The sequence below is a fragment of the Staurois parvus genome, unplaced genomic scaffold (assembly GCF_062004578.1).
Source record: "Staurois parvus isolate SC_StPar_1 unplaced genomic scaffold, SC_StPar_1.0 ptg000404l, whole genome shotgun sequence".
NCBI classification, from domain to species: Eukaryota; Metazoa; Chordata; class Amphibia; order Anura; family Ranidae; genus Staurois; species Staurois parvus.
The window spans coordinates 2,548,672-2,837,029 of record NW_028318200.1 but is presented as its reverse complement, the minus strand read 5'-3'; the positions used below and the strand labels follow the sequence as shown (position 1 = coordinate 2,837,029).

The window sequence follows — 288,358 nt, the reverse complement described above, 5'->3', positions numbered from 1 at the left end:
CCAGGCCCCTAATCTGCCATAGGCCCCTATATACCGCCTCCTCATGCTGCTGCCAGGTCCAGAGTCTGTCATGGGTCCCTGTACGGCCTCCCATTGCTGCTGTCTCCATCGCCACACTCTGCCATGTGCCACTTTCAGGTCTCCTCACACTGCTGGTGTGTTGAATTTTTTGACATAGGGTGCTGGCAGATTACGGGCCTCCTATAGCTGCTTCCAGGCCCCTAATCTGCCATAGGCCCCTATATACTGCCTCCTCATGCTGCTGCCAAGTCCAGAGTCTGTCATGGGTCCCTGTACGGCCTCCCATTGCTGCTGTCTCCATCGCCACACTCTGCCATGTGCCACTTTCAGGTCTCCTCACACTGCTGGTGTGTTGAATTTTTTGACATAGGGTGCTGGCAGATTACGGGCCTCCCATAGCTGCTGCCAGGCCCCTAATCTGCCATGGGCCCCTATATACCACCTCCTCATGCTGCTGCCAGGTCCAGAGTCTCTCATGGGTCCCTGTACGGCCTCCCATTGCTGCTGTCTCCATCGCCACACTCTGCCATGTGCCACTTTCAGGTCTCCTCACACTGCTGGTGTGTTGAATTTTTTGACATAGGGTGCTGGCAGATTACGGGCCTCCTATAGCTGCTGCCAGGCCCCTAATCTGCCATAGGCCCCTATATACCGCCTCCTCATGCTGCTGCCAAGTCCAGAGTCTGTCATGGGTCCCTGTACGGCCTCCCATTGCTGCTGTCTCCATCGCCACACTCTGCCATGTGCCACTTTCAGGTCTCCTCACACTGCTGGTGTGTTGAATTTTTTGACATAGGGTGCTGGCAGATTACGGACCTCCCATAGCTGCTGCCAGGCCCCTAATCTGCCATGGGCCCCTATACCGCCTCCTCATGCTGCTGCCAAGTCCAGAGTCTCTCATGGGTCCCTGTACGGCCTCCCATTGCTGCTGTCTCCATCGCCACACTCTGCCATGTGCCACTTTCAGGTCTCCTCACACACTGCTGGTGTGTTCAATTTTTTGACATAGGGTGCTGGCAGATTACGGGCCTCCCATAGCTGCTGCCAGGCCCCTAATCTGCCATAGGCCCCTATATAACGCCTCCTCATGCTGCTGCCAAGTCCAGAGTCTGTCATGGGTCCCTGTACGGCCTCCCATTGCTGCTGTCTCCATCGCCACACTCTGCCATGTGCCACTTTCAGGTCTCCTCACACTGCTGGTGTGTTGAATTTTTTGACATAGGGTGCTGGCAGATTACGGGCCTCCTATAGCTGCTGCCAGGCCCCTAATCTGCCATAGGCCCCTATATACCGCCTCCTCATGCTGCTGCCAAGTCCACAGTGTCTCATGCCATGTGCCACTTTCAGGTCTCCTCACACTGCTGGTGTGTTGAATTTTTTGACATAGGGTGCTGGCAGATTACGGGCCTCCTATAGCTGCTGCCAGGCCCCTAATCTGCCATAGGCCCCTATATAACGCCTCCTCATGCTGCTGCCAAGTCCAGAGTCTGTCATGGGTCCCTGTACGGCCTCCCATTGCTGCTGTCTCCATCGCCACACTCTGCCATGTGCCACTTTCAGGTCTCCTCACACTGCTGGTGTGTTGAATTTTTTGACATAGGGTGCTGGCAGATTACGGACCTCCCATAGCTGCTGCCAGGCCCCTAATCTGCCATGGGCCCCTATACCGCCTCCTCATGCTGCTGCCAAGTCCAGAGTCTCTCATGGGTCCCTGTACGGCCTCCCATTGCTGCTGTCTCCATCGCCACACTCTGCCATGTGCCACTTTCAGGTCTCCTCACACACTGCTGGTGTGTTCAATTTTTTGACATAGGGTGCTGGCAGATTACGGGCCTCCCATAGCTGCTGCCAGGCCCCTAATCTGCCATAGGCCCCTATATAACGCCTCCTCATGCTGCTGCCAAGTCCAGAGTCTGTCATGGGTCCCTGTACGGCCTCCCATTGCTGCTGTCTCCATCGCCACACTCTGCCATGTGCCACTTTCAGGTCTCCTCACACTGCTGGTGTGTTGAATTTTTTGACATAGGGTGCTGGCAGATTACGGGCCTCCTATAGCTGCTGCCAGGCCCCTAATCTGCCATAGGCCCCTATATACCACCTCCTCATGCTGCTGCCAAGTCCACAGTGTCTCATGCCATGTGCCACTTTCAGGTCTCCTCACACTGCTGGTGTGTTGAATTTTTTGACATAGGGTGCTGGCAGATTACGGGCCTCCTATAGCTGCTGCCAGGCCCCTAATCTGCCATAGGCCCCTATATACCACCTCCTCATGCTGCTGCCAAGTCCAGAGTCTGTCATGGGTCCCTGTACGGCCTCCCATTCCTGCTGTCTCCATCGCCACACTCTGCCATGTGCCACTTTCAGGTCTCCTCACACTGCTGGTGTGTTCAATTTTTTGACATAGGGTGCTGGCAGATTATGGGCCTCCCATTGCTGCTGCCAGGCCCGTAATCTGCCATGGGCCCCCGTACCGACTCCTCATGCTGTGACGTTGCAACAAGGTGGAATTCAACCCTACATATGTTAGACCGCCTTTACGAACAGCAAAAGGCCATCACAGATTTCCTGATGTTAAAAGCAGATAAAGGTACTCCCTGTGTAACTTAGATGTCAGCCATTGGCAGCTCATGCGTGACACCTGCGCTTGCTCAGGCCCTTTGAGGAGGCCACGCTATTCGTGAGTCGGCAGGACTATGGGATGAACGACGTCATTCCTCTGTTGCACGTCCTGGAACAAATGCTGTTAACAATGGCTGGTCAGGGTGCGGTAGACGTGGCGCACAGATCTCAACGCCACATGACCCCTGTGGGGGCAGGACAGGAAGAAGAGGAGGAGGTAGAGGAGGACATTTGTGCTCAGGAATTATTGAGTGAAATGGGTGGTTTTTCCACTCAGCGGACAGGAGTGGAGGAGCAGGAGCATCTGGTAGAGGAGGAGGAGGAGGAGACAGAGGACCCAGACGCACCGTGGCAGTATGCTGTGGAGATGGAGGCAGGGAGTCCCTCGTATTCCTTGGCACAAATGGCCCATAGCATGCTCGGTTGCTTGCGTAGCGACAGCCGAATAATAACCATCAGACAGAGGGATGACTTTTGGCTGTCCACCTTGTTGGATCCTCGCTACCGTTCAAAAATGGTGGCCTTTTTCACACCTGCTGAGAGGGAGGCCAAAATAACGTACTATAAAAACCACCTATGTAGTCAGTTGGTCTCTGCCTTTGTGCGCCAACGTCCATCCTCAGACACTGTGGGCCCTGTGCGCTCGCGTTCCGCTGCCATGGCAGCAGGGGAGGGGTGGGGTGGTAGGAGCAGTGGCAGCTCCACCAGCAGCGGCTGCCTCAGTCTGCAGTCGATGATGAGTAGCTTTCTTCACCAGCGCAGTGAGGAAACTACTAACCAGCCGCAGCAGCAGCAGCATCAGGTGGACCTGGAGCAGGACCTCAAACAACAGGCTTGGGCCTACTTGGACAGCACCCTGCCAACCGAGGTAGACAATCCCCTTGACTACTGGGCAACGAAACTTGACCTTTGGCCCCAACTAGCTGAATTTGCCCTTGAAAGGCTGTCATGCCCGGCCAGTAGCGTGGCATCGGAGCGCGTGTTTAGTGCGGCAGGAGGTATTGTAACTCCGCGGAGGACACGACTGTCCACCCAAAGTGTGGAGAGACTCACGTTTGTGAAAATGAATCAGGCGTGGATTAGTCTGGATTTCAAACCACCAGTTCCTGACACAACTGACTAAATCCGCCATGAATCATGCCTCAAACATGTGCCACTTTCAGGTCTCCTCACACACTGCTGGTGTGTTCCATTTTTTGTCATAGGGTGCTGGCAGATTACGGGCCTCCCATAGCTGCTGCCAGGCCCCTAATCTGCCATGGGCCCCTATACCGCCTCCTCATGCTGCTGCCAGGTCCACAGTCTCTTATGCCATGTGCCACTTTCAGGTCTCCTCACACTGCTGGTGTGTTCAATTTTTTGACATAGGGTGCTGGCAGATTACGGGCCTCCCATAGCTGCTGCCAGGCCCCTAATCTGCCATGGGCCCCTATATACCGCCTCCTCATGCTGCTGCCAGGTCCAGAGTCTCTCATGGGTCCCTGTACGGCCTCCCATTGCTGCTGTCTCCATCGCCACACTCTGCCATGTGCCACTTTCAGGTCTCCTCACACACTGCTGGTGTGTTGAATTTTTTGACATAGGGTGCTGGCAGATTACGGGCCTCCTATAGCTGCTGCCAGGCCCCTAATCTGCCATAGGCCCCTATATACCGCCTCCTCATGCTGCTGCCAGGTCCAGAGTCTGTCATGGGTCCCTGTACGGCCTCCCATTGCTGCTGTCTCCATCGCCACACTCTGCCATGTGCCACTTTCAGGTCTCCTCACACTGCTGGTGTGTTGAATTTTTTGACATAGGGTGCTGGCAGATTACGGGCCTCCTATAGCTGCTTCCAGGCCCCTAATCTGCCATAGGCCCCTATATACTGCCTCCTCATGCTGCTGCCAAGTCCAGAGTCTGTCATGGGTCCCTGTACGGCCTCCCATTGCTGCTGTCTCCATCGCCACACTCTGCCATGTGCCACTTTCAGGTCTCCTCACACTGCTGGTGTGTTGAATTTTTTGACATAGGGTGCTGGCAGATTACGGGCCTCCCATAGCTGCTGCCAGGCCCCTAATCTGCCATGGGCCCCTATATACCACCTCCTCATGCTGCTGCCAGGTCCAGAGTCTCTCATGGGTCCCTGTACGGCCTCCCATTGCTGCTGTCTCCATCGCCACACTCTGCCATGTGCCACTTTCAGGTCTCCTCACACTGCTGGTGTGTTGAATTTTTTGACATAGGGTGCTGGCAGATTACGGGCCTCCCATAGCTGCTGCCAGGCCCCTAATCTGCCATAGGCCCCTATATACCGCCTCCTCATGCTGCTGCCAAGTCCAGAGTCTGTCATGGGTCCCTGTACGGCCTCCCATTGCTGCTGTCTCCATCGCCACACTCTGCCATGTGCCACTTTCAGGTCTCCTCACACTGCTGGTGTGTTGAATTTTTTGACATAGGGTGCTGGCAGATTACGGACCTCCCATAGCTGCTGCCAGGCCCCTAATCTGCCATGGGCCCCTATACCGCCTCCTCATGCTGCTGCCAAGTCCAGAGTCTCTCATGGGTCCCTGTACGGCCTCCCATTGCTGCTGTCTCCATCGCCACACTCTGCCATGTGCCACTTTCAGGTCTCCTCACACACTGCTGGTGTGTTCAATTTTTTGACATAGGGTGCTGGCAGATTACGGGCCTCCCATAGCTGCTGCCAGGCCCCTAATCTGCCATAGGCCCCTATATAACGCCTCCTCATGCTGCTGCCAAGTCCAGAGTCTGTCATGGGTCCCTGTACGGCCTCCCATTGCTGCTGTCTCCATCGCCACACTCTGCCATGTGCCACTTTCAGGTCTCCTCACACTGCTGGTGTGTTGAATTTTTTGACATAGGGTGCTGGCAGATTACGGGCCTCCTATAGCTGCTGCCAGGCCCCTAATCTGCCATAGGCCCCTATATACCGCCTCCTCATGCTGCTGCCAAGTCCACAGTGTCTCATGCCATGTGCCACTTTCAGGTCTCCTCACACTGCTGGTGTGTTGAATTTTTTGACATAGGGTGCTGGCAGATTACGGGCCTCCTATAGCTGCTGCCAGGCCCCTAATCTGCCATAGGCCCCTATATACCACCTCCTCATGCTGCTGCCAAGTCCAGAGTCTGTCATGGGTCCCTGTACGGCCTCCCATTCCTGCTGTCTCCATCGCCACACTCTGCCATGTGCCACTTTCAGGTCTCCTCACACTGCTGGTGTGTTGAATTTTTTGACATAGGGTGCTGGCAGATTACGGACCTCCCATAGCTGCTGCCAGGCCCCTAATCTGCCATGGGCCCCTATACCGCCTCCTCATGCTGCTGCCAAGTCCAGAGTCTCTCATGGGTCCCTGTACGGCCTCCCATTGCTGCTGTCTCCATCGCCACACTCTGCCATGTGCCACTTTCAGGTCTCCTCACACACTGCTGGTGTGTTCAATTTTTTGACATAGGGTGCTGGCAGATTACGGGCCTCCCATAGCTGCTGCCAGGCCCCTAATCTGCCATAGGCCCCTATATAACGCCTCCTCATGCTGCTGCCAAGTCCAGAGTCTGTCATGGGTCCCTGTACGGCCTCCCATTGCTGCTGTCTCCATCGCCACACTCTGCCATGTGCCACTTTCAGGTCTCCTCACACTGCTGGTGTGTTGAATTTTTTGACATAGGGTGCTGGCAGATTACGGGCCTCCTATAGCTGCTGCCAGGCCCCTAATCTGCCATAGGCCCCTATATACCGCCTCCTCATGCTGCTGCCAAGTCCACAGTGTCTCATGCCATGTGCCACTTTCAGGTCTCCTCACACTGCTGGTGTGTTGAATTTTTTGACATAGGGTGCTGGCAGATTACGGGCCTCCTATAGCTGCTGCCAGGCCCCTAATCTGCCATAGGCCCCTATATACCACCTCCTCATGCTGCTGCCAAGTCCAGAGTCTGTCATGGGTCCCTGTACGGCCTCCCATTCCTGCTGTCTCCATCGCCACACTCTGCCATGTGCCACTTTCAGGTCTCCTCACACTGCTGGTGTGTTCAATTTTTTGACATAGGGTGCTGGCAGATTATGGGCCTCCCATTGCTGCTGCCAGGCCCGTAATCTGCCATGGGCCCCCGTACCGACTCCTCATGCTGTGACGTTGCAACAAGGTGGAATTCAACCCTACATATGTTAGACCGCCTTTACGAACAGCAAAAGGCCATCACAGATTTCCTGATGTTAAAAGCAGATAAAGGTACTCCCTGTGTAACTTAGATGTCAGCCATTGGCAGCTCATGCGTGACACCTGCGCTTGCTCAGGCCCTTTGAGGAGGCCACGCTATTCGTGAGTCGGCAGGACTATGGGATGAACGACGTCATTCCTCTGTTGCACGTCCTGGAACAAATGCTGTTAACAATGGCTGGTCAGGGTGCGGTAGACGTGGCGCACAGATCTCAACGCCACATGACCCCTGTGGGGGCAGGACAGGAAGAAGAGGAGGAGGTAGAGGAGGACATTTGTGCTCAGGAATTATTGAGTGAAATGGGTGGTTTTTCCACTCAGCGGACAGGAGTGGAGGAGCAGGAGCATCTGGTAGAGGAGGAGGAGGAGGAGACAGAGGACCCAGACGCACCGTGGCAGTATGCTGTGGAGATGGAGGCAGGGAGTCCCTCGTATTCCTTGGCACAAATGGCCCATAGCATGCTCGGTTGCTTGCGTAGCGACAGCCGAATAATAACCATCAGACAGAGGGATGACTTTTGGCTGTCCACCTTGTTGGATCCTCGCTACCGTTCAAAAATGGTGGCCTTTTTCACACCTGCTGAGAGGGAGGCCAAAATAACGTACTATAAAAACCACCTATGTAGTCAGTTGGTCTCTGCCTTTGTGCGCCAACGTCCATCCTCAGACACTGTGGGCCCTGTGCGCTCGCGTTCCGCTGCCATGGCAGCAGGGGAGGGGTGGGGTGGTAGGAGCAGTGGCAGCTCCACCAGCAGCGGCTGCCTCAGTCTGCAGTCGATGATGAGTAGCTTTCTTCACCAGCGCAGTGAGGAAACTACTAACCAGCCGCAGCAGCAGCATCAGGTGGACCTGGAGCAGGACCTCAAACAACAGGCTTGGGCCTACTTGGACAGCACCCTGCCAACCGAGGTAGACAATCCCCTTGACTACTGGGCAACGAAACTTGACCTTTGGCCCCAACTAGCTGAATTTGCCCTTGAAAGGCTGTCATGCCCGGCCAGTAGCGTGGCATCGGAGCGCGTGTTTAGTGCGGCAGGAGGTATTGTAACTCCGCGGAGGACACGACTGTCCACCCAAAGTGTGGAGAGACTCACGTTTGTGAAAATGAATCAGGCGTGGATTAGTCTGGATTTCAAACCACCAGTTCCTGACACAACTGACTAAATCCGCCATGAATCATGCCTCAAACATGTGCCACTTTCAGGTCTCCTCACACACTGCTGGTGTGTTCCATTTTTTGTCATAGGGTGCTGGCAGATTACGGGCCTCCCATAGCTGCTGCCAGGCCCCTAATCTGCCATGGGCCCCTATACCGCCTCCTCATGCTGCTGCCAGGTCCACAGTCTCTTATGCCATGTGCCACTTTCAGGTCTCCTCACACTGCTGGTGTGTTCAATTTTTTGACATAGGGTGCTGGCAGATTACGGGCCTCCCATAGCTGCTGCCAGGCCCCTAATCTGCCATGGGCCCCTATATACCGCCTCCTCATGCTGCTGCCAGGTCCAGAGTCTCTCATGGGTCCCTGTACGGCCTCCCATTGCTGCTGTCTCCATCGCCACACTCTGCCATGTGCCACTTTCAGGTCTCCTCACACACTGCTGGTGTGTTGAATTTTTTGACATAGGGTGCTGGCAGATTACGGGCCTCCTATAGCTGCTGCCAGGCCCCTAATCTGCCATAGGCCCCTATATACCGCCTCCTCATGCTGCTGCCAGGTCCAGAGTCTGTCATGGGTCCCTGTACGGCCTCCCATTGCTGCTGTCTCCATCGCCACACTCTGCCATGTGCCACTTTCAGGTCTCCTCACACTGCTGGTGTGTTGAATTTTTTGACATAGGGTGCTGGCAGATTACGGGCCTCCTATAGCTGCTTCCAGGCCCCTAATCTGCCATAGGCCCCTATATACTGCCTCCTCATGCTGCTGCCAAGTCCAGAGTCTGTCATGGGTCCCTGTACGGCCTCCCATTGCTGCTGTCTCCATCGCCACACTCTGCCATGTGCCACTTTCAGGTCTCCTCACACTGCTGGTGTGTTGAATTTTTTGACATAGGGTGCTGGCAGATTACGGGCCTCCCATAGCTGCTGCCAGGCCCCTAATCTGCCATGGGCCCCTATACCGCCTCCTCATGCTGCTGCCAAGTCCAGAGTCTCTCATGGGTCCCTGTACGGCCTCCCATTGCTGCTGTCTCCATCGCCACACTCTGCCATGTGCCACTTTCAGGTCTCCTCACACACTGCTGGTGTGTTCAATTTTTTGACATAGGGTGCTGGCAGATTACGGGCCTCCCATAGCTGCTGCCAGGCCCCTAATCTGCCATAGGCCCCTATATAACGCCTCCTCATGCTGCTGCCAAGTCCAGAGTCTGTCATGGGTCCCTGTACGGCCTCCCATTGCTGCTGTCTCCATCGCCACACTCTGCCATGTGCCACTTTCAGGTCTCCTCACACTGCTGGTGTGTTGAATTTTTTGACATAGGGTGCTGGCAGATTACGGGCCTCCTATAGCTGCTGCCAGGCCCCTAATCTGCCATAGGCCCCTATATACCGCCTCCTCATGCTGCTGCCAAGTCCACAGTGTCTCATGCCATGTGCCACTTTCAGGTCTCCTCACACTGCTGGTGTGTTGAATTTTTTGACATAGGGTGCTGGCAGATTACGGGCCTCCTATAGCTGCTGCCAGGCCCGTAATCTGCCATAGGCCCCTATATACCACCTCCTCATGCTGCTGCCAAGTCCAGAGTCTGTCATGGGTCCCTGTACGGCCTCCCATTCCTGCTGTCTCCATCGCCACACTCTGCCATGTGCCACTTTCAGGTCTCCTCACACTGCTGGTGTGTTCAATTTTTTGACATAGGGTGCTGGCAGATTATGGGCCTCCCATTGCTGCTGCCAGGCCCGTAATCTGCCATGGGCCCCCGTACCGACTCCTCATGCTGTGACGTTGCAACAAGGTGGAATTCAACCCTACATATGTTAGACCGCCTTTACGAACAGCAAAAGGCCATCACAGATTTCCTGATGTTAAAAGCAGATAAAGGTACTCCCTGTGTAACTTAGATGTCAGCCATTGGCAGCTCATGCGTGACACCTGCGCTTGCTCAGGCCCTTTGAGGAGGCCACGCTATTCGTGAGTCGGCAGGACTATGGGATGAACGACGTCATTCCTCTGTTGCACGTCCTGGAACAAATGCTGTTAACAATGGCTGGTCAGGGTGCGGTAGACGTGGCGCACAGATCTCAACGCCACATGACCCCTGTGGGGGCAGGACAGGAAGAAGAGGAGGAGGTAGAGGAGGACATTTGTGCTCAGGAATTATTGAGTGAAATGGGTGGTTTTTCCACTCAGCGGACAGGAGTGGAGGAGCAGGAGCATCTGGTAGAGGAGGAGGAGGAGGAGACAGAGGACCCAGACGCACCGTGGCAGTATGCTGTGGAGATGGAGGCAGGGAGTCCCTCGTATTCCTTGGCACAAATGGCCCATAGCATGCTCGGTTGCTTGCGTAGCGACAGCCGAATAATAACCATCAGACAGAGGGATGACTTTTGGCTGTCCACCTTGTTGGATCCTCGCTACCGTTCAAAAATGGTGGCCTTTTTCACACCTGCTGAGAGGGAGGCCAAAATAACGTACTATAAAAACCACCTATGTAGTCAGTTGGTCTCTGCCTTTGTGCGCCAACGTCCATCCTCAGACACTGTGGGCCCTGTGCGCTCGCGTTCCGCTGCCATGGCAGCAGGGGAGGGGTGGGGTGGTAGGAGCAGTGGCAGCTCCACCAGCAGCGGCTGCCTCAGTCTGCAGTCGATGATGAGTAGCTTTCTTCACCAGCGCAGTGAGGAAACTACTAACCAGCCGCAGCAGCAGCAGCAGCAGCATCAGGTGGACCTGGAGCAGGACCTCAAACAACAGGCTTGGGCCTACTTGGACAGCACCCTGCCAACCGAGGTAGACAATCCCCTTGACTACTGGGCAACGAAACTTGACCTTTGGCCCCAACTAGCTGAATTTGCCCTTGAAAGGCTGTCATGCCCGGCCAGTAGCGTGGCATCGGAGCGCGTGTTTAGTGCGGCAGGAGGTATTGTAACTCCGCGGAGGACACGACTGTCCACCCAAAGTGTGGAGAGACTCACGTTTGTGAAAATGAATCAGGCGTGGATTAGTCTGGATTTCAAACCACCAGTTCCTGACACAACTGACTAAATCCGCCATGAATCATGCCTCAAACATGTGCCACTTTCAGGTCTCCTCACACACTGCTGGTGTGTTCCATTTTTTGTCATAGGGTGCTGGCAGATTACGGGCCTCCCATAGCTGCTGCCAGGCCCCTAATCTGCCATGGGCCCCTATACCGCCTCCTCATGCTGCTGCCAGGTCCACAGTCTCTTATGCCATGTGCCACTTTCAGGTCTCCTCACACTGCTGGTGTGTTCAATTTTTTGACATAGGGTGCTGGCAGACTACGGGCCTCCCATAGCTGCTGCCAGGCCCCTAATCTGCCATAGGCCCCTATATACCGCCTCCTCATGCTGCTGCCAAGTCCAGAGTCTGTCATGGGTCCCTTTACGGCCTCCCATTCCTGCTGTCTCCATCGCCACACTCTGCCATGTGCCACTTTCAGGTCTCCTCACACTGCTGGTGTGTTCAATTTTTTGACATAGGGTGCTGGCAGATTATGGGCCTCCCATTGCTGCTGCCAGGCCCGTAATCTGCCATGGGCCCCCGTACCGACTCCTCATGCTGTGACGTTGCAACAAGGTGGAATTCAACCCTACATATGTTAGACCGCCTTTACGAACAGCAAAAGGCCATCACAGATTTCCTGATGTTAAAAGCAGATAAAGGTACTCCCTGTGTAACTTAGATGTCAGCCATTGGCAGCTCATGCGTGACACCTGCGCTTGCTCAGGCCCTTTGAGGAGGCCACGCTATTCGTGAGTCGGCAGGACTATGGGATGAACGACGTCATTCCTCTGTTGCACGTCCTGGAACAAATGCTGTTAACAATGGCTGGTCAGGGTGCGGTAGACGTGGCGCACAGATCTCAACGCCACATGACCCCTGTGGGGGCAGGACAGGAAGAAGAGGAGGAGGTAGAGGAGGACATTTGTGCTCAGGAATTATTGAGTGAAATGGGTGGTTTTTCCACTCAGCGGACAGGAGTGGAGGAGCAGGAGCATCTGGTAGAGGAGGAGGAGGAGGAGACAGAGGACCCAGACGCACCGTGGCAGTATGCTGTGGAGATGGAGGCAGGGAGTCCCTCGTATTCCTTGGCACAAATGGCCCATAGCATGCTCGGTTGCTTGCGTAGCGACAGCCGAATAATAACCATCAGACAGAGGGATGACTTTTGGCTGTCCACCTTGTTGGATCCTCGCTACCGTTCAAAAATGGTGGCCTTTTTCACACCTGCTGAGAGGGAGGCCAAAATAACGTACTATAAAAACCACCTATGTAGTCAGTTGGTCTCTGCCTTTGTGCGCCAACGTCCATCCTCAGACACTGTGGGCCCTGTGCGCTCGCGTTCCGCTGCCATGGCAGCAGGGGAGGGGTGGGGTGGTAGGAGCAGTGGCAGCTCCACCAGCAGCGGCTGCCTCAGTCTGCAGTCGATGATGAGTAGCTTTCTTCACCAGCGCAGTGAGGAAACTACTAACCAGCCGCAGCAGCAGCATCAGGTGGACCTGGAGCAGGACCTCAAACAACAGGCTTGGGCCTACTTGGACAGCACCCTGCCAACCGAGGTAGACAATCCCCTTGACTACTGGGCAACGAAACTTGACCTTTGGCCCCAACTAGCTGAATTTGCCCTTGAAAGGCTGTCATGCCCGGCCAGTAGCGTGGCATCGGAGCGCGTGTTTAGTGCGGCAGGAGGTATTGTAACTCCGCGGAGGACACGACTGTCCACCCAAAGTGTGGAGAGACTCACGTTTGTGAAAATGAATCAGGCGTGGATTAGTCTGGATTTCAAACCACCAGTTCCTGACACAACTGACTAAATCCGCCATGAATCATGCCTCAAACATGTGCCACTTTCAGGTCTCCTCACACACTGCTGGTGTGTTCCATTTTTTGTCATAGGGTGCTGGCAGATTACGGGCCTCCCATAGCTGCTGCCAGGCCCCTAATCTGCCATGGGACCCTATACCGCCTCCTCATGCTGCTGCCAGGTCCACAGTCTCTTATGCCATGTGCCACTTTCAGGTCTCCTCACACTGCTGGTGTGTTCAATTTTTTGACATAGGGTGCTGGCAGATTACGGGCCTCCCATAGCTGCTGCCAGGCCCCTAATCTGCCATGGGCCCCTATATACCGCCTCCTCATGCTGCTGCCAGGTCCAGAGTCTCTCATGGGTCCCTGTACGGCCTCCCATTGCTGCTGTCTCCATCGCCACACTCTGCCATGTGCCACTTTCAGGTCTCCTCACACACTGCTGGTGTGTTGAATTTTTTGACATAGGGTGCTGGCAGATTACGGGCCTCCTATAGCTGCTGCCAGGCCCCTAATCTGCCATAGGCCCCTATATACCGCCTCCTCATGCTGCTGCCAGGTCCAGAGTCTGTCATGGGTCCCTGTACGGCCTCCCATTGCTGCTGTCTCCATCGCCACACTCTGCCATGTGCCACTTTCAGGTCTCCTCACACTGCTGGTGTGTTGAATTTTTTGACATAGGGTGCTGGCAGATTACGGGCCTCCTATAGCTGCTTCCAGGCCCCTAATCTGCCATAGGCCCCTATATACCGCCTCCTCATGCTGCTGCCAAGTCCAGAGTCTGTCATGGGTCCCTGTACGGCCTCCCATTGCTGCTGTCTCCATCGCCACACTCTGCCATGTGCCACTTTCAGGTCTCCTCACACTGCTGGTGTGTTGAATTTTTTGACATAGGGTGCTGGCAGATTACGGACCTCCCATAGCTGCTGCCAGGCCCCTAATCTGCCATAGGCCCCTATATACCGCCTCCTCATGCTGCTGCCAGGTCCAGAGTCTCTCATGGGTCCCTGTACGGCCTCCCATTGCTGCTGTCTCCATCGCCACACTCTGCCATGTGCCACTGTAAGGGACCGCCCGGCGGTACTACTAGCACTCCACTGAATAGGCGTCCCCAGCGCACGGAGTCTAAGTCCCAGGGTGCTTGTTCACCAGGGCCCCTGATGGTGGGGATGGACTTGGAGCTCCCTGAGACCAGGTCGTGACTACCGGGTGCGTCCGTCAGTGGTAGTAGTATGCGCAAGGGGCTCCCACGGGGAAGAGTCTGATGTGAGGAGGTCAGAAGACCCCACTGCACGGGATGGATGGATGGATGAGCAGGGTCAGACGGGCCGGGTCGGTAACAGAGAGGGCGGCAAGGTACAAGGCAGCGGGCATAGAATGGTCGGGTCACACGCCAGGTCAGCAACAGCAGGTCAAATCCAATAGGGGGCATTCAGGAGAGAGGTCAGGCAAAGCAAGGGTCAGAACAGGCGAAAACAGCAAGGTCAGGTTCAATCCGGGTCAATAACTTACAGGGTACAGGTTCACAGGATTCAGAATGCAGGAAAGACCAGAAGGCACTGAATGACAGCTCAGGGTCGTTTAAATATCCCGCCCTGCGCTGCCATTGGTGCCCAGCGGGCGGCCGCGGCTTCTACTGCGCATGCGCGAACTCGAACGCCGCGGCCGGCCCGGAACCAGTGCTCGAGTCCCTGCGCCGGGCGGCATACTGCGCCTGCGCCGGGACCAACGCGGCGGGGATCGAGGGGATCCCTGACAGCCACTTTCAGGTCTCCTCACACTGCTGGTGTGTTGAATTTTTTGACATAGGGTGCTGGCAGATTACGGGCCTCCTATAGCTGCTGCCAGGCCCCTAATCTGCCATAGGCCCCTATATACCGCCTCCTCATGCTGCTGCCAAGTCCAGAGTCTGTCATGGGTCCCTGTACGGCCTCCCATTGCTGCTGTCTCCATCGCCACACTCTGCCATGTGCCACTTTCAGGTCTCCTCACATTGCTGGTGTGTTGAATTTTTTGACATAGGGTGCTGGCAGATTACGGGCCTCCCATAGCTGCTGCCAGGCCCCTAATCTGCCATGGGCCCCTGTACCGCCTCCTCATGCTGCTGCCAGGTCCACAGTGTCTCATGCCATGTGCCACTTTCAGGTCTCCTCACACTGCTGGTGTGTTCAATTTTTTGACATAGGGTGCTGGCAGATTACGGGCCTCCTATAGCTGCTTCCAGGCCCCTAATCTGCCATAGGCCCCTATATACCGCCTCCTCATGCTGCTGCCAAGTCCAGAGTCTGTCATGGGTCCCTGTATGGCCTCCCATTGCTGCTGTCTCCATCGCCACACTCTGCCATGTGCCACTTTCAGGTCTCCTCACACTGCTGGTGTGTTGAATTTTTTGACATAGGGTGCTGGCAGATTACGGGCCTCCCATAGCTGCTGACAGGCCCCTAATCTGCCATGGGCCCCTATACCGCCTCCTCATGCTGCTGCCAAGTCCAGAGTCTCTCATGGGTCCCTGTACGGCCTCCCATTGCTGCTGTCTCCATCGCCACACTCTGCCATGTGCCACTTTCAGGTCTCCTCACACACTGCTGGTGTGTTGAATTTTTTGACATAGGGTGCTGGCAGATTACGGGCCTCCTATAGCTGCTGCCAGGCCCCTAATCTGCCATAGGCCCCTATATACCGCCTCCTCATGCTGCTGCCAGGTCCAGAGTCTCTCATGGGTCCCTGTACGGCCTCCCATTGCTGCTGTCTCCATCGCCACACTCTGCCATGTGCCACTTTCAGGTCTCCTCACACTGCTGGTGTGTTCCATTTTTTGTCATAGGGTGCTGGCAGATTACGGGCCTCCCATAGCTGCTGCCAGGCCCCTAATCTGCCATGGGCCCCTATACCACCTCCTCATGCTGCTGCCAGGTCCAGAGTCTCTCATGGGTCCCTGTACGGCCTCCCATTGCTGCTGTCTCCATCGCCACACTCTGCCATGTGCCACTTTCAGGTCTCCTCACACTGCTGGTGGGTTCCATTTTTTGTCATAGGGTGCTGGCAGATTACGGGCCTCCCATAGCTGCTGCCAGGCCCCTAATCTGCCATGGGCCCCCGTACCGACTCCTCATGCTGCTGCCAGGCCCGTAATCTGTCATGGGCCCCTGTTGTCGCTTGTTGGCATATTCCGCTCGTTCAGATGCTCCTTCTCCTGCTACTCCTCTTCACGGATTCCGTCAGCAGTCTTTCTTGGAATCCGTTTCCAAGAGACAACAGTTTGCGAGCACGCACCCGACGGTGCAGAAGCTGAACGTCCTCCTGTCCAAGTTGCTGCTGCCAGGCTCGTAATCTGTCATGCGCCCCTGTACCGCCTCCTCATGCTGCTGCCAGGTCCAGAGTGTGTCATGGGCCCCCGTACCGACTCCTCATGCTGCTGCCAGGCCCGTAATCTGTCATGGGCCCCTGTACCGCCTCCCCATGCTGCTGCCAGGTCCAGAGTGTGTCATGGGTCCCTGTACGGCCTCCCATTGCTGCTGCCAGGCCCGTAATCTGCCATGGGCCCCCGTACCGACTCCTCATGCTGCTGCCTGGCCCGTAATCTGTCATGGGCCCCTGTACCGCCTCCTCATGCTGCTGCCAGGTCCAGAGTGTGTCATGGGTCCCTGTACGGCCTCCCATTGCTGCTGTCTCTATCGCCACACTCTGCCATGTGCCACTTTCAGGTCTCCTCACACTGCTGGTGGTTTCCATTTTTGTCATAGGGTGCTGTATGGCCTCCCATTGCTGCTGCCTCCACCGCCACACTGTGGCTCCACACTCTGGTTTTGGCACCGTGACTGCCCAAATGAGTGAAGTGTGCGGTGATTCTAAGATCGACGGCACTCATCTGCATGTCATACTGACTGACAGTATTATTTCTCTTCCCCAGCAGACTCCAAGGGCATTTAAATTAAAGGTACAGTGTTCTGCACTAATATTAAGTCTCTCTGAAGCCTAGAAACACCCTTTTTTAAGTTAAATTCACAGCGAATATATTCGACTCGAATCGAAATTTTTCCACAAATTCGCCGAATCAGTCGAATCGAATTTTTTAATACTTCGCTCATCTCTACTTATTGTCCTCCTTAAACTTAAAGTGTTACTAAACCCACAACAGTAAAATTGGTCTGTATATGCAGTAAAACATGCTTGTTATACTCACTGTGGAACCTAAGGAGTTAATCCTCATTGTGTAAAAAGGCTGTTTGATCCTGACTTCTCTGACCCTCCCCTTCTTCCAGTGCCCCCCTCTTATCTCCTGATAAGACATATCATGTGGAGACACTCTGCACATAGTCAATTTGGTGTGTATTGCTAGATAGTTTTTTTTTCTTGGGAGAGTGCTTTTGATCATCACAGGGCCAATCAGAACTGTCCAGACAGAGAGTCATGGGTTCTGCATCCTCCTAGAGCAGAATTAAAACTCCTCCTACAAGCTTTTTAACATGTGCTCTGCTGAACACTGACAGAAGTCACAAGTCTGGTTCAACTAGTAATGAGAAAAAGCATTTAGCAGTTTATAGTTACTAAAATAATTGCATTTCCATGTTCTGCGTACTGTGGGAGATCAGATAGAGTGAATGCAGGGTCTTGGGTTTAGTAACACTTTAATCTGTTCTTCCCCTTGCCCCTTAGAAGCAATATTCAAAAGCCCAGCTCCAGTCCCCCCACCCCCCTTGGACCCCCCATCCCCAGTCCTCTTACCCTCTTGGAACCACTCTGCACATGTAATTGCTGAAAATATTTTTAATACAGTACATACCTTTTTCCATCTTTCCTCTGGCCTGTCGTGATATCTCAGGGTCTTTCCACTTTTTTTGTAGCAGCAGTGATGGGTTGTCCCCAATACTATACAGCGCTGACGTAATCCATCCAACAGGTTGCTGGATAGAAGGAGTGAGTAGATTCAGGGTAATCAGGCATAGGAAGTTAACAAGTTCCATGCTTCTTTCCTTTTTTTGACCTGGTAACCCTGCAAACCACACACTTCCTGTCCCTTCATGGCTACACTCACCTCCCCATTATACAGTCATGGCCGAAATTGTTGGCACCCTTGATATTTTTCCTGAAAATCAAGTATTTCACACAAAAAAGGTATTGCATTAACACATGTTTTGCTATACACATGTTTATTCCCTTTGTATGTATTGGAACAAATATAAAACAGAGGCAGAAAAGCAAATATGACATAATGTCACACAAAACCCCAAAAATGGGCTGGACAAAAGTATTGGCACCCTTAACTTAATATTTGGTTGCACACCCTTTGGAAAACATAACTGAAATCAGTCGCTTCCTATAACCATCAATAAGCTTCTGACACCTCTCACCCGGAATTTTGGACCACTCTTCCTTTGCAAACAGCTCCAGGTCTCTCTTATTGGAAGGACACCTTTTCCCAACAGCAATTTTAAGATCTCTCCACAGGTGTTCAATGGGATTTAGATCTGGGCTCATTGCTGGCCACTTCAGAACTCTCCAGCGCTTCTTTGCCATCCATTTCTGAGTGCTTTTTGACGTATGTTTGGGGTCATTGTCCTGCTGGAAGACCCAGGATCTTGGACGCAAACCCAGCTTTCTGACACTGGGCCCTACAGTGCGACCCAAAATCCTTTGGTAATCCTCAGATTTCATGATGCCTTGCACACAGTCAAGGCACCCAGTGCCAGAGGCAGCAAAACAACCCCAAAACATCATTGAACCTCCACCATATTTTACCGTAGGTACTGTGTTTTGTTCTTTGTAGGCCTCATTCCGTTTTCGGTAAACAGTAGAATGATGTGCTTTACCGAAAAGCTCTATCTTGGTCTCATCTGTCCACAAGACGTTTTCCCAGAAGGCTTTTGGCTTACTCAAGTACATTTTGGCAAACTGTAGTCTTGCTTTTTTATGTCTCTGTGTCAGCAGTGGGGTCCTCCTGGGTCTCCTGCCATAGCGTTTCATTTCATTTAAATGTCGACGGATAGTTCGCGCTGACACTGATGCTCCCTGAGCCTGCAGGACAGCTTGAATGTCTTTGGAACATGTTTGGGGCTGCTTATCCACCATCCGGACTATTCTGCGTTGCAATCTTTCATCAATTTTCCTCATCCGTCCACGACCAGGGAGATTAGCTACAGTGCCATGGGTTGCAAACTTCTTGATAATGTTGCGCACTGTGGACAAAGGCAAATCTAGTTCTCTGGAGATGGACTTGTAACCTTGAGATTGTTGATATTTTGCCACAATTTTGGTTCTCAGGTCCTCAGACAGTTCTCGTCTCCTCTTTCTGTTGTCCATGCTTAGTGTGGCACAGACAGACACACAATGCAAAGGTTAAGTGAACGTCTCTCCTTTTTATCTGCTTTCAGGTGTGATTTCTATATTGCCCACACCTGTTACTTGCCCCAGGTGAGTTTACAGGAGCATCACATGCTTGTAACATTCTTATTTATCCGCAGTTGTGAAAGGGTGCCAATACTTTTGTCCAGCCCATTTTTGGAGGTTTGTGTGACATTATGTCGAATTTGCTTTCTTTCCTCCCTTTTTTTGTTTTGTCCCAATACACACAAAGGGAATAAACATGTGTATAGCAAAACATGTGTTAATGCAATACGTTTCGTGAGAAATACATGATTTCCTGGAGAAATATCAAGGGTGCCAACAATTTCGGCCATGACTGTATCTATAGTAGGAACCATGGCTGGACTTCAAGCATCCCTGCCTTTGTCTTGATTACATGGTAGTTGATAGGATTAAACATTTACACAAGAAAGATAAAATTGTTTTTGCTGTCTTCTCAGATCACAAGACATGACAAGTATTGCACTTCTGGCAAGATCAACAGGTATTTTCTGAAATTGCTTCTTAACCTGAAAAAAAAGAAAACAACCACTACATCCAAGTACTGGTAAATGCACAATATACTATATTTTTGTTTTTGGATATCCTCTAACCAATACAGCACTGACTTTTTGCACAAAAATTAGCAGCCAGCACTTATCAGGAGTCCTTTAAGAGATAACTTATTTTAACATGAGAACAAAGAAAGTGGTCTTAATTGTTTCAGACAAAACAGGTTGATTTCAAAATACACTGCTCAATTAAAGGATATCTCATGCTGGATATCTATATGGATATGGACTGGGTAATTTTTTAGGAATATAAGGATGCCCCATTGTTTGATGGAAATGAAAATTATCCACCTACAGAGGATTGAATTCAAAGACACCCCAAAAATCAAAGTGAAAAAATGATGCAGCAGGCTAGTCCATTTTGCGGAAATTTAATTGCAGCAACTCAAAATGGTAGTTTGCATGGCCCACACGTGCTTGTATGCATGCCTGACAATGTTGGTTATGCTCCTAATGAGAGGACAGATGGTGTCCTCGGGTATTTCCTCCCATATCTGGACCAGGGCATCACTGAGCTCCTGGACAGTCTGAGCTGCAACCTGGTGGCATCGGATGGACTGAAACATAATATCCCAGAGATGTTCTATTGGATTTAGGTCAGGTGAGTGTGGGGACTATTCAATGGTATCAATTCCTTCATCCTCCAGGAACCGTCTGCATACTCTCACCACATGAGGCCGGGACATGCACCAGGAGGAATCCAGGACCCACTGCACCAATGTAGGGTCTGATAATGGTTGCAAGGATTTCATCACGATACCTAATGGCAGTCAGGTGCCATTGTCTAGCCTGTAGAGCTCTGTGGGTCTCCCCATGGATATGCCTCCCCAGACCATCACTGACCCCACCACCAAATCGGTCATGCTGAATGATGTTACAGGCAGCATAACGTTCTCTATGGCTTCTCCAGACCCTTTCAGGTCTGTCACATGTGCTCAGGGTGAACCTGCTCTCATCTGTGAAAAGCACAGGGTGCCAGTGGCAAACCTGCCAATTCTGGTGTTCAATGGTAAATGCCAATCAAGTTCTATGGTGCTGAGCAGTGAGCACACTCCACTAGAGGACGTTGGGCTCTCAGGCCATCCTCATGAAGTCTGTTTCTGATTGTTTGGTCAGAGACATTCACACCAGTGGCCTGCTGGAGGTCATTTTGTAGAGCTCTGGCAGTGCTCATCCTGTTCCTCCTTGCACAAAGGAGCAGATACCGGTCCTGGTGATGGGTTAAGGACCTTCTACGGCCCTGTCCAGCTCTCCTAGAGTAACTGCCTGTCTCCTGGAATCTCCTCCATGCTCTTGAGACTGTGCTGGGAAACAGCAAATCTTCTGGCAATGGCAAGTATTGATGTGCCATCCTGGAGGAGTTGGACTGCCTGTGCAAACTCTGTAGGGTCCAGGTATCGACTCTTGCTACCAGTAGTGACACTGACCCTATCCAAATGCAAAACTAGTGGTCAGAAATGATGAGTAGGGAAATAAATGTCAGTGGCTTCCACCTGTAATACCATTCCTGTTTTGGGGGTTGTCTCATTGTTGCTCATCTAGTGCACCTGTTGTTAATTTCATTAACACCAAAACAGCTGAAACTGATTAACAACCCCCTCTGCTACTTAACTGACCAGATCAATATCCCAGGAGTTTCATTGACTTGATGTTATACTCCGATTAAAAAGTGTTCCTTTAATTTTTTTGAGCAGTGTGTGTGTGTATTATATATATATATATATATATATATATACAGTTGCAAGAAAAAGTATGTGAACCCCTTGGGATTACGTGGAGTTTTGCATGAATTGGGCATAAAATGTTCTCTGAACGTGATCTAAGTCACAACAATAGAAGAACGCAGTCTGCTGAACATAATACTACACAAACATTAGATGTTGCCATGGTTTAATTGCACATAACATGTAAACATTCACAGTGCAGGGAGGAAAAAGTATGTGAACCTTTGGACTTAATAACTGCTTGACCCTCCTTTGGCAGCAATAACCTCAACCAAACGTTTCCTGTAGTTGCAGATCAGACCTGCACAACGATCTGGAGTAATTTTGGACCACTCCTCTTCACAAAACTGTTTCAGTGTAGCAATATTCTTGGGATGTCTGGTGTGAATCGCTCTCTTAAGGTCATGCCACAGCATTTCAATCGGGTTGAGGTCAGGACTCTGACTGGGCCACTCCAGAAGGCATATTCTGTGCTGTTGCAGCCATTGTTTTGTTGAATTACTTGTATGCTTTGGGTCATTGTCCTGTTGCATCACCCATCCTCTGCGGAGCTTCAGTTGGCGGACAGATGGTCGTACGTTTTCCTGCAAAATGTCTTGATAAACTCTGGAATTCATTTTCCCATCAATGACAACAATCCGTCCAGGCCCTGAGACAGCAAAGCAGCCCCAAACCATGATGCTCCCTCCGCCATGTTTCACAGTGGGGATGAGGTTTTGATGTTGGTGTGCTGTGCCTTTTTTTCTCCACACATAGTGTTGTGTGTTCTTCCCAAACAACTCAATCTTGGTTTCATCTGTCCACAGTATATTTTGCCAGTAGTGCTGTGGAACATCCAGGTGCTCTTTTGCAAACTTCAAACGTGCTGCAATATTCTTTTTGGACAGCAATGGCTTCCTCCGTGGTGTCCTCCCATGTACTCCATTCTTGTTTAATGTTTTCCTTATTGTAGATGTGTCAACAAAAATGTTAGCATGTGCCAGAGATTTCTGTAGGTCTTTAGCTGACACTCTGGGATTCTTCTTTACCTCATGCAGCATTCTGCGCTGTGCTCTTGCAGCCATTTTTACAGGACGACCACGCCTAGGGAGAGTAGCAACAGTGCTAAACTTTCTCCATTTGTAGACAGTCTGTCTTACCGTGGACACATGAACATCAAGGCTTTTGGAGATACTTTTGTAACCCTTTCCAGCTTCATGAAAGTCAACAATTCTTGATCATAGGTCTTCTGAGAGCTCTTTTCTGCGAGGCATGGTTCACATCAGACAGTGCTTCTTGAAACCAGTAAACCCAAAATAGGTGTGTGTTTTTTAAGGGCAGGACAGCTGACAGCAACACATCCAATATCATCACACTGATTGGAGTCAAGGTTGGCTCACTCCTGGCTCCAATTAGCACTGGGAGAAGTCATTAAGCTAGGGACTCACATACTTTTTCCTCCCTGCACTGTGAATGTTTACATGTTATGTACAATTAAACCATGGCAACATCTAATGTTTGTGTAGTATTATGTTCAGCAGACTGTGTTCTTCTATTGTTGTGACTTAGATGACGTTCAGAGCACATTTTATGCCCAATTCATGCAAAACTCCACGTAATCCCAAGGGGTTCACATACTTTTTCTTGCAACTGTATATATATGTATGTGTGATGTTTGATACTATTTTCATTCTAGATTTGACATTTAGAAAGATATTTTGTATTTGAGTATAACTAAAGGAGAAACTTTTTTTTTATGTTTTGGATAGCGTGGAGAGGTATTAGAACACCTATTAGGTTTTTTTGAACAGTGTACAATGTATTCTGTAAAAACGAATGGCCTACAATTAAGTTTATATTTTCTCCAAAATGCAGAACATTGCATCCTCCTTTATTATGCTAAAATAAAAGCTACATTTTATTGGGCTCATCATATCTTCCAGATACTAACCATTTAATGCTGACCCAGAAAATAGTGGCTGCCTTGCACAATGTGAGCGAAAAGTTCTAGTTGTTCTAAAATCTGAGATTACTAAGAATATCTGTACCAAGAACAGTTAGTAAAGAAACTGAAAAATAACAGATAACCCTTAAAAAATACCATCATTAAAAGCAATATCGATTTTGAAAGTGTAAAAATTAAGCAAGATCCAATACTTGACATTAAAATTATATGAATAAATGTATTATGAAAATCAAGTATGTCAATTTCATTATCAGTGTTTAGAGATGACAAGCAACAGGAAACAGGCAAATATTTTTTTGTTGGAACATACTTTTGTACTTGGAGCAGATAGGACGTGCAAATAGGGGAAAATGTGGTTGCTATGCACAACACATCCATAGTTCAATACCAGGATACATGATCTGCTGAATGAGCAAACAGGACTGGCTCCACAGGCAAGTGGCAGAATGAGCCTCTGATCTGGACACACAGGCAAACAGCTGTAGGCACAGGATTACCTGAATTCAGTCTTGGCACACTAGACAGTTGACACCGTGCTATTTGTAGTGGCTGGGTCTTCTCAGAAAGCAGCTTACTTTTGTCCTCCAACCCAGCTGTCTGCACACCTGGATTACCAATGGAGGGCACAGCATCTGGCGACAGATCACCTGCCCAATCACTTCTGACTCATTAGGAGCAGTGTCTCTGCACACCTAATGGGAGTGTTCAGGAGTCCAGTGACTTGTGAAAGCCCAGAGGTTTGTGGGAAAAGTAGTCAAAGGAGCCATACATAAATAATAACCCCAACCATGGGACTGTAAATGAAGCACATGACCATTTGGTTGTATAATCCATACACATAACAAATTTATTAAACCCTATGTACATATCTCATCACAATAAAATACAATAAAAGATAATATTGAGATGGTTAGTAAAATAAATAATATGCCCATGTACAATAATCATGTTATAAATTAATTCCCAATAGTGATATTTACCTAGAAGTCCATTTGTAACATCGATACATGATTGCATTCAAAACTCAACACGTTTCATGAATCTCTGTCCACTTCCTCAGGAGAAAATTCAAGATGTGTATCTGTAAAGGATATGTTGATAACAGTATAACAATACTGCATAATGGAGACAAGGGAGAGCGGAAAGAAGGCGCCACTAAGTGCAGTATGGCAGAAAAACTTTAATGACAAACAGTAGAAATGCACTGACAGGAGTAAATAAAGGTAGAAGGCTTGTAGAAGTAGCTAGAGGCTTGTAGCCTGTGATTACTGCTCTTCCCTTCTGGTTTTCTGTGTTCCTCCGGTGACATCACATCCGCCCATGTATTCCACACTGGTCAGCAGGGTGGCTTCCTGCTCCACTTCAGATTGCCTCCTCGGACTTCACTTCCAGCACTACCATTAGACTTTTCCACTGGCGTTTCCCTACAAGATGGAGAAGAGCGTCCCCTCTTCTGGATATGTAGATATGCTTTACCTTTATTTACTCCTGTGAGTAGATTTCTACTGTTTGTCATTAAAGTGTTTTTACCATACTGCACCTACTGGGGCCTCCTTCCCTCTCTCTCTGGTCTCCATTGTTCAGAGCTGGCTTACTTTGCAGGATGGCAGCCGCTGTTTAATCCCCAAGTATATAAAGGACTCAATATCTACACAAATAAATATGGACTCCATTGGCAGTGTTTTTAATCTTGTTTAATTTATATCGTTGCTTGTGTACACATGTCCTTTACCTTTTTTTTACACCATAATTTTATCTTATTGTTAACAATACTGCATGATGAAATAAAGGACTCCCGATATTCATCAGATCGCCCTACTACTTAAAGTACATGTAAACCCTAAATGCAAAACATTTAGTTTGCTAAATCCCTATGTATCATAGACAACTGCTAAAGAAAAAATAAAACTATTGTTTACACTTTTTTCAATTTTGTATTGTCTGCCAGTACTGCTGATCTTTTGCAACAGTTTCCTGTCTAGATGCATGTGGTCCAATGGTGGCTGCATGGAGTCTGTGGTAACAGTGAACCATATATGTTTAATGTATGTTGACATGGCTGCTTTGTAGTCTCCATCATTAGCTTATGTGGCAGGTGACAGATGGTTGTCACTCTATACTGTAACAAGAAGTGCCTGAACAAGAATAAGAAAATGAAGTATGGAGATACAAGTAATATAGTAAATTCTCTCAATACTCAGTGTACTTATACTAGACATGTGTGCTTTGTTTAGTTACGGTTTGTTTTTCGGATACAAATTTCATTTTCGGAAATTTGGATGTATATGAATCTCTGAATGTACACAGAACTGAATGTCAATGAATCTGAAAGAAAGCGATATCAAAATGAACAAATACTATAATTTCATTTGGATGATGATCATCCAAATGAAACATCATCCAATGCACGCTCAATTGGGTTGAGATCAGGTGATTGACTCAGCCATTGCAGAATATTCCACTTCTTTTCCTTAAAAAGTTCTGTAAAAAGAATGTACACAGAACTGAATGTCAATGAATCTAAAAGAAAGCGATATCAAAATGAACAAATACTATAATTTCATTTGGATGATGTAACGTGATGGAAAATTAGTTTGGGCCCATGGGAAAATGAATTTATTTGTTGAACTTGTTCAATAATTTTGATAACTAATGGATAAGAATTTATTTTAATCGTTAAGTCAGAGACACGACACCAGCCGATATTGCTGAATCAGCTCATGCCATTTCTATTGGTAGGTTGGACTAGTGTCTGAAAATATTGAATCCGTCTGATTAAATAATATATTGAATATAGAGCAATCTTCCGAAAAACTGCAACAATTTTTCAAATCCACCTGGACCAACATATACTGTACATATACAAAATGAATGGAGAAGATACCGCTAGGTCCATATATATTTGGACACAGGCACAATTTTTTTTACTTATGGCTCTGTATGCCACCAGAATAAATTAAAATGAAACAATCTAAATCAATTTGAAGTGCAGACTTTCAGCTTTAATTCAAGGGGTTGAGCATAAATATCAAGTACAAATTTTAGGAACTGCAACCATTTTTATACACAGTACCTCCATTTTCAGGGGCTCAAGTGTAATTGGATAAATGAATATAATCATAAATAAAATGTTCATTTTTAATATTTTGTTGAGAATTCTTTACTGGTAATGACTGCCTGAAGTCTGGAACCCATGGACATTACCAAAGACTGTGTTTCCTCCTTTCTGATGCTTTGCCAGGCTCTAACTGCAGCGGTATTCAGTTGCTCTTTGCTTTTGGCTCTTTCTGCCTTTGGTATTGCCTTCAGCAAGTGAAATGCACGCTCAATTGGGTTGAGATCAGGTGATTGACTCAGCCATTGCAGAATATTCCACTTCTTTTCCTTAAAAAGTTCTTGAGTTGCTTTTGCAGTGTGTTTTGGATCATTGTCCATCTGTACTGTGAAGCGCTGTCCAATCAACTTTGCTGCATTTGGCTGAATCTGGGCTGACAGTATATCTCTAAACACTGCAGAATTCATCCGGCTGCTTCTGTCTTCTGCCACATCATCAATAAACACCAATGACCCAGTGCCACTGGAAGCCATGCATGCCCATGCCATCACACTGCCTCCACCATGTTTTACAGATGACGTTGTGTGCTTTGGATCCTGAACTGTTCCAAGCCTTCTCCGCACTTTTCTTTCTGTCATTCTGGTACAGATTAATCTTCGTTTCATCCGTTCAAAGAATGCTTTTCCAGAACTGGTCTGGCTTTTTTAGAGGGTTTTTTGCAAAGTCTAATCTGTTTTTTTTTTCTCCAGGCTTATGAATGGTTTGCACCTTGCAGTGAACCCTCTGTATTTGCTCTCGTGAAGTCTTCTCTTGATTGTAGACTTTGACAGTGATACGCCCACCTCCTGGAGAGTGTCTTTCACTTGTCTGGATGTTGTGAATGTGTTTTTCTTTACCATAGAGAGGATCCTGTGATCATCCACCACTGTTGTCTTCTGTGGATGTCCATGCCTTTTTATGCTGTTGAGCTCCTCAGAATGTACCAAACTGTTGATTTGGCCACTCCTAATGTTGCTGCTATCTCTCTGATGGATTTGTTTCATTTTTAAAGCCTTACAATAGCCTGTTTCACTTGCATGGACAGATCCTTTGAACGCATAATGTAGGTTCACAGCAATAGATTCCAAATGCAAATACCACACTTAGAATCAACTCCAGATCTTTTACATGCTTGATTAATGAAGAAATAATGAAAGCGTAGCCCACATCTGGCCATGAAACAGATTTTGATTCAATTGTCCAATTACTTTTGGTCCCTTGAAAAAGGGGGGATGGCTACTCTTAAGAGCTGTAATTCCTAAACCCTTCCTCCAATTTGAATGTACATACCGTAAAATAAAATCTGAGAGTGTGCACTTTCAGCCCATATCCATTATATAACTATAGCTTGAATATGTTTTGGTAAATACCTGAAAAAAACTAAAATTGTGCCTGTGTCCAAATACATATGGACCTAACTGTACCAAATGAATTCCGAAAAAGAATCGGTTCAACAGAACGGATATGACAAAATTAAATTCTTCAATGAACAACTGCATCTGAAACAAAACAAAAATGTCCAGCGTGCACATGTCTATATGCTACTCCTATTAGTAATTCATATTTTTAGATGTTAATAAGCCAAATTTTATTGTTATTTATTTCTTCAATTTTGGATCATGTTCTCTGTGTGTTTTAATAGCCTGTGCTAAAGAACAAACCCGTGTAAATAACCTTTGTCGAATCTGAGAATGATCTTCCAGGTCTTCATTGTGTCAGTCAGACCATTATAGTACTAGATCGCTATATGTCCTGATATTTGTTAATCAGAACTGTGTCCTGAACCCAACCTTAACAACATGTTATCTGTGAACAATATGGGGTCAGATAGTCAGACTGGAAAATTGGATGCTGCGCGTCTACCCTAAACCCAAATGCTGCCTCTGTATATCAGTAATTGTGAGAGTAAACCAAATTATTAATTCATGTGCACATCTAGCAGTAAATTCCCTTAGCATCTGATTGCCTCTATAATGAAATACTAAAGTAAAGAATATTTCATATGTTTATTTTCAGAGAAGACGCTGCATAGCTGTCAAGAGGAATACACGCTATACAATTAATTTGAACACTGAGAAAGCCATGGAATTATTCATTATCTGCTCCCTAATGATCGTGTACATGCCAAGTAATTAGTACAGTCTACAGCATCCAGAGCTTGAACAGCCATCACCTGGCTATCGATCGTAGACCTGTGCTTTATGAGGCTGATCAATATAAATATTCAGTGCTGCCCCTCTGGTAGGGCAATGTTTAAAGTTGTCCTGTGTACTTGTCAACGGATGACAGATGTGTCTGTAGATGTTAAATGTGTCTGTAAGGGATTTGGAAGATCAGGATAAAAGGTCAGCCTTGTGAATTGAACCAAACTGTGAAAACATTGCATGAATGACACAGCTGATGTATTTGTGTTGTCTTAAGCTGAACTTTTCTATCTTTCTTCCGTTAAAAGCTGTAAAGAGAAGCTCTACATTTAATATCAAAGATAACCATATGGTCTTTCATGGGCTGTCAATTTTGATTTAACGATCCACCTAAGATGGTTGCGCACTATCATGAATACCGTTAAGAAATGAAAGTAAATGTTTTATTGCACATCTGAGGACATTGACATTCAGAGGTGAGACACATTATTCAATTGTAGTTGCTACCATTAGCTTACCTAATGGGAAGAAACAACAAACAAGGAATAACTACAGAAAGTAATGCTAAGCCCAATAATGTACTTTCAGCATGCTTGGAAGAGTGATTGACCAGCAATGTCTTCAAGACTATTCATTTCCATGTGACTTTTGTATTTACATAGACTGAACTAAGGTTATCTTAAGTTTTATTCCTGCTGCAGTATGTTAAATCATCTCATAGTATCGGTAGACCAACATCAAACTGGTATTTTGGATACTGTATTGACACTTGTGGGTTAAAAGTATGAGGTGTTTGCAGAGTAATGAACACATTTAAAAATTTCTTTTACTGAAAAATGTTGCAGTTGAGCATTGTCTCCTTCAAAGTATGCACCATGTGAGTGTACACAACCCTCCCAGTGAGTTTTCCATTCTTCATAACATCCCTGGAAGTCTTCAAATGGAATGGTGTTCAGAGTCTGTGTAGTGCCTCTTTGGACACACTACCAAAATGGTGTCCTTTCAAACCCTTCTTCATCTTTGGGAATATGAAAAAGTTGCAAGGAGCCAAGTTGGGGCTGTAGGGTGGGTGGGGAAGCACCGTGATGTATTTTTCAGCCAAAGTACTGAGACTCTGTGCGTCGTCATGATGAAGGATCCAAGTTGAGCTGATCTCAGGATGCACACAAAAAATAAGGTCTTGACTCTTGACAGGGCTGGAATATAATGGATCACTGTTTGAACATATAATTAGTACCCCATCCCAAGTGACCTTGGACAGCTTTTTCCTTCACAGAGCCTTCTTGTGAGTAGGAACTTCAGTCTCATTATATTCTGGACACACCTTGTACAGGTGCATCTCAATAAATTAGAATAGCATCAAAAAGTGAATTCCTTTCAGTAATTCAATTCAAAAAGTGAAACTCATATTATAGATTCATTACACACAGAGTGATATATTTCAAACATTTCTTTATTTTAGTTTGTATGATTCTGGGTTACAGCTATTGAAAACCCAAAATTCAGTATCTCAAAAAATTAGAATATTGTGAAAAAGTTCAATATTGTAGACACATGGTATCACACTCTAATCACCTAATTAACTCAAAACACCTTAAATTTTTCCTGAACCTTGAAATGATCTCACTTTGGTTTAGTAGGTTACACAATCATGGGGAACACTGTCTTTTTGACAATTGTCTAGAAGACAGTCATTGACACCCTCCACAAGGAGGGTAAGTCACAAAAGGTCATTGCTAAAGAAGCTGGCTGTTCACAGAGTGCTGTATTCTAGCATTTTAATGAAAAGTTGAGTGGAAGGAAAAAGTGTAGTAGAAAAAGGTGCACAAGCAACAGGGATAACCGCAGCCTTGAGAGGATTGTGAAGCAAAGGCCATTCAAGAATTTGGGGGAAATTTACAAGGATTGGACTACAGCTGGTGTCAGTGCTTTAAGAGTCACCACACACAAATGTATCCATAACATGAGCTACAACTTTCATTCCTTGTGTCAAGCAACTCCTGAACCAAAGACAACGTCAGAAGCGTCTTACCTGGGCTGAAGAGAAAAAGGACTGGACCGCTGCTCAGTGGTCCAAAGAAAAGTTTGCATTTCATTTGGAAATCAAGATCCCAGAGTCTAGAGAAAGAGTGGAGAGGCACAGAATCCAAGTTGCATGAGGTTCAGTGTGAAGTTTCCACAGTCATTGATGATTTGGGGAGCCATGTCATCTGCTGATGTTGATCCACTGTGTTTTATCAAGTCCAAAGTCAGCGCAGCCCTCTACAAGCAAATTCTAGAGCACATCATGCTTCCCTCTGCTGACCAGATTTATGGAGATGCTGATTTAATTTTCCAGCAGGACTTGGCACCTGTCCACTGCCAAAATTACCAATACCTGGTTTATTGATCATGGTATCACTGTGCTTGATTGGCCAGCAAACTCCCCTGACCTAAACCCCACCGAGAATCTGGGGTATTGTCAAGAGGAAGATGAGAGACATGAGACCGAACAATGCAGAAGAGCTGAAGGCCACTATTGAAGCATCCTGGTCTTCCATAACACCTCAGCAGTGCCACAGGCTGATAGCTTCCATGTCATGCTGCATTGAGGCAGTAATTGCTGCAAAAGGGGCCCAAACCAAGTACTGAGTACATATGCTTGCTTATACTTTTCAGAGGTCCAATACAGACGAGTTGAAGGCCACTATCAAAGCAACCTGGCCTTCCATAACAACTTAGCAGTGCCACAGGCACAGCCATACCGCATCGAGGCAATAATTCCAGCAAAAGGAGCCCCGACAAAGTATTGAGTGCATACTATACAGTACATGGACATACTTTTCAGTAAGCCAACATTTCTGTATTAAAATTCCTTATTTTTATTGGTCTTATGTAACATACTAATTTTCTGAGATACTGAATTTTGGGTTTTCACTAGCTGTAAGCCATTATCAAAATGAAAAGAAAGAAATGCTTGAAATATATCACTCTGTGTCTAGTGAGTCTATATATGAGTTTCACTTTTTGAATTGAATTACTGAAATAAATAAACTTTTTTATGATATTCTAATTTATTGAGATACACCTGCATGTTTAAAATCAAAACATTTATTTTAGCTTTAGTAGGAAGCCATTAGAACTTCAATCAGTTATTTAATACAGTGTTCCCACTGAGGAGATTTAGCCTAACTTTATGCCCGGGGAGCACTGCTACTGGGAGAGAAAGTGATGGGAAATCCACAATTTTACAGTGGTCATTAGAACAGCAATAGAAGGAAAATCTACAGAGAATACCCAGCAACTCGGAGAAATGTCATCTCACTCCCTGCTGTATCTCTGGGACAGGAAGTGAAGGTAAATATTTCCAAAGAGACACAAATGGCAATGAAAGGACCTCCTGATGATGTCTGTTTAGGACAAAATGTATAGGGATGGGGCCGGGACGTGGTGACATCATCACGCTTTCATGGAATACCAGAAGTAAAGATCAGGAACACTACAGATCATTTTCTTTAACAAGAGGCTTATTTTATCTAAATATGTAAGCCCTTTTAACATTTTTAATAAAGCAGTATTTACAGATTCACACTATGAGAGTGTTCTTCCTTTTGCATTGATGCTTATCTGATGAGCAGAACCAATGGTGGTGAAAGAACTGTTGTGAGGGAGGCTTTAAATTACATGCTTGTCATGACCGTTATGTAGTTGGGTGGTCATGGAGTTTTAGTAAGTGCATCTTTATTTTGAGCACAGGAAGATTAGAGTACTTTAAAAGAAGATCACACAAGTGTGGTGGATTTGACTGGAATAGTGATGGATACTGGAACTTTCATTTTGTTTTATTTCAGGCTTTTTGTAATCCGCTTGAGTAGTCTGATGCATTTTTTTTTTAATTTGTATTGATCTGCACTTTAGGCTATTCATTGTATGAGTTTATATTCAGTGCACCCATTTATTTTTAAATGTGTTCTGTTATTATCCTCATATGATCGCATGACATATGTATTTTAAGCAAAAATATGTTTTTTGTTATTCAGAAAAAAAAAGGACATTGGTATACAAAGTAAAACAACAAGACTTCTATAAGAGGGTAGTTCAGCAATACATTCCAGTGGACATAAACCAGCATAAGGAAGAAAGCACAGCAGTGTAAATGAGATACCTTGTGCAATTGGATGCAGTAGACCAAAGTAGAGGGATGGAATGTTTCCTCCAGCTCTGCTTGAAAAAAGTGTCATACCCTCCAGGAGGTGAGGTCAAGAGAGAAGAAAAGTGAAAAAAAAGAAAAGGGAGTGGAGAGAAGGAGGAAAGGGATCTTTAGAAAGGAATTGGCAGTGGAACTTACATAATAATAAAGGTTTCGTTGGAAATCCTCTGTTCTAGCATGCCATACAAAAAAGGCGGAGGATAAGGAAACATACAAGCAAGTGGACATGGCCACAACAGTGGACTTAAGCAAAGGTCCTCCTTAAAATCTTGTAGCTCAGGAGAGTCCTTAAGGTCAGCCAGACCTTTTACATTTCTCATAGGTATTGTTATTTTCCGCTACCAATTCTTCCATGTGCATAATGTTGAGAGTCTCAAGCCATTCTAGAAACAAAGGGGTGGTATGAGATTTCCAGTGTCTAGGGATCAGGTCTCTGACTGCAAAAATGAAAAAACAAAAGAGTTTTATGCTCGGGGTAAAGATTGAGGTAAGAGAGTAAGAAGGGCGAGTTTAGGGGTATTAGAGACCAATTCCTTAGTAAATATGACATAGTAGCAGCATGATCCTTATCATACTCCACTTTTTCTTGCAGAATAATCATACAAACATGTGGTACAGGTGGATACATTTAAAATAGGTGGTCAGCAAATTTATACGATGACCTGATATTGTTGATCGTATGTTTAGAATTTATTTTATATACACTGCTAAATAAAATTAAAGGAACACTTTGAAAACACATCAGATCTCAATGGGGAAAAAATATGTTGGATATCTATACTGATATGGACTGGATAATGTGTTAGGAATGTAAGGATGTCCCATCGTTTGATGGAAATGAAAATGATCAACCTACAGAGAACTGAATTCAAAGACACCCCAAAAATCAAAGTGAAAAAATGATGCAGCAGGCTAGTCCATTTTGCTGAAATTTCATTGCAACTCAAAATGGTACTCAGCAGTTTGTATTGCCCTGACATGCTTGTATGCATGCCTGACAACATTGTGGGCATGCTCCTGAGACGAGGGATGGTATCCTGGGGTATTTCCTCCCAGATCTGGACCAGGGCATCACTGAGCTCCTGGACAGTCTGAGGTACAAGCTGGCGGCACTGGATAGACCGAAACATGATATCCCAGAAGCGTTCTCTTGGATTAGGGGGCCATTCAGTGGTATCAATTCCTTCATCCTCCAGGTACTGTCTGCGTACTCTCACCACATTAGGCCAGGCATTGTTATGCACCAGGCGGAACCCTGGACCCACTGCACCAGCGTAGGTTCTGACAATGGGCCCAGGGATTTCATCCCGATATGGCAGTCAGGGTACCATTGTCTAGCCTGTAAAGGTCTGTGCATCCTTCCATGGATATGCCTCCCTAGACCATCACTGACCCACCACCAAAATGGTCATGCTGAACGATGTTACAGGCAGCATAACATTCTCCAAAGTGACACACGTGGATATAGGAATAGGTACATGTGGATACTTTTTATTTCCAAATACGATTTACAAGAGGTTTAGTAGTTTTTTTTTAGCACTATCTTATTAATACTGCATGGCATTATTCATAAATACTGTATTGAGGTATTTTAACTTGTGGGAACACATGAGAGTATGCAGCTGAATATAGCCTTTCAATATAATTGGTAGGTGTATGTGATTGCGCTTGGGTACATTTGGTTGATTTTGTGGTTCCTTTTAACAAAGAGAAACTGCCAGCCCCATAAAGAAAGAAAAAAAAAAGGAATGGGTCCTCATGTACAGGTGAAACTCGAAAAATTTGAATATCGTGCAAAAATTCATTTATTTCATTAATGCAACTTAAAAGGTGAAACTAATATATGAGATACTCATTACATGCAAAGCAAGATAGTTCAAGCTGTGATTTGTCATAATTGTGATGATTATGGCTTACAGCTCATGAAAACCCCAAATCCACAATCTCAGAGAAATAGAATATTACATGCAATCAATAAAACAAGGATTGTAAATAGAACAATATTGGACCTCTGAAAAGTATAAGCATGCATATGTACTCAGTACTTGGTTTGGGCCCCCTTTTGCAGCAATTACTACCTCAATGCGGCGTGACATGGAAGCTATCAGCCTGTGGCACTGCTGAGGTGTTATGGAAGACCAGGATGCTTCAATAGCAGCCTTCAGCTCTTCTGCATTGTTCGGTCTCATGTCTCTCATCTTTCTCTTGGCAATGCCCCATAGATTCTCTATGGGGTTCGGGTCAGGAGAGTTTGCTGGCCAATCAAGCACAATAATCCCACGGTCATTGAACCAGGTTTTGGTGCTCTTGGTAGTGTGGGCAGGTACCAAGTCCTGCTGGAAAATGAAATTAGCATCCCCATAAAGCTAATCTGCGGAAGGAAGCATGAAGTGCTCCAAAATCTCCTGGTAGACGGCTGCGTTGACCCTGGACTTAATGAAGCACAGTGGACCAACACCAGCAGATGACATGGCTCCCCAAAGAGGACTTTGGACCACTGAGCAACAGACCAGGTCTGTTTTTCTTTAGCCCAGGTAAGACGCTTCTGATGTTGTTTGTTGTTCAGGAGCGACTTGACAAGAGGAATACGACATTTGAAGCCCATGTCCAGGATCCGTCTGTGTGTGGTGGTTCTTGATGCACTGACTCCAGCCTCAGTCCACTCCTTGTGCAAGTCCCCAACACTTTTGAATGGCCTTTTCCTGACAATCCTCTCCAGGCTGCGGTCATCCCTGCTGCTTGTGCACCTTTTTCTTCCACAGTTTTCCCTTCCACATAACTTTCTATTAATGTGCTTTGATACAGCACTTTGGGAACATCCAACTTCTTTTGCAATTACCTTTTGAGGTTTTCCCTCCTTATGGAGGGTGTCAATGATGGTTTTCTGCACAACTGTCGGGTCAGCAGTCTTTTCCATGATTGTGATTCCTACTTAACTAGACTGAGAGACCGTTTAAAAGCTCAGGAACTCTTTGCAGGTGTTATGGCTTAATTAGCTGATTAGAGTGGGACACTTTGAGCCTAGAATATTGCACCTTTTCACAATAGTCTAATTTTCTGAGATTGTGGATTTGGGGTTTTCACGAGCTGTAAGCCATAATCATCACAATTATGACAAATCACGGCTTGAACTATCTTGCTTTGCATGTAATGAGTCTATCGCATATATTAGTTTCACCTTTTAAGTTGCATTACTGAAATAAATTAATGTTTGCACGATATTCTAATTTTTCGAGTTTCACCTGTATGTGGAGCCTTCAGTTATCAAACCATCAGGGTGTATAGGAGCAATCATAGAAAGGAATCTGACAGCGGGGACCATGAGCATAGAGCAGTCACAATTCTAATTCAACAGCAAGCAAGCATCGATGTACAAATTAAAGTAAAATTACACTGTGGTTTAAACAAAAAGACAGAGACCAAAAAAGAGTTACAGGTATTGAAGCTTGGGTAGGTCTGTCATCTGAGTAGAACTTGGAATCACATCAGGATAAGATAACCATGAAAGAACTAAAAAAGGAACATCATAGACTGCAGTACAGGGCACCAGGTGGAAACATTAAATAGGTTGAGGTGAGCCACCATGGCCCAAAGGGACAGCAAATAATGCCCCACTTAGGAAAATCCATAGAAACAATAGAAACCAATAACAAGGAAATCAACAAGTGTGTCAGGACTTTTGTCATCACCTGGGTCAACTGCTGATGGCTCTGTGGTTCCCAGAGTCAAAGGGTGCAGTTCTGGTGGTCACCAGCAGGTGTCTCCCAGCAGTCCGAGTAATTAGGCTGCACCTGACGTGGGCTGCTGGGAGATATATAATCCGCCTATAACTGAGGTTCAGGGCTTCAGTAAGAGGGCAGTCTCGGCTGTGCTCAAGCAGGGGGGGGGGGGGGCGCAGGTTCAGCTCGGCTGGAGGGGCACTTCTGCAGTATAATGATCGTCTCCTGTATTGTGTCCGCAGTCTCTGACTGTCTCCTGTATCATGTCCGCAGTCTCTGAACGTCCCCCATAGTATGTCAGCAGTCTCTGACCATCTCCTATAGTATGCCTGCAGTCTCTGACCATCTCCTATAGTATGCCTGCAGTCTCTGGCCATCTCCTATAGTATGCCTGCAGTCTCTGACCATCTCTTGTATCATGTCCGCGGTCTCTGACCAACTCCTGAGACGGAGTTCCAATAGGAAGAGGTGGAGCCTAAAGAGGAAGGGTCGGGGTTTACAGATGGAGTGGATCGTAAACAGGAAGGGGTGGGACAAATTTAGATGGGTGGGGGGGTGTCCGATTTTAGTCTTGCCTAGGTCAGCACAAAACCAAAATACACCACTGTTGGTGTTGTTGATATTGTAAGAGTGATATTCATATTATTAATATTAATTTAATCTTATTCAGCCTGCTTCTTTATTTCCTAAGTTACAGCCCACTGATCTTGTCATCCTTGCTGGATGCCTGTGGTATCTCTGACCAAGTGTCCAGGTGTTGGAGGTGGGAGGAAGTGAGCACTTGGATTTTATTGGAAGGCATATGTTCTCAGGTTTCTCTGAGCGGGAGGCCAGGAAGCAGTGGTTCAAACCGCAAGTCCAGCAAATGAACTTGAAGTACTTGAAAAAGTTCCCAGTAACTTAGCGAGGTCACACAACTGTTGAAACGTGGCCGAATTGCCATGTTTGGTAGCAAAGAGTTCGAAGGTGTAACCCCATTTATGGTGGACACTGAGATTTGAGCATATCCAGTAAAGGCCTCAGAGTTTTACACATGTATATTGTTTGTTTAGATAAATTAACCAGGAGCAAAATGGGGGAACCATTAAAATGGATACCATTAGAAGCTCTGACAGCCGCCATAATGGATTCCTTGCCTGAGTAAAAATGGATGAAACAAATTACATCTCTGGAGTCCAATTTTCGTGGGCCTATAGCTCTATGAGCTCTATCTCCAGGCCTGTCAATAGATCTCTGTTGAGGAGGTTATTGAATACAGAGTGGAGCATGGTGGGAAGATCCTTCTGGTCCACAGATTCTGGTAGTCCCCTTACCCTCATGTTGATTCATCTCACTCTGTTGTCCTTGTCATCCAGCGGAAGAATAAGTTACTGAATCTGGGTAGTATGGTCATTAAGGACCTGAAGGTGTGGGTGCATGGGGTCTGCTGAGACTTTGGCTGCCAACTCAAGGTCGACAATGCAGACCCAATGTTCGAGACCTCCGAACAAAAAGCTGCCATATTCATTTTTTATATCGCTTCCAGGTGGGAGATCTATTTCTCCTGGTCTGCTCTAGTAGGGAGAGAGCTAATGTAAGACTGGAAATTGTCGTCCATCGCTGCTGGCTCCAGTTCAGAGTTCAGGAGTGGAGATAGGAACTGGTGGAGTAAGATCTAGGATACTCACAGGAGGAGTCCATAGATACCAGAGAAGTAGCAAAGTGTGCAGTAGTGGAGGAGTCCCCATTGGGTTCAGGCGCCATCCTTTACAAGTTCCAGCAAAAGCTGCGAGATGGGGTTGCTCAAAAATAAGATTGTAGATGTCGCAGCAGGGAGTTTAGGTAAGACACATCTCACTCCGCCATCAGCTTGTCATGCCCCTGGTCACATGTATTTTGATGCATATGTTCAGTTATGATATTTTCAATGCACTATAGCTGAAGAGTGAAATCTAGCACTGCCTCTAAATATATATATATTCAAGATATAAGGCTAGCTGCTATCACTTTTTTTTGCTGCAAGCTAATCTTTACTCTGTATAGATTCAATAAAAGTGCTGCAGATGTTTTAATACTTTCTGATTCTATTAAACTTGACCACTTAAATACAACATTTTGACATTACATGCTTTAATAACTAGATGGCTTACCAATTGTGGACTCGACTAGGGGGATATCCCTAAGCTTGGTTTGAGGTTAGCTATTATGAGAGGGTCACGTTGCTTTTTTTTTTTTATAAACTAATTTTAGATTATGAAACTTTTTCCAAGGGTTGTATGATATGATAAAATAATGGATCAGGGGGTATTGGGTGGACATCTAATTATTGCATTGGCATACTGCTTTAAGGATACATTGAGAAAAATATGTAGACCCCCATTGCTTAACATCCAAGGTTGCCTGGCAATAATAATTTCTAAGGTAATGAGTTAGAAAAAGCATGTAGCAAATTGAAACTCCTAACATACATACACAGGCTAAAAATTATCAAAGCCCTTGGATTAACATTACAGCCTCGAAACTAGCACTTTTGGAAGGAGAGAGCTCAGCCATGGCAAGCTCTATATTTTTCTCAGTATTGGGAAGGCTATCTTATCAGAATGCTTTATACCTAATATAGTAAAAAGAAGGAATGAGCAAAACGGTGGTTTTATAGGTGCAATAGGTTTTAAATAACTCCCGTGAGTTACAAAACCTCCTTTCAAGGTCCCTCATTAGTCTTATAATTTTTCAGAAAGGAAAAAAACAGGAGAAAAAAGTACAAAAATGTAAGCTACAGTACACAAGTAATGATCACACACACAGAAAACAAACAAAACACAAATATAAAAGAACACAAAATGAAAGAAAAATGACAAACACAAAAAAAGAAATATAGTATTGTCTTGTAAGCATATTTGACATAATTGACAATTCTATTTACTTCTCATGCTTTTCTCTTTATTGTTTTCCTAATTGTATTTAATTACTGAAATACTAAAAAGGTTTAACAAGAAAGTCTGTAATAGTTGTTGCATGCAATGGATGGTTCCTTGTCCACCAGTACTTCTATGCTCCCTTAGGGGAATGTAAGTAAAGACTTCTTTTAGCGTCTTCCTCCCTCGTGTGGCAAAAGAACTGGCCTGCATGCTTACAGTTTGTGTTAACGTACATAGAATAGTTACATTAAAGAATGACACTAAAACTTTACATGCAACATTTGGAAATGAAAAAGAAAAAACCAAAAAAACTCTAAAGTAATCCTGGCTGTCTAGATCATACTATAATATACTTTGCAGTGTAATACTCAGCTTATGGTAACCACTGTTTATTCTACTATTGCAGTGAGCAGGGTCTTTATTTCAGGTTCTTGTATAGTGCCATCAATTTATGCAGCGATTTACATATATATTGTGCATTCACATCAGTCCCTAACCCTCAAAGGGTGTACAATCTAAAAGGTCACTGACTTGAATTCGTACATACTAGGGCCAATTTAGACAGGAGCCAATTAACCTACCAGCATGTCTTTGGAGTGCGGGAGGAAACCCAAAAAAGCACAGGGAGAACATGCAAGCTTCAGGCAGGTGGTGCCGTGGTTGGGATAAGAAACCAATGACCCTAGTGCTGCCAGGCGGAAGTGCTAACCATTTAGCCACTGTGCTGCCACTTTTAGTGAGTAGCACCTTGTGCTTACATTTATCTTCAGCCGCTGGATGTTAGTTTTCAAAGGAGATGATTTGTGCACTGAATTTAGCTGTACGTCATAATATTAAACCCTGATTTAAAGAAAGAAAGTTTGTTTGGTTAAGCAAAGAGACATAGGAATTCAAATACTAGTTGGGACATCAAAAAGCATTCCAAAAAGGGGTGAGCAGCAACTACTGACAGTCCCAAAATTAGGACCATGGACTGTCTGTAAATTAGAACCACCTGAAGGATCAATGTCTTAATCTGAATCAAGTAGGATAAAATGAATTGCAAGATTGGGGGAGATGCGAATGACAGAGGGATGGCCACAAAGGATCTACATAATGCTCAAGACCAGGACATACTGTAGAAGATTTAAGGGGGGAATTATTCCACTTGAAGTAACACTGAGCCAAAACCAGCAAGAGGCCAAAATAACAAAAACCCACCAAAACAGGTGGAACTGCTTGAATTACTTGATTAAGGAGAACACAGACCAACAACATTATATTTTCAACAAAGGACAATGGGGCAAGTCCCCAAAAGATAAGGTCTTCAGAGGAAACCTCTAACAAAACCAGGCTCACAAGAACAGACCAGCTGGTCTACACGGGAAGGCTAAAGTCTTACCCACCTATCCCTTTAAGTGTTACTAAACCAAAGACATTCACTATATCTGGTCTACCATAGTACACAGAACATGGAAATGCAATTAGTTTAGTAAAAATAAACTGCTAAATACTTTCTCATCAGCAGTTACAGCAGTCTTGGGACTTATATCAGTGTTCAGCAGAACACTGGTTAAAGCTTGTAGGATGAGTTTTATTTCAGCTCTAGGAGGATGCAAAACCCCTGACTTCTGTCTGAACAGTGCTGATTGGCCCTGTGATGATCACATGCACTCTGCCAAGAAAAAAAAAAAAACACCCTCTCTAGCAATACACACCAAACTGAGCATGTGCAAAGTGTCTCCACACCATATGTCTTATCAGGAGATAAGAGGGGGACACTGCAAGAAGAGGAGAATCAGAAAAGACCGGATCAAACAGTATTTTTACACAATGCAGAGGATTAACCCCTAAGGTTCCACAGTATGTATAACAAGCATGCTTTACTGCATATACAGACTGATTTTACTTTTGTTGGTTTAGCAACACTTTAAAATAAGAAAAGAAAATAACAGGAAGAAATTTGCCCAGCTAGATAACTAATTGCTAAACCACTAAATGAGATACCCAAAGATGTGATAACCTTCACAGCACAATAATCCATAAGGGTTACATAAAGACCGCTAAGATTGGTAGGGAGCTCATGGATACAATTCTGTTAGTCAGCCTGACTGAAAAAAGTTGGGTGCACAATAGGCACCACCACAAGGGTAGGCAGGGATAGGAGGAAATACGTCAACTCCAGACTGGTCAAAGGAAGCATCAGAAGAAAGTTATGAGCAACAAAAAGAATCTTCCTAAACACCCAAAGGTATTTCTGGGAGCTGACACAAGAACTCTGCAGGACCTACCTAACCTTGGCACAAAACAGGATTCTAAGAATCTTCTTTCTGTCTTGCTCTGGTCCAGCATAGCATCCCTAGCCATGGATCGAGGAATAGGAAACCGACATACTGCTAAAGCATTCATCTAATAAGGGCAGAACAAGGGAAGGTATCTAGGAAGCCTTTCCCTGCAAAACAGTCACAGCAGTAGGACCTATGCCCACAACAGGGGGTTTCTGCAGCAAGAACCCAAAGTATTCAACCTGGTGACAGGCCAGAAGGCACAGAGTCCTGTCTAGTGATTTCTGCCTGCCAAGCAGAGAATTAAGAACACCATGATGTGCAAACCTCACCCTTTGGTGCTGAAAATACTGGCTGAGGAAATCCAGATTCCAAACCACCTTCCCACTTACCTGAAGATCCTGATGGATCACAAGAGGGACTACCCAGTTAATAGAGACAATGTGGATGTCTCGCACAGAGCCCCTATGCATAGCTATAGAGAAGGGACTGAGGACGGCAAAGAACCATCATAAGCAGTGGAGACTATCCTGAGAAGAGATTTTGTTTTCAATGACACACACACCCTACACTGGGGGAAAAGAATTAACTCATATGGGGTAGACTTTTTTGACACGTTCCAATGCTCTGAGAGGTAGAAGTTGCCTGCCATAGATACTGAGGGACCAGGTTCTTGTATAAGGAATAACTCCAAAAACATAGTCTCCATTTGGACATGGGGAAGGGATCCCAGGATGTGGGGAACCCAGGGCAACAGAGGAAGTTGAAATATATTGTCCAGTAGCACAAGAGAAATAATGATAATCAACTGAAGAAAGTGCCAGGGATAAGGGGTTAGCCTATGGGCTAAAGAGGGTGTCCTCTGCACACAAAGGCAGTCACCAGTATGGGAGGGTCAGACTCCCTACTACCAGCAGTTCTGTTGCTACATGCTCAGTTTGGTGTGTATTGTAAGTTTTTTTTTCTTGGGAGAGTGCATGTGATCAGCAAAGGGCCAATCAGAGCTGTCCAAGCAGATGGTCAGGGGTCCTGAAGCTGCATAGGACAGTCAGGTGAGAATGAAAATGCCTCCTACAAGCTTTAACCTGTGCTCTGCTGGGCTGCTGATGAGAAAAGGTATTTGGCAGTTTATATTTACTAAAATAATTGCATTTCCATATTCTGTGTACTGTGGGAGACCAGATATAGTGAATGCAGGGTCCTGGGTTTAAGAACACTATAAAGCCTACTGCAGTAAAGCCAGCAGTGGTAAGAAATTTAAAAGATGCTCTCAACAAAGAGGTTGCTCTAGGTGATTTAGCCCAAATGGCCTTACTCACAAAGTGATTCTTCAGAGAGTGTCACACCTGGAGCCAAGCAATGGTTCTGGATCCAGAAAGCACTTTGCAAATGAGCACAATAAACTCAGGTCTGGAAAAAGTCACAAAGCACAGTCCAGTTCTCAAAGGTCAGTGTCTGGATACGGCCTCCAAAACTAGGGCTGAGTAAATGCTAATCTGTATAACTGCCTTATAGAGGCACAGCTCAAGCAGCGGTGTGAGAAATCTTTATAAGTCACTGAAGAAAAAAAAAAACACTTAGAGTAAAAATAGACTTTTCTTTAAGCAGAGCTGAGGAAGAGGCATCAAACCTCCTAGCACACTAGCAAAGGGGTTATATGGAGGTTGGCTTATAATTTTTCTGTTTGCCAGTAACAGGACCTGGATCATTTGCTGATGGCACTGTAGTACCCAGAGCTGAAAGAGTGTAGTTCTGGTGTTGTCCAGCAAGTTTTCTAATCTCCTGATGCTGGCAAGGTATAAAAGCCCTCCCCTAGCTTCCCTCCATGTTTTGCCTGTGTGCCATATACCTGGTTACTGATACTCTGTTTCTGATCTTGACCTTTACCCTGATTCCAGCCATGATCCTGTTCCGATACATGCATCCTGTACACTACTACGTCCTCTCTGCCCCCTTTGTTCCTGACCTCAGTTCTGGTCCCATTGATGACATGTCTAACTGGCTGCATCTCCTGTGTATTTGTTTTCTCTCTCCATTTGTAAATTTATATTATAGTTAGGTTGTAGGTATTTTGTCACTGTTGTCAAATTTTCACTTTTGCCTTGGATGGTATTTTGCTCTATTTTTAAGAACGCCTACCTTTAGCCTATTCTGTTTGGTACAAGCTTCCTTGAGTGCAGCACACAGTTACCTCTGCTGTTGTATCCTAGCAGCCAGTGTCCAGACCTCTTGTGGGTGGCAGTATAATCAAAATTCCTTTGTCCCTTAATGGATGAATAAGAAAATTAACCGGTGGGTTTTAACCCTTCCATACTCTATCCAAAAGTATATATAACTTTATCCTGAAAAAGAATATGGTACGACCCAATTAAAAATTATGCTCTATTATGTTTCATTTGGAATTATTTTCCATTCTGTAATAATAAATATAACATAGCATTGGCAGATGCTAGCTAAAAGTAATTCTAGAATGAGTAGGTTTTATGTATTTTTATTATCGTTACTCTAATTAACAACACATACTCTATATGAGGTTTGTTTTATTGGGAATGGGCTGGCTCAATACACTGATATCATTTGATATCAATTTTTCTGTACACTCATGCTATCGTACAATATGTTGGGCTTTGGGGCTAAGAAACATTTCTACTTCATATCCTATAATAAATAGGTTTCTATAAAGGGAACTGGAAGCATGACCTTAGTGAAATATAGTCTGCAGTTAAAGCTTTCTCAACCTGCGCTAAAAGTAATTTTGAGCTTGTGAACTGTTAAGGCAATGAAAACTGAATCTTATTGAAGATAAAAGAGAATTGCTTTTTACTGTTAAGGGTTTAATATCTGTTTACAAGACAAGGAAATCTATTTGGATTTCACCTTTACCTTCATATTACACTATGTCAGGGCAGCATTTGTTTTTAATGTTGTTGTGTTTACAGACTTGACCATTATTTTTAATCAACAACTGCCTGGCCACATAAAGCACTTAACTAAAATAGAGTTTCCTCAACTTTTGCAATTTGTGTAGAACCAGACTCCATCTTATAAATATAATTCACAGTAAAATAAACATTTTAGGATATGTGTTAGGGTATGTACAAAATACCCCTAGGAAGGCATATGTTTAAGAAAAGCTGTTGGATAAAAAGGGTGGTAGTTTATCTGGGTTTGTGATTGCGTTAAAGTATGTGGTCAAGTTAGATGCATATAGTCATTCCATCGATCACAAGTGTAAAGGTTGGGTGTGTTTACACACCTCTAGACCTCCTCTTCTTCTCACAACCGTGAAGGAAGGAATGACAATTGCTGCTCAATATGCAAATATATGTGAACAGGTATATATCAGAAGAGCAAGGCAACAGCAGATCATTTACACAGTGGAAGACACATTCATTCAAGGTGGGGTGGCCTTCGTGTTTAAAGTGGAACTTTAGGTAGTACATAAAAATGGGTGGACAGTCAGGATATTTAATGCAGAAGAGACATGCTTTATCTCTTCTGCATTAAAATTACCTACCTGTCTCCCTGTCCTCCCTTGTACACTGAGCAGCGCACGAGCAGCTCACTGTAGAAATTTGGAAATGCCGAACCCGATGGAACTCCTACGCATTCGCTTGGGGTGACATCATCCCCGCGCAGCCAGTGAAACAGGCCGGCATTCAATACCCGGAAACCAGCAACTCCAAGATATCAGCTAGTGGGGGGCTCCAGGTTATTGCATTGCAGGAGCTGAGGTCAGTATAGTTCCACTTTAAAATACTACTGACCTCCAATAATTAGGGGGAATATGTATTCCTATTAATCATATTGCTTTTTGAGGGGGAATCAGCCCAACATAGCAACACACTTTGTCTGAACAGGTTTCTGTTTTAATACAATGCCAACCTTCATTTTAATGCCAGGAAACAACTCTTGTCATTATCTATTAAATATAAAAATGTATTACTGTAGAAAAAAATATATTAGAAACTAAAGTTAAATGTAAGCAATTTTTTTTCATTTATATAGTAAAAATAAAAAACCAAGAGGTTGTTAAATACTACCAAAAGAAAGCCCTGTCTCAGAAAAAATAAAATAAAATCCTTTTGGGTACACTATTTCATGACCAAGTAATTGTCAAAACTATCAACACTGAAAACTGGCCTGGATAGAAGGGCATGTAACACGCTGGTATTGAGTGTAAAATGACAGCAATTTATGCAGCGCCAGTAAATGTTTGGTGGAAATCACATTCACATATTTATAAATATGATATGCATGGCACCCAACACATGTAACGTGCGGTACTGCATGTTTTTACAACACAAATGCTCAGAATGGACCCAATGTAAGAGTCAAAACTGACTCCAATAGGGTTGCCGCCTCATCCCTTTAAACCCAAACACATTAATAACACAGGTTATGTGGACGATTAAGGTAGTAATTAAACTCACTTGGTGCCTCATCTGCTTTAAATCAGCCTCTGAACCCATGTAATTAATATGCGTTCAGGTTTAAAAGGGATGGAGGTTGCAACCCTAGACTCCAAGCCAACAGAAAAAAAAAATCACAGCTATTTGGGAATGGAAAAATGGTGTCACTGCATCAGGGCATACTTCATTGACCTCAAACTTCTGGAGGTAAAGATTTCAACATTTTCACAATTGTTTTAAGAACGGTGATGTGAGAGGCTGCACTATAGAGCTTACCTCTATGCACAGGTAGTGCTGCATGGAATAGCAGAAGGAATAGCATGGGTCACTATAAACAAGAATACTGTCAGGGCTTGGACTTGAACCTAGGACCTCTACTGTGTCTGGCAGCAACTCTTCTCACTGAGCTATCTGGGATGCTGGACAACAGTCTGCCTGACCTATTGGACAATCCTGCCTTGTTTTCTGCTGAACCTTGATCTCCTTGCTCCTCCCATGAACTTCCTGATTTAAGCCATGTCTCTGCATTTCCTGTTTGCCAGATTGTGCCTTCTCCAGCCAGTATCTTGCTCTCGTCTCTCCTGCTGCCGTCCATACCTTCGCTACCGACCTTTGGCTTGTTCCTTGACTACGATTCTTCTTCATCCCAACCTGCTACCACTTGTTACCGACCCTTGGCTTGTTTACTGACTACGCTTCTGCTAGATCCCTACCTGCCATATCTGTTACTGGATCCCGGCTTGCTCACTTCCTGGTGGGGCGATCCTGAGAACTGCAACCTGGTACTAACACGCAGCAAAACCCATCTCCACCATCAGGAGCTCTGGTGAATACCGGTTAGTGCTTAGCACCTCAGGTGAGCCTGCGTCATCTCCCAGGATGACCTGCATGTTTACCTATCCTGTTTGTTGGTCTGCTGCTATAGCTACTAGTCTCTGAGCCTGACCTCTGACCGTGACAAATACAGATGTCAGCCCTAAAAAATGCAATTTGAAAAATAAAATGAATGAGCATTAAGACCTCCCACACTTCGGGACAGAATACCTTTAATATTAACATAGGAGCCTGTGCTTAAGTATGCATGCCATATTCAGAGATCTACAAAAATGCAATAAAATGCCTACATTAATGGAACGGTGTGATCGGTCTCTTACACAACTCTTCCCCCTATGAGTTTTACAAATATATTCCCACTATGCTAGTATGATCATCTTTTATGTGAGTGGCAGTTAATTAATAATGGACTGTTGCTCTTTTATTGAATGCAGTCCCCTGTGTGTATTGCAGCAGATGTGTAACTCCTAATAGAACAGCTGCTGAAGTAGAATAGTGAAGAACAGAAGGAGGAAACCACCTAAAGAAAAAGTGTCTAAGAGACCATTAGATTTTTTTTTCATATGCCAACTATATTAACTAAAAAACCAACACAGATTACAACTACCAGATCCGACATAATCCCCTGTTGTATCTTCTCCTAATGAAGATGTGAGTTAATATAAAAACCTAATATAATGATGCATTTAAAGATAAAAAAGCAATATAACTTCAAATTACAGGTTTTAATATTTTATTTATTAAAGATAAAGCATTACATTTTATACAAAATAAACTCTTTACCATAGAATCCCATTTAATTATAAATCATTAAAGCAATTCCTCAGAGCAACCAATTTCATTGTTCTATTTAAGCAGTAGAAATGTAAAATCCCAAGTATATGTTTGATAGTCATCTGGAGAAAAGACTGGGCAATAGAAAACCCATAGCTGGGTTATTTAGATTCTGTACATGGAACAGTGTGTGTTCCCATAAGCAAAGCACAACAAATTGTATGTGACAACACGACCAAAGTATTTTTTTAGTCTTCATGTTTAAGATGGATCACGATCTACAAAGGGATTACCGATATCCACAGAGAAACAGACTGCCCACACACAGATGCTATACATGTACAGATGATGAGCAATCACTTAGGGGGGCGGCAGACTTATTTGTTATGGCTTGGCATAATATGAAAAATGACAGTAGCTAAAGGGACAACATTTTTTTTGATTATAAAGAAAACACGCCATGACAGACATGACATTGCAGGCCTCTTTTTAAATAAACTAGTTGTCTGGATGTTATGCTGACCTATAGGCTTCAGTACTTTGATTCCCTAAACTGGAAACAAGAATGCTAATTAGCAAAGTCAGAATAAAGTCAGAATTCCTTCTCATTATTCTTAATCAGGGACAATGGCTCAAAGTACTGATACCAAATAGCCAGTATGAAAGCCAGGAAACAAACATTTTCAAGGCAGGAATGACAGCCCCAGGTTTCTCCCATGACAATTTCTTTATATGATTAAATAGTGGAAACAAATTTGTTATTAAAAGTTGCAATATTGAACTAATGAACACAGTTTTCATTGCCCACCACCCTCTAGTATATGAAACTGCTAAACATCTGTGTGCAGGAGGTTTATCAACTATCTATATGCAGACATACTTCAACCCTTCTGTCTGTGGTCTGAATAGGAAAAGCTCAGCTTTGGGAGTCACATAACATTCACATTAAGATGTAATAGCCCATATTCGGTTTTCCTATTGCCTACAGTCTGCACTCCAAACTAGAGAATGTATATTGTATATACAACACTGCCAACATTGCAGATGGATGGATGAGAGTTGTGGCATACTTTCTGCCCACTATATCTTTGGCTAAACCAACAAAATACATCTACATACTGTAATACGTAATAAGTGCAACATACCCAGATATTGAACAATAAAATTTGATTGCTCTGTACCAAAACCAGCAAGTATCACATTTTGACAGAGGTAACACTGGAGTGCATACATGTCATTAAATATGTACAATAAAGGACACAAGCAGTCTTAATACATCATTACTTATTTGTAACAGTCCAATATACTATAAGTAGTCAGTAGTAATACACTTGTTGTATGTGCTTTCTATTTTATGCATATTTAGCAAACTTTCATAAAACCCCACTGCATTATGAAAGAAGGCATGTTTAGGAGTGGGTGGATGCAGTATTTTAATGCATTTACTTCCATTTTTCATAGTATAACCTTTTAAAGTGCAGCTAAAGTCACATACAAAAAAAAAAAAAAAAAAAAAATCCAAAGGTGATAAGAGTTTTTTTTTAGCAGAAAAGACATGAACAGTCTTTTGCAAAAAAAAAAATTATTTTTTTGGATCCCGGTTATTTTCTTATTTTCTGTGTACACTTCACAGTGCATGCCCCAGCAAGTGTACAGCTTGGCTCCATTCCTGCAGCCAATGTAACATCTGCACGCATTGCCAAGGGTTGAAGAGGAGCGTCAAGGAATCCAAAAAGAATTGGTGGCAGCAGGGGATTCAGGAGTGCCAGGACAAAAAAAAATGGCAACTTCCCCATTCTATAACTGGCCAGGATCCTGAAACTATCAATGCTGGAGGATGGCACAGACAGAGGTAGGTGTGTGCCATAATCTAAGTGTGCAGAGCATACTTGCAAAAGCTCACCCCACCAATGATGTTTGCTTCTGCTGTAATAAGGTGAAAGCTGTGCTCAGTCAGAAGCAACCAATCAATGGATTATACTAGACTGATGAAAGTCAAAATCAGACTAGCTGCTATAGGACACTGCACATAACTGCTCTTTGTAAATATAATCTTAAATAAATGAAGGTTTATTACCCATTTGACTTAAAATACCCCACACTACACTTAAAGTGAAAACATTTTTTTTCCCTTTTTTTTAAAAAAATATCCTTACCTACCTATGCTTTCTTCTCCATGGACACTGAACTTATTAACATCTATTTGATTCAACACATACACAGATATTGTAGGGTCTAGTTTTAATCCTGCTCAGACTGCATACAACATGGCCATACATAAGCCTTTATATATATATATATATATATATATATATATATATATATATATATATAAATAACAAGTGCTTTCAAATCTCTAATTATGCTTTTTTAATAATATTACTTATACAGCTTTTATAACCACTATAATCAAGGTGTGGTGCTAAATAATTATATTATTGTATTACCTTGATAGATGATATCAAATAACATACGTTTCATCTATCCACTGTACTTTTAGCAGTGTTGAAGGCTTGTTAAAGATCTTCTTCAAAGAAAACTTCATGCAGGCAGCGATAATATAAGTGTGTCAAAAAACACTGTATAGAAAAGCCCTTTGAACTGCAGTACACTACTGACATGAAATTTAAATAAATGGACACAAGCCTTGATTAGTGAAGGTCACTGGAATCGAATGGGAAAAAAAAGACTGGAGGAATTTACAGCTATATATTGCCATCTCTGAACAACTAAGCGTTTTATATCAACATATGCTATTGGCTATGCAGATTCTAATTAGGGACAGCATATGTTCACAGTACTGCCCAACAAGATGTTAACATTGCATATAATAGCTGTGCAGAGAATAAAAAGAACTGTTAAAGATGTTCAACAAGTACCAAGTTGCCATAGAGAAACAGATTTAAGGAAATAGTTATGTACAATGTAATCTACAGTAACAGCTTAATATAGGCGTTTACTCTACTCTACCATAAAGGAGACTTAAAAATCTAAAGCATTTCTATAGAATGTGAAATAGATGCACATGACATGATTTTATTATACACCCACCAAAAACTAAGAAATCACTGTGGTGCAAGTCATTTCACTCCACTTTGCAACAAATATGCAAGTTATGATGAAAGGATACATTGCAGCTGGTACTCCACACAATGCATAAGCAAGGAAAAGGTAAAGAATTGCTAACCAGCACCTCCTGTTTGATCACTAAAAATCTGCATATATTGCTCCCAGGAGCACTTAAAATAGCACTTTTCCAAATTAGTATTATAGCTTTAAATACTTCTGGTCTGCTCAGCGGTCAATCAACAGGGACAATCACAAAACCGGGAAATGCAGTTCTTGTAGCTGAACTACAGCGACCCATCAAGGGAAGAACTGTTTCAAGAGGTAACTTGGCTTTAAGATCTATTCACTTTCTAGTGGGTAGAATAAACTTAAAGCCAAGCTACTAGTCATGTTGTCTCCTAATATTAAAACAGTGTCATATTTATGTTTTATAATCAAGTCCATTATTTCGTTCTCACAATTAATGTATTTTGGTGCATTGGGAATGGCTGCAGCACCCTTACACAAACCCTTAAAAATTTTCTATAATTTTTCAGCTTTCCAAGTTTGTTTCTGCAGGACTGATAACAGCAATATAACACACACTGATTGGTTGAGGACAATAAATAATATTTAAAAAGCATGAGACATTCTAAACTGCCTGAAAAGTAATCTATAACTTTTCTGTTTTTAAATAGATAATTGATTTTTTTGTAATCTATTGCCGAAACAGCAATTTCCTTAAAGCATGAACACCATGGATTTGGTTTAAAAATACGGCTGCATTAGTTTGGGTTTTGATTTCATTTATAAAATGTTTCTTATAAATAATTTTTAAAAGCAAAACTAGTTTAAATATGTGTATGCTGTCATTCTTGTCAGTTTTCACCGCTGAGCTCCATGCTGCCATCTCTCTCTCTAGAATTTGGGAGTGTAGAGAAGGTTGCCTGTGAGCAGACGTCTTTTGAACTCCATCCACAGGAGCTCACGCTCTCTCACTGCCCCTTTCATGATACCACGGTTTTCCTGGGCTCTCCTGGATAGGTACGGCAGAACTTCATTGACAGGTCCATAGGGAACATATTTATAAACAGGGTAGCCTGCTTGGCCTGTCAATGTAACAAAAAAAAAAAAAGAAAAAAAGATTTAGATCTACCTTTGTATAAAAATGGACAGCTGCAGTAAATACCTGTTGTATGCACAGAAACACTGAAAACGCTGCTAATGCTGGTTCTGACTCAGGTGCCATCTACAGGGCACTAAAAAGAAGTTAGGAGTGGGTTTACATAAAAATAGCTCTTAACAGTGGGGGATAAGAATTTCGAAAGTTTCAAGAACTGAATGTATACAAAATTTTCCCTAAAACACAGATTTTATTTTCTGAAAGAGGTTCATGGAAACTTTACAAAAAAGTAGCATAAACGATTATGGACAGACCTTTCTGGCTTATGTATTTTAAAAAATGCTAGTACTGACTTGTGGTTGAGGCATTTTAGAGGTTTAAAATAATAAAGCTGGATATGATTTCAAAGCAATTACCAGTTTTAAATGTACTCCTGCAGTCTGAAATTTTACTATCTGGCACCTCAACATTGTCTATTTGCTCTTATGTTGGATATCCTTACTTCTGCATTCATTGGGAAAGTCACTGGTTACACATTGGCAACAATGTTTTTACTACAAATTCAGTTTTGTCCCTATATGATTTTTGTGTTTGAATATTCAGCCTTATGTGTATTAAAAAGGCCAGATCTCACTCCCTCCCATTCTACTTGAAGGAACAGAGAATAAACTCAAGTACTTAAGATCTCAAACAAATTGCTGCATTATGGATGCATATAGTGTAATGCTGTAAGGTCCAATGTGATTAATTGCTACTGATATTGAGCCCCACCCTCTCCTAATATCCATCAGCTCAAAATAGTTTGTATAAGTAATCAATTGACATAAAAATGTGGGGTCCCATAAATGACAGAACACTACCAGAATCTAGTAGTAGAACCACCTTCTTCCTTGAATATTAAACACAGACAAATCCTAAATTTGGACATAAGAACATCTAGTTTAGGGGAACTTCACTCAAAAAGTGAAACCACTCATTCTTCCCCCCCCCCCCAGCCTATAACTGCCTTTTTTGGGGAGGGGGGGTGTTAAGTATCTTCTCTAGATGATACCTGCACCCACTCCCTTGTGACATTGCCTCTTCCCATCCACAGACTTGTGACTTGTCCCAGGAGGCTACAGGATCAGTCTCCCTGTGCCGCATGGTCTCATTCATGATCAGTGGGGAGGTGGCTTTGATTCATCAGAAAGTCAAATCCAACCCCAAATCCAAGATGGTGGTGCCCAGGATCCAGCAGCAGGAAAGAATCGCATATGGGAAAACATTGCTGGCCTCCATGAGATAAGTATCTGCTTTTTAAAAGGTCAGCATCCACAGTATTTGTAGCTGCTGACATAATTTTTAAAATATTGGGTGAATTTCCTCTTCAGGTGGAACTCCATTAAATTTTTTTTCCTTAAATAGTATATGGAAGGATTCCATCCCAAGTTGTTACTATCTGTGTTCTTACAGGGGAGATCCCCTCACTTCCCATCTCTGTAACAGCCAGGGAAACCTTTATAAACTGAGCTTCTGGTTTCTCTTTTCTGCAAATGCAATGGTGATATACAGTACTCTTGACATCAATGGAAAAGGAAGTGAGGAGAGGCTCTTTAAGGGGACACTGACACCAATACTAACCTGAGGTTTCAGAAAGATAACATGCCTGAAAGGAGAAGGCTACAGCTGTTCCCTCTTTAGAGAACTATAGTGTTATAAGAATCCTTTGTCATGTAATAAATACACAAATATAAAACATCAGCTTACAAAAACCTATAAGCTTGAAATTAAATTCACCTAAAACCTTTATAATTACCTCCTTAAATTTAGTCAAATGATGGGAATCAATTCTATTGCAAAACACTAACTCTATATCTTCATAGTGTAATGTGTCATATTAAACCCACAGCAGTAAATGAGATGATCAAGGACTGTAGATTAACACTTACCAAGAGGAAAGCTTATTTGGTCGCACATGCCAAGAAGTTGTCCAAAATACACTTTTTTATCCTCAGGAAAAATTCCTAATTCGTTCATTCTACAAAAAAATAAAACGATTGTTTATAGTACATGCAATCACATCCACCAAGCTTAGCTTCTATAGCTGTTCAATTACCAGTTTTCTGAATAAAAACTGTAAAAAGCAATGATCAGAGGCAGGTTTTTCTGTTATTTTTGATACATTTCAGTATACCAAAAGGAATCTACAACCTTTAACTGGCAGAACTACCAAGTCATCATTACAAAAAAAGAGGGAAATAAAAAAGCAAAAAGTATAAAGGAATCATTGGCATAGTTTAAATAGTTTGCAGACATGGGTAAAGATTTGGGGGAACCCCCCAAAAGGAAACTATATGCGACCTCAGCTGGTGTGATAAAAAAAATTAACTTTATTACGGACTTCAAAGAAGTAAAAAAAAAAAAAAAAAACATGATACAGTATAAACCCCTCCACCCAACACTAAACATGACTACACTGTCAATTGTAAAAACACCTACACCAGAGTACAGACTCAAAATGGCTTATTATAAATATAAGGTCACTAAAACTGAATTAACTCCCTTGGTACTCCCTAGCTCAACCAGAGCATAAACAATGTATCAATCAAAATTTTGACAGCATACAAGGGATATCACCAGGTAGTTAAGCTCAGATCGTGATTTCTCCAACTGCTCATTAACTTATTGTTTGTGAGTGGTTTCATTTAAGTTCTCTGGAGAGGTGGAAATTGTCAATTCTGTGAAATTGGGAAAGATTCTTTCTTGCATCCAAAAACTGCTTCCCTGGGATGTAAGTCAACAAGGTAAAGATGCAGTCTGCAGTGGTTATGTAGACTGCCCAGAGGCCGAGTCATAGTATTGGACACCTTACCATTACTGAACTATATTATGCAGTTGGGTAAGGTGTCTGAAATAGGGAACAGTTTGAAGACCAAGGGCCTGAGCTTCAAATGTATGGCAAGCCTTACAAAAAATGTAATATTACATAGCCCTGTCAACATGTTTCCTAATAAGAGACTATAGTCTTGATTTAACTCTGTGTTGTACATTTAACACACACACAAAAAAGAAAAAAAAAAAAAAAAAAAGAAGAAGGATATGCTGATTTTGTCGCATTTTGCACTCTGGGCTCATTAAACCAACCATGGCAAATTTACAAAGCACAGGATCTAGAGTAAGCAAAGGCCAATAAGTCTAGAATAGTTGTGCTGTACCGGATACATCAGAGCTGACACATTAACAAGAATTGTGGTTACAACATTTGTCCAACATTGTTTGACTAATGAGCCTGTAAGCAGTTTCTGTCACAGTATGAAGATAATATTGGCATAAGATAGATGCACTACCTTTTTGCATGTATTTTACAGTGTACCTAAACAGATTTATAGATAGAATACCATGAAAGATTACTGAGAATAAAAATATAAAGAGATTTAAAAATCTTCATGTAGACTGGAAGTAATTTCGGAGAATGGAACACCATAATCTGTGAATCTTTGTATCTTCGTAACATCATGCATTTTAATGACTTATTTTTTCTATATGAAGCAGAATATAAAACAAAATGTTCTCATTTTAATAATATATTTATAAAGTATCAATTTCTTCAGCATGTCTTCAGAATTGTGAAAGTGTACATGACTTTCACTGTCCTGAACAGGTAAAAGACAATCATTGAATTAAATGCACTTATTGTTTGCCTTTAGGTTCTGCCTCTGACTTGCATTTGTGAAACATTTTTGAAGGCTCTGGATCATAGATGTTTATTTAGGGTTTTCTGGAGCATTCCCATGCATTTCCCAAAGGTACAACACCACAATGCTACAGACAGCAAATGTAAATGTATGATAAACTAAAACGCAAACAGCTTATGAGCCAACAATTTTTCCCTGTAAGAATGCCCTGTTTGCTGGTTATCTAAAGTGTCCAACTCTGATGAAAGACAAAGAGATCAAGATACCTCGTGGCCTCAGATAGAGCTTTCCTTTACCAATACTATAAATATCAACTCTCCATTATACTCTGGAAAGTTACTCCTATCAGGGGCCTGCATTTTATTGCCCATTTATAAAATAACAGATGAAAGAGTACATGATTGTAGCAGCTCACATGATTTGGTTCTTCTCCTATTTTGTTTCTTTAATTATTTTTATAGTGCAATTGAATGAAGAGCCTCAAAAATTATCAACAACTACAACTACATGAAAGAAAATAGGGGTACCATCATTCAAAATGACTATGTAGGAATTGGAGGGGAATACCCCAAAAATTGGACTAACTCAATACCCATTGACAACAAAATAATCTAAAAATGATATTTATTGATACAAAGATTAAAAATGTATCTAACATGCACAGGAATTCATACTGAACCAATTGCCTACCAGGCACTTATACACTCTTCCTGCCCAGGCCAATTTTCAGCTTTCAGCGCTGTTGTACTTTGAATGACAATTGCATGGTCATGCAACACTGTACCCATATGAAAGTTTTATCATTTTTTCACACAAATAGAGATTTATTTTTTGTGCTATAAATACCACCAAAAGAAAACATCCAGTGGTGATTCAACTAAAAATTTGAAAGAAAAAAAAAAGTTTTTCTTTGTTTCTATTATAAAATTTTGTAAACAGGTAATCTTTCTCCTTCACTGATGTGCGTTGATGAGGCTGCACTGATAGGCAGCACTGATGGGAGGCATTGCTGGGCAGCACTGACACATGGCACTGCTGGGCAGCACTGACAGATGGCACTGCTGGGCACAGGTGTGCGGCACTGATGGGCCCTGATCAGCAGTGCCCTGATGATCAGTGCTGATCACTTCTCTGACAATTGCCGGTTATCGGCAGTACTTTCCTAATGCTGTGACAGTGTGAGGAAAGTGCAGCCGATAACCGACAACTGTATTTACCTGGTGATCTCCGTCATTGGACACAGCTGGTAAAAGACCGCTGTGATTGGCCGTTTACCGTATGCGATCGCCGGTGGCGCTGGGTGCGCGCCCCTGGTGTCGTGTTCTGGAATGACGTCCATGGAGGTCCTCCGAGAACTAGACAACCGCTCTGTAGCCGTCTTTCGGCTATAGCGCAGTAGGGAAGAGGTTAAAACCATATGATTTAACAACCTGGTGTGATAATCATTGTAGTGCCGCCCCCTAAGATGATATAGCCATGAGGGGGGGGGCGTGGGGGGGGAGTAATGTTGACTCCTCTACATGTTTCGTGGAGATAATTTCTTCAGGAGAAGTCAAAATATACTCTGAAACAAAACCATAATAATCAGAATACAAACATATCATGGATAAATATACATTTTATGATGGCACATTCAAATCAATGGACTGATTGCTTACCAATGTGGACTCATGCTGACAAAAGGCCAAATAGGGGCACCAACATACCTCCCCCATGTCAGACATACGGGGCGAAACAATAGGCACAGTTGCCAGGCACACTACCTATGTGGCTGAAAAATATACCAAAATAATAATTCCATTGATTTGAACCATCATAAAGTGTATATTTATCCATGATATGTTTGTCTTCTGATTATTATGGTTTTGTGTCAGAGTATATTTTGACTTTTCCTCCTGAAGAAGCCGATTATGTCTCGTCAACATCACCCCCCATGGCTATATCATTGTAGGGGGCGGAGCTAAATGATCATGTATTTCATCACACCATGTTAAATCATGTGGTTTTAAATATGAATTTGTGTACATGTTAGATACATTTTTAATCCTTGTATCCTTTTCATTGGGGTGCAAACTTTATGATAGAGATGGTTTTCACCTAAATGGAAGGGGATCTGCTGTGCTTGGAGAGAGGTTTATGGGAAGGCTGGAGGAGTATTTAAACTAGGATCAAGGGGGAGGGAGAATTAGATTATAATGGGGTAGACAGATTAGACAGGGGTCAGTCCTTATTGGTGGGTGGAATGGAGAAAGATGGGGGGAGGGCTATGGCAGATAAGAAGGTTCCCATGTTCCAAACAACCATTGGAATTGGTACAATTTGTATGAAAATAAAAAATATGCAAAATACGTGTACACAAGGTGTTAATCGATTAAAGTGTTTGTTCACCAATGCCAGAAGTCTGCCAAGCAACATAGGTGAGTTGGACACTTCGGTGCAAGAAGAGAACTATGATGGATTTGGTATTGCAGAATCTTGGCTTCAATCTTCATATGACTGGGCCATTAATATTTCTGGCTATGTATGGAAAGGTGGTGGTGTCTATCTATCCATGTGAGAAGTGATCTCAGAGCGAGTGTGAAAGAGGACCTAGTTGATGGAGAGTGTGATGAGGCTGAAGCATTATGAGTGGAACTGCACATGGGGGTGCGTACTACAAAGGTAATCATTGGAGTTTGTTATAGGCCTCCCAGTGTTAATGAGGAGGTGGAGACTCAACTCCTTGCAGATTGAAAGGGCTGCAAGGGCTGGGACAGTGATAATAATGGGAGATTTTAACTACCTGGAAATTGACGGCGTAATGGTACTGCAGGAACAGTTAAAGTGCAAAAATGTATAAACCTACTACAGGAAAATTTTATGGTACACTTCATAGAGGCCCCAACTAGGAATGATGCTCTGCTGGACCTGGTAATCTCAAACCATGCAGAGCTTATTACGATTATCCACATAAAAGAACATCTGGGTAGCAGTGACCATAACATGATTTCATTTATTGCTAGCTGTAAACGTCAAGCACATGCTGGAAAAATAAAAATGCTCAACTTTAAGAGAGCTCATTTTCCAAGGCTGAGAGCTGCTCTCCAAGACTGAGAGGGAATATTGGCATTGATGAACACAAGACAGAAATGGGAGTTTTTCAAAAAGATTGCATGTTAACACACTGCAAAATATATTCCCATGGGCAACCAGTTTAAAAGGCTAAAAATCAAACCTATGTGGCTTACGGCCAAAGTAAAAAAAAGCTATAGATAAGAAAAGAGCTTTTATTAAATATAACAATGAAGGAATGCTATCATCATTTAAACATTACAAAGAATATAACAGAATATGCAAAAAGGAAATAAAGGCTACAAAAATTGAAAATGAACAACAGATTGCAAAGGATAGCATGACAAACCTCAACAAATTATTCAAATATATTGATAGTAAAAAGGTCAGGTCCGAGCATGTAGGCCCTTTACAAAATAATCTAGAGTGGGTGACTGAGGACAAAGAAGACAAATTTATTAAATAAATACCTTCTTCAGCTCTGTGTATACAAAAGGAGCATGGGGGAGCTCTTGTCCATAATGGGCATGGTATTGACACACAATTGATATGATCCAGAAATATTTAGACAGAATAAAGGTAAATAAAGCACCTGGACTGGATGGCATACACCTATGGGTCCTTAAAGAATCGTACTCTGTCATTTCAAAACCATTGTTTCTAATTTTTAGGGACTCTTTACTGACTGGCATAGTACCACTGGATTGGCGTAAGGCCAATGTGGTGCCTATATTTAAAAAGTGGTCAAAATCTTTACAAATTAATTATAGACCTGTTAGTTTAACATCTATAGTTGGGAAAATACTGGAGAGTTTAATTAAAGACCACATAGATTAGTTCTTGCTGGAAAAAAATATTTTAAGCAACAGACAGCATGGATTCATGAAAGACCAATGTCCTAAATATCTGGGGATCTCCCTGACCTCTTCACAAAAATCTATAGCCCTTTACTGTGTCCAATTGAACTAGACCCTAAGGAAATAGTATGACAGGCCATTATTCTGGATTCGATGAGCATTGGTACTTTGGATTAACAGTTTTTCCTGCTATTTCACTTATTCCAGACCATCCCAATCACTATTTTCACAATCTTATTCTCTCTGGTCTCTCATGGTTAAATTCTTGTGGTCCACCTCTAAACCCAGGATCAGTTTTAAATGATCAAGCTAAAATTGTATGGGAGAATAGACTTGCCTAGCATTAAAAATTACCTTTTGAACAGATCCACGCAGAAGGTAAACTAGCAAGACACACTTTCTATCTTGTATAAGCAGATCCCTACCCCATTTTTTTATGAACGGAGATGCAAATGCTACAGACCACCAATAGAACACAGTTTGCTAACTAGCTCATACGTGCTCTATTAGCACAAAAAAGCAGGAAACAAACTTGACTTATTGGCACATGATTCCAGAAAAATTACATTCATTATATCCTTCCAAATCCAGTCGTAGACTACGAATGATCTTTCACAAAGAGTGGGAATGTGCTCAGATTAAAGCCTTCTAGGACATAATTTCCAACATTTCAGGTGCCAGTATTAAAAGGAGAAGTTCATCTTTGGTAATATGCTACATGTTCCACCCGTTTTTAAGGTGGAACATGTAACTGTCAGGGAGCGAGGAGCCAGACACACAAGTAGGTTTATTTACACAGAAACAAGGCAAGAGTCTATGCAAGTCCGACAGCAACAGCAGATGACTCGGTAGGACAGAAGTTCTCCTGCCGAGGTCGTCTTCCAGGATAATCAAGTCGAGAACCAGCGGGAATCGTAGCCAGAGCCGGGGTCAGAAGCCAGGAAGAATGATCGCCAGAGCCGGGGTCAGAAGCCAGGAAGAATGGTCGCCAGAGCCGGGGTCAGAAGCCAGGAAGAATGGTCGCCAGAGCCGGGGTCAGAAGCCAGGAAGAATGGTCGCCAGAGCCGGGGTCAGAAGCCAGGAGGAGTCTTAGCCAAAGCCAAGTCGGTATCCAGGAGAGAAAAGAGTTGACTAAACAGGAGCTTGCTTCTGTGCAACAGACAGGACACGAATGCAATGGAAAGCTGCAAACAGCAGACTTAAATGTGATAAGCCGCCACCTCCTGGGAGGAGCCGCAGAGGGCTGAAAGCATAAAGGATCCCACAATGATTTGCAGACCTAAGATGGATGCCAGCACATGGAGCAGCACAAGCCCTGAGGAAAGGTAGGACCTTGATATTAACATGTTCCCATAGCAGGAGCAGCCGCACCCCTGCCCTCTGACAGATAATACAGGGAGAAGCCTCCCCATACTATCAAATTTGAAACACAGCCACATCATTAATTCATGGACTTCCGTGAATGAACTACAAGTCCCGATAGCCTTAGCGGCTAACGGCTTGTAGTTTTCAATAAATTACCACAGCGCTGTGGTAGTTCATTGAAGCTTCCTGTCACAATATCTGCTTGCTCATACATTCCGTATGGCAAGCAGATATTCTGACAGGTTTTCAGGAGGCCTGCATGGCATCAGTGATCTACTGGTCGTTGGTGCAATGTTTTTCAGGCTTCTGTAGACAAAAATAATAAATGCACTTTTTTTTACCTGCATAAAAGTGTGCATTTATTATTTTTGTCTAAAAGATGACCTTATCCTTTAACCCTTCCCTAGAAATTAGTCTTCTATACCTGAAGGAATACCTAAAGCTGGGAAAAATCGACCACTTCGCATGGTGCAAACTACAAAGGTTTCACTTAGATGGTACTCCAGGGAACATAGTCTGTCCATTCTCCAGTCTGGGATGGGGCAACGTTTGGCCTTGAGCACCCTGAAGGGTCAAGTTTCTGTCTTGACTATTCTCTGTCAGAGACCTCTGGCTCCTCATTCAATGGCAAAGGCCTTTGATCAGGGGGTGGCTCACCCTGGGATTTTAAACTGGTCCTGTCAGTCCTACAGAAGCCTCCCTTCAAGCCTATTTGAAATATTCCCTTGGTTGTTCTTACTCATAAGATTGTTTTTCCTTGCGGCTATTACGTTGAAGAGAGGTTTCCCAATGAGGTTTCTCACTCTCACTTTAATTAGGACATTTTCCTGCCCGCTCCAAAGCAACCTAAAGAAATCGCTCTACATTGTTTAGATGTAGTATGTGCAGTGTGAGTTTCTCTATAGGCCACTGCATCCATCTGAACCTCAGATTCTCCTTTTTTCCTTCCTGTGGGCTTTCACAAAGGGTGTCCTGCATCTTGTTCCATCATTTCTATGTGCATTAGGCAGGTAAACTCTGAGATATACACCTTTCCCTGTTAAGGCCCACTCGACTCATTCAGTGAGTACCTCCTACCTAGAAATAAAAAAATATAGGAAAAATGGCCAGAGACAGTATGTGTATGTAGGGACTTAGAAGTGTAACTAAACTGAATTCTAAACACAACTTTTTTTTTTTTTTTTTAAATAGCCTCCCCACTTAAAAACACTTAGCAGCTTAAAGTTTAATCCAGCTGACAGCAATGCACAGTGCCACAGTGGTGTAAAAAAATGATTGTCTCGTCAAGGGTTGGAACTGTACCCATGAAGAGCAACTGATGGGCTGTATCTGCCGGAATGTCACCATTTGACAGAGAGCTATTGACTTGCTGTTGGGTCCATGTTCAGATGCCAGTCTGGAGCTACTGACCAAAGAAATGTACCCTGCTTTCTTATGAGCTTAGTAGAATAGCTTACATTCAGAAAAGGACCCTCTACATTGGAGCCTGTAAAAATAAAATTCAACCTAAACCTATTATTCAAAATGGGATGAATTGAACTGAAAGGCTGGCAAGCTTAGTCTATAGATTTTTCTCTACTTGTGTAGAGGTACATTTTTTATTGTTGTTCAAGAGTCAGAAAGTGCTAACACTAACAGGATAAATCTGTGTGTGTCAGTGTAAAGGAGATCTATAGCAAACAATCTATCAAAAATCCTATTGGCTTTACTGTTCATGTGACAAATATATTAAGGACAGTGCAAACTACATTCCAATTACTAGCAAAGGACCATGATAAAACTAATAAGCCTCTGCTCTAGTGACTTTTAAAATGGATTTTTGCAGGTGTACCTTTTAAAATGGATTTTTGCAGGTGGTGAATTATAAAATTCTATAAAATGGTAAAGAGACGTCTTACCTTTTCAAAGTGAATTTCACTGTGTCTTCATTGTGAGAAGCTACCATCACATTTGCTTTACAATTGTGCCGGATTTCTTCTAAGACATAATCGAGGCATCTGCCGGACAAAGAAGGTATAATGAGTGGGTAGAACACCATCATTGATTTGCTGGAGGTATCACACAATGAACAACATGATATGGGCATCTATCGGTTATTATAACATGCTTTAGGAAAATGAATTCCTATAAGAAAAGGAAATGTCCATTACTTGTTGAACAATATCCTTTGTTTCTTTTTATGGAAAGTGACTTTTAATAGCTTTAAAACACATTTATCAAATGTCGACCAAGTGATTCAAATTATTGGTTTAAAATTGAAATCTTGATACCTTTTTCGCTTACTACAAAATCACTGGGTGAACAGTACACAGGGGAAAGATTTCTTAGACATTTTTCACTTTGATACACATAGAAGAGCAGCTTAAATCCAGAATATAATCCCAAATATAATGTAAACTGGATGCAGAATTGAGAGTAGGCTAGGTAGGTTAGCACTGTACTTCAATGTGTTCCATCTTCAACAGCATAACAGCCAGAACAAAAACAACCTATGCCATGTCTGTATACAGCCCGAGTTTACCAAAGGTACAGTCTCAGACTTTGACAATCCATGCATTGCTCCAATTGGCCTGTAAGGCATATCTGAGGGGAGGAACTTGTCAAACTCTGATGTTTTATTGCATCCACTGTCATGACAAGCCCTTCTTTACACCCCTCATAGTAAGCGTCACACACTCAAACTATGTAAAACAAACTTGCCACATCCAGCCAGGAGAACCCTGGATAAAAAAGGAGAAGCAGCTGAAAACCTACTTCTCCAGTAGATAGAAAGTGAAATCTTTGCTCTCTTGCACCTACTATCCAAAACTTCTAGGTGTGTTAGAGATTGTGTTCTCCTCTTAGATTGTAAGCTCCAAGGCGCAGGGCCTTCATAACCGTCTTGTATTTAACTGTATTGTTGCTTTATTGTCTCCCATTATATTGTAAAGTGCTGAGCAAACTGTTGGCGCTATATAAATCCTGTATAATAATATAATAATAATACTGGGTGCTCTGGTTTCTCCTGCTGGCTGCTATGTCACTACAGGACACAGCACTGGCCTAGCTGTTTACATAAGTGGTAGCTCTCCTACCAGCACAAGAACTCAGATGTCTCTTAATTCAGTACTCCTAAGTTGCAGGTTAGTGATATAGCAACCTCGGTTACATTGTGTAAGCAAGGAAATTCAGGTGAAGATTACAAGGGTTTAATTTCTTAGAAAACTCTTTATGTAATATAGTAGAGCTGCACTAGCTTTGCTCAAATTGAACATTTAAGGTCTACATACAATGCACATGTAAAGGATTTCTCGTTACTATCAGTTGGTCAGTTCATGTATGTTCTTATAGGCAATTGATGCTTTCAAATAATACAATTTGGGATCATCTTACCCCCCCCCCCTCCCTGCTTATAGTATTTGTTAAACACTATGAGCAGTGGTCCTGCAGGTACACAAAGGAGGAGCTGTTTTGCCAGACAAAGCAAAGGAAGGCAGAAAGAAGACTCTTTGCAATTTTTGGACTGGGCTCAGAAAAAGAGCCAAGCATACAGTGATCATACATGCACACTGCAACACTACTGCTCATAAGGTTAAATTAAACCCTAAATCATGTGTCAAGCATAAGGTCCAAGGGCCAAATTCAACCCGCCAGGTCATTTCATGTGGTCTTCGCACTTTTCCTGCTGCAGCACCCCTAGTCAACGCCTCCACCTTGTCTCAGAAGGCATCATAGAGGACGACAGAACACCTCCTACAGATCCTGTGCCCCTCTGTGCAGCGCAGCACCCCCTCATCTCTGCCTCCCCTGGTCTCAGCATTCAGCAGACTGTCAGCTGACTGCAGCTCTCCTCTTGTCCTTCTACAGAATCTGCACTTTTTGCTTCCCAGCTCTGCCCCCAGCTTTTTCCTGACAGCAGCACAAGGTAAAGGGGTATGCACTGTGATGTAAGGGAGGGTGGAGGACTCTTAACTTCTGATGGTTGGGGGGCATCTAATGTAAGAAGGGGTGCTCTGGCCATTCAGTCTTGCAGATACAACCAGCCCTTTGGAGAGTAACCATAATGCTGATTCTTCCTGCAATGAAATGGAGTTTGACACCCCTGTCCTAGATGCAGTAGGTGGGGCAGGGTTCCAGTGACCTTTTAAGAAATTACATAATTTAGCTGAAACCAAAGATTAATAGTATATTACAGGAAAATGTTTATTATCAGAACAGTACATAAAATGAAGAAAAAAAAAATAGGATCTAGAATGTGAACACTTCTATTCAATTAATCTGGTTGCCCTGATTGTACAGAAACAGAGAAAGACCTTATAGATTAAGGTTGGCCCGTCTGCAGCTTTTCCCTTTCTGGCTATCGAAGACATACAGTTGGATGTGTGAAACTAATCCAGAATTCATTATTACTAAGCTATAATAAGCTGTTCTCTCTGTACATGTTGTAAAGCATATGCCTAAACTTCCAAACAGAATGTAAAGCATGCCCTCGTTCATGATAAGAGCTCTACAAGTGCTTGCAGAGTGTAAAATAATTAGTACAAATGGCAAATACAGCAGATTACAGCTTTCTAACAGGCATATTAGTGTTTTATGGTCCATTGGTGTTAAACTGTACCTCTAATTTAAACAAAAGAGCGCTATAATCCCATTCTATATTAGAATAAAACCAACACTGCACAAAATTCATTGATAAATCACCTTAGTTAATTTACATTTACATTGTTCACTTCAAAATAGCTCACTTTATAAAGAGTATCAATTGTACCAGAGAGGGAGGGAAATCTTAATGGAAAACCTGCAGGGAAAGATACAAAGGCTGTCATTAACGGACTACCTTTCTGAAAATGCTAGTTTTCTGAATTTTGAGTCACTGGTTTTAAACTCCAACTGTCTTTGTTAATTTGCTGCATACTTATCCTGCGTCAGGGAATCAAAGCATTTAAGCCAGTTTCAGACAGGCAACTAGTATTGCCTGTAAAAAGACCGTAATAATAGAAATGAGATTTTATTAGTAAGCTTCCTTTAAGGTGTATGTTTTGTAAAACAATTTGAGAGAATTTTTGTTTTTTTCCTGCAGATTCATACTTTACTCACATCTGACTAATCCTAACCACATCTGAATATTATAACCAGCTAGTGCAATCTGAGGTTTGTAATGGGAAAAGCTGCAGTGCCTGAATCACTTTAGGGAAGGATATGTTTTAGCAAGTACCTAACCAAAAATGAGATGCCCATTTCAGATAACTGAAATACCTTAGACCTCAATGTAGACTTCTGGGGTAAGCAGAGAACCAACCACACAAAGCTGGAAAGGAGATTTCTGGGGTTGTTCTGTACAGTGTTTATGTTCAGAACACCACCAGAAATCTCAATCTCTAGAATACTAACGTTGCTGCATCCTAGTGAAAGAAAAGGGTAATTTTTAATCTAATGTATTTAGGCGTTTGTACCTGGTCCATCTTATGATTTTATGCAAAAAGAAGTCATTAACACGGTTAAAACTCTCAAATCACATCCCACGCATTGTCATGGCAAACCATAAACTCCACTTTGGCAAAGTACACTCACTACAGTCACAATTAAACTCTGATTTTACTGATCATTAGTCTGATAATGGGGAAAAAAAGTATCTAATATCCCTGATACTTTAGTAACATCAACATAAAAAGCAAAATTTGTACATTTAGGTAGGGCTGATTGTGGTCAAATGTCCTGCATAGTTGGGGGTGTGTTTCCCTCATACCGATGTTAAAAGTTTCTTCCATTTCTTTAATTTTTCCCACCTTTGCCACATACTGTATTTTCTTTGAGTCAGAATATGCTGATCTGTACTTCAAGGAATTACCTCATCATTTTTAGAGGAGATCCTCAATTTGTCCATAATTTTTAAAGAGAATTTGTATGTCACATTTAACAAGCTTCAACTGTCAGCAGTCACATACGCAAAAAACAAACAAGAGTCAGAATCACATTTACATTCACGATGTGTCAACCATCAGTCATGTACTGTACAACATAATAGAGAGGTTTGAAGAACAAACTAGATTTGCCTGTTCAGCCATCATTGTCAAAGAGGAATCCCCTATGTGTCATGCAGGGACTTATGGATGCATTTTATTACTGGAATCTCTTTACTGTGCTGTACACAACTGCTGATGGGTGAATCTTGTTAAATGAAACTCTAAATGCAGACAGATAAATGCCCATCAAACATTTGCTGTGTGAGCCACACAGAAATGTTTTTTATAAATAGACTAAGCCACCTCAGAGAAAGTTTATTCCCCAGATAGCAGGCAGAAATTAACAGTTGTAGTACACACTCAGAAAAAAAGTCTTTATAAACTAGCAATACATCTCAAAATCTCACTGGAATGTTTCAAAAGACTGCTAAAGTATGGTACAAATGGGTAAAAAAAAAACCTGCCAGGAACCGCTTTAAAAATAAGCAAAAGCATTGAAATAAAATTTCCTGTAACATAACCGTTCAACCATTTATAAAGTTGTAGCTATGAACTGTAATTTTCCTATTATCAACGATTTACAATTAGGCACTTTACACAGCATTTTGCATTATGTACTATTAAATAAGGACACAACATTGTATTTTCAAGTGACCTTTTCAGTTAAAAATTTAACTATTAATGTTTACCTGCATTCCTCCTTTTAGTTCAGAATATTTAATTCACTTCCAGAGATAAAGCAAGCCAATGAGAAAAATTTATGCAACATAAAAGTACTGCAGAATTTGGATGCTGTATTATGCTAATAAGTAATTTACTCATCACACTTCTATTCAAATGTGTTCTCATACAGCTGGCTGATTAACTGAGCAGTGTGCAACTGGACGGATTCTTGGCAGTTTGATACAGTTTTTTTTTTTTATTTATCTGGCAAAGATTTTGGCTGAATCTGTATAAAGCAAAGTATATGCTTGACATTTAGAGTCTGTTGTTGCCTTAAGCTATTCTGGAAAGGAAAAGGGACGTATTTAATAAAGTGATAAAAAATAGGATATATAAAAAAAAAAAAAAAAAAAAAAAAAAAAAGGGTAAAGCTGATGTTAAAAATAATTGCCGTGCCGACTCATTTAGTGAAGCCATTATAGCTTCTACTCAGAGGCAACACAAAAATGCCATTTACATTATAACAAAAATTACAACAAATATAATTATCCTTGTTGGCAGAAAACATCATCCCAAGATGTAGACTGCAATGTAAAAAAACAATGCAAAAACAAAGATTATACTAAGCAAAATAATCAAAAGTACAATAGACAGAAGGACTATTTTAAAACAAGAGCCTGAAAAATGGCTTCTTGTCAAATTCATTTCACACTTACCTTTTACATATTTAGCAGTCTATCAAAACCAACAAATCTGCCTAATCCATCTTACCACCCTCTTCTGCCATTCTTTATTGAGCACGAGCATACAGTTAGCCCATGGTCTCCAGTTACTGGTACCCCCCTTGCTTCTTGTATCTATTGCTCCCCACAACTTAGACTATCCATTTAGACAGGCCCTATTTGCCACCAGTTTCATATTATGTGCCCATTTTTGTCTGGAGGTTTGTACATTCTAATTTTTAGCGTGAGATGCCATATTACACAGTATGTTGGCATTTTCAAAACAAAAGATATCAATAAGAAAATTATAATACAAAAATGTATATGCATTACCCATGTATTTTAGCTTGATGCTCTAATTGGTTTAAAGATCATAAAGCAACATACACTTTGAAAAAACTCAGATGTAAACTGCTACTCAGAGTTTGATGTTGAAGAACGTGAGTGGCTTGCACAGAGCTTTGCCTTTGGCCTAAAATCTACTTAACACTTTTGAAATTAATTAGAATGCCAATTGCAAACCAGGCATTCTTGATCAACATTAGTACCAGACTTTATGTATGCCCTTTTGGTTGAATGGCCACAAATGCCCAAAAGATACATTTCAAAAGCTTGCGGATAGCCTTCCCTAAAAAGTAAAGACTGCTACAGCTACAAAGGGAGCAGGGTGAGAGGGAGAAAATTCCATAGTAATACCCATGGTTTTGATTTGGGATTTGCAACATGCCTATCTGAGTGCGATGGTCAGGTGTCAAACTTCAACCATGTATTATAGATTAAAAAATGTATCAAAACTGCAAGCAGATGATTTTTGTTTAGTGTGTTTTGCATATACTGGTTATAATTAATTAGTGAGCCTTGTGATTATGCTCCAAAGTATAGTGAACAAAATGTCTGTGCTTGAAAGTGGTAACTCCATAACTATAAAATTGATAAAACAAAATGACCCCTCAAAGACGAGTGCACACCTTGAGGCTTGTCCCTCACTACTAAAGGTCAACCAAGCATCAGAAAAAACTCAGGATTGTACAGGTGCTCTCATATGGACGCTCCAATGTGGACTTAATAGTGCTTTAGGAAATTGGACACCACTTCAATGCTTTAGCAAATAATAGTAAGATCCCCTGAATTCCACCGGTTGTGAACACAGCTCAAGAGAAAAAACAAATCATAGTGTACACTGCTAAAACAGCTTTATTAAACCAAATATTAACTATACACTCACACTGTATGTGTCAAGGAATGGCTTAATGCAGGGGTCTTCAAACTATGGCCCTTCAGGTGTTGAGGAACTGCAAACCCCATGATGCCTTGCAAGATGCTGACAGCCACAGGCAAGACTCCCGGAGGCAGAGGCATGATGGGACTTGTAGTACTTCAACAGCTGGAGGGCCATAGTTTGGAGACCCCTGGTTTAATGCAAGCATTCTGCAGTATCTCTCTCTCACTCTCCTGAACTGTCAGGCTCCGTCCTATGTGTTTCATCAATAGGAGTCATGGCATCATCAGGGATACAGAGGATATTTGTCTGGGAAAGATTTATCAAACAACAGCAAAGCCAGCTACATTTAGGAGTATTCAACTCATAAATCTGCCAGGTTTCTCTTTTTTTTGGAAATAGCTCTTTAAAAATTGTCCCCTCTTCAATGTTTTAAAGTTTTTTCTATCTCCTCCCCCTCCTCAAAACGTCAAACCGCTAGTGTGCCGGTTATGATGTAGATGGAAATGTTTGGATACATTATGTCCCTAAATGCCCTACTGATATTATAGACATGTTCTCTTAATCAGGTGGATAACTTTCTCATGGTCCTGATGATGTCATATTGATGAAACGCGTACAAAGGAGCCTAATGATCTAGATTGGCTGTCAGTTATACAGGCAGTAGTGCTCTTAGGCATGCAGTGTGACAGCAGTTCTCTTTACTCATTGGTGCTTATGTTGCCACATACAATGTGCATGTATATTTCATTTTTGATTTAATAAAGACGTTCCTAGCAGTGTACACTAACTTTTTTTCTTGAGCGGTGTGAGAAATTCTCTTTTGAGAGGCTGTGTTTGCAACCGGTGGAATTAATTGGATCTTACTACTGTTTGTGAAGCACTGAAATGGTGTCCAAATTGCCTCTACTACTATTGAGAGCCCTCATTAGAAAGTCTATATTAGAACACCTGTTCAATTCTGAGTTTATTTCTCATGCTGGTTTGACCTTTCTACTGAGGGTCAAGGCTCAAGGTGAGTGCACACCTTTGGGGGATCTGGTGGAGGTGTTATGTCTTTTCTTTATTTTTATAGTTGTGGCATTTTCACTTTCAAGCACAGAAGTTTTGTTCACTATATGTTAGAGCATAATCACAAGGCTCACTAATTAACACAATGTTTACGGGGTTTTTTTTTGCATATAATAATCTCCCTGAAATTTAACATTTTTTAAATTGTTTAGTGCAGCACTTTATGTTTTGATTGTAACTACAGAACCACTTGTTCTGTTAGCAGCTGTCTTTGGACCGTTGCACAAATTGCTTACACAATCATATATTATGGGTATGCAATGAACTGATAGACACTTAAGTAACCATATCCCTTGAAAAATATAATGCACCCCTGTGAAGTGAAGACATTTTATACTTACAAGGTCTGGCACCCCCCTGCTGTACTTTATGGTTCTTCCATCCAGCCCTACATCACTACAGGAAGTGAAGATTGCATGCTGCACCAGGCAAAAATAAAGCCTCTTCCTTTACAGGTACTATTTGTCTTAAATATTCTTTATCAGAAACAGGGCTACTAGAAGGGTGTGATTACCACGCGTACAGAAGTAGTCAGTAGTGTGTGGAAGCTGCTGACGCCACTTGGAGGGAGAAAATATAACTGATTTAGCAAATCCTTCATGTATCAGCTTCCAAGATATTTACCACTCACACCTTATCCCTGTAGGCAGTATGGGCTTGCATACAGGATGCCTAGATTTTTGCTACACAAATATATGTAATGGTCTTTTAAAACATTTATCTGTATGTTCTGTAGTTTTGTGCTTGTGTGAATTACTTCTGTTGTACAGCAGTACCATAATAACTGTTAATTTAAGATTTTAACTAAAACCTAAAAAGGTTACCTCTGCATACATACCTATGATACATCTCATTAGTTTTCTCATAGGTGGGATTGATTGGGTCTTCATAGCCAACCTCTGCTGCACGACTTCTTTCTTGCTGCATATAGGCCCCTCTGACAAGTTTGGCACCAAAATGCCAGCCTTCTCGTCGAGACAGCTCTACATCAGCTGTCACAATGTCATAGGCTTCCTAAATAAAAAGGCTCAAAATTAATTTTCAGATCATATCTTCACAGGCTTATTAAAAATATATATCAGTGCATGGGGACAGCTATATTAAAAGTGTTTGTTGCAGTGTGAACTTTACTACATCATTAGGTACGGTAATTCCTACTGATTCATCATAATAAAAAAAAAAAGGGGTAAAGTATGAAGTTCAATAACTAATAATGCATCTTTCTGTGAAATGTTGCTTTTACACATTACCCAACAAGCCCATGAATAGTGGAAAACGAAACTAAACAGCTGTTTTTTCTTTCCTCCTAGAATCACTTAACTATCTGATATTTTGCGGATTTTAACCAAAATATGTAAGAACTAAACCATACAGTTTTACAGATTCACAATAGTAGTGTTTAAAGAGGTTATTCATCTCCCAACATTGAGAACACATTTATTAGGTGCAGAATTTAGTAAGAGAAAGAGTGAACACCACTGCACTTATCCATGTATGTTAGCAAATACTTTGTTATTTTATCATACATCTTTATCAGCCTAACTTTGGAAGCTCATGTTAGCATAGCTCCCAACTGTCCTCTTGTGGATCCATAATCCTTTGTCCCTCTTTCCTCTTAAGTTATGCATTCTTTTGTTGTGATGTATGGACCCCCATCCAATGTTTTTGCTATTTTGACAAGCCAGTATAAAAAGGGAAAAAAAAAAAAAAGTGTGTTTAATTAATAATTTATTGCAAGTTAATGTGTCATGATCTGCACAGCTTAGGACCTAGCAGGTTTATATATTTTGCCCGCATGCTTTGTGCTAAAAAGTGTACCTTCCTCATCTCAGACAGCTGGGAGGTATGTGTTAGACTTGATCAAAGACAGATAGTAAATTACAGCAGTCATAATAAACATGAGGAATTTGCAAAATCAGCTACAAACCAACTGTAAAGCTGACCATACACTAGCAGATTTTTGAACAAGCAATTGCACAAAAATTAGCACGAACACTCATTCACTCAGCATGAAATCTCATTACATGACTTGATGAATGTTGTTTTAAAGTTTCAAAATTTGCTGTTAAAGTTCAGTTTTGAAACATGGATTTTACCAAACAAAAACCACATTCACTTTTAGAAATGTGTTCGTTCGTGAAAAAATTTCTATCCTGCGCCTTTGAATTTTCTCATCACAATTTTAATAAGTGAACACAGATTGAACCTCACTAACCATTAGAATATCAAACAAATGTTCTTAAAATGAACATTTTCAAACTAAATTCTACTAGTGTACAGCCAGCTTAACTGTCAACTCATATCACCAGATACTCATCTGTACTACCATAGTCTGTGTTCATAATTTCCCAGAATTATCTCTAGAGAGCATCTTGAATGTAACTTAGCCTACGACCCAAAGATTTCCTGCTGTTTGTGTGAACTGGGGAGGGGATGTGTGGTTCATTTTAGAGCAGCATTTAAAATGGTTCTATAAAACAATAAAACAGAAAAAAACCAATGATTTAAGTTTCCCAAAAGAATGCTCAAGTTAGGAATCTTAAAGTGTTACTAAACCCACAACAGTAAAATCAGCCTGTATATGAAGTTAAGCATGCTTGTTATACTCACTGAGGAACCTAAGGGGTTAATCATCCACATTGTGTAAAAAGACTGATCCCCTGTTTTCTGATCCTCCCCTTCTTTTACGGTCCCCAATCCATCTGCCATAGTACAGAGCAGCAGTATCAAGTCTGCACATGCTCAGTTTTGGTGTGTATTGCTAGAGAGTTTTTTTTCTTTGGACAGTGCATGTGATCAGCCCAGGGCCAATTAGCACTGTCCGGACAGAGGGCCAGGCAGCATGCAGCCTCATAGGTCAGAGGAGAATAAAAACTCTTCCTGCAAGATTAACAAGTGCTCAGCCGGACACTGATCTAAGTAACAATACTGCTATATACTGCTGATAAGAAAAAGGTATTTAACAGTTTATATTTACTAAAATAATGTCCATGTTATGTGTACTCTGGAAGACTCGATATAGTGAATGCATGGTCCTGTGTTTAGTAACACTTTAAATTCATGTTTGCTGTAGAGCTTTTAATATTATGTCTACTAGCGCATGGGTAGTGTAGGGTACACTCAAGGCATGCCACTATTGAGAACGACACAGCTGCCAGTGAGCTTTCACTGAAGACTTGCCGCCCCACTGGAGACTTGCCATGGTGCTGCCATTCTGGTCATGCCTGCAACACCATGGCAACAACAAGTCTTCAGGGAGTTGCAGCATAGGAAAGATTTATTTTCTCACCTATAAACCTAACATTTTAAACACCCAAGGCCATCTAAGCAGATATAGAAATGCATATTTCTGTTTCATTACTGGCAAGCATTTGTAGCTTTAGTTCCACTTTAGACCTCATTCACATGGGCGTACCCATTTGTACACCCAGGAGAAGAACTGGTCTAGATTTAAAATTTTATTTTTTGAGAATTCAAATTATAAGCTATACAAAGAAAATATGGGGACCAAAACCATATATTAACTGTGGGCCAGATATTGCAGCAATATGGCGCTCTTGTGTCTATGGTTCATTGTAGATTACCAGAATATGCATACTCCGCAGTCAATTTAAACATTTTTAAGCTGCTAACCTAGCCAGCAGGCATATGTTTTCATATTTGTAATTAGTGATGGTCAGTGTAGCATATAATGGATACTTGTCATGTGTTACATTAGCAAGCTTTTCAAACTAACATAACAAAAACATGTTCAGGAAAAAAAAAAAAAAACACAAGTGAAAGGCCTAAAGTTAATGCAGATATTTCTTTTGATCAGACAACTGAATGTATTCTGGAATTTGCATCAAAGTAATCCCAGCGTATGCCAGCTCGTAAATTCCATGCTGTTGTGTGTGGAGCAGTAATCATTATTGCTCTGGAGCCTCTCACCTTTAAGTAGCACTGGTACGTGTTGAAGATAATGGGATTGTCCTTGTTAAATTTACGCTGCATTTCCAATGTCAGACGGCTGATTGCAGGTTGAAAATAGGTCTGTTCTGCATCAACCATCAAACGAACACCTGCTTCCAAGGCTTTCTAAAACACAAATTACAGGGTACAATAAATGGCACTGCATGTGTCATTAGAATAATGGAAGAGAAACTGGGCTAAAAGATCACAAATGAGAAAAGTACAACACAATACACCAAAGCAAAATCACCCATGTAAAAAAGCATGCTTCTCATATTGCTGCTGCCACTGTGACCTGACCCCACTTTACATATATTGTTCTGTTATCTAGTCAAATAACAGTGTTTGCTTTTATGTATTAAAAATACATAAAAAACATGTTTTTCTAAAAGTCATCTCTATGTTACAATACAAAAATACACAATATGAGGAAAGTCTTTATATTACAATGCTCATTAGCACTCTACATTATAAAACAGTCTTCAAACAAAAAAATACCATGCTTAATGTAATATATAAAGGTAGGTTTTTTTTTTTTTTTAACCCTAACGCATTTAATTAAGGCAAAAAATCTTCTGTGTGCAGCCCCCCATTATACTTACCTGAGCCCGATCACGATCCGTCTCTATGTCCAAGAGCAGCGGCTTTCTCTCCCTCCTCACTGGACGTGGAAGCAACAACCGAAGCCCTTGACTCCTGCTACTGTCAATCGAAGCCTGTGAGGAGGGAGGGGGGCAGGGCACAAACACCTGGCTCGGATTCTAGTCTGCATGAGTGCCCCATAGCAAGTGGCTTGCTATGGGGGCACTCAAAGGGAGGGATGAAATAGGAGCGCCAGTGGAGGACCCCAGATAGGAGGATCACGGCTGCTCTGTGCAAAATCAATGTTAGAATGACATCATGGTTTCTGAAAAAAAAATAATGTTTACAATCACTTTAAATTATATATAAAGGACCTATTGGCAACTGATCCTACTGGGATCTGGTAAGTTTGTGATATTGTTCTCTGCATATGACAGCTTATTTGGCCAAAACAGATGTTCTTCAACAAGACTGTAAAATGGTCACCAAGCTAAGTATAGGTAAGGGAGCTTACACCCCATACACTGTCCAAATGTAACACCATAAAGACCTCTAGAAGATATTGGTTTGCATTTGCACTTTTCATTTGACAGCATGAGTACATCCTGAAGCTTAAAGTGCCATCTTTGTCTTTACAGCATAAGTTCATGTTCAGGAACATGTTACACGTTCCACCCAATTTTCAGGTGGAACGTGTAACATGTTCCAGTTACTGCAGCAGCTCGGCAATCACGGCCCTCTGTGTGACAGCAGTACGAGGAGAGGTTCCCCGTACCAGCTGTCACTTTTTGAAAAGAGCGCGGCTGTGCAGGGCTCCTCCCACACAGCCACTATAGCCATTCAGAGAGTTCTGTGAATGAATCAACTACAAGTGCTGACATCCTTTGTTCTCAATGAACTACCACAGCACTGTTGAGTGTTCTGACAGCTCATTAATTCTTCCTGATTTGAAGGTGAAGGTGAAGGAGGGGGGGTTGCTTGGAGCATGTTACACCCTAAATATGATATGCGACATGCTCCCAAGGTGAACTTATCCACCACAGATCCAGTGCTATATTAGGATTGGATGTGTAGAAACTGATGGACTCCCTGTGAAATTTCCAATCATGAGCTGAAATCAGTGTCTATGCTGTAAGCCCCACCCCCATCTCATCCTGGAGTAGATTTATTGCTTTGAAGTGCTTCTTGTGCAGCATGGCCATACTCAACACAGTCTTCCTGCAGCTGCAAAGTAATGTCTTTTTAGCTAAAAATTGACAAGAAAGCTGAGGTTTTTAATTCTGAAAAAAAAAAAAAAAAAAAATCACTGCTTAAGGATGTTTATTATTATTATTATTATTATTATACATTATTTATATAGCGCCAAAAGGTTTGCTCAGCGCTGTACATTATAGTGGGGGACAGTACATGAGACAATACAGTAACAAGACAAAACACAAGGGGTTCGAGGACCCTGCTCCTTGGAGCTTACAATCTAGGAGGATGTTTAAGTGTTATACTGTGTGTAATGGCATTTCCAATTATGTTATAATATAAAGTATCATTAGTGTAGCTGTATTACTGCTACAGCCTAAATGCTGAAAAAAGACTGGTGAGCTACTGAAGACAGTAGAAAAACAAAGGTTGAATATAAAATTCCTGCACTGCTCCTATCGTCTTCCATGGTAACATATAGCCCCAGCACTGGTCCCTACTAGTGTACTGACTATGCGAACAGCTATTCTGGCACCTGTCCTTGATTCAGCCATTTTTTGTTCTAATCAGTTCAGCATTTGGAAAATCTCCATGTATGATGACGCATGACTGTTACCATTGGAAGCTCTGGTTATTGCTCCCACAGTACTAGAGTTTGCCCTACATGTCATAACAAGTATCCCAATCATTCCAAGGGATGCTCATACAGACTGCATCTCTTGCTATGCCTTGCACATCATACTGTGTTTGGGCATTCTTATTACAGAATAACAATCCATTTTATGGGAAATGAAAGCAATACACCTGTTGTAATTAACAAGCTAAAGCCTTTCTTCTCTGTGAAGGTGAAAATAAAGTACCAGCTCTTAATCAATTTAGTTTTAAGAAGCAATAAAAGCCTCTTTATTGCTGCTGATAACTTATGGCACAAACAAGTGGCTAATATTGTTTTTTTTTATCAAACTTCAAAAGAATGTGTTTGTTTGCACTTCATTATGAAAGATTACATTTCAGCACTGATGCATTTATTTAAATTAGTGCTTAATAAGGGAATTCAAAGACATAGTGATATAAATTGCATTTCTAAGGGCTGTTCCTACCCTTTTGGATGTGTGAAATATTGTAGCATTGATTTACGGCACCATCTGAGCCACAAACTATGCAGCTCATCTCAGTCATGCTGTGTTTAAATAATTAATGAGTCTTGTGGAGTTAATGCCAGTTACTGGCCATTTATGCAGCAGTTTTTACACATACTTTTGAGAGAAAGCAAAAAAACAAAAACAAAAAACACAAACTATTACATGTAATAATCAATCTACCTCAAAATTTGGTAACAATATCAAGATAGATTTGGCACAGAAAATAATTTTTAGCTGTGTATAAGTTCAAAAACATGCACATAAAGTATTTCTTTCTGGTTTGGCTGGAAATGTTGTATATGCTGTTTTTGTGACAAATGACTGACTAAAAAAAATGGCTGAATCAGATACCTCAAGGCATTTCCTAAAGCTATAATACCAATAAGCTGTGGTCACTACTACTTTACAATATTTCTACAAATGAAAAAGCCTTTATGGTTTAGGTCACAAAAACATAAAAATAATGTATTAAAATTTAGCATACTGCAGGAGATATTTACATTTAAAGTCTATAATATGCCTTCTAAACATCAGCCTCCACCGTATTTATTTTACACAGCTTCCTTGTTTAAACATTCTTATATATTAAAGTGGAGTTCCAGTAGAAAAAAAAAAAAAAAGTCAGCAGCTACAAAAACTGTAGCTGCTGACTTTTAAAATACAGACACTCACCTGTCCCTCGGTCCAGCAGTGTCCTCACCACGGCTGGTTCCCAGCACTGGCATCTTCTGTATGGGCATGCGCGAGTAGCGCTGCGCTTTGTGAATGGCCTCGTAGTCTTCTGGGACCTGTCACATGTCCCAGAAGACTACGGGGAGGGAGGGGGGGGGGGGGGACAACTTCCACTTCCGATGGCCTTAGGTGATTGCAGCGGAAGTGAGATAACGGGTACCCGCTCCCCATACCCACCCCTCCTCCCAAAGCCTTAAAGTAGAAATTGCCCCTTTTGGGTGGCGCTCCACTTTAAATGGTATCTTAGCATATGCACTCATGGCCAAAAATATTGGCACCCCTGCATTTCTGTCAGATAATGTACCACTTCGGACAGAAAATTGTTGCAATTACAAATGTTTCGGAATTCTCATTTTTAGTTCTTTTGTTTGTATTGGTAGGACACAAAAGTGGAGAAACAAAAGGCCAAATCTGACACATTTCATACAAAACCCACAAATAAGGACTGGACAAAATTATTGACACCCTCAATTTAACCACCTCCTGCCCGCCATATAGTAATATGACAAATGCAAGGTGGTTCTCTCGTTCTGGGAGGACGTCATATGACGTCCTCCCATTCTCACCGTGCATGCGTGGCTCAGGGAGTGTGCAGCGCGGCGATCAGCGGTGCGCTGTGTCCCTCGGACACAGCGGATCACCGATCACGGAAAGAGCCGAAGATGCTGGCTCGGCCATGTGATCAGCTGTGTCCAATCACAGGTGATCACATGTAAACAGGGAAATGCCGGTTATCGGCATTTCTCGCCTTTCGAGCTGTCGCGCTGATCAGTGTGCCCTGATGATCAGTGTAGCCCCAGCAGCGCTACCTGTCAGTGTCCATCAGTGCCTTGTGTCAGTGCTCATCAGTGACTCGTGCCAGTGCCCATCAGTGCCTACCAGTGCACATCAATGCCTCATAACAGAGTGCCCATCTGAGCTGCCTTTCAGTGTCACCCATCAGTGCTGCCAATCAGTGCCAGTCAGTGCCGCCTATCAGTTCCAGTCAGTGCCGCCTAACAGTGCCAGTCAGTGCCACCTATCAGTGCTGCCTAACAGTGCCGCCTATCAGTGCCAGTCAGTGCCGCCTATCAGTGCCAGTCAGTGCCGCCTATCAGTGCCATATATCAGTGCAGCCTATCAGTGCCCATCACTGCAGCCTCATTAGCGCATATCAGTGGAGAAAAATCAGTTATTTATAAAATTTTATAACAAAAACTAAGAAAAAACTTTTTTTATTTAATTTTCAGTGGTTTTTGGTTTAAGAAAAAATAAAAACCCAGAGGTGATTAAATACCACCAAAATAAAGTTCTGTCACAAAAAAATGATAAAAATTTCATATGGGTACAATGTTGCATGACTGCGCAATTTTCATTCAAAGTGCGACAGCGCTGAAAGCTGGAAATTGGCCTGGGAAGGAAGGGGGTATAGGTGCCCAGTGGGCTAGTGGTTAATATTTGGTAGCACACTCCTTGGAAAAAATAACTGAAATCAATTGCATCCTGTAACCATCAATGAGTTTCTTACACTTCAACCACTTATACTGGTACTTTGGACCATCCTTCTTTTGCCAACTTCTCCAAATTTCTCAGATTGAGATCGCTTCACAGGTTCTCTATGTCTATAGGATTGAGATCTTGACTAATATATATATATATATATATATATATATATATATATATATATATATATATATATATATATATATATACATATACATACATACACACACTTGCCAAAAGTATTGGGACGTCTGCCTTTACAAGCATATGAACTTTAATGGCATCCCAGTCTTAGCCCATAGGGTTCAGTATTGAGTTGGCTCACCCTTTTCAGCTATAACAGCTTCCAGTCTTCTGGGAAGGCTGTCCACAAGGTTTAGGTGTGTCTAAGAGAATGTTTGACCATTCTTCCAGAAGCGCATTTGTGAGGTCAGGCACTGATGTTGGATGAGAAGGCCTGGTTCGCAGTCTCTGCTCTAATTCATCCCAAAGGTGTTCTATCGGGTTGAGGTCAGGAATCTGTGCAGGCCAGTCAAGTTCCTCCACCCCAAACTCGCTCATCCCCAAACATTTCCTACAAAGTTGGGAGCATGAAATTGTCCAAAATGTCTTGGTATGCTGAAGCCTAAAGAGATCCCTTCACTGGAACTAGGGGCCAAGCCCAACCCCTGAAAAACAATCCCACACCATAATCCCCCCTCCACCAAACTTTAAACTTGGCACAATGCAGTGAGGCAAGTACCGTTCTCCTGGTAACCGCCAAACCCAGACACATCTATCAGATTGCCAGACAGAGAAGCAGGATTCGTCACACCAGAAAACATGTCTCCACTGCTCTAGAGTCCAGTGGCAGCGTGCTTTATGCCACTGCATCTGACGCTTTGCATTACACTGGTGATGTAAGGCTTGGATGCAGCTGCTTGGCTATGGAAACCTATGCCATGAAGTTCTCTACACACGGTTTTGTAATCTGAAAGCCACATGAAGTTTGGAGGTCTTTAGCTATTGACGCTGCAGACAGTTGGCGACTTCTGTGCACTGTGCCTTTCAGTATGTGTGACCCCGCTCAGTCATTTTACACAGCCGACAGCAAGGAAATTTCACGGATCGACTTATTGCACAAGTGGCAACCTATCAAGGTATTCACTGAGTTCCTGAGAGAGACTGATCCTTTCACAAAATGTTTGTAGAAGCAGTCTGCATGCCTAGGTGCTTGATTTTAAACACCTGTTGCCATGGAAGTGATTTGCACATCTGAATCCAATGGTTTGGAGGGGGTGGCAGTAAATTTTTGGAAATACAGTGTATATATACTGCTCAAAAAAAAAATTAAAAAAGGAACACTTTGAAAATACATCAGATCTCAATGGGGAAATTATCATGCTGGATATCTATACTGACATGGACTGGGTAATGTTATAGGAATGTAAGGATGCCCCATTGTTTGATGGCAATGAAAATTATCAACCTACAGAGGATTGAATTAAAAAAAAGATGTCCCGAAAATCAAAGTGAAAAAATTATGCAGCAGGCTAGTCCATTTTGCTGAAATTTCATTGCAGCAACTCAAAAAATGGTACTCAGCAGTATGTATGGTCCCCATGTGCTTGTATGCATGCCTGACAATGTTGGGGCATGCTCCTAATGAGATGATGGATGGTGTCCTGGTGTATTTCCTCCCAGATCTGGACCAGGACATCACTGAGCTCCTGGACAGTCTAAAGTGCAACCTGGCAGCGTTGGATGGACCAAAACATGATATCCCAGAGGTGTTCTATTGGATTTAGGAAGGCGTGGGGGCCATTTAATGGTATCTGTCACGAACGCGGCGTCAGACCCCAGCCCTTCTCACCAAACTTGTGACCGAAGGACTAGTCAATCTAAAACCGCGCTGTCACGTGCGTAACAATGCCACACTCAGCTGCACCCTGCACAACGATTTTCCAGCTAATTGAACCACAATCGATGCACCGGCAGCCTGAACGTGATTGTTACTGGGTCAGGTTAATTTACGCAATTAACCCTTCACACTGCCACCACCTCCTCCTTTTTGTACAGAGAAAGAGGAAACTCGGCGATATCAGATATAACACTATAATGGTTGAGATAATCATCTGTATAAAATGGTCACCGCAGACCGGTTATACAGAGGGTTAAACAAACACAGTAGCGTTCTCTTTAGAGGCAGGAATTCGTAAATTGCAATAAAGAGCTATTGTTTCAGGGTCCATACAACTTTTTTCATTACAGCTACTACATAATGTAAAACATATAAATTTCAATCATATATGTTTAAAACATTAAATCCGACTATACATACCTATATGCATCTACTGGTTCAACATGATACAGGTGTTCATTTATACATATACAAAAATACATATTATAGATATGCGATGAGGAAATTTCATAAGTGAATTTGAATGATAGTCTTCTGTATGTTTGTGTGTGCATGAAGGCACACACATACAAAAAGTATATGCATACAGCTGACATGATGGTCATAAAATATTTATATACACACTGGTCAGAAAATTAATGGAACACTTTTTAATCAGAGTATAGCATCAAGTCAAGTAAACTCCTGGGATATTGATCTAGTCATTTAAGTAGCAGAGGGGGTTGTTAATCACTTTCAGCTGCTTTGGTGTTAATGAAAATAACAGGTGCACTAGATGGGCAACAATGAGACGACCCCAAAACAGGAATGGTTTTACAGGTGGAGGCCACTGACATTTCTTTCTCCTCTTTTCTGACTGTTTTTCAATAGTTTTGCATTTGGCTACGGTCAGTGTCACTGGTAGCATAAGGCGATACTTGGAACCTACATAGGTTGCACAGGCAGTCCAACTTTTCCAGGATGGCACATCAAAATGTGTCATTGTCAGAAGGTATGCTATGTCTCCAGCAGTGTCTCAAGAGCATGGAGGAGATTCCAGGAGACAGGCAGTTACTCTAGGAGAGTTGGACATAGCCGTAGAAGGTCCTTAACCCATCGGCAGGACTGGTATCTGCTCCTTTGTGCAAGGAGCAACAGGATGAGCACTGCCAGAGCCCTACAAAATGACATCCAGCAGGTCACTCGTGTGAATGTCTCTAACCAAACAATCAGAAACAGACTTGATGAGGGTGGCCTGTGGGCCCGACGTCCTCCAGTGGGCCATATGCTCACTGCCCGGCACCATAGAGCTCGATTGGCATTTGACACCAGAATTGGCAGGTCTCCACTTGCGCCCTGTGCTTTTCACAGATGAAAGCAGGTTCACACTGAGCACATGTAACAGACATGAAAGGGTTTGGAGAAGCTGTGGAGAACGTGATGCTGCCTGTAACATCCTTCAGCATGACCGTTTTGGTGGTGGGTCAGTGATGGTCTGGGGAAGCATATTCATGGAGGGACACACAAACCTCTACAGGCTAGACAATGGTACCCTGACTGCCATTGGGTATCGGGATGAAATCCTTGGACCTATTGTCAGACCCTACGCTGGTACAGTGGGTCCTGGGTTCCTCCTGGTGCATGACCATGCCTGGCCTCATGTGGCGAGAGTATGCAGGTAGTTCCTGGAAGATGAAGGAATTGATACTGTAACCAGCATACACACAGTGAAGGACGCAGCCTCCATTTTGTTAAGAGTATCCATGGTATTCCCTCATTCTTCCCCTCCCTCCCTCTCTGAGAGGCACAATGACATATGGCAGCATGTGTGTGCGTGTGTTAAGTGTCACAGGCCAGAGCCAGCAGGGGGGCTATGAGCTATAGGACCCCCAAGGGAGCCGGGGCCTCGCTGTCCAAAGAACCTGTAAAATGTAACACCTCGTATAACATAAGGCAAGCTTTCCCAGGAGTTCAAAGAACATTCCAAGGAAACACGACCAGATAACCTTTGTTAAAATCCATTTTTTCCCTATGTTTCATATCTTAGAATATGAGAGACGTACATAAAAACCGGACATATTGTCAGATTGGCTAAGAGGAGACTAACATTTTGGTAGGTCACTTGCCTTGTCTTGAATACATAGAAAGCCAAAAAGTAGATCTCGTGAACCGTTCAGTGTATAATTTCATAATTCATATCTAATCAATCCTCAGATGTGTCTGCATAATCTACCCACGGGTGGAATGTCACTTGTGCAGATGGAAAGTTATGGGCCAAAATATGAGTTATGAGAGATTTTGGCTCTAGTTGAGGTATCCACCCAGACCTCCACGCCCTAAACGGGGTATTGGTCCTTGACTTCAGAGACACCCCCTGCTGGGGAATTACAAAATGGGCTGTCAGGCCTAAGAGAGCTAAGTGGAAGACGTCTCCCATTTTAACATCAATACCACCTGGGGAGACCCGTGCCCTTTCGCTCTGAAACTTGGATCTGCTAACCCAGGACTTTGGCAAGTACCTTAACCCTTTCACCTCTCTGATATCTCTTTGCTGTGCTGTTGGTCTCTGTGTGTGTATAAATATATATATATATTACATCTTTTTTTGTAAATATTTTTATTGCACCGTTTGACCTTTTAGTAATAAATCTCTCCTTCTGAAAGTGTTGAACTGAAACATGGGTTTTGCACTCAATACAATTTTGGGATAAAAGCCTACTTTTCTGACTCAAGCATTGCATTCACATCCTGAGGCAGTCTACTTATTAATTTGTTGCCCCATTGCCTCACCACTAGTACAGTTGATAGAATCAAATTCAAACACAAAAAACTGTTAAAATTCCCACGTGGCATCGTTGTTGGTGCCAGACGGGCTGGTCTCAGTATTTCAAAAACTTCTGATCTACTGGGATTTTCACACACAACTATCTCTTTACAGAGAAGGGTCAGACAAAAAAGAAAATATCCAGTGAGTGACAGTCGTGTGGACAAAAATGCCTTGTTGATGTTAGAGCTCGAAGGAGAATGGGCAGACTGGTTCGAGATGATAGAAAGGCAACAGTAAATCATGTCAATATGGACCAAAATGTTTCCAACACCTTGTTGAATCTGTGCTATGAAGAATTAAGGCAGTTCTGAAGGCAAAAGGGGATCCAACCTGGTACTAGCAAGGTGTACCTAATAAAGTGGCTGGTGAGTGTACAGTGCCTTGTAAAAGTATTCAGACCCCTTGAAATTTTCCACATTTTGTCATGTTACAACCAAAAATGTAAATGTATTTTATTGTAAATTTATATGATAGGCCAACACAAAGTGGTACTATTGTGAAGTGGAAGGAAAATGATAAATGGTTTTCAAAATTGTTTACAAATATCTGAAAAGTGTGGCATGCATTTGTATTCAGCCCCCCTTAGTCAATACTTTGTGGAACCACCTTTCGCTGCAACTACAGCTGCAAGCCTTTTTGGGGATGTCTCTACCAGCTTTGTACATCTGGAGAATTAAATGTATGCCCATTCTTCTTTGCAAAAAGTTTCAAGCTCTGTCAGATTGGATGGAGAGAGTCTGAACAGCAATTTTCAAGTCTTTCCACAGATTCTCAATTGGATTTAGGTCTGGACTTTGACTGGGCTGTTCTGACACCTGAATATGCTTTGATCTAAACCATTCCATTGTAGCTCTGGCTGTATGTTTAGGGTCGTTGTCCTGCTGGAAGGTAAACCTCAGCCCCAGTTTCAAGACTTTTGCAGACTCTAACAGGTTTTCTTCTAAGATTGCCCTGTATTTGGCTCCATCCATCTTCCCATCAACTCTGACCAGCTTCCCTGTCCTTGCTGAAGAAAACCATCCCCAGAACATGATACTGCCACCACCATGTTTCACTGTGGGGATGGTGTATTCAGGATGATGTGCAGTGTTCGTTTTCCGCCACACATAGCGTTTTGCTTTTAGGCCAAAAAGTTCAATTTTAGTCTCATCTGACCAGAGCACCTTCTTCCACATGTTTACGGTGTCCCCCACATGGCTTCTCACAAACGGAACATCTTATGCCTTTCTTGTAACAATGGCTTTCTTCTTGCCACTCTTCCATAAAGGCCAGATTTGTGGAGTGCATGACTAATAGTTGTCCTGTGGAAAGATTCTCCCACCTGAGCTGCCGATCTCTGCACTTACCATGGGCTTCCTGGCTGCTTCTCTGATTAATTATCACCTTGCCCGACCTGTCAGTTTAGATGGACGACCATGTCTTGGTAGGTTTGCAGTTGTGCCATAACCTTTTCATTTTCGGATGATGGATTGAACAGTGCTCCAAGAGATGTTTAAAGCTTGGGCTATTTTTTTATAACCTAATCCTGCTTTAAACTTCTCCACGACTTTATCCCTCATCTGTCTGTGTTGCTTGGCATTCACGATGCTGTTTGTTCACTAATGTTCTCTAACAAACCTCTGAGCGCTTTACAGAACATCCGTATTTATACGGAGATTAAATTACACACAGGTGATTCAGAGAACTCTACAAAAAACAGCGCAAAAATTAAATAAAAAATAATCACAAATAAATAAATGTCCGTGCAAAAAAATATATATATAATTGTAGCACTGCCCCTTGGGACAAGCTGGAATATATTATGGGTCCTGTGCTCAATAGATCCATCCCTAAGCAAACCCAATCCCTCTGGCACAACTGGTAATGAATAGCAAATACACCGCCAAGAAATTTGCTGACACAGGGTTAAATGAAACAAGAACAATTTTATGGAGAATGAAATGCAGTGTAGAGGGGTGGGGTTCCCCTTTCAACTTCAAAACTTACTTTTCTTCTTTATGCATGCAGTAAATTTGGTCTGCCACTAGAGGCTTCACAGCCAAGAGTCTCCGGATGGCAGAGTCGCACTTTAAGCAGAATACAACTGATATCAAACAAAAATAAACTTACTTATGCTCTATCAATGAAATGTATTAACGACACCGGCGTATGATTCTGCTTCTGAGGGGCGTTAGCCAAAAATCACCTCAGAGTCAGAACAGAATGCAATAAAGAGGTACCTCTAATAAGGCTACTAAGCCAGATTCCCCCACTCTAGTCACGGTGGAGCTCTAGTTGGTGCACGTTTAGTCCTTACAATGAAGTAAATAGCAGCTGAAGGCTTCTTTGGAGTTTCAGCTGGTGTGGGTTACATCAGATTTCACTAGGTTTCTGGGCTGAGAGGGTCCAATCTCAGTGTCTAAAAGCAACACAAAGCACCCCAAGACCTGGAGCAGTCGCAGGATGCAATCTCCCAGTATGTGTCAGTCCCCGGGGCAGACAGTCTCAATTACACTGGTGGTGAGGGGCAAAGCACGCAGGGGGATCTGTGGCTTGCACAGGGCCCCGGATGGGTGAGATCCCAGCAGTGGGGTGCGGATGTCCCAGTCTATATGCAAAGTGTAAATGGTGTGTCTTACTCTCTCCAGTGGGACAGCTCACCAGACTCCGAACACACAGCAGGGTCCCTCTATCCGCGCTGAGTGCTGTAGTGCTTCCTCCTCTCCTTGGACGAGCTCCACGTGTCCCTGTCTTTTCTCCAGCCTTGTGTCTCTCTGTTCTCCCCTTCACTTCCTGCTTCCTCCCCTTCCCAGCGTCCTTTGCTGAGAAGTGGATGAGTCATGAGCTTGGCAGAATGCCCAGATTTTACAATAGGGGAGGGAAAGGGAGGACCGACTGCAGAACGTGTGATTCCTTCTGAATCCTTGTACAAGGAGCCTGCTACATAATATTTCAAACATAAGTCCTTATTCCCAATTCCCAAAAGGATTTAAAAAAAAAAAATGTTCCAAAATGTGCTTCCACCTAATCACCACGTGACAAATAATATTGACCGCACTCACCAGATGGAGGTGAGTAATAAGCCTCATAGGATATAAGGGATCCTATAGCCCCTCCAAAGGGGCTCAAATCTCCTTCACCCTGCTTATTTATTTTATTTATCTATCGAGTTTATATAGCGCCAAAGGGTTTGCTCAGCGCTGTACAATAGAGGGGGGACAATACATGAAACAGTACAGTAACATCAAACAGCACACAAGGGGTAAGAGGGCCCTACTCTTTCGAGCTTACAATCTAGGAGGGAGGGGGTAGAGGTACAGGAGGAAACGGCTGTGGGGGATGGAGTGGTAGGAGGAGGGAAGGGCAGCGGCTGTTAGGTGAGGGTGGGGTAGGCTTCCCTGAAGAGGTGGGTTTTCAGGGAGCGCCTGAAGGTGAGGAGGGAAGGTGACAGTCTGATGGATTGGGGTAGTGAGTTCCAGAGGATGGGGGAGGACCTGGAGAAGTCTTGCAGTCGTGCGTGGGAGGAGGAGACCAGGGAGCAAGATAGAAGGAGGTCCTGTGAAGAGCGAAGGGTACGGGTAGGGTGGTACTTGGGAATCAGGTCGGTGAGGTAGTTAGGGGCAGTGTTGTGAATGGCTTTATAGGTCAGAGTGAGCAGTTTGAATTTAATGCGTTGGGCAATGGGGAGCCAGTGGAGGGAGAGGCAGAGGGGGGTGGCAGAGGTGGAGCGGCTGGTGAGGTGGATGAGTCTGGCAGCTGAGTTCAGGATGGTCTGAAGCGGGGAGAGTTTGCACTGGGGTAGGCCGATGAGGAGGGAGTTGCAGTAGTCAAGGCGTGAGATAATCAGGGAGTGAACGAGTAGTTTAGTGGTGTCTGGGGTAAGGAAGGAGCGTATTTTGGCGATGTTGCGAAGGTGGAGCCTGCATGTATTTGTGAGTGATTTGACATGAGGTTGGAAGGAAAGGTTTGAGTCCAGAATGACGCCAAGGACCTTGGCTTGCTGGGCGGGATTGATGGTGGTGTTGTTGGTAGTGATGGAAAGGATGGGGGGGGGGGGGCACGGGAAGGGGGAAAGACGAGAAGCTCGGTTTTGGAGAGGTTGAGTTTGAGGAAATGGAGCGACATCCAGTCAGAGATGTCGTTTAGGAGGTGAGTGATGCGGGCGGAGAATGTGGGGGTGAGGTGAGGGGTGGATAGGTAGATTTGAGTATCATCAGCATAGAGGTGGTAGTTGAAGCCGTGGGAGTGTATGAGTTTGCCAAGGGAGGAGGTGTAGATGGAGAAGAGAAGGGGTCCAAGGACAGAGCCCTGGGGGACCCCAACAGAGAGGGGGAGGGAAGAGGAGGTGGCGCCGTTGTAGGAAACGCTGAAGGAGCGTTGGGATAGATAGGACGAGAACCAAGAGAGAGCGGTGTCTCTGATGCCAAGGGAGAGTAGTTTATTAAGGAGGAGGGGGTGGTCGACTGTGTCAAAAGCCGCAGAGAGGTCTAGGAGGAGGAGGACAGAGTAGTCGCCTTTGGCTTTGGCGGTTAGTAGATCGTTGGTGATTTTGAGGAGGGCACTTTCGGTGGAGTGTAGGGGACGGAAGCCGGACTGTAGTGGGTCAAGGAGGTTGTTGTCAGTTAGGTGGGCGCTTAGGCGATCGTAGACCAAGCGCTCAAGGAGCTTGGACATGAGTGGCAGCAGGGAAATTGGTCTGAGGTTGTTGAGGTCAGTGGGGTCCAGGGAGGGCTTTTTGAGTATGGGGGTGATGTGCGCATGTTTTAGGGGGGAGGGGAAGACGCCAGTAGCGAGGGAGAGATTGAAGATGTGGGTAAGGGAGCGGATGAGGGAAGAGGGGGGTGACCGGAGGAGTTGAGAGGGGATAGGGTCCAGGGGGCAGGTAGTGAGGCGGGCTTCTGAGAAGACTCTGGTGACTTCCTCAGTGGTAGTAGGGCTGAAGGAGTGCAGTGATGGGGGGGTTACGGTAGGCAGGGCCTTGGGTGTGGTGGGGGGCAGTGCCGTTGCAAGGTCAGAGGAGGGGAGAGATGAGAGGGTGATGGAAGGGGAGAGGCTAGATGGGGAGGTAGACTGCAAGTTGACTATGTCCTTGCGGATTGCGTCAATCTTGCTATGGAGATGAGTGGCAATCTCGTGGGCGGTAAGTGAGGTACTGAGTGGAGGAGGGGGGGGAGAGAGCAGGGAGTTGAAGGTGGAGAAGAGTCGGCGAGGGCAGTTTGAGAGGGTGTTGATCAGGTCAACGAAGTAGGCCTGCTTGGCGGCGTGGAGGGAGGAGGTGTAGGTGAGGAAGGCAGATTTGTAGAGGGAGAATGCATGAGGGGACCTGGTTTTGCGCCATAGTCTCTCCAGCGCACGACTGCGACGTTTGAGGCATTTAGTGTGGTCGTTCTGCCATGGTTGGAGTGGTCTGGGTTTGATGTTGCGTGTGGTTAGGGGTGCCAGAGAGTCTAGGGTGGCTGATAGTGAGTCGTTGTACGCGGTGGTGGCTAGGTCAGGACATGACAGTGGAAGGATGCTGTCGTGCAAGCGGTCGGCAGCCGAGTGGAGGGGGGCCGGGTGCAGGTTGCGGCTGGTGATGGTTTGGCGCACTGGGGGGGGGGGGGGGGGGGGGGAGTTAGGGGAAGGGGAGATGGAGAACGTGAGGAGGTGGTGGTCGGAGAGAGGGAAGGGGGTGTTAGTGAAGTGGTTAAGGGTACAGAGGTGGGAGAAGACGAGGTCCAGGGTGTTCCCATTGATGTGGGTGGAGGATTGAGTGTGTTGTGTGAGCGCAAAGGAGGTGGTTAGGTGGAGGAGTTGAGAGGTAGCTGGGGTGTGGTCGTTGATGGGGATGTTGAAGTCCCCGAGGATGATGGTCGGTAGCTCAGAGGAGAGGAAGAAGGGAAGCCAGGCGGCGAAGTCATCCAGGAAGCGGGCTATGGATCCGGGGGGCCTGTAGATCACTGCGATCCTTAAGGGGGTGGGTGAGAAGAGCCGGATGCAGTGAGCCTCGAAGGAGGAGAAGGTTAGGGAGGGGGGGTTAGGGAGGACCTGGAAGGTGCTCAGCGGTGATAGGAGCAGGCCGACACCACCACCTTTGTGACCGCCCAGTCTTGGTGAATGGGACCAGATGAGACCTCCATGAGAGAGTGCCGCAGGGGAGGTAGAGTCGGTGGCCTGTACCCAGGTTTCGGTGATGGCTAGGAGGTTGAGGGAGCGGGAGATAAAGAGGTCATGGATGGCAGTTAGTTTGTTGCAAACCGAGCGGGCGTTCAGAAGTGCAACCGAGAGAGGGGGGATGGATGTGGGGAGGAGGTGCACAGGTATGAGGTTGAGGGGGTTGCGGCGGCTGGCGGGAGCAGGGGGGTCCCTGGAGGGGGGGAGAGGTGGTGAGGGGCCAGGGTTCGGGGAGATGTCCCCAGCGGATAGAAGGATAAGGGTGAGGAGGGTGGCATGGGAATGGGAGGTGCAGGAGCGTGTGGGTCTGGTAGTGGTGGCATGTGGGTCGACCGGGGAGTGGAGTACCAGGAGGAGGTGGTGAGTGCCGTAGTGGGGAGAGAGCAGAAGTGAAGGGGCAATGTAGAGCTGTTTTGGGAGGGTGGGCGGGTAGAGGGAGGCGATTTTTGGGATGGAGGAGAGGAAAACGAGGAGGAGAAGTGCAGGTGGCATGCTGGGGCGAGTGCAGTGCTGTTCGGGACAGGGGAGGTGAAGGGATACGGGTCAGGGCGAGGTGATGTGGAGAGTCTATATCACCATGGAGGAGTCCACTTGAGTCCTTCTGTAGGGGGAGAGTGGGAGTAGAGTCCAGCAGCTGGCTGGCTGCAATCTGTGGGTGCAGTATGCTGGCGTCCGAGGGGGCATCAGTGGGTCTGGTGGATCGGCGAGTGGAGGGGACGTAGGGTGCGATGTTGGGGGGCGTTGGCAGGCAAGGTGTCTGGTGATGCTGGCGGCTCGGTGACTGGAGATTCGCTGGGTGGTCCGGGTCTGGGAGATTCGCTGGGCGACGTCTCGATTCGCTGGGCGACGTCTCGATTCGCTGGGCGACGTCTCGATTCGCTGAATGGTCCGGGTGTTGGGTGACCAGAGGTGGTAGCTGGGTGCCCGGTAGCTGGGTGCTGGGTGTCCAGGGGTGGTAGCTGGGTACCCGGTAGCTGGGTGTCCAGGGGTGGTAGCTGGGTACCCGGTAGCTGGGTGCTGGGTGTCCAGGGGTGGTAGCTGGGTACCCGGTAGCTGGGTGCTGGGTGTCCAGGGGTGTTAGCTGGGAGCTTAGACTTCGAGTTGCCAAGCAAAGGCCAAGAGATGGGAAGGACGGGAGAATCCTCATCAACAATGCATTGCAATATCTGGAACGGCATTAAAGACCCATGGTTTTACGGAATCCCCTCGATGCAGGTAGCGGAGGTGCGGCGTTGTCCTGGAAAGGTTCCTGGTCTGGGGCTGGCTGGTGCAGGGTGGCCCGCAGGGTGCTGGGAGGCCTGAAGCAGTTCCCAGGCAGGGTCGCCGGGTGCGAGCAGCTGGGTGCCCCGAGGTGGCGGCTGGGTGCCGGGTGGTCTGGGGTGGTCCCAGAGCTAGGGAGGGCTCCAGGGAGACCGTGAGGCCGTGCCGGTTCCTGGTGGTCCAGGGTGATCAGCGAGGACCCAGGGCTGATGGGGAGGGCCCTGGGCAGGCAGGCAGGTCGGCGGGACCCGGTGGGCAGAGCGGTGACGGTCCGGGTAGATGTCCGGCGATCCGGTCCAATCGCGGCTCGGCCGCGGCCAAAATCGAGGCCGCGGCTTCGGGTGCGCGGGTAGGCCGCGATTTCCGGGGCTCCGGGAAAAGGTCCAGAAGTGGTCCCTGGTGGTCAGGCTGGGCCGGGAGTGTCTTAGGGGCCCCGCTGGGTTCCGCTGCGGCCCGGATGGCAGCGGATTGGGGCTAGGAGCGCAGGAGCTCCTAAAGCGTGTCTGCTCCCGCCGCCATCCTGCTTAGATATCGACTTAGATATCTCTGGTCTTGAGAACGCCCTGTGGGTGGAGTGAAACGCTTTGACGCACTTCCGGTCCGCCGTCATCTTGGCCAACGTCACTTCCGGTATTTGGAACGCACGCCGACTTTTGCGGTTCAAGCTGCCATCTTAGAGGTGGAAAGCTGGTCATCCTCTACAGTGATTCTTAAAGCGTGAGATCCCTATATTTACAATTTGGAAACTTTTTTCTTGAAGCCTTTGAGGCTATTAAACAAGGCTTGTTATTTTATTTAAACATGTGAGTGTCCTTATTCTATTGATTTATATGGTATTGAGTGGCAGTATTACACTATGTAGCCTTTCTTTCCTTGCACATTATTGAGGATTCCATGGAGAAGTAGAGTGGAGTCGATTGCTGTATCTAAGCAGGGTGAAGAAGGAGATTTGAGCCCCTTTGGAGGGGCTATAGGATCCCTTATATCCTATGAGGCTTATTACTCACCTCCATCTGGTGAGTGCGGTCAATATTATTTGTCACGTGGTGATTAGGTGGAAGCACATTTTTGAACATTTTTTTGAAAATCCTTTTGGGAAAATAAGGACTTATGTTTGAAATATTATATATATATATTTTTTTTTGCACGGACATTTATTTATTTGTGATTATTGTTTATTTAATTTTTGCGCTGTTTTTTGTGTTATTCATTATTGGTGGTTTTCACTGGTGCACAGCTGCATAATTGTACACTTTCTTTGATTGGCGCTGGGATTTTTTAGTTTGTATTCAGAGAACTCTGCCTTACGAATTACTGAACATTGTTGTTAAAAGCTACTGAACTCTGTTACAAAATACTGAATTCTGAACGGTGTGTTTAGAGTTCAGAAGTTAAACGCAGAGTTTACCGATCAGTAGTAACCAAATACAGTTAAATTATAAAAAAAAAAAAAAAAAAGAATCAAAATCACATACACAATTCAAATACAAAGTCCAAGCAAAAGGTGGTCAAAATGTTCAACATGCCTGTTACAATGATAGTAACATCGCTTCTCAGGAGTTCCTATGCAGACCACCAACCATCCTTCTCCCTGCGTTTTTCTTTCACACACATGCACTGTGGCCTTAACTACACACACACAAGAACAGCAACCCAGGGTCCCAGAAAGCTGTCACAGTCACAGTGGAGGTTACATGCAAATTTACAAGAGTCCCAGAAAGCTGTCACAGTCACAGTGGAGGTTACATGCAAATTTACAAGACCAGCATCGCAGATAAAAAGGGGAAAAGGCTTGACCCGGCAGTGAAGAATGTTTCCTCTAAGTGTCTGCCTTAGTTTGGGCAGTTTTTTATCCTTTTGCCATGGCACCCCCAAGGACTCTTTGCGGCACCCCTGCTGCTGCAGACGAGCGAGCATGTACATCCGAAGACCTGCTTTCTCTCATATAAAAACTCCATATGCAGGGAGTATTAGGTCTTAAATTTAACAGAAAATTAATGTCAGCTACTAAATTGATGGTCTAACTGGTGCCAGAAAGTTGGATTCTGAGTAATATAGACAGTTATGATACTACACAGAATGATGCACAATATAATACAGTTAGAGAACTTTTTCATTTACAATATAACAACTTTCCAAAACTAGGCTTTTAAATAGCACAAAAGAAAAGTGAAGATGTGTCATTCTCGCGTTCCAAGGAGGATTTAGGCAAGAAGCAGTGCAAGTTGTAATACTTTATCAGAACAATGACAGTGGGTGTAAGCTGCGCAAGTGGCTTTGTTATGCCCTCTAATTCTATGTTTCTATAGCTACACATATCACAGCATTATTCATTCAGCAACCTGTTTGTTCTCTTATCAGAATACTTCTCAAGCACTTAACCCAGACTTATTGTAAGAGTGTCAAAAGATCTCCTTTTCCATCTCCTCCGATTATGGACTGCCTGTACTTTCCCACATTACTGTTTATTATTGTTAGGTGCTGTGTTTTATCACTGTCGTTTAGCTCCTTTTTGATATATTATATACAGTAACTTGTGCTGTATGATATATACAGCATGCCAAGTAAACTAGACAGAATTACGCTTCTGACCTTTGCAAGAACATCCATTCTCTGCAACATCCTCTTCATTTGCAAATCCTCTTCCTCTGTAAATCTGGACAGGAGAGGTTCCAACTGTCCGCTCTGCAAAAAAAAAAAAAAACAGATAAAAAGGGATATAAATGCATACCTTCCATTGCAGATTGCCTAAATTACTAAACAGAAACAGCATATGCAATCCAGGAAAACACAAGAACTACGCTAGAGCAATCAAGACAAAATAAACTAAATTGATTGCTAATCTCTTGCAGCCTTATTTATCATTCAAACTGAAATGATTATGTGCAATCTGCCCCTCATGCTCGAACACGTGTGGGCAAGAATGCACCAGCTTTAAGACCCCCATAGATGAATTGAATTTTAGTTGATTCCAGATGAATTGGCCAAATCTTTAGCTGTGGGTGGGCTCTGCAAGAACACAGCTTGACAAGAGTCAATTTAAAAATTGAGCTGTGTAGAAAAAACCCCCCAAAAACTATAACATGCAGTCTTCAGCAGTGTCAACATTTGAGGCTGCCTGTATAGAGTGAAATTTCCTCCATCCTTAACACTTAAGGGAGTGGTGCTCTCTCTGTCTCTTGCATGAAAAACAGCCAAAATCTTAGCTGCCTACGCCCAGTCTTAGCGAAGAGGTGGTTCTTGTGAACATGGTCAGCCTTCCCTAACCACTTGTTGCCTAAGGATGTCTCTGTACGATCTTGAGCTGCAGTGGGTATACCAGGGCCATGGTTGCTGGTAACATTCTTTTCAGCCAGTGATGCTAAGTAAACTAAAAGGTATCCGAGTGGATATTTATCTGCTGGATAGCTATTACAGGTGGCCACCTTCCTGGGCTCTCCTGTCCCACCAGGGAGCCCAGCCAATGGTTCCATCAGCTCACCATAGAGATAATCAAGGACTGGAACATCTCAGATCATCTCTATGGTCTAAGAAACCAGAAGAGCTAAGTATTTTGTCACTTCCAGTTTTGTGTCTGATCGGCTGATTTGGAAGTCGGAGAAGAGATCTGAGGTCTAATAGACCCCAGATCTCTCCATAAAAACAGACCTGTCACGGCCCAGGCTATCAAAAGGGATGTTGTTCATCCCTTGTGATAGCAATAAAGTTGAGAAAAGAAATTTAAAGAGTGTAAAAAAAACCAAAAAACAAAAAAAAACACAAATAAGAATTTAAATAGTGCCCCCCCACCCCCGTGAAAAGGCCAATGGATTTGTAGGTCGTGCACGCATATGTTAACAGTGTTCACATCACACATGTGAGGTATAGCCACAAACGTTATAGGGAGCGCAATTATTATAGTACCAGACCTCGTGTGCAATTCTGAACTGGTAACCCGCAACGGCATTTAAAGTGCCGCCTATAGAAATTTGTAGGTACCTCATTCCACAATCATGAGCAAATTTAAAGAGTGGCATGTTAGGTATCTATTTACTCAGCGTACCAACATCTTTTACCAAAAAATTGGGTATTATCTTGTGTTTTTGTGCATTAAAATTCAAGTGTATTTTTTCCAAAAAGATGCATTTGAAAAACCACTGTGCAAATACTGTATGACATAAAAAATTGCAACCCACACCATTTTATTCTCTAGGGCCTCTACTTAAAAATACATAATGTTTGGGGGTTCTAAGTAATTTAAAAAAAATAAATAAATAAAAATACGTGAGAAGTCTCAGAATAGGCTTGGGAAGCAAGTGGTTAAAGTAGTATTAATCTCTGAGCCTTGTCTTCACTAATGTGTTGCTTAACCAAGTAAGCATTCTGCACTAATTTATTTTGTCATCTTTTTACCCAAGCACTTACAGTTGATAGTTTTAAAGATGCTGGCTCTAGCTCTCTCAGCACCACTTCTTTGAAATGTGGGGATATGCGCATGCTAGATTTCAGAAGAAACCAGTAAAGAATAGCACAAGTCACCAGCAGCTGTCAATTTGTTATGGATGAGAAGGTGAGTGGCTTGCCATCTAGGTTTTGGGATGGTTTAATTTTCTGAAGCTCACAGTAGGAGGGCACTCTGCTCCGGTCCCGGCCAGGAACACATATGCAAGGGTGGCTTCATAGGAACCTGCATGGACATAGAGCCACCCTGCAACAAGAAAAGCTGGGGAAGTGAGCATTTGAGCAGCTGAAGAGCGAGAAAAGCAGGTTTTAAAACTGAGCTCTATGTATGATCTTTATTGCCTACTTATTTTGGTCTACCTTGTACCATACCTAAGAGTCTGCTGGGGATGTGGTCACTGTAGTGTTCGCTGCCATCTTCTGGAGCCTTCTTGGCACAGCTGCCCAGCACAGAACCTTGAATATAGCAGCTATCACTGTAGTAGAGCTGGTTACTACAGTTATTGTCAACGTCCTCAGCTGAACCGATGTAAGTGTGCAATAAAGATCATACCTGGAATTCAGCTTTAAAAGATAAAAAAAAAAAAAAAAACTGCATACAATGCAAGTGTTGATGCCAGCAGCTGAAATGGCTAATTTTTGGGTTTATTTAACTTTAAACTCAGGTTTAAAGTCATTCAGAAGATAGAGATGTAACTTAAATGAAGTTATCTTGCAGTGGAGGTCACAACATACATGCAAAGAATAAAATATGAAAGCTACAAAAAGATACATAGGTTATCTTACCCTAATGCAAATTCAAATAAATAAAACAGTTTTATGTGCTTTTCCCCCATTTTGGGTTGAGTTAGAAAGGGTTTCAACCCCACACGGCTTTTTAGTGCTGCACGTGACTGCACTGGTGAGATTTCCTGTCGCAATGACATTAGGAAGGAATAGATGTCCCTGGGACAGGAAGTGGTGAACCCTAACTGTATCAGATTTAGTTTGATAAAGCACTGTGCATCAAACAATTGCATTTTTGAAATATAAAGCAGTTTTCGCTGGGCATTCATTTTGGATTACGTTAAAGGCTAACCTTTTAGCAAAAAATAATAAATGCAAATATTTTTGCAGAAATAAAAATGTGCATCTATTTTTTCCTGCAGGAAAGCATTACACCCATGATCAGGGGTGCAATCTCAGGCTTCTGCAGATCAGCCCTGCAACTTTCAGTTCATACCTTCATATGGGCTGACTGTTTACAAGCTGCAGGGCTTGCGAATTAACTACGAGAGCACTCACCAGCAGCCTTACAATCCATTCAGAACTGCAAGCCGTCAGCCACAATGACTGATGGTAGTTGCTGTTCATTTGTTCACAGGATTCTGTGAATGAATGACACGGCTGCATGGGCAGAGCCCCGCATGACAGTGTTGTCTTTGAATTGTGATAGCCGGTGCATAGAGAAGATCACAATGTAAGCAGCACTGGGGGGGAAAGGCTTCAGGAGCTGGAACATGTTACATGTTCCACATTAAAATACGGTGAACTTAGCCCTTAAAGGTAGAAATTCCCCTACCTAGGGCACACACGTTGGGTTCCTGGCTGATGAGAGCAGTCTAACCAGTGCCAGTGAGCTCCATGAATTGGACTGATATTATTAATATGCGACTCCGAAAGCAAAAGATTCAGCACCTGATATCTATATCTCCTTGGTTCTTGGTGCTGTCTGTGACACCCATCAGTAGGATTTCCTGTCCTTGTGATACTAGGAAATGAATGGGATGGGTGTTTTTGGAACAGGAAGTGAAAGGAAATCAAGAATGCAAAACATCACAGAGGTTCTAATCTTTCCCCATGCATATGTGGAGTTGGGTTTTAAATACCCAAGAGGATTCTGGGAGACATGCAGGCGAAACGGGCCAGGCAGAAGACAACGAAAGTATTAGAAAAACACACACACAGATTGCTGTTTGCAGGATTCATTTTGCAGCTCAGTCCTGAGATTGAATAAAAAGACAAACAAAAAAAAAACAAAAAACGTAAAATTGCAATTCAAGGTTTTTTACAGCATTCCAAAAGTAAGAGTGTTTCACATGCAATGTGAGTCTACAAGTGAAATCTACATCAATATGCCAGTTAATCAAGATATTGTTCAAATCAACATGCAGACAGAGTTAATCCAGCCTTTTTCAACCCAGCCTTCTGGGTTCTGCAGGGTTGCCTTTTCAAAATGTCAAAAATAGCTCAAAAGTGCCTAAAAATTGTGTACAAGCCAGCGGTTTTCATTGTCCAAAATTACAACTGCGGGCACTGAGCAGGCCATTCGCCAGGGTCCTAGCAACCACTGACATCATTGGTTGAGAAGGAGGATATTAGGCACCTGCACAGCATCCTTATTTGACCCCCATGACTCTCTCTGTCAGCACTGGGATCACATTAGCTGCATGGGGAGGAAATGCTGGAATACTAGTTATGACCACTGTACAAAAGTGTATTTACTTTAAAATAATGGATCACTTCTAAGGTTGAGTGTCTTGTGTGTGTGAATGCTGCTGCATTATGTAAAACTAATTAGGTTTTTTACATATTAGAAGGGGGTGCCTTCGAGATCGTCATGATTTTAAAAGGGTACCTTGACTGGACAAAGGTTGAGAAACACGGAGTGGTCTTTTAAATGTAACATATCTTACTGGGGAAATAGTGTCCCTTTAAATAAAAACAAAAATGTCCTCTTAAAAGGCATTCCAGACCATAAGTGTTTTACTTTTAAAACTTAAAAAATGTTGTATTGTCTGCAAAAACCTCTAACCATAAGTACGTCAATGGGGAAATGGTTTGTCAGTTCGATTTATTCATCCACTGAAAATTTATTCAGGTGTGAATAAAAATCTGCCTAATTTATGCAAATACATCCCCACGGACTCGATACAAATCAACACAAAAATGAGTTTATTCTCCCTTACAACTTAACTACTCTGCCTTATTGCATATAAAAATGGACAGGCTCATAAATATGTTTATTTATAGCTCATTTTCTTGTTGATGGGAAAAGTTTAGTAGATTTGAAATTATTATAGAGAAAAAGAAAAAGAAAACAAATGCAATCAGTAGGAATTTAAGCGAATAAGAAATAGCACACCCAATACATTCAAAGTGTCAAAGAGCATTAAAACATAATCAATTTATACTTCAATTAGAAGGATAATATAAGCGGTAAGCTATAAAAAAACTGCACAGATATGTAATAAAAAGAGGAAATTCTGCTGAAACTAGCTGGAAGGAACATATTCAAATCACCATGCACTGATATACTGACATAAACCCCGTACAATAGCCCTGATGTAAGGCCAATATCACTATTCATGACTCAATAATCCCCACTAAGGTCAAGATATCATGCATGGAAGTTAAAAGCATGCAGGTTGCAGCAACATACAACACGGTCTTTTTCCTTCTCCTTAGCGTAAAAAAAGCGTCCCGCAGCTTTTTCAATGGCCAGATGGTGGCACAATTCCTCAACAGATCGTAATGCATTTGGTTAAAGTTTCTCAATTCTTAGCATGCTCATAATAAACAAAAGCCTAGAATTTCACACATTGTGCAGGTGGCAAATCTCATAGGATCTCCCTCCCCCCCCCCCATATATTGCTCTAATACATTTTGTTAGAAATAAGCCCAAAAAACGGATATAGTTCTGAAGCTACAGGGCAGCAGGAGCACAGAGGAAGTAGAAAGGATAGTGGGGTAAAAGAATAGGCTTTCTCTGGTAAAAGGAGCTCCAGTAATAGAGCATTTGAATACAAAATAGGGCAAGTCAGACACAGTACAAAAGATAAAACTAGTCCCACAAATCCTGCATAAGATAGGAATATAAATTGACAGGTGTTTGTCACTCCATAGTTAATAGCATATGGCAGCTGATGGAAAAATATACAGCATGGAGATATTTTGTTTAAGAGTATTCAGTGATCAGTAATAGGCTGCTATGCGAATAACACAATGCTTACGTGTACCTATCACACAAATCCATATTAATGCCTGTATGGATAGAAAGACATTTTTACAGTGTGCGTTTGACACAAGGAATACAAAAATAATACAAATACTAGTAAAGATGCATTAATTCGGGTGTCTAAAATGCACAGTTTAGATGCATACAGCATATAGTTCTGTAGGCATCCAAAAACAGCACTATGGGAACCAATTAGTGGTGCACTGAAATGAAAATTCTGGACTGAAACCAAAAATTCAGGATGCAGTTGGCCGAAAACCAAACTGAAATGGAGCTTGTTTTAAAATATATATATATATATATATATATATATATATATATATATATATATACACACATATATATATATATATATATATATATATATATATATATATATATATATATATATATATATATATATATATATATATATATATATATATATATACACATACATACATACACACATATATATATATATATATATATATATATATATATATATATGGTCTACAATCTTGTTCCTGACATCCTTGGACAGCTTTTTGGTCTTTGCCATGGTGGAGAGTTTGGAATCTGATTGTTTGGACGGGTGTCTTTTATACAGGTAACAAAATGAGATTAGCAGCACTCCTTTTAAGAGACTGCTTCTAATCTCAGCTTGTTACCTGTATGAAAGACACCTGGTAGCCAGAAATCCTGGGTAGCCAGAAATCCTGCTGAATGATAGGGGATCAAATACTTATTTCCCTCATGAACATGCAAATCCGTGCATAATTTGTTAGACATGCATTTCTTTTGAATATTTTGTTGCTATTCTGTCTCTGTGTTACAATACACCTACCATTCGATTTTTAGACCGATCATTTCTTTGTCAGTGGGCAAACATTCAAAATAAGCAGGTGATCAAATATTTATTTCCTTCACTGTGTGAACTTTTTAATTAATATCATAAATTTAAATTAATGAACTTATTTTCAGCAAGTTTTTGGCCAATAGGCTGCTTTCACACTGAGCATCTTTTGAAGCGCTTTAGCAAGGAAAGCTCAAGAAAAATGCATGCCTTTAAGGCCTTGTTCACACCAATGCGATATGCGTTTTGTCCGTTTTTTCACTCGCATTTTTGACATTATGCCAATTTTTTTTTTTGCCAACTTGCTGCTGGGCAGATTACAACCGCAAAACACATCAAAAACACATAAAAAATGCATTACATGTGTTTTCTTCAGCGTCTCTATTGAACCAAAATTTTAAAAGACCCTGAGCCTTTCCAAAACCGCTCAAAAAAGCCTAGATGTGAACATGTTCCATAAGAAATCATGTTAAATGGACTGCAGTGCGATTCTGCAAAAAAAAAAAAAAAAATAATTGGTGTGAACCAGGCCTAAATTCAATCTATGCCCTCACATTGGTCCATTGCACTTTCCTTGCGGTGTTAAAATTCTGCTTGCCGCATTTTTGGTGCATATTTATAAAAAATAAATAAATAAATAAAACAAAAGAACACACCAAAAACGAACCTCCCCATTGAAGCCTGGTTCACACCAATGCGTTTTTTTAGTGCAGAAACGTACTACAGTGGGAATGTTTGACCATTCTTCCAGAAGAGCATTAGTGAGGTCATGTTAAATGGACTGCAGTGAGATTAATTTGTGAGGTCAGGCACTGATGTCGGACGAGAAGGCCTGGTTCGCAGTCTCTACTCTAATTCATCCCAAAGGTGTTCTATCGGGTTGAGGTCAAGACACTGTGCAGGCCAATCAAGTTCCTCCACCCCACACGTGTTCATGCATGTCTTTATGGACCTTGCTTTGTGCACTGGAGTGTAGTCATGTTGGAACAGGAAGGGGACATCTCGAAACTGTTCCTACAAACTAGGAGCAGGAAATTTTCCAAAATGTCTTGGTATGCTGACGCCTTAAGTATTCCCTTCACTGGAACTATGGGGCCAAGCCCAACCCCTGAAAAACAACCCCACACCATAATCCCCCCTCCACCAAATTTTACGTTTTTCGGCAAGTATCGTTCTCCTGGTAACTGCCAAACCCAGACACATCCATCGGATTGCCAGACAGAAACGGGATTCGTCACTCCAGAGAACACATCTCCACGGCTCTAGAGTCCAGTGGCGGTGTGCTTTGCACCACTGCATCCGACGCTTTGCATTGCATTTGGTGATGTAAGGCTTGGATGCAGCTGCTTGGCCATGGAAACCCATTCCATGAAGCTCTCTACGCACTGTTGTGCTAATCTGAAGGCCACATGAAGTTTGGAGGTCTTTAGCTATTGAGTTTCTGTTGTTCCCAGTTGCCTCCATTTAGTTATAATACCACTAACAGTTGACCATGGAATATTAGGCAGCAAGGAAATGTCACTGATGAACGTATTGCACAGGTGGCAACTTATCACGGTACCACACTTGAATTCACTGAGCTCCTGAGAGCGACCCATTCTTCCACAAATGTTTGTAGAAGCAGTCTGCATGCCTAGGTGCTTGATTTTATACAGCAGTGGCCATGGAGGGGATTGGAACACCTGAATCCAATGATTTGGAGGGGTGTCCCAATACTTTTGACAATATAGTGTGTATACACACACACACACACACACACACACACACACCATAACTGTTGGACCACTGACAGGTTAAGTGAATAACATTGATTATCTTAGTACAAAGGCATCTGAAAGTGGGTGGGATAAACCTATAAAAGGCAGCAAGTAAACATGTAGCTCCTGAAGTTGATTTGTTGAAAGCAGAAAAATTGGGCATTACAGTTCGTTGTGTATAGGACTGCATAGCCACAGACCGGTCAATGGGCCCATGCTGACTTGTGTCCAGAGCCAAAAGCGCCTACAATGGGCACATGAGAATCAGAACTGGACCATGGAGCAATGGAAAAAGGTGGCATGGTCTGAAAAATCATGCTTTCTTCTACATCATGTGGATCATCGGGTGCGTCATAAGGAAGGCTGTTTTGACGGCAAGGGGACTAAGTCAATATTAGGTGGGTAGTCATAAACTTTATATTATATAAAGAGACTGTATATATGAAGATAATATTTAAGCAAAGACTGCAAGGCCATTTTTTCAGGAAAACAGGTATATCACTAATAAAACTAATTGCATAGCCCGTGTAATACATCATGATGCATGACAGCATAGTAAGCATGAAACAGAATAAGAGAAGCTTCTGTTGCATCATGGGAGCTAAGCCTCTGAGAAACTGCACGGCTATGTTGTGCTAAGGAGGAGCATCCCCTCTATTTCCACCTGTGCTTTTCCAAGTGTCCTTTTTTTTTTTTCACAAAAAGAGATGGATTTTCTGATGTTGAATTAGGTTGAAACATATGACCAATTTGGATGCAAAGAGTGCTGAAAGTTCTTTAAACTCTGTAAGGACAAAATATTTTAATTTAAAGGTGAATATCCAGGGCCTATGAAAAGGTTAATCCTCTTTAACAAAGTCTGTCTAATTTCCCAACTGATGCTTATGCATACACATTTAGAATACATTCATGGAATTGAAAAGAAAAAAAAAAAAAGAAAAAAAAAAAAAAATACCTGCACATTTGGCACCAAAAGAAGTTTGGAAAGCTTGGTCCTGCTGTCAATCAAACTGTTCCAGTCCAGCAAATCCACAGTTCTAAACAATGACAGATTGGTCAGTGCACAAAGTATAGCAACAGGCTTTAAAGACAGCATATAGTATATTTTGACAGGCATAAATTAATTTAATGCATAAGAGATTAATCGCAATGTTGTTGGTTTAAGTGCTGGTTCAAATAAATGCGGATTGGGTGTGGTTTGAACTGCATCCAATCCGCATGACATGTGAAATAACATTGCTTCCTATGATGCCTGTTCACATATGTCTGGTGCACTGGTGGTGTGGATTCAGTGAGGTTTTAAAGAGTCCTGTACAATGTCTAAGCAGTGCGGTCTGGTTCAGGTGCGGATTACAGGCTATTGACTTCTATGGGAACAGTTTCTAAACTGCACATGTGTGAACAGGATAAAATCCTAACCTATTCCTGCCCTGAACCTGATATAAACCTGGCATAAACTGCTGAACAAATACTGTGCCAATTAGTTGTGAAACCGGAACTTCAATCCACACCGCAAATGTGTGAATCAGCTTGCCCATGTGCAGAGAGTTTGTGACCTTACAGGTGAAACTCGAAAAATTAGAATATGTTGCAAAAGTTAATTTATTTCAGTAATGCAACTTAAAGGTGAAACTAATATACGAGATAGACTCATTACATGCAAAGCAAGATAGTTTAAGCCGTGATTTGTCATCATTGTGATGATTATTGCTTACAGCTCATGAAAACCCCAAATCCACAATCTCAGAAAATTAGAATATTACATGCAATCAACAAAACAAGGATTGTATATAGAACAATATCAGACCTCTGAAAAGTATAAGCATTCATATGTACTCAGTACTTGGTTTGGGTCCCTTTTGCAGCAATTACTGCCTCAATGCGGCATGGCATGGAAGCTATCAACCTGTGGCACTGCTGAGGTGTTATGGAAGACCAGGATGCTTCAATAGTGGCCTTCAGCTCTTCTGCGTTGTTTGGTCTCAGGTCTCTCATCTTTCTCTTGGCAATGCCCAATAGATTCTCTATGGGGTTCAGATCAGGCGAGTTTGCTTGCCAATCAAGCACAGTAATCCCACGGTCATTGAACCAGGTTTTGGTGCTTTTGGCAGTGAGGGCAGGTGCCAAGTCCTGCTGGAAAATGAAGTCAGCATCCCCATAAAGCTCGTCTGCGGAAGGAAGCATGAAGTGCTCCAAAATCTCCTGGTAGATGGCTGCGTTGACCCTGGACTTAATGAAGCACAGTGGACCAACACCAGCAGATAACATGGCTCCCCAAATCAACACAGACTGTGGAAACTTCACCCTGGACTTCAAGCATCTTGCAGTGTATGTCTCTCCATTCTTCCTCCATACTCTGGGTCCTTGGTTTCCAAATGAGATGCAAAAGTTGCTCTCATCAGAAAAGAGGACTTTGGACCACTGAGCAACATTTCAGGTCTGTTTTTCTTTAGCCCAGGTAAGACGCTTCTGACATTGTTGTTCAGGAGCGGCTTGACAAGAGGAATATGAGATTTGAAGCCCATGTCCAGGATCCGTCTGTGTGGTGGACTCCAGCCTCAGTCCACTCCTTGTGAAAGTCCCCAACACTTTTGAATGACCTTTTCCTGACAATCCTCTCAAGGCTGCAGTCATCCCTGCTGCTTGTGCACCTTTTTCTTCTACACTTTTCCCTTCCACATAACTTTCTATTAATGTGCTTTGATACAGCACTTTGGGAACATCCAACTTCTTTTGCAATTACCTTTTGAGGCTTACCCTCCTTATGGAGGGTGTCAGTGATTGTTTTCTGCACAACTGTCAGGTCAGCAGTCTTTCCCATGATTGTGATTCCTACTGAACCAGACTGAGAGACCATTTAAAGGCTCAGAAACCCTTTGCAGGTGTTATAGCTTAATTGACTGATTAGAGTGGGACACTTTGAGCCGAGAATATTGCACCTTTTCACAATATTCTAAGTTTCTGAGATTGTGGATTTGGGGTTTTCATGAGCTGTAAGCCATAATCATCACAGTTATGACAAATCACGGCTTGAACTATCTTGCTTTGCATGTAATGAGTCTCATATATTAGTTTCACCTTTTAAGTTGCATTACTGAAATAAATGAACTTTTGCACAATATTCTAATTGTTTGAGTTTCACCTGTAGTCACCTATAGTCTGGAAAAACTCATTCAAGTTAATATTTCTATTTTATTTAAATTGCCGAGGTTGAAGCCATAGTTGGCAAATTACACCCAATATAGAAGTAGTAAAGTATAACCATATTTATCTAAATTATATTTTTGCATTTGTTTTATGGTATATAGACATGGCATTATTAAGGGTTGTAATACACAGGATTTGTTTCCTGAAGGGTTTACATTTTTCAATAAATAGCAAGGCTCATTGTTTCATAGAAAAATGTAAGTTGTGAGTGTTCCAATTCTAGGGTCAGGTATCGTTGAGTAGAGTAGGCCTAAAAGCAGGTGTCCCTGCACCATAAACACATTAAAGGCAACCTCTCAAGAGAAAAACATGGAGGCTTCTATTGCCAACTTCTCACTTTGGAGTGCTAGTTGCCTAGCTGTCATGCTGACATTCTTACTTCATTGATTTTACCTGGAAGAGATATGAATATAAGAAGTTTAGCTTTACTGATCTGCATACGTAATCCAGATCAGTGCCTAATTGAATCCGAGTCAGCATATCAGGCAACTAATATTTTCAGAAGGTAGTCAACAATGACAGTGCCCATATTTTTTGCCACTGCAAAAAAAAAATGATAGGCTTGTTTTAATATTCCAAGTAATAGAACCACAAAAAGTAAAGACATTTGAATGAAAGGTGTGATGGAAGCCAAAAGGTTGTGCACCTTTATATTGCCTAACCCATCAACACATGTTCAAAATTAAAGGAAGTCTGTCAGAATAGATATGAGAACTGCCTTTGCTGACTTTTGAAGGTGAAAGCCCAAAAAGAAAGTCATTGGGACCCTAGTAGCAGGACTGGTATGTTGCTGACCCCAAAATGTATGTACAAAAAGTTTCCATAACACTTTACTGGATGCAGGTTTGTTCTGGGTATAACAAAGTTAGCAGAGGAAAGAGGACAAAGATGACACCTGGGAACCTGCATCTTTTTCTGCAAGTTAGCAAAAGCCACGCCCTTGTTTCTATCCAAGGAGATTAGCTTGAAAAAATAAATTATAAACCAAACCTGAACTTTCAATTTAAAGCCACAAAGTACATTCTAAGTGTATCACAATAAATACAGTGAGGAACAGAAGTATTTGAACACCCTGTGGTTTTGCAAGTTCTCCCACTTAGAAATCATGGAGGGGTCTGAAATTCACATTGTAGGTGCATTCCCACTCTGAGAGACAGAATTAAAAAAAAAAAAAAAAAAAAATTCAGGAAATCAAATTGTATGATTTTTAAAGAATTTGTCTTGCACTGCTGAACATAAGTATTTGAACACCTAAGAAACAGCAAGAATTCTGTCTCTCAAAGACCTGTTACTGTGCCTTTAAAACGTCCACCTCTACTCCACTCAATCTAACTTAGTAGCACCTGTCTGAGCTCTTTAAAGACACCTGTCCACCCCACAGTCAGTCAGACGCCAACTACTACCATGGGCAAGACAAAAGAGCTGTCAAAAGACACCAGAGACAAAATTGTGGACGTCCACAAGGCTGGAAAGGGCTACGGGGCAATTGCCAAGCAGCTTGGTGAAAATAGATCAACTGTTGGAGCAATTGTTAGAAAATGGAAGAGGCTAAAGATGACTGTCAGTCTCCCTCGGACTGGGGCTCCATGCAAGATCTCACCTCATGGGGTATCACTGATAAGAAAGGTGAGGAATCATCCCAGAACTACAAGGGAGGAGCTGGCCAATGACATGAAAAGAGCTGGGAGCACAGTTTCAAAGGTCACTGTCGGTAGAACACTACGGCGTCATGGTTTTAAATCATGCATTGCACGGAAGGTTCCCCTGCTCAAGTCATCACATGTCCAGGCCCGTCTGAAGTTTGCCAATGACCATCTGGATGATCCAGAGCAGGCATGGGAGAAAGTCATGTGGTCAGATGAGACCAAAGTAAAACTTTTTGGTCTAAACTTCACTCGTCGTGTTTGGAGGAAAAACGATGAGTTGCATCCCAAGAACACCATCCCTACTGTGAAGCATAGGGGTGGTAACATCATGCTTTGGGGGTGCTTTTCTGCCAAGGGGACAGGACAACTGCACTGTATTAAGGAGAGGATGAATGGGGCCATTTATTGTGAAATTTTGAGCAACCTCCTCCTTCCCTCAGTCAGAGCTTTGAAGATGGGTCGTGGCTAGGTCTTCCAACATGACAACGACCCGAAGCACACAGCCAAGATAACCAAGGCGTGGCTCCGTAAGAAGCAGATCAAGGTTCTGGAGTGACCTAGCCAGTCTCCAGACCTAAATCCAATAGAACATCTTTGGAGGGAGCTGAAACTCTGTGTTGCTCAGAGACAGCCCCGAAACCTGACAGATCTAGAGGAGATCTGTGTGGAGGAGTGGGCCAAAATCCCTGTTGCAGTGTGTGCAAACCTGGTCATGAACTACAGGAAATGTTTGACCTCTGTAATTGCAAACAAAGGCTTCTGTACCAAATAACACAGATTTTCTCAGGTTTTCAAATACTTATGTTCAGCAGTGCAAGACAAATAAATTCTTTTTAAAAATCATACAAATATGATTTCCTGAATTTTTTTTTTTTTTTTTAATTCCGTTTCTCAGAGTGGGAATGCACCTACAATGTGAATTTCAGACCCCTCCATGATTTTGAGGGGGAGAATTTGCAAAATCGCAGGGTGTTCAAATACTTCTGTTCCTCACTGTATGGTGTTCAGATTCTTAGTCAATTTTCTCTGTGCAGTCGCAGCCTAAAAAAAAAAAAAAAAAAAAAACCTGTCCCCTGGCAGCAAGCTGCAAATAAGGACCCTTACTACCGCTGTGGAAACCGTGGTCTCTCAGCAGAGGCCCACCACATCCTCTTCTAGTGCTCTTTAATTAGCAGGCAGCATGACCTTTGCCAATTAGGCTTATGTCAAACCTCTGCAGAGTGACCACTGATTACACACAAGGGAAGAGTGCTTCCCTGCAGCAAGCTGGATGGGGACAGGCTTTGTTACTCAGGCTGTGGCTGCTTTCTAAAGAAAATGTACTGTGAGGACTTTGAACACCTATTGTTTGGAGGCATTTAGCGGATTCAAATTAAAATTTCAAATGGGCTTATTCCCCAGCAATTAGTCCAATAGAAAATGTATTTACAAACATACCCCATTCTACAATGAGTACCCTCAGGGTTTATCCCATTTACATACATAAATAATATTTTCAACTGTAAAATGTATGTTCAAGTATGTCTTTGTGATCAATATAGAATGTGTCTGGAATACAGGGGATACAGCTTTTTGCCTGCAACTTGACCATGCATAATTGTGGTACTGCTGAATGGCCATTTATGGCTACATTACTGTGAATTTTTATCACTCATTTAATTATGTCTGATATTTTTAAATTACCCATTATATGACTACAACAGGCAAGCCTAGTCTAATATTGCTTGTATAGCTCGTAAATGTTTTATGCGGATATTAAATGCTAATTGGGATAACAATTCTATATACACTAAAACCGTGTGAATATCTGCATTTATCTATATATACTGTATAGACACACACGCACACCCTTGAAAAAAGTATTCATACCCCTTGAAATTTTCCATACTGTCATGTTACAACCAAAAACGTAAATTAATTTTATTGGGATTTTATGTGATACACCCAACACAAAGTGGCACATAATTGTGAAGTGGAAAGAAAATGATAAATGGTTTTCAAAAATTATTTACAAATAAATATCTGAAAAGTGAGGCGTGCATTTGTATTCAGCCCCTCCGAGTCAATACCTTGTAGAGCCACCTTTCGCTGCAATTATAGATGCAAGGCTTTTTGGGAATGTCTCTACCAGCTTTGTACATCTAGAAAGTGTGTAATTTTTGCCCATTCTTTACAAAATAGCTCAAGCTGTCAGATTGGATGGAGAGCATCTGTGAACAGCAATTTTCAAGTCTTGCCTCAGATTCTCAATTGGATTTAGGTCTGGACTTTGACTGGGTCATTCTAACAAATGAATATGCTTTGATCTAAACCATTCCATTGTAGCTCTGGCTATATGTTGTTGTCCTGCTGGAAGGTGAACCTCTGTCCCAGTTTCAAGTCTTTTGCAGACTAACAGGTTTTCTTCTAAGATTGCCCTGTATTTGGCTCCATCCATCTTCCCATCAACTCTCACCAGCTTCCCATTCCTGCTGAAGAAAAGCATCCCCACAACATGATGCTGGCACCACCTTTTTCCATGGTGGGTATGGTGTGTTCAGTTTGATGTGCAGTGTAAATTTTCCGCCACACATAGCGCTTTGCTTTTAGGCCAAAAATTCAATTTTGGTCTCATCTGACCAGAGCACCTTCTTCCACATGTTTGTGGTGTCCCCCACATGACTTCTCGCAAATTGCAAACTGGACTTCTTATGGCTTCCTTTCAACAATGGCTTTCTTCTTACCACTCTTCCATAAAGGCTAGATTTGTGGAATGCACCACTAATAGTTGTCCTGTGGACGGATTCTCCCACCTGATCTGTGGATCTCTGCAGCTCCTCTAGAATTACCATGGGCCTCTTGCTTCTCTGATTAATGTTCTCCTTGCCCGGACTGTCAGTTTAGGTGGACGGCCATGTCTTGGTAGGTTTGCAGTTGTACCATACGCTTTCCATTTTCAGATGATGGATTGAACAGTGCTCCATGAGATGTTCAAAGCTTGGGATATTTCTTATATAACCTAACCCTGCTTTAAACTTATCCACAACTTTATCCCTGACATGTCCGGTGTGTTCCTTTGATGCCGTTTGTTCACAAATGTTCTCTAACAAACCTCTGAGGGCTTCACAGAACAGCTGTATTCATACGGAGTTTAAATTACACAAAGGTGGACTCTATTTAATAATTAGGTGACATCTGAAGGCAATTGGTTCCACTAGATTTTAGTTAGGGGTATCAGAGTAAAGAGGGCTGAATACAAATGCACGCCACACTTTTTAGATATTTATTTGTAAAAGATTTTAAAACCCATTTACTTTCCTTCCACGTCACAGTTATGTGGCACTTTGTGTTGGTCTATTACATAAAATCGCAATAAAATACATTTACGATTTTGGTTGTAACAAGACAAAATGTGGAAAATATCAAGGGGTACGAATACTTTTTCAAGGTACTGTGTGTGTGTGTGTATATATACACATAGTAATATACATACAATCACTTTATTAGGTATGCCTGTCCAATTGCTTGGCAACACAAATCGCTAATCAGCCAATCACATGGCAGCAACTCAGTGCATTTAGGCATCTAGGCGTGGTGAAGAGGACTTGCTGAAGTTCAAACTGAGCATCAGAATGGGGAAGAAATGGGATTCAGGTGACTTTGAACATGGCATGGTTGTTGGTACCAATCGGGATGGTCTGAGTATTTCAAAAACTGCTGCTCTACTGGGATTTTCACACACCACCATCTTTAGGGTTTACGGAGAATGGTCCGAAAAAAAGAAAATATCCAGTGAGCGGCAGTTGTGTGGAAGAAAATGCCTTGTTAATGTCAGAGGAGAATGTGCTAACTGGTTGCTGTGCCTTTCAGATGCTAGGGTCAGAATTTGGCAAAAACATGAAAGCATGGATCCATCCTGCCTTTTATCAATAGTTCAGGCTGATGGGGATGGTGTAATGGTGTGGGGGATATTTTCTTGGCACTGGCAAGGTGTACCTAAAAGTGGCCGATGAGTGTTCGCATTGGGTTTGAGTTACTAAAGGTAAAAAGGCTGTGAACTGCCAAGTGCACTGTAAGTGCACTTGGAAGTGCACCAAAGTGCAGTTGCCCTAGATCTGAGGGGAACATGCAAGGAAAATAAAAAAAACTGCATTTTTGCTTTCACATGATTGGATGAAAGAAATCAGCAGAGCTTCACCTCATTTAAGAACTTCCTCTCGGATCCAAAGCAAGTGCACTTGCAGTGCACAGCCTATTTGCCCTTAGTAAATCTACCCCATTGTGTGTGTGTATTATAAAATGAATCCACAACCACGTTATTCTATGCAGAGTAGAACCTTGGATAAAAATCAATCTCGGGATACACATTTTTTCCACCTGATAACATGGTAATAGTGTTTATTCATCTGATGGGTGACTAAAGGGAAAAATGCCTGCTGAATTTATTTCCTTAGTCTCATTGCTTCACCCAGGCTGTAACTGCATCATGAAAGAGTAGTAGAAAATTGGCGAGGTCACCCCTGTGCTGATCCCTGCCATAAGCAAACATAAGGCTGGCCCTGCCCAAACAGAGCTCCGATTGGCTCAGACTGCTGCCCTCCCTTTTCCAGTCTCAGGTTACTTGTTCAGAAGATACTCGTTAATACATAACTGGTATTAAATGATGTTTTTCACTATTTGTTTTTTGCATACAGTTCTACTTTAAAAATAATGTTACAAATTCAATGAACCACAGTTCACCTGCAACTTACTTTTAATCAATCAAGGCTCACACTAGAAAACATGAAATCAGAAAAAGTTTTTTTTTTTAAATTAAAAAAAAACCAAAAAAAAAACCCCATGGCTCTATTTTAAAATCCTGCAGTCCATTTAACAGCCCTGCTGACTTCTACAACAGAAACAGATGTTATAACATACGTAAGATAAATATCATGTCAACTGATCTGCAGTTCTAAACCTGTAAAGCTACAGCGTGACTAAGAAGCTATCATTTCCCCTGATCTACTTTGGCATACTGCTAAACATTTCCAGTTATAACTGGTAAAGGACCCAAATTAAACCTATGCCAATTCCATTTTCTTTAAGACCCAGCCAAGGCTGGATTACAGGTGGAGCTTGTGGGGGGTGTCAGAGTACTGGATATTTCTACAGTGATTTCTGCCTGCCATAACTCTCCTTCTTGGGTGTTTTTAAAATCCCCTCCCCTCCCCCCCCATAATGGCCACAGCAAGTGTGCGGACCCATTCATTTATAGTATATCTAAACACAAGGACAGATGTAATATATTGCAGCTTTCCAGTTCGAGGATGTGGTGGCTGCATTTGTTTTCCTTTTGTTCAAGCTTCTTGTTGTCCGTACCACTTTCTATTCTAGGGTAAAAAAAAAAACAAAAAACACATACGTATTGTACTGTGTCAATGCATGAGAAACATTTTCTCCAAGGGCAAGCTTACAGAAACCTTCCCCCTCTCCACTTCTCTAACATTTTGGGAGAGGTTCTGTAGTTTGCTCAGATAACTGGGGACAATTTAACTGACAACACTGTGGCACATGCACAGAACACAGGATGTCATCATAACACCAACTAGAGCAGTATTACATTAAAAAAAATTAAAAAAATACAGTTGTCCCTAACTTCACTTTGCACATTCCGTAAACTATTTGTAGATACTTGGACTAGGGATGACTTCAGGTGTGCTTGGATCCTAGTCACTGCCTACCCCACATGTATACACGCCCCTTGTGTAGCAGGGAAATGCCTTAGTCACTTAAGATTGGCTTTGTGCAATCAGAGTTTTGTAGTGAGATAGTTCAAGTTGGTTCAGACTGGTATCCAAACATTCCTACTGTGGAAGTATGAATGATCCAGCAGCAGAAAAGCCTTGCCGTTTACTAAGGCAATTATGGTGGAATGTGCCAATGCACTGTATGATGGCACAGCTGCCTGCAGTTCATCTCAACAGAGCACAGCGAACGGTGTCACACACTTAAAGTAAATGACTCATCACAGTGACTTATCCCTTGTTGGAGCGCTCACTCTGAAATTCAAAATCAGACGAAACTGAGCATCTGCTATGATGTCTCATTAATAAACCTCTAATGCTTGGGGAATCTTTTATTTATTAAAATGATTTGTAAAACAAATATTGTATATGTATATGAATATTAGTAGTTAAACATATAAAATTAAACTTAACCCCTTCACGCCTAAGGGTAAAACAAATCTAAATGCCTAAGCACAATTCTGCAACGTGGACATGTGATAGTAAAACCGTACATATCGTCACAACTACTTTGTACATCCAGGTAGATTATACCTTGATTTTTTTCAGGACAAATAGGGCTTTCATTTGGTGGTAAATGGTAATGGATATCTCCTGATTGTTTTTTATTATCAAAGGAAAACTGGCCCAAAATAGTAAAAAAAAAAAATCTTTTTTTATTTAGCTGTGTGTTTCTTGTTACGACCATAACCTACCACCAAAGAACACCCCAAAATAAATTCTCCAGCTCTTGACGATCGCAGCGATACCATATATGTGTATGTTATTTGTTGTTTGTACCCGTAGTACAGTCCAGAAACAATAGTGCGCATTTTGTTTTTGTCCTTTTTTTTTTTTAAACACACTGACATTAACACTGACACCAATTTTTTTAAATCCTGACCTTTGACCCTGATCTAAACATTAACCCTGGCACTGAACTAGATCAAAACTTCATCTAGGTATTTTTCTTTATTTTTTCATATTTATATTCTTTTTTTTTAGTTTTTTTATACAAACATTTTTTTTTTCTCACTATGCCAGGAGTTAGAGAGATACAATGTATCTCTCTTCTCTATTCATAGAGAGAGAAAAAAAAAACAAGGGGGCTGGGCTGCAAAGTGACTGATCACTGTGATAGCCAATCAGAGGCTATCACAGCGATCATGTGACCCGGGCTCGGGATTCCCGGGTCCTGATCGTTAGAACAGGACCCGGTGCTCTCAGTGACACCGCGGTCTCAGTGCTGGGAGCGTGCCGAGCGACGCGCTCCCAACACAAAGACAGATACACAAATATGCGGCCCCACGGAAAAAAGCCCAGTTTCATGAGGCCGCATATTTGTGTGATGTCAGCGGGAAGGGGTTAAAGGATAAGTTCACCTTTTTGAAAAAAATTATAAATGCACATTTTTTGCAGGTAAAAAAATGTGCATTTATTAATTTTGTCCAAAGGAGCCTGTAAAGCATTGCACCAGCGATCAGCAGATCACTGATGCCATGCAGGTCTCCTGCAGATCTGTCAGAATATCTACTAGCCATACAAAATAGACGGCCAAGCAGATATTCTGACAGGAAGCTTATATGAACTACCACGGCGCTCCACAGCACCATGGTAGTTCATTGAAAACTACAAGCCAACAGCCGCTTAGGCTGCTGGGACTTGTAAGCACTCATTCACAGAACTCTGTGAATGAGTGACACAGCCATGTGGGCGGGGGTGTGATGGGCGTGGCTGCGGCTATGGGAAAATGTTACATGTTCCACCCTAAAAACGGGTGGAACAGATAACATGTTCCAAAAGGTGAACTTATCGTTTAAGGAAAAAATAAGGGTCTGTGTCAATGGGCTTTTGTTCACATTCAAACGCCTTCTCTCCCTATACAAGTAAATAGAAATGCAAAAGCAACTTGAAGTAGGTTGATGCATCTTGTAAGATGGTCAATGCAGGCCACAATGAAGTCAACTCTTGGGACAAATGCGCCTGTCAATGAACTCTGAATCATCTCAGAAGTGTCTTCAACTGATTGTAATGCATCTGAAAGCATGTTACATTTGCCCATCATAAAAGCCCAAAGTCTGTTCAATAGAGATGCCCCAAAAAAACAAAGCAAAAACAAAACAAAGAAAACCCCAAAAAACAACATTGAGGGCTGGTTCACACCATGCCCGCATACAAATTGCACAAGAACAGCTCTGTGTGGTGCGATTTCAAGCCCATTCATCTTGAATAGGCTACAAATCGCACAGCGTCAAAAGTAGTGAATGCATTACTTTTTAAAACACACTGCAATTAGATCTCATGGTCCAAAAGTACCATGCGATCTGGTGCAGGAAGAAACACTGCATTTGCGACCTGCGTTAGGGGTGTTAACTTATTGGCACCTGCTGCAGATCACAAAGGAGTGCGTTTTGCATGTGGGTTGACACATGTGGGTTGACACACAGGCATGTACAGCGTGTTTCTGTGCCATTCAGATGCGAGCATGGTGTGAACCGGTGCTAAAATACAACTGATCCCAAACCATTATATTTTTCTTTGAGTCTAGCCAATAAACCACAATTGCAGCCTAACCCCACACTTGACCCACAAAGCAATGGTGTGCTATTGTGGCAGTACTAGCACCATTAATAACATGCTAACAAAATTTGCAAAAACAAATCTGTTCTGGATCATCTAAAACTCTAGTACCAAACTTCAGTATCAAGCAACCTGCACTAGATGTCTACAATCTGGACTATAAAGGCTTACTAAAATTGGACACCATGTACAAATGGCAGTTATTGGTCAATAAAAATATCGGTTAATAAAAATAATTAAAAAAAAGTATTTATGGAAAGTGAAAACATTCCAAATAATTTTGCTTTACCTGCAATTTTTAAAAGTTGGAGACAGGATCTCTTTACAGTTACACTCTGACAAAATTTTAAAATTAAGCCCTGAAATTCAGTAAGAAAGGCAGCCAAACTTGACATTTTGTATCCATCTTTCCCCACTTCCTTTGGATGAATATCTGAGAAGCACTACTTGAAGGAGAATGAGTGTAAAGTCAAACAGTCACTACAGGCTCCTTGTCTCACACAGAAAAAGTACTAGAAAGCCTGTGACAGCCACTAAGCAAGTTCAAATCTATCCTGGAGATTTGAATGAGACTGTGTACATTGCATGAATTTCTTGTATTTTACTCTTCTGCACCAGTCAGTCATTCAAAACAGTTCTGAACAGATGGAGGAGGCCAAAAAAAAAAAAAAGTGACCTTTTCAAAGCAAGTCTGCCAAAGCACAACATGCTTACGATGTTTTAGGTTATGTGGCTCAGAATACTAGATCACCCCCTGTGCGGTTGATTTACTAAAACTAGAGTGCTAAATCTGGTGCAGCTCTGCATAGAAACCAATCAGTGTCCAGGTTTTACTGCCAAAGCGAAATTGAACACGCTTAAGTTAGAAGCTGATTGGCTACCATGCACAGCTGCACCAGATTCTGAGTGCTTCAGTTTTGGAAAATCTCGCCCTATGGGACTCAATGATTGAGGTTGTGTGGGGACTTGTAACCAGCTACTCATTTTTTCCCACTGATGCTTAAGGTTATTATATGCATTGATTTCAGCAGTGGTGTAACTAGCATATCGTGCACCTGGGGTGGATCATTTTTCTTCGCACCCCCTCCATACATCAAATTTTCAGTAATAATCATGAGATTTGATCTCATACTTGCTGGGGTTGGGCGTTCAGTGCATTGAGGGAGAGTGGATAACAGCTGGAAATACAGAAAACGGAAAGATGGAAACGCCACACGCTGCAACCTCATTTTCCAACCAGTTTCTGCTAGCCTGGATGAGCTAGTGACCGTCAGCACTGCAGGGGAAAGTTTTGCAGTGTTTTGAGTGACACTGCAAGTTTTTTGGATATAGGTCACAGCTGTAAATATGGTTGCATATTTATGCAGAAATACTTTACTAAGCATGTACCTGACATGCAGGAGATGACATCCACTGCATTGTTACCAACATCTGAAAATAGTAGGACATGAACTAAAAAAAATTATGTGTGACCCGTAACAGTTTATAGCGGTTATAAACAGTTTAATGTGGGAGTAAAATAAGCCACAGTACTGGTGACCTTGTCAGTAAGTAATCCCCCACACTGGTATCACTGGACGCAATAATAACCCCCAGGACTGCTGTACGTGGCTGCAACAATTCCCCCCTTAAGTGGTAGTAATGTTAGCCCCCCAGCATTGGCAGTCAGTGGCAGGCTGTAAAAATCTCTCTCTCCTCCCAGCATTGATGGTCACTGGCTGGCCGAACAATAACACCCACCACAGCATTGGTGGTCAGTGGTAAGCTGTAACAATAATCCCAGAGCAATGGTGGTCAGTGGCTAGCTTGACTAGTATCCCTACCCTTCCCAGCACTGGTGGTCAATGGCAGGTTGTAACAACACCCCTTCCTCCACAGGGTTGATGGTCAGTGGCTGGCTGAAACAATAATGCCTACTCAACCAGCATTGGTGACCAGTGGCAGACTGTAATAATCTACCCCAGTATTTGTGGTCAGTGGCTGCAGCAGTAATGACCACCACCCCACAGCATTGGTGTACAGTGTATAATTACCTGAACATGCTCTCATATCAAGTGCTCTCTTTGTCAAGCAGAGACTAAAGTTCATCGGTCAGGCAGAGATGATGTTGGCTTCTTTCAATGACAGATGCTGAAATTCAGAGAGTGTTTGAGCCCCAGCACACTGCTGCAACTCTGCATTTCGCTGTTGGCACCCTCAGACCACTCCCGCCCAGGAACACCACTGGATTTCACCAGTGACAATGCAGGGAGTCCAACATGTTCAGCATATCTGCATGACACTTATACCGTTTACTATGCAAGTCACATCTCTATTGTTACACAGGACTTGCACTTTTGAATAATGTATTTTCATTTTTACCTGAACCTCAGCTTTAGGATTAAAAACAATGTTGAGGTTAAGGTACAGAAGTACCATGCGATCTGGTTGCAGTGTGTTTTCAAAAGTAGTGCATGAACTACTTTTTGTGTGGTGCAGTGTGATTTGAGTCTTCAGAATGAAGGCACTGCACAGCATGTGAATCAGAGGAATGCGCAGCATGTTCCTGTGAGATTCCTAGTGAGAACCGGTCCCAATTCCAGATCTGTGCAGAAAAGCAAATCGAGAAAAAGACTTGTTATTGCTTCTCTGTTATTGTCCAGGGTGACTTGTATCTGCCCCCCTGTAGTTTTCTGCAGGCAGCCTGTAGTGGGTAGACCTATGGAATCCCTGCTACAGGTTTGAATAAGCTACATGCAGCACACTGATAATGTCATTACTACTTTAAAAAAAAACATAATATCTGGGGTTTGCAAAGGTATTTTGTGCACACAAGTGGATTTATATCCTTTGTGGTTATGAAGAAATATAGTTAAATAAAATTTTCTGTGCCAGGTGGTCTACTTAAAGCAGAACTTTACCCATAAAAACTCGATAAAAAATATTGTTCTTTAGCAATGAATATACATTCCACATTAATAATCATGCTACCACAATTAGTGTGTGCTGTAAATTTCCTCCGGCATAGCTCCCGTTTCTTCTTTCTGGAGGAGGTCATTTTGGTGAAGCCGTGAGCCCTGAACATCGATAAAGCATAGAACTAAACCCATTGATTTAACAGTTAAAAATCAGTTACATTCCTGGAATGCTGGGCTTGTTAACTGTAACATTTGCTTGTGCTCTCAAACAAAATGTCAAACCATCAAATGAATACATGTGCAGCATCATGGCAGTTGCAAATCAAACAAACAGCTTCCTTGGCTGTAAGCGATAGGATATTTAAATTCCTCTTTAACCGCTTCCCGAACGGCCTATAGCAGAAATACTGCTACAGGGCAGCATGGGTGTGCAAAATCACGTATATATACACATGATTCACACTCTCACAGTTCTCACGGTCCGGGGGGGGGGGGAGCGCACTACATGACTACATGGTGAGCAGTGGCAAGATAGTTTGGGACTTGGTGTCATCCTTTTTCCATATGGGGTACCATTTATACGTGGACAATTTTTATTCAAGCGTGCCACTATTTACACATTTGTGCAATCTTGTAATTGGCGCATGTGGCACTGTGTGATCTAATCGACGGAGCTTCCCCAAATGGCTTGCAAATACCCATCTTAGAAAGGGGAAAAAGCCTGCTTGAGAAATGAGGAATTGCTCGCAGTGAAGTGGAAGGACAAACTGGATGTTTTTGTCCTGTCTTCCATTTACGCAGACTCGACCATCCAAATTGCCACGGCAGCTGGTGTTGTTCAGAAGCCCCTCTGTCCATAACTATAACCTCAACATGGGAGGGGTGGACTTCAATGACCAGATTATAAAGCCGTACTTAGTTTCCCAAAAAGCCAGACGCTGGTACAAAAAAAGCGTCTATTTCAATTGGCTCTATATAATGCTTTTACAAAGCAACTGGATGAAAATTACAGGAAGAGATCATCATGGCCCTTTTGTATCCAGAAGGTGCTGTGGTCCAAACCCACAACACAGATGCAGTTAGCCGGCTGCATGAGAGGCATTTTCCCGATGCCATTCCTGGTACCCCAACCAACCCAAAGGCCACCCCAAAAAAGATGTCAGGTCTGTAGCAGACATGGAATTAGGTGTGACATTTGTATTTTTTGTCCCTCCTGTCCTGGTCAACCTGGTCTTTGCCTTAAGGACTGCTTCCGTCGCTACCACACACTAGTGGAGTATTAGTATAGGGTACAGCACGGCACAGTTCAGGTCACATATTTGCACAGGGTCTCGAAAGATGTTTGGTAGTCAGGAAACTGGCTATTGCATTTTGAGAGACCCTACAATCTGGTTTAAGTTCAAGTTAAAAAAAAAAAAAAGTACAAGTACAAAAAAAATTTAAAAAATTTAAAAAAAACAAAAAATAGTTTTTTTTGTTGTTGTTACTGTTTTATTGTTAACCATTGCGGTTTTCTTTGCAGGAATGCCATTCAGCTGCAGCACCAACCTGTTTACTCTGACAGCAGAAGGGTCTTGCTCTCAGACTATACATAAGTAGGTGTGTGCAGCGCTGTTGGATGAGATTTTTCATCCGCAGTTAAAAGAGCATATATGTCGAAGCCTGGGGTGGCCAGTGGGTGGATAGCCCCTATGCTTCGGCATATATATTTTATAATATTTTTGGGCACATATTTCAATAAATAAGTTGTATTGAGTTACTGTTTTATTGTTAACCATCGCGGTTTTCCTTGCTGGAATGGCATTCAACTGCAGCACCAACTTGTTAATTCTGACAGCAACAGGGTCTTGCTCTCAGAATATACATAAGTAGGTGTGTGCAGTGCTGTTGGATGAGATTTTTCATCCGCAGTTAAAAAAAAAAAAAAAAAAAAAAAAAAAAAAAAGACAACATAGCATATACACCCAACAAGGACCAGTGACATACTGGTACATCACTGGACTTTGAGTGGTTATAATAGGATGATGCCTACAGCTGCAAGCATCATCCTGGTATAGTTTTTTTCAGCTGGTGATTGGCTTTCATGTAAAAGCAATCCTAGTGGCTAATTAGCTGCAGGATTGATTATACAAGCAGCGGGAGTAGATGCCCCCCTCCTCCCTCGCTGCCTTCCACAGCCTTTTCGGGCAGTCCCGTGCCATTGGGGGAACCTTAGAATGCAGCCGGTGTTTCCATCAGCTGACCATAGAGCTGATTGGAGACCGGAATGGCGACAATCATCTTTATAGTCTAAGAAATCGGTGCGAGCATTTGATCACTTCAGTTTCGCAGGATATAAACAGCGCTACTTGTAAATTGGGAAGGCATCTGATCATCCGATCTTGGTGAGATTAGATAATGTAAGGGCAGAGGAGAGATCTAGAGTATGAAAGACCCCAGTTTTCTCAAAAAAGAATATATGACAATGCCCATTGAAATTATAGGGAATATTTGCATTCCCTGTGATAGCATATATAATATGTAAACAGTGTAAACACCATGCATGTGAGGTATTGCCGCGAACATCAGATCAAGGGCAGAAATTCTAGCACTAGACCTCCTCTGTAAATCTAAAATGGTAGCTTGTAAAGGCTTTTAAACCGCTGCCAATGGATATTAAAAATGTATACAGTTTGCCGCCATTGCACGGGGTATGTGCAGTTTTAAAGCATGTCATGTTTGCCATCTATTTACTCGGCATATCATCATCTTTTATACCTTACCAAATAATTGGCCAATATATTGTGTTTTTGTGCATTAAAAGTAAAAAAAGTGTATTTTGTTAAAAAAATTTGCGTTTGAAAAATCACTGCGCGAGTACTATGTGAAATAAAAAATTGCAGCACCCACCACTTTATTCACTAGGGTGTCTGCTTTAAAAAAATATAAATTGTTTGGGGGTTTAAATTAATTGCCTAGCAAAAAATACTGACTTAAGTGTTCCCTTCACTGAAACTAAGGGGCCAAGCCCAACCCTTGAAAAATAAGCCCACACCATAATCCCGCCTCCACTGAACTTTACACAATGCAGTCAGGCAAGTACCGTTTTCCTGGCAACCGCCAAACCCAGACACGTCCATTGGATTGTCAGACAGAAGCATGATTCATCACTTCAGAGAACACATCTCCACTGCTCTAGAGTCCAGTGGTGGCGTGCTTTACACCACTGCATTTGGTGATGTAAGGCTTGGATGCAGCTACTCGGCCATGGAAACCCATCCCATGAAGCTCTCTACACACTGTTGTGCTAATCTGAAAGCCACACAAAATTTGGAGGTCTTTAGCTATTGACTCTGCGGTTGGCGACTTATGCACTCAGTGCGCTTCAGCATGCGCTGACCCAGCTCTGTCAATTTACATGAACTACCACTTCATGGCAAAGTAGAGTTGCTGTTCTCAGATGCTTCCACATTGTTATAATACCACTAACTATTATATTGTTAGTTATAATGGTATACAGTGGAATATTTAGTAGCAAGGAAATTTCACGGATGGATTTATTGCACAGGTGGCAACCTATCACTGTACCACACTTGAATTCACAGAGCTCCTGAGAGCGACCCATTCTTTCACAAATGTTTGTAGAAGCAGCCTGCATGCCTAGGTGCTTGATTTCATACCCCTGTGGCCATGGAGGTGATTGGAACACCTGAATCCAATTATTTGGAGGGACGTCAGAATACTTTTGGCAATCTAGTGTATGTAGCAGAATACATTTTGGCCTAAATTAAGAAATTAATTTTTTTTTTTCATTGGACAGGTTTTATAGCAGAAAGTAAAAGTAAAAAATGTTTTGTTTTTTTTAAATGTCAGTCTTTTTTCATTTATAGTGCAAAAAATAAAAAAACGCAGAGGTGATCAAATACCACTATTTGTGGGAAAAAGAAAATGACAAATTTCATTTATGTACAGCAATGTATGACCGAGCAATTGTCAGTTAATGTAATGCATTGCTGTATCACATAAAATGGCTTGGTCAGGAAGCAGGGGGGGGGTAAATCTTCTGGAGGGTAAGTGGTTAAAGTATATGTTAGAGGAATAAATTAGGTATTTGGAGTGATTGATTCTGGTTTAGTGACTTCATTGCAAAAGGTTTTGGGCCAATGAAGTTACAAATCCAAAAAATAAAAATCATTGTGGCAAAACATCAAGTGTTCCTAAAGGCAACATGTTTCTTTTTGGTTTTGGATAGTGTGTAGAGGGATTAGAACACCTGTCAATGGTTATTGCTACCTCTGCCCCCGCTAGAGATTTCTCTAGTAGTCCTGTTTACTGGCATAATCGAAAGTGAAAGTAATCGAAAAGCCAAAATTTTGAGTTGAGATTAGAATAGTAAGAGGGTAAATTGTCTAATGGAGACACTAGTTTTGGTGACACCCCAGGACTCCCTCACTTAGGAGAGATTTCCTCTCACTTCCTGTTTTGGCTGCCCAATAGGGCACAGATGGCAAACAAACTGACCAGGGTTATAACCCTCCCTCGCTCTTTCCAAAATGACCTGGTAATGTATTGGCACAGTATTGGTTAGCGGCTTCAAGTCTCTACTTTAACTCAGTTGCCCAGTTTCTGCATCCATCTTTCTTTTAGCAGTTTAACTACACAGACTGAGACACGCAAAATAGTTTGAGTTCTTGATGAAGTCTTTCTAGACACAGCTATTTATGTCATCTTTCACAATTACTTAGCTCTCAGGAAGAAAGACTTATGTCTGCAGAGAACCACTGGAAAAACCCACTTTATTCAAACAACCATCTTCTATTTGAAAGTTTTCTCAAGTACCTACCATCTAATATAATAACATAATATCACAACAAAGCCAGCAAGATAAATCTTAGTGCACTATTAAGAACAGCTGCCGAGAAAAAGTAGTAATGTTTTGAAAAGGTGGTCTATTTACCATGAACCTTTACTAATTTCTTGCTTTGGAAAGGTGTTCATGGCGATTAGATATCAATGGCCCCCTAACAGTATTACTAGTCATGGTTCAACAAAAATAATTGCATCAACTATTCTTTAGAAAATCACTAAAATATTGTTTCGTTTCCAGACTTGCAGTAACATTCTGAAGATCTGCACAATATAACTGAATTGAATTCATACTATGCTCTCATAAATCTTCAATTATCCATTGCTCTTTGCTAATAAAATGCAATTTTTTTTCAGTTGTTGTTTATTGGGGCCCAACACTTCCCGACCTTGTACACTAGCCTACCAAGTTGGTCTGCCAACATTTGTCTGTCTGAGCCCTCACATTCTTTTTTTTTAGATCTATTCATCTCAGCCTCTAGTTACCCCTTATACCTTTCAGCCTTTTTCATAATTATGGTTTTGGCCAGCACATTTATATTTGCTTAATATGGCCAAAAATGAATTGGCTTTAGTCTAGGTATTGGTCCGCCTGAGCATTCTGGGATAATTTTCTATAGCATCATTGGATGTTTTTCTTATAGTCCAATACTGCATTCCAAGAGCATACATTTTCCAATGTTTCAGCCGAAAAGACCACAGCAGTGACAAGATGAACATTTGCCAACAGTGTGATAGCTCTGCTTCTCAGTCTTCTCCAGACTTGCAAGTTTGACAGAAAACGTAAAGTGGATTTCCAGAAAATCAGAAATTCTGTAAAAGTTAAGGCACTGTAGGAGTTCTGAGTGCCTGCCACCTCCTGGGCTTATCTCTTATTTATATCGGACAGGGTTATTGTGCTCCAGCAGCATAGCTTTCAGAGCTCTGACACCGCTGATCTGAGCCCCTTCAAGTGTACAGCGAGTGAGGCTGCTATGCCCGCCCCTCCCCTCCTTTTGCCCAGTCATAGAATCCTATGTATTATGTGAGCTCATTCACAAAATGCAAAGGCTTCTGTGAATGGGCAGTAGAGGGGAGGGGCAGGCATAGCAAATCTCTGTACTTCCTCTCTCACAGACTCATTTACCCCCATTTCCTCAATTAATCTATAGAAAATAAGGGGAAATTATTAATTCAGCATTATATTTACACATTCTTCGCAACATTCACCAACATCTGCCCTGCAATAGCAAAAGGCGATTACTGTAACCTTCATTTAAAGCAATTCTAAAGGTTAATTTCTTTTCTTTGGAAAATAACAAAACATGTCTATACTTCCCTGCTGCGTGCAGTGGTTAAGCACAAAGCAGCCTGGTTCCTCCTCTTATCATCAGGTCCCCCACAGGCTCTCCTGGCCCCTCCCTCCTGTCAGGTGCCCCCACAGCAAGCAGCTTGCTATGGAGTCACCCGCTGCTCCATGTGTCCATTCACACACGGAGCCGCAGCTTGGCCCCCCCCCCTCTACTCATTGGCTGACTGGCTGTGATTGACAGCAGCAGGAGCCAATGACTCTCGCTTGCTGTCTCAGCCAACGAGGAGGCAGAGACCTGGGACATCTGAGGATGTTGTTCCCATCGCTGGACCTTCATGCATAGAATGCATGAAGGTAAAAAACCTTCAACCTTTACAACCACTTTCATTTATTATAATGTGACTGTTACATTCATTGTATGTTCAATGAACACTTAAAATGCTATAAAACCCACTTTTTAAAAATTGCTGACAGGCAGGGCTTTTATGACAGAAGAGAGCAGGAGAAAAAAAAATGCTCATAAAAGCTGAAAAAAAAAAGAAAAAGAAAAAGAAAAGAAAAGCGCTAGTGTGCATGGAGCCGAATACTGAAGATTTTATGTTCATCATTAGACAACAGTGAATGAAATTACCCAAATGTGGTAAACAATATGTGGCTTTACACTGAAAAGTAAGACTTTTATTATTGGGCAGAATGTCTGACCTATACTATGGCAGTTACATCTGTAAATATAGGTCTCTGTCTTCACTGACAAGTGTAAGGACTACAGAGGTGTTAAGAAGAGCACACTGATGAAATGCGTTAAAAAAAGATTCTAAATAATGAATGGGCTTTCACACTGCTCCGTTGCCTAGGCGATTGGAAGCATAGTCTTCTGGGACATGTGACTTTTTTTTAATTTGTGACTGAACCTCCGTTTTAAGTACAAAACTGGCGATTTTAATGGTTTTTTTGTTCTCCTCTCGTAGTTTTTTTGGCGTGTCCATTATCCTCATGTGATCAATATTTTAAACTTGTGACACAAATATGAGCAACATTTAGTACCAACTACATATTTTGGTCCACAAATAACACACAGATTTGGGTGTCACCTTGCATGACAAAATGCTATTTTCACACCGCTTTTTGTCCGGCACAAAACACAATTAGAGTCCTTTCACACAGGCAAACTGATCGAGTCTGCCTGTCTGTTTTACAGGCAGACCTGATTGGGCCATCCATTGTTCTCTATGGGGAGGCAGATGTAAACAGACATATGTCCGTTTACACCACCTGCATCTGATCCGATAAAAACAGGTGGATGGGGATCCATTCCCCATCCATCTAGTGGGTTTAGCAGATCAGATGAAAAAACGGACAGGTGGTCTGTTTACCTCTGATCACCCCATAGAGAACAACAGGCTGTGTCTGTGTTTGCTCTGCACAAGCAGATCGAACACGGACCTGTCATCCACCTGCCCAGCTGGGATCATTGGACAGATCCCCCACTGAGCATGTGGATGTGCTTCGTGGAGTCCACCCACGTGAAAGGGGCCTTAGGAACAAGATGGTTATTAAATTATTGCTAATTTGCATCCAAACACCTTTTTCTTGCCACATACAGTATCCTCTTCTAAATCTCTATTCTGCATTTATATTTCCCTATGCACCAAAAACAATCTACATGAACTAGGCTTACTGATGTATAAGAATATCTTAATTTTGGAAAGTAGACCACTTTTCCATGTGCGCCAGTCTTTGTTAATTCCACCCAATGTGCTTTGTTTATTTATACATCTTAGAACATCATCCCTTCTCACTTGCATTTCTGCAATCTAAAACACAATGTCACAGATGCATACACATGACTGATATAAGAAGTGCTTCTGTTGGGCAAAATTCAGATATCCTCAGCTGATATGCAGTATACAATGTGTATTTCAAGTGTCCTCAAACATTAAAAAGGTTAGTCATCACAAAAAGTGTTCACATCAAAAGCACTCCTGTTTTGCCAGGGGCCAAGTGACCTAAAAGTTTGTGCAGCAGGATGAATAATCTCAGTAAGTAAAAAAACTAAAAGCAGAATTATATTATAGACCATTTTGTAAGCACACACACGATTCCTTAGAGACGTTCAACATCTAGAAAAAAGGCTAGGTTGACATCTATGCAGATCGTGCGATTTCACAGTGTGTTTTGCGTTTTTGAACACGCGTTTATGATGCGTTTTGTGGGGTTTCTTTGCCAATAGGAAAGTATTGACTTTGATGCGCTTTTGGATGGGTGTGACTTTGATGTGACTTTTTTGCCAAAAGGAAAGTATAACAGCTCTGTTAATGTAGTGCAACTTTGATGCAACTTTACACTCTCTGGCACTCAAGTAGCATCACAGTAGCGTCAAAGTAGTGCTAGCCCTTAATCCTAGCAGACAACTTTGGACACAAAAGTTCCTACACTGTTTGATGCGACTTGAGCACCAGAGAGTGTAAAGTTGCATTACATGAACAGAACTTTTACACTTTCCTATTGGCAAAAAAGAAAAAAAGTTGCATCAAAGTCGCACATATCCAAAGTCGCATCAAAGTCAATTCTTTCCTATTGGCAAAAAAAGGTGCAAAAATGTATTAAAAATGCAACACTTGCGTTTTTGGTGCGGGTCCATTGAAGTCTATTAAATGTAAAACACAATCTGCTGCAGGATAAAAAAAAAAAAAAAAAAAAAAAAGTAATTGATGTAGCAGTTGTGCACACAGAGATGGACGCAGTCATCCATCTTGCCAAGGATCCTCCATCTTGTATCATTTCTACTCCAAACAGCTTCCCCCCTCCCTCTGAGTGACACGTGGTCCCTGTGTGCTGAGTTCAGAAGTGCACAGGCAATCAGGCACAGTGCACAGCTTCATGGTTATAAATCCGAAATTAGCTGGTGCCCGGGTGTCTGTTAGCTTCTCAATCTGAGATAATCGTAAAGCCATAAACCAGTCCTTCAATGGACTTCAAACGCATTCCTAGGTAGCTGTAAAACAGGCAGCACATTTAAAACCCACTTTTCCCTAGAATTTCATATCTTAAGGTAGGAAACAATTCCATAAAAATAAAGTACATATTCGGATAGCTCAGCTTAATGCAAGTTGCCCGATATCTTACACCCCTGGATTACATATACCCGAGAGCAGAAAGCGATATCTCCTTAACCGTCCCAAGCAAATATGTCATAACTGGTATCTGGACGTTCAGAATATCATTCTGCAGATTATCCTACCCGTGAATAGAATGTTATATGTACCTAGGGAAGGTTATTGACCCTGGTCTAACTTGTGAGGGATTTTGGTGAGGGATTTTGGTTCTAGCCTGAGTCCCCCGCCTGAAACACCCCTCCCCAAATGAGGCGATTGGTTCTCTGCTGTAAGGAGACACCCTGCTGAGTTCCTAGAAAAAGGTGGTCAGGTTTGGAGAAGTTGAAGAATTCTCCCTTTTAACATCGGAACCAACTTGGGAGACTGTACCCTTTTGCTCTGAAACTTGATCTGCTTAACCCAGGACGTTTGGCAAGTACTCTACCTCTCTAAACTTCTGTTATCTCTTTCCTGTGTTATTGCTCTCTGTATAGAGATTATATATATATATATATATATATATATATATATATATATATATATATATATATATATATATATATATATATATATATATATATATATTTTGGCTACATCTTTCTCTGTAAATACTTATTGCACCATTTTGACCTTTTTAGTAATACATCTTATTTCCTGAAAAGTGTTGAACGGTTTCTAAAGCTCTTTAATACAAACTAAGAATCCCTGTCTCTGAAGAGCGCTACTGTGTGTTTTTAAACCTCTATATACCTCTTCCTGCGTTGAGTGTGTATACAGACGCTTATTCAAACATCATAGTGTTATTGCTAATATTGGCGAGTTTCCTCCTTTTCTCTACAAAAAGTTGGTGGTGGCAGTGTGAAGGGTTAATTGCGTAATTAACCTGACCCACTAACAATCGCTCTCAGGCTGCAGGTACATAGATTGTGGTCCATTAGGTGGAAAATCTTTGTGCAGGGTGCAGCTGAGTGTGGTATTGTTATGCACGTGACAGCGCGATTTTAGATTGGCTAGTCCTTCAGTCACGAGTTGGTGAGAAGGGCTGGGGGTCTGACGCCACGACCGTTACAATTGACCCTTTCCAAAAACCGCACTGGCTCAAAAACGCACAAATATTAACTAGAGAGTGTTTCTGCAAACTGGAAAACTAAAAGGTGTGAACCTAGGGTAAGATAGAACCCTTGTTTTTCCAAACCACAGATGCAGGTCATCCAAACTCTTGTACCCATGAGCAGCTGTGCCTAATTTACCCCAGCAGTAGACATCTAGCCACTAGGCCCCTTTCACAGGCAGCGGACTCGACCTGCGATCTACTTGCTCAGCAGGGGATCTGTCCACTGATCCCCCGCTGATCTGGCAGATGACAGGTCTGTGTTTGCTTCGCTTATACAGAGGGGACATGGACACAGCCCAGTCTGCTCTATGGGCAGTCAGATGTAAACAGACCAGATGTCCATATACACCACACTGCCATTGGATCCGATCTGGCCAGACGGAGGGGAATGGATCCTCCTTCCATTTGTTTTTGCCGGATCTGAGGTAGCTGGGTGTAAACGGACCTAAGTCTGTTTACATCCATCTACCCATAGAGTAAAAGGGAGGGACTGGTGGGGTCTCTCTGAAAAAAAGGCAGGCAGACCCAACTGGATTGCTCGTGTGAAACGGGCCTTAAACCATCCACTTCTCTTAATGTGTAAGTATAGCAAAAAATGTAGTGTCCCCACTAGGTAAATTCACCTAATTTGTCCTTGTGATCATTTTCACCAAGACAAAAATCCCAAATTTTTCAGAACAGGAAATTACAGGACATTTTCCAGATGGGACACACTGCAAAGTATAAACTGACAGGGGCTTTAATGCTTCCTTCTTGACCCCCCCCCCCCCAAAAAAAAAACAAAAAACACAAAACAAAACAATCTGGCTATACAGTAGATACATAAAGTCTACACACCCCTGTTAAAATGTCAGGTTTCTGTGGTGTAAAAAAAAATGATAAAGATAAATCATTTCAGAACTTTTTCCACCTTTAACGTAATCTATAACCTATGTACATATATACATATATCAGTGGTATATATATCTTTTTGATTGTTTAATTTTTATATTTTTAAAATGGTAAACTACTGTAATTATTTCTTAATTTCTAAAATGATCCAAGTGAATATGTTTTTGATCATATAAAAAATATATACACACACACACACACACACACACACACACACACACACACACACACACACACACACACAATTAGGTAGCTATTGCTATAAAATACACATACTAAAAAAAGTAGCTGAGATAACATGCTGGAGGTCTGCAGATAATACATTTTAGACAGAGTTTTGTAACTTATAAATGTGGATTAAATTGGGATAGTTGTGCTTATTTTGGCAACAAGGGGACAATCTTTAGATACATCAAAAGTGGAGGCTTTACTATATAGGTATGCACTATGTAGTGTTTTGGTTAATGGGGGAATGTTATACAAATCTTGACACTTTATTATTATTTTTTACATGACCCTTCATGGGCTTAAAGCCAGCCCTGAAAACTGCACCTGTGGGCTCACATTACTTTTCTAAGGTGGTCTTATGTGCATATCTTTTAAAAAAAACCCCTTCAAGACAGAGGGTAAAACAAACCTTAACGTCCAGACCCCATCTTGCAACTTTGACATGTTTATATAAAACTGTACACATGATCTACTACTACTTTGTATATTCAGGTCAGCCTTTATCGAGTTATTTTTGCTTTATTTTATCATTTTATTTCTTCCACACACTTTTGTTTGTTTACATCTTTCTCCCTTGCAAGGAGAGAAAGATACAATGGTGTCAATTTTCTAAAACTGGAGATTGCAAAATCTGGTGCAGCTGTGCATGGTAGCTAATACTTTACCTTTTTAATTAGGTTTTGACAATAAAACCTGGGAGCGGATTGGTTTCTATACAGAGCTGCACCAGATTTTGCACTCTCCAGTTTTAGTAAATGTCCCCCATTGCATCTTTCTCTTCATTCAAAAGAGAAAGAAAACACATGGGCAGACTGCAGAATGACTGATGACAGTGATAGCCAATCAAAGGCTATGACAGTGATCATGTGACCGGGAACACTGCGTTTAGTACAAGATCCAGGCACTCCACAGAGCGTTCCCAGCACAAAAACACAAGAACACATATGTGGCGCCTTGGTTTAAAGCTCACCTCCTGGGTGTTGTATATACTGTATGTGTTATTTTGTTATTGTGGGGTTAAGGAGTCAAAGATTGTGTAAAACATTCATGAACAACCACCAATCACAAATGGTTAGCATTGTGCAAGTGTTGGGTTACTGCACTTTGAAAATCACGACTGGGCTTTGACTGCACTAACAAGCACACACATATTTTGAAACTACTGAAATTAAATTTTCATTAAAGCATACCCAGATAGTCCAAGATTTTCACCCGTGAACCAGTTATGACTTTCATCTTTTGTGGCAATTCCTAGTTTGGCCAAACTTTCCTGAAAAGCAACACAAGTCATATATAAATAGGCAGAATGCTTTTAGTGTGAAATAAATGAAAATAACTCAAGTAATACAAGATATGTTTAGGTAACTAAAGCACAATAAATTTAAAAGTGGAGTTGAAGTATATGTAAACCTTCACCCTGTAAAAAATAATCCATTAAGTTTATAATTAAAATAAAAGGCAAGGCATTTATGTACAATGAACTTCCCAGTGAATGGCTGTGCAGAGGGGTCAGCAAAGCCCGATTATTGAATTAGCGCCCGGCACAGCACAGTTAAAGAACTGACCATGCTGTGATCTCATGCCTAGTATGGTCAGTTTGTAATAAAGAGAGCAGGGTGGCTGGCAGGAACACCAGAGATTTCACACAAAGGAGGCAATACAAAGTACAGGATAATTTTTCATCCAAGTACATGGTACAGCAGGCACATAACAGGAATATGAAATACTGTGTTTACATATTCCTTAAGGGCCTAGCGGTAACATACTACATGTATACATACTGTACATATACACCAACCAGTCTCTTTATTCGGTGCACCTGTTCAATTGCTTGGTAACACAAATTGCTAGTAAGCCAATCAACATGGCAGCAACTCAATGCATTTAGGCATCTAGATGTGGTGAAAACTACTTTCTGAAGTTTAAAACCGAGTATCAGAATGGGGAAGAAAGGGGATTTAAGTGACTTTGAATATGGCAAGGTTGTTGGTGCTAGATGGGCTGCTCTGAGTTTTTCAAAAACTGCTGATCTACTGGGATTTTCACATAACCATCTCTAGGGTTTTCAGAGAATGGCCTGAAAAAGAGAAAATATCCAGTAAGCGGCAGTTGTGTGGATGAAAATGCCCTGTTGATGTCAGAGGAGAATGGGCAGACTGATTTGAAATAATAGAAAGGCAACTGTAACTCAAATAACCATTCGTTACAACCAAGGTATGTAGAATACCATCTCTGAACGCACAACACGTCGAACCTTGAAGCAGATAGGCCACAGCAGCAGGAGAAAACTCCGGGTGTCACTCCTGTCAGCTAAGAACAGGAAACAGAGGCTACAATTCGCACAGGAACAGGATTGGGAAAACGTTGCCTGATTCCCAGTAGATCAGCAGTTTTTGAAATACTCAGATCAGCCTGTCTGGCACCAACAATCATGCCACGTTCAAAGTCACCTAAATCCCCTTTCTTCTCCATTCTGATGCTCAGTTTGAACTTCAGCAAGTTGACTTCACCACATCTACATGCTTAAATGTATTGAGTTGCTGCCATGTGATTGGCTGCTTAGCAATTTGTGTTAACAAGCAATTGAACAGATGTACCTACTAAAGTGGCTGGTGAGTGTACATTGCCTTCTATGTTACATTGTTAGCTTGTCCAGGAAGCATGCTTCTCTACTCTTCTCTGCAAAATCAGCATTTGTTTGCCAGTAGACTGGATGACTACTATAATACATCCAGTACAAGCAGTGCCACCTTTGTACGTAGTTTTTCGGCTGCCAGTCAAGCCTCCCTCCTCCATCCCCCACACGTTACCTAAAATACAGGGAAGCAATGTTTGTTGCTTCCCAGGAATTCCATTGAATGAAGCACTGTAGTTATATCCAAGCATTGCTATACATTGAAATCACCTTGCTAAGCAAATGACACATGACCTGCACTTCACCTGTGTTAAATATATATAGAAGTATTTGGGGTTTTTTTTTTTTGTTTTTTAGGCGCAGCACAACCAAAGCAGATAGTTTAACATCAGAATGTAGGTTTCTTAATGTTTCCAGAGTTTAAACTCAATGCCATCCGTATTTTAAAAAAGTGATAACCCCTAATAAATCTACCGGCTCAGTATTAGGACTATAACTGGATTCCACTAGATGACACCAAGACGGATTGAAATTATAGACAGGAATGTGGATATGTTGCCTGGACCAGAGGTCTCCAAACATTTCTGGACAAGGGGCACACTGTATATTTTACAAATAGTCACGGACCAAAAAAAACCAAAAAAACAAAAACATGTTTTCTAATAGGATAAATAAAATGTGAATGAATGAATTCCTTCTTACATCCAGGGGTGCCGAGTAGAATCTCCCTCTACATCCAGGAGTGGTCTGTGTAGAGTCCCTCCTTACATCCATGTTTACCCAGTTGAGTCCCTCCTTACCTTTCAGGTGGCTAGATCATGTTTGGCTGATTAGCACTGAATATGCGGTCTCCATATTATCACACACAGTTGAGATTGCTGCTGGTCAGATAAAATCTTATAGTGGACCAGATGTAACCTGCGGCCCTAGTTTTTAGACCCCTGATCTAGAGCACCTTCTTTCAAGACCAAACTTGAACTATACAAATTATGTATAAAAATACACTCACAGTTCTTAAAGACCGTTAAGAAAAAAAAAAGAAGAAAAAAAGCGGTTTACACCAATGTCATTGCTGTACCAGTGAGATAGGAAGCTTTGCTTCCAATTCAAGATACTGTATGTGTTTACTCATACCTTTATAGCTGCCTATTTAAATATACCAGGACTGCAAGAACAGGGATACCAAAACTGATCTGCATAATTAACTGTCCAGGAAGAGGACTGCAAGAACAGTGATACCAAAACTGATCTGCATAATTAACTGTCCAGGAAGGATTTAAACTCTATTAAAAGGCCCTGTCTTATTTTCACCTTATTAAACATTTATATACATTGCTTTCTCCCAGGCCTGCTGTTCCTATGTGTATCTGCAATTTGAACTGATCTCTTATCTATAATTACCTTGGAAGCAAAAGACACAAAAAGCCCTGTAAAAACAGAATTTACAGTTGACACAAAATGACATGGCCTGTCTTTGCTGTGAAATACATGCCTAGCAGGAAATCCTAACTAAGCTGACTAGGAGCTATTCAGAAGACGTGTAGAAATGATCACTTTGTATACACTGCAACAAAGAAATTATTCTGAAGACAATATCAACTGAAAATGGAACACACATTTCCTTTACACGTGTTTTTTTTTTTCCCGCTCACGCTAAAATTGTTTCTTCCACAACAGTGGATATAATCTATTTAATACTTGGATAATGGGTGATAGCTTACTTGTAACTTTTCCACTTCCAGTTCAATTTCGACAGCAGCTAACCCGGCTTTGCCCTGATCTGCTGCCAGCTGGTGGAAGAATCGCCGCCATTTTATAAGCACTTCGGAAAACTGCAACTGAAAGAGAAAAAAGGGAAAAAAAGGAAGATGGGGTGAGGGCCATGTTGTTACACAAGCAGATCTGTGCCATTCTATCCATTTCATTACCCTCCATCTCATTTCCCACATACAGATTTTATGAAAACACCGCACACTGTGTATTAATGGCTTTAATATGTTTTTAGATGATATACCGATAGATAAAACAAGCAAAAAAGAACAATAGCAACATTATGGGCAAGCAATAGAAATGATCCCAAAGTAAAGAGCTAATTTGGAACAAATTATATTTTAATGGCAATGGTAAATTACTTTGATTGCTCAAGGCTATGCCTGGCTCATTAATTCTGACAAAGACTGAACACTGCAGATTGTCTATGGAAACAAACGGTAGGCTAGTTTGTGCGGCACAGTTGTTTTCCCCATGCAAAAAAAAAAATGGTTCTGCAATCGTATGTGCCCAGATTTTCTGGATGTCTGACCTTTTGGTTTTTATTTCTGTACAAAATATATACAGCAGCAAACACTTTGCAAACTCTACAGAACCCTACAGAGCAACAGAGAAAATCCAGCTTTGGAAAAGATGTAAGGGACATACATGCCAAAAAGGCAGGTTTGGGAATTCAGACAGGGTTGCTGATAAGTGGGTAGCACCTGTATTGGGCCCAGGTCAGCAAAGGAATCAGATGTGAGCAGGAGACGGGGGTGGCCAGTGCAGCAGGAGAGCATTTACAGAACGGATCATCTGTGTCTCTTCCTGCAACAGCTGAAAGCTGGTTTCTCCTCCTTTCCCTCCCACCAGTATTCAGTGGCTGCAGGGACAGACACACAGGAGATCAGTTCTGTAATTGTTCTCCGGCTGCACCAATCACCCGCTTTGTACACCATTCACTGTTTACTATGCTTCAGTTTGTGAATGAACAAGGAAGCTTCAGAGCCCTTCCCATTCATTTACTGTCCAGTGCTGCAGAGAAAAGGAACCGATGAATGTCCTCAGTCCCTTTCTCGGTCTCAAATGTGAGATATCAAAAGGTCTGTTTAGACCTCTGATAAACTCACTAAAGTGCCCAAACAGCATTGTGAAAAAATAAATTATATTTTAAAAATTGTAAACAAAAAAACATGCAAACTCCAGGCAGGTGGTGCCGTGGCTGCGATTCGAACCAATTACCCTAGTACCGCCAGGCGGAAGTGCTAACCATTTAGCCATTGTGCTGCCCAGATGACTGTATGGCATGTCTCATGGAAGGTTTTTTTTGTATCTGACAACAGTGAACTAAGCCTGTGTAATGTATGCAGAAACAACCACTTCTAGTCTTCATAGGAATCCTATGTGACAGAGTAATGGTGAAAGAGCATGGTCACACTATCACAGAAAGAGCCTAACCAGGCACTTTATGGCAGAAACAGGTTATTTTAAAGTGTCATTTAACCCAAAATTTATTTTGCCATCATTACATGTAAAAATATGATCTCTACCCATCTGCACACATTTTCCATTATGCATGTTGCGATGGTGTGTAAATACCTGGTTGATCCTGCCATTTCACTGTACTTCTCTAACTCACAGTGGCGTTGGAATAGCAGCAGATCCTGGGAATCCTCTTAATGCGCATGCCCTGGAAGAAGTGCACCTCTGGTTTCTGGTCTAGAAGCTGCCCCAGGTGAGTTTGTTTTGTCATCCTGTGGGGCTGCTACAGTAGCTGCAGTGACATCTCCTCCCACTGCCCAGCTGTCCGCCCCACTTGAAGCCATTACATCTCAGTTCAGAAGCATGACAGAGGACATCAATGTCTCCACAATTATCAGAATGATATTTATATATTTTTATTACACTGGACAAGTAACATACAAAAATTGTGTCTTCTATATGATTTATTAGCCATTTTTCTTTGTAATCAGAATTTTTTGGACATGTGAATTCAACAACACCAATTGACTCCAGCAAGCCTCACGGAATCTTCCTAGACTTCCTGCAGTGACAGCTACTGAGCGTAAGAGCGTTCCTGCCTGCTCCACCCACACTGTACACAAAGTAAGGTATTTTGAAATATTTGGAAATAAGATTGTTAAGAGATCTATTAAAATGTAGCTGAAACCATTTAATTACCTAATGATTCATACCGATCTGTTGCATTGGGTTTGCTGACACTTTAATGAAAGCTACAGATTTAAAAACAAAAATTGGAATTAATTTTGAAATGAAAGCTTATCTGAGGTTTAAGTAATTGCATTTATATTTTAAAATGCACCTTCTAACTTCAACATAGCTGTGAAGGATTCTTGTGTGTTTTAAGATTATTTCAAGTATGACTTGCAGAATATGTATCTAATATACAATAAATCCCTATATTCAATAAACCCCTATACTGCGTTAGGTTGAAAATTCCAGGTGTCAGCGACTCTCCGAAAACCGACAGGGATAGTCTGAAAACCTTTAAAGACCAAATTCATGTTTCTGAACTTGCCAAGTTGCATCCATATTTAGAGTGTAACATAACAAGTTCAGCATGCCTACCCACCCCACCACACCCCCAACCCCTGTGACAGCAGGCAGAGGATCTTCTTCCCGCACCCTCTGTCACAATCTGAAAACAGAGCAGCCAAGTCATTCACAGTTTCCTGTGAATGAATAGACTACAAAGTACCATCAGCCATTGCGGCTGATGACCTGCAGTTCTCAATGAACTACGAGGGCACTGGTTTGAGCTCTTGTAGCTCATTTATCTTCCTGCGCTCAAGTAAGTGTATATGGGAGGTACAGGCAGACAGCTATCCTAAGAACCTGCAGGAGACTGACATCGCACCAGCAATCTGCTGATCATGGGTGCCATGTTTTGCAGGCTCCTTAGAGGAAAAAAAAAGAAAAAAAAAAAAGAAAAAAAAAAAAAGGAAGAGATAAAAATGTACACATTTATACCTGCAAAAAAGGTGCATTTAGTATTAAAGGTGAATTTATCTTTTAATAAATTCCCTACCATTTGCAAGATACAAACAAAACTTGGCAATAGGTTACATTGTGAAAGTTTGGGCAATTTACAAATGTTAGGTCACTGTGTGCATTGTAGACATTAGCTCACAGAACATGGCTAAACCTGTTACTGATATAAACAGAAAAAAAAAAGTGTCAATGTAGGAGCTGTTTTGAAGAATCATGACACATAGGTTGATTACAACAGGAAAGGCTGTAAAAAGTTATAAAAGTCAAGCACATTTCTACTAAGATAGGTCTGGCTGTTTCCTGTTCCCGCCCGGCCTATTATACGACAGCTTGTTCTAGGAGGACGACGTCATGTGATCAGGATCACCGATCAGGGTAAATAGCCAATTACCTTGGCTCTTTACCATGTGATCAGCCATATCCAATCAAAGCTGATCATATGTAAACAAATTCCGGTTATCGACATTTCCTTTCCTCAGCTCTGTCACTGAGGAAAGGAAAACCGATAACCAACTTTCCTGTGACAGGGGACACTTACACGGATAATCAGGGCACTGAACATCAGTGCATCATATCAGTGCCCCCTCAGTACTGCCTATCAGTGCCCCTCAGTACTGCCTATCAGTGCCCCTCAATGCAGCCTCCTCAGTGAAGCCTTCACAGTGCCCGTCAGTGAAGAAGAAAAATTACTTATTTGTAAAATGTTATAACTGCAATGAAGAAAGTTATTTTTTTCAAAAAAATTTGGTCTTTCGTTAAAAAAAATATGCTAAAAATTTAATTTGGGTACAGTGTTACATGACAGTGCAATTGTCATTTAAAGTTCGACAGCACTGACAGCTGAAAGTTGGCCTGGGCAGGAAAGGGGTGAAAGTGCCCAGTAGACAAGTGGTTAAAGTAGAACCGTAGGCAAACATTTATTTCAGGGTTATAACCCCTGTTGGTGTATTTTTTGCCATCTGTGTCCCATTGAGGAGATTTATCTTCACTTCCTGTCCCATAGTAAAAAAAATAAGTGAGAGGAAATCCTCGCAAATTAAGGGAATTCTTTGGGGACCCCCAGGCCACCAGAAGTAGAGTCCCCAGTGGAAGATTTCACTCTATTACTTTTCTCTAGACAACCCAAAATGTGCGATTTTTTTTTTTACTATTGCCTTTCAATACTAATGGTAAACAGAACGAATAGAGAAGATAAATTTCTCTAATGAGGGCACAGACAGTAATAAAAACTTTATCCAAAACTTAAAAAAAAAAATAATATACATTTTGCCTTTAGTTATACTTTACCAAAAAAAAAAAAAAACACTGGTCTTTTGCTCGCATAATATTAATATCATTATTATTTTGATGTGCATTGAGGAATCAGGAATTCTGACCTTTCTCAGACTTTACTAGCTTTCTAGCTGCATGCTTGTTTTGGGTCAATGACACAGAAGGAGTCATGCTTGTCTTGGGTCAGTGAGTCAAGGTCAGTGAGTCAAGAGACAGCTAGCATTTTCAGGAGGTCCTCCATAGCACACTGATTCAACAGAAATGCAAAATAATGAACTCATGTATTTCATTTACCTTTTGTGAATGCTGGAAGTACTGCATGCATGCAAAAAAAAAGTAATCAAACCACGCAGCATGTCTGCAGCATTACCTGTCCTGCCACCCTCCCCGTACCCGACAGCAATCTCAAAAGGACAGTTGGAAGTCAATTACAGCAACTGTAATAGCTGCTGCTGTCAATAAATGGACCATAAAGTGTCTACAGGCAAGGTAGAGAGGTACCAAGTAACACTTAATTTTGTATTTACTCAACTGCAGATCAATCAGATTAGCTTTGATCTGCATAGGTTGCCAGTTAAAGCAATTTTCCAAATTTAACCCCCAATAACCTCTAGTTTACCCTCATCAGTCCTAATTAACTCCTTCCTGCCTTAAACTATAATTATCCTAATTATTTTTCTCTAACCATTAGTATTTAAACTTACATAATGCATCCAAAGCCATAAATGGGACCCACGTGGATGTGACTCCGGAATGGGTATGGAGGGCCAGCTACCTGTTGCGGATTTCAACAGGTTGCACATTTCTAAACAGAACACCTGTGCATCTTGGGCAACTGAAAATGGCCCTCTGCATGATCATACGGATCGGTATACCCTTATGAATTAGGCCTAGATAGGAGCAAACCAACAAAAAGTTGGTTGCAGAGCTGAAGAAAATGTGTCCTATCTTCTAGGACACTACCAAGAAAAAAAACAAAAAAAAACATGGATGATTGGAGGTGGGGTTATACTAGGGCTAACTTCAACAGTTTTTTTGCCAGTGTCCTAACCTCTTGTATGTGGCAATATAACATGACTGTTTAAAAATTCTGAAATCCTCTGTCCCTCAATGAATGATAAACCTAAATTTGTAACCCCATGTACAGCAGCACTCAGACTGGGACAATACTCTGCAAGCAGATTGCTCCAGTAACTGGGAAAAAAATAAAAAAAAGTCTAAAGTGCACACAGATAATGGAAATAGGGAAGGCCTCAGCCTTACCCGACGGAGTGGAGGAATGACAACAATGACTTGGCAAGAAACTGAGATATAACCGTTGGGAGGTAGGATTATACCAGGACTGGCTTCAACATTTTTTTATTTGCCCAAACTCCTGATGCTGGCAGCTCAACTCAACTGTTTAAAAAATGCTGAATTCATGTGTCACTCAAATGATAAAAAAAGGATTTATAATCCCCTGTACATTCGCACTCAGACTGAGACAATACTTTGTGCCAATCATGTGTGATACATGCAAGTGTTCTAGCATGTTGACAATGGAAGAAAGCAGAGCTATGACCTCATTAATCTGCTGCTCTTTTACGGTCCACTCACCGGCTGTGGAAAGGAAGGGGATCTAGCAAATTACCAGGTTGGCCATGCTGTTTGACATAGCTTTTTAAATCTCAGAAATAAATGGACAGAAATATAAATCCCTAGTCAGATAGAACGGTCTACTCATGAGTATTTTTAACGGTGTATTTAGTTCAACTTTAAGCTTATCTGGAAAGCAAGGTATGAAATACACGCAGAGCAGTATTTGATTCAAAATGGTATTGAACAGTGCTGAACTTGTACCAGAGATTTTGCGATTAACAGCTGTGGTTTTCCTTTGTGTCTATTAAATCAGCAAGGTCTAAAGTGGCATTGACTTATGTACCAGAGATATCAGTTCCCAATACAAGCCCTTTAAATTAAAAGTTCAATATACAAGCCAAGCAGAATGTTGCAAGTTTTTTTTTTTTTTTTGAACGGGTTACAACAAATGGTTTCATCAAAATGAAAGTGCTCTGTCTATGCAAAATAAGAAGAATATACAGTGCATTTTTAAAGTATTCAGACCCCCAGCCTGATGCTATGGTTGTTTAAACTCATTTTTTTTCAGTACCCTAGAGTGACAAAGTGAAATTAGAAATGTCTGAATTTATTAAAAAGAAAAACCTGAAATATCACATGTTCTTAGGTATTCAAACCCTTTACTTGGCACTTTGCTGAAGCACCTTTAGCAGCAATTACAGCCTAGAGTCTTTTTGGGTATGACCAACAAGCTTTGCACACCTGGATTGGGGGATATTCTGCCATTCTTCTTTGCAAATTCTCTCAAGCTCTGTCAGGTTGGATTTTGGCCATCAGTGGATAGCCATTTTTAGGTCTCTTCAGTGATGTATCATACTTCACTGTTGGGATGGTATTGGGCAGGTGATCAGCGGTGCCTGGTTTCCTCCAGACATAACATTTAGAATTAAGGCCAAACAGTTCAATCTTGGTTTCATCAGACCAGAGAATCTTGTTCCTCACAGAGTCCTTCAGGTGTTTTTGAAAACTCCAAGCAGGCTTTCATGGGTTTTGCAAAGTGAAACAAAAAACAAGAAGCGCACCAACCTTGCGCATTACCTCAGTAACCAAATTTATTAATTGAGGAATGGTACTCACAAACAGCGAATAAAATCAGGCATGTTGTCCTCAAAGGGACTTCAAAGATAAGGAGCCAGCACGAATCCCATCATGGGGGTAGACACTCAGTACAGCTGACACGTTTTGAAGGCCATGCCTTCTTCATCAGAGCCTTGTTTGGAGCTGCACAACCTTTAAATACACTGGTGGTCGCTTTTTCTGGTTTTGGTTCCACCTACTCGCCACTGATCTGGGTCCTAGAGCGCAGGAGATATCGCATCTGGTCTATTTTCATGGGTTTTGCACTGGGGAAAGGCTTCTATCTAGCCACATAAATCCCAGATTGGTGGAGGGCTGTAGTGATAGTTGTCCTTCTGGAACTTTGCCCCATCTGCACACAGCATCTCTGAAGCTCAGTTAGAGTGACCATGGGGTTCTTAGTCAACTCTCTTACTAAGGCTCTTCTTTGTGATTGCACAGTTTGGCTGAGCAACCTGCTCTTGGAAGAGTGGTGGTTGTGCCAAACTTCTTCCATTTGAGAACTATGGAAGCCATTGTGCTATTGGAAACCTTCAATAGGCAGAATTTTTCTGCAGCCTTCCCCAGATATGTGCCTTGCAATAATCCCATCTCATAGCTTTTGCTCTTACCACAGGTGGACTCCAATCAAGTTGTAGAAACATCTCAGCAATGTTCAAGAGAAATGAAAGATACCCAAGTTAATACTTATGCCAATGTGTTATTTCACTTTTTCCTTTCTCATACATTTGCAAACATTTTTATAATTCTGTTTTCACTTTGTCTTTATGGGATACCGAGTAAGTTAATGAGAAAAAAAAATGAATTTAAGCAACAGTAGTATCAGGCTGCAACATAACAAAATTGAAAAAAATAAAAAAAATAAATTGAGTCTGAATACGTTAGGAATATACTGTAATTTTAATGTGAATCCCCACACCTGGCACCCTGTTTCCTCTAGCAGCAGTCACAATCCGCACACTTAATTTCTATTCCACTGCTTTCAAGGACCAGCACTCCCCATCTTTCAATCTCATGTGCCTTTTGGAGTGCCCAGTTTGCCTTTGACAAGATCACCTCTGTCCATGCCATTTTTTATCTCCAACTCAATCTGTTACTGTAACTTGTTTTCAGGAATATGACTCTGCCTCTCCAGCTTTCCTCTCCCATGATGGCCTCCATGGGACTCAATCAGACATAAGTGAGGTGGAATTGGAAACCTTCTATCAGCCTCCTGGAGCAGTGTTGAGCTTGCTTGACAACTTCTCCCCTGCCTGGTTACTCTACTATCTATCTTCTAAAATGCCCAATATCATTCGTGGCACTGTAAAGCGACTATAAAGCCCATTTGGTTTCCAGTTCATCACTTCCATATGCCTAGTAAAAAGGAGTTATTTGAGAAAGCCTGTTCAGGTACTAACTATAGAACAGAAATTAAGTAACACAAGCATACCAAAAATTGGGGTCTTCCTAATGCAGTGAGCTTGATTGCAGAAAAGCCATCTTCAGAACTTCCACCTGTAATATAGTAAAAAACAAAAGCAATGGTTTCTCAGTTCTTTGCATTGTTTTACAATAAACTTGTGCTTAAAGCTAAAATCAACAGTCTAGCTAGGATGGAAAAAAACAAAAACACAAACACAAAATGTGCACTATTGTTTCTAGGCTGTACTACGGGTACAAACAAATAACATGCACATATATGGTATTGCTGCGATCATCATGAGCTGGAGAATTTATTTTGGGTTGTTCTTTGGTGGTAGGTTATGGTAGTAACAAGAAACACACAGCTAAATGAAAAAATATTTAAATTTTTACTATTTTGGGCCAGTTTTCCTTTGATGATAATTAAAAAAAAAAAAAAAAATCAGGAGATATCCATGACCATTTACCACCAAATGAAAGCCCAATTTGTCCTGAAAAAAAGCGGTATAATTCACCTGGATGTACAAAGTAGTTGTGATGATATGTACGGTTTTACTAAAACATGTCAACGTTGCAAAATTGTGCTTAGGCATTTAGATTTGTTTTACTCTTAGGCGTGAAGGGGTTAAAAGGCATTGTACAATTTCAAATGTTTTAATTGTTTTAACTAGATATTGGTGTAGTTACAGTACATTCCCTATGTTGCTTGTTTGCCTTACCTTGCAAGGATAGGCTCACATGTTACGGCTGCAGTTTGTAGTGTCTTGGTTGATCGATTCAACTATATTCATGCATTTCTGCAGGTAGCTTGTCACTAAGTACCCCAGAAGGACAGGCAAATTTGACCTCATGCACACAGGACGTCAAAAACGCCACTTTTACAAGCATTTTGGGTTTTTCTGCTTCTAAAGGCTCCTCTATTTTAGGCTATGTGCCCATGCACACATAGGCATTTACAAGCAGGAGCTTGTAGAGGTAAAAGAGAAAGGCACCACCAACACCTTCAGGAGAGGAGTGTTTGAGTGGAAAAAACAAAAAACACACCAAATGTGTATAAAACTTGCATTTCAAACATTAATGCTGACAGCCAGAATAAGTTAACATTCTTGCCAACAGAATGCATTAATGCCAAAAGTGCATAAACAAAAAACATGGCATTAGGTGTGTTTTTTCAGCTGTGTTTCCTCTGCTAGAGCAAAGGCATCCAGGGGAGGGAAAAAATATTGCATCACAAACGTGGGAGTGCTAAGGTGATTAAAACACATTTCTTCCTGCATGGTGAGATATCTGTTAATTGTCCTGCCCATTTGTGTTTCTGCTTTTTCTCACCTGCACTAGAGGGAGACCTACAGATTGTGGGATATATAGTTTCTTCACAGAAAGTGTCAGTTCTCACACCACAGAGGTCATGCATTAACCTGTGCATTGCTATACTGCATGCCTCACGTTTGAACATGAACAGAAACTTTGGATGCAGGAATGCAAAGATTTACTCTATTATAGACTGAATGTACAGGGAAAGGGTATAAGGACACCATGAAACTGCATGACCAATGCACATCTTGTGCAGGTGAAAGATAAAAGATGCAGATATCAAGGTTTATAAAGGTCTTAAAGCCAAGTTTACTGTCCAGCTGGGATGAATGAACAGAAAAATATGGATTGAAATCAGCCTCCAAGCTGGTCACATGAAAAAAAAAAAAGAAATTTGATTGCATGATCTCTGCTTAAGTGGAGTATCTGCAAACCAGTAGTCTGATCCTCTCTTACAGCAGTGCTGAAATCATTGAATGCCCTGGCATTTATTCAGGTGAGCAGTCAAGAAGAAAGCCTGGAGTAGAAATGTATTATTACTTATTATGCTTTGTTTAATAATTTCAGTACTGTTGTCCTGAGATCTAACTTGATGACTGATAGCCAGGCAACTAGGCAGCCCACACATTTTGCATAAATTTGTGCAGCAGAAAGCAAACTTAGTTTCTCTAAAAGGAAAAAATAATTGAGAAATAATCACTTGATGTTATAAATATATCTAATTATTTAAGTGGTTATCTACAGCTGGTCACAATGTTATGACTGACTTTTTCCTCACTAGGAAAAAGTAAATTGGCCAAAAGCTTTTAAATTCTTTTATTTTACCTTCATGTCTTCAGCAGTACGCAAGGAATTAAAAAAACAAAACAATTTATTAATTGTTCAAAGAATAAATAGCAACACAATGCATCCAAACTCCTTGCAGAGATGTTATTTAGCTGCGCACTTTCATTTCAGCTGGAAAACGTAAGGCAGAACAAATAAATACCAGCTGGAATTCCAGATCAAGCAAGTCTGTCCATTCAAACTCACAATGTACTGCATTACAGTGGAACATCACGTTTAAATAAATTTGATGAATCATTCTCGATAAAAAAAACAAAAAAACAAAAAAAACAAAAAAAAAAAAAGTTTTTCTGAAGGACAATGACAACAAAAAATTATGTAAAACGGTAAATAAAACAACAAAAGTTGAATCTTTCTAGGCTACATGAAATTCAAAGATGCATAATTTTCAACAGTATTGTAAGAGCTGTGCATGTATTCCTACTGCAGATTTAGATCATGGCGCAGACTGGGAATGGCAGGGTTAGAAAACATTCACCTGATTCATACAGTGTTCATTCAAATTTGCATATATCAACTTCAGTATGCTCCTAAACTGTACAAACCTGTAAAATGAACACAGACGTAGCGTATACTAATCCTGTTAGGAGAGCAAAGGGTGCAGAATGAGTGGAAAATGTATATATTTTAGAGCAACCTTTTAAAAGGTATGCATCAGAGAATTACAGAAAGCAATGTGGGAAAAAAAAACAGTGAAAACCCTTTCCGAAAAACAACAAAGTTTTTGGCACAAAAAAAAAAATTAAAAAAATGATATCTCATCTTGAGAAAGATGGGCTGAGCCCCATTGAAACATTAACAATAGAAACACTGCTGTATTGAATTACCTCTTTCTGTGAGACCCACAAGTACCTCTATACCAGTTTTTGATTTGTATGGAGTGACACACACACACACACACACACACACACACACACACACACACACACACACACACACACACACACACAGGACACTTCTGGGTTTAGATAATAAAAAAAATGTTAAAGGAGTGGAAACTGCAACTATTTTTTGACATACTCCCTTGCTATTGACTTAGCCCAGCGTTTAATGTCTAAAAAACTTCAGCATAGATAGATTGTCAGTATGCCTGAGCCATCCTAGGACAGCCTGCTTCATTTCGTCATCAGTGTTGAAATGCCGACCTCCGAGGAACTCTTTTAAGGGTCCAAACAGGTGGAAATCACTCGGAGTGAAGTCGGGGCTGTAAGGGGGATGTGACAATACCTCTTAGCTGAGTTGCTGTAATGTGCAGGTAGTGCAGTGAGGAGTATAAGCTCGTGTGTTGTCCTGGAGAAACAAAACACCCTTAGTGATTTGCAACTTCATGACAGGTTATGCATCGATTTTCCAGGATCAGGCATTCCATGCGCTGAATGTTGACAAGAATGACTGCTGTGAGCTGGGAACCACCACAGCCTAGATTGTCTCTGGCAGATATACAGCCATCTTTGAAACATTTACACCATTCAAATGTCTTACTGCAGCTGAGCATCTCACCACCGTACTGTGCTTGAAGTCTTCTGTAGATAACTGCAGGTTTTACACCTTTGTTCTCAAGAAACTTCATCACCACACGCTGTTCCCATGCACGCACTAACACTGTTGTCTGCCATCTTGAATAATGGTCTCTGGACTGGCCCGTGACATGTGTGCCCCTTATCAGTAATAGGACACGCTCGCCACTTACTACTGCATGTAGTACCGCCACACTGTCATCCCTTTTTTATACCAGTAAAATTAAAAGTCCCGGTTTGCCTTGGACACACATACACACACTTTTTTTTAAAAATGTATAATGAGCACTGTGAAACATGCAAAATTGTCTTGTCTTGATGAAGGCACAGGGAGTCCAAGGCCAAGAACAAATACAAATGAATTTTCACACCTGCCCCCATGCCATCCCTTCAAAAATTATCTATTCTTAGCACAGATCATGCTAAGGCTCCCATGCACATACGTTTAATAGCTTAACCTTAACACCCCATTGCTTTCTTGTGCCTGGGGAGCCACAGCTGCCACGAACAACTTCATATACAAACAAATGGCTTCACATGGCCTTATTCGTGTAATCACTGAATGCTTCTGTAACAGCCTTTACGTGTGCATGCGTGTACAGCGCTATTTCCACAAACGCCCCAGTTGTTTGGGAGAATATGTCATCTTATGCTCGAGGACTCTTAAGCTATTAAATGTCCTTGTAAATGAGGCCTAAAACTAAAATTACCCCCCCCTTACCCTGTCCATTTAATCCTTTGAGACTAGCAGTCAGATTCTGTAGTTCCTTAGAGCCACAGTAAATTAAAGCTAGAAAACTAGAAAACAGAAGTGCCCAGACAACCTCAGTGCTATATTTTTAATAAGAATTTAAGACAAAAAAAAAAAAAAGTACATTTTTCAATGTACTGCTTTGGCCTAAATAGCTTTCCTTAAGGTCCCCTATAATATTCACTTTGAGATCAAGTCCACTTTATTCTACTAACACCTAAGATTACCCCCCAACCTTGAAAAACAACTTTAAAAGCTACACTAATCCTCAGAACTTTACCCATAACAGCTTGATAACAAATAATGTTAACAAAAGAATATACACTCACTGGCCACTTTATTAGGTACACCCTTTTCAATTGCTTGGTAACAAAAATGCAAATCAGCCAAATCGCATTGTAGCAACTCAATGCATTTAGGCATCTAGACGTGATGAAGACAACTTGCTGAAGTTCAAACCGAGCATCAGAATGGGGAAAAAAAGGGATTTAGATGACTTTGAACATGGCATGGTTGTTGGTGTCAGACAGGCCGGTCTGAGTATTAAAAAAAAAAAAAAAAAAGCTGCTGATCTACTGGAATTTTCACACACAACCATCTCTAGGATTTATAGAGAATGGTCCAAAAAAGAGAAAATATCCAGTAAGCGACAATTGTGTGGACAAAAATGCCTTCTTGTTGTTAGAGGAGAATGGACAGACTGGTTGCTGCGACTTTCAGATGTTTGGGTCAGAATTTACCATAAACATAAAAGCATGGATCCATCCTGCCTTGCATCAACGGTTCAGGCTGGTGGTGGTGTAATGGTGTGGGGATATTTTCTTGGTACTAGCAAGGTGTACCTAATAAAGTAGCTGGTGAGTGTATATTCCACAGTAATAACTACACTATCAAAATTAGTGTGTCCTATAAATTGCCTTCAGCTTTGCTCCTGTTTCTTCTTGCTGGAGGCCGCCATTTTGTTTAAGCCAAGAGCAGTCACTTCCTTATTGGAATCTTTCCCCCTTGCCTTCATCTCAAAAACTATATTTCACTTTATTCAATTAAATATGTACATTTCCAACCTTGACTGTATGTCTTGGCTTAGTTACAGAGGAAGGCTGACAGAAGCTTTAGGCCTCATGAATACAGGATGTTTTCTTAACTCTCCTAGAAGCCTTTCTTCCTGACAGCAGCGTTTTGTGTGTGTGTGGGGGGGGGGGGGGGTTTGGAAGAAAGGCCCAACTCTTGTAAAAGTGTGTAACATGTTTAGACATATTTAGCCGGGTCCAGTGTTTAGGTGTTAATTCATTTAGTTGGCCATAATACAAAATATGTATTCTGGCCACTGAAATAAATTAAAGCTCAAGTGCTAAACGTGCCTAACGTTAATGTGCATTTAGCTGTGTTTAGAAGCATCAAGTGTTTCTGCCAAAACTCTGCTACTCCTGGACGTTCTGGCAGTGGGCTTTTTTCCTACCTCTAAAGTCTTCTAAAAGGGATGTTCAGAAGCAGAAAATGACACACCAGATACCCCTAGAAGCCGCTGTAAAAAACTTCAACATGCATGAGGCCTTAAACTGGCCAGACATTATACAATTTTCCTTTAGATTTACCAAAACTACAGAATATGAAGTCAACCCTAAAAACTTTCAATTTTTATGTAATCAGGCAGGCCCTTGCACTACATATTTGAAGGTAAATCTGAAGGAAATCGAATAAGAAAATGGTATAATGTATGGCCAGATTTACAGTGCTGAAGTTCACAAGTTGCCAGAAAATATCAGGGAGATAAGAAAGACATTATCTTCATAAGTTTAACTCTTGTGTGTCTCCCTGGCATCAAAGTTTGTCCTGTCATCTCTCCTGCTTTTCTTTTCTGCCTCCCTAATCTGTGGTCCCTCTGCACAGTCTGTTATTCCTGTTGCTTTCTTCCCCCTTCAGCAACAATAAATCTGACAGTCATTAGCTAAATGGCCTCCAGTGGTTGTTATTCTACGCACAGTGGCAGGAATGGAAAGCAACTGAGCATGTGCAAAGCAGGGTGAAACTGCGCTTACTCAATTTTAAACAGTATAGACACTTCGTTTTACATCTCTGATCTATTAGGACTTAATTTTCTGACTAATGTTCCACTTTAACGTTACCCTAAAAAGGAAACTCCTCCCACAACACAGAAAATAAACCTAATACTAACACTTAACCTCTCGCCCACCAGTCTTGATCCCTACCTTATGCCTTAATTTAACCTTATAACTACAACAAAACTCCCAAATATGGACTAAACTAGCTACTAAACCAATGCGATATGTCAAAACATAATACGAGGCTAAGAAAAACCAGTGCAAAAATGCTGACCCCAGCTACAGGCAGGAGGCACAACTGGTTGTTAGTCAGCACACTCAGTTGTGTATGGGATTTGTATTTCTTTGCAGAAAAATTTCTTGGCTCCAGCACATACCAAATAATGTATTGTATACTGTACATGCCCCAAGTTTAGGGAAAAAAAAAATACATGCTTACATAGGATTGCCTACCAAAAATATGTCTTGGTACTCCATTATACTATTCTGTGCAATTTTTCTATGGACATTCAACTTAAGTTACTAAGGAGAAGCTTAAGAATTGTCCGTAACAAAGTTAACACCACATTAAAAATAATAATAAAAAAAAAAAAAACCAGCAGATTTTTTAGTTCTGGTCTTAAAACACACACCTGATGCTTCAATACATTTTAAAAAGGTCTCCATGTGATAGTCACATTTTGCTTCATCGGCGTAAAAATATGTTCGGGCACTAATGACACCCCCACGCCGGTCACCAAAGCCAGGTTGAACTTGGTATTTCTTCTCTCGCTGCACAGCACCTGCAATAAAAACATCAATTCATTGAATACACAGACAGACACTGATACAATCCTAACAGTCATTGATGCTTGCTAATAAAGCTAATGCAAAGTTACATGGAGGTGCAGATCACATGACTAATCAGAATTCAATGTCTGTGAACATGACAAATTTGACTAGTCACTATAGGTAGACTTCAGATTCTTCTATTATCAACAATTAAAAGTTCTACATCAATCATAAGCCTTCCAGCTGAACGGGAAGGAACCCATAGGCCTTGTCATCCGTCACCTGTTGGCAAAACGCTCTGGACCTTGTGTTCCTTCAGTAGTACAGAAAGGACAGGTGGCCATATATTCTGTAGCATTAAACAGATCTACACAATTGTAAAACATGTATAAGGTAATGCACGATGCAACTGTATGCATCAACCCACAACAAACCACAGGACAGTAGTCATCCACCTAATTGGAATAATTTAGAAATACTATAGCTCACATTAAATCTTTATTGTACTGACAGCTAGGTTTTTTCAGATATTGTAACTGCAAATCATACAGGGAACTTACCAGCACAGTGTAACTTACTACTCCCTACCCAGTCCAAGACATCTCTGAGCATAGATAAAAAGACAGACTGAGGCCCAACTCATGTGTTTTCCCTTATAGAACTCATTAAACAGAACCTGTCAAATTCTTAATAAATTTGAATCAGTTGAAGTACTTTTTCCACGTCTAGGGCCTACTACTGCCCGACTGCTAAAAAACACACACACAATAAGAAAATAGTCATGTCCAGTAAGAATCGATTCCAAGACTGAGTAGCAACCAGCATATAAGAGCACATGCGACTTATAGGAATGCAGAATAACTAAAAAAACATGATCTATACAAGGTTATTGGCACCGGCCATATTATAGGGATGTCAAAAGGAGCAAGTTAGGTTATTTTATTATGGTTCCCGCAGATGTGATTAAGAGAAACACATTCCTTCATGCCCTTGCAAAAAAGAACTCCACAGTATCCCTTGGTGCACAGCTGAGACAAGTCAGAAATGGGTGATTTATTAAAGCATGGCTTAAGGCTTCCCTAGGAATAGCAGTTAGCCAACCTGACTTTTTGCAACAATACCTTCATCAAACCTTGCACCACAGCCAGTGATATAATAAACTGCCAGTCTCTCTGGCACATACAAAAGTGCAGGCTTCATTTTTCTATTCCATTATCCAAGTTACTTGAGCAATGGAACATATCAGAGGAGGCAAAAATTGCCATGCATTGCTTGAAAGATTTATTACCAGGGAGTATCAGAAAATACATGTTTTTGTTTAAATAGATTATGAAACTCCTAAGGGGTTTAGACGAGATGCAGGACTTTCCAATAAATGCTTACAATTCTGAGAAGCAAAGTCAATCAATAACTATCTAATTTTCCTACCGTAGCAGAAACCCATAACATATAATAAATGAATTTTAAAGCGCCAATGTTATATGTGTCTGTCTGAATCAACATTACAGAATGTGCTTATTAAAAGACAATTATAAACACTTTTGTTTTGTGCAGAGACTGGTTATAAAATAAGCAGAAGATTAAAGTTTCAAGTGGTTGTATCCACTGAACCACAATTAAAGAAGTTAAAGCTTATATGAGCTCCCCTAAGGCTTGCAGTAAACAGACATTAGCACAATGTGTGCATTTTGCTCACACTAGCTCTTAAAGAACAATATTTAATTAGGGAACATTGGGAATATAGCAGCTTTTTTTCTTCCAATAAAATGTGTGTAGTGCAGCTCTTCGCAATACTGAAAATGGACTATGGATCAATGTCTGGTTCTGAAGTCTTATGGGTTAGCCACTCACTACAGAGCTCCATTCCAACTAAACGTGTCCTCCAGATGACAATACGGTTACCTACGGCTCTGCATGCCTACACCACAGCACTCCTCCATGGTGGACGATTTCATTACAAAACTGCACTTCACCAAGTATTTTCCATCCCTCAATGAAGACAGGAAAATGCTGCCACCTAAGATGGCAGATGCCAATTATTCCATGCACAGCGAAGAAGGCTTCAGCAGTCTGTGGGCTTATCATAAATTACAAAATGGACGACAGAAATCGTTCTACACATAAAAGCAAAACTTGCTGACCATAATAGCAGAAGCAATTGAACAACTGGGCGCAGTATGGAATGACAAAACAAACAAACCACACAGATCTCAGACCTAGAAAACAAATTGGGTTTAATGTAGTATATAGAGACCTTCCAAATGAATAAAAGCTTTCTGTACCCAATTACGAGCAATAGGTCTTAATCCAACAACCTATGAATAGTGGGGCTACCTGAATCTATCCACGCCAACTTGCTGTACACGTTCTATGTCATTAACATTCCACAAGCCTATCTACCCTGTATAAAATGGGGAGTCCATCCTCTGGGTCCCCCATGACATGATTCCAAACCTCCAGTCAGAAATCTGGACTTTGCAGATAGAATGCAGAGTTGAAAGGATAAGTTCACTTTTTAAACAAAAATAATAAATGAACATTTTTTCTGCAGGTAAAAAATAATAAATCTGCATTTATTTTATTTCTTAAGGGCCTGCAGACCATTTCACCCACGATGAACAGGTGCAACCCATTACTCCCCTGGCACCTTTCCTGTACCCTTAGCCAGTTGTCACAGTTGTTGGCTTTTTAATTGTTTATCTTATCATCACGATTTGTCCCCACAGTGTGCTAAGGGCTGATCACGGAGCACCCATGTGCTCACCAATCCATCTTGTACTTGTTTTCTGCTACTGGGATCCTGGTGAATGGCAATTTCAGAACAGAGTGAGTTGGAAGAAGTAGTGGGACACCCAACTCTCCCTTAAATGTAGATAAGGACTCTGAATACACCTAAGCACCAAAACCTTTACAAGTCAATATAAGAAACTCAATTTTTCGGTGTTGATGTCCCAGGAGAAGCGTCGTACTTCAACATCTAATGAAGCTGAAACCAGTAATGTTGCAGGAATCCCATCTAATCCATGTGGACTTCTGTCTTCGCCACAAATTATGGGTAGGTAAAGTAGTCAGACAGCCAGCTGTTGGTAACTCTGATTAACAAATCTGTCCCTTGCCACGTTCTACACCAAGGTAAAGATGACATAGGAGGCTAAAGGCATGCACAACAAGAAATTGGCATTAATCCACACCTATAGCTCAAATACCAACAATGAAGCTTTCTGCAACAATCTTCTGTGCTCAATGCTGCAAAAGGATCCCTGTATCAATATACTGCTAGGTGGAGACTTTAATGCTGTAGTGAGACCACAAGAGGACAGATCCACATCTTTCACAAAAACTACTCGACAGACCAAAGATCAGGAACGACACCAAAGAATACTACTTACAGTCTGGGACTTCACAGATGCCAGGAGCACCTCTGTCCCCTGGAAAGGTACTTGAACCCATTACTCACATACATAGAAGATAATATCCAGGAATTACCCATTTCTCAGTTTGCAGAACTTCATCGGAATTATCAAATTGGTAGAAATTGAAAACATGGTGATCTCAAACCATTCACCCATCACTTTGGTTTTCAATGGAGACTAGAGATTCCCAGCATTGCCTAATAAAAGTAAGCTATACTACCTAAAACTTGGTGAACTGAATATGCTACATATAACACCTTATTTAGAGAATCCAATTCCATTCTGTGGGACTGCAAAGAAGATATTAAGAGGAAAGATCCTGGCCTATGGAACTTCGAAGACAAATACCATCTAAAATTCAAAATACTAACCACAGCTTACAAAGCCATCCACAACACTGCCCCTAGCTACATCGCCAACCTCATCCACAGATACCGCCCAAATCGCCCACTCCGCTCCTCCCATGATATCTTCCTCTCTAGCTCCCTCATCACCTCCTCCCACGCTCGCCTCCAGGACATCTCCAGAGCATCTCCCATCCTCTGGAACTCCCTACCACAGCATGTCTGGTCAGCCCCCACCCTGTCTGCCTTTAGGCGATCTTTGAAAACTCACTTCTTCAGGGAAGACTACCCCACCTCCACCTAAGAACTGTACTTGAATCACCTCCACCAGATCACCCCCCGCAGCTATCACCTTTTGTATCACCTACCCCTTCCTTTAGATTGTAAGCTCCACGAGCAGGGCCCGCACATTCCTTCTGTATTGAAATATATTGTAATTGTACTGTCTCCCTTATATTGTAAAGCGCTGCGCAAACTGTCGCCACTATATAAATCCTGAATAATAATAATAATCTGTAGATATAAAGAGCATGCCAGCAAGCAAGACAGGCATATATTCAATAAGAATGAAATGTTGCCAGTAAACAGAATACTATGGTTAAATGCAAACCCCCCTCCAAAAAAAAACAAAAAAAAAAAACAAAACTATGCAACCACTGGATCACACAGTATGACCAGGAGATCCAATCCTTGCGGTAAAGTGGACATCCTCTGATTTAGCAACAAGCCTGGTTGCTTATTTGCTAACCTAGCTAGAAGTAAGAGATGTGTCCACTATGAGCAGGTGGTTATAGCAGATATATATGAAGAGATTTATAAGAAATTATACCCTGCGAAATTTTAGGACCCTCAGGGGGGAGATTCATTTTGAGCCATGAAGCCACAAAAGGATATCTATAACCTCCCCTGGGACTTTAAAGCCAAAAAATAGATTGTTTCATCTAAAAGACAAATGTCAATCTTGATTTGTAAACATACGTTATTAATAAAGAGCTACAATGTCACCAGGCCATATTGCTGTAATGGATGTTTGACAAATTGTGTAAACTCCTTACACAAAACCCAAGCACAGAGGATGTAAGCAAATCATAGCAGCAAAGTAGATGGCAAAAAAAGTCATATTGCTGCAAGCTACATTAAAACATTTGCAATCATTTTGGTGTATCTTTTGTGACAGGACAAGACTGTCACTGAAATTTGTCAGTTAAAGGATACAGGCTGTGCACATTGGCAGGACTACAGAGTATAGCTGTTAAGTGGAGAAAACTGCTTTTGCCGCTTTTTCCAGGTTTTGGTATTCCTGGAAAGGGCTCCGTAGTTTGGAGATTCCATAGTGTCTTGGGTGGGATGGAATCTCCAACCCAGTGTCTGGGTTTTGTGGAGGAATAGCAGGGTGTGTGCCCAAGCGCACACAGGCCTTATAATGGAGCTTTAGGAATTCCTCAGGGCTCCACCCAAGAGGGACAGGAGGTCTCCTACGGGAGTCAGAGGCTGCATGTGGCAGCCGCACCATGAAGGTCTGCAAGAGACAGTTAACGGCATGAGGAGCTGTGTTAATGGCCTGAGGACTTGGCCAGAGGAGTCGTGTGTGGCTCTATGATGTGTGCCCGACAGAGCTGGTGGTCAGAAGTACCAGTAACTATAGCAGCAGTGCTGCTAAAGAGTAGCCAGGTGGGCTAGTATATTCATTTGCATTGTGTATATTTTGCTGGAGAAGAACCCATGCATGGGAAAAACTGTTTTGGATTTTCTTTTTTTTTTTTTCCTTTTAATAAAAGTGGGCTACCAAGCCCTGAAAGATAGTTCCTCACTGGCGTGAACACACTTGCAAATGCATCTACCACTGAGCTAAACATCCCCAAATGTTACACTTTGTATAAAATGTTATATGTCCACATTTTGTCATGTATGACAAAACGTAAATTTATTTTATTGGGATATGCGATAGACAAACACAAAGTGCCACATAATTGTGAAATGGAAGGAAAATGATAAATGGTTTTCAAATTTTTTTACAAATAAATCTGAAAAATGTGGTGTGCATTTGTATTCAGCTCCCTTCATTCTGATACGCCTAACTAAAATCTAGTGGAACCAACTGCCTTCAGAAGCCACCTAACTAGTAAATGGAGTCCACCTGTGTGAAATGTAATCTCAGTATAAAATACAGCTGTTCTGTGAAGCCCTCAGAGGTTTGTTAGAGAATATTAGTGAACAAACCGCATCATGAAGACTATGCAACACAGACAGGTCAGGGATAACATTATGGAGAAGTTTAAAGCAGGGTTAGGTTATAAAAAAATATCCCAAGCTTTAAAATATCTCATGGCACACTGTTCAATCCATCATCTGAAAATGAAAAGGTTATGACACAACTGCAAACTTACCAAGACATGGCCGTCCACCTAAACTGACAGGCTAGGCAAGGAGAGAATTAATCAGAGAAGCAGCCAGGAGGCCCATGGTAACTCTGGAGGAGCCGCAGAGATCCACAGCTCAGGTGGGAGAATGTCTAGAAATCTGGCCTTTGAGGAAAAGTGGCAAGAAGAAAGCCATTGTCGAAAGAAAACCATAAGAAGTCCCATTTGCTGTTTGCGAGAAGCCATGTGGGGACACAGCAAACATGTGGAAGAAGGTGCTCTGATCAGATGAGACCAAAATTGAACTTTTTGGCCTAAAAGCAAAATGCTATGTATGGCGGAAAACTAACACTGCACATCACCCTGAACACACCATACCCACCGTGAAACATGGGGGTGATAGTATCATGTTGTGGAGATGCTTTTCTTCAATAGGGACAGGGAAGCTGGTCAGAGATGATGGGAAGATGGATGGAGACAAATACAGGGCAATCTTAGAAGAAAACTGGTTAGAGTCTGCAAAAGGCTTGAGACTGGGGCGGAGGTTCACCTTCCAGCAGGACAACGACCCTAAACATACAGCCAGAGCTACAATGGAATGGTTTAGATCAAAGCATATTCATTTGTTAGAATGGCCCAGTCAAAGTCCAGACCTAAATCCAATTGAGAATCTGTGGCAAGACTTAAAGTGCAGTAGTCACCACCACTTCTTGGATGTGACCAAGTTACTAAAATGAAAAACAGGTTTTAGACATTTAGACATTTTTAACATGCTTATTTTTAGACATGCTTTTTGTAAGGCGTTATTAACATGGGCAATGAGGCAATGTGTTTATGTGGTTTGAACCACTAACTGCTGTGTCCAGGCAGCCCATTCAACTCTATGGGCAAGCAGTGGCTACACAGGCAGAGCTCATCCTAATCTCACAAATATGGGGGGGTGCAGGTGAGCCTCAATGTAGACAGTATTTGACTTAATGTGACACAAGTGGTGCATTCACATGTGGTGACATGGATTTTGTTGCACAAAATGCTGTCATTTTTCTGCGTCACACCTATGCACTTGTATGTTGTGAATGGGGCACACTCAATACACCTGGTGTGAAAGAGTTTTAAAGTGGAACTATAGGCAAAACTCCCCCCCCCCCCCCCCCATTTTGGATAGCGCAAGGAAGGGTTATAACCCGTCAGATATATCCCATTGGGGAGATTTCCCTTCACTTCCTGTCCCAAACAGCAATTGAGGAAATCCCTGCAAATTAAAGGAATTCCTTTGGGACCCCACTGGAGGGTGTCCCCTAGAACAAGTGTCCCCACTGGAAGGTTTCCCCTCTATTACTTTTCTGGTGACAACTCAAAAATTTAGGGTTTTTTTTACTTTTACTGATAATGGTAAACAGTACAAATAGAGAGGGTGAATCTCCCTAATGGTGACACAGGCAGCAATAAAAACTGACACTTGCCTATAGTTCTACTTGAAAACTAAAACAGGGCCACAATACATCACATACATAGGGCACAGGAAGGAAGGATGATGAAGGAGGCACAGTAGAGTATGATGATGATGATGAAGGGGGCACATGGGAGTAGAATGATGAGGATGTGGCATAGGGGAGAGTGATGGAACTGTGTGTGATGGGAAGCCTCCTACAGATTGGCAGATGTGCAGACCTTTAGTTGCAGTTACTAGGGCAGCCACAATACATGGAAAGAAATGGGTAGGACAGAACTTGCCACCATTCTCACACGAGGACTTGCCCAGTGATCGTGACCCCCCCATATACTGCTCTCACCTTGCTACCACTTGAGATCAGTCAGTCAGCTAAGATGGTAGCTCAAGGGTCCCTTGCAGCAAGCAGCTGTGGCATCAGTGTGCAGAAAAGAGCAGAGTGACGGAAGTGGGTCACAGTGACATCTGCCAGCACATCGAGACAGTGCATGCAATGGAAAGAAGCACAGGCTGGTCATGGGGACTCTGATGCAAGAGAGTTTTCTTCAGTCACAATCATAACCTGGCAACCGGGAGTCATCCATCCCTACACTATTGTAATTTTCTCTGGTTATTGACCACTGCATCACTTGCAAAAGTCATCATTTTGGAAAAAGCTTTAAAATTTTAATAGGAATTACAACATTTAAAAAAGGTCAAATTTTAAAAAGCTTTAACCACTATCTGTCGCAAAAAATATATACGATTTCTTTTTTTGTGAAACACTTTTTGAGAAAAGGCTATAATCTAAACACACAAAGAAATAATATAGCTTTTCATGGTTGGGCTACAGAGGGCATTAAAATAGTATAGGTAAAAGTAATGGTCAACAACAAATCTAGTTCACAATGGCTTTGAAAAGCTTCGGTAGAATGGAGACCTTGGAAATTACACTACAGCTGTATATCATGGTTAGGTCTGGAGAGTTATACTTAAGCTCTGCGACCAACCAGAAAAAAAGGCTTCAGGAACACACAAATGTGCCATATACTAAACAGATGAGCTGAAACGGTTATCTGAGGTCTGCCTCAGCAGGAAAGGAGTCCTTAGAGGGAAGATACACAAAGCTAAGCAACATTTCTTCAAAGACTTGCTCAAGTCTGTTTATAATAAATGATTACATTACATAGGTGTTTGTACATATGTTTTAAGCGCTTACAAAAATGTTTCTATTTGCCAAGAACGTACGCATACAAAATAAAAAAAAAAATACATAAGTTTGCCAAAGCAATCAGTAGATTCAGAAATATAGGCAGTTGGAAGGGTTGATCTTGGCCTACCGCCAAGCCTTTTTACTGACCCCTTAACAATGGGGACATATTTAAGGTTTTAAACGATCTATAGGGATACTCAGGAGGCAGTTAAAATAGGACTAAGATTACTTTTTAAAACAATTATGGTCTTTATTGAAGATATTAAAGAAAAAAAAATCTTATCAAGTATAGAAACATATGGGTAATGTATGGATAGTGGTAGTGAACTCAGAGTATTGCTTTAACCTTAGGGGCGCTACCAAGTGCATAGAAAAAAGAAAAGTAATGTGTGAGGAACAATATATCTACCAACCGAGAAGTGACTTAGAAAGACCCTTACTACACCATAGCCAGTTGCACAGGCTCATTCATAAATGGCTGTTTGCTCCAACCAACAATCCCAGTCTTTATTATATACTTGGTGGGGCATTCCCTGTGAAAATATATATTTATATTTATGTATATATATATACTGAAAGCTTTCTTTTATATATTTTTAGAACTGTGCTAGTTATTGGAAACAGGAGTTCTGATTTAACCACTTGCCGTCTGGGGCAATTTTGACATATCTGACATACATGTTAAAAAATTTTTTTGCTAGAAAATTACTTAGACGCTCCAATCTTTCTGAAAGCAAAGGTCCTGGAGAATAAAAATGGTGGCAATTTTTTTTCACAGATTGGTGAACCTCTGCCCCTCTATACTTCTGAGACACTGACTCTCTAAGATGCTCTTTTTATACCCATGTTACTCACCCGTTGTCAATTAGCCTAATTAGTTGAAAAATGTTTTTCCAGCATTTCCTTGCAAGTATCACTTATTTTGCCAGCTTTTTGTTGCCTTGTCCAACTTTGAGACGTGTTGCTGCCATCCATTTCAAATGATTTTTTTTGTAAATGATACTTTTTCTACGTTTAAATATTTGATATTTCTATTTATTTATTGTGAATAAGATATGGGTATGTGAGATTTGAAAATCACTGCATTCTGTTTTTATGTACATTTTCATCAACATCCACTTTCTGGAATTGGGGTTGTACAGTATCTATAGATACATATTCATTTTTAATTAAACAGACACACACACCTCTTTGGTCCACTCTATCCCCTATTCCTAAAGCAGAGAGCAAATATTACTGCTTTGTTTACCTTGATGTCTGCTGGGGGGGGGGGGGGTCATATTCGTGGTTTTACCCACAGTGGAATTAGACATTAAATAGCAAACTATATCATGAACCTTGTAAGGAATTGCAATTTTTTTCATACAGTTTCATTTTCTCTCTTCAGTGATTTTTGGCTTGTCTGTGTACATTTTAGCTGCTGGTGCCTTCACAGAAAAGCAGATGGCACTGGTCAGGGTTGCTACTATTTTAAAATGTCATGCAGAATATGTGTAATTGGAGTTCAGCATGCGAGTACATGCAAAGTTCCCAGCATAATTGGAACAGGAGAGAACATCCTCTTCTGATTTGTGTTGTCGGTTGAAGCCAATATGTGATCATTACACAGGCTTTGTGACCCTTTGCAGCAGAGCATGATCAGCCCAAATCAATATTCCTCACACAATCTCTTCATACTCACAGCTACACTAGCACAAATAAGAGAAATAAGAGCCCTTACCAACATTTTCCTTTTCCACTTCAGCTGTACATGATCTACAAGACAAAGAACAAAAGTTTAAGCTTCATTCCACAGATTCCTTCCTGTAATGTTTAGCAAATAAATGCTTAATTTCTACATTTAACAAAAGAGAATGCTTTATATTTTATTTGTGTGTGAGCTTCACTTTGTGCTATTGATCTCTGTAAAGATAAGGAACTATATCAGGATCCAACCATTTGACATTCCTGGGTCACTTCAGAAGAGGAATTGTCTTGGGCCACACATAAAATACACGAACAATAAGGATAGCTGATGAGCAGAAAGAGTCAGGAAGTTCAAGTTATCACTGATATAGATAATTTAATAAACCTTCATTTTTTTTTGTTATAATTTTTTGTTATAAAAGTAAGAGGGCAACATAAAAAAAGTGTGATATTTGAATTGTGTTTTTAAAAAACAAAAATGCATCAATATCTGGCTTGATGGATGTAGCAATTCTCAAGGTACTCATCAGATTATTTTGGTTCTAATTTTGCTCTTCGCGTGATTTATCCTTTAAAACCGTTGCTTACAAATATAGGTGCTGCCAAAAACCGATGATATGAATAAGGCCTGATTGTGAAGAGTAGAATATTTTTCTTTGGGAAGATAAAAAAATTATAAAGGTCCAGTAAAGAGACACTATCAAATTTTTCTTCGGCTGCAAGTGTTAGCTAATTGTAAACGCATTTTTACTAAAAATTTCCAAACTTTATGATGTAGTGTTGAGCCGCATTCATAGCAGTCTTGGGCCGCAGGCAGCCTGTGGGCTGCAGATTGGAGAACCCTGGACTATAACATATCTATATAAAATATTGTATATTTACTTTAAAATAAATATACTGTATTTCTCCATGTGATGTATAATACCACATGTAAAATAAATAAATGTACAAAAATAAACTGCCCTTCCTGCCATAAGGGACCCCAGAGGTCTTCTGTACACAATAAGTCTTTTTGTTGTCATCCACACCTAGAGGGACGCCATCACTGTAGTTTTTCTTAATACAATACTAAGACTGCTCTGGTGATTATAGTGGAGACAGACACTCAAACTTACAAATCAGTTTGAATAAGCACAAATAAAACAAAAAAGCAGTTTTCTTAGATAAAAGCATGATTTTGCTATATATTTAACTAAATGTTTTCAGTGCTTATAGTATATCTGGAAAGGACTGGTTTTTCACAACTAAATTGCAGTGACATAGTTGATAGGGTAAAGATAGCAGGTCATCCAGTTCAACCTGAAAATGTGAGGAGACTACCGGTTTCCATATCCCTGTACATTGTGTTTGCAAAGAAACATGTCTAAACGGTTTTTGAATTCATGACACCACCAACTGTGGAAGGGAGTTCCACAACCTCACCACTCTAGCAATAAAGAATCCCCTTACGCAGTTTAAGATTAAGATTGAGTCATTTCTTTTCCAACTTAATCATGTGGCCATTTATCTTCTTTAGAGACCTAAGATTAAAACACATGTCCTCCCAACACCCATGAAAAACTTTTGGTGTAATGTGTGTAAAGCTGTGCTTGCTTCCCTCTTTGCTGTCCCTATTGTCTGTGCCCATCCCTCCCAAAGTTCTCCTCCCTCACCAACTTTGCAGAGGTCCTTGTATTTAGTGTGCAGCAACATTTCTATAAATCGGGTAATCAGCAGCCAGTCAGTTTCTAAATGGTTAGAATAATGAAGTACATTTACCGAACTGCTATGTAACTGCAGCCAATCAGGAAAGGGATGGCACAGCCATGCAACAGTATCAGAAACTCCTGGTTGGCTGGTGTGTCTCAGTGGTTACAAGTTAAATTACAGAGTACACTTACTGAACTGATGATCATCTGCAGGTTAACGTTTGTGGTTATTTCTCCTGTCCTGCACCTGCTGTGCAGAATAGCAACACTGGCCACTGGAGTGTTGAGACAATGTTAGGTTCCATGGAACTGCATATTTGCATCAAAATCTAGAGCAGTCCATCAGAGTCTGGGACTTTTGGGAGGTAGGTTGTTGTCACTCAGAAGAGCAATATGTATGGTATGGGACCAGTGGAGATTTTCTTCCCTCAGGTGAGTAACCACTGACACCGATGTTTAAAAGGTCTGTAAAGGAGTACTTGTCCCAACTGACCACCAATTGAATGACAATAGTTTATGTTTTCTTCATCACTATGGGTTTCATTTCATGATTACTACTGTAAACAATCTTACTGGGCAAAAAAAGGATTTGTTTCAATATTTAATTTTTTCTTGTAAAAAGGTTGAGAAAAGCTGCTGTGGCCTGCAATTCCAAGTTGGTTTGTGCTAGTTTCTACATATCAGCCAAATCAATTGCTTTTTATTGAGGAAAGTGTTATGAATATATACTGTGCCATGATACAACACATAAAAGCTAAATACAAGGGCCAAAATGAGCATGTGAAATCTGCATTTAACATGATTATATACGAGCTAGTATAAATGTGTACAGGGACAGAACTTTTGTCTGTTAAACGTATGGCATTTTCAAGGCAATGGTTAAATCTGATATTTTTGCCATACTTTTCTCACTATCAGTGAAATCTAGAATACATAAATCGAATAAAATAAAAGGTTGTTGAAAAATATATTGAAAATATGCATTCTGCCTATGTGTCCAGATTTTAGGGACACCCTGTATATGTCTAGAATGTAGAAAGGTCAGTTGTAAAAATATTAAAACAGATTTAAAAAAGTGCAGAGTCATCTTATATGTAACAAAAGGCAGAAGTAAATGTTTAATGCAAAGCAGCTGACATTTAAAATCATTAGTGTTTCAGCTGAGGGCAGAACATATAACCTCAAATTTCAGTATGACAAAGTCACAAGCAGTTACAAACAGCAACAGATAACAGTCTAACACAAACTTCATTTCACTGACGTAAATTCAGTCATGTGTCAAAAAAAAAAAAATAAATAAATAAATAGTTGAGCAACTGCCGCCCTTGTTCCAGCCAATGGAAAGAGGAGGTGTGAGAGGGGTGTGAATGCAATGTTCTCACTCGCACGTTAAGTAATAATCTGGCACAAAATCTATTCCTTTTTCCTGATTGTACTGCTGCAGTTACGTATAAGGCAAACAACTTCTGTAACTTTTTAGAATGCTCATCAGTGGTGCTTAATAAAAAAAAAATAAAAATAAAAAATGGTAATGGTTTCTCCAGCTGCATCACATTTGCTCTACAGTTGTAAAACCAACAACACAGACTAGAGATTTTATACTGAATTTAGAAAATTCACCATTATAAGTGATCGTAGGAGGCATACAATACTACGAGGCAGACAATATAACACTGAATGTCAATGTGACATTTTGGACATTGTTACCTGCAGATGTCCCAGCAGCAGTTCGATTTCTTATGGGAATCAAATGCATATCCATGAAAACCTTGAATTAAATAGGAAAGTAAGCCCACAAACTATATATTTACATCTCATTAAATCAAAACAAAAAAAATAACTGCCACGTTAGAACATTTGTTCATTTTAGCTTTTGGACAATGTTGCCAAAAGCTTGCATTTGCTTCTTCATTAAACAGACTGCCCATTAGCATGTTGCTTTTGGAGTTAAGGGCTCGTTCACACTTGACTGTTTTACCAACTCTTGCCAATTGCCCCTGTAGCGTTTGGCAAGCGTTCGTCTGGCGTTTGCGGAGTGTTTTTTAATGCTCCGCAAATGCCGCATGCGCGGTTCAGGGGCTGCTGCTAGGCGTTTGCTGAGCATTAAAAACTCCCCACAAACGCCTATTATGAACTTTGGATGGTGTTACCGCTCCGCAAATGCTCCGCAACCGCAACGCAAAAGTCGGATGTCGACCAGAGTCGTCCATTTTGCCGCACCGCGACGCTACCGCTCCAGTTAGAACAGCCCCATGTGCTGCAATGAGCAGAATTGTCCGAGGCGTTTGGGAAGCGGTAAAAATGCTTCCCAAGCGCCTTTCTGCCATTTGAAAGCAAGGCTAGTGTGAAAGTAGCCTTAGACTGTAGAAAGGCTTCAACCAGCATTACAAAAAAAAAAAGTCAGTGCATTCTAACCTTTGCACTTGCTTGTTTCACTTTTTTCTAATTAAGTGTTCTTGCATGGCAAGACCACTTAAGGTTATCTCACATATATATTCTTATTATTATAGCCAAATTTACCACCCTAACTCCTCCCACAGTTTTTACACTACATAGACAGTAATATACGGAAATGTGCGGATTGTTCTCAATTGGTGTGCTATTACTTTGTGGAACGTTTCGCCGAATGGTTCATAAAATATCGGCATTTTTGTGGTGAAATTGGTCCCATAGGAATGAATGGCGGATTGTTCAAAACTAGAGTGGGAGCTGACAAAAGCTAAAGTGTGAGCTGAAAAATCAGGACATGATTTCTAAACTGCCATCACTCTCTCATTTTCAAGCCCACCTATACAAATCTGATATCAAAACGTTCAGCTATCCCTGCTGCCACTAAAAATGTCCACGGCTAAGCCATACTCCTGATAGTTTTCACAATATGACCATTTGTTTGCAACTCACGCCGCCATTCATTGACATTGACATTCATTGGAACTCCACTCTAGCCACCTCAGATTTGAAGGGCAATTTCTAAACTGCGACAGTGCCTTCATTTTTAATATTTCAGAGACATACTATGCATCAATATGTAGGTCTGGGTCTTGTGATTCTCACAATACAAAGCTCTTCGGTATAGGATTTATAATTTGTAAACTACAACCGTTTGAAGATGGCAACCGCCAGTGAAGTGAGCAAGTTGGAGTAGTTTGTTTTTAACCGCTCTTCTCTGCCCTTGCTGTAGAGTGAGTTGCCATAGGAGCCCAGGTGTGTGAGCAGGCAGCAGAGTGACAAGCCACTCCACCCAGTTACTCCGCCCACTCCAGTTGTAGACCACTGGTGAAGGCAAGAACACTTCACACAATTTCCCCAGAAATTGTAGCTTTTCTAGTTATGGATGTTAGGGGTAAGCCTGACTTCTGGGATTTCTCCTGCACTAAACAGAAAAAAATGCAACCAGCACCTACATTTTTATACAAACCCATACAACAGCACTAAAACTAAAATAGGGTGTTATCCATCACCCATCAACTATTTTTCACTTTCAATGATATTGGTAAACAGGACAAATAGAGAGGATGAATCTCCCTAACGGGGGGGGCAGAGGTAGCAATCAAAACCTGACAGGTATTCCAATCCATCTCCACTCTGTTTAAAACTAAAGAAAAGGTTTTGCCTTGATTTATACTCTACATATAGGTAGGGTCTTTAGTTTCTCCACTCCAGATAAAAGACCCCTAAATTAGGGCCCACCAGCCAGGTGTTATATCTAAAATGACCACCAGGCACCGATAGAACCATCAGCTCTTCCACTTCCCATCAAGGGGTTAATGCATCAAAAAGACAAAGCACAATCTCCATAGCACAGCAAGTTATAAAAGCACTTTATTAAAAAGTAAAAAGTATTTCACTCCATTTAAGATCAACAGATAATCCCATGAAAGTTGATGGAAATCAGTGAAGCAGACCTCACTCCATCTGAGTCCTAAGACCAGCAGCTGACATTAATGCCACCTCAACATGTTTCATTAAAAAGGACTTCCTCAGGCTGCAGTGCATGCAAGAGAACTATATGCCAATTTCTTGACTAAAAGTGGTTCTAAAGTCAAGACACGTTTATCTTAAAGTGTTACTAAACCCAGGACCCTGCATTCACTACATCATGTGACTTCTGTCAGTGTCTGGCCGAGCACTGGATAAAGCTAGCAGGAAGGAGGATTTTTCATTCTCCTCTGACTGTCCTATGAGGCTGAATGACCCCCGGCACTCTGTCTGGAGAGTGCCGATTGGTCCTGTGCCGATCACATGCACCCTCCCAAAAAAGAAAGAAAAAAAAAAAAAAAAATGAACTCTTTAGCAATACGTACCAAACTGCACATGTTCAGAGTGCCTCCTAGGGCTCTGTACTACCAGCATATCAGAGAAGATCGGAAAAAACAGCCTTTTTACACAATGCAGAGGATTAACCCCTTAAGCTCCACAGCGAGTATAACAAGAATGCTTTACTGCATATACAGACTGATTCTATTGTTGTAGATTTAGTAAAACACTTTAATGCATTCCCTGCAGTGTCCCAGTAGCTGTATTGCCTGCCACCTTCCTAAACACTTACCAGAGTCCTCTCCCAATCCAGTGCTGCGGTTACTCTCCTCACTTCTTTTCTCACAGGACACAGAGACTGCAGCAGAAGTCACTAGCTGCTCTCAATCAACTCCTGCGAGGAAGCAGGGGTGGGGCTGACCCATGCTGTGTGTGTCTATGGATATAAACTGCCCAGCTCAGCAGTGTTCCCACACTAGTGCCCTCACAACAGCTGGTTTACTATGGAAGAGAGGGGCAGCAAGCACCAGTGGCACCCCAGAAAAGGCGGTAAGAGACCACTTGTGCAATATCACTGAACAAAGAAGGGAACTAGAAAATATTTTAGGAAAATGTGACTGGCTCCTGAATTTAAAATTGTAAATAAAAAGGTTGCCTAGCTGAATCAAGCTTGGGGCATTTTTGTTTCTTCTTTGCAACTTCTGGTAACCGATAGCATTGTGTTTTTAAACAGAGACTTCATACAGACTATGGCTTTCAGTCAAACAGACCATATATGGCAGGCCCGTAGTGGTTTGATTTACAGTCAACCTACAGGTACTGGCCCCCACCCCTTCCCATAAGTTGAGGTTGGACATCACTAAATGACGAATATTAATTCTGATCAGTAAATCTAGATAAGTTCTTGTTGATTTGGACTGCTTGATATTCAGATCTTATTGTGTTCTAGTTAAAGCCTTGGCATTTTTTCCTGGAGTCCACTTATCTGTCATCTAGCTGCCTGCCCTGACCTTCTGCCTTTGTCTAGGTACTATCTGAATGCAGCAAGTCTCAATCACAGCTGATTTACAGGCCATACTAGTCTATTGATATTGTTTCAGTCTCCTGCCTAAAAATGAGTCACAAAACCATTCCAGTGAAGACTAGATCACCCTAAATTGTGTGCCTTAGAGGAGCCATCCACAGTAAATGCCTACATTCCACCTTAACCAATTGGGAAAAAAAAAAAGAAAAAAAGGAGTATTCACGTTGTCATTGCACCCGCACAGCTTCCAGGTGTCTGGAAGCCTAACACCATCACTGAAGCTACAGGTTTTGCCAAAAACAAGTATCCAGCTCCTACATGTATGAAGAATTTTAATTTTATAAACCATTAAGCACTCATTCCTAGAGTGTTTCAAACATCCCATAATATCAACTGCAGAGCAATTATTAAATCCTACAGTGATGGTTCATTTCCCATCCACTTTGCTATCTTCCCTGAAGGCTATACCCACAAGAATACAGACATGTAGCCCGATGGTGCTCCTTTTAGAAGAATGCCAGATGTTTAACATAAATAGTTCTAGCACATGAGCCTTTCGAGAGCCTGTAGCCCAGTTTTAAAAAATATAATGACCATGTTCTTGACAAAAGGTCTTCTGACAATGCACATCCTCCCCACGATCATGGCAAAAATCTGAAAGCTTGAAGACAACAAAATTAATTGTTCATGTGCTCTCCCATGATCTTGTAAGAGGGCTTGAATATGAAACACACACTTATTTTTTTGTTCAAAAGCTTGTTTCAGAGAAATCTGTTCAGAACAGCAGCGGATCCTCAGTTTGATGACTGACAAAGTGTTGACACATCACAATTTAGTAGAATAAATAGAAAACTATCAATGCCTGACCAATATCATAAATACATACAGCTGGAAAAGTGTCTTTCAGCCAAAGGAATATTAACATGTACATCTAAGGCAGACAGCTACATCTATGAATGGTCTTCCATCCACTATTAAACAAAAAAAAAAAAAAAAAAAAAAAAAAAAAAAAAAAAAAAAGGATTTCTGGGAAGGATCAGCATACACACCACACACAAGATTGATACTTCTGTGACACATGAAAATTACTCCTACAGCAGCACCTCTGTACACTCTTATCCTCTGATGAAGTTCTCCAACCAGTGAAACATGTTGGCTCCTAAATTTCAATGTAAAAGATTGTTTGAATACTGACTCGTTGAATCATCTTTTTGCGGTTTCACCTCCTTCTAAACCTCAATTTTCCCAAGAAACCCTGGCAAACTGTATGAGCGATATTGATAATTAACTTTTCTCAAGTGACGCCAAAGCAATATGCTTGTTTAGGGCCTACTAGACAGTGAAAGAGCTGCTTAAGATGACCAATCAGCTGGCAGACATTGAATGAACTGATTTCCTAAAGCGGGGTACACACTGACTGAAGCCAGACGACTGCAGGAGCCACATGACTTTCGGTCAATGTGTACAGCTGTCTGTCCAACAGAAGTCAGTCAGGGCTTGCAGCCAATAGCCGTTAGCACAGATCAGTGTATTCTGGCAAAGACACAGTGGGAGAGATCCCTGCATCAACATTGCTTGTGTTGATGCAGCGATCTGCCTTTTTTTCCCCTGTCAACCTGGTTGAAAAAAAAATAAAAACCCATAAGAAAAACCACAGTGTACCCAGTTTAAAGCGGAGTTCCACCCAAAAGGGGAGGTTCCGCTTTAAAAAGACTGGTCCCCAGCTCCCCATTAAGGATTGGCATCTTTGGCGATAGTTAGCGGAAGTTGTCCTCCTACCCTCCCTCCCCATAGTCTTGTGGGACACGTGACAGGTCCCAGAAGACTACAGGACCATTCAGGTAGTGCAGCGCTACTCGCGCATACGCAGTGGGCACCCAGCTGTGAAGCCGCAAGCTGTCACAGCCGGGTGCCCACACTGAAGATGCCAGCGCTGGGAACACCAGACGGCTGGTGAAAAGGGCTGCAAGGAGGACGCAGCGGGATCATGGGACAGGTGAGCTGCCGTTTTTTTTTTTAAAAAGTCAGCAGCTACAGTTTTTGTAGCTGCTGACTTATTTTTTCACAGTCCGAATAACTCCATTTTAAAGTGGTTCTAAACCTCAGACAAAATATGAACAAAGCATGTCCCTCTATAATGTGTATTTGTGTCAATCTAGAGCATTAAGTGTATTTTCTCTTTGCGGCTTTGTTCCTCTGCTATCAGCAAGAACCATTTCTGACAAGTTTTCCAGAAACAAGGAGGAAATGGTGATGGGGAGGGAGCTCTAGCTGATTGACAGCTCCAGCTCTGTTCCTGTGAGCTGTGTGGAGGGGGCGTGTCTCTTTTCTCCAATCAGCTCTCAGAGCTCTCCTCATTGAATGTAACTTCAGCTCCCCGCCCCTTGCTGTTCAGAGCTCCTGTGTAAATGTTGCACCTTAAAAACAGATACAGAGAAAACAGGGCTGCAAAAAAACAGGTACAACTTATGTAGGAGGATTTAGAGAAACGTATACCTTATGGCACCGCTCCAAGCTATGGATGGAAGGAAAAGGATCACCACACCAGAAAGTGAGAAGGAAGGGAGTCCAAGCGATTCCAGTGTCATTCAATACAAGTGAAGGGATGGATGCTTCTCAAATGACCCCCCGAGTCCAATGTTAAGGAATGGCCCCAGCTGTCATACTGACCGCGCTGACACGTTTTGCCCTGGCCACCGTGGCTTGGTTACAGAGGTAGTGTAGAAGGATTTGTTTCATCTCTGTGCAACACCTGAGGCCAGTCACTTTACTGGGTATATGTAAGAGTTTACAACAACTTTAACAGAGTGGAAAACCATCAGTTGATTGCTTATGAACAGATGTGATCAATGTGAGTGATCAGAGTATACAAACTAAAGAGTAGTTACATCTGTGCAAAAATCATCTGCAATAAAAACAGCACAATCCGATATATTCAGGAAGATTGTTCAAATCTCTAACATTGTGTTAAATGTATTTTTGAATCCTGGTATGAATTATGTTCAATTGCAAAGCTTCAGATCAGACAAAAATTTGCTCTGATTTTGGCCAGCCTGATTTTTCCAGCACTGTGCGATGCAGTAAAGTCTTTTTGACTTCTAGTTTTGCCTCTCCCATTTAGAAGGCTGATATTAGGAAGCTAGTACAAGCATTGGACGGTGTGTCATTTCTATTCAAAATAAAGCTCTGAGGCTTATGGTCACAGCTATAATGGAAAAGATCCCTGTGATGCAGTATAGTGTCGCATAATAAATGTTAACAGAAATTTAGATCTGCATAAATTTTACAGTCATGCATTTATACTGCTACCTACATCACCAAAAACGGTCTGTGGCTGATCTTGTGATTAATTGCTATTCTTGAACTAATGTAGTACCAAAGGAATGTCCTATATAGTACTGAATTGCTATGGATTATCATCATCATGCAAAATCATTTAACCTTTCAGCTAGCTCCATGAAACCACTGCTTATTATTTAAAACTTATAACTGCAGATTATTATTTTTGGTTGTGGGGCTGACTGACTAGCCACATTCCGACCGCCCTATAGCAGATATACTGCTACAGGGCGGCAGGGGTGTGCAAAATCACATACATATATATATATATACACACACACACACATGTGATTTTATATTTCTGGGTGCACCCTACCTGCACCACCATTTGTGGCCGCGGCTGTCAACCACAGGGCACGGCCGGTGATAACCCATCAGCACCCGGTGATAATTGAGGATCTCCGACGTTTACCAACAGTCCTCCCTGTCAGCTCGGGCACACTCCTCTGGATGGCTGCGCACAGCACAGATCATTGTGCTTACAGTGAAGCACCAACACACTGCCCCCAGTAAAACACTCCCAGTTCACAGTTAACCCCTTCCTGCCCAGTGCCAGTGTTTTTTTTTTTTAGCACTGATCACTGTATTGGTATCACTGGGGATGTCAGTGACACAAAGTCAGTTCCTCCCAGTGTCAGAATGCCCACCGCAGTCCCGCTATAAGTCGCTGATTGCCGCCAATACTAGTGAAGAAAAAAATAATAATTCCACTATATATACCGCAGTTTGTAAATGTTATAACCTTCATGTAAACCAACTAATTTACATGTGTTGGGATTTTTAGCAAAGACATGTAGCAGAATACATTTTGGCCTAAACTAAAATTTGATGAAATTAGATTTTTTTTAATTTTTTACTGGACATGTTTAATAGCAAAAACTCAAATATTGTTTTTTTTCCTCAAAATGGTCGATCTTTATTTTTTACAGCGCAAAAGAAAAAAAAAACCCGCACAGGCGATCAAATACCACCAAAAGAAAGCTCAATTTGTGGGGAAAAATGTCATTTGGGTGCAGTGTTGCATGACTGTGCAATTGTCAGTTAAAGTTACGCAGCGCTGTAACGCAAAAAATGGCTTGGTCAGGAAGGGGGGTACATCCTCAGGAGGGCAAGTGACTAGAAACGCCCCAAACAACTTAGTCCTTACAGTGCTTCAGGCTGTATCCTACAAAACAATATATTTTCCACTGAACTATCCAAATTTTAAAAAATTAGATAATTTTACTGCAAATTGAACATGGGCTGATGTAACCTCTGCTGTAAAAGGATATTGGAACTCACAGAGAATCGGAGAGCTTACATATGTGTACAAGCCCTCAAGCATCATGCATTTATAAAATGGTTAGTATATCCTCTGAGAACATTCCCAATACCTTTTATAAACAGTCAAGAACTATTAGGATGATGGACACACATTGTAACATACTAGCCTAGACAATGCAGATTGCTAGACATTGACAAAGATCTTAGAAGACAGCCACAAACGGACAATATACAGATGCATCTCATGTGCATGTTAGCAACTGTGCCCACTTTCAAAGGAACAATTATTTTATGAGTTTTGGGATATTGGAGTTTACCACAACAATGGGCAAGTTCTAACTGACATGCCAGACTTTAAACCACATGCTCTGAGGTCAGAATGTGCCATTTATGCAGATATAGTTGAAGTAGATGTAAAACTAACTGGACATCTAAGTTGCTAAATCACTTTGTGTCAAACAAATGTCAGTATATTTAAAATAACATTAATTTCAGATTTTTCCATTCTTTATTGCAGTTCAGCATTGCTGATCTCATGCAGCCACATGCATGTACACAGGAAATGGCTGCAGACAGTCTAATGTGTGTTGGAATTGCAGTTTATAGTCTCCATCAGAAATCTGTGAGATGGGATATCAAAGCAGGGGCAAAAACTGGATGCAAGTGATGTCACCACACAACAGGAAGCGCCTGAACAAGCACTACCATGGCAAGATCACCAATTATCTTAACCACTTCCCCGTCCGGCCCATGTACATAAACGGCCGGATGGGAGCAGTGCAGGAGTGGGTTGCTGTTCATAAACGGAGCCAACATTTGCAGCCTGTGCGCGCTTCCTGGGAGCGCGCGGCACCGCGATCCGCTGCGTCCTCCGGAACACCGATCGCTGTACGGGACCTCTGTGTGAGGTCCCGATCATGTGATCACTGACATCATTGCTTACGGCTTCTGAAATCTGTGAATGATCACAGAGGTCACATGGTACACGGCTATTCACAACAGCCTTGTACCATGTGGCAAGCTGTGATCAATCACCGTTCTCACAGTATTTCTCAATGGCGGCAAGAATGCAGCCAGACAGAAGGATAAATTATTGCTTTTACAGCCTTTGTGTAAAAGCAATCAGTGTTAAAAAAAAAAAAAATAAACAAAAATTATCTTCATCACCCCCCACAAGTAGTATAGTATCACTATGGTGACACCATGTTGAAAAGAAACGAAAAAAACAAAAAGCAAATCTAAAAAAATAAAATAAAAAATGTTCAATTTTTTGGAAAAATTATACATTTTTGGTTATAAACTAAATTTGGGTTATTTTTTTTATTAAAAAAATAACTGAATACATTTTGGACAAGATTTATGAAGAAATATTTATTTGCAAAATTTTTATAAGAAAAAACACTTTTCAAAAATTTTTGGACTTTCATTTATATAGCAAAAAAATAAAAATCCCAGTGGTGAATAAATACCACCAAAATAAAGTTTTATCGGTCTCAAAAAATGCTAAAAAAGTCATGGGTACTGTGTTGCATGACTGTGCAATAGTCATTCAAAGTGTGATAGCGCTGAAAGCTGAAAATTGGCCTGGACAGGAAGGGGGTAAAAAAAGTGTCCGGACTTGAAGTGGTTAAAGCAGAACTACAGTGCATCTGAGCACCACAAACCAAAAACACTAATTTAATTTGTTTTTACTATTCAAAGCAAACTCCTCCATCCATCCATGTAACCATGCTTTATTTTGATGATAAATCACTTTGAAAGATACCCTGTAGCAATTCTGGATGTGGCCATCTTGAGTAAGGGTAGACGAGTCATTCAGCACTCACTTCCAAGAATTGATCTGCCCTTAGCTCAGGCATACAGGCAGGAGGGTGTGCGTAGCTAAGAAAACACCTCCTTCCCCCTCCTGAAGACTCCTGGGATGTATGACATCATTTGCCTAGGCATAGAAATCAGGAACTGAAGAAATTAACCACTTCCTGTCCGGACACTTACCACCTTCCTGTCCAGGGCAATTTTCAGCTTTCAGCGCTATCACACTTTGAATGACAATTGCGCAGTCATGCAACACTGTATCCATACGATTTTTATTTTTTTTGCTATGTAAATGAAAATGTCCAAAAATGTTGAAAAAAGTGTTTTTCTTATAAAATTTTGCAAATAAATAGTTCATCATAAATCTTGGCCAAAATTTATTCTGTTATCTTCTTAGCAAAAAAAAAAAAAAAAAAAGCCAAATTAGTTTATACCAAAAATTATAATTTTTAAACATTTTTTTTACATTTATGTTTTTTTTTTGTTTTTTTTTTAAATATACTGTCACCCTAGCAGTACAGTGTCCCCATGGTGACACTGTACTACTTGTGGGGGGTGATGAATATTTTTTTTTTTACACTGATTGCTTTTACATCCTATATGGGTGTAAAAGCAATCATTTCTCTTTCTCTCGGTCTGCATTCTTGCAGCCATTGAGAACTACTGAGTGAGCTGTGATTGGTCACAGCATGTCACATGGTACAAGGCTGTTGTGAATAGCCTTGTATTATGTGACCTCTGATCATTCACAGATTTCACACGTAGTAAGCAATGATGTCACAAGTGACATCTTGCTTACTACTTTGCATGTGATCACTGATCGGCCAATCAGTGATCACATGATCAGCCAATCAGTGATCACATGATCGGGACCTCGTACAGAGGTCCCGTCCGACGATCGGGGTTTCACTGTGTCCGGAGGACACAGCAGGCACTGGATCGCGGTGCTGCGCGCTCCCAGGGAGCGGCCACCTGACCCTGCAGTGCCACCGCCAGGCCGTTTATATACAACGGCCGGACGGGAGGTGGTTAAAACAAAGTTTAAACTAAGCAAATATGCTATCCTTACCTGTTTACTAATGCTGGCAGCATAAGGATTAAAAATAGTCAATGTTAACTGAGAGAGCGAAGTTCCACTTTAAAGAAAGCTGCGGATCTGAAAAGACTTCGGAGTCTGGATTATTTATTAGCATTTTAAAGAATATATGAAATTTAAGTGATTGGGATTTAAATTTACTTTTACAGGACATTCTGCAGACACTTAAACAGGGTGTTTCAGAATATAGATTAAACCATATAATTCAAAAGCAATTTAATGTCTGCTTATAGACACGGTTTTTTCTCCTTACAAAGTGGGTAGGCTAACCCAACAATAATTCCTTTTGACTTCCAGCACTGTGATACACCATATCCTTGCTTTATCAAGTGTGACAAGGACTTGTTAGAATGAATTCATAACATTGTTAAGAGATAAACATGGGAGAACATCTATGAGAAAGCTTGTCTTAAGAGACTGCATCTGTCATTGTGCTTTTTTGATTGTCAGTTCATTGTTTAAATATCCTCACAAAGCAGATGCTGCAACATTTAACCATTCTTTGGGAGTAAGTTGGACAGTCTTGTGATTAAAAAAAGAACTGTATACATAAGTGTGCCACATCTGCTCCAGGCTTTACTCAAAAACAGGAGTGCTCATTGAAATAAAGAGAAGTATTGTACTGTAGAATGACAGTCTAAACAAAGCACAACTCCAGCCAAACAAGCAAAAACATATAGACCATTAAATAACAAAACCAGCGTTTCCTGCAATGTTCACCCTAAATCCAGACATTTTCCCCACAGAACTTTTTGCCACTAGATGTCCTTGGACTGTGGAACAGTATTATTCAACCAACTTTTTAGCCAGGTTATCTTGGACCTACCCGAGTCTGTGGCTGGACAATAAAAAGGAGAAGCACAACAGATGAGCTAATTGCTCTGTTGCTCTACTCCTCCTATCAGTATGCTCCTTGTTACCACCTGAATTGATTGGATCCTTGTACTGCTTCACCTCACACTCTAGCCCTACTGTACAGGTACTGTAAAAAGGCTAACACCAGGCCAAATTCACTGCTAAAAAAAATAAATAAAATAAATAAATACATTTTAGGGTCCATTCACACTGAGAACTGCATGTGACTCTCAAAGGAATGTTGTGTGGTTCCTGTGCGATTCACATGCAGAGCGCTTTCAGCCTATTCATTTTGGATGGGCCAAAATTGCACTGCACCAAAAGTAGTGCATGCGCTTCTTTTGGAAACACGTTGGAACCAGATTGGATGGTACTTCTGTACCATGCAATCCGGTGAGGGCAAAATGTACAGAGTTTTTATGACCTGCGTTTGGGGTTCCGTTGATTTTAAACTGACACCTACTGATAATCACAAGGGCAGATCGATCTCCCGCATCACGTTATAGTGTGAAAGGGCCATTAATGATGTATTGAAGTATATGTGCACCCTTGCTTTGTACCCCCCTATAAGTTTAAAATAGAAATTCAAGGCAGAAAGTGTGTGCATGTGTTTGTTCAATTGCTTGGTAACACAAATTACTAATCAGCCAATCTCATAGCAGCAAGTCAATGCATTTAGGCATCTAGACGGGGAGAAGACGACTTGCTGAAGTTCAAACCAAGCATCAGAATGGGGAAGAAAGGGGATTAAAGTGACACGGAGTTGTTGGTGCCAGACAGGCTGGTCTGAGTATACAACCATCTCTAGGGAATCTCTGTCAGATAGATAGATAGATATCTATCTATCTATCTAAAAAACTCCTTTAAAAAAAAAAAAAAAAAAAGTGATCACATGACCTATGTTCTCAGCTGCATAAGGGTCTTAGAGAGCTGGGAGTGGAGACTGTAGGGTGTGTGCCAGCAGGAGGCAGAGAAACTGTAGTACACTGATCCTCCCAGTGATTAGCTGTACAGGGTCATATCAGCACAAGTCTGATTACTGGATTACAAGTAGGCTTTACTCCCAAGTAGAATGCAAAGAAGAAAAAAAGACCACACTGAGATGGATGTGCATCTCTGCCTAAACAGTCAGTTTGAAAAGGGAAAGTAGTAGTACTGGCAGAATCACCATGGATTTCACATAAAGGAAGCAATGCAAAGACCAGGAGGATGTTGGGGTAACAAACTAATGATTACAGAGCTGCATTAAAGTTGTGTACTTTATATCTGTCTAATGTTCAGCTTAATGGTATTATAAATGGCAAAAAATACACTGGTGTGCCATATACAAAGGATACAGATCAGAAAAGCTGAAAGATTAAGTAGCAAAGAAACAAATATTTTTTGTCACAGTTTTGCTATTAAGGACTGCCAGATCCTTGGGGAGGCCACAGGTTATGGTTATTTTGAGTCCATTTTCCCTCAGCAGAACACATGCAATTCCCAGACCAGCACTGCTGTCTAACACCTGTCTCCTGCAGCTTGTTAAACTGTCTGCTGTGCTCCACACCACAGAGTACAGACATAAAAACAGGAGCGAAGATAGATAAGAATTTCTGTCTTATCAAATCGAAAGGGAACACAGACTGGAATACCATCACCAGGCAGGATTTACAAAGAAGTCACTCCAGCTGGTGTATAGAAGCTGGTGTATAGATTAAATGATACAGATGGGGGGGGGGGGAAATCACCTGTTCCATCCTTTAACGGGTGGCCGTCTTAGGATGTTCAAACCAGCAGGATGTTTTGTAAGCACCTTGGATCAGGCACAAAAATCATCAGCTTGATATATAAAACCTGCTTATAAAATAAACAAAACAAATTTTTAAAAAAGCAGCAAAAACAAATATTGAATTCAACTTATAAAAAACTACAAGCACACCCAAAGTTTAATTTTATGGAAAAAAAATGGGACGTGCAAACACATTAAATATATACGGATTTTCCTAATTTAGACCATCCAAACCATAAAATATACACACACACAGTATATCCCACAACAATCAAATACCAAACCATACCACAACACTATCATTTCAGCATATGTAAAATTTGTGTGGTGTGAACTAGCCCTCCATGAACTATGAGTGCAGTGATTTCATCAGTGGGGGGATATATTTGCACCATGCTGCATACTAGGTATGGGTGTAACATGTCACAGGTGCAAACCGTGGAGCTCTGGACCTAGCTGGCATAGGTCTGCTTGCCATCACTGCAGGGGTTTTCTAGACAAGGTTTGATGAGCGTGCAGGAGAAAAGTGGTTAGTGTTAGGGCTTAGTTTAGATTACTGCAGGGCTGGAAAAATCCAGATCACCGTGATGACTAAAACGAAAACACCATCTGGCGACCTAGTCACTGAAGTTTCTACAAAATCGGTGAACACTAGGCAATAGGGTTGATTTACTAAAACTGGAGCACTTAGAATCTGGTGTAGTTGTGCATGGTAGCCAATCAGCTTCTAATTTCAGCTTGTTCAATTAAGCTTTGGCAAAAAAAAAAAAAAGAAGGAGGATGCGGATTGGTTTCTATGCAGAGCTGCCCCAGATTTTGCACTCTCCAGATTAAGGGCCAGCTCACACTACAAAAATGCACTCCGGATGCATTCTGGATACGTGTTTGCACCAGAACTGTGTGTGGTGTGAACTGTAAGCAGTTTGCCATCTTCCAGTATGGTTCTGTGCAGAAAAAAAAAACAAAACAAAACACAATGTTCTAACTTTTTTTTTCTGCACCAGAAACTGACTGCACTAGTGTGAATCAGGGCCATTGGAATACATAGAAAAAACACAGTGCATGCATTTTTGATGTAAAAAAACAAAAAAAAAAACAAAACAAAAAAGCGCACTGAACTGCATCTACTGTGAACTAGGCCCTTAGTAACTCAACCCCAGTGTCTGGAAGAAAAACCAGTAAACAAACATGGCAATTCTCTTTGTTTTGTGTTCTCCCTAGAGTGAAATAGTTGGGTACTCCAACCAGCAGAAAAATACCAGCCTCACACAAGGAGGAAGGGGCAGAGGAAGACCTGGACTTTCTATTAGTTTAATGGCTTGTTCACACTATATGTGCATAGAAACTCATGTAAAAAAGGCAAGGATTTAACACGTATAGATATGATCCACTATCGTTTTTTGTGCACATTGACATCTGCTTTTTTGTGCACATTGACATCTGCTTTTTTTTCCAGGAGTTTTTACACTAAATCCTGTGTCATAGCTTTTTCTATTTGGGAGGGTCAAAATACTAGACTAACATCTGGGAATTTACCAAGCTTCCCGCCCCATCATAGCGATGCAGGAAAGAGTCAGGAGTGGCATGCGCCACATTAACTATTTCAGGTCTATCTGCACCACATGCGCCAGTTTCCATTTTAAAGTAAAAATAGAAACTAGTGCAGGTTTGCACCCAAATAACATTTCCATATAGAAAACTGCCACAGATACCTGCCAGATCAGACCTGGTGTACAGAAAGTGAGCTCTCAACAGACAGCTCACATCCTTCCCTCTGTCTGTGCAGTGATTACCCTACATGAGCAGACAGATATCAGAGTATACAGCTCCAGCTCTCCTGTTCTTTGTGTCACCATGGCAGAACAGAGAACTAATCACTCCTAATTAAAGAGGCTTAAGCATTCCTATCTGTATGTAAAATTGTTAAAATAAATAAAACAAAATGAGCTTGCACCCATTTTTGTCATTAGTAGCAGCATCTGCTTCTTTTATTTTTAGGTTTAGAAGAGTGGTGCAAGCATTATGCTTGCACTGCTCTTTGATAATTCCCCCTTCCCTGTATAAAATTTTACTTTCACTTTCATTTATGTATGCTGGGGTGCAGAAGAACAGATATGCTGGATTTTTTGCACAGCTGTGTCACAAAACACCAGTGTTTAAGGGTGAACAGGACACAAAGAAAACAATTGTTTTCTTTGATATCCTTGCAGAGACCCTGCACTGACCTCTAAGCTCTTATCCCCAATCCTGTCACCCCAATGTGTTTGCAACTTCTTCATCACCAGGAACACCGTGAAGAGTCCTTGTATATTTGGTCTGCCAGATCTGGTCATGTTTCAGCTACTTAATATCTGACCGATAGTATCTATGTACCGGTACTTTAATGGTCAGCTGTTAAAGTGATCTGCTACAGGCATAGACTCTCCAGTAATACCTAGCTGGTACATTTCAGCTTTTTCCAGCAAGTGTTCTCTTGATCTTGACTCTCGCACGCTTTGATTCTCTTTCTGGCAGTCCTCGCACTCTATTTTCTCTTCATCTCACATGCTCTCTCTTTCTGGTAGTTTTATGCCCTCTGGCTGTTTCTTACCTTTGCTGTCTTTGATTATATCTTGCTCACATGATGGTCTCACATGCTTGCTCTGGCTCTTCTCCCCACACTGTTCCAGGAAATGTACTAATCAGGTCTAAGTATTCTATGCAAAGAAAGCAATGACTATTGATTGACAGGTCATGAGGGCTTCACAATACGAACCAGGTGACCACATGTGGTTCTTCGGCCACAGGCTGAACACAAGAGAGTTGGAATGAACAATTAGTTAACGGAATCTGTTCACTAGAAATCATTACAAGGCATGACCTTATATATATCACGCCTCATAAATATTAAACATCAGGTATAATCTCCCTGAATGTTCCAAGTAATTCACAGTCTGGTGCCACCTGCTTTAAAAAGGGCGCAGTAAGAAAACACCTTTAAGTTTTGCAACTGGTTTTGGTGTCATCAACAATGCTCAATAACATTTGCTCTGAGCCACTTTTGCTCATGCAAACTTCTGTTAAGAGGAAGATAGAAGGACTTGAGAGACCAATAGTGCTACAAAACTGTATTATCTGTGCATTAATCATTCAGTACGCATGGAAATAAATGCCAAGTAAAGAACCCTAACTGGGCACAGGCTGCTGGCAGCTGGATCCAAGTCCTGCTAGTATGCATAAAAACAGCACACCTTTCTGTTTATTAAATCAGCACTCCTGATATGGTACGTGGGGAGACTAGAATGAATTTGGATTTACATGTGTGCTTCACTTTTCCTTTGCCATCCTAATCACGTTCACCACAGCTTCCTATTCCTGCAGAAAATATGTATGGACGTGCATTTTAATTTTGATTCCGCTTTCTTGATCACTGTCCTATGGTGTGTATAACTCCGAGCTATTCAGCTTGACAAATGGTCTTGTTCCTCAGCTTTGGAAAAGAAGTTCAAACAAACATGTAAAATTCAGCAGCTTAAGGAAGTAGCAGCAGAGATCAAGATAAAAAAAAAAAAAAAAAAAAAAAAAAAAAAAAAAAAAAAAAAAGGTTCCAGACTAGAAATTAGACACACACGGTCTCAATGGGGAAAAATATCATGCTGGATATCTACACTGATATGGACTGTATAATGGGTTAGGAACATAAAAGGTGGCCCATCGTTTGAATTCAGTCTTTTGTAGGTTGATGATTTTCATTTCCATCAAAGACACCCCAAAAATCAAAGTGAAAAAATGATGCAGCAGGCTAGTCCATTTTGCTGAAATTTCATTACAGCAACTCAAAAAATGGCGCTCAGTAGTTTGTATGGCCCCCATGTGCTTGTATGCATGCCTGACAACGTTGGGGCCTGCTCCTAATGACACGACAGATGGTGTCCTGGGGTATTTCCTCCCAGATCTGGACCAGGGCATCACTGAGCTCCTGGACAGTCGGGAGGTGCAATCCGGCGGTGTCGGATGGACTGAAACATGATTTTCCAGAGGTATACTATTGCATTAAAAAAAAAAAAGAGAAAAAAAAACTGATCAAAGATTGCAACAACAGATTGTTCAAATGGTGGATAAAAAAACAAAAACAAAAAAAAACATTGATCAACTTTTTAGACAAATTCAAGCTGACCTTCAGGCACAGGGCACATCAGTGTCAGCTCACACTATATGTCACCATCTGAATGATAGGGTACGCAATGGTAGGAGACCCAGGAGGAATCCACTGCTGAGAAACAAAAAAAAAACAAAAAAAAAAAAAAAAACAACAGACTGTAGTTTGCCAAAACTTACCTGAGGAAGCCAAAATCCTTTTGGAAGAATGTGTTGTGGACAGACAAAAAAAAAAAAAAATTACAGCTTTTTGGTAAAGCTCATCATTCTACTGTTTTCAGAAAAAGAAATGAAGTCTTTAAAGAAAAGAATACAGTCTCTACAGTCAAACATGGTGGAGGTTCATGGATGTCTTGGGGTTGCTTTGCTGCTTCAGACACTGGATATCTTGCATGGCATTATGAAATCTGAAGACTATCGAAGAATTCTGGGGTGCAACGTAGGGCCCAGTGTCAGAAAGTTTGGCCCCTGTCAGAGGTCAGGGGCCTTACGACAGGACAATGACCCAAGAAACATGTCAAAAAGCACCCAGAAATGGTTTAAGACCAAGTGCTGGGGAATGCTGAATTGGCCAGCAATGAGTCCAGATCTCAATCCCATAGAGTACCTGTGGAGAGATCTCAAAACAGCAGTTGGGAAAAGGAACCCGTCCAATTTGAGAGACCTGGAGCAGTTGACGAAAGAAGAGTGGTCCAAAATTCGAGTAGAGAGGTGTAAGAAATGAATTGATGGTTACAGGAAGCGATTCATTTCAGGTTACCCCCCCAAGAAGTGTGCTACTAAATATTAAAAATTGAGGGTGTCAATTTTGTCCAATCCAGTCCATTTTTGGAGTTTTGCACGGAATGGGTCAGATTTGGCTTTTGGTTTCGCCACTTTTGTGTCATACCAATACAAAACAAAAAGAAATAAACATGAGAATGCCTAAATATTTGTAATTGCAACAATTTCCTGGGAGAAGTGATACATTATCTGACAGAAATGTAGGGGGTTTCGATATTTTTGTCCATGACTGTAAACATGGACACACGCACACAGTATCTCACGGAAGGGAGTACACCCCTCACATTTTTGTAAATATTTTATTCTAGCTTTTCATGTGACAACACTGAAGAAATTACACTTTGCTACAAAGTAATGAGTATACAGCTTGTATAACAGTGTAAATTTGCTGTCCCCTCAAAATAATTCAACAGACAGCCATTAATGTCTAAACTGCTGGCAACAAAAATGAGTACACCCCTAAGTGAAAATGTCCAAGTTGGGCCCAAAGCGTCAATATTTTGTGTGGCCACCATTATTTTCCAGCACTGCCTTAACCCTCTTGTGCATGGAGTTCACCAGAGCTTCACAGGTTGCCACTGGAGTCCTCTTACACTCCTCCATGATGACATCAGGTGGATATTAGAGACCTTGCACTCCTCCACCTTCCGTCTGAGGATGCCCCACAGATGCTCAATAGGGTTTAGGACTGAATACATGCTTGGCCAGTCCATCTCCTTTACCCTCAGCTTCTTTAGCAAGGTAGTGGTCGTCACGTTGAAGTACTGCCCTGCAGCCCAGTCTCCAAAGGGAGGGGATCATGCTCTGCTTCAGTATGTCATAGTACAGACCTTGAAATTTCCACTCGCCTGCTCGCATTTCGCAAGTGGAAATAACATGGGGGCGAGGGCCAGATCAATCAAACAGCCGATAGATATGGAGCGGGGTTGCCGGCACCAGAGGTGGAATAACCTTTCAGGCATTAAGCACTCACACACTACCCAAGGGGCCAGAGTCCTTAGGAGGTCCTATGACAGGCTCCTGAAAGGATGGGGAGGGGCCGCAGGGTGGATTGTGCAAGCGTGCTAAGAGTCCGGTCCAGTGAGAGGAGAGAGTGACTGACAGAGCCCAAGGAGGAGGAGAATCCACAGACTGGTGAGAACGCAGTATGTAACAGTGGGAGGAAGGGGGAGAACGGTCTGTTACAGGAGTGCTGAGAAATGGAGTGTGACAGGCTGAGAGAGCCAGAGGGGAGACATGTGTGTGTGTATATGAATATATGTATTGTGGCAGTGCGGTATCCTGCCACGGTGAAAATCATGGTGATAACCCAGGATTCTCAACCATACAGGTTGAGGGGCTCCAGGCAGTTCTCTTAATGCAGAGGAAACTGGTTTATTGGTTTCCTCTTTGGTTTGTAAAGCCTGTTTTGGGACCTGTAGCCTGGAGATTTCCAAGAGATTTGGGAGGGATGAAATCTCCAATCCTGGGTCCATGTTTTGAGAGCAGCCAGCGCGCTGATTGCACAGGTGTGTGCAGGCCTTTTTGTGGAGGCCAGGTCATGATTCTGGGCTCCACCCTGGCAGACAGGAGGTCTCTGCCTTGGAGTCAGGAGGGCTTCACCAAGGAGAGGTGGAAGCCAGAGTAGCTGTGTGCTAGTGGCTGTGTGCAGAAAAGCAATTTTGGAAAGAGTCTGTAGGAGACAGACAAAACTGTGTACAAGCCAGGAGGCTGAATATTCATTGGTATTTGTTTGATGGTGGATACCCCTGCGTGGGAAGCTTTATGGAACTTTTTCTTTAAATAAAAGTGGACTAAAAAAGCCTTAAAAAAGAAAGAGAGTTGCTGTGTGCTTTAAAAAAGCTCTACCATTTGAAGTGAGTTCCCACAGTATGTATATGTGTGTGTGTCTGTATGCGTGAGTCTGTATGTGTATGTGTGTGCGTGTGCGTCTATGTCTGTCTGTCATGTGTGGTAGTTTTGGGGGCTCTGTATTCACTTTATGTAGCAGGGGGCCCAGTGTGTGTTCTGGGGGGCGCATTGTACCATAGCGGAGACCACGTGTTCTAAGAGGGGGGGTTGTGTGCTCATTATAACCTCAAATTATGGGGAGATGGTACCATAATTGTGAGTAGCAGAAACACCAATCGCCCCCTTTTTTGCCCCCCTTCACCCCTCTTTCTCTCACCCCTTTTTTTTTTTTTTTTTTTGAAGGGGGTAGAGGACATGGCTATGGGGGGGGGGGGGTGAAGGAGGGTATATATTTATTTCTGTAACTGTATTCTGCATAAAACATTTAACAGTGTCATTTAATGAGAGAATTTATGAGGGCGTGTTTAGGGGAGGGATTAGGGGCATGGCAGGGTAGCAGTTGGGTGGGGCAACTGGTAGCAAGCAACTCTTAAGGCCTGCTAGTAGCTCAGGACTTGAAATTTTAAGCCCTGTCATAGTACATGTTGGCATTCATGGTTCCCTCAATGAACTGTAGCTCCCCAGTACTGGCAGCACTCATGCAGCCCAAGACCATGACACTCCCACCACTATGCTTGACTGTAGGCAAGACACTTGTCTTTGTACTCCTCACCTGGTTGCTGCCACACACGCTTGACACCATCGGAACCAAATAAGTTAATCTTGGACTCATCAGACCACAGTACATGGTTCCAGTAATCCATGTCCTTAGTCTGCTTGTCTTCAGCAAACTGTTTACAGGCTTTCTTGTGCATCATCTTTAGAAGAGGCTTCCTTCTGGGACGACAGCCATGAAGACCAATTTGATGCAGTGTACGGCGTACGGTCTGAGCACTGGCAGACTGACCCCCCCCACCCCTTCAACCTGTGCAGAAATGCTGGCAGCACTCATACGTCTATTTCCAAAAGACAAACTCTGGCTATGACGCGGAGCACGTGCACTCAACTTCTTTGGTCGACCATGGCGAGGCCTGTTCTGAGTGGAACCTGTCCTGTTAAACCGCTGTATGGTCTTGGCCACCGTGCTGCAGCTCAGTTTCAGGGTCTTGGCAATCTTCTTATAGCCTAGACTATCTTTATGTAGAGCAACAATTCTTTTTTTCAGATCCTCAGAGTTCTTTGCCATGGGGTGCCATGTCGAGCTTCCATTGACCAGCATGAGAGAGTGAGAGCGATAACACCAAATTTAACACACCTGCTCCCCATTCACACCTGAGACCTTGTAACGCTTACGAGTCACATGACACCGGGGAGGGAAAATTGCCAATTGAGCCCAATTTGGACATTTTCACTTAGGGGTGTACTCACTTTTGTTGCCAGCGGTTTAGACATTAATGACTGTGTGTTGAGTTATTTTGAGGGGACAGCAAATTTAAACTGTTAAAAAACTGTACACTCACTACGTTACATTGAAGCAAAGTGTCATTTATTCAGTGTTGTCACATGAAAAGATATAATAAAATATTTACAAAAATGTGAGAGGTGTACTCACTTCTGTGAGATACTGTACACACACACACACACAAATAATCAGATATGGTGGACAGCACATATAAGTATTACTTGTTGGCTTCAGCTGGTCTCCAGGTGAACTGGTCCACATAAAAGATGTGGCACTACTCACTTCTCCGCTGTTACCAGTGTATTTACGTTGTATTCACACTCTTGAGGGGTTCATACCTTTCCCCTTCTTTATGGAACTATTCAGAATGAGACATGGTCTTTTCAGCTTTGATAACTGCATCCCTGTCTGTTGCCTGATCTCATAATTACCAACCATGTGATCTTGAAAGGTGAGCACTCAGTGATAAGGACAAGGCACAAGCTTGGAAGACAAGCTTGCGCCTTATCGAAATGAACCTCAGCATTGAATGCTCCTTTCAAGCTCCATGAGTGCCACCTTATCTTATGGATTATTTGTACTTCATGCTTTGTTGAGCACCCAGGCCCATTTGCTCAGATATTTTTTTTTTAGTTAATGAACAGCGTGTGTGGATTTCAAAATAAAAAAAAAAAAAAAAAAAAAAAAAAAAAAAAAGTCAGTTTATCACATTTACAAATACTACTGCCAATATGAAGAGTAACCTTGAGTATTTATTTACCTAGGAACTGCCTGTACTCAGAATTAAAAAAAAAAAAAAAAAAAAGCAATGCACTCTCAATGAAACCACTGCCTCCTTATAAGCCTACAACATTTCAGGGGCTGATCTGCTCAAACAGAATAGCCAAGCTGTCATAGTAAGTTGGGAGGGAAAGTAGTTAAGCGACCTCTTTCCGTTAAGCACTTAGGTCAAGCTGAATGTGATTTACATTTCCACTCCATTGCACCCACTGCAGCTTTAAACATTAACACTTAGCAAATCAAAATTCACACTCCTTTCTAAAGGCTGCTGGTAACAGATGTGAAATAGATTTAAATCCAATTTGTACCTCACTGATGAAACAGGGCAGAGGTTAGAAAACCTTTCTACGCAGGTAATAAAGGATTTCAATCGTAGCAATCCTTAGACTCGAATGCCATGAAGATTTCAATCTTCAGCTATTGTTACTAGACCGGAGTGGGACATGGAAAGTATCATTGAAACGAGAATATTAAAATCTAGAAATGAGACAGGATTGGAAACCATTAGACAAAAAGTATGAAATGTATGAATATGTATACAGAGATATACATGAAAGGTGGCATGCTCCACTGCTTCTTCTGCCTGTCTTCACAGCTCAGAAATAAACTGGAGAGGTGGAAATTTTTACAGCTGCATGAAGATCTGTTTTAATAAAGCTGAAGAAATGTATCAAGTGTGAAATTCTACTTCCATGCAGATTGCAAGGAAATATTAACAACCAAAGACTTGACTGTGAATGTTAATGTACAACCAGGTTTCTTCTATAAAAGATAGCTCATAGGAAAATGGAGGCAATGCCCCTAGCAAAAAATCTCCAACAATCATATTTTCCCAGATATCCCCACTTTACAGTCTTCATTTAGGGACTCTAATATAATCTTTAAAAAAAAAAAAAAAAAAACCCACACAACTGTACAGGGCTTTTTTTTTTTTTTTTTTTTTACTAGTTACAGTTGGAAGAAAAAGTATGTGAACCCCTTGGGATTACGTGGAGTTTTGCATGAATTGGGCATAAAATGTGCTCTGAACGTCATCTAAGTCACAAAAGAAGAACACAGTCTGCTGAACATAATACTACACAAATATTAGATGTTGCCATGGTTTAATTGCACATAACATGTAAACATTCACAGTGCAGGGAGGAAAAAGTATGTGAGGCCCTAGCTTAATGACTTCTCCCAGAGCTAATTGGAGCCAGGAGTGAGCCAACCTTGACTCCAATCAGTGTGATGATATTGGATGTGTTGCTGACAGCTGTCCTGCCCTTAAAAAAAAACAAAAAACACACCTGTTTTGGGTTTACTGGTTTCCATGCCTCGCAGAAAAGAGCTCTCAGAAGACCTACGATCAAGAATTGTTGACTTGCATGAAGCTGGAAAGGGTTACAAAAGTATCTCCAAAAGCCTTGATGTTCATATGTCCACGGTAAGACAGACTGTCTACAAATGGAGAAAGTTTAGCACTGTTGCTACTCTCCCTAGGCATGGTCGTCCTGTAAAAATGACTGCAAGAGCACAGCGCAGAATGCTGCATGAGGTAAAGAAGAATCCCAGAGTGTCAGCTAAAGACCTACAGAAATCTCTGGCACATGCTAACATTTTTGTTGACACATCTACAATAAGGAAAACATTAAACAAGAATGGAGTACATGGGAGGACACCACGGAGGAAGCCATTGCTGTCCAAAAAGAATATTGCAGCACGTTTGAAGTTTGCAAAAGAGCACCTGGATGTTCCACAGCACTACTGGCAAAATATACTGTGGACAGATGAAACCAAGATTGAGTTGTTTGGGAAGAACACACAACACTATATGTGGAGAAAAAAAAAAGTCACAGCACACCAACATCAAAACATCATCCCCACTGTAAAACATGGCGGAGGGAGCATCATGGTTTGGGGCTGCTTTGCTGCCTCAGGGCCTGGACGGATTGTCGTCATTGATGGGAAAATGAATTCCAGAGTTTATCAAGACATTTTGCAGGAAAACGTACGACCATCTGTCCGCCAACTGAAGCTCCGCAGAGGATGGGTGATGCAACAGGACAATGACCCAATGCATACAAGTAATTCAACAAAACAATGGCTGCAACAGCAAAGAATACGCCTTCTGGAGTGGCCCAGTCAGAGTTCTGACCTCAACCCGATTGAAATGCTGTGGCATGACCTTAAGAGAGCGATTCACACCAGACATCCCAAGAATATTGCTACACTGAAACAGTTTTGTGAAGAGGAGTGGTCCAAAATTACTCCAGATCGTTGTGCAGGTCTGATCTGCAACTACAGGAAACGTTTGGTTGAGGTTATTGCTGCCAAAAGGAGGGTCAACCAGTTATTAACTCCAAAGGTTCACATACTTTTTCCTCCCTGCACTGTGAATGTTTACATGTTATGTGCAATTAAACCATGGCAACATCTAATATTTGTATAGTATTATGTTCAGCAGACTGTGTCCTTCTATTGTTGTGACTTAGATGACGTTCAGAGCACATTTTATGCCCAATTCATGCAAAACTCCACGTAATCCCAAGGGGTTCACATACTTTTCTTGCAACCGTACATAGTCTCCGGATTCAATACTTAACCTCTTCCCACTAGCCGTATGCATATATGCAGCCTCTTGGCGGGTTGGCTTTGATGCCAGGAGGCCACATATGTACCCCAAATGTAAACATTTCTCCCACTCCTGGATGCCTTGCGTGATGCTTCTATTTTTTTTGCCCTTCTCAAGGCTGAAAAAGGAAGATCTCCAGGAACACTGCTTAAATCGACACTTGGAGGATGTTACGGATACAGGACTGGGATTCTACGTTTTACTCCAACACATAGAATACATAGTCTAGGATCAATTACATTTTTGTCAAACAAGCAGCACTGCTCTACCTGTCCGCGGCTTCGATAGGGATTTTTTTTTTTTTTTTTAAACTCCGACCACACACACACACACACAGTGTTGGAAATAGGAAAGAAATCAAATGCTCCTTGCAGTGGAAATTTAACGAAATCTCTCCTATATGACCCTTTCTACAAGCCCCTGATCTTGCAAGATCTAGTTTCATTCTTTGCCATTAATAGCGCTGTTGAGTCCCCCCCTTTGATTGATTTGGGAGGCACAAATGAGTCTTCAGAGGCATGCTAGTCAAATTAGGTACACAGTGGAAGAGAACCCGGGAGAAGGATATAGCGGATTTGCTGACTCGGATCCGGAAAACTAGAGCGCATACATAAAAAAAAAAAAAAAAAATCTCACTCAAGCTTCCGGTTCACAGTTGAAATTGCTCCGTGAGAAACTGAATTTCATTCTCACAGACAAAGTTAAGGCACAATTAGTCAAATGTAGACAAATGTTCTATGAGTACGGTAACAAACCGGGGAAGGTGCTGGCTACAGCTCTCCGACAGAGGAGAGCTCAGACTTCTCCAGAACTCTCCAGAGATACCGTCGCTTTTTTGAGCTTACTACGCCAAACTGTATAAATTTAGCACCCCCAGATTCCGATGCCGATAGACCTCGGCGAATATCACGAATAGCTGAATACACTATATTGCCAAAAGTATTGGGATACCCCTCCAAATCACCTCCATGGCAACAGGTGTAAAAAAAAAAAAAAAAAAATCAAAAGCACCTAGGCATGCAGATTGCTTCTACAAACATTTGTGAAAGAATGGGTCACCCTCAGTAGCTCAGTGAATTCGAGTGTGGTACCGCGATAGCTTGCCACGGGTACAATAAGTCCATCCGTGAAATTTTCTTGCTACTAAATATTAGACGGTCAACTGTTAGTGGTATTATAACAAAGTGGAAGCAACAACTCACCCACGATGTGGTAGTAAAATGACAGTGTGGGGTCCGCGCATGCTGAAGCACACAAGTCACCAACTGTAAGCAGAGTCAATAGCTAAAGACATCCAAACTTTGTGTGGCCTTCAGATTAGTAAAACAATGCATAGAGAGCTTGATGGAATGGGTTTCCATGATCGAGCAGCTGCATCTAAGCCTTACATCACCAAGTGCAGTGCAAAGCGTCGTAGGCAGTGGTGTAAAAGCAAACCGCCACTGGACTCTAGAGCAGTGGAGACATGTTCTCTGGAGTGATGAATCATGCTTCTCTGTCTGGCAATCCGATAGACGTGTTTGGGTTTGGCAGTTGCCAGGAGAGCGGTACTTTACTGACTGCATTGTGCCAAGTGTAAAGTTTGGTGGAGGGGGGATTGTGGTGTGGGGATGCTTTTCAGGGGTTGGGCTTGATCCCTTAGTTCCAGTTTAGGGAAATCTTATGACGTCAGGGTATCAAGACATTTTAGACAATTTCATGCTTCCAACTTTGTGGGAACAGTTTGGGAGTGGCCCCTTCCTGTTCCAACATGACTGCGCACCAGTGCACAAAGCAAGGTTCATAAAGACATGGATGAGCGAGTTTGTGCAGGCCAGTCAAGTTCCTCCACCCCATAGTCCTAATCTCAAGAGACTGCAAGCCAAGCCTTCTTTTCCAACATCAGTGCCGACCTCACAAAATGTGCTTCTAGAAGAATGGTCAAACATTCCCATGCACGCACTTTTGGCAATATAGTATAAATATGAGACTTAAAACTGCCGTTCTTGCTAACGGAGGTGGCCCGGGATCTTGACTAACCCGTTACAACTACCAAATTTGCACAGGCAAATTTTCAAAAGGCATGAAACCGAGAAAGCGCCAGACCCAGACTTTTACACACTTCCCAGGATGTTTTAGCAGGCAAATTCATGGAGGCATTAAAACTCCATTAGAGAAGGCCAAGCACTCCCCCGAGATATGCTGAGGGACCACATCACAGTATTACCCAAAGATGGAAAAGACCTTTACCTATGCCCTAGCTATCGCCTCATCTCCCTTTTAAATGTTGATCTAAAGATTTTCAGCAAAATCCTGGCCTCTAGACTTCTCTCGTTCATAGAGATCAATCTGGATTTGTTCTGGAACAGGAAATCAAAAGACAACATGCAGTGGGTACTAAATGCCATCAACCTAGCCCAATCCAAGCAGATCCCACCTATTCTCCTTTCTGCAGATGCAGAAAGTTTTTGACAGTCAGCTGGGATTTCATCCAGGTGACCCTGTCCCACACAGGACTAAGTTATAAAATGAGACAATGGATACACGCATTGTACTCCAAACCTACGGCTTCAGTGAAAGTCAATGAGGCCATTTCTGCACCCTTCTCTATCAGTAATTGCACCCACCAGGGTTGCCCCTTATCTCCCCTCATTTTTATTCTTTCCCTGGAACCCCTCCATCGGACTGTAAGGGCCACAGACAACATTACAGGCCTTTCAACATCATCGAGGCATCACAAGTTAGTTACCTTTGCAGACAGCCTCATATTTCTCACTTCACTTTTGGTCTCGATTGCAGCACTGCTCTGCGAACTTGACCGATATAGCTCAATTTCCAAGTCAACCTCACCAAATCAGGGGCAATAAATATTTCAGTCTTCAAGTCTGACTTCTCCACGGTGAAACGAATTTCCTCACTCAAATGGTCTGAAATCGCACATTTGTAACCTAGGGACGAATATCTCGGCACACCTTGAGAGAATCTTTGAACTTAATTTTGCTCCCCTAGCCAAGGAAATAAAGGCAGACCTCCAAAGATGGAACAGGGAGGCCTTTACATGGTTTGAAAGCAATAGCATCCTAAAGTTGAATGTCAAACACGTTTACTATTTCTACTGCAGACGTTACCAAACTTCCACTCAGTTTCTCGATAGGAGAAGAATCTGGCCCTTAAGTCTATCTCTGGAAGGGGGAAGAGAGCTAGGATGAAACAGAATGACCCAGTCTCTGTCAAAACAGCGAGGTGGAATAGGCTTCCCAGATCCAGTTAAATACCACAATGCTGTCTACATGTCTAGACTTTTGGACTGGTGCACCCAAAAGAGCAAACTCTGAATATATCTTGAATAAGCAAACACTAACTTCCTCCTGGAGGGTTTGCCCTAAGCGGAGATTCCACCTGCTCATTTCATCATGATGTTTGGTCACCCATTAAGAGGAACGACCGCCCCAATACCCCAGAAGCTAATCAAAAATTCCAGCTAGTTACCGGCCCCCAGCCCAAGGTAACCGATTTTGGGTACCCCACAATTCCTTCACGAGCCTGATCTTCAGTTCCAATTATTACACGTGGTTTCTTTCAGGCAACTCACATCTCAGACCAAAACAAACTGATGTCTGAAGGTAGCACTCCAGGTCTTATATGGCTTTGAGCTAGACTTCCTTAGATATAAACACCTGGGTTCCGGGATACGGGCGGTATTCCGTTCTCACCAAGCTCTTTGCCCACCCACCCCACTGGAACAGCTTTGCCCGCATAACATTCCCCTACGTCATACTTTGACCCTGTCCTATTCCATGCTGATCTCAGACATGCAACCACGCGGAAATGGCAGTGCAACCTACAGAGATTCTTTCCCCAATCCCAAAAAGGTAGGATACTTATTTTAGCCCATAAGGCATCTAACGCTAAACACATACCAAGAGAATGGCTATAAAAAAAAAAAAGGTCACAATGGTACAAGACTCCCCAACTCCTACATAAAATCAATCCTCGAATATTCCCTCTTTGCTGGAGATGCAATCAAGAGGAAGGTGCTGTACTCCACATATTTTGGACTTGCCCAAGCCTTAGGGAGATTGACTGCAGCGTTTACAATAATACATAAAGGTGACAGATATGTCTCTTGCGGGAGATCCAGTGGTATGTTTACTACATGTACGCCAATGTCCATCAAACGCTATAAAAACACTCTCCTAAAACATCTTCTTCATGCAGCTAAGGCATGTACGCCAGCCATGTGGAAGACTTCCTCTCCACCTACTATTGCACACTGGCTGGAGTGTGTAGCTAACAGTTGATGGGTCAGTTGACAGCCGATGTCAGGGAGCAAAATGGAAAAGCTTTAAAATCAAACTGTACTAATGAGACTGGCAGTGAAGGGGTTATCATATAGGGGCAGTCAAGGTGTTAACTATGTGCCTAACAAGTGTAATGTGTGCTGCTTCTACTTACTTACTAATCTGGCTGTTTCTCTCATTTTCAGAGAGAAGAAACAGCCAGATCGTTGTTCCTTTGTGTGTTTGGTACCAAAAAGTTGGCAACTTGGAATATCGTATGAGAAGGAATATTATTAGAATAGTTTGAGTGCATAATAATGCCGATTTTGTGGAATATTGGATAAAATCTATTTTTCCTAATGCATCTTTCTCTTCTGCTTATGCTGTAGAAAGAGTTCTAGGGTTCCAGCCAAACCACCACCTACTACACCACTTTAAGCGAGACTTCTGAACTGTAAGGATAGAGTTTTAGTACTTCGTATGGCTTGACAAAAAGGCTCCATAGACTTTTTTCTGACTTCTCTTTGGAACTTCAAAAACAAAGGGCCACATTCACTGAGAGCAAACAACTCTGAGACAAGGCATAGTTTATTCTTTGGCCTACCCTGACAGGCTAGGAGTAGTAGATGAAGGGAAAGTGTGGATCAAGCCCATGAATGGATTTTGTTCTACATGTGCACATCTTACCAAGTTCATCCTGTAAATACCAGTGTTCAATTGCACGTTTACTCTAATATGAATGACCAGACAATGTTCATTCTCTTCACTAGATTTACTTTGTTGAATGTTTCACATTTAGCTCTCCATACGTACCTTTTCTCCCTCTTTTTATATCCATTTTTTTTTAGCTACAAACATTTATACTCTGCAATATACAGGTGAAACTCAAAAAATTAGAGTATCGTGCAAAAGTTCATTTATTTCAGTAATGCAACTTAAAAAGGTGAAACTAATATATGAGATGGACAAAGCAAGATCGTTCAAGCCGTGATTTGTCATAATTGTGATCATTATGGCTTACAGCTCATGAAAACTCCAAATCCACAATCTAAGAAAATTAGAATATTGTGAAAAGGTGCAATATTCTAGGCTCAAAGTGTCCCACTCTAATCAGCTAATCAAGACATAACACCTGCAAAGGGTTCCTGAGCCTTTAAATGGTCTCTCAGTCTGGTTCAGTAGGAATCACAATCATGGGAAAGACTGCTGACCTGAAAGTTGTGCAGAAAACCATCATGGACACCCTCCATAAGGAGGGAAAGCCTCAAAAAGGTAATTGCAAAAGAAGTTGGATGTTCCCAAAGTGCTGTATCAAAGCACATTAATAGAAAGTTATGTGGAAGGGAAAAGTGTAGAAGAAAAAGGTGCACAAGCAGCAGGGATGACCACAGCCTGGAGAGGATTGTCAGGAAAAGGCCATTCAAAAGTGTTGGGGACTTTCATAAAGAGTGGACTGAGGCTGGAGTCAGTGCATCAAGAGCCACCACACACAGACGGATCCTGGACATGGGCTTCAAATGTCGAATTCCTCGTCAAGCCGCTCCTGAACAAACGTCAGAAGCGTCTTACCTGGGCTAAAAGAAAAACAGACCTGGTCTGTTGCTCAGTGGTCCAAAGTCCTTTCTTCTGATGAGAGCAACTTTTGCATCTCATTTGGAAACCAAGGACCCAGAGTATGGAGGAAGAATGGAGAGGCACACACTGCAAGATGCTTGAAGTCCAGTGTGACGTTTCCACAGTCTGTGTTGATTTGGGGAGCCATGTCATCTGCTGATGTTGGTCCACTGTGCTTCATTAAGTCCAGGGTAAACGCAGCACTCTACCAGGAGATTTGGGAGCACTTCATGCTTCTTTCCGCAGACGCGCTTTATGGGGATGCGGACTTCATTTTCCAGTAGGACTTGGCACCTGCCCACACTGCCAAGAGCACCAAAACCTGGTTCAATGACTGTGGGATTACTGTGCTTGATTGGCCAGCACACTTGCCTGACCTGAACCCCATAGAGAATCTATGGGGCATTGCCAAGAGAAAGATGAGAGACATGAGACCGAACAATGCAGAAGAGCTGAAGGCTCTTGAAGCATCCTGGTCTTCCATAACACCTCAGCAGTGCCACAGGCTGATAGCTTCCATGCCACGCCGCATTGAGGCAGTAATTGCTGCAAAAGGGGCCCAAACCAAGTACTGAGTACATATGCATGCTTATACTGGGTGGTCAGATATTGTTCTATGTACAATCCTTGTTTTATTGATTGCATGTAATATTCTAATTTTCTGAGATTGTGGATTTGGGGTTTTCATGAGCTGTAAGCCATAATCATCACAATTATGACAAATCACGGCTTGAACTATCTTGCTTTGCATGTAATGAGTCTATCTCATATATTAGTTTCACCTTCTAAATTGCATTACAGGTGAAACTTGAAAAATTTGAATATCGTGCAAAAGTTCATTTATTTCAGTATGTAAAACTATTATAATGCACCATTTTTAGCCTTTTGCAGTACAATACCAAGGGTTATGCAACTTTTACAGAACATCCTCTCAGCGATCTGCTGAGAGCATGAGCCAGCAGCTCATGCTCACTCCACAGCCCAGCGCTCCAGTGAGCCACGTCCGAGCAGATAGCAGTGACTATTTATAAAATATAAATAATAGAAAGTTATTCATACATATCAATTTACATTATTTGTTTTGGTATGACCTGCTCATCATACTGACCTTTGGTTCCTTATATCTATTATTATTAAAGGGGAGGCTGATAGCGCTCTGTTACCTCCATATATGTGTTTACAGTATGTTGACAATGCCACATTGCTTTATCTGTTGGATTCAAATCCATTTAGTTTCTTTTTCAATTACTTTTATATGTCTGGACCTTGTGTAGTCCACTATTTTTTGACTGCCCTGTTTTAACCACTTACCCTCCAGAGGATTTACCCCCCTTCCTGACCAGGGCATTTTTTGCGATACGGCGCTGCGTTATTTTAACTGACAAGTGCACAGTCATGCAAGGCTGCACCCAAATGAAATTAATGTCAGTTTTTTCCAAATAGAGCTTTCTTTTGGTGGTATTTGATCGCCTCTGCAGGTTATTTTTTGCGCTATAAACAAAAAAAAAAAAAAAATCTAATTTCTTCATAAATTTAGCCCAAAATCTACTCTGCTACATGTCTTTGCTAAGAAAAAAAAAATCCCAATATGTGTAAATTAATTAGTTTACGTGAAAGTGATGCTAGTATATGTACACACACTGGAATTTGTTTGTTTTTGTTTTTTTTTTTTTTTAACTAGTTATGGCAGCAAATCAGAAAAAATTATAGCGGGACTACGGTGGACATTCCGACACTGGGGGGGAACTGCCACTGACATCCCCATTGACACTAATACACTGATCAGTGCTAATAAAAAGCACAGATACTGTACTAATGACACTGGGCAGGAAGGGGTTAACATCTGTGGAAATCAAAGGGTTAACTGTGTGCATTTTACTATGCAAGTATGCTGCTTTGTATTGCTCTGCTATATTGTTTATATACAGACCTCTCCCCTGTAAGTGTTTTAAAGCGATCGCCGGGTGCCGGCGGGGAATCTCCATCCCGGACCCGGTGATTGACAGCTGTAGCCGCCAATGGCAGTGCGGGTAGGGCGGTGTGTGCATGCCCTCTAGCCGGAAATACGAGATCACGTATATTATACTTGATTTTGCGCAGCCCAGCAGCAGTACTTCTGCTATAGGACGGAGGGGAAGTAGTGGTTAATCTTTATTAAACAATTGATGCACTCACAATTTAATACGTTTTAAATGATACCTCCCCCATTTACGGCTGATTGTTGCAGATTTTTAGTGGAATGTCCGTGGGTTAGGTACACCCCTTAACTGAATTCAGGTCTTTACTACCACCCACAATTCAGTGGCAGATATTTGCTTGCAAGAGACCCATTTGATTAGGTATTATGAAACACTTACCTTAATAAACCTTGGTTGCAATGGTCAAGCAACTCCTGCCATCTGGGCTTTTTTTTCCTCTCAGAAAATAGGTGCAGGAGCACGCCCTTTCTGAATCACCCCTGGTCTCTGCCACCTACCCACCTCTGACCCCAGTCCCTTGGTTCCACCCCCTACCCACCTCCCAAGTACTGCCCATTTTATAGAATACATCACCAAGTATCATTTTGTGGTGCCAAGTAAATTATTATACACGACTTATTTAGCGCCAACAGTTTGCTCAGCGCTTTACAATATAACGGGAGACAATACAGCAACAATACAGTTCAATACAAGAGGGTTAGGAGGGCCCTGCTCCTTGGAGCTTACATAGAAAAAAAAAAAAAAAAAAGCAGTAAAATAGATCCCCTGCATCCAGCAATACATCCCCCCCAGCAACAATAAATCCCCCCGTAACAATACAGCTCCCCAAAATGATAGACCCCCCAGCAATAATAGACCCACAGCAGTAACAACAGATCTCCTAGCAACAGGCATCACTAGACATCTCCCTCAACATTAGATCCCTCCCAGCAACAATGGACCCCCCAGTGACATAAGTCCTCCCCAGCAACAATATAGATTCACCACCAGCAACAATAGACCTCCCAGCAGTCAGCATCAATAGACCTATCACACCCCAGCACTCCTTGCCATTGCATACATTCAGTGCTGGAACTGCATTACCTCCCGAGTTCCCGCTGAAATAAAGCCTTGCCTGCCATATATTTCCTATGCTTGCAGAGTCTCACTACTAGTATATCACGGTTTCTTGGGAATGACCCAGAAGGTCGATATGTTTTCACATATGTGAAACTAAATTCATTGCTAGTTGTGATTGTGGGAATCTACCCTCCCCATCCCCCACAGTGTTAAGGCAGCTGTACAATTTAGAACTGTATATCTAGATGCATATATTCTTGGTTTAGGAGACTTTGCTCTTAGAAACTCTTACAGATAAACATGGAAACAGTAAACCAACCACATACTAGGAGTTTGAATGCCTTTAACAACTACCTTGTATAAATAGAGTGGGAAGGCCTCTGGCGGCTACAACATACGCATACTCCTGATCTGCTCCTAATATAGGCTCTTCCCCGTATTGACTTGGTTCTGGGGAAAGAATTACTAAGCTGGTCGTAGTCACGTATCTCCCTCGTCGAGTATCGAATCACTCCCCATTACTAATCAACTTGAATTTACAAACGCCCTATCAGCAAAATTCAGCACTTCTGGTTGCCCCTAACTGGTCATAGCTATAGAATACCTGACCACCTAGATATTTGTGGAAGCTCAAGCTGAGACTAATGTAAACAGTATGTTTTGGGACACATTCATCACTTACCTAGGTGAAGTTTTAACATCCATGATTTCTTATATTTAAAAGATCCGAATGACAAAATGATGAAAAATTATACTAAAAAGGCAGAAACAGATTTAGTTAATCCAACCAAGACTTGATGTTTACACTGGAAAAATATGCCCCGTTATTACACAGAGCAGAGGACATCGAAAGCTAAATTATTTTTTACTCAACATTTCAAGTATGATAACCAGTCTAATAAATTGTTTGCATTTTTGGCAAAACAGTACATAATAGTATAATATGAGGAGATTGATGCTTACTTAGCGGATTTGACCCATTAGGGGTGCACCAAAATAAAAATTCTGGTGCCGAAACCAACAATTCAGGATGCACTTGGCCGAAAACTGAAACCAAAATGGGACGATTTTTAAAAACCAACACCACACAAAATATATACCCCAATTGTTTGTAAAACATGAAAGATGATGTTACGGCGAGTACATAGATACCCAACATAGCATGCTTTAAATTGAGCACGCTTGTGGAATGGCTTCAAACTACAGTACTTAAAAATCTCCATGAGTGACTCTTTAAAAATGTCTACAAGTTACCAATGTAAAGTTACAGAGGAGGTCCAGTGCTAGAATTATTGCTCGAACGCTCATCACGATACCTCACGTGTGATTTGAACACAGTTTACAGGTGAAACATACGTACCTTTTCTCCCTCCTTTTATATCTTTTTTTTTTTTTTTTTTTTAGCTACAAACATTTATACTCTGCAAAATACAGGTGAAACTCAAAAAATTAGAATATCGTGCAAAAGTTCATTTATTTCAGTAATGCAATTTAAAAGGTGAAACTAATATATGAGATAGACTCATTACATGCAAAGCAAGATAGTTGAAGCCGTGATTTGTCATAATTGTGATGATTATGGCTTACAGCTCATGAAAACCCCAAATCCACAATCTCAGAAAATTAGAATATTACATGCAATCAATAAAACAAGGATTGTACATAAAACAATATATCGGACCTCTGAAAAGTATAAGCATGCATATGTACTCAGTACTTGGTTTGGGCCCCTTTTGCAGCAATTACTGCCTCAATGCGGTGTGGTATGGAAGCTATCAGCCTGTGGCACTGCTGAGGTGTTATGGAAGACCAGGATGCTTCAATAGCGGCCTTCAGTTCTTATGCATTGTTCGGTCTCATGTCTCTCATCTTTCTCTTGGCAATGCCCCATAGATTCTCTATGGGGTTCAGGTCAGGCGAGTTTGCTGGCCAATCAAGCACAGTAATCCTACGGTCATTGAACCAGGTTTTGGTGCTTTTGGCTGTGTGGGCAGGTGCCATGTCCTGCTGGAAAATGAAGTCAGCATCCCCATAAAGCGCGTCTGCGGAAGGAAGCATGAAGTGCTCCAAAATCTCCTGGTAGACGGCTGCGTTTACCCTGGACTTAATGAAGCACAGTGGACCAACACCAGCAGATGACATGGCTCCCCAAATCAACACAGAGTGGAAACGTCACACTGGACTTCAAGCATCTTGCAGTGTGTGCCTCTCCATTCTTCCTCCACACTCAGGGTCCTTTGTTTCCAAATGAGATGCAAAAGTTGCTCTCATCAGAAAAGAGGACTTTGGAGCACTGAGCAACAGATCAGGTCTGTTTTCTTTAGCCCAGATAAGACACTTCTGACATTGTTTGTTGTTCAGGAACGGCTTGACAAGAGGAATATGACATTTGAAGCCCATGTCCAGGATCCGTCTGTGTGTGGTGGCTCTTGATGCACTGACTCCAGCCTCAGTCCACTCCTTGTGAAAGTCCAACACTTTTGAATGGCCTTTTCCTGACAATCCTCTCCAGGCTGCGGTCATCCCTGCTGCTTGTGCACCTTTTTCTTCTACACTTTTCCCTTCCACATAACTTTCTATTAATGTGCTTTGATACAGCACTTTGGGAACATCCAACTTCTTTTGCAATTACCTTTTGAGGCTTTCCCTCCTTATGGAGGGTGTCAATGATGGTTTTCTGCACAACTGTCAGGTCAGCAGTCTTTCCCATGATTGTGATTCCTACTGAACCAGATTGAGAGACCATTTAAAGGCTCAGGAACCCTTTGCAGGTGTTATGGCTTAATTAGCTGATTAGAGTGGGACACTTTGAGCCGAGAATATTGCACCTTTTCACAATATTCTATTTTTCATGAGTTATAAGCCATAATCATCACAATTATGACAAATCACAGCTTGAACTATCTTGATTTGCATGTATATTAGTTTCACCTTTAAGTTGCATTACTGAAATAAAATGACCTTTTGCACGATATTCTAATTTTTCGAATTTCACTTGTACATATGTGGGCGTGGCAGGTTATTTTTGGAACCTGTATCAGTGCTTAATTTCATATCTTCATAACAGCCGATAGGGGTGTTTTCGGCCAAAACGTTTTGGCCACCAAAATTTTGGTGCACCCCTACTTTCTAGCTCTCATGACAGAACAGATAACTTTATTAGATGCAGAAAGATTAGGTGAAATCTGCTATCATCTCCTTGGCATCTGGACCTAATGGCATTCCTCTGGAAGTATACTATAGCTATTATAGCACTAATTCTAATGAGTGTATACTCGTAAGCTCTTAAAGTATTACTAAACCCATGACCATGTATTCACTATGTCTGGTCTCCACAGTACACAGAACATGGAAATGCAATTATTTTAGTAAATATAAAACTGCTAAATAACTTCTCATCAGCAGTATATAGCAGTCTTGTGACTTCCATCAGTGTCCAGCTGAGCACTGGTAAAGCTTGTAGGAGTAGTTTTCATTCTGCAATTACTGTTCTATGAGGCTGCACAACCCCAGAGTCTCTGTCTGGAAAGTGCTCATCACATACACCCTCCAAACCACAAAAAAAACAAAAACAAAACCCCCCCAAAAATGTATGGCTCAAATCACACCGCACAGAATTCGCATGTGATTTGCACAGGAATGTGGTGCAGTTCCTGTGCGAATCACATGTGATATGCCGCACCGCACAAATGCGAACCCAGGCTAAGACAGTGAACTTACCATGTAGATCATTTATTTGGTACCCAACGCAAATTTAAATTTTCTACTTTACAAAGACCCAAAGATGAGGCAGAAATGGCCATACCGGATTTATATTTATATTTAGCAGGACAAGTAAAACATTTAGTGACCTGGAACAGAACTGGTCAACCAAACTTGGCTGGTGTTCATCTAGTCAAAATTCTGAAAGTTGAAGAATTATTAAAAGACCTTGAGGCTAAAACATCTTCTTTACCCAGAGTTCACATACAATTATTGACCTTGTCAATAGCAATGTGGCAAGAAGCTAAGAAACGGTTTGAATTTACTGATGTGTCTGTTGAACTAAAACTTTGGAATAACCCAATGTTTACCTATTTACAATCTTATTCTGACTCCTCATTCTGGCAACAACAGGGATCATCTGCTCTGACGTATAGGACAATGGAATTATGCATTCCTTTGATTATATTCAAGCTAAATGTAATCTACCCAATAAATCAGTTCTAGAAGTTTCTCCAACTGCACATTTTAAATACCGGTACTCAGTTTGGAACACTAAAATTACCCAATATCCAAATACCTTCTCATTAGGTGTTAAGATCACAGGGTCCCAAAGACCTGACATCTAGTTTACATTGTTATTTATTATATGTCAAACTTAGTAAATTGCCTTTGTCAGATACAAGTGGCAGGCACCGATTCCAACCCTTACAGATGAGAACTGGAAACACTTGTGCTTCACATTTTATGATATCCCAATACTTTTGGCAATATAGTGTACAGAGAAATGGCATTCAAAGTATATAACATGAAGACCTTAACCACTTGATAAAAAAACGGGCTATAGCCGAATGACGGCTACAGCACGGTTGCCCATTTCTGGGAGGGCGTCATATGTCGTCCTCCCAGAACACGCCCCCAGCGGCATGCACCTGGTGCTGTCTGATCGCTGTGTCCTACAGACACAGCTGATCACATGACAAGGCAAAAGGTCAATCACAGTGGCCTTTTACTACGTGATTAGCTGTGTCCAATGATAAACATAGCTGATAAATAAATATAGTTGCTGGTTATTGGTAGTACTTTCCTCACGCTGTCACAGCATGAGGAAAGTGCAGCCGATAGCCGGCAAATGTGACAGAGGACATCTGCACTGCTAATCAGGGCACTGATGATCAGTGCCCTGATCATCAGTGCAGCCCCATAAGTGCCCAGCAGTGGCACCCATCAGTGCTGCATATCAGTGCAGCATCATCATTGCCTTATCAATTCCCACCAGTACAGCCTCATTAGTGCAGCCTTAACGCACACCAGTGAAGCAGAAAATTTGCCTGTTTGCAATCACATGCACTCTACCAAGAAAAACAAAACAAAACTGAGCATGTGAATATGGGTTCAGTCTGTATTAGGTGGTCATTTCAACAAGAGGAGGGGCAGAGAAGAAAAGGATCAAACCGCCTTTTTACACAATGCAGAGGATTAACCCCTTAGGTTCCACAGCGAGTATAACAAGCATGCTTTACTGCATATACAGACTGATTTTACAGCTGTGGATTTAGTAACACTTTAACTTTCATTTTTGGATGTCATGGTGTTCAGACAGGGATTTTTTAACGTATTCCTGAGCCCGTGCAGTGATGTCCATCACAGAACCATGTGCATTTTAATGCAGTGCCATTTGAGGACCCATAGATCATGGGTATCAGATATTGCATTTCGGCTTAGAACATTATTTTGACATTGTTTGACAATTTTTAGGTGCAGCTTTTCACAGATTGGTGAACCTCTGTCCATCTTTACTGAGACACTCTGACTCTCTAAGATGCTCTTTTTATATACAATGGTGTTACTGACCTGTTGCCAATTAACCTAATTAGCTGCAAAATGTTCTTCCACTTAGTACCACTTTCTCAGCTTTTTATTACCTTGTCCCAACATTTGAGAAATGTTGCTGCCATCAATTTCAATTTTTTTTCCCAAAATGACAAATTTGTTTCAGTTTTAACATTTGATAGGTTTCCCATTTGCTATTATGAATAAAATATGGGTTTATGAGATTTGCAAATCATTGCATTCGGTTTTATGTAGATTTTTTACACAGCATCCCAACTTTGTTTATTAGGGCTGCACAACAAGCTTGCCTAGTCTCAGCGTGTTCCTGGCTGTAGGTATTTCCTCACATAAGTGGATTTCTATGTTCTGGAGCCTCCTCCAAAGCCCATTCAGGATGTTGTGACTTCTGCACATAATCCTATTCTATACATGTACAGAATCCAAAAACATTTAGGAGTATACATATCCAGAAACTTTAATTGTACCTAAGCAGAACCCTAATAAAATGATATTTTGCTTTTTTATCATTGTGTTTTAGGGAATGTCGGTGACATGAGAAGATGTATAGAGAACATAAAAAAGTTCCACCAACAATGGATGGAGCAGGAAAAAAAAAAAAAATATATATATATATATATATATATATCATGTAAAATGGGCTTCTTTGAATAAAAAGAAGCTTACTGTACATTCCCAATTTCAACAATTCATATATAAGCCCTGAACACATACATAGGAGTATTAAGTCCCATAACAGAATAAATGTCTAAGAAATAACAAAATGGCATACCATGGGTCTCATGGGTCAGGGGATTCTATTAGAGAATAATCAGGTTAGAAAGACATAAGAGGCAACCGACTAAGGGTCTGGTGTAATTCATTCGGGGCAATAATCTGAGCCATCCCAAATTTTGGTAAACCTGGACATCGAGCCTTCTACCATCGCTTTAACTGCAGCAAAAAATGGTTCTACAAAAAGTATTAACTCAGGGGGCTGAATACAAATGCACGCCATACTTTTCTGATATTTGTAAAAAATTTTGAAAACTATTTATCATTTTCCTTCCACTTGATAATTATGTGCCACTTTGTGTCTATCATATAAACTCCCAATAAAATATATTTATGTTTTTGGTTGTAACATGATGAAATGTGGAAGATTTCAAGGAGTATGAATACTTTTTCAAGACACTGTATATCTGTTTCAAGAAGGTTTCGCAAGAGAATGAACATAGGTCCAAAATGGTTTAAATGGGCTTTTCCAAAAAAAAAGTATAGGATAATGGATACCTATGGCATTGTGACATCTCCAGGACTGCCAAGAAATCTCTGGATTGTAAGCATGTAGAATATCAGGAGTATTGTACCAAAACAAAACAAAAAAAAAAAAAACACTTTATAGGCAGTCTCTCTCTGCACCACACACACTGCGACATCTTGGAAGTAACATTCTGTATCTTGCTCCATTGTAGGATGAAAATAGGGCGATTAAGAATTTGGGCCCATTTACACATAAGAATCATTATTCTGAGATAGTGGGTTAGTCTCGTGGAGAATTTTTTATATATAAGAAATTAAAGGTGTTTCATAAGAGCCTCTAGCACATAGATGTTCAAAGCTAGTGGGTTTATCAAAAGATAGAGAGGGAGACTTAGAAGAAAAAAAAAAAGGTTTGATTTGAAGGTAGCAGTAGAAGAGTTGCTTTGGAAAACATATTTAGATTGAAGTTCCGCAAAGGGTAAAAATGTATGGGTCGTAGGGTGTACTAGGTGGCAAAGTTGGAAAACCCCTGTCTGACCAGGGGAGCATTCAACAGTATGATAAACTATCCGGAATGTCTGGATTAAAAAAAAAAAAAAAAAAAAAAAAAAGGAGTACATTCAAGAGTGGAGGGCATGGGGAAGAGAGAGTATACATTTATAAAAAAAATTTCCACAGAGATAAAGTAAATAACATTGGAGCCAGACAAGGACACCGTAGTTGAAATATAGACTGAATGAGGGTTGACATCACTGCCACACCAGTCATATGATGATGCTGTACTGCACTGTTGACAGTATGTAGAAAAACAAAAATGTGATTTTTTTTTTTTGTAAATCAAAAAAAAAAAAAAAAAAAAAAAAAAAGTGACAAAAATAAAAATATTACCAACTTCAAAAACTAGCCATACCTGTAAATTCCTCAGACTGTCAACTTTCCACAAAAAGGGGTCATTTATACTGTCCTGGACTGATCAATTATCATATTATACATACACACACCATAGTTTGTAGAGGCTATAATTGTCACACAAACCAATTAAAATACACTTATTGGAATTTTTTTTTAACCAAAGACGTGTAGCAGAATACATTTTGGCCTACATTTATGTAGAAATTTGATTTTTTTTGGAGATTTTATAACTGAAAGTAGAAAATATTGTAAGTTTTTTTTTTGTTTATAGAATAAAAATAAAAAAACCCAGTGGTGATCGAATACCACCAAAAGAAAGCGATTTGTGTGATAAAATTTTTTTTATAAAAATGTAAAAAAATTATATAAAATGTAATTTGGGTACAGTGCTGTATGACCGTATAATTGCCAGTTAAAGCAGCACAGTGCTGAATAGCAAAAAAAATGCCCCATGAAGGGGGTAAAACCTTCCGGAGAGGAAGTGATTAACACAGGAAATAGAATAGTAAAAGCAGTGGTAAAAAAGGATTAGTAAATTACAATCCCTACAAAATACTGTGTGTAAAATCTTTTCAAAACACAACTGTACATCATCCTATATGCATAAACAAAATTTCACAAAGTGCATCATTCAATTCTGTAAAATAAAATATTATGAAATAAAGCATATAGGTGTAACACGCTGTGGTCTGTGCTAAATAAATGAATGAGGTACAATCATCCACACTGAGATAAAGTCTGCAGTTGGTGTGGTTGTGCCAAGAAATTTTTGTGCACCACACAATATAATCCAAAATAGAAGTGCGATCATGCAGAAAAAAAAATCCTGTGCTTCCAGTGCTTGTGGATGGATCACTCGCCAGAACAATGTGACCTCCTAACACTAAGTATGTCAAGATTTGCTTTTGGAGTAGGGATTCCTTTTCTTTTCTGGTCAGATCTCTCCTCTCCACCCTTACACATGGGAATTCATATTATAAATCGGGAAATCTTCTCTCTCGCAGCAGCCAGCAGGAAAAGAAAGTCTCCCCAAATTAATGGTGCAAATGCTTTACATCGCTCCACAATGGTTACATGCAAAAAAAACACACAGGAGAAGTCATTGCAGAACACCGATTATTGTAAGAAGAAATAAAGCCCAAAGTATGTACTCACATTGTGCCGTACACATACCTGGCCCGCGGGATGATTAGAAACAAAGCCGACTGTAGACGGAGCGCCACTTCTCCGCAATACTTCTGGAGCCAATGTGTATTCCACCCGGAGAGGAAATGGCATCACGTCAGTAGACCCTCTGATGCGTTTTGTCACATCCGGACTTCTTCAGAAAGTAGAGGAATTCATCAAAATTGGAGCAGCCACAATCTGGTGCAGCCATGCATGGCAACCAATCAACCTCTTATCTCCTGCTTGTTCAGTAAAGCTTTTAAGATGAAACATAAAAGCTGATAGGATGCATTCACGATTGCTTCAGATTCTGGCTACTCCAGTTTTGATAAATTCCCTTCTATTTCTCTTTGTTACAGTGGTGTTCAGCGGTGCAGGCAGATTCCCTCTTTACTTTGCAGGGAGATCTGCTTTTCTGTGTTTGATTTTTATGGTACAATGCCACCTGATTATATAGAGGTTATGTATAAAATTTATTTTGCAATTTTCAATTCCTAACTGAATTATACAGTCAAATGCCTGAATAAAATAATGTCACTGAGGTTATGAAAACAGCCTTACCCTCTGGCAAAATGGGATAGTTACACTATTTACTTACGTAAAGTCCCCGGTTTGGAGAACTCATTTGTATATCCAGCCTGACTACATTCCTGAGGAGTCTAGCATATGATTAAAATATTTTTCAAATGGTAAACAGATTGCCATATAACTCAGACTTGTATTTATATCAAATGTAAATATCCTAAAAGTCATGTTGCAAAGCATTAAATTAACCAGTTCCTATGGACTAATGACAGCCGGGCGAGACATTAACCGTTTTGGGTAGACGTCATATGACGTCCTTCTGGAACAGGCTGCGCTGCAGCACAATCTGTCACCCACTGTGTCCACTGGACACAGCGGGTGACCAATCAGTGTACTGGCTGCTGCCAGTACTATGTGATAACTGACCAATCTCAGATCACATGACAAATTGTACTCAACGGATGTCTTACTATTGTGCGAATCTCTGATTGGTCACAGTGATCACAAGTTACAGACAGGGCCAATTATAACTCATTTGTACCATGGAATTAGCTGTAGCCAATCACAGCTAAACCACAATAGTAAACAGTGAATGGATGGGTTTCATTCAGTAAAAACAATAGTTTATACCAGTGTAATTTACTGGTAGATGCAATCAATGTGTTAAATATAGAGATTTCCTGTGTGATTCTGTGTAGGAAAGTGGATTTCTGGATCAGAAGAGTTACTGGCCAGCAGTATCTGTGTGTGCAATCAAGATAAGGCCTCATGTACACTGCTGCTCATAAACGCGAGTTTAGGAGCTTTTGGCATTTTCTTTGCCAAAGCCCCTGACCTCAACTCAATAAAAGCCTATGTGTCCATGTACACATATGCTTTTACCAGAGTTTAGGAGCAGCAGAGTTTAGGGGCAGTTAAACGTTCCTCTTCTGAACGTAGAATAATTGCGTACAGGAGAGGAATGTTTTGGCCAAAAATGCAAGTAAACGTGGTTAAACGCTAGCCTCTTTTAGCGCTTGGGTGTTTATCCATGTCAATGGAAAATACTGTGGCCAATGAAATGAATAAATGTCCAAGCGCTAAACGTTTTTCTGCTGCCAGGAGAGTTTAACGACTAGGTGAGTTCATGTGTACATGAGGCCATAGATTGCTCAAGATCTTGATTGCGCATGCAGATAAAGACTAGCCAAAAGCAGGAAGTGAGAGGAAATTCCTCCAATGTGAGGTCATTTCTGGTTGTCACTAGAACTAGGTCCCCATTGTGAGAGATATATACTGTATGTGTGTTCAAAATAATAGCAGTCAGACATCACTAACCTGATCAATCACTGTTTTTGGTAGAAATGATATTTCTACATGGCAAGTAATTTACTAGCAGGTGTAGTAGAGTAATAGAAATCCAACAGACCCAGCAGTCATGACATGCATGCTGCTGATTCTGTGTAATTGAATCACTAATTGAAAGGGGCATGTTCAAAATAATAGCAGTGTGGAGTTCTATTAGTGAGGTCATTCATTCTTTGAAGAACAGGTGGCAATTATTGCCCTTATTTAAGGAAGGAAGGCAGAAAATGTTGTACATGCTGGTTACAGTGCACTTCTCTCTGAAATTCTGAGGAAAATGGGTCGTTCCAGACATTGTTCAGAAGAACAGCGTACCTTGATTAAAAAGTTGATTGGAGAGGGGAAACCATATAAAAGAAGTGCAGAAAATGATAGGCTGCTCAGCTAAAATGATCGCAAATGCTTTAAAATGGCAACCAAAACCTGAAAGACGTGGAAGAAAGTGAAAAACTACCATTCGAATGGATAGAATAGCCAAAATGGCAAGGACTCAGCCAACAATCAGCTCCAGGAAGATCAAAGAAGGCCTAAAGTTACCTGTGAGTACTGTTACAATTAGAAGACGCCTATGTGAAGCCAAGCTATCTGCAAGAAGCCCCCGCAAAGTCCCACTGTTGGGGGGGGGGGGGGGGAAAGGGACGTGCTGAAGAGGTTACAATTTGCCAAAGAGCACATTGACTGGCCTAAAGAGAAATGGCGCAACATTTTGTGGACTGATGAAAGTAAGATTGTTCTTTTTGGGTCTAGTGGCTGGAGACAGTTTATCAGACGACCCCCAAACACTGAATTCAAGCCACAGTACACTGTGAAGACAGTGAAGCACGGTTGTGCAAGCATCGTGATATGGGGATGTTTCTCATACTACGGTGTTGGGCCTATTTATCGCATACCAGGGATCATGGATCAGTTTGAATACATCAGAATACTTGAAGAGGTCATGCTGCCTTATGCTGAAGAGGAAATGCCCTTGAAATGGGTGTTCCAACTAGACAACAACCCCAAACACACCAGTAAACGTGCAACATCTTGGTTCCAGACCAACAAGATTGACGTTATGGAGTGGCCAGCCCAATCCCCGGATCTTAATCCAATAGAAAACTTGTGGGGTGACTTCAAAAATGCAGTTTCTGAGGCAAAACCAAGAAATAGAGAAGAACTGTGGAATGTAGTCCAATCATCCTGGGCTGGAATACCTGTTCACAGGTGCAGAAGTTGGTTGACTCCATGCAACACAGATGTACAGCAGTTCTCAGAAACCGTGCTTATACAACTAAATATTAATTAAGTGATTCAAAGGAAAGCAAAATCTTCAAACATTTTTCAGTTTATTATAGTGAATGAGTTTGAGTTTGTAAAGAAATACAAAAACACTGCTATTTTTTTGAACAGTCTAATGTTCCTCTAAAAAAAATTGAAGAAAAAGTGAATAACACAAATTTGATATATTTTTCTTCATGTTTTGATTTGGAATAGAATGTGTAGTGTTCCCAATGCATTTGTGTGTATGGAAATAAAAGCTATTAGAAGGATTTTGAGCTTTATTCACTTTTTTCAACACACTGCTACTATTTTGAACACAACTGTATATATTTTATTCCTTTTCTGGGGACAACCCAAAGTTTAGGATTTTTTCATTTTCAATAACGATAAAGATAACAGGGTCATACATACCTTACATATTTCTCCAAGTACGGGGTAATTTTAGCTTCACATATAAAAACAAAGTCGGTGGGCTAGATTTTCTGATAATCTGTAACATTATTCCACGTTTTGCCAGTAGTAGCTATTGAAGACTTTCAGGGAGCTTGGCGATTACAAATCTGCACTGCAAAAGCTGTTCTAATTTAGGGGATTTTGAAGGCCAAAGCAAATCATTTTACTCTGGAATCATTGTCTGGGTGTTCTTTTTTTTATCTGCTTACCAATTCAGATTGCATTTCTTACTTGCAAGTGCAGAAGCTGAGTGCAGAAATAATGTCTGTATGAAGATTAATCGGCAGCAGTTGCAAGGTAGAAAACCTCCTTCAGCCTTCAACCATGTTGCCAGACAATTCGCTCTGCTTTTGATGAATGTACATCTTTGTGCAGCAAATTATATTGCACATATTGTAATAAAGGAAATAAAATACATATTTTAAACAATCATATGGTTTTAAAAAGCAAATTGCAGACATTCAGGCTTTTTTTATACCCATGTGGGCCCAGTTATCAATATTCAATATAAAAGTGGTTCTGAAGGCTCAAGGTTTTTTACCTTCATGAATTCTATGCAGTAATTCCTTCCATCCAAAATGAAAAGAAAAGGTTTCACCTTTTTGTTCTAAGTTAGAAGGAAGGTCAAAACTCATGATCTAATACACTTGTTCTGGATCAAAGAATTGAAGTAATTGGAAGTAACATGGCAATCACAATACGCATGCATTTTTGGAAGAAATGGTCAGCAATGGCAACTTCAAATTATATGTCACTGCAAGTTTCCTTTTTAAAATTGGCCACTTTCTTTTGCATTAGGACAATTTTAAATAGTACCTGAAAGAAGACCTGTGCACACAACTGGCTTTTTCAGCATGTTTGAAAATAAAAGATCTTAACTGACTGCCATTGGGGAAAACAAGCAGATACTTTGATAAAGGAGCAGAAATGTGATTGCTTTAAAAGCAACCCTTTTCTTCACCAATGTTTGCTGAAACCTTGGTCCACCATTGGTTCAACCACTGGAAGCCACCATCTTGAAATATGAACTTAAACTATAAACAAATTATGGTTGCAAAATCAGTGAACTAGGGTCCAACAGACCAGTGTATTCCTCCTTTGGATGCCATGGTCTTGCCTCTAATACAGCATAGGAAAGGTGAAGCCAGACTGTCAAGCACAGCCTAGATTTTAACAGCTTCCCACCTGACCACTGTACAAAAATGGCCTGGAGGAACAAGCACTGTTCTGGGAGGACTTACCCATACATCATCCTCCTTGCACGCTCATGGGAATGCACAGTGGTGCAATCAGTTATCGCTGTGTCCCTCAGACACAGCGGATCTCAGAACAGAGTACAGGGCCAATGTCAATAACCCCATACCATGTGATTGCTGTGACCAATCATAGCAATCACAGTAACATTAGTAAACAAAAACACTTTCATTCATGATGCTCTTTTTTACTACTGTGAACTGACTGGTTACGGCAATCGCATGGGCAGAGCCATAAATGCAGTCTTTGCATGGTGTTAGGGAATTGATTAGGAACTGCTATCACCTGACCACTCCCTCAGAGCAGTACACTGCACTGCTCTGGTAATAGTAGGTATAAAACAAAAAACAACAGTGCTGCCAGTCCGTGTCCCTAATCACCTTAGCACACCAGTAATCGCATCCCTAATCACCACCACACCAGTCAGTGTCCCCGATCCAAGCCACATGTGGGGAGATTTACTAAAATTGGAGCACTCAGAATCTGGTACAGTTGTGCATGGTAGCCAATCCGCTTCTAACTTCAGCTTGTTCAGTTAAGCTTTGCCAATAAAACCTAGAAGCGGATTGGTTTCTATGCAGAGCTGCACCAGATTTTTCACCATGCAATTTTAGTAAAGTGTCTATATTGTGTCCTTGATCACCGCTGCACCAATCATAGTGTCACCATAAGGACTTGTTCACATGGGCCATGCTCCATGAAGAGCAATTTGTTTGGATCACTCTTCAGAGAGCATTTGACAGACAGTGAGTAGGCATTGTATTGACCACTGACCACCTACATTAACCCTCTGGACCCTGCACAGACACCCCTATTCACTTAAATTGGTCACAAGAAAAGCATAGGAGCTGCAGCATGTGTAACTCTGGGTACTGCAACTGCAGCTAAAGGAGGTAGCAGTTGAGGGGTGGTAAAATCACAGTTCAACTACAAGGTTTTACTGCCCCCACCTCATGTGGGAACACTCCCCAACAGTGCAACCAGTTGGCGTCTCCAATCAACACCACACTAGTCAGTGTGGCCAGACCAGTGTAGCTATAATCAGTGTTCCTGATCACTGCCACATCAGTCCCAGTGTCAACCAGTGTATGCCAGAAGCAGTGTTCCTCATCACCGGCACACTAGTTGCAGTGTCATCAGACCAGTGTGGGTCAGCAGTAGCATTCCTGATTGCTGCCACTCTAGGCCCCAGTGTCACAAGACCAGTGTAAGCCAGCAACATTGTTCCTGATTGCCCTTACACAAGTCAAACTGTCACCAGACCAGTGCAACAAGCAACAGTGTTCCTGATCCCAGCCACACCAGTGCAGTGTTGTTTCTGCCTGACATCTGTACTAACTCTGGCCTGTTTATTGACCCCAGTTCTGCCTGCTGCCTGGACTGATCCTTTGCCTGTTTGCTGACCAGGTCTCTGCCTGCCGTCTGGACCGACTCATCTGTACATCCCACAGAATACGTTCCTGCGATACACCAGTCCCAGCCATCCCCCGCAGACAACTGCAGCTTTGGAACTACAGGAACTCATTTGTTCTGCCTTTCTTCAGCCTCCTACTTCCTGGCCAGGGAACATGGCATTCCTTGGGGCAGCCAGGTTCCAGAAGGCAGTGCTTGCTTGGCGTATAGGAATGGAGACTGCCAAAGCTATATTCCCTAAACACTCGAGCAGAGGAGACTACCACATTACATTGTATTTGACACAGTTTGTTGACCTGTGTGATACACAAGATACAAGGTCCAGGACATAATCAGTCCAAACAGTGAAAAAGTTGCACACGTGGTATCCCCATACTTGGGAGTAGTACAATGTGTTTTAGGTTGCAATTCTAAGTATACCCATACAGTGTTTGAAAAAGATTTTATTAAAATTGACAACTTTGTGTAAAACCATTAATTTTCATTTTCTAGTGGGAAACTAAAAAAAAAAACAAAAAACAAAAAAAAAAAACAAAAAAAAACAAAACATTAGAATATTAGACACGGTTTTTTGATAAACTAACGCATCAATATCTGGTTTGATGATATAGTAGCAATTTTCATTGCATTATCAAGGTACTCAGATATTTTGGTATTAATTTTGTGTGATTCATCCTTGAAAATAGTTGCTCACAAATAAAGGTGCTGCTGAAAACAGATGGCATAAATATGGCACGATTGTGAAGAATATGATATTTTTCTTTGGGAAGGTAAAAAAAAAAAAAAAAAAAAAAAAAAAAAGTACAAAAGTCCAGTATTATTATTATTATTATAATACAGGATTTATATAGCAAACTAAAAAAATCCCAGCGCCAATCAAAGAAAGTATACAATTATGCAGCTGTGCACCAGTGAAAACCACCAATAATAAATAACAAAAAAACAGCGCAAAAATTAAATACATAAAACTAATCACAAATAAATGTCCTTGCAAAAATATATATATAATATTTCAAACACAAGTCCTTATTTTCCCAAAAGGATTTTCAAAACAATGTTCCAAAATGTGCTTCCACCTAATCACCACGTGAAAAATAATATTGACCGCACTCACCAGATGGAAACGCCCTGTGGGTGGGGCGAAATTAATTGACGCACTTCTGGTCTGCCGTCTTCTTGGCCTACGTCACTTCCGGTATTTGGAACGCACGCCGACTTTTGCGGTTAAAGCAGCCATTTTTGAGGTGGAAAGCTGGTCATCCTCTACAGTGATCCTTAAAGCGTGAGATCCCTATATTTACAATTTGGAAACTTGTTCCTTTGAAGCCTTTGAGGCTATTAAACAAGGCCTGTTATTTTATTGAAACATGTGAGTGTCCTTATTCTATTGATTTATATGGTATTGAGTGGCAGTATTACACTATGTAGCCTTTCTTTCCTTGCACATTATTGAGGATTCCATGGAGAAGTAGAGTGGAGTCGATTGCTGTATCTAAGCAGGGTGAAGGTGATTTGAGTTCCTCCTGAGGGGCTATAGGATTCCTTATATCCTATGAGGCTTATTACTCACCTCCATCTGGTGAGTGCGGTCAATATTATTTTTCACGTGGTGATTAGGTGGAAGCACATTTTGGAACATTGTTTTGAAAATCCTTTTGGGAAAATAAGGACTTATGTTTGAAATATTATATATATATTTTTGCACGGACATTTATTTGTGATTAGTTTTATGTATTTAATTTTTGCGCTGTTTTTTGTGTTAAGGATTTATATAGCGCCAACAGTTTGCTCAGCGCTTTACAAGATAACAGGAGACAATACAGCAACAATACAGTTCAATACAAGAGGGCAAGGAGGGCCCTGCTCCTTGGAGCTTACAATCTAGGATCCAGTAAAGTCCAAATGTTTCTTTGCTCGCATGTGTGCTCTAAACGTAAATGCATGTTTACAAAAAAAAAAAAAAAAAAAAAAAAAAAAAAAAAAAAAAAAAAAAGAAGAAGAAGAAAGAAGAACAAACAACATTGTTGAGCAAGTTCAGTTTTTTGAACACCCCCCTGCTGCAAGCCCTAGCTCCTACCGATTGAAGCATTAGGTAGTGTAAGGTGGGAGTTATGCATTTGGCTCACATCTGGAAGACAGAGAGAATGTGCAGTTTCCATCTTCTTACTATAGCAAGTCTAGCTCCTACAAGAGTATGAGTTGTATATGAAATGGCAGATCATGTACACCCACTCCAAGAAGAGCCAGATGAGGAGTGATGTTTATTAGAAAATGAGTGACTGAAGTAAAGAGGTTAACGTCTTTCCAGAATCTACTGAGGTCAAGGCAGGCCCACCATATATGAGGTAGAGTTCCTAGGTGTTCCCAGCATTTTGCAGAGTGGTATGGGAAAATGGAAGGAGAATAGCATAAAGCAGTGAAATATCTTCTGTAGGGATGCCCAGTGAGAGAATTTCAAATGGTACTCTGGGAGTGCAGTGCCACTGAGCAAAGGAAATGAGAAGTGTAAAAGTTGCCTTACCAGTTTTAGGAGTATGTGGTATATACAAGAGATCACTGGACAGAGACTTGGGGTTCTCATAGGAAATCAGTAAGTCCCAACAGCCTATGGAGGGTTTTTTTGTTTTTTTTTTGGTACCATAGTTTGTCCCCATGTGCGCAAATTTAAAAAACATTGAGTAAATAGATATCCAATATGATATGCAACATTGTCTTTTATATTTATCAAAAAATAAAATATTGGAACGTATACTATGTGTGTGCGTGCACTAAAATTCATTAAAGTATATTTTTTCCTGAAAATTTGCATTTGATAAACTGCTGTGCAAATAGTGTGTGAAATAACAAATTGCGACAACAACCATTTTATTCACCACAGCCTTTGGTTTCCGAAAATATATGTCTAGGGTTTCTAAGTAATTTTCCAAAAAAAAAAAAAATGCAGGTTTTTTCATGTATGAGAAAATGTCAGAACTGGCCCTGATTTGAAGTGGTTAAATACCAACAAAACGGTATTAGTTATGAAGTATTTGCTAAAAAGAAAAACTCCTTGTTTTTAAAGCAAAGAAGGGAACATTTTTATATTCCATATCTTCTCTTCCTACAGCAAATTGGGAGTGCTCTTCTCTGGGTATCCAGGTAACTGCAAAGGCAATATGGCTGTTCAGTGGTGGTCCTCTCAGACTTCAAAAGCTGCAGCATCATGACATTATCAATAGAGGACTGGTCTGCATAGGCACAGATGTGGGATGGGTGGAAAGGAAAGATATAAGTGGTTAAAAAAAAAAAAAAAAAAAAATTGCCTGGAGATAAGATATGGGGATCATGCATAACAATGTTTTACGAGGCCTGAATTATTTTGAGACCAAATCCTTTCAGAGCGAACATGAAAAAAAAAAAAAAAAAACTTGATCACTTAAATTAGACAGAGCACATCACAATGTAGGCAGCAGCTAAAATTGACTGCAGCTCTATTACAGCTTTCCCCAAGCACTGAAAAGATGTCCTCAGACAGATGAATTTTACCAGCATGACAGCCACCACAAAATCACAAATAGGCTTTTATATAATATTGAGCTAGTGCATTAAATGTATATTACTGCTCCAGATTTAGATAACCATCATATCCTGCCGAGAACACACTGTAGGCTTTGTTGAAATACACTAAATTCAATTTTGCTGCATTCATACAATTATAAAGGAAACATTCTAAAAGCACAATAAAGCAAACCAGAAAGTGATTCAAATTCTACAATTCCCAAACATTTGTTGCCTCTTGTCAAGCATTTTCAGATATCTGTAGGTCAGCTCAACTTAGTTAAGTGTTGCAGGTTGGTCATCTCAGGGAGTTCTGGTAGAGATAGATATGGACCAACTTTCCTGGTTAATGGAATTGCCTGGCCGTTTCCACCTCCTTCACTGCATCACTGGCTAGTGATTCAGATCTCCTTGTTAAAGCTGGATCTGTGCATTATTTAATATTTGCTAAACAGGTCCTTGGGTATGCGAATATCATCAGTTTTTATCCAGTGTTGCTCAACTAAAACAGTCGCTTTGCTAATTTTTACTTATTTTAACAAAATTGTAGGCAAGGTAAACTTGTTATTGCAGCTGCTCTGCAACGGTTGTTGGGGAAAAAAACATGCATTGTTGGGGAGCCTTAAAAGGCCAAAGTTAAACACTTCTGATAAGATGAAGTATAATGCCTGTGTCCTTAAAGTACTTTGTTTTTTAGATTTTGATGTGAGCGATGAGGTGTTAGAAGCACATTCAGGTTTGTATTGCTGTCTGTGTCCCACCAGGACAGGAATAGATGGGAAATCCCTTGTTCTCGTGACAAAAATATTTTGAAAGTTATCTTCTCACCCACTGTTCAGTCTATAAAACAGGAAGCGACGTGCAGTACTGACAGATTCATCAGGATCAATCCAGGGTTGCACAATAGGTGTTTGGCTCAGACTGCCAGAGTTGGTAAAGCGCCCTAAACATCACCATCTTTTACATCTATCAGCTCAACAAAGTAAAAAAGACTTTAAGTAGGGCCTCTAACCTCTCTTCTTCTTTGAAGAAGATTGGGACATCCTCAACAGGAACTGTAGGGATTTGTTAAGGCTGAAAATAGCCAGATTCATCACAGGCACTTACTTATTGTGGCAGGCCTCCTCCAATGTGTACTGCTATGAAAATTATTGGAAGCCATATACATTTTGTTTGGCCAGTCCTTGTACAGTACATCTTGTACTAAGGGGTGAACTGGAAAGGACATATTCAGTTTCTCATTTTTGGGAAGAAATTCCATACTGGCGATCTTAAGTCCAGCAGATAGTAATAGCTCTAACATCAAGCAGGAGTGCACCTCATCTCCTAAAACCTTGATGCCAACACAACAAACTTGGGTTTCGCACTATAACTATGCTTTAAAACAGCCACACATACTAAGTATTTTTTTTGTATCTAAGCAGATCTGCCCATTTATCTTTTATCCACTCAACTAGGACAGGAAGAATCAACACTTTGACTCAGTCAGGCTTTATTGCAATCCACAAACCCGTCATCATGGAGCATGCATCCAGGAGGGTACTATGTTGGTGACCTCATCAATACTCCTTTATGGCTAAGTGCATATCTTTCAGCTTATGAACACTGTAGACCAGGGAACTGGATATTGTGTGTTAGGTGTGCCTTGATCACAAGACTGGTTGAACAGAAATACAGCTGTCTTGGCAAATCAGACAGCCAAGACATACAAGATTTCAAATGTGTATATACCATTTTAGAGTTAATTTTAAAATACTCACTCAATCTCTTTCTTCTCTGCTTCTTCTTGAGTAAGGTCTTCTTCCACACTGTAGTCTAGGACAGAGCCAACTCCAAATGCACAATTTCGTCTGATTAATGGTTTGATATCTTCCTGGTCTTCTCCAGCAACAAACTGTCCATAAAATGTCATCTTCATCATCATTTCAAAGAGCCTCTTCCCAAGCAATTTTCTGGACAACTGGAGTAGCTTTAACAAAACAATCATAGTAAGAATAAAAGAAATCTATATATTCTTTATAACTAATTTTGGCTTATACAGTATATCAAGCTTATGTTTGAATATTTTTTCACATAACTTGTATGCATCAGCTAGTTTACTGCAAGCAGTCAAGCGATTTCATACTTCATAAAGTTTATTAAGCTTTCATCAGAATCTTCTGATTGTCCTGTCAAAAGAGTTTTTTTTTTTTTTTATACATCTATTCCTGCAGCATCTAAACAACTGAAACCTACTGACAAAGTGTTTCAATATTTTGTTAAGAATTTTCAATTTCTATATGTTGACTGAGGTTGTCAGGAACAGTGAAAACTATGTACAAGTAGGTAAGGAAAAGTTAGTAATAGCTTCCACAAAAAAGTAGAACATAAGCATTTTACAAGGATACATATCTAGCAGTATGTGACAAAGAAATGGAGCAACACAAGTAATTTCAGTATCATTTGGGGTATGTAGTTCAGGAAAGAGGTGGAGTTTTCCTAGAATGGCTGAATAAAAAAAAAAAGAAAAGAAAAAAAAAGGCAAATAAAGGCAAGGTAAGGGGAGGTGGGTAAAGGGAACAAGCAGAAACTCCCAGATACCCAGTGAGGAAACTACCTGATCAGAGCAGGGTTAAAGATGTATGGTCTAGAACGGGAAGGTTATTGACAAATCAAGGCTTTCATATCCTCATAAATCTATCATGACAATCAGTGAGTACTAGAAAGCTGTCCATCACTAAAATAAAGTCGATTTGTTCTATCCAAATGTAATAAGAAACGAGAGATGGGTTGGTCACCAAAAGCAAGAAATGAGCTATTTCTGCTGAAACTGATCGAATTGGTTTAGAGCAGTGGTCTCCAAACTGTGGCCCAAGGGCCAGATGCGGCCCTTTGCTAGTCTTTTTCCGACCCTTGGAGCACAATTCCTCCCACTGATTTGAGGCACAGTTCCCGACACTGGTACCAACAGTAGGGCATAATTCCCACAACTGATACCAACAATGGGGCACTATTCCTCCCACTGTTGCCAACTATGGGGCACTATTCCTCCCACTCCAAACTTTCCTGAGTATTGAAAAGAGTATAATCTGTAAATCTTCAGCCAAAAATCGGATCACAAAAGGGGCAAGACCACCATGTCTATGTAGTACTACCCCTAAAGCAAGTGTTAGCCCATGGGATACTCTGAAGGGGACCAGGTATCATCTTGTGAGGACCTTGTAAAACAGTATCCCATTATACAATATTAACCAAACTTTTAGAGATGTTGAACTACGTAGATTTGGGGCCTCTTAATGGTTTGTAGCATTAAGGTCATGGGGCTATCTTTGAATGTAATTATGGGCCATGGGAAAGGAGAAAATCTGAAGGTTGAGAAAGTGGTGTACACCAGTTAATCAGGGTTTGTATCCAATTACGGATTTGAATATATTGGAAGAATTCTCTGGATAGTGGCTATAACAAGAGAAGAGAAGAGATCGAAAGATTCCGAATAGCCATGTGTACCCCACAAAGAATAAGCAGACTGGTGTTCCAGGGCACAGGAACATAGGGTTATCCAAAAAAGTGTGACAAGACAAAAGTGAGCAAATATCAGAAAACTAAAATATTTGACTGAATCCAAGGTTATCAGGGAATGCTATAGGGATGATGGATGTGCTTATGTAACAGGGCTTCAGATTGATCCAGGGCATGGCAATTAGAGATACAGGATGGACACTGGGTGTATCTAGAAACACCCAATGGGGAACATCCACTGTAGCATACAGGGCAACCAAGGGGACAATGTGAGCTGCCTGGTAGTATCTGACAATGTTAGGAACCCTTAGGCCACCCTGTTTGATGTAGATATACATGGTTACCCCGATGCTCTAGGATGGGGGGGGGGCAACTCTGGTGTGGTCTGCGACCTCCTGCTCTGAGATGGCGGGTCAGAAAGCTATTCCAAAGCATCAATATTCTGAAAGGAGCAGGTGCTAGTGGAAGCACGGCTAGGGAGGGAGCAGAGCCGCATAATCAGATATTTCATGTATAGCTCCTGTCACAGGCAAATTGATACCAATTGCACTCCGCCTGGGACATAAACAGCCAACAATACCTGTAACAAGGGAGATTTCTGAATGGAAGAGTATTAGAAAAGGTTAGTTTAAATTCTAAAATCACACACTTCTGTTTTTACCCGCAGGTTTGGTGCACTTTCTGAAAGCGCACGAAAACTCCTAAGTACAGTAGTTTTGGTGTGTTTTTAGAAATTGCACCACACCTGCAGGATATTATAGACGTCTATGGAAAAGTGCAGCTAACCCACAGGAAAGCCACAAGTGCACTGCACCGCACCAGTGGTGTGGGTAAACCACAGCAAATCAGTGTGAAATCAACCTTGGGCCCCTTTCATGCGATTGGTCTGATCTCTTCTGCCTGCCCATTTTTCAGGCGGACCCTATATTCACCTCTATGGAGCAGCAGATGTGTCCATTTATACCCACCTTCCTCCAATCCGATCCGCAAAAAAAAAAAAATAAATAAAAAAACCCACCACACAGAAGGGGATCCATCCCCTTTTGTATGGGAGGAACAAAATGGAGGGCCCATAGAGTAGAGCGAGCTGTATCTTGTAATTTACCTGCTCCGCTCATTGTGTTACCGGTTGCTTAATGGCCCTCACTCTTCAAAAAGGTTGGGCACCCCTGCTTTATGAAAATCTGGCTCAACTAGTAAATTGGTATGGTGTCCCAGGATAGCAGGAGGAAGTTGAGGGACTTAAAAAACAAGATAGAGTGGACAGAAGCATAAGATTTTGTCAATGTAATGCTTAACAAGTCAGTGACTTTGGGGCCCATCTAAATTTTGTTTGGCATTTTGTTGCAAAAGGCCAACGGTAGAGAGAGATATTTAGCATTTTAGATTTATCATGATTGACATCAGGGCAGAGATATAGCCTAAAGTACAAAATGCAGAGAGAAAGATGGCAGATATCAAAGGTTGGGTTTATGTTAAAATGTCATGTGCAAATAAGTAAAGCTTGAAAGGAATTCCTGCTAAATCTACACCTCAAATATTAGGATTATGCCATACCAGCATAACCAGTGGCTCAATGGTCAGTATAAACAATACTGGGAACAGAGGGCATCCCTGTCTAGTCCTGCGTTCAGTGTTAAATATTTTGGAAGAGTTTCCCACATATGTCACCTTGGTGGAGAATATAAAAAGAGGCAACCCATTAATTAGTGTAACGGAACCGACCCAGCCTACGCAGAGTACTTCCGCTAAAATACCGCTTCCCCGTCCGAACACAGACTACAGACACCACAGCCGACCATACAGGACTAGATGACACCAGTCTTGAAGTAAACCAGGTGGTAGACTACTTTATTTGAACACAGATACAAGATATATATCCCCCCTCCTTGCAGAATGACACAGGGCTTGGCAAGCTACATTTAGTAACAAGAGTCACACAGGTATTCAAACTTCACATCAGCAGACAGTCCCATCAGGAGGGAGAGCTACTGGAGACTCCCCCCCCCCCCCACTAAGGTAATACACAAACACATACATCCCATAATAGTTTGCTCCCAAACCAGACACACAATAGAATAATGGGATGCAACCACATAACACCAAACATCTCCTAGACATGTCTACACAATTTTAGGACAGGTCACCCTGTACCCCTAACAGACAGGGTGACTTACACATAATAGGGATATGGGGAGCTGAGACAGGGGACTCCCCACCTTTCAAAAGTGAGCTGGGTTCCATGGGCCCCCCACCCAAAGTGACTCCCATCACAATTAGGATCAAATTGCCGCTTGAGGACGATCTGAAGATACACACATGAGGCATAACTACGGAAAGCATAAAAGCCTTAGATAAAATGTAAAAAAGCTGAATCACTTTACACGCACTGTCGCTTGCTTATCAAAAGGGTGTAAACCATACATGATCCCTATAGATAAGAGTAAAGAAATGTGTTCAATTTAGTGCCTAGGATTTTTGCCAAGAGATTAACCACTTGCCCTCCAGAGGATTTACCCCCCTTCTTGACCAGGCCATTTTTGCGATATGGCACTGCGTTACTTACTGACAATTGCTTGGTCATGCAATGCTGTACATAAATTAAATGTTCTTTTTTTCCCCCGACAAATAGAGCTTTCTTTGGTGGTATTGGATCATCTGTGCAGTTTATTTTTTGCGCTATAAACAAAAAAAGACTGACTATTTAAAAAAAAAATAATATTTTTGACTTTGTGCTATAAAACATATCCAGTAAAAAAAAAAAAAAAAAAAAAAAAAAAAAGAGGAGACCAGTACATGTAAATTAAAATTGGTTTACATGAAAGTTATAGCATCTACAAATGGCGGTACATATACCGAAATTTTCTCTTTTAATACTAGTAATGGCAGTGATCAGCAACTTATAGCGGGACTGTGCCGGGCATTCTGACACTAGGGGGAACACCGACATCCCAATGACACCAATACAGTGATCAGTGCTAATAAAAAGCACTGACACTGTACTAATGACACTGTACAGGAAGGGGTTACCATCTGCAGCAAAGGATCAACTGTGTGCTGTTTTAGGGCTCATGTACACAGGGCATTTGGAAAACTCTTCTGAACAATGGAAACTGACTGCTGGAAAACGTAGGTTAAAAAAAACATCAGTTTAGCCGCGTTTGCATACTACGTTTAGGTGTGTTTAGAAGAGTTTTTAAAAGATAACCCCAGGAAACCTTCCCAAATGCCCAGAAAGCACTGAAAAATAGTAAATAATTAACTATTTCAGACATTGAGAGAAATAGAGAGCAGAAAGCGAGAAAGCAGTATGTTTGAGATTACCTGTCGTTTCTGGTTGTATTCACTATGGATCCAATCATGAGCATAATGCAGCACGTTCTACCATTTTTTCCTTCACGCGAAACCTGGAACTGACTGTGCTGGTGTACTAGGTCCATTTGAATACATGGAAAATGCTTTGCATGCATTTCGGATGATGAAAAAATGCTCTGGACAGCATCTGGACATGGACCGCTAAAAACGCTTCTAAGCGCGGTTAACCGCTTTTACAAGCATTTGAAACGCTGGTAAAATCTACTCCTGAACACAAATTTGGGGAGTTAAGAAAAAAAAAAAAAAAACGACTAAGCCCAACTGCCTGTAAAACCACTGTGTACATGGACACACAGGAAAACATTAGGGAGAGTTCAGGGGCTGCTGAAAATAAACACTGAACAGCTCCTAAACGTCAGTTTAGGAGCTACAGTGTACATGAGCCCTTACAGTGTGTGATGTGTGTTTTATTATGTAAGCATGCTGCTTTGTATTGATCTGCTATGTAGAGCAATACAAAGCATGTCGGTGCTGACAGGGGAGAGATCTGTGGTGTTTACACACAGGCCTCTCCCTTTTTACGGTTTCTCAGTGATCGTTGGCAGGGAATCTCCGGCCAGGACCCAGTGATCGACAGCTGTAGTCGCCAATGGCGGTGCAGGTAGAGCAATGCGCACGCGTGCCCCCTACCCGGAAATGCAAAATCACATATATATTCGTGATTATGCACAGCCCTGCCACCCTGTAGTAGTAGTTCTGCTATAGGGCGATGGGAAACCAGTTAAGCACTTGCTCCCCTGAGGATTTACCCCCCCCCCCCCCTTCCTGACCAGGCCATTTTTTGTGTTACGGCGCTGTATTATTTTAACCTGACAACTGCGTGGTCATGCAACACTGCAACCAAATGAAGCTTTCTTTCAGTGGTATTTGATCGCCTGTGCGGTTTTTATTTTTTGAGCTATTAAAAAAAAATATATATATAAAATGTTCTTAGCCACTTTCCTTCCTGAGGATTTACCCCCCTTCTTGACCAGGCTTCTTTTTGCTATTCGGCACTGCACTATTTCAACTGATAATTGCACGGTCATGCAATGCTGTACCCAAACGAAATTTGCATCCTTTTTTTCACACAAATAGAGCTTTCTTTCAGTGGTATTTGATCACCTGTGCACTTTATTTTTCGCACTATAAAAACACAAAAAAGAGCGAAAATTAAGAAAAAAAAAACTAAATTTTTTACTTTCGGCTATAAAAAAGCTATAGCAAATTCAAATTAGTCATAAATTTAGGCCAAAATCTATTCTGCTACATTTTTTTAGTGAAAAAAAAAAAAAAAATGGAATAAGCATATATTGATTGCTTTGTGTGAAAATTATAGTGTCTACAAACTATGGTATAGATACTGCAATTTACGCCATTAAATGCTATACAGCGCTGCACTAGTCTGAGAATTGCATGGTCATGCAATACGGTACATAAATTAAATTTACGTCCTTTTTTCCACACAAAATAGAGCTTTCTTTTGGTGGTATTTGATCATCTGTGCGCTTTTTATTTTTGGTGCTATAAACAAAAATGTTTCGAAAAAAAATTTTTTTTGAAAAACGATATTTTGTTATTTTGGTCATTAAAAAATATCCAAAAAAAACCTAAAATTTTGCCATAAATTTAGACCAAAATGTATTCCGCTACATGTTTTTGGTTAAAAAAAAAATCCCAATAAGTGTAGATTTATTGCTTTGTGTGAAAGTTATAGCATCTACAAACTATGGTATAGATAATGGTATTTACACAGCTTTTACTTTCTGACTGACCATCACATTTCTTGAGGTGCTAAAATACCAGGATAGTACAAACACCCCCAAATGACCCCTTTTCAGAAAGTAGACACCCTAAACTATCTGCTGAGAAGCACATTGAGTCCACGGAAGATTAATTTTTTTCCACAAGTTTTTGAAACATGACAATTTTTCTTTTGTTTTTTTTTTACACAGTTGTCATTTAAATGATATATGTCTCACATAAACCATGGGTATTTGTAGAATTACAACCCAAAATAAATTCTGCTACTTCTACAGAGTATGGGGACACCACATGTGAGACAATTTGGGAGCCTAGTCATATACAGGAGCCTGAATTCCAATGACTACTTTGAAAACCTGAAGGTGCGTAACTTCTTAATTTCACATCACTACCCTTCACAGTTTTGAAGGCCATGAAATGCCAGGATAGTGCCAACCCCCCCCCCCCCCCCAAATGACCCCTTTTTGGAAAGTAGACACCCTAAGAAATTTAAAAAGGGGCATGGTGAGCATTTTGCAGATCTCGTTTTTTCTCACAAGCTTTTGAAATATAAAAAGAGAAAAGACTTTTTGGCTAGACTGCCAAAAAGTCACTCACATGTGGTATCCCCATACTCGGAAGAAGTAGCAGAATGTATTTTGGGGAGTAATTCCACATATACCCATGGCATGTGTGAGCAATAAATCATTTAAGAGACAAATTTTGTGTAGAAAAAAAAAAAAAAGTAATTTTCCAAAAACTTGTGGTAATAAAATAAAATTCTTCTATTGACTCAACATGCCTCTTTCATTGTCTTCTGCCTGGCCCCTGTTCTCCTGCATGTCTCCCAGAATCCTCTTGGGTATTTAAAACCCAACTCCACATATGCATGGGGAAAGATTAAAACCTCTGATGTTTTGCATTCTTGATTTCCTTTTACTTCCTGTTCAAAAAACACCCATCCCATTCATTTCCTAGTATCACAAGGATGGGGGGGGGGGGGTGCATTTTTCTTTTTTTTTAAAGTGATTTTGATTTTTTTTTAATTTTTACATTGTCCCTTTCATGTTTTTTTTTATCACTTTTAATGCTATCACAGGGAATGCAAATATCCCCTATAACTTAATTGGGCATTGTCATATTCTTTGAGAAATCTGGGTTCTATAAGACTCTAGATATCTCCTCTGCCCTTACATTATCTAATCAAACCAAGATCGGTGTGATCAGATGCTTTCCCAATTTACAAACGGCGCTGTTTATATCCTGCGAAACTACTGAAGTGATGAAATGCTCGTAGCTTCCGATTTCTTAGACTATAGAGATGATTGGCGCCATTCTGGTCTCCAAATCAGCTCTATGGTCATCTGGCAGAAACACTGGCTGCATTCTCAGGTTCCCCTGATGGCACGGGACTGCCCGAGAAGTACATTCAAGGCAGCGGGGGAGGGAGGGCATAGTCTCCCGCTGCTTGCAAATGCAATCCTGCAGCTAATTAGCCACTAGGATTGCTTTTACATGAAAGCCGATCCCCGGCTGAAAAAAATACCAGGGTGATGCCTGCAACTGTAGGCATCATCCTGGTATAACCATTCAAAGTCCGGAGATGTACCAGTATGTCGCTGGTCCTTGTTGGGTGTATATGCTATCTTTTCCCTCGTAAATCCAAAACTTATAAGTATAGCCTGTTGTCCTCTCACAGGTCTTCTACATCTTCACCCCATATCTGGCACACTTGGTGGGGAGAAATTGTTTGAATGCAAGGCAGCCAGAAAAATTAATCAGGGACTTATCAACGCAGATGTTTTGCTAGGGAGTATAGACATCTGCAAATTTTAGGTTAAGGTGACTTATGAGGGGCCGAATTTTGTGTAGCCGGTCAAATTCTGGGTCACCACGAGGACAACAGAGTGTATTGTCGTCGAATTATACTCTCGTATCTATGCCTGGCCATGACAGCAGAGAACACGGGCATATGACGAATGGGGTCTGTGGACCAATACAACAGCAATTCATTTTTTTTTTTTTTAGTAACGCTTCTCAAACGCCTCTGTGCTGTTCACAAGGAAGCATTAGCGTCATGGCACAACTGACGCCTCTGGTCCAGTCAGGAGGAGTTGAAGCCTCCTATTCAAGTCTATGGTGCCACTCTGCAAACGCCTAGCCGGCATTGGCGGTGCAGTTGTGAGGCGTTTGCGGAGCGTTAATACCAATTAAACTTCATTATAGGAGTTTGTGGTGTGGTTTTAACGCTTGGCAAATGCCTATCAACCGCCTCAAAACCGTGCATGAGGCGTTTGCGGAGCGTTTGCGGAGCGTTAAAAATGCTTCAAACGCCTGTCTAATGCTTGTCAAACGCTATAGGGGTGTTTGGCAAAAGTTAGACAAAGTCAAGTGTGAACGAGCCCTTATAGTGTTTAAAAAATTTCAGTATCTATACCACCATTTGTAAGCTTTACTAGTAATGGCGGCAATCAGCGACTTATTGTAGGACTGCGGCGGGCATTCTGACACTGGGGGGAACGGACATCCCCAGTGACACCAATACAGTGATCAATGCTTAAAAAAAAAAAAAAAAAAAAAAAAAAAAAAGCAGACACTGTACTAATGGCACTAGGCAGGAATGGGATCACATGAGAGGGCGACCAAAGGGTTAACTGTGTGCGCTTCACTGTAAGCAGCTGACAGGGAGAAGAACTGTTTTGTTTACAAACTGTTTTCCTCCCAGTCGGAGATGCTCGGCAATCACCAGGTGCCGGCAAGCAATCACCGGCCGGGACCTGGTGATTGACAGCCGCGAATGGCAGCGCGTGCCCCCTACCCAGAAATGCCAAATCATGTGCTGCCCTGTAGCAGTATATCTGCTATAGGGCGGTCAGGAAACGGTTAATGCCTGTGCTAAATAAGGGGATAGCATGGTAATGGGACATCCAGGTACTAGCAACATTCAGAGAAAGAAGGTGAGAGGAGGCGAGTAACCAGGTTTGTTGAGACTTAAAGTCAATTTAAACCCAAAGCTAAAAATATAATGTATTGTCTGCATACCAATCCTTAGATATTGTGGCTGCTTTAATTTTAGTTTTTAAGGGTTTTTTTTTTCCTTCTGTGTTCACCTGGTAATCTAGCCAGTAACACAAACCTGCTTTAGGGTGCCTACACTCAGCATTGTTCAGCAGCATTGACAGCAGCATTGTTCATCTGGGCGGAGGGGAGTGTTAGATGCACCTGCAGATTTTGATACACAGCAAACTGAAGCTGAACACCCTCTCGCCCTTTTTTTTAGCAGTTACAGCAACTTTTATTTTTTTCTTTTGGGATAAATATTTTACATAAATAAAAGCTGATCAGAGTGTCGAGGCAAACCATTTCCCACTTAACAGGGGTGCTTACAATGAAGGACAACTAGTTCTGTTGAAAAATACCAGACTTACTGGCCGGATCACATGGTGAATATAAAAGTATAAAAAAAAAAAAAAAGCCTAAAAAGAAAAAAACTAATGTAGCCACTACATCTAAGAATTGGTAAGATGCAATTTAATCGCTTCTAGTCCAGGCCAAATCTGACATTTTTTCACATATATGTTAAAATCAGCATATAAAATTAGCTATAACCAATCACAGATCACAACCATAGACAAGGTATTTATGAATGGGAAACCCATTCATGACAACTAAAGTTATTGCTTATACAGTGATCATTACTGTATAACCAATAGCAGTAAAAAAAAAAAAAAAAAGTGTAACACGGAGCTACTCTGTTGAAAGGAAAAAAAAACCCCACACCTAAAAACATTTTTCTTTTGCCTTTTATGTTTGTTTTTTTTTACATACTGTCACCTTGTGGAAAAAAACCCACATTTTTATAAAATCATTTTCCAAAACATTGTGACAAAAAAAAAAAAAAAAAAAAAACAAAACAAAACCAAACAAAACAAAAAAACTTACCATGCCTCTTACTAAATACCTCAGACTGTCTACTTTCCACAAAGAGGTCATTTGAGGGATAATTGTACTGTCCTGGCATTTTAAGGGCCTCAAGAAATGAGAAGCCATCAGTACATCAGGAATGATCAGTTTTCAACTACACACACACACACACGCCATCATTTGTAAATGCTATAACTTTTACACAAACCAATTTATATACACGTTTTGGATTTTTTATTTACCAAGGACATGTAGCAGAATACATTTTTGGCCTAAATTTATGAAAATTTTTTATTTTTTTTGTTTTAATTGGATAGATTTTAAAACAGAAAGCAACACCCACCACTTTATTCTCTAGACTAGAGCCCCTGTTTAAAAAATATGTAACGTTTGAGGGTTCTAAATAATTATCTAGCAAAAAAAAATAAAAATGCAGATTTGTACATGTATGACAAATATCAGAACAGGCAAGTGGTTAAAGTCTAACTAAAGGAAAGAGTTTTGGACAGAGTAGAACTAAATTAGAATACCTGTCAGGTTTCCATTGCTATGTTTGCCCCTGTAAATTAGTGTCACCCTATTTGTCCTGTTTAGCATTATCATTGAAAGTAAAAGAAAATCACACATTTTGGGTTGCTCCCAGAAAAGTAATAGAAGGGGCATCTCCCAATGGAGAAACAAGTTCTGGTGACCTGAGGGGCCCCAAGAAATAAGAAATTCCCTTCATTTGCAGGTATTTATTCAACTTCCTGTTTTGGCTATAGGGCAGGTAGTAAAAGGGAAATGTCCCAAATGGGACACAGATCGGAAACAAAAAAACTGGCAGGGGTTATAACACTATATCCAAAATGGAAATGAAAAAAAAAAAAAAGTTGCCTATAGTTCTACTTTAAAATTGTCCAGATCGGCAGCAGGACAGGTGAGTATTAAAGAGCTACTGCTGCAGAATTATCTTCACCTATGTGGGCCATCTCTATTAAGGTAGATATAGGACCTGCAGATGGAATCACAGCATGTAGCGGAGAACCAGTGATTCAACACACCCAGAAGTCTGTCAAATGCAGAGGATTTTTTGGGAGCAGTAGTTCTAGACAGCAAACAGGTAGGTATTAAATGTTTTAATAAAAAGAGGCCTTTTGTCCAATATTTTGAGGTGGCGACAGGGTTGCTTCAACCGCCACCATTTGCAATCGAGTACCTTTCCTTTGTTCCCCTACCATACCAAACAGCCAGCAGGAGTAAAGGGAATGTGACCCACTCCTCCTATTGCCAAGATAGTGCTTGACTGCTCCAGCAGAGTGCTGTCACATTAGGCCAGGAAAAGTCCTTTGCCTTGTGTAAGCACAGGGACACAAGGATGCAGTTACAGGATTCTGTTGCTTTGGTCTGCATGGAAAAAGCATAGGCTAATTTTATACTTACACAAATACCAACTCTTAAAAAGGGAAGCTCATTCTTAGGGTTTGCATACCCTTAAAGCAGAACTCCAGGCAAAATTTTTATTTTTCCATGCAGTGGAGCTATGCCCACACTGCATGCATTAACGGATTGTTTTGTCCAGGGGTGCAATGAAAAGCTATACTTACCAAATCCTTCAATCCCCTGGAAAAGAGAGCTCCACCATGTCCAGCAGCGGATGGCTCCTGTTGTCCTCACATCCAGATCCGGTCTGTGGGCGTGATGACATCAGGAACAGTCCATTCACAAGACGTAGCATGCGGGGGGGGGTGTTCAGAAGTGGCGGGGACTGATCATGCTCTTGGAGGATCGGCAGATTAGGAAAATATATCTCCACTCTCCTCATCCCTAGACAAAAACAAGAAGTTAACTCAGGCAGTGCAGGCATAGCCCCACTGCATGAGAAAATAAAAATGTTGCCCAAAGTTCTTCTTTAAAGTTTACCTGTACTGGGGAAAAGTGTACTAAGCAATATTATTGCTAGATAACAGGCACCGTAAAATACCAGATCGAAATACCCATTACTCCTTACAGTGAGCATCCTGGCACCTCCCCAAAGCCCATTTTAAAGCCCCATTCACACATGTGTAGTTTTGTGGTACATTGAAAAACGTCCTGCATCTATGAAGCGCTTGTATCAAAAAGCATGTTATATAGAGTTCTATGGTAATGAGCCTAAAACACATGTAAAACACACCACACAGATGTGAACTGGCCCTAAAGCTTTAAGTACCGATTTTTTAAAAATCCCTTTTGGTCTGTTAATTTGATTTTTTTTTTATCTAGCAGTTCAAGAAGTGCAAAAAAACCCTCTCTTTCAGAAATCCCAAAAGCTCCTAACTTCCTATAGTGAGCTGACAGCACAGTGCTTCTTCTGCACTGAAATATATGATGTTGGCCCCAGGGGCGGACTAATCATTTAGAAACTCGGGCACTGCCCGAGAGCCCGGGGTCAGTAGGGGGCCCCATGAGATGCCCCTGGTACCTTTTTCATAGGCTTTTTTGAGTTTGGGCAAGGACACAGGGGCCCCATGAGTTGTCATTCCGCCCCTAGTTGGCACTTAACAGTTCTCTGCTGTGGAATACAGAACAGCCCACCATGCTATGGAGAAGGGGGGATGGAAAGATGTTCTGTAGTCCTAACATACTTCTTGTTCCAGGGTGATTAAACTGTCACTCCATGGATGCAGTACAGCAAGTGAGTGTAGTTACGTTTGGACAGGAAGTATATTACTGGCAGATCTTGTGAAAATAAGGCACAGACCTGAAAGAAAAAAACAAAACAAAAACTAAATGTAGCCGTTTGATCTAGTGGCTGGTAAACTGCAAAGTATTGCATTTCTGTTCTCGGGTTTAATTCTTTTTTACAACTCTTTAAATGTTTCCAAGAATATTAGTAAAACCGGTTTTACAGCAATCATGCAAATTATGCATTTCATTTATTTTGTTGATTCAAACATTCATCAGCTGGAGGCCACTTGATTTTTACCACTTGGAACAATGTTTTTGAGGAATAGTCAAAAGGGAAAAAAAACGGACATGCTTTACAGCATGAAACATCCATTTATACCATATTCAGGAATAGAACACAAGCACAAAGTGGCTTTTATTTACTTCACATGCCCTAGTTTTATTCTCCAAACATATAGGACGTGTATTCTGGTGAATCCCTATGGGCAGTGTAGAGCACTGATATAACATGATTCGTTATGCCACTGTGCCTGCTGTGCTTTGTCATTAACAGCAAACTTTATGATCATTTCTATTATTTCATACTAGTGTGCATGTTTATACATCCATGTATGCACACACATACATACATACATATACACACAACTGTATGACTTTCGTAAACTTAAATTTCACTGGTGCCCACAGTAACATTGCCACCTTTGACTGTTGTATGTGACAGTCCAGATTGGGTGATGCCAGAGCTGTAACTGCTCAAGTACAATGGAGGGTTCACGGTTTGGCAGCTGTCCATTCCGGCTGCAGTGAGCCAGCAGTAGTTGTGTGCAAAGAGACTTTATTTGATGTGTTTTGTTATTTTGTAAAACACTGAGCAAACTGTAGGCGCTATATAAACCCTGTATAATTGTGTGCCAACAATGCCATCAGCTGGTATTGAAATGGCTGATTCTCCCAATGTTGTTGGCACCCAGAAACTTAAGGTGCTTAAGGGTATGTGTCCTGCTATGGTTGGGGGGGGGGGGGTGCACTCGCTGGTCTCCCCCCTTACCTGACCTGCCAGCTGCATGTTCGGATATGTGTCTTTTATGGATTTTTGGGGGGACCTTACACTGTTTTTTTTTTTTTTACTTTTTAATTATTTGTTGGCAAGGTTTGTTTTTTTATTGTTGTGTGTGTTTTACATTTGTGTATTGGGAACAAAGCATCCTAGGTGCAAAACAAAGTGGTGCAAAACAAAGCGGAGCAATTACAGCACAGGCACAAGGAAAGGAAGTGTCAAATGCATGGACAATGAAGCAGGGCAATTACAGCACATGCACAATTGGAGAAAAAGCATCCTGGGTGTATAACAAAGCAGAGAGTTCCAATGTGTGAGCAAAGGTAGGGAAGCTAGGTGCATAGATAAGGAAGCAGAGCATTTATAGTGCATGTACAATAGGGAGGAAACATCCTAAGTACAAAATAAAAGAGGGGGTATCCTTGGTTGTCACCAGAACGAGTGTCCCTAGTCAGTTTTGCCCTCCCTCGATGTTCTGTTGAAAACTTGGAATTTGTCATTTTCTTTCACTCTTGGTGAAAACTGTTACAAGGACAAAAATAAATCTGTAAAAATAAAATGCAGGACATACATACTGGGAAGGAAGTGTCCTAGGTACATAGATAAAGAAGTAGCGTAACTGAAACACATACACAAGCATTTTATTTTTACAGAGATTTCTTTTTGTCCTTGTAACAGTTTTCACCGAGAGTGAAAGAAAATTGCAAACTCCAAGTTTTCACCTAAACATCGAGGGAGTGAAACACTGACCAGGGACACTCGTTATGGTGACAACGAAGGATTCCCTCACTTTGAAGAGATTCCCTGTTGTTGTGGTTATGGGACAGGAAGAGAAGGGAAATCTCCCCTGTGGAATGCAGATGACAAAGAAATTACAGGGGCTTTAACCCTCCCTTGCGCTAAAATGAAAACAATTTCGGTTTTAGCTTTACTTTAAAGAGGAATTACAGCCAAAGGATATTTATACATAGTTGTAATGGTCCAATCTGGACCAAATGTAACTGTGCATATACACTACGTGACGAATGACCCTGAAAGCTCAGAAGTAATAACCGCTACTCCAATGATCTCCATTTACTTCTGGGTCCCATGCTGAGTGGCTGTCCTGCTGCATCCTAAACAAAAAAGGTCAGCGGCTCAGCATGAGCATGGTGACATCATGCTCTCCACCTTGTCCAATCAGAGAAGGCTTTTAATTAATTCAGAAAATACAAAGCAATCTCTGAATGGTGCTTGTACTGAACAGCTGACCTCCTGTATTCAGGGTGCAGCAGAACATTGGCTCGGCGTGGGACCTGGAAGAAAGTGGAGATCACTGGGACATCAGTGTCCACTTTAGTGATTTCCAGATTTTTGACCTCATGCACACAGGGCGCTTTTGCAGCCACTTTTTGGGGCCTCAGGTGTTTATTTTCGAATGCTTCTAAATGACCACCCATATTAGCTTGTGTCCATTCACACAGACTTGTAGAAGCTTTATGTGGCAGAAGGGTTTTACAAGCAGGAAAAAAAAACCCAGGACCAGTGCGTCCAGGAGCAGCAGGGTTTTGGCAGAGAAAATGCGGACAGCTCCTAAACTTTGCTAAACTCTGGGCACCGGCGTTTAGGAGAGTTTTTTTTTTACTGATTGTTAACCACTTACCGCCCGGCCGTCATTTGATCATAGGCCGGGCAGCAAGTGGTTAACAATCAGTGAAAGAAAAAACCTTGTCCCTCCGGGAGGGCATCATAGGACGTCCTTCCCAGATTGTGCCTTGCGCGTGCCCTCAGGGCCGCACTGTGGCGAGATTTGTCACCGGCCGTGTACCACGGACACGGCCAATGACAGATCTATGTACCAGCCCCGTTGCCAGTACCATATGACCTGCTGTGACCAATTACAGCAGGTCACATAACAGTTGTATACAATGGATGGCTTCCTTTCATGCCATCCATTGTATACAAGTGTGTCTAGCTGTGAATGGTCACAGTGATCACATGCACAGGCTGGGCCAATTACAGCCTGTGTCATGTGATTAGCCGTGGCCAATCACAGCTAATCAAAACAAAAAACCCTGAATGAATCAAATTTCATTCAGTTAAATGCTTGCTTATAGCAAAGAAATTATTTGCTATAAGCAATCAAATTGTGTGAAAAAAAAAAAAATTGTGAATAATTGTTTTAATTTCTTCATTTCCCAAAAAATGACAAAAAATGACAACTTCAAAAAACTCACCATACCTCTTATGAAGCACGTCGGACTGTCTACTTTGCAAAAAGGGGTCATTTGGGGGGTATCTGTACTGTTCTGACATTTTTGGGCCTCAAGAAATTAGATTGGCTGTCAGTACTTCAGGATTGATTAATTTTCAGATCTATACCATAGTTTGTGAACTCTATAACTTTCCTACAGACCAAATAATAAATACTGATTTGGGTTATTTTCACCAAAGAAATGTAGCAGAATACATCTTGGCCTAAATTTATGAACAATTATTTATTTGCAAACTTTAATAACAGAAATAAAGAAACGTGGTTTTTATTTTTCTAAATTTTTGGTCTTTTTTTTGTTAATTTAGCAGAAAATAAAAACCCCAGCGGTGATTAAATACCACCAAAAGAAAGCTTTAGGTGTGTGAACAAAATGATCAAATTTTAGTTTGGGTACAATGTTGTATGACCGTGCAATTGTCATTCAAAGTGAGAGAGCGCTGAAAGCTGAACATTGGCCTGGGCACAAAGGGGGTAAAAGTGCCCGGTATGGAAGTGGTTAAGGAGAGGGCCAGGAGGCCAGCCACTGTGCCCATAACAATGGATGAGCCATCAGCTGTCAGCAGGGCTAAAAAAAAAACGGTGTGGCGTTTTTATTTACTTTTAACACTTTTTGGGTTCTGCCCCCCCCCACCCTTGTCAAAGGTAGCTTTCAGATTCTGATAAACCCTCCCCCCACAAACACCAGCCAGGGTTGTAAGGAAGAGGCCCTTGTCCTCAACATGGGGACAAGGTATTTTGTCATAAAACATGTCCAATAAAAAAAATTTGAAATAAAATTTCTTCATGAATTTAGGCCAAAATGTATTCTGCTACATGTCTTTGGTTAAAAAAAAAAAACCCAAAAAAAGCAAAAAAAAAAAACCAAAAAAAACCCCAAAAAGTGTATATTATTTGGTTTGCATGAAAGTTACAGCATCTACAAAATGATGGTATAGATACTGAAATTTTTATTTATTTTTTATACAAGTAATGGCGGTGATTGGCGACTTATAGTGGGACTGTGATAGTGTGGCGGACAATCTGACACTGACATCAATAGTGACACTAATACAGCGATCAGTGCAAATACATTGCACGGTTAATGTAATGACAGTAGTTGGGAAGGGATTAATAAAAAAAAAATTCAAGATCGCCTGTCAATGTACAGAGCTCTGTGTTGTTTACCAACACAGAGCTCTCTTCCATGAAACACGGAACTGATCAGCGGGTCCCAGCGATGAATCATTGGTCGTGACCCACTGATCGGCTTGTGTTATAACTAAATACAGCACAGCTGAGGAGGAGGGCGCACTCCCTACCCAGAAGCACTGATTATGTACCAGATACGTGATCCAGCACACAGCGGCCGCCCTGCCGCAGTAAATGTATGTGGGACAGTCTACAAATGGTTAGGTGAATATACAGATTGTAAATCACTGTATTTTAAGGGAAACTTGCAGAATACAGTTTTTCATTTTTGTCTGGAAAGGCACTTTAGAGGCAAATCACTTGACTTGGTTCCAATTAGAAATGCACGTTGGCACGTTCTGAACTCATCTCTGTTCGAACATCAAAACTGTGCGTTTTGATGGAAATGAGTTTGGAGGACGTCCAAGCTCATCTGTAGTTCTACCGCCCTAATAGTTACGTCATAGTGACTTATTTGGCAAGATCAAACTTATTTAACCTCTTCACGCCGGCCGAACGCAAATGTGCGGCCTCCCGGCGTCTGGGCCTAGACGCCAAGTCCGACGCCCTGCACACTCCCAGCACACATGTCTGGTACTCACGGAAAGGTCCCGATCTCCTCTTTCGATCGGGACCTTTCCCGATCATGTGACCCCTGTGATGACGTGTCACAGGGGTCACGTGACCCTAAACCCCACCCCGCCTCCCAGCTTCTGAAACCCTTAAAGGGCCGGGAGGCGCCAGCGTGAAGGGGTTAAAGTAACTAAATGCAAAGCTCTTTCAGCCTGAGTTCACACTGCTGTGGCTTATGTGACTTGCAACACAGTCACATGACAAGTAAAAACAGATTCATTTCAATGGGTGCCATCCTAAAAAGGTTTAAAGCGATTGTGAAGGTCTTTTTTTACTTTCATGTATTCTCTGCATGAAGGTAAAAAACCTTCTGGTGTGCAGCCCTTAATATTTACCTGAGCCCCATTGTTATCTAGCAATTTGCATGAGAGCCTCGGCTCTCCGAGGACTCTCCTTCCTCATTGGCTGAGACAGCATCAGGAGCCATTGGCTCCAGCTGCTGTCAATCGCAGCTATTAACCCCCGATTCACATATATGCGGCTGTGCGGGCTGCGTTTTGCACGGGCACGAGAGCCCATTTATTTGAATGGACTCCTGTGCACATGACACGCAGGGAAGAAGTCCCTGCAATTCTTTGGAAAACGCAGCCCGCACGGGAACCTCGGTTCCTAGTACAGTTGCGTTTTCCAGTGCAGGCGGCGTGCCATTAGAATTAATGGCACCTTCCCGTGGGTCCACATTTCTCTGTGCGGGTGGTGCGGCTGCACGGATTTTCGTGCGGATCTGCAGCGGCACCACCCGCACAGATGTGAACCTAGGGTGAGGAGATGGGAGGGGGCAGGGATTAACTACGGCTGTGTGTGAATAGACACTCAGAGCAGTGGCTCAGGAGCGAGCCTGCCTGGGTGCCCCCAGAACAAGCTTCTTGCTCTTGGGGCACTCAGCAGGAAGGAGGGGCCAGAAGCGCCAGCAGGGAACCAAACAGGAGAAGAACTGAAGCTGCTCTGTGCAAACCCAATACACAAAGCAGGAATGGCATGAAAAAAAAAAAAAATTGCCTTTACTTCTACTTTGAAATATAACTAAAGCAGGGTGGAAAAAATCAATGATAAAAAAAAAAAAAAAGTTTTTATTTAAAATCGGATTTTTTAAATAAAATGCTTTTTGAGGAAAATATATTACCATCCAAAGGTTATTCCATCATGAAATAAAGATTCGTTTTTTAATTATGTAGAATAAGGCTGTATATGTTTAATTTTTTTGGTAAATAAATTCCATGAATCCATTCACAATGTCATGCTCTTCCAGAGGTTTTTGTAAGATTATTGGGCAGTTTCTCTGCCTACAAGATATTATCACAGTTTGGTTTACTTTTGCAGTTCTCAAAACTGAATTTGACTCAGCGGAGATCACAGGCCTCTTCTTCACAGCAAAAATGTTATAACATGAACAGAGTTAAGAAAAACCTTAATCCTAACTTCTACAAACCTATGAATACAGAATCAACCCCTTCAGTGCTAAGTTTCAAGAAGTTCAGTGAATAGAATCGAAACAATATTTTTCTGATTGTTTGGAGTGGAATAGATCTGCACAAGAAGAAAGTGAAACTAAGTGTGAGGAGGAAGGGGCTGACAGTCTAAGTTTCTTAATATATATATATGTTTATTAGTTAAACATGGATGTTTGTTTAGGCAAATAACATATGCTGGAATGTTATTGTTTCAGATGAATAAATCTATTTAAATTGTTAATATTAAGGTAATGATTATTTTTCTCCTTCCTAAGTACAACAGAAAAGTTGTCCAAATATGAATGATTAACCTATTAAACTGGGGATAAAAAAACTAATATGAAAAGTTGTTATTCTAAAAATCTTCATCTACTTGCATATTAAAAGTTCTACCAGCAAGAATTAGTCTTTATGTAGAAAACTAGGATTTAAATCAGCTCCACCCTGAACTAAAGGCAAAACTATTTTTTCGTTTTGTATCAAGTGGAGTGCCACAACACTCCACTGTAAAAGAACGATTGGCAGTTTTTACTGCTTTCTGTGCCCCCATTAGGGAGATTCAGCTTCTCCATTTGTCTTGTTTACCATTATCATTCAAAGTGAAAGTGAAAGAAAATCCCAAATTTTGGATTGTCCCCAGAAAAGTAATCTTCCAATGGGGACACTAGTTCTGGTGACCTGGGGGACCCCAGGGAACGCTCGTCATTTACAGAGCTTTTTCACTTCCTGTTTTGGCTACGGGACAGGAAGTAAAAGAGAAATCTCCCCAATGGGACACAGATGGCAAAAAAAATAAATAAATAACCCACACGGGGTTTATAACCCTCCCTTATTCTTTCCAAAATGAAAAAAAAAAGTTTTTAAAGTGTTAAATCACCTTTACAGAACAAAAACAAAAAAAAGTGTAAAAACAAAATACCATACACCCTGCGCACTCATGTTCCCGCTGTACTTACAGGGATGCTGAGCTGTCAGTGCTCACACACTGACTCTGATTGGTCAGCACCATCACAGAACATCTTTCTAATGTGTCCTGGAAGTGCTACACAGAGAAGAGTGGGGGGGATTTTCAAATCCCCAGAGCGGCTGCAGGTGCAATGACAGCTCATCACCCATGGAGGTAAACACAGCAGGGACCAGGGGGTGGGGAGGGTGTATGGCGTTCATTCTTTACATTTGTTTTTTCCATAAAGGTGAGCTAACCCTTTAATTTCAGAAGCGTAGGTTGCACATACACCTGCACAGTGTCACTCCAGAATATAATGAAGGATCAGACATGACTGATTGCATTTGTATACCTCAGGCCCAGTGAGCATTCTTGTCATCCCCTTACCTGCTGATTCCTGTCCACCAGCTGATCTACAGAGCACAGCCAGAACACCAGCATACTTCTCATCAGCTCCCACGTGGCCTTACTTTTATAGGCTTCTTGTGTGTTGTCAAAGTTCATAGTGACAGCAGGGCAGGCTCTGCTCCCCACATCCTCACACCTCTCTATGTGATCTACCTGGGAGCCCACAGGCCACTTCTCCCCTGCCTCCTTGTTCTCAGCAGCCCCCTTCACCTGAGGGGCTGTCGCTGCTGAGGACCTCAGTCGTATGGCGACCCTGGCCTGGGTTCTGATGCTCAGAGCGAGCTTGATAGGAGTCATTCTACTGCACGCCATATGGGATGTCCAGAGCGGAGCGGTCCACGTGAAGGTGCCTGCAGATGATACTGGAAGGGAGGGACAGGGACCTCGCCTGCAATTGTAGCTGAGAGAGACGATAAGCTCTTCCTCTCAGCGCCACACACACCCCCGCCACGGGATTGGCTGCAGCCGGTGACGTCATTGACAGTGTAAACCGCACACCCTCGTGTGTTTCCCAAACACACTGCCAGGAAAGCCCTGTGATTCCAGTCACGGTGCCAGCAGAGCGCAGGGATGTAAAGAGATTCTACAGAACACCAGACCACAGTTATCAACCTTTATTACTTTGTGGAACGGATTTACCCCCCTTCCTGACCAGGCCATTGTTTGCCTTTATTTTATTATTATTATTATACAGGATTTATACAGCGCCAACAGTTTGCTCAGCACTTTACAAAATGAAAGTAGACATTACAGTTACAATATCAGAGGCGGACTGACCATTTGGAAACTCGGGCACTGCCTGAGGGCCCAGGGTCAGTAGGGGGCCCCATGAGATGCCCCTAATACCTTTTTCATAGGCTTTTTTGAGTTTGGGTAAGGACACAGGGGCCCCATGATCCCCTATTGCCCAGGGGCCCCATGAGTTGTCAGTCCGCCCCTGTACAATACAGTTTGGTAGAAGAGGAAACAGAGGGCCCTGCCCGTTAGAACTTACAATCTAGGAGGAAGGGTTGAGTGATACAAAAGGTAATAGCTGTGGGAGAGGGGATGAGCTGATGGAGGAAATAAATGGCGGTTTACTAGGTAGAAGCAGGATAGACTTCTTTAAAAAGAAAGGTTTTCAGGGATCGTCTAAAGGTGGATAGATTAGGAGACAGCCGGGCAGATTGGGGTAGAGAGTTCCATAGGATGGGAGAAGCTCGGGAGAGGTCCTGGAGGGATTGGCTGAGAGTTACTTTAATTGACAATTGCACGGTCATGCAACGCTGCACACAAATTAAATTTACCTTCTTTTTTTCCTACGGTTGGTGATGTAGCTGGGGGCAGAGTTGTGGATGGCTTTGTAAGTTAGTATTTTGAATTTTATTCGTTGACCGAGTGGAAGCCAGTGGAGGGATTGGCTGAGAGTTACTTTATTTGACAATTGCACGATCATGCAACGCTGCACACAAATTAAATTTACCTTCTTTTTTTCCTACGTATAGAGCTTTCTTTCGGTGGTATTTGATCGCCTTGCACTATAAACAAAAAAAAGATTTTGAGGAAAAAAACAATATTTTTGACTTGTTGCTATTAAACATGTCCAGTAAAAAAAATGTAAAAAAATCTAATTTCATCATAAATTGAGGGCAAAATGTATTCTGCTACATGTCTTTGCTAAAAAAATCAGAATACGTGTAAATTAATTGGTTCACGTGAAAGTTATAGCATTTACAAAAGGTGGTATATACAGTATATACTGGAATTTTTTTTTTTCTTTTACTAGTAATGGTGGCATTCAGCGACTTATAGCGGGATTGCGAAGGTCATTCTTCATCTGGGGGGAACTGACTTGGTGTCACTGACATCCCCAGTGTGTGCTTTCCACTGTAAGCACACTGCTTTGTATGGCTGTGCTATGCAGAGCCATACAAAGCAGTGTGCAGGAGCTGACAGGGGAAAGAACTGTATTGTTTACATCAGGGGTGGACTGACCATTTGGAAACTCGGTCATTGCCCGAGGGCCCGGGGTCAGTAGGGGGCCCCATGAGATGCCCCTGGTACCTTTTTCATGGGCTTTTTTGAGTTTGGGCAAGGACACAGGGGCCCCATGATCCCCTATTGCCCAGAGGCCCCATGAATTGTCAGTCCACCCCTGGTTTACATACAGTTCTCTCCACCCGTCAGTATTACTCGGAGATTACCGGGTGCTGATGAGTAATCACCAGCCGGGACCCAGTGATTGACAGCCCAGGCTGCAAATGGTGGCATGGGTAGGGCACGTGCACCCCTTACCCAGAACTGCAAAATCACGTATACAGGGGCGTATTTGCCGCGAGGCAAACAAGCCATTTGCCTAGGGCGGCACTTTTCACGGGGGCGGCACGGCGGCAGTGCCCCCCCCCCTTTCCCAGGGCTGCCATTGCTGAGGGTACAACAAGGAGGGTCACCCGGGCCAAGGGACCGGCTGCAGAGGAGAGTGGAGTGGTGGGCGGATCAGCAGTGAGCGGATCAGCAGTGAGCGATCGGAGCACATGAGGGGCGGGGCCCGCTGTCATTGTGCCGGGATGTGCAGGAAGGTGCCAGTGAAGGAGGAAGCAGAAGAGGACGAGGTCAGGGTGGAGGAGCCCGCCCGCTCTTTTGCCGCCAGAGAACCTGGGGTAGAAGGTGCTTCCCCACTCATTTCTCACTGTCCCCCGATTCTGCCCCCACCTGTTCCACTTCCCCCCTCCTGTCCCCCACATTGTCCCACTACCCCCCTTCTATCCCCACTGCCCCCCACCTCTCCCTCTGTGCTCCTCCTGTCCAGCTGCCCCTCACCTGTCCCTCTGCACTCCTTCTGTCCAGCTGCCCCTCACCTGTCCCTCTGCACTCCTCCTGTCCCATGCCCCCTGTCACGCTGCCCCCCATCTGTCCCTCTGGCTCCTCCTGTCCCACTGCCCCTCACCTGCCCCTCTGTGTTCCTCCTGCCCCACTGCCCCTCACCTGTCCCTTTGCATTCCTCCTGTCCCACTGCCCCGATCCTGTCCCTTTGCGCTCCTCCTGTCCCACTGCCCCGATCCTGTCCCATGCCCCCTGTCACGCTGCCCCCCACCTGTCCCTCTGCGCTCCTGCTGTCCCACTGCCCCTCACCTATCCTTCTGCGCTTCTCCTGTCCCACTGCGCTTCTCCTGTCCCGCTGCCCCGATCCTGTCCCATGCCCCCTGTCATGCTGCCCCCTACCTGCCCCTCTGCACTCCTCCTGTCCCACTGCCCCTCACCTGTCCCTTTGCGCTCATCCTGTCCTGCTGCCCCGATCCTGTCTCATGCTCCCTGTCATGCTGCCCCCCACCTGTCCCACTGCCCCTCACCTGTCTCTCTGCGCTCCTCCTGTCCCACTGCCCCTCACCTATTCTTCTGCGCTCCTCCTGTCCCTCTGTGCTCCTTCTCCTGTCCCACTGCCCCTCACCTGTCCCACTGCGTTCCTCCTGTCCCACTGCGCTACTCCTGTTCCGTTGCCCCGATCCTGTCCCATGCCCCTTGTCACGCTGCCCCCCACCTGTCCCTCTACGCTTCTCCTGTCCCACTTCCCCTCACCTGTTCCTCTGCACTCTTCCTGTCCCACTGCCCCTCACCTGTCCCTTTGCACTCCTCCTGTCCCGCTGCCCCGATACACCAATGATGGGGCACTATTCCTCCCACTGGTACCAATGATGGGGCACTGTTCCTCCCACTGATACCAATGATGGGGCACTATTCCTCCTACTGACACTAATGATGGGGCACTTCCTCCCACTGATACCAGTGATGGGACACTATTCCTCCCACTGACACCAATGATGGGGCACTATTCCTCCCACTGACACCAATGATGGGATACTATTCCTCCCACTGATGCCAATGATGGGACACTATTCCTCCTACTGATACCAATGATGGGACACTATTCTTCCCCCTGACACTAAAGATGGGGCACTTCCTCCCACTGATACCAATGATGGGGCACTATTCCTCCCCCTGACACCAATGATGGGGCACAATTCCTCCCACTGACACCAATGATGGGGCACTATTCCTCCCACTGACACCAATGATGGGGCACGATTCCTCCCACTGGCACCAATGATGGGGCACGATTCTTCCCACTGACAGTAATGATGGAGTACTATTCCTCCCACTGATACCAATGATGGGGCACTATTCCTCACACGGACACCAATGATGGGGTATTATTCTTCCCACTGACACCAATGATGGTGCCCCATGATGATCAGTGTACCCTGATTATCAGTGTAGCCCCATCAGTGCCACCTGTCAGTGTCCATCAATGCCAGCTGTCAGTGCTCATCAATGCCACCTGCCAGTGCCCATCAGTGCCACATCAATGCCACATATCAGTGCCTACCAGTGCACATCAATGCCACATATCAGTGCCCATCTGAGCTGCCTTTCAGTGCTACCTATCAATGTCAGTCAGTGTCACCTATTAGTGGTGCCAATCAGTGCCGCCTATCAGTGCCAGTCAATGTCGCCTATCAGTGCCCGTCAGTGCCGCCTAACAGTGCCAGCCAGTGCCGCCTATCAGTGCCAGTCAGTGCTGCCTATCAGTGCCACCTATCAGTGCCCATCGGTGATGCCTGTCAATGCCCATCAGTGCCTCCTACCAGTGCCTTCTCAACAGTGCCCATCAGTGCCACCTATCAATGCCCATCAGTGCCGCCTATCAGTGCCCATCACTGCAACCTCATTAGCGCACACCAGTGAAGGAGATAAATCACTTATTTACTACATTTTATAGCAGAAACTAAGAAAAAACATTTTTTTTCATTATTTTCAGTTGTTTTTGGTTTGTTTAGCAAAAAATAAAAAACCCCAGAGGTGATTAAATACCACCAAAAAAAAGCTCTATCTGTCACAAAAAAATGATAAAAAATTTCATATGAGTACAGTGTTGCAAGACCATGCAATTGTCATTCAAAGTGTGACAGCGCTGAAAGCTGAAAATTGACCTGGGCAGGAAGGGGGTATAAGTGCCCTATTAAGTACACAGATTCTGAGGCTGATTAAGGTGGTCATTAAATTCACCTAGAGCCTTATCTGCATTAAATTAGCCTCAGAACCTGTGTAATGAATATGTGGGTTTAAAGGGACGAGGTGGCAACCCTAAACAGCACAGGTATGTCATTCCTTCAGAGCGCATGCACCGGGTCTCAAAAAGAGGGAATCTCTCCTAAACACAGTGCACATTTATAAGGATATTCATTTTATCTACAGGTAAGCATTATTATAAGCTTACCTGTAGGTGAAAGTACAGTATATAAAAAGGGTTTACTACCACTTTAACCACTTGCTGAACAAATGACGGCTACAGCACGGTCATCCAGTTCTGGGAGGGAGTCATATGATGTCATCTCAGAAAAATGGGTCTCTGTGTGCCCGCTGTGGCACGCACCAGCTGCTCTCTGTGATCGCTGTGTCCGACACAGCTGATCACATGTCACGGTAAAGGGCCAATCACAGGGCTTACGATAGACCCCTCTCTCCTGAAAAATTATATAGAAGTGTCCAAAAGTCGAACAATAATGACTGCCCCCTTGACAGTTGGGGTGTAGGGGATAAGCAGTTGCACCTTCAGCGGAGTTCATTTTTGAAACTCGACGGTAGTAGTCTGACTGGATGATGTAGAAGTGGTCATCTTCACAGGCGAAGTAATGAAGATCAGCTGATCATGATGTAAAAACACTTGCCTGTTATCGGCAGTACTTTCCTCACGCTGTCACAGCCTGAAGAAAGTACTGCCGATAACCGGAAAATGTGATGATCAGTGTCCAGCAGTGCCACCCACCAGTGCCCAGCAGTGCCACCCACCAGTGCCCAGCAGTGCCACCCACCTGTGCCCATCAGTGCCTTGCAGTGCCACCCACCTGTGGCCAGCAGTGCCACCCATCAGTGTTGCCCATCAGTGCCGCCTATCAGTGCCCATCATTGCTGCATATCAGTGCAGCAGAATCAGTGCCACCTATCAGTGCCACCTCATCAGTGCCACCTCATCAGTGCCCATCAGTGCTGCCTATCAGTGCAGCCTCATCAAACAGGAGAAAACCTGTTTGCAAAATGTTATAATAGAAACAAAGAAAAACTTTTTTTTCAAATTTTTTGCTGTTTTTTTTTGTTTATAGAGCAAAAAATAAAACACCTGGTGGCAATTAAGTGCCACCAAAAGAAAGCTCTATTTGTGTGAAAAAAATGATAAAAATTTCATATGGGTACAATGTTGCATGACCGCACAATTGTAATTCAAAAGCTGAAAATTGGCCTGGGCAGGAAGGGGGTATAAGTGCCCAGTAGGCAAGTGGTTAATAAAATAATGATTTTTTTTCTAATACCTTTTATATTGTTTTATTATTTATTTTTGCCCCCTTGTAAATCAAACATTGGTTCACCTGCAGTGCAGGAACTGACCCTGGAGGCAAAAAAGACTCCCCTGCCATGCCTCTAATGCTCTAACCCAAGCTGTGAGGATTAGTGCATCAAAAATAATTGGTTTATCTCCAAATTTCTTTTATATTTATCACAACTTTTACCTTATTTTGGCCTTTTCAAAATAACAAATAGAATAAGTTAAAGGATAAGTTCAGCTTATGACAAAAAATAATGCACATTTTTTTGCAGATAAAAAATATGCATTTATTATTTTTGGTTGCGGGAGTCTGGAAAGCATTGCAACAGCAATCAGCAGATCGCTGGTGCCATGCAGATCTCCTGCAGACCTGTCTGTATTTCTGCTTGCCTATACAGGAAGTACAGGCAAACAGATATACTGACAGGATTAATCAATGAACTACCATGGCGCTCCACAGCTCCATGGTGGGTTCATTGAGAACTACAAGCCGAAGGCTGTCGGGGCTTGTAGTTCATTCATTCACAGAACTCTGTGAATGAATGGCTTGCCCATATGGGTGGAGCCCCGCACAGCCACGCTGATTTTAAAAACTGACAGATAATAGGAGGAACTTCTCCCTGCACTGCTGTCACAGGGAGAGGGGGAGGGGGCAGCAGCTGCAACATTGGGAACATGTTACATGTTCCACCCTAAAAACAGGTAGAACATGAAACATGCTCCCAAAGATGAATTTATCCTTTAACCACTTGCCCTCCAGAGGATTTGCCCCCCTTCCTGACCGGACAATTTTTTGCAATATGGTGCTGCTTTACTTTAACTGACAATTGCGTGGTCATGCAACGCTGTACATAAATTAAATTTGTCATTTTTCCCTACAAATAGAACTTTGTTTTGGAGGTATTTGAACGCCTGTGTGGTTTTTATTTTGTTGCGCTATAAACAAAAAAGACCGTCAATTAAAAAAAAAAAACAATATTTTTTACTTTTTGTTATAAAACATATCCAATAAAAATTTAAAAAATAAAATTTCTTCATAAATTTAGGGCAAAATGTATTCTGATACATGTTTTTGCTAAACAAAAACCCAAAACGTGTACATTAATTTGCTTACGTGAAAGTTATAGAGTCTACAAATGGCGGTATATATGCTGGAATTTTTATTTTTATCTTTTTAATACTAGTAATGACTAGACAGTACCGCTATAAGTCACTAGACCAGTGACTTATAGTGGTACTGCGAGACTACGGCGGGCATTCTGACACTGGGTGGGAACTGACTAACGGCCACTGACATTCCCAGTGACACTAATACAGTGATTAGTCCTGATAAAAGCACTGACACCGAACTAATGACACAAGGAAGGAAGGGGTTAACATCTATGTGCTGTGTGTGTTTTACTGTGTGCTGTGTTTTACTAGGTAGACATGCTGCTTTGTATTTCTCTTCTGTGCAGAGAGATACAAAACACCATGTCAAAGCTGACAGGAGAGAGACCTCTGTTGTTTAAACAAAACAGTTCTCCCCCCTGTCAGCCAGTGCACACTGCTTTGCATGGCTTTGCACAGCACAGCCATGCAAACCAGTGTGCTTACAGTGAAGCACTAACACACAGCCCCCTAGTAAAACAGCACATAGTTAACCCTTTGATCGCCTTACGTGTTAACCCCTTCCTGCCCAGTGCCATTAGTACAGTGTCATTGCTTTTTATTAGTACTGATCACTGTACTGGTGTCATTGGGGATGTCAGTGACACCAAGTCAGTTCCCTTCAGTGTCAGAACGCCTGTTTGCCGTCCCACAGTCCTGCTATAAGTCGCTGATCGCTGTCATTACTAGTAAAAAAAAAAGAAAGAAAAATCCCAGTATATATATTGCCATTTGTAAAAGCTATAACTTTCACAAAAACCAATTAATTTACACGTATTGGGATTTTTTTTTAGCAAAGATATGTAGCAGAATACATTTTGCTCTCAATTTATGATTTTTTACTGGACATGTTTAATAGCAAAAAGTCAAAAATATAGTTTTTTTTCTCAAAATTGTTGTTTTTTAATTTAATAGCGCAAAACATAAAAAAAACACACAGGTGATCAAATACCACCAAAAGAAAGCTCAATTCGTGGGAAAAAAGGGCCGTAAATTTCATTTGGGTGCAGCGTTGCATTACCGAGCAATTGTCAGTTAAAGTAACGCAGCACCATAACGCAAAAATGGCCTGGTCAGGGTTAATTCTCTGAACAGAGACAATCAAGCTTTCCTTCTGGAGTGGATGGAAAGGTGTAATATTAATTTTGTACAGGTTAGTGGTAAGAAGAAATATGGTGGACCTCCTGCAGACTGGATTGGAGAAGCTTCTCTACTTGGGACAGAAATATCAACAATCTCCCCCAAGAAATCTATGAAGATAAATTAATTCCACTTTTTCTTATGATGACTTTTCTAGTGGACAGATTATACAAGTGAAAGGCAAACACCTGAGAGGCAGCAGGTGTAATGTACTTTGTACATTCAGGGGTATGGGCTTGTTGCCGGGCTGTCTAAGGTGGGGTTCCGGCTGCCCTGGGTGCCTGGCTGTTGATTAGCTTACTGTTAATTAGATCACTGTCAGCTCCTAGCTGTTAATTAGATTACTGTTTGATTAGATCACTTAGATGTTCATTAGATGTACTGATGATATTACTGTTTAAAGGTTGAAATGTTTAGGATCATGTAATCAAGCTCTTGTCTGATTCTGTCTGGGTATATTTTCAATAAAGAGAGTTCCAGCTGTACCTAAGCTAGTACAGTCTAGACCTTGGGTGCAATGCCCAGCTATAATACCTTGGTCCTGTGTCCTAGCGGCAAGGAAGCAGTTCTCTGACGGAAGCAGGCAGGCTTTTATTGGCAGAAGGACTTGCACTGTCTCTTCTGCAGTAAAATACCCCTATCTACCTGCTCGCTGTCTTCTCTGGCACTGTGAACTGAGATTCACATGCACAGCTTAGAATACAGTGGCAGGCTGGTCTCTGAGTGCTGGGATGATGCGCAGGAGGGGCATCACACCGCAGAAGGGACATCACTTCACATGCGCAGGAGGCACATCACACCCTGCCAGCCAATGAAGAGGCCCGAGGACCAGCACACAAAAGAAAATGCCAATGTCTGCGAAGAACTGTTGGACAGGTAAGCATTCACCCCTTTATTTCTGCTTTAAATAATACATTTTATATAGAGGTCTATACTTCAGGCCAAAAAGAATTGAGGAAGAAAGAGGGACAGAGTGACAGTCCCTCCAAATGTGGGACAGTTGCTATGACAATGCATCTTAAAGTCAAATTTTAGTCAGAAAATTAAGTGAGTTGATAGAACCATAGAAGAGTAACAGCAGAAAACAACCAAGTGGTCCATCGAGTCTGCCCTATTTTTGTACATATACAAGATAGATAGATAGATAGATAGATAGATAGATAGATAGATAGATAGATAGATTAGATGTGTTTTATGTATTTATTTTTTTCTCTTTTGCCTGAGTAAAGATTTATGTTTGTCCCAAGCATGCTTGAATCCATTTCAGTTACTGTTAACTGACTCACTACCTCTGCTGGAAGCCAATATCAAGCATCACCTACTCCAGTGTTTCTCGACCTTTTTCTAGTCAAGTCACCCTTTAAAATTATGGACAGTCCTGAGGCAACCCATTCTAAAATGTGAAAACTGTTCTAATAGTTTTATATAACGCAGCAACATCCACACATGTAGGAAACCCAACATTAGAGGTGATTTATTCTTCCAAAGCAAATACACTTTTGCACACTGGTACTGACTAGTATTCGAGTGTTTCTCTTCTCCCTCACAAAGCTAATGTGAACCCAGCACTGATGGAAATGGGCAGAGGAGGGTCAAACTGGGATGCTGTGCAGGCAGCTGACATCCTCTTTATCAACTGATGATGTAATTGGTTATCAGGACGCTGACGGCTAAAAGTTCGTAATGGTGCACAATGAAAACCTGTGGCTTTGTTTAACTAAAAAGCAGGCTTGTTCCACCCGTTAGCTTGTATACAAATTTTGGACAATGTTTAGACATTTTGCCAAGGCGCCCCTGAAGAAACCTCAAGGCACCCTAGGGTGCCTGGGCACCCTGGTTGAGAAAGGCTGAACTACTTTTTTGATAGAATACTTTCTAAGATTTTTGAAATTTCCTCCTGATAGTTTTTCAACTCTTTGATAATGCGAATCAGTATCAAGAAAAACCTATTCTCATTAGATAGAACCTCAGGTAGAAGAAAGAATCAGAAGACCCTGGCAACCTATAACCTGAAAATTTCACCTGGATCTGTCATGCATCCAGGAATCCAGATAATCCTGATTCACAGACAGTACTTTCTCTGCACAGTAAACATATTTGGTGTATTTGCTAGCTGCATGTTTATTGATTTTTGTTACTGCTGATAGAAGAAAGATTTTATGTTTAAGTCTTCACTAACCCATTAGTTGCTAATTAGTTAGTGGTTTGGTGGCAGCAAAGTGCATGAGCAGATGCCCATGACAGAAAATGTTGCTCTAGCATTACTGGTCTGTGGGCTGGTAAACTTTCAGGAATGTTTCAATTGTTCACACGACTCTCAGTTTATTTATTGCAATGCGTATCCCCATCTCAGAACCCCTCTGGATTAGAATAGACCACAGAAGCATTTTGACACAGAATGTGGCTTCAACAAGAATGGTCAAATGTTTGTATCTGACAGTTCTTTGTTTACCATAAACTAGGAACACATTTAATATCTTCTTTGTGGGACAGTATGACTGACAGAGTGGCTGGGAATTTTGTGTTTTGTACCATAGAATTATCCCTCCCATTGTGTACCTGCCTAACTGGTTTTAAAGTTGTAATGATGGCATTTTTTTTTAATAGGAAGACGCCCTTATCCCCAATGCCTATGTGTAGCTATAATTCATATACTAGAACATGATGTGATCAGTCAAGAAGACAGCACAATATTGTCATATTTGAACTGGGTGTCTCTTCTCATGGCTCAAACAAGCAGAAAATTATTTATATAGCAGTACCATGCACCTATGAAAGTGATAGACTTACCAATTAGATCCATAAGCTATGTCTGTATAAAACAAACCGCATAGCTTCCTTTTTTAAATTTTTTTACATGTGCTAACATCATCAAGTGATCGAAGGAACAGATATGTTTATTATGAAAAAAAGGAAGCTATGCCCTCCAGCAGTGTCTTATCCTGTAATAACTTGTTCTATCTGTATATAAAATTGCAAATGTATGGATTGCACAACCCATCCGGTGAATGATATTCAGAAACAGGCACATGTGTGTTTTATCATAAGTAATAGTGTGACTGTATATACTGCACTAACATGAGGCATATACTTGAGATAACACCTTTTGAAGATATGTTAAATACATGATAAAGAAATCAAGATCAATAATAAAACTATCAGTCCTACCCCTTACATCAGGGTACTAGGTTTAATCCTAGACTCTAAACTGTCCTTTCAGCCCCAAATCCAATCACTGTCAAAAACTTGTAGAAATCACCTCTGTAATATCTATTTGTAGACTTCACTTCCATAACATCTCTAAAATGAAACCACTAAGCTAATTATCCAATCCCTTGTTATCTCTCCCCTTGACCATTACAAATCCCTTCGCATCGGCATATTTCTCCACTTCTCCCTTTTCAGTCTATCATGAATGCTGCTTCCAGACTCAAAATACTAACAATAAACAAAGACATTCACAACACTGTCTTGAGCTACATCACCAATCTTGTCTTCAAATATCACCCAAACTGTCCTCTCTGCTCCTCCCAAGACCTACTACTCTCTAGCTCCCTTATCTCCTCCTCTCATGCTCGTCTCCAGGACTTCTCCAGAGCCTCTCCTATCCTCTAGAACGCTCTACCTCAATCCGTCCGGCTATCTCCTACTCTGGCCACTTTTAGGCAATCCCTGAAAACTCATCTCTTCAGGGAAGCCTATCAAGCCTCCAACTAAAAAATAAACTTAACTCTTCCATCAGCTCATCTCCCACATTATTACCTTTTGTACCACTTGCCCTATTTCTATCACTCCCTATTAGATTGTAAGCTCTCATGAGCAAGGCCCTCCTAACCCTCTTGTATTTTATTGAACTGTAACTGTACTATCTCTATGTAGATGGTAAAGCGATGGTGCTGTATAAATCCTGTATAATAATAATAATAATAATAATAATGTTTTAATTCAAACATAAGAATATATGCATGGCGAATTCTCCCACAACTGGTGACATTAGTGCTTGTGACTGCACAACCAGCTGGCCTGCAAGTGAATGTTCAAAACGAATGTGTGTCCATCAGGCACATATGGAGTAAAGAGATGTACTACATACCAATAGTTATAAAAGAAGCTGAGTGGGCCCCTCATGTAGTAGACCTTCAGCAGTGTTCCATGTTGGTGTTATGCAGTGCCCCCACCTATAATATGGTAATTTAAGGGGACAACTGTGCATCTAGTGTGTTGTGTCCCTGGCAATATAGCTTTCTTTTGAATATGCAATCACCCACCTAATCTCCTGCTGATATTTCGAAGACATACGTAATGCAGTTTCCAGATTTAAAATGTCCATACCTCTATCACTCCTCTATACACCATCAAGGTCTAATTGTTATATTTGAACGTTTTATATCTATCTAGCTTTATGTTCATAAGGCACAATGCACAAAAGCTAATGCAGACAGTGCAATGTGCAGCAATGAGATGTCTGCTTGTACATGCCACCCATTCAAGAATTTTTTCTTCTTTTAATTACTGAAAAGTTGTGTTTCCATTTGATTTTGTTAGAAGAGCTTTAAAATATTTTCCTCTATAAATGTCAGTTATGTAATGTTTGTGTATATTTATTCATTTAGCTTAGAGAAGCATATAGCATATGTTGGCAATAAAATAAACCAGAGAAGATTTACTCATCTGAAAAATTATCTATTGGTACGCAGGATGAGACCATAAAAAGTTGTATTTATTTTTTGTAGCCTAGATTCATTAGCTGAGACTAGCCTAAGCACATAGTGAAAGGAATCCAGCTAGAGCCATCAGCACCCACCCCCTGCAAATAATTTCCTAAAAAGAAGTGGCAGGGTAGTGAATCTGCAATCCTCATATACAGTATGTACCCCACCCTTAACACTCTGAGTCTATTTACCCAAAACAAGACGACTTGCAAAACCAATAAATGCACTAAAATGCATGCTATCTGCATACACCAAAACAGATGAAATATAAAAAGTTAAAAAAAAAAAGTCTAACCATAAAAGTTGCAATAGCCAATAAGTTAATAAACAATGCAACATAGCATGCCATATGTGTTTAATATAATTAGGAATATATCCAAAAGCTGAATGAAAGCAAAATTAAAAAGTAGACTGTGACAGACCCAACTGGGGCAGGGGCTTTTGGAGGGGAATAGAGCCCCGCTTGGGTCTGTCACATAGACAACAATCCCCCCACAAAAATTATTGTCATTCGGCTATATTCCAAACTGTCTGTTGAGTATTGGACACCTGTATTTTGCTTGGGTCATCTTGTAACAATTACATTCTAAGAAGAAGCTATTTTGGGAATGAACATTTGCACCAGAAACATAGTTTCATGCTTATACCGCAGAAAACCTGTGATCTCTTTAAATGTTTCCTGGTTCCATGTATATTGATATTGATTTTCCAGTTCCTGCAGGATGTTCTTCCGTTCCAAGTTCTACTATTTTCCTAATTGGTTCACATCATCACCCTCAGGTGTAAGAACTCTTCTGAAAACAACAAACACTCTAATGTAGTAGTCAGGGGCATATTTACCACAAGGCAAACAAGGCACTTGCCAAGGGCGACATTTTTCAGGGGGGCAGCACCTCTCCCCAGAAGAAGGGATGAAAGAAGGGACATGTGTTCCATGGGAACCAAGTGGGATCTGAGAGAGGCTGTGGGCTGCTTATTGATGTAAGAGAGCCTGACTCTCATTCCCGTTAATGTCCGGAGATGAAGATGAGTGTCTTTCTCTCTATCAGCAGGGGGGGTCGTGGAAGACTCTCTCAGGTAGGGTGCAGGGGTGTTGTTGGTCAATGTCAGGCTTTCTCCACAAGAGGGACAAGGGGGGGGAGGGGTGTTGATCGGTGTCCGTGGGGGCGGATTATTTTTTTGTTACCTAGGGCAGCACAAAACCTAAATACACCAATGGTAGTAGTGCTACACTCACTACTTCTATGTCTATTTTATGGACCAAGTTTGTTTTTTTTGGTGGGTGAAGCATCTTTCAAGTTGGGGGAAGATGTCAAATGGGATATAAAGTCTTTCTACATATTAGGAGATTGTTCTGTGACTGGGTTGTTATGTAAAAGTCTCTCCCTGTTTACATCTAGGTGCATAGTGATATTTACATGTCCTTTCAAATCCATAAAGTTACCTCCAACATGGGTACCTTAATGTGTCTTTCTGGTATTGTGTACTCATCTAACAAAGTCATGTAACAGGTAGTAAACTACTGCAAATTAAGAAACCATGGCTAGGCCACCTTTATAATCCTTGCAAAAGAAAAACGAATGCCAGGGACATTGTGTATTTGAGACTTCTGGTTCTGACCAGCTCAGTAGATTGTTTAAAAAAGAGCCTGGATTCTTTCCCAAATGCACATAGTATAACTGGATACTAATATTTATTGGTAAAGTTAATCCAGAGAATATCTGATTGCCTCCTGGAGGATCAGGAAGGATTTTTTCCCCCAGGTGGAGCAAAGTGGATCATGCTTTATTGTGTTTTTTGCCTTCCTCTGGATCAACTGTGGGTATAGGATAGTGTATATGGAGGATTTCTATTTGTGTATGTCTTTTTTTTCTGTTGGTTGAACTGGATGTATTTGGTGTCTTTTTTCAATCAGATGAACTAATGAACCATGTAACATTCTGCAGGATCTTTGTGAACAGAAAACACTGACTTCAGGAATCACGGACTTCACATACCATTCAGCAGCATATGTATGTCTCTCTCATGCTTTGTTTTTGTTTTGCAGACTATTTTTATTGTACAATATGGCAATACATCCCTAGGGTATGCCAAAAAGCATCTCCCTAATACTCTTCCTGGTTGTATATACAGACTTCTTCAATATTGAATATGTAGCTTTATTGTTGAATTTAAAATTAGTATTTAAATGGTCATCCTTTTTTTTTACTGAAATGACAACTATGTGGCTACTTAGTTTGCAAAAAAGGGACTGCTACAATATTGGTGATAGGGACAAAATATCTAGCATGCTTACCCAAAGAACTATCAATCCTAACCATTTTTCCAGAAATGAATAACAATAATACAGACACTTTATTCTCTCTTTTAAATAAGTGATTAGTCAAATGCTATGACAAGAAACTAAACTCATACAAGTTAATTTTTAATTCAATGCATCCTTTCAAAATTGTTTATGTATACCAACTTGTGCTACTGTAAGTGGATATTACACATGCCTAAATAGTTCAGCCAGGTCTAAAACTTCAGTTTAGAAACACTTGGGTTTGATGGCCGGCTATAGTTTTAAAGTGCATCATATCAGGAGACACTGGAGAAACCTAACATTTACAGTTCTAAGGAAAGACAGGAAAGGGGGACCATGATAAAAACTTTTAAAGGGTCTGAATAAAGTTCAGAAGGGTAATTTTTCAATATGAAGCTAAGATCAAGAACGCTGGCTCGTGACCTGAGAATAGCAGGAGGAAAGTTCTTTTTTTGTTTTGGGTCGAGTGGTGAGGGGTTAAACCTCCTGTAAGATTTTTATTGCTGTCCCTGTTCCTGTGAGGCAGAGTCACTCCTTCATTTCCTGGTGAATTTTGAACAGAACAGCCATAAAAAGGGATATCTTTCGGTCTGGGGGGTTCCTAACATATCTAAGTACTATGCGGTGGCAGATCTCCCCATTTGCTATGCTTCATGTGATCTTGGATGTCCCCCTTTGGGTTTTGCTTGAAATGTTCACCTGTGACCCCTCCTCACTGCAAGCTTTGCTCTGGCTCCCCATAAACTACGCCCCCTCTCTTTGAGTCCTATGATGTTACATAGCCTGCAGATCTGGGACTCGAGTTTGCTATACAGGTAACCTGATGTCTCCCTTTCTACTGTTGCTTCTTATCACTCACAACCCCCTCTTCCCTTCAGGTCTGGAGGAGCCTCAGGTATTCTCTTGGAGGCTTTCCCATGGCTTCACACAGGTCCAAATATTTATTTCTTCTCTCTCTCCCATTCTAAATTTCTTAAGGTCTGGGAACCTTGGATCTCATATGAGTTTTCGTAACTGAAATTTACATTCCTAGGCCTTGTCTGACTACTCCCTCCAGAGACCCAGAATCCGAATTCCCCCTATTTTCTTTCTTCTCTTGACTATTTTCCTTTTTCCTTTCTTTCCTCTTCCTTCGTTTAGTCTTCTCTAGTTTCTGCTCTTGCAGTTACTGGTGGGTGAGGAAAACTTCCCCTTTGGTGCCTGCAAATTCATTTTGGGACATGGCTTTACAACAATTTCAGTTTATTAGTATCATCCCGCTGTTTTAGTATCCTTCTATTTAGATATCCTTTACTGTAACTGTTATTGATCAGTCTGTATTGGTTGTTTATTACTCAGCCCCTGAGTGTGTGAATCATATGCTTATTTTTAATGTTTCAAGTCTATTGTCAAACCCAATAAACATATTGAAATAAAAAAGGCCAATCTTACAACAGGGACATCTGCTCCAGCAGCAGCTGTCTAAGGGGGGATTTTCCTTACTTTTCATCGTATTTTCAGGAAAGGAAGTCGATGGAAATCTCCCCAGTAGCACACAGATGGTAGAAAAAAACTGAGAGGGGTTTGAATAATTTCCTATGCCATAAAAACTGAAAAAAAAAGTTTGGGCTTTTAGATGTACTTCTTTTTTGTTTTGAACATAAGATAAACTAAAAAGCTATTTTATGTTTGCTGATTCAGTGCCTATAACATGAATGTTTAACTTGGATTTATTGTAGTTTTGGTTAAAACTTTGGATAACACTATAGAGTTATAGTGTTACTTTAGATAACATGATAACACTATAAATCACTATACACTATAAAAGTGATGAGTGATGCTTAATTGACAGTGTTCTGAAAACACACTTTTATAATTCTCTAACTAGATGGCAAAGATATTTTTACCATCCCAGCATGTCCTCTTCATGTTCATTCCTGACCGCAAAGTATACCTGCAGGTGCACTGCACAGATTAATTCAAGTAGAACTCCCTGCTTCACCATTAAGATCCCTATACTACTGGGTCCCCACAAGTCAGGTGCAATGCTTTGGCCAATCATAGCACACTTGCACAGAGCTAGCGGTGATGTCACCACTAGCTCTGCTCAATTGTTTACATCTGACCGGCAAATGTCAGATGTGGCGAGTCCTCGGTGGGTATAGAAGGGTCTGCGGGTGGCGTTTTTTTTTTTATTTCAGCATCATCCTGACAACACTGGATGCCGTGATTGATGATGGATTACATCGATGTGTTTTTTTTGCAAAGCAGGACTTGTCAAAGACTGTCTACTGTCATTTTTTAAACTATACTTTTTTTTTTTTTGTGACCCCCATTACCATGTACATTACCATGTATTACCATGTACCCCATACTCATTCACATAGTGGGGCCAGGATCTGCGGGTCCCCTTGTTAAAGGGGGCTACAAGGTTCCGATAAGCTCCCTGACTGCAGACCCCACAATCACAGACCAGAATTATGGGGAAGAGCCCCATGTCCCCATCAACATGGGGACAAGGTGCTTTGGGGAGGGAACCCCCCTGCCCCAATACGACCCACCATGTTAAGGGCATGTGGCCTGGTATAGTTCAGGAGGGGGGTGCTTGCTCGCCCCCCCCCCCCCCTTTCCTGACTTTCCAGGCTGCATGCTCGGATACGAGTCCGGTATTGATTTGGGGGGAACCCCATGACATTTAAAAAAAAATTAACATGAGGGGTTCCCCTCAAAATCCATACCAGACCCAAAGGGCTTGGTATGAATGGGGGAAGGACCCTTTGCTGTTTTTCTGCTAAATTTTTAATTGCCAGCAATTCTTTTTATATTCAACTGTCAGTGGAGAAACCCACTGACAGCTGAAACATTACCGCATGTTTCCACTACTAAAATACCACATGACTTAATAACTTATGCGGTATTTTAGTAGCATTTTTTTTGGAATGCCATCTTGTTTTTGGAAAAATGCTGTACGGTATCTTAGTGAATACCCGGATGCAGTAAGATACCGCTTAGTGACTTGTCCCCTGAGTTTGAACCTTCACTAGGTTCGAATGTTCGACAGTGTACCGAACATCACAATTTACCATTTTTAAACCAAACACAAGAAATGCATTGATAAAAGTTTTATTATTTTTGATGCTGCCTTATCACAATGGTTGCCGTTTTCTCTTTGCTAATTAAAAATTGCAGTTTATACTTCCTTACTCCTTTTCTGGATTGCCAACACCATGCCTAAAAGGGAAACCCAAGCCTTTATTGTCTATAACTCAGGAACTCTGCATATCAGGGATTTCCATACTAGAAACAAGACTGTATTTGGTCCGTGGATTTATTCAGGGCGCTGCTAGTTTTTACTTTTGCACTTATGTGCCTATTGCATTAATGGTGTTGAAAGAACCATTCTGCACGTCAAGCTGTCACAGCTGGGTGCTCACACTGAAGACGCCGGGGCCGGGGAGAGAAGATGGCCGGTGAGGACACGGCTGGACCGAGGGACAGGTAAGTGACTGTATTTTAAAAGTCAGCAGCTACAGTTTTTGCAGCTGCTGACTTTTATTTTTTTTTTCAGCTGGAACTCCGCTTTAAGGACTGGTCACTGTCTCCTGGATACAAGACTGAATGGAAAATGTGTGTTTCCTGGCTGTGCAGGACTATAAGGGGACCCAAATCTCTTGCAACACCTAAGGGAGTAGTGCTACATCATAATAAAAGTATAGAATCAAAGCTCTTAAATGTATATTTCTTTATATTATTTAAAAGCAGTTGCTTACAAATATTTTCATATACTTTAATTGGTTGTGTCACCAAGACCTGGTTGGGTGTCCTGTTATAAGATGTGCAGGGCTTCAAGCCAGTACCTGTTATCACAAATAATATACAGGATAAAACTATGTTTTAATGCAAAAAATAACCCAATAGTACTTTAAAAGGTACTATGTGTTAATTTTTTCTAGCAATGTCAACCCACCAGAACAAAACCATGACCTCAGCTTTCATAATTTGCATATTTACGAAGGCCATACACTATAGTTTGGATGTACTCCACCTAGTTACAAACACCCTATTCTGCATACTGCTTAGTATTGTCATATTTCAAATTCCTACATTTTTAACATTGTGTGCAACATCAATTTTATTTTACACATTTATACTGTACATGAAAAACCCACTCCCTTCATTTAATTGATCTAACCTTCTTTTCAATGACGCACAAAATGTTATGAATTATTTTATGGTATGACATGACACATTCCCACTGGGAACAAATTGGGCATTGAATCATTATAGAGCATTCGGGGGCTTCAGAGAGTCAATAAACATAGGTATGGATTTGGTGGGGGAATTGAAGGGTAGTGTTGGAGAGGCTAAAAGTAGTTTTAGCAAATGCATGGGTATACAGTTGATCTGGGGGGTTAGGTAGGAGAGCTTGACCAATTCTGATTGTCTGAAATTGGATAATTTCCAGAGGGAGGTGTGGATTTTGGAGCATTTGGTGGGGCTGTACCTTAAAATGGTATTAAACTCAAAAACAAAAATGTAATATATTGCAGCTTACTAATTATTTTTTTTTAAGGCTTTTTGTCTTTTTTTTTACCTGGTGATCTGGCCAGCAAAACACCTCCTGTATTAGAGTGCCTCCACTCTGGATGAAGGAGCACAGGGGGCACAGCAGACAGCAGCATTGCCAGTTTGGGGGAGGGTAGTGTTAAATGTATTAGCAGATTTAAATCCAATAACAAACTGAAGCCATACTCCAGCTCACATTTTATAATCAGTTATAGCAAACAGTTGTTTTTATTTTGGGATAAAAGTTTTACATGAATAAATAAAAGCCTATCAGTGCAAACACCTCTGCCAGTGTAAAAAAAAAATTCTTATCCCTGCAAACTGATATATCTGTAAAAGAGCTTACTAGCCAGATCACCAGATGAAAACAGAAAAAAGGAAGCCTAAAAATGAAAACTAATGCAGCCATCATATCTAAGAATTGGTAAGCTGCTATAATATTTTGCTTTTGGGTTTTATACTACTTTAAGTACTTCTGGGTAAATAAACCTCTTTAGTGTATAGCTTAATTGCCCTTCCCTTTTGCAGTTGTAAATATTGTCGTGCCATGTTAAAAAAGCTAAGTAAGAAATGCATGGATTCACAGACACTGCCTTCATACCTTTCAGAAATATTTTTAAGTATAGACACATCTTTATCAATAGCCTTAGGACTGTGGAGAGCAAGAGGCATCTCTGATACAAACTCTTTCCAGTTGTTCTGCCCATATTGTTGAAAATAATGTATGTAATGGATTATGCTGCAAGAATTGGTAAACTGCTATAATATTTTGCTTTTGGGTTTTATACTACTTTAAGTACTTCTGTGATGTTGCTGCCATCTATTGGTCAGAGTTATAGTTATGCCTAGTTATATCAGGGTTTGTCAGGAAGTGGTAATTTTCACATAGAGGCCATAGATAACCTCTAACCTGGAACTTCCTATCCTCCAATTCATGACTGCTTCTGAAACTAGCAAGTAGCATACAGTGGAGCTCCAAGCTATTCGTGGACTTATGGTGGAATTGTCCGTGAGTACACTCACTGATGGGATGAAGCTGTTGTATAATTTTTAATGTACTGACACATATGTTTTGTTTGTGCTTATGTTGTAGTTTTACAAAGTTATTCAGAACAAAAAATACATACAGATCTGATGTCTCACGTTTCCTGACTTCTGAATTATTGTTAGACTGTCTGACTAGTGTTATACAACAGTTCAATAACACGAAGCAGAACACCAGTGATTCTGCCTGTGCAGACCTGGTTGGACAACCTGCTTTTTCATTGGAATTGTGGGCTGAAGGTTTTCAGTGTCTTGCTTCTGGCCCTACCACCTACATTATTACTGTTTAACAAAATAAAGAGATAGTAAAGTAATCCTAGTAAAATCATGAATTTGTCATCTAATATATAACTAGATAATTCAAAACCTGGCATGTTATGTTTAAGACATACCGTATTTTTTGTTCCATAAGACGCACCTGACCATAAGACGCACCTAGGTTTTAGAGGAGAAAAACAAGAAAAAAAATATTCTGAACCAATGGACTGCAGACACAGTACAGGAGATGACCAGAGACTGCGGACATACTACTGTGTGGACACAGTACAGGAGATGACCAGTAACTGTGGACATACTACAGGAGATGACCAGAGACTGCGGACACGGTACAGGAGATGGTCAGAAACTGCAGACATAGTACAGGAGATGACCAGAGACTGCGGACATAGTACAGGACATGACCAGAGACTGCGGACATAGTACAGGAGATGGTCAGAGACTGCGGACACAGTACAGGAGATGGTCAGAGACTGCAGAGACTGTGGACACAGTACAGGAGATGGTCAGAGACTGCGAACACAGTTCAGGAGATGGTCAGAGACTGCGGAAACAGTACAGGAGATGACCAGAGACTGCAGATACAGTACAGGAGATGACCAGAGACTGCAGATACAGTACAGGAGATGACCAGAGACTGCAGATACAGTACAGGAGATGACCAGAGACTGCAGACACAGTACAGATGACCAGAGACTGCGGACACAGTACAGATGACCAGAGACTGCGGACAGTACAGGGGATGACCAAGAGACTGCGGAGAGTACAGGGGATGACCAAGAGACTGCAGACAGTACAGGGGATGACCAGAGACTGCAGATAGTACAGGGGATGAACAGAGACTGCAGACAGTACAGGAGATGACAAGAGACTGCAGATAGTACAGGGGATGAACAGAGACTGCAGACAGTACAGGAGATGACAAGAGACTGCAGACAGTACAGGAGATGGCCAGAGACTGCAGACAGTACAGGAGATGACCAGAGACTGCAAACAGTACAGGAGATGACCAGAGACTGCAGACCTTTTGGGAGGGAGGGGGAGTGGTTACCTGAATTTGACAGGTACCCGCTCTCACTTCCGTGGAGTTGCCCTCCCTTTAGTGCGAGCACCCGGCTGTGACAGCCGGGTGTCCACTGCGCATGCGCAAGAAGCGATGCGCTTTGTGAATGGCCCGGCATCTTCTGGGACCTGTCATGTGTCCCAGAAGATGCCGGACCATTCACAAAGTGCAGCGCTTCTCGCACATGCGCAGTGGGCACCCAGCTGTCACAGCCGGGTGCCCACGCTAAAGTTGCTGGCGCGGGAAGACCGCACAGCGCTGGACCGAGGAACAGGTAAGGTCTTGTTGCAGAGAAGAGCTGGGCGGCCAGCCCGATATTCTGACACGGTGGCGATAATACCGGAGTGGCTGCTCCATATTCGCTCCGTAAGACGCACTAACATTTTCCCCCCTTTTTTGGGGGGAAAAAGTGCGTTTTGTGGAGCGAAAAATACGGTACTTTTAATTTAAATTAGAGGATTTCTCACATGGATTGCATTATATAACTTACAGAATAAAGGCATATAGCTTTCCCTGTAACTGAAAACAAAGAAATGTAGAAGCAACAGAAAATTGCTGTAATACATGCATCACTCTAGGGTTGAAACAACTAATTGACGTAATTGATTATGAAAATAGTTGTCAACTATTATCATAATTGATTAGTTGGTCAGCCAATTAATTGGCCTGCATACAGAATGCATTATTTGTTTACATATCAGAAAATAGAGTGCAGCACAGTATACTTTTCCTACATCTCAATATACACAGTGCAGCACACATAAAGCTTAGTACACTGTCCAAACATGTCAGTAACTTGTGAATGAGTGAGGAGCAATGTCTCGTGAAACAAGTAGCCTTGAGCAAGAGAAGGAAGTCATTTAAAGTGATTCTAAATGGAGAAGATTATTTACCTTGCTGTAGGGGCACTCTATTATACTTTGCGGCTTGCTATAGGGGCATTCTGAAGGCAGGAGGAACCAAAAAAAAAGGAAGTGTGGGGCTGCTCTGTATAAAACCATTAAAGAGCAGGTATGTAAGACAGGTTTGTAGTTTAAAAAAAAAAGTTTACAATCACCTTAAGGGCTCTGTGCAGGGAAGATCAGCATCTGACCCCAGAGAAGCTGAAGGCTGATAGACTGGAGGTAATATAAGGCATTACAATTAAATTTAGCACACAATTTTACCAGTGTTGTCCATTATCTTTAAAATTATTATATCCATGAAAAAAGTCTCAGCCTTAAGTACCACTTTAATATAAAGAGTTTATACCACCTCCACCCGTCATATAGCTTAAAATACCCTGTATAGTCAATCTAAGGGTATACAGCCCCGGCCAAAAGTTTTGAGAATGACACAAATATTATTTTCACAAAGTCTGCTGCCTCAGGTGAGTACTACCATCAGTCTTGTGTCATGCCAACAGTAATACATCCTTAGACCCTTCATGTGTGGGGCTGCTTCTCAGCCAAGGGAGTAGGCTCACTCAAAATATGAATATAGAATATAGAATAAATATAGAATTGTACAAAAACATCTTCTGAGAGCAACTTCTCCCAACCATTCAAGAACAGTTTGGTGATGAAAAATGCCTTTTTCCAGCATGATGGAGCACCTTGCCATAAGGCAGTGTTTCTCAACTCCTGTCCTCATGGACCCCCAACAGGTCATGTTTTCAGGATTTCCCTCAGATGAAACAGCTGTGGTAATTACTAAGGCAGTGAAACTGATCAAATCACCTGTGCAAAATAATGGAAATCCTGAAAACATTACCTGTTGGGGGTCCATGAGGACTGGAATTGAGAAACACTGCCATAAGGCAAAAGTGATAACTAAGTGGTGTGGGGAACAAAACATTGAAATTTTGGGTCCATGGCCAGGAAATTCCCCAGACCTTAATCCCATTGAGAACAAGGGGTTGCAATCAGTCAGGATGTGGCCCAGAAGTTGATTGACAGCATGCTACGTCAAATTGCAGAAGTCTTGAAAAAAAAGGGTCAACTCTGGAAATATTGACTTTTTGCATACATAATGTAATTGTCAATAAACAACCTTTGACACTTATGAAATGCTCGTAATTATACTTCAGTATACCATAGTAACATCTGACAAAAAGATCTAACAACACTCAAGCAGCAGACTTTGTGAAAATTAATATTTGTCATTCTCAAAACTTTTGGGCACAGCTGATATATATATATATATATATATATATATATAGTATATATTATTACTTTCACTGTTTTACAGTATAAATTAATCCCTTGTAGTAGTGATTATCTGCTCTTTTGGTTTTTTTACTCTATCATGACAGGTGATACAAAAAGCAAGCTGCTGCTACTACAGTAAGTGTCTTATGCTGGCCATACACGTATTAATTTCCAGATGAGAATATTCATATAGAAATTCTTTGTACATTCATTGAACGGATAAATGTTGTTTGAAAATTTCACTTGCTTTTACCATTCAATTTTAAAATTAATGTAATTTCAGAATAAAAAGCCACATGCACTGTCCGAAACTTCGTTTGATCGAGAAGAGTTTTCTATTCTGCTCCTTCGTATTTTCCCATCACATCGATTTAACCCCACTAATGAATAGCATATCAAACAAATTTTCTTAAAAGAAACATTTTCTAAGGAAATATTTGTTTGTGTATGGCCAGCAAAAGTGACAGCAGGCTCAGGTACCTTGTATCAAGCTACCTGTCTATGATAAAGGAGTCTGTCATGCAGAATATTATAATACAATTCTGTATGAAAATCTGCAAAATAGCATTTTACGTCTTTTTAATTTTTTTTTCTTTCAAAAAAAATTTTGATCTTTGAGTCTGATGATATGCACCAGATTCACTCTCTAATAATATATACATCTCTTCTGTCTGTTATTCTCAGAGTAGATTATATATTTTGTTCCCTAACCATATACACTATATTGCCAAAAGTATTGGGATGCCTTCCTTTACACGCACATGAATGTTAATGGAATCTCAGTCTTAGTCCGTAGGGTTCTTTATTGAGTTGGCCCACCCTTTGCAGCTATAACAGCTTCAACTCTTCTGGGAAGGCTGTCCACAAGGTTTAGGAGTGTGTCTATGGGAATGTTTGACAATTTTTCCAGAAGTGCATTTGTGAGGTCAGGCACTGATGTCAGATGAGAAGGTCTAGCTCGCAGTCTCTAATCTACAGTTGCAAGAAAAAGTATGTGAAACCCTTGGGATTACGTGGAGTTTTGCATGAATTGGGCATAAAATGTGCTCTGAACGTCATCTAAGTCACAATAGAAGAACACAGTCTGCTGAACATAATACTACACAAACATTAGATGTTGCCATGGTTTAATTGCAAATAACATGTAAACAGTCACAGTGCAGGGAGGAAAAAGTATGTGAACCTTTGGACTTAATAACTGGTTGACCCTCCTTTGGCAGCAATACCCTCAACCAAACGTTTCCTGTAGTTGCAGATCAGACTTGCACAACGATCTGGAGTAATTTTGGACCACTCCTCTTCACAAAACTGTTAAAGTGTAGCAATATTCTTGGGATGTCTGGTGTGAATCGCTCTCTTAAGGTCATGCCACAGCATTTCAATCGCGTTGAGGTCAGGACTCTGACTGGGCCACTCCAAAAGGCGTATTCTGTGCTGTTGCAGCCATTGTTTTGTTGAATTACTTGTATGCTTTGGGTCATTGTCCTGTTGCATCACCCATCCTCTGCGGAGCTTCAGTTGGCGGACAGATGGTCGTACGTTTTCCTGCAAAATGTCTTGATAAACTCTAGAATTAATTTTCCCATCAATGACAACAATCCGTCTAGGCCCTGAGGCAGCAAAGCAGCCTCAAACCATGATGCTCCCTCCGCCATGTTTTACAGTGGGGATGAGGTTTTGATGTTGGTGTGCTGTGCCTTTTTTTCTCCACACATAGTGCTGTGTGTTCTTCCCAAACAACTCAATCTTGGTTTCATCTATCCACAGTATATTTTGCCAGTAGTGCTGTGGAACATCCAGGTGCTCTTTTGCAAACTTCAAACGTGCTGCAATATTCTTTTTGGACAGCAATGGCTTCCTCCGTGGTGTCCTCCTTGTACTCCATTCTTGTTTAATGTTTTCCTTATTGTAGATGTGTCAACAAAAATGTTAGCATGTGCCAGAGATTTCTGTATGTATTTAGCTGACACCCTGGGATTCTTCTTTACCTCATGCAGCATTCTGCGCTGTGCTCTTGCAGTCATTTTTACAGGATGACCAAGCCTAGGGAGAGTAGCAACAGTGCTAAACTTTCTCCATTTGTAGACAGTCTGTCTTACCATGGACACATGAACATCAAGGCTTTTGGAGATACTTTTGTAACCCTTTCCAGCTTCATGCAAGTCAACAATTCTTGATCGTAGGTCTTCTGAGAGCTCTTTTCTGCGAGGCATGGTTCACATCAGACAGTGCTTCTTGAAACCAGTAGACCCAAAACAGGTCTGTGTTTTTTAAGGGCAGGACAGCTGACAGCAACACATCCAACATCATCACACTGATTGGAGTCAAGGTTGGCTCACTCCTGGCTCCAATTAGCTCTGGGAGAAGTCATTAAGCTAGAGCCTCACATACTTTTTCCTCCCTGCTCTGTGAATGTTTACATGTTATGTGCAATTAAACCATGGCAACATCTAATGCTTGTGTAGTATTATGTTCAGCAGACTGTGTTCTTCTATTGTTGTGACTTAGATGACGTTCAGAGCACATTTTATGCCCAATTCATGCAAAACTCCACGTAATCTGAAGGGGTTCACATACTTTTTCTTGCAACTGTACCCTAATTCCATCACCACTGATTATATGCTTATACATACTATTGTATGCGCATCTACCTCCTTACTCCGTCTTGGAATGCAGCAAATATCCTACTTGCTTTTACACATACACAGCCAGGCCAAGTTAAATGCATAGCCTACAGTGAGCTTTACTGTATTATTTTATTAAGCTCCGTTCACACTAATACTTTTTTTTAGTTCTTTTTGCAGAAATGCACTACAGTCCATTTAACATGGTTTCCTATGGAACATGTTCACATCTATGCTTTTTTGAGCTGCTGCATTTTTGGAAAGGGTCAATGACTTTTTTAAAAGCAAAAAGCAGCATTTTTGCAACAATAGAGTTCAATGGAGAAGCTGCTAAACTGCATGGTAGTGCATTTTTTCCATGTTTTGCATTTTTATTCTGCGCAGCAAAAAAAAATTCCACTGTAAAAAAAAAAGAGCTGAACAAAGCGCTAATCGCGGCAAAATTGCTGCAAAAATACCTGTAGAAAAACGCAAAGTGAACTGCGAAAAGCACTTCAAAATGGACGAAAAGCAAACTGCATAGGTGTGAACGGAGCCTAAAGGTGTATCGAGGCTTAGGAGCCCATAAATCCTCACACCCCTCTAAACATACTTTCAAAAAAATTGACCCACATGAAATTCAGACAAATGGCAAAGTTGTCATAGGTCCAATCTAAGCCTAGACCCAAATGAAAACCGTATGTATGCAATATGGTGTACTGTATATGCAGGATAGTCAGATGGGAAAACTCTTTTTAAATATCATATAAAATGCAATTGCTGTGAGGTTGGATTTTTGAGTTATAGAAATGGCCCATATTGTCTTTCAAAAAACTCCATTATATTTTAATGCAGATTAACAGAGCAGGATGCGTATGCATAATGAACCTCTATTTTATTTATATGGTATTGCTTTTATTAGCTAAATTGTACATGCAGATCTGCTTTAATACATGGTTTTAAGATTGTTTTATGACATGCAAACTATGCTTTTAATGTTATAGAATTTTCCAGTATAACAAAGTTAAGCGATGCATGAACAGCTTTTAATGAAGAACCTGCATCAATTATAAAAGTATCTGATTTGCATACTAATTTCCATCTGTCCATTTTAAATATGTTAAATAGAACTACAAGAAGAGCATGTAATAAAAAATGTTCACAAAGAAAGTGCTGCCAGTTTAAATCAATCACAAAGAAAAACTCACTGGTAAATAATCAGAGTGAGTTATGAATTGTTTGCTCAACAGATTTTGCTTTCATTATTTTTTATTCTTAATCAAGAACTATTGCCTTATTGAAATTCACATGATATGAGTGTAGCTTCCTGTGTATTACCTGCCATTAATAATAGTTATCAAAGGGAAAACAAGTTGCTTCCTAATGCTGAGAGGAGTCGGCACAATAATTCCGCATTAAATTTCTCAGGAAAGCTTAGCACACTGTATATATTAGTCAGGAATAATTATGTATTTTTTTCTTACTGCACATTGCTGTTTATAAACAGACGCCATCAGTATACTTGCATCAATTTATCGTTTCCAATAATTTCTGCATAGATTATAGGAAGCTATTGGTTATAAGAGCCATGCCGAGCTTCCAAATAGTCCTGCAAGCAATTAGCGAAATAAGAAAAATCTATTCTATTAACACATTGCCACTGCTTTTTTCAGACTTTTGGTACAAATAGACTTCGAGGTCCCCTTCTATAGCTAAAGTCTTCATAAAGTGTACAGCCATGGCCACTGCCGAGTTGGCTTGTTATGCATGCAGCACAACTATTACTCCACCTGATCACATTGCTTCATAGAAAAACTTTATAGAAAAACATGGTTTATCATTCAAGTTATGCAATACCTTTCACATCCCATATTTGAAAGACTTTAGCTATATACAGTAAATAGGGATAAAGTTTGGGTTTGTTGCTACCTTGGGTTCGAAATGTGTGAACCCAGCAAATTTATGTGTAGATTCTGAAATTTATGTATAGCCTCTGAACTATGGCCAGAAGGTTTAGATGGCCCTTAAACGGGGCTATTAGATAAGACATTCAGTTGTTGCTCACCATCTGATCTTGGAGATGCCTTTTTTCAAGGCATACCACTGCATTATTTGAAAGAAAAAACAGTAAGGCAGGCCATAGATTATTCAAATTTTCTTTCCTGCAGGAAAGGAAAATTGCCCAATTCTCCCATCAACACAGTCAGTGTTTATGGGGAAATCCCTCCTGCAGAGATATTGGGTTCTCTTGGGGAACAGGCATGGGGAGCTGTACTTGCCAGGAGAACACAATGATAATAGTTAGTGGCTAAAGCTGCTGGCAATAATTGCATGTTAAAAATCGGACATGTGGTGGTACCCAGGTTGATCAATAGATTGATTTGGGTACAATCAACCTGCTCATACATGGACTGAATATTGGCTGGTCCTTGCTGAACCGACTGAGTTTTGATCCATTTATGGCTCGCTTAAGTGAAAAAAACAGTGTGCATTTAAACAGCTCACAATTTTTCACCCAGTGCACCTCTCTGTCCCCATAAATAAAATAAAATTTAGGCATATATCAGTTAGACCTATTATTTCTGATTAAAACTGTTCTGCTGCTGGCCAAGCTTACACTACTGTAACTTCTGCAATATCTTAACTCTTGTAGTTTTTTTCTTTGCTGCATGGCTTCCCTTTAAAAAAGGCAGTCTTTCATGTCAGGATGGTATTTGTAGGGTTTCATTACTTTGGGTTTTTTCAGTTTATGTTGCCTTTTCTTTAAAGTGGAGTTTTCAGTTATTATTGACCATCTGTTTATTTGAGCTGTCTTTTTTTCAAAGACAATATGAAAAAAAAAAAAAAAAATATATATATATATATATATATATATTTATACCCAGTATATATGAATATATACAGTATGAAAAACCCAGCATACCACCTCTGACACAAGTCCATTTGTTTGTTCTTTAAAAAGGGACAACAGCTTAAGGTGACTGTATACATACGGCAAATCAACTGCAAACATTACAATGAAAACAAAAAGTCATACTAATATTATTATTATTATTATTATTAACAATAATAATAATAATAAAAAAAAGGGATTGATTAGCTAAAAAAAAATCATAATTAAAGTACAGTTTCCAAACTAACTATGATCTTTCTCTATGTAATTTTTCAGTTTTCCCATAGTTTTCCTCATGATGATCTTGCATCTGTTTCCTTTAATTTTCCCCAACCTTTCACTACAACAGCTTTCAATTTATTGACTCTTTAACTGCTCTATGCCCCCCTCCTACCCCTAGATTATCCCCCCCCAGCACAAATTCTCTCATCCCCAAATCTCTTCCCCCAGGACCTAATTCTCTAACCACCCAAATCTCACCTCCTAGCACAAAAAATATTGCCCCCAAATTTCTCCTCTTAGCACAAATCCTCCTTCTATAAATTCCCCTCCTAGCACAAATCCTCTCCACCTCTCCAAACATAAATCCTCTCCTCCTCCAAGCAAACCCCCCCCCCAACACTAATACTCTTCCACCACTCCTCCTACAGTACAAGTTCATTTCCCAGCACATATCCTCTTACTCCCCAAACCTTCCCTCCCAGCACATATTCTTTCTTCCCCAATTCCCCCCGTCCCAGTACAAATCCTCTAAATCCCAAATTCTTCCCCCTCCAAATCCCTCCTCACAACACAAACCCTTCCTCCCCATTCCCCCACTTAGCACACATCTTCCCGCAACTTCACCCTCTCAAAAATCATCCCCTCTCCCAAAATTCCTCCTCCTAGCACAAATCTTTTTCCCCTAAATTTCAAATCCCCAGCACAAATCCTCCCCTCCTAGCACTAATCCTCTTCCAGCTCCCCCAGCACAAAACACTTCCCTCAACTCCCCCTTTTTAGCTCACATCTGTTCCCTCCAACTTCACCCTCTTAGCACAAATCCTCACCCTTTAAATTCCGTCTCCTCAGCACAAATCCTCTCCATTTAAATCCCCCCTTTTCCTTAGTACTAATTTCACCACCAGGACCAATCTTAGATATCCCCCCCCCCTGGTCCTTCCCCTCACCTCCCCAAATTTACAGATCTCAGATACAGCATGGCATGGGAAATCTCCCTCTTTCCAGAGTCCTCTTTGTGTGTCATGTGACACATCAGATACAAGAAGCCAATGGGAAGTTTCCTTTGGCTCTGATGTCTGTGATGGGCAGCTGCACTCGTCGGAGAGTAATGCCAGTTGGAGCAGTGGTGGTGGATTGCGGTGTCGGGAACCTGGGGCACCCTGCACCAGAGACACCCTTGACAGGCAGGGCCGGGACAAGGGGTGGGTGGAAGGGTCAGCTGCCCTGGGAGCAATGGTTTGCTTCTGTTACAAGAGTAGTGGCAGTGGAAGTGATTTTGACGAGTAACTGCTGGGCGTAGAATTCCCTAAGCTTGCACATCATGGGGGGGGGGGGCACAGTTTGGCATCTTTGCTCTGGGCGCTGGATGACCTTGTCCCGACACTGCTGACAGGAATAAAATTATTGTTGATGAGGCCCAAAAAGGTAAATGGAACAAGTTCTGTGCTGTGTATAGTAAAATCAGCTTAGCTTTGGAGGATAGCGCACCTATCAGTATCTGACTGTGTGAGTGATCAGGAAAAAAAATTATATCTCTATCTATCTACAATATATATATATATATATATGTGTGTGTGTGTATATGTGTGTGTGTGTATATGTGTGTGTGTGTATATGTGTGTGTGTGTGTGTATATATATATATATATATATATATATATATACCTACACACAGTGGGGCAAAAAAGTATTTAGTCAGCCACCAATTGTGCAAGTTCTCCCACTTAAAAAGGAGAGAGGCCTGTAATTGGCATCATAGGTAGACCTCAACTATGAGAGACAAAATGAGAAAAAAAATCCAGACAATCACATTGGCTGATTTGGAAAGAATTTATTTGCAAATTATGGTGGAAAATATGTATTTGGTCACCTACAAACAAGCAAGATTTCTGGCTCTCACAGACCTGTACCTTCTTCTTTAAGAGGCTCCTCTGTCCTGCACTCATTACCTGTATCAATGGCACCTGTTTGAGGTTGTGGACAGGTGTCTTTTATACTGATAACAAGTTCAAACAGTCACACTCCAAACTCCACTATGGGGAAGACCAAAGAGCTGTCGAAGGACACCAGAAACAAAATTGTAGACCTGCACCAGGCTGGGAAGACAGAATCTGCAATATGCAAGCAGCTTGGTGTGAACAAATCAACTGTGGGAGCAATAATTAGAAAATGGAAGACATACAAGACCACTGATAATCTCCCTCGATCTGGGGCTCAATGCAAGATCTCACCCCGTGGTGTCAAAATGATCACAAGAACGGTGAGCAAAAATCCCAGGACCACATGGGGGGACCTAGGGAATTACCTGCAGAAAGCTGGGACCAACGTAACAAAGGGATCAGTAACACACTACGCCGCCAGGGACTCAGATCCTGCAGTGCCAGATGTGTCCCCCTGCTTAAGCCAGTACATGTCCGGGCCCGTCTGAAGTTTGCTAGAGAGCATTTGGATGATCCAGAAGAGGATTGGGAGAATGTCATATGGTCAGATGAAACCAAAATAGAACGGTTTGGTAGAAACACAACTCGTCGTGTTTGGAGGAGAGAGAATGCTGAGTTGCATCCAAAGAGCACCATACCTACTGTGAAGCATGGGGGTGGCAACATCATGCTTTGGGGCTGTTTCTCCGCAAAGGGACCAGGGCGACTGATCCATGTACAGGACAGAATGAATGGGGCCATGTATCGTAGATTTTGAGTGCAAACCTCCTTCCATCAGCAAGGGCATTGAAGATGAAATGTGGCTGGGTCTTCCAACATGACAATGATCCCAAACATACTGCCCGGGCAATGAAGGAGTGGCTTCGTAAGAAGCATTTCAAGGTCCTGGAGTGGCCTAGCCAGTCTCCAGATCTCAACCCCATAGAAAACCTTTGGAGGGAGTTGAAAGTCCGTGTTGCCCAGCGACAGCCCCAAAACATCACTGCTCTAGAGGAGATCTGCATGGAGGAATGGGCCAACATTCCAGCAACAGTGTGTGCCAACCTTGTGAAGACTTACAGGAAATGTTTGACCTCTGTCATTGCCAACAAAGGATATATAACAAAGTATTGAGATGAACTTTTGATATTGACCAAATACTTATTTTCCACCATAATTTGCAAATAAATTCTTTCCAAATCAGCCAATGTGATTGTCTGGATTTTTTTTTCTCATTTTGTCTCTCATAGTTGAGGTCTACCTATGATGCCAATTGCAGGCCTCTCCCATCCTTTTAAGTGGGAGAACTTGCACAATTGGTGGCTGACTAAATACTTTTTTGCCCCACTGTGTGTGTGTGTATATATATATATACCTGTATATATATATGTGTATATGTGTATATATATTTTTTTCTCTTCTAATTTTTATCTGAAACTGAATGTCACACTCAAGATGTTTTTAAGTACTGTGAAAGCCAGAGCAAATATTTGCATGTATCTTTGAAGCAAATCATCATAATGTGTATGTAAATTCCATCAGCCTGTCGGGGGAGAAAATTAACAGATTGGTTCTTAGTTTCAATAAGAAAATTGGATACAGTGTAAAAAAAGCAATTATTTCTGAAGGGAATTAGATTTGCCTTTTGTGCATCAAATGTAAGCAATTAAAATGTGTCCTACCAGGAAAAAAATCATATTTATGAGAAACATCAAGTAAAAATTATTTTGTTAGGAAGTCATAATTGCTGGGGATATACACATGATCTATCTGCTAATATGTGATTAGTATGCTGAACAATTTCAAATTGTAGAGTAAGATTACGGATACAAAAATTTATCCTATAATCTAATTGTTTCTACCAGTCATTAATTCTGTCAGCCATTTATCCATTGCTAAGACTGTGTCAAGCCCCTTGTTGGGTATGCAGAGATGAAAATTAATATTGAATACATGGAAATTTACATCTGTTCTTTCTATAGCATAAATAATAATTCTTGTAATATGATTCATATGAGTCAGTTGTTTCTTCTTGTGTGCAATAAACAAAACAATTAATGGTTGATTGTGCTTTTGTTTTGGAAGTAAACCATAAAACCTTAATGTGATTTCAATATAATTTTATACTTATTTGTAGAATTTCAGAATTTGTACTTTTTTAACTGCTTGTATTTTTCTTATTTATAAAATACAGTAAATCAAGTGACAAATGTGAGCATAATAAATGGCAGATTTTTAAACTGGGCAATGACATAAAATCTTTGTGACTGCAAGTCATTACTTATTTTGCATGTTTAATTGGTAAATATTCCTTTTGTAAAGAATCATATCTTCAAAGAGCTAATTGAGAATTTTATCTCTTAGCAGTAGTAGTATTTAACACAGCTCTTAACTGTATGCTATGTTAGCCATGAGCCAAAACTGTCCAGAACAAGGGCAGACTGACCATTTGGAAACTTGGGCACTGCCCGAGGGCCCGGGGTCAGCAGGGGGCTCCATGAGATGCCCCTGGTATCTTTTTTCATAGACTTTTTTGAGTTTGGGCAAGGACACAGGGGCCCCATGATCCCCTATTGCCCGGGGGCCCCATGAGTTGTCAGTCCGCCCCTGGTCCAGAAATGCCACTGTTATATGTTATCAGTACTGACAAAGTGTTAGTAGTCTGCCAAGACTTCTTTACCAGTTTGCAAAAATATAATGAATACTGTCTATAAAATAAACAATATAAGGTTCAACCTCCAAATCTGACAATTTTGCTAAAGGTGGATACTCATGGAGATTAGGTAACCAATGGCCCTACTATTTGCAAAATATTACAACTATGAGGAGAATTTACTAAGGGAAGGCAACTAAAAATTAGGGGAAAAAATGGTGTGGCGTTCCCCCCAAAATCCATACCAAACCCTAATCTTAGTACGCAGCCCGGCCGGTCAGGAATTGGGGTTGTAAGCAAGTGCCCCCGTCGCCTGGACCATACCAGGGCACATGTCCTCAACATGGGGGGGGTGCTTTGGGACCCTACAAAGCACCTTGTCCCCCAAAGCACCATGTCCCCATATAGATGGGGACAAGGACCTCTTGCTCACTACCCTGGATGGTGGTTGTCAGGGTCTTCGGGCGGGGGGATTATCTGAATCTGGAAGTCCCCCTAACAATTACCTTGTGATATCATTGACAGGGGCATGCCAGGTCAATGACACCAGGTAACCCAGCCCCATAGTTATTTAAACATTGTCAGGCGGCAGAGCGGTCAGACGGCAGGAGCCTTTGTCAAGAGTGGAGCCTTTTATTTGGGGGGGTGTCGGTGGGCATCATGATTGACAATGGATCTACATGAAAGGCCTAATTAATAAAGCACTGAGACTATATAGAGCTAACATTTGAATAGGGGCTGCCCAAAAAAATTTGAAAAAGTTAGGCATAGTTGTCTGCTATGTCTGGCCCTTTTATTCCCTCTGACATATTGGTTCTGTATTATTCCTTAATAAATCGGCTCAGTTCGAACTTCATAGTTGTAGTATTTCTTTAATTGTACTGGAGGACAGTATCCTTCATGCTCTGTCACTGAAGGAATGCTACACTGGCAGGGGAAGGGGTAGGTAGGTTGGGTATTATGGAGTTCTTCACCATACTGTTGGTGGTTAGCTTATTTTGTTAGTTCACTATCTCAGCCAGTGAGATATGTGTGTTTGGTACACTGTATTATTTTTGTACGTCAAGTAAGATTGTTGTAATATTGTTAAAAGCAATACAAAGAATTAAAAACAAACAAATGTACATGCTCTGTTTGTAACACTATCTTGCTTAGCAGACAAGCTGACAATCTTTGGCAACATTGAGGCTATTAACCATAACTCAGTGTTCTCAACATCATCTTGCTTGACAGAAAAGCTGACACCTATACAGCTTTAAGGTGGAAAATGTGTTTGAAAACTCTTCTTAGCTGTCAAAAACATTCTTTTGCTTGGCATAGAACCCGACAATCAACTGTCCGAGCAGGGTTTACTACTGCTTTAAATGCTAGGAATGCTTTTTTTTTTTTTTGTAAGTTCTGTCACAGGCTACAGATGTAATTTCAGGTACATTATCATCTGCTTTTTGTATTCTACTATTCAGATTTCTATTTTTGTAATTTAAATAGAAATATTTTTTTTCTTTAATAAAACAAGCTAAATATTTATTTCTAATAGCTTCAGTTCTATATGCCTCCATCCATATGAATTTTTAGTATACACTGGAGAAATACATCACCTGACAATTTCCTATATCTCCTGTGGGCTTTATTGGTTAGATTTCTGCTGTTGAGTTCCTGGGTCTACACATTTGCTGTGGCCATTATACGATAGTTTCACTCTCCCTGTTAGACTTATTATTTATTTTATAATATGCATAAATGCAATCAGAGGTACCACAACAGGCAAAGGTGGAGTGGGAAGGACCAACCCAACTAAACCAGACCAAAAGGCTCTTACTTTATTTAAAATACCATTTATAGTTAGACTGACCCTTCAAATGTGAACTCAGTAATCAATCAAGTCTGTATTGCTTATTTTACAATTGGTATGTCAATTAATCCACAGGTACTTATATAGAGCCGTCAATTTGCACAGTGCTTTACACACACACACACACACACACACACACACACACACACACACACACACACACACATATATATACACAACTATATTGCCAAAAGTATTGGGACCCCATATGGACGAAAAATATATTTGAAATATATTTTAAAAATATTCTTCCCAAATATATTGACATACCGTATTTTCCGGCGTATAAGACGACTGGGCATATAAGACGACCCCCTACTTTTCCTGCTAAAATGTAGTGTTTGGGCTATACTCGCCGTATAAGACTACCCCTCTTCCAATGCACACCAGTGGGAGGAATAGTGCCCTATCATCGGTGTCAGTGGGAGGAATAGTGCCCCATCATTGGTGTCAGTGGAAGGAATAGTGCCCCATCATTGGTGTCAGTGGGAGGAATAGCACCCCATCATTGGTGTCAGTGGGAGGAATAGCACCCCATCATTGGTGTCAGTGAGAGGAATAGCACCCCATCATTGGTGTCAGTGAGAGGAATCGTGCCCCATCATTGGTATCAGTGGCAGGAATAGTGCCCTACCATTAGTATCAGTGGGAGGAAAAGTGCCCCATCTTTGGTGTCAGTGGGGGGAATCGTGCCCCATCATTGGTATCAGTGGCAGGAATAGTGCCCCATCATTAGTATCAGTGGGGAGGAATAGTGCCCCATCATTGGTGTCAGTGGGAGGAATAGTGCCCCAACATTGGTGTCAGTGGGAGGAATAGTGTCCCATCATTGGTGTCAGTGGGGGGGGAGGAATAGTGCCCCATCGTTGGTGTCAGTGGGGGGGGAGGAATAATGCCCCATTGTTGGTGTCAGTGGGAGGAATAATGCCCCATCATTAGTTTCAGTGACACCAATGATGGGGCACTATTCCTTTCACTGAGACCAATTTCACTTGCTGACCGATGTTCTAGTATGGTGCTGCTGCAGCCAGCATATGTGGTTGCAGCAGCACCTCTACACTGCACACTTACCGGCCGCTCCTTCACTCGATTTTCGCGGGGCCGCTCGGCTCCGCCCCCTCACCGGTGATTGGCCGCCTGTGTGCCTTTCCTGAGCTACAGTTCTGGCGGCCAATCACCGGTGAGCAGGCGGAGCTGAGCAGCCACGCGAACATCCAGTGGCCGAACTGAAGGAGCAGCCGCGCTTCCTGGACCGGATCGTCGTGGGACCGGATCCAGGTAAGAAACAGCAGCCCCTGCCCACCCCTGTACTTAGTGTCCCTTCCGATGGAAGGAGGGGGGGGCGGCGGCGGAGGCACCGCGCCGCCCCTCTAAAAAGTGTCAGTATGCTGTATACCGGCGTATAAGACGACCCCCAACTTTTGAGAGGATTTTCAAGGGGTAAAAAGTCGTCTTATACGCCGGAAAATACGGTATGTTTGAAATACTACAATTTTGGCCATATTCAATATATTTAAAAATATATTTCAATAAATATATATATACATATACTGTGTGTGTGTGTGTGTGTGTGTGTGTGTATGTGTGTGTATATATATATATATATATATATATATACATACTGTATGTTGAAATGCATTTTTATTACAAAATATATGAAAAATACTACTCTGCTCTGCCAGCCAGGGCTTTCGATGTTCAATGCTACATCCACCTAAGTGAGTATAAATGTTTTTTTTTAAAGTCCATACTTTCCGTTTGTTAACCGAACCTGACACCTAGAAATTAAATTTCTATTTAGTTTTGTATCAGCCAGCTTGCTAGGTGTGGCTTCCAGTGTAGTATTTTGATAATTCTCCAGTATGTCCCTGGGATTTTAAAATATCCATATCATGGAGTCATTACACTATATAATCACACCTACTTTGTGCATCCTGTAAAGTAAATTTAAAATTCATCTTTTGGAGCTGCATATACAGTATATCATTGGACCAATTATTTTGTATTCTTCAAGAGCTAGTCCTTGCAGTATAAATAACATGATTCAGTAGACAGGGTTATGTGTGGAGCGCAATAATTTCGCAAGGACACAGGAGGTACCTAAATAAAGGGACGATCACCTTATTGTCTACATGATCAGATGTTGATGAGAGTTGTGCAGTTCAGTTTTGCAGGACTATATCAAATCAATTCATTAAATCAAGGGCTGCAGTGGTAGAACTGGTAAAGCATGCTTCATTTTGTGGGAGACCAAAGTTCAAAATCTGGCAGCTCAGTTTCTGACAGGTGGCTGTAAGCAATTTTATTTTTTAGTCTAAGAACATTTTTTGCAAGTATAGAAATTACGGGTGGATCTTGTCAGACATGCATGAAAAATCTTTTCGTGTAAACTACTAATGATGTCACAACTATTGTGCTGTGGTTGGCCACAGCATTGCACCTAACCTGTGGTCAGGTGCGTTACTTTGGCCAATCACAATGCATTGTGAGAGCACAGTGTATTGTGGAGCATGGCTGGCGTACAGCCCACCGACCACGCTTACTATTCGATTGTTTGCCAAACACACAAACAGCCAATGATAGAGTTGAACATATGTTGGACTTGAACATCATTGCCCCATCATTGGTGTCAGTGGGAGGAATAGTGCCCCATCATTGGTGTCAGTGGGAGGAATAGTGCCCCATCATTGGTGTCAGTGGGAGGAATAGTGCCCCATCATTGGTGTCAGTGGGAGGAATAGTGCCCCATCATTGGTGTCAGTGGGAGGAATAGTGCCCCATCATTGGTGTCAGTGGGAGGAATAGTGCCCCATCGTTGGTGTCAGTGGGAGGAATATTGTCCTATCATTGGTGTCAGTGGGAGGAATCGTGCCCCATCATTGGTGTCAGTGGTAGGAATAGTGCCCCATCATTGGTGTCAGTGGTAGGAATAGTGCCCCATCATTGGTGTCAGTGGGAGGAATAGTGTCCTATCATTGGTGTCAGTGGGAGGAATCGTGCCCCATCATTGGTGTCAGTGGGAGGAATCGTGCCCCATCATTGGTGTCAGTGGGAAGAATCATGCCCCATCATTGGTGTCAGGGGGAGGAATAGTGCCCCATCATTAGTGTCAGGGGGAGGAATAGTGCCCCATCATTAGTGTCAGGGGGAGGAATAGTGCCCCATCATTAGTGTCAGTGGGAGGAATAGTGTTCCATCATTGGTGTCAGTGGGAGGAATAGTGCCCCATCTTTGGTGTCAGTGGGAGGAATAGTGCCCCATCATTGGTGTCAGTGGGAGGAATAGTGTCCCATCATTGGTGTCAATGGGAGGAATAGTGTCCCATCATTGGTGTCAGTGGGAGGAATAGTGCCCCATCTTTGGTGTCAGTGGGAGGAATAGTGCCCCATCATTGGTGTCAGTGGGAGGAATAGTGCCCCATCATTGGTGTCAGTGGGAGGAATAGTGCCCCATCATTGGTGTCAGTGACACCAATGAGGGGGCACTATTCCTCCCACACTGACACTAATGATGGGGCACTATTACTCCCACTGACACCAATTATACTTGCATCGCTGTGCTGACCCCTGACCCCTGCTCCAGCCCGGGCTCCCTCCTTCAGGCACAGACACTTACCCATCAGCTGTCTTCCTTCTCTAGCCGCTCTCCTCTTCACCGGCTCCAGCTGCTCCCTCACTCGATCTTCGCGCTGCTGCTCAGCTCCTCCTCTCCAAGCTCCGCCTCCTTGCCTGTGATTGGCCGCCTGTGTGACTGTTCTGAGCTACAGATCTGGCGGCCAATCACCGACGAGGAGGCGGAGCTTGCAGAGGAAGGGACAGGCTGCCATAGGCTGCCCAGTGATCCCAGGCGTGTGGCCAGATTCGAGGGGCGGCTTGTCATCCCACCCACATCGCGATCAAGATCCAGGAAGATGAAGACACTGGACAGACACCCTCTGCACCCCTCTTCCAGCAGCACCTTGTGGACCGGATCGACCTGGGACACGGAGTCGTGGATACAGGTAAAACACAGCAGCCCCTGTCCCTTTCCCGCGGAAGTGTCCCTTCCGTGGGAAAGGGGGGGGGGCGGCGCTGCCGCCGTGCCGCCTACCTGAAAAGTGCCGCCCGAGGCAAATACGCCTCTGAGTGAAGGTGGAGGATAGCCACATGGTGATGGACAGTGGAAGAGAGGACACATTGAGTACTTTATTTTTTAATCAGAACACTGAAAATAGACATTTCACTTTTATGATTTATGAGTAGCACATATATATTATTATTTGAACACGTATACATTTTTATAGAACATTTAATATATATATATGGACACATATGAAATTTTATAGGATATTTATTTTATGGTAGCAAATTTATGTATATGTTTGCATGAATTGGAGAACTTAATTGAGCACATAATTTTTGCTGAAGTGTTGTATGTATATTTGAATAATAACTTGATCACTAGGAGTGATCAGACACAGCAGCTGAGTAGATAAGGGATAGTGCGAGTAAAAATAAATGGTATAGTGTATGCATTTTAAGTCAAAGGAAACTCTGAGCCCTAGCTCTGGGTCAGCCAGTTAGACAGTGCACATCAAATCATGTCTACTGAATGCACTAGTTCCCTAATGAATAAATACTGTTTCAACTGACATAACATTATAAGCTATGTCAGTGATAATTGATAGGATAGAGGAATACAATTGGTCTAAATCTGGTTCAAATGAGTAAGGTTGTTTGCCATCGTAGCTACCTGTAAGAAATCCGTTTTCTTTAGATTTGCAGTTTAAAACCAAAACTATCTCAGCAATAATATGTACTGTATATCAAAAGGATAATTATCCCTGTTTTCTGACATTCATACTGTGGTAATATGTCACTGTAATACATACAGACATGGAATAAACATCTCTCTACAAGTTATTATTTAGAGAATTATATTTTCTATAGAAGCTATAATTACATTTACATCATGATACTTTTTACAATATAGAAATGGAAGACAGAGATAACTGTCACTTGTACCTCTGATCCCTTCACAAGTCATTTCCGTTGAAAAGGTGTAAATGGAATTTCTTCTACTGTTTCTAAATGTGACTATCCTTATGTTAACTGTGCTCAAGGAACAAGGCTGCATTAAATTCTCACCAATTGTACAGGTGTTAAGCAGCGCCCTTGCTGAAGAGTACCATGTTGTGACCCTGTGTGAATGATTGTCTAGCTCCGTGAATCTACTCATTAAATGAATGCACAGCTTGACATACAGTACTGTCTCAAAGAGGTTTGTTTTGTACAACAAACAATCCAGAAGCACCTTGCTGCATATGGGTAGGTAAATGTAGTAGAAGGTAAATTACCAATCAAAACAGATTTACACTGGACCTCTAAAAATCAAAAGAAGCTTTATCTCATCATGTAACATCCCAGCACCTCTCCACACTTCTCCACAAATGCCACTTTATCTCCAACAACTCTTTCCCATCACCACAAGAATTACACAATATGATACACTCATAATGGTCATACATACAGTACAATTCAAAAGTACCTAACATACCATACAAAAAGGCACAACTACTTAGACCTATTACAACATTTGAACAACTCTGTGTAAGAGGCCAGCCTATTATACATACCAGTGCACACTTATACAAACAACTGCTTCCACCATAAAAGAGAATCAAACCCTGCTCTATTCTGAACAGCAACTAGGTTGTGTATTCATGAAACAACAATGGCCCTTGACCTTTATATTATCTCACAGATGCTGTAAAAGTGCAGAAATGCTAGGAATCTTTATTCTAGCTCCTGACCCACTGATATCTTACTCCAGACAGGCTGCAGAGCCTGTACCCCTTCATGCCAGTTCTTTGGTAGAGATGCCAAAATAGAAGAGAGAGGAAACAGCAACATGTCTATTTTCAGCAACATGTCAATTGTCTAATCAACCCCAGTGATTTTGTGTTTTTCCATATTTAGGTTTCTATGCATTACTGTTGCGATAATTGATCCAAAAAAGTAGAGACTTCTCAAAATCGGCTATTATATTTTTATATTCCTTAAATACCACATGCCTGGACCACTACTTATTTAACTCATGCATTTAATTATTTATTTTCTTTTGTGAATTGACTTTAACAATTCAATGTTACCTGTAACGCTGCCACCTCCTCTTCACTCCCTCTCTCTGTTGGGGTCCCTCAAGGTTCTGTCCTTGGACCCCTTCTCTTCTCCATCTACACCTCCTCCCTTTGTCACTTAATAAACTCCCACGGCTTCAATTACCATCTCTATGCTGATGACACGCAAATCTATCTGTCTACCCCTCACCTCACCCCTTCAGTCTCCACCCGCATCGCTAGCCTACTAAGTGACATATCGGCTTGGATGTCACTCCACTTCCTCAAACTCAACCTTTCCAAAACTGAGCTCCTAGTATTCCCCTCTGCCCGTGCCACCTCCACTGACTTCTCCATAAATATCGATAACAAAATCATTAGTCCTTCCCCTCATGCCAGGGTACTAGGTGTAATCCTAGACTCCCATCTGTCCTTCCAGCCCCAGATCTAATCACTGACAAAATCATGTAGAGTTCACCTCTGCAACATCTCCAAGATTTGACCATTCCTATCCCCGGAAACCACTAAGCAACTTATTCACTCCTTTGTCATATCACGCCTCGACTATTGTACCTCCCTGCTCATTGGCCTACCTCATCGCAGGCTATCCCCCCTTCAGTCTATCATGAATGCTGCTGCCAGACTCATCCACCTCACTAACCTCTTTGTATCTGCCACCCCTCTCTGCCAATCCCTCCACTGGCTCCCAGTTGCCCAACGGATAAAATTCAAAACACTAACTATGACATACAAAGCCATCCACAACACTGCTCCAATTTACATATCCGATCGTATCTCTAAATATCACCCAAACCATACACTCCGCTCCTCGCAAGACATCCTACTCTCTAGCATCCTTATCTCCTCCTCCCATGCTCGTCTCCAAGACTTCTCCAGGGCGTCACCCATCCCCTGGAACTCCCTACCCCAATCTATCAGACTATCATCTACTCTACTTACCTTTTGGCGATCATTGAAAACCTATCTCTTCAGGGAAGCCTATCCTGCTCTCTGCTAATACCAGAATCCTCTACTCTTCCAACCACTCCATCCCCACAGTCTTACCTATTGTGCCACTTACCCCTCCCTCCTAGATTGTAAGCTTCAAGGAGCAGGGCCCTCAATTCCCTCTTTTATTAAACTGTATTGTTACTGTACTGTCTCCCACTATAATGTAAAGCGCTGAGCAAACCGTTGGCACTATATAAATCCTGTATAATAATAATAATAATAACAATGTTTCATGCAGTATTTACCAAGCATTTTTTAATTTTGAGATAAATACTGTATAAGGTAATGGTAAATTGGCAATTTCAGCATTGTATGCGATATTTAGGAAAAATGTGTCAGATCACCTAAATACCACATGTGATCTGCTTTAGTGAACGGAGCCTATTGTGTTAAAAACAAAAAAATTGCCACAGTCACCAGAGTAGTGCAGTGTCACTGCAGTGAAATTTTACTGCAGTGGCTAGTGATTTAAGACACTGGCTGGCATATAGTGCCATCAAATCAGTCAGCCAGCGTATAAGGAGGCTGTGATAATATTTTTTTATTTTTTACACACACCAAGTGTTTACTACAGTGCTGAACACTGTAAAAATATTGTAGAGTTCTTAGAATCAATAAACGTTTTGTTTTATTTGCCACGAGTGAGGAACCTGCAGTTCATCAACTGTGGTTCAGACCATGTTGTGTATTTGGTTCAATTTGCAGCCTGTAGGTTACAATATGTAGGCTGCACAATACGACCCTTACATTCAATCATTGCATAACACTATTGTGATAGTAATACCATTAAAGGATAAGTTCATATTTGTAAAAACAATAATAAATGGACATGTTTTTGCAGGTAAAAAAAATGTGCATTTTTATTTTTTCTACTATGAGCCTGCAAAGCATTGCACCCGTGATCAGAAGATCATGGGTGCTATGCAGGGCTCTTGCAGACAGACTGTGTAAGCTGTCTTCTTGTACCTTGTAAAGGAAGACTCAATGAACTATCACAGCACTCAACGGTGTCCTGCTAGCTCATTGAGAATTTACAAGCTGACACCAACATATTCTGTCGGTACTTGTAGTTTTCACATTCACAGAACTCTGTGAATGAATGATGTGGCCTAGCGAAGCCCTGTACAGCTGCGTTTTTCTTAATTTGTGACTGTCAAAATGAGGGATCCGGGGTAACTGCATCTGTAACATGTTACATGTGTAGCACTACCCCCTTAGGAATCACTGAGTTTTGGGTCCCCCAAAAGCTCTGCGCTAGAGATGAGCGAATCGAACATGACGAAGTGGAATTCGTTCCGAAGATTTGGAAAAATTCTATTCGCGACGAATCCGAAGATTAGCAAACTTCGGATGCACGAATCGAATTTTCCCAAAAATGGCGGCGACATGTGTGGCCACGGAGAAAATGGACAGAGAAGATGGGGCGGGGATCTCTGGGAAGGCGCACAGACAAGGCGCGCTGACCCATAATGCATTCATGACATGTGATCGCATTAGCCAATCAGCAGCCAGCCAGCACTATAAATCGCGGCCATCTTAGAATTCTCCATTAGCCTCCGGTCATTCAAGAGAGACAGACCTGTGTGTATTAAGGGACAGAGTTAGGGCCACAGAGACTTTAGGGCCACAGAATCGTTACTCAGGGACACAGAATCGTTACTCAGGGACACAGAATCGTTACTCAGGGACACAGAATCGTTACTCAGGGCCACAGCTATCAAAGAATCGAAAATTTAAAGTGACATACAGCCTTTTTTTTTTGGTGGCTGTCGTGCACAGTTGGTGCTGCAGTTTGCCGATTGTGCAAAATAAACTGACTTTCTGCTTCACAACCACTATTGTACGTTCAAAGAGTTAAATCCATTTACACGCCGGCTGGCGGTAATATTTTTTGGGTGATTAGTGCATTCCAGTGACACAAACGTACAGTTTCCAGCCAACGGCAAGCTGCAATTGACCGATTGTGCTAAATAAACTGACTTTCTGCTTCACAACCACTATTGTACGTTCAAAAAGTTAGATCCATTTACACGCCGGGTGGCGGTAATATTTTTTGGGTGATTAGTGCATTCCAGTGACCTAAACGTACAGTTTCCAGCCAACGGCAAGCTGCAATTGACCGATTGCGCTAAATAAACTGACTTTCTGCTTCACAACCACTATTGTACGTTCAAAGAGTTAAATCCGTTTTTATTTTTGGGGTGCTTATTGAATTAAAGAGTATGTCAGACAACACGCAGAGGAGTGGCAGAGGAGGCAATGTTTCAGGAGCGAGCAGACGTGGCAGCAGAGGAAGGGGTCGAGGCAGCACTAGTCGCAGCCAGAGGCCAGTGCTCCCGGTGTCATCCAGCGGTCGTGTCTCCACCGACAACCTTGCCGTCATCAATTGGTTGACTCGGTCGTCTTCCTCTTCCCAGGTCACCTCTGACACCTACAGCCAACGGTCGGTGGGTACGTCAGACACAACCATTAGTTGGCATGGCCCGGGAGCAAGCCCACTGAAATCACGTGTCCTCGACCTGCCCCTGTCCTTTGGTGTTCCCTCACCAAGCGAAGTATCGCATGCTGTGGGCTCAGCCTCACTGTACAGTGAGGAAGAGCTAACAGAGGGCGGTCAGGAACGGGGGGAGACATCCGCTTCTTCAGCAGCCAGGCGAAGAAGTACTGGCGAGGAGAGTGGCTCGGTAGCCGGTCTAGAGATAGGTCTGTCTCCTGACCCACACGCAGCCGAGGGGGCTAGTAGTGACGCGGAGACCCTAATTGATGATGATGAGGCTGATCGCACTTGGCAGCCTCGTCGTCATCAGGCTATTGCTTCCGCATCATCAGGAGAAGAGGGTGCCAGCTTGCCAGCGAGCAAAACATTCGGTGGGTTGCCCAGGAGGCAGCAGGGTCGCAGCAGTGTCAGTGGAGCCAAACGGCCACGGAGTAGAGCACCAGCTCCACTGCAGCCTACCACCACGGCCAGTAGTGGTGCCGGTGTGCACAGAGGAAGTAGCAGTCAGCCAGTGAGGAGTAGCGGGGGCAAAGTTTCCTACTCGGCGGTGTGGCAATTTTTCGTCAAGCCGCCCGAGGAAGTAAACGTAGCCGTATGTCGACTATGTGGCCAGAAAGTCAAGCGTGGCCAGGGGGCCAATGTTGGGACTACAGCGTTGCGTCAGCATATGCAGCGTCGCCATTCGGTGGCCTTGGAAAACCGTGATAAAGATACGGCGGTTCTGCCTGCCCCAGCCCCCGCTCCATCACCCGCTCCGTTACTTGCTCCGTCACCCGACGTCAATCGCCCTCTATCAGCCAGTCAAGGCTCCAACACCTCTGCTGAGGGGAGTTGTCGCTCGTTGGCATCTTCCGCTCGTTCAGATGCTCCTTCTCCTGCTACTCCTGTTCACGGATTCCGTCAGCAGTCTTTCTTGGAATCCGTTTCCAAGAGACAACAGTTTGCGAGCACGCACCCGACGGTGCAGAAGCTGAACGTCCTCCTGTCCAAGTTGCTGGTGCTGCAGTCCCTCCCTTTCCAAGTGGTGGACTCAGCACCTTTCCGAGAAATGATGGCTTGTGCCGAGCCGCGGTGGAGAGTGCCAAAAAGGCAGTGCCAGCCCTGCATTCACATGTAGAAGAGATGGTGGGCCAGTCTTTGAGCATGTCGGTCTCTGCCAAAGTGCACGGCAGCGCCGACGTGTGGAGCTGTAACTACGGTCAGGGACAGTACATGTCATTTACGGCCCACTGGGTGAACGTGGTGCCGGCACAGCCGCACCAGCAACTTGGACAGGTCACGCCGCTTTTGCCTCCACGTTTGCACGTCCTTGGTCCAGCAAAGATGTCCGCCTCTACCACCTCTTCTTCCGCCGTGTCCTCAGCCGCCACCCCCGTGCCAAGTCCCATTACCCGACCGGCATATCACATGTGCAGGGCGCAACGGTGTCACGCTGTGCTGCACCTGGTATGCCTTGGCGAACGTAGTCACACAGGGGAGGAACTTCTGAGTGTAATGAACAGAGAAATCGACAGATGGCTGTCTCCGCGCAAACTGAAAATCGGAACCATGTTGACCGACAACGGAAAGAACATGGTGTCTGCTCTGCGTCAAGGAAGGTTGTGCCATGCGCCATGCATGGCTCACGTGTTCAATCTGGTTGTCAAGCGGTTCCTAAAATCCACCATCCCACTGCAAGACATCCTTAAAATGTCACGTAAACTTTGCATGCATTTCAGCCATTCCTACACCGCAAAGCACACCCTCCTTGAGCTGCAGCGGC

General features: G+C 41.8%; 1 protein-coding gene across 1 annotated transcript; it reads right to left on the bottom strand.

Moving 5' to 3' along the window:
* Nucleotides 1–47,689: 47,689 nt before the first annotated feature.
* On the bottom strand, nt 47,690–240,474 carry PRODH (proline dehydrogenase 1). Its single transcript, XM_089686659.1, has 14 exons — nt 240,049–240,474; nt 218,746–218,954; nt 160,735–160,769; nt 150,117–150,266; nt 143,022–143,086; nt 134,584–134,700; nt 131,418–131,497; nt 103,648–103,729; nt 94,256–94,348; nt 74,413–74,559; nt 71,321–71,496; nt 62,764–62,862; nt 53,847–53,935; nt 47,690–51,904 (listed from the first exon to the last, which is right to left on the bottom strand). Exons 1-14 carry the CDS (start codon nt 240,379–240,381, stop codon nt 51,714–51,716), a joined length of 1,866 nt encoding a protein of 621 aa, XP_089542785.1. The 5' UTR covers nt 240,382–240,474; the 3' UTR covers nt 47,690–51,713.
* Nucleotides 240,475–288,358: the final 47,884 nt, after the last annotated feature.

Excerpts from the sequence above, each read along its gene's own strand:
- PRODH (XM_089686659.1), bottom strand. The coding sequence starts at position 240,381 with ATGGCGTGCAGTAGAATGACTCCTATCAAGCTCGCTCTGAGCATCAGA. Across the intron at positions 134,701-143,021 it reads TAGGAAGACCCCAATTTTTG|TTGCAGTTTTCCGAAGTGCT; the intron begins GTATGCTTGTGT and ends TTTCTCTTTCAG. Across the intron at positions 53,936-62,763 it reads GTGAAATTCACTTTGAAAAG|AATGAACGAATTAGGAATTT; the intron begins GTAAGACGTCTC and ends ATTTTTTTGTAG.